The sequence below is a fragment of the Cupressus sempervirens genome, chromosome 7 (genome assembly GCF_028749045.1).
Source record: "Cupressus sempervirens isolate cs-2001-9-10 chromosome 7, ASM2874904v1, whole genome shotgun sequence".
Classification (NCBI taxonomy): domain Eukaryota; kingdom Viridiplantae; phylum Streptophyta; class Pinopsida; order Cupressales; family Cupressaceae; genus Cupressus; species Cupressus sempervirens.
The window spans coordinates 96348957-96637314 of record NC_143124.1 but is presented as its reverse complement, the minus strand read 5'-3'; the positions used below and the strand labels follow the sequence as shown (position 1 = coordinate 96637314).

The 288358-nt window shown below is 35.7% G+C and overlaps 1 protein-coding gene across 2 annotated transcripts; it reads left to right on the top strand.

Moving 5' to 3' along the window:
• Positions 1-95651: 95651 nt before the first annotated feature.
• LOC149545664 (uncharacterized) lies at positions 95652-202236 on the top strand. 2 transcript variants are annotated; one of them, XM_089790767.1, is made up of 8 exons: positions 97797-97861; positions 98002-98085; positions 98183-98422; positions 98555-98617; positions 98734-98773; positions 99542-99616; positions 99713-99786; positions 201731-202236. In XM_089790767.1, the coding sequence occupies exons 3-8, from the start codon at positions 98346-98348 to the stop codon at positions 201786-201788; spliced, it is 387 nt and encodes a 128-aa protein (XP_089646893.1). In that variant the 5' UTR covers positions 97797-97861; positions 98002-98085; positions 98183-98345; the 3' UTR covers positions 201789-202236. The 2 variants fall into 2 exon arrangements, with proteins under 2 accessions (XP_089646892.1, XP_089646893.1); XM_089790766.1 differs by lacking the exons at positions 98734-98773; positions 99542-99616; positions 99713-99786 and having other exon boundaries at positions 95652-97861.
• The last annotated feature ends 86122 nt before the right edge of the window (positions 202237-288358 follow it).

Sequence of the window (288358 nt, the reverse complement as noted above, 5' to 3'; positions counted from 1 at the left end):
GGCAACCATAGGAACTTGGCAATCAAAGGAATGACTCGACATCAACTAAACACTCAACATCCACTAAGAACTCAATAGCAATAGATAGAAAGAATGAGAGTGCAGGATTGCAAGGAAACCCAGGATGCTCCTACATCAGACAACCAGGGTTGGAGAAAAATGATTCTCCTAAATCATGTAAGTGTCACAACATAAGCTAAATCCAAACTTAGATTGAGAAATCCATGTAGCATCTTCAATTGGTCTATTCCTCCATTTCACCAAATACTCATAGTAATCCTTTCCTCTTGTACTCTTGCCAACTCTCTGATCCAATATCTATTCAACTTCTTCAAGATGCTTCTTAGGATAATCATCAAGTATATCCACTTCATCATCTAACTCATGATACTTGTACAAATCAGCAACATTGAATATAGGAGATATATCCATGTCATTAGGTAACTCCACTTCATATGCATTACCACTATTAAACTTCTTCAAGATCTTACAAGCTCCAAATTTCTTCATCTTTAGCTTACTGTATGTTCCAACTGAGAATCTTCCTTTCTTCAAATGAACCATTGTGTCATCACCAACTTAAAAATCATGGTGTCTTCTAGACTAATCAGCATTCTCCTTATACTTCTAATTACTTTGTTCCAACCTCAGCTTCACTTCCTTATGCAAAGATTCCATAAAATCAGAAAATTCTTCTCCTGCAGCGTTTCTCTTTTCTTCACCAACAACATCTCTCAAATATGATATACCTCTAGGATAAATTCTAGTAACAATCTCAAAAGGTGTCTTCCCCATACTCATATTCACAGAATTATTATATGCAAATTTAGCTTGTGCCAATACCATCTCCCAATTACTTGGCTTATTCCCAACTAAACATCTCAGCAAATTACGCTAGCTTCTATTCACAACCTCTGTCTGCCCATCTGCCTGTGGATGGAATGTAGAACTAAACTTCAATTCAATACCCATCTTCTTTCACAAAGTCTTCCAAAAGTAGCCAACAAACTTACTGTCTCTATCAGAAACAATACTACTTGGTAATCCATGCAATCTCACAATCTCTTTAAAGAAAAGTTCAGCAACATGCTTAGCATTTGATGTCTTCTTACATGGTATGAAATGAGCCATCTTAGAAAATTTGTCCACTACAACAAATATAGAATTATACCCCTTCACTGTCTTAGGCAATCTAAGAACAAAATCCATATTGATGTCAGTTCAAGGTTTCTTAGGAACAATAATAGGTGTATATAAACTAGTATTTTGACTCACTCCCTTTGCAACTTGACAAACTCCACAACTCTTTACAAATTTTTGAACATCCTTATACATTTGTGGCCAATAATACTTCTCTTTTAGCAAACCTAAAGTCTTATCAATTCCAAAATGTCCAGCTAATCCACCACTATGCTTTTCCTTAATCAGATTCAACCTCATAGGACTTCTAGGAATAGACAATTGAATACCTTTGAACAACATACCTTCTTGAATGAATATTCATCATACTTACTTATGTGGTATGTTATATTTGGTGCTCTACACTCTCTCCATGGCTCAGAAAAACTAGGATCAGTATCATACAATTCTTTCATTTCATCAAAACCAAGAACTTCAACCTTCATTTCAGTCAGCAAGGAATGTCTTCTACTCAATGCATTAGCAAAAAAGTAATGAGACTTAGACTCGGCTCGGATTCGGAAAGGGTAACTTGACTCATGACTCGGCTCTGACTCGTGACCCAGCTCGGTGGTGACTTGGCAGTGACTCGGCAAAGTGAAAAAACCTCAAAATTTTGAGATTTTTTAGGATTTAAAGAACATTCCATGCACCCATTATTGAATAAAGCGTAAAGACACAATAACATCATTAAATAGAAGATAATTTGATCATAATGCACATACTTAAAGTTAAAACTTAAAAGTCAAACATTGATTACATAAGTACAATACTACAAAGGTAAATTGTTAAATACTATATTACTATTAATTAAAGTTTAAAGTTTAACTTTAAAGTTTAAATAGTAGCTAAAGCCTAAAGGAAATATTATATAAGTAAAAGTGTAAAACATAGAATCATATATAAAATGATAAATCCATGCAAACCATCAAAATGTATATGTATTATGTATTATGAAATCCAACACATCAAGATTCAATAGTCATCATCAAATTCAAATGTTCCAAATTTTGATCATATATTAAGTTAAACAAAAAGTTAAAATAAGACTATAAGTCTACAGCTATGGCTCCTAGTCAGAGTCCTCATCATCATCCTCATCCTCATCCTCATCCTCATCCTCAACCTCAACCTCAGTATAATCTATAAAATGCCTCTTAGTAAGGCATCTAAGGTAGGTCCTAGATGTCTCAGTAGCCATAACATTAGCCTATGAGGTGCCTCTAGGATCAACTGTAGTCTCTGCCTCTAGCTCTGCCAATGTCTGTGAGGTGCCACTAGGAACAATTGGAGCTCTCTAGTCCTCTACTGCCATAGCCACAGCCTCAACCTGGCCCTCTCTATCTACCTAGTCAAGCCATTGTAGGTCCTCATCATCAAAGATAGGATCAAAAGCCTCAGTGATCCACTTAGACTCTAGATCAACCTCCTCTAGAGTAATCGAAGAGGTGTCACTATCTAAAATCTCCCTGATCCTAATGTGCAGGTTGTAGTGAACAAAAACTAGCCTATTCATTTTCTCCATAGACAACCTATTACACCTCTTCAAGTGGATGTGCTTGAACATGCTCCAATTGCGCTCGCATCCAAAAGCACTACTTGGTTCGCTCAAAATGTGGATGGCGATTTGCTGAAAGTTTTTGGTTGAAGGCCCAAACATTTGCCACCATCTATCTGAATTTTGAAAAAAAAGAAAATAAAAAAATATTAGTCTCATTTCAAAATTTGAACTTTAAGTTTAAAGCTAGAAATTTAGAAACTAGATTGTATAAGGCTTAAGCTGCAATTTTTACTTGGCTACAATTTTATATGACCTTCTTTGCAAATTTGACTTGAAAAAATGGCCCCTGATGCATTATTATAGGCATCCATCTCAAGCAATATATATGTGGGATTAGGGGACATCTTCGATATCATTGTGTATAGGCCACTAAGAACCTCCTCATCCGCCTTGAAATCATCACTAAAGCGATATGCCGGATTGACGTAATAGGATGCTGCATGGATGGGCTTATGAAGCTAATTTTTCCATCTCCTATCAATTATCTCCCAAATAGGGCCATAGTTTTCCTCAACTCCTACATATTTTTCCTTAATAGCCTCCTTGGCCCTATAAATGCCCTCATAAATGTAGCCCATAGAGGGCTTCTCACCATCAGCAACTCGTAAGAGGGATACAAGGGGCTCAGTGATCTACAAAACAATTAAACAAAAAAATAATATAGTGAATGATGAAACTTTGTAAAGTTGCACAATGAAAAAAAAAAAAAAAATTATGAGATAAATTAATTTATAAAATTTTAAGACTTAAGCTTTTAAAATTTAAAATTTAAATTACCTCCACAATCTTTGAACACGGCTCCCAAAAACCTTCATCATCATAAATGCATTTTGTTGCATCTATCCCTGTAGGGTTGGTGGCAAAGGAGGAGGAACTCCATCTTGGACCAACAAACATGCCCCTCAACTCTAACCTTAAAGTCAGCAAGGATTTTAGTGTGATAAAGTTAGAGGCAAATCTTTTTATACCAGGACGAGCCAACTCATTTCCCTTCATGTATTGCCTCATAGTGCTAAGGACCAAGGCATGATTGTAGATGAACTTGCCAAGATTTTTGGCCTTGGTAACACATGATTTTACCCATAAGAGCATGCCAATATCCTCTAACATGAGGTCGATGCAATGGGCTACACATGGAGTCCAAAAGATTTTTGGGTGTCTCTCCATCAAAAGTTTTCCTGCAGCAATTTTAAATTAGTTAGTAAACAATGAAAAATTTTTATGTATTAAAAGACTTTTAATTTCCAAAATTTAATGAAAAACTAAAACAATTTTTTTAAGAGTAGAACTTAGAAAGTTAGAAGTTAAAATTTTACCTATAGCAACATAATTAGTTGCATTATTAGTCACCACTTGGACAACATTCTCTTCCCCCACCTCCCTTATGACCTCCTCAATAGTCTCACATAAGAATGTTGCATTTTTCACAGGTCAGGAAGCATCTATGGACCTCAAAAACATGGTGGATCTTGAAAGTGAAAATTAAACAAAATAATTATCATTCAAGAATCAATAGTCAATAAAACAAAATTTTCGTTATTCAATAATAGTATACATTAAATTTTAGACTTCAAGAAGTAGAGCATGATGAATTACCTCTGCTAGAAACAAGAAAATTTAGGAGGGTTCTATTCCTCCTATCCATTCGTCATAATGGTAAACCCCTTTTGGCTCCAAATATTTTTATGGTCCTCCAACTCAAATTTCATCTCTTCAACCATATCTAATAAGAGGGGGCCACTCAACTCATCTTCAGTGGGGGCTTTGGACCTCGCACCATAGATGGAAACTACATGAATCATCCCCTGCCAATAAGGATTCCTATTACATTTATAAAAACATTTTAATTTGCATATTTCAAAATATTCAACATCAAGTTAAAAGTATAAAATTGAATATAAATTTTAAAAATTAAAACATAAAACAATCAAATAGCAATGAAGTTGAAGTACCTGGCTGCTATAAATGGAATGTTGTAGAAAAATCAAAACATGCAACTCCAGCTTCATGTATCTCCCTATTCTAGCCCATGCTCTCAGGTGAGGGTTGTGCACCAAGAGTGGTATGCGGTACAAAAAAATTGTCCAATCTACTAGATTTTCTGACTCTAGGATGAAAGGAAAAGCCAGTACTACTAGAAGGGGCAGCAACCGTAGCACCACTAGAAGTGCAAGGAATAGATGAAGAAGAAGAATGAGCAACAAAAGAACTAGGATGATAGGGGGGATAGGAAGAACCTTATCCAACATAGCCTACTAGCTTAGAAAAATTTGTAGATGAGCATGGAAGGGAACTAGAACCAATCTGAGCTAACTCTTCTAATTGTTTTCTTTTTAATTCTTTTTCTTGTTCATATTTTTCCAAGGATACATAACAAAAAAATTTAGCCTCAACAGTTGCAGCTCCACAAGGCTCAGTATCATGACCACATAGTCTAGCAATATGGTATTTTAATCTATTTATCCCCCCACTATTAATGGTTTTGCAAAATAGGCATTTTGTTTGAGTTCTCTTTCTACCCAAAAAGTCTACGGTGAACTTCCAACACTCATCTTTTTTATTGCCTTTAGAGAGCTTGGGTTTTTAACCTCCAGAAGCCATTACGAGTAAGGAAAAATGTAAAGGTTGCTACAATAAGAAATTTTAGACAAAATATTACCATTTCGGCATTGTATTTTATGAAGATCTAAAGTTTTAAAAAAACTCATAAACAAACAAAAAAAAATCATGCAAAAAACCCATAAGCATAGAGAAAAAAATATCAAAATCTAAACAATCAACTCTTACCTCTTTCAAATGCTTTCAGAAGTGTTGAGAAGAGCTCCTATAAACTCCTTTATGATCTAAATGCAAGCTCCACTATCACAAATGCAAGCTTTTCTCATCTTCCTTTCAACTAGTTGCAAAATAAGAAAACTCTATTTCTCTTCTACCTATCTCTCTCTTTCCTCTTTTCACTATAGAGTGTTATGGGAGCCCTTTTAGGGTTATAAGAGTGAGAAAGATTTTTTTAAAACATTAAAAAAGGTTGCAAAAAAAATATATTTTAATGGTTGAATTGTTTCCTCTCGTAGCCGGGTCAGGCGAGTCACTTTGTGACTTGCGAGTCACACGAGTCATGCGAGTCAAGCCACGTGACTTGTCGCTCACAAGTCACGGGTCACTGTGACTTGGCAGGGTCAATGCAGCTCACTGACTCGCATGACTCATGTGACTCACCGTGAGTCATGTCACCATGACTAGAAACTCCACTCTGATGCTTGATGAAAAATGTAAAACTCTACAAGTACTCAACCCACTTCATATGTCTTTGATTCAATTTATGTTGACTTCCCAAGTATTTTAGATCAGTATATAGCACAAACTCCTTAAGAATCAAATAATGTCTCCACTTCTTCAATGCTTGAACAATGGCATAAAATTATCGATCATACACAGAATATTTCCTTTTAGCATCATTCAAATTTTCACTAAAGAAAGCAACAGGCTTACCTTCTTGACTTAATACAACTCCTATTGCACTACCACTAGCATCACATTCAACTTGAAATACTTTGTTGAAATTAGGCAAAGCCAATATAGGTAATTCAGCAACTTTTTGTTTCAAAGTCTCAAAACTCTTATCAGCTCCATGTGTCCACTTGAATTTCTTTTTGTCTCCCCTCATTGTCTCAGTCATAGCATTACAAACAGCACTGAAATTCTTTATAAACTTTTTGTAAAAACCAGCCAAACCATGAAATGATCTTACCTCACCCACATTCTCAAGTGTAGGCCATTCCAAAATTGCTTTAACCTTCTTAAGATCCATCTTCAATCCATTAGCTAAAATCACAAATCCCAAATACACAATCTCCTCTTGCATAAAAGAACACTTTTTCAGATTAATCAACAACTTTTCCTCTTTCAACCTCTGCAATAGTTGTCTAATATGCTCAAGATGTTCTTCCTTAGCCTTACTGAATATCAGAATATCATCCAAATAAACAATCCCAAATTTACCCAAGAATCTTTTCAGAACTTCATTCATCAACCTCATGAAAGTACTAGGTGCATTAGTCAAACCAAAAGGCATAACCAACCATTCATACAAACCATCTTTTGTCTTGAAAGCAGTCTTCCATTCATCACCTTCTCTAACTCTGATCTGATGAGAGCCACTCTTCAAATCAATCTTGGTAAAATAGTTTGCTCCATTCAAGCAATCCATTATATCATCCATCCTCAACATAATAAACCTATATTTCACTATTATCTTGTTAATGGCTCTGGAATCAGTACACATTCTCCATTCACCATTCTTTTTAGGTGCTAACATAGCAATTATAGCACATGGACTCAAGCTTTCTCTGATCAAACCTTTCTACAACAACTCATGCACTTGTCTATTAAGCTATTCATTCTCTGTAGGTGTCAATCTATATGGTGCTTTGTTTGGAAAACTAGCTCCAGGAATCATATCCATACAATGACTTATACTTCTTACTGGAGGTAAACCATCAGGAATATTATCAGCAATAATGTCTTTATACTCATTCAACAATTCTATAATTTCTACTAGTACTTGACTTCCCTTAGTTTCTATTATCACTCAGTCACCATTGACTGGTACTCGGTTAACACTATTTTCTGGCACACAACTCAATCCTCTAGGAATTATAGCAAAAAGAACTTGGTTCCTTTTCATTTCCTTTTCAAATTTTTTTCCATTAACCATGCAAACTTTCACAGTAGTACAATTGACCTCATCTAGACTTTCAATCAAAGGCAGCAATATTTGATTCTTCCCATTCACCCAAAGAGTATATTGATTCAATCTTCCATCATGCACATCATATCTATCATATTTCCAAGGTCTACCCAAACAAAATATGACAATAATCCATGGGCATAATATCACACAAAACTTCATCAAAGTAATGTCCAATTTTGAACTTCACAAGGCATTGCTCACTTACCAATATATTATGCGCATCTTTGATCCATGAAACATGATAAGGTTTGGGATGTTTTAGCCTCTACAACTACAACTTGGTAACTAGCTCTTCTAATGCTAGATTTGTAGAACTTCCACTATCAATGATCACTTTGCAACATTTTCTAGCCATCTTACATCTTGTCTTGGAAAGAATTCTCCTTAAAACAGGTTCCTCATCACTTCCCTTATTACATAAGTTTCTTCTTACCATTAGATTTTCTTCAGCCTTAGGTCCACTTGGTGAATCCTCATCATCTTCTTGAATCATAGCATTTCTGTTACCTTGCCCACTTTTAGAGGATCTACATTCAAAAGATCTATGTCCCTCTTTACCACATATGAAACAATTACCATGAAATCCACCTCTAGAATAAGAATTACCTCTTCTTCGGTAGGAATTAGTGCCTCATCAGTAAGAATTACCACTTTTCTATTCGGTCTTGCCTTTTTCATCATTCTTCCATTTAGATTTACCTTTATCCTGCATAGAATTGTCAGATCCACCACTTTCTCCATAAGATCTACCTCTGCCTCTCTAGAATCTACAACCTCTACCTCTTTGTCTTTGTTCATGTTTCTTTGTCAAGATCTCCTCAGCTTTCAAGGCATATTGATATGCTTCTTCTACACTTTACAACTTCACAAAACTTATTTCATCCTGAATTCTAGATCTCAATCCATTAATGTACCTTGTAATTTTCTTAACATCATCATCCACATGTCTAGATCTAATGTCCAATTTATAGAATTCCTCAGTATATTCTTTCACACTCATGTCTTTTTGTCTCAAATTTTGCATCTTTCTTAGCAAGCTAACTTGGTAATCAGCAAGAAGGAATTTTTTCCTTACCTTGTTCACCATTTTTGGCCAAGTTTTAATCTTCTCCTTTCATCTCCTTTGTCTATCAATTTGCAAGTGCTCCCATCATAGCGATGCATGAAATTTCAACCTAGTAACCGCAATCTTCACCTCTTTTCTATCAGGAGTGTTTTCATACTCAAAGAACTTCTCCATATCAGAGATCCAATCCAACACAGCATTGGTGTCCAATCTTTCATCATAAGGAACAACTTCCACAGTAGGCTTTGAATTCACTCTAGACAATTTTCTCAACAATCTTTCCTCATCTTGATCTTCTTCAGGTTCTAGATTATGGTTTGGTGTTGTTGCTTCATCATCACTTATATCATCAAGATGTGCTCCTCTCCTCTAGGCTGTCTCTACAGCATCTAATCTGGCTACAATTTGTCTCAACTAATCCAATATAGCATCATCAACATTTCTTCTACCACGAACCATCTTTACAAATCAAGTTCCTGCAAGATCGTAACCCTCTACAAGTTATAGGTCAAATCCACAAATCTGCAACCCTACAACCAAATTCAAATTAGGGTTGTACACAATCCAGTCTCCATAAGGAAGAACTTTAGGCTCTGATACCAACTGATGTAGACAATGAGATGAATAACTAGGGCCAAAGGCTCACCCAACTATCCAAACCACCCTGCAAGAGTTAACACAACGGAAGAAAACACAAAGAACAACCACCAAAGGAGGAAGAAGAGAAAAACACTTTTATTGATTCATCAAAATATCTTCATACATGCCCAACTATAAGGTCTTTTGGATTATGGCCAATTACAAATAGATTTAAATCTAGACAACCAACTTCAAGTTTGAATCTCCACTTGATCTTCTCAATTCTAACTACTTACCTTTCTTACCACTAACTCCCTCTAAACTCAAACCTAGACCTCTTTAAATACTTTCCAAAATGGCTTGCAAAAGATTCTAGAACATAGAAAGCCACAAGTCAGCCCATAATAGATATAAACCAAAATTAAATGCAAGCAGAGTCGGCCCAAACTGGAACCAAACACAAATAAGTCGGCAAATGAAGACCACGCAAAAAACTAGCACTTGGCACCCATATGAGCTCGGCAACCAAAGGGATCACTTAGTAGTGAATAGGCACCTCTAATGCTTGGCAACCAAAGAAAATCGCTTGGTAACCAAAGGCACTTGGCAACCAAAGGATTCCCTCAACAACCAAAGGAATTCACTCGGTAGCCAAAGGAACTCGATAGCAACTGGGAATGACTCGGCATCCAAAGAGTTCACTCGGCAACCACAGGAACTCAGCAATCAAAGGAATGACTTGACATTAACTGAACACTTGGCATCCACTAAGAACTTAGCAGCAATAGATAGAAAGAACAAGAGTGTAGGACTGCAAGGAAGCCCAAGATGCTCCTACATCAATTGATCATTTTCTCTTTGAAAACTTCAAAGTAGTTGTACATAATGCTAACAAAGTTTTCTCCCATTTCTACAATGTTTTCATTTATCTAGTATAATATAGGTACATCTTTTCTCCAAATTACCACGCCTTTGGAAGGGAAGAACTTTTGAACATAAAAGAACAAACAAGTCAAAAGTGTACCAAATTCACAGGGATTGTTCTTGGATGTCCTGATACTTTCCATGTTCTTGTTGAATTGCTTCAACAATAGATTTGCCAAGTCATAAGATAGATTATTTTTCACCACTTTATAAGCTAAGTCCACAGCTTCACACGATACACTATTAAGACGGCTCAAACTATATATCTTATGTGCTATAACATGAATCCCAAATTTTAGCTCTGAATCTGTCACACTACTAATTTTCATGCCTCTTCCATCCCACTCTACTAGGGTTTTCTTTTCTAATTCATCCCAACCAAGGGTTTTCATTACTTTGGGTTTGGTGAGCATGGGGAGGCTAGTGATGCGATGAATCATTTTCTTTGTAATCACAACTGGTTGCTCAAGCCATAGTTGACCATTATACACCTGGCTTAGAATGTATCTAATCCATTTAATTTGAAAACCTCAAGGCATGTGGGGAATATGTGTTAAACCTTTGTCTTCCAAATGATTATGCTCAGGTTTAAGAATTCCATTAAGACATAATTCACCTAGGGCATCATCCATTTCTAGGGTACCAATTTCTTGAACAGAACACTTGAAATGAGTATGAATATCATTGATAAGGAGTACCTTGGGAGGGATTTGTGATTGAGCTCTACTTGATTCAAGGGTGGCACAAGTTTGAAATCTGGCACTTTCTACTCAACTCCTCGAACAAACATCTTAGACCCTCTCTTCACTTTGCTGCTACTCGATGCCATTTTACTCAATAAACTATGAGAACCTTGATAGCTTGCTACAAGTATTCTTAAATTTGCTTGATCACACTGTAAATCGCTTCTTCGCAATAGCACTTAGACTTCACGGTGAGAAATGAATTTGATTTCATGCCTTTTGTCAAAGCTTCTCCATTAATGCTCAGTATGAAGGTAGCTAAGTTGACATCATGCTTGATAGGATGTTATCCACTATTCTCTTGATTACTTGGTGAAGGCTTCGTGACTCAATAATCATGAGAATCTTTTACTACTCCCAAACACACTCGGTAGCCACATGAAATCTAGTTACTCCAGACCTTGCTCAGTAGAGTCAGAGAAAAACCTTACTCGATAGGGAAGATAACTTAGTGATAACTGATACTGATCTTCCTTAGTGATCCTTTTGTATCTTGAATATTGATTTGGATCTTTGTCAACTTTCAATTGGAACTGTTTGAATGTGATCTTGATACCACAGTTCCAGTTCTTCTTTGGAAACCTAGTTGGGAATGGTGGAGTCACCCACTTCTTGAATGGCATGACCATCATTGCTTGGACCAATACCCTTGGTAGACTTAGGAATCCATTGTTGCCTCATCTACTTCCTAATGTCATCTACTCTTGCCTTCTTTTCATCTTTAATTATGCTAGTATTCATATCATTCTTGGCAATATGACCAAGTTCTATACAAGTGAAACATCTTATGGTAGTGTCTCTTTTCCTCGTGTGATGTTTAACACAATTGATACCTATGTGTCCATATTCTCCACAGTAATGACATCTACACCAAGTGTTGTAATCCCAATCGAATATTGCTTTCACGATTTGCTCTGCTAGATTCATCATCTTAGTTTTGCACTCTAATGCCTTGTGTCCATCTTTCTTGCATTTGTGACACTTGCCCTCAAATTTTGGTTTCTCTTTGCATTCATTAGCTGTGTGACCATGTTGACTACAATTGTAGCATTTTCCATTGAATTTTTCTTTACCATTACTCCAACATTTGTTTGATGTATGACCTAACTTGCCACAGTGATTGCAAGTAGGTCTTTGATTCTTTTGAGCACCTTGTTTAGAGGATTTACCTTCCTCTTTGTATCCAATTCCCACTTTTCCCTTTTGCCTATGGAGGTTTTTCTCATTGAGTTGATTCATGTCTTCTTGATATTTCATTATTCTCTCATTGACTTGCTTCTTAGATTTTAAATCAGTGATTAATCTTTCATTGGTTTTTCTTTTAGAATTTAGATCATTCCTCATTCTTTCATTGATTTGTCTTTCAGAATTTAGATCATTCCTCGTTCTTCCATTTTCAAATCTTAGACTCCTGATTTCTTCATTTGCATTGGAGATCTGATCAATAAGGTCTACTTGCTAAAGGGATTAAGTCTGGATTTCATTTTTCCTTCCATATATCTCTTCTTTCATCTTGTTCCTTTGTTCCAAGATTTCACATAACCTTATTGACTAAATTTCTTGTTCTCTTTTTAGCTTTCTTACTTCTTCTTGCAGTGAACCATTCTTCTCTAGGAGTTCCTTGATTACATCATTTGCTTCCTCTGAGCTACTTGAAGGTTCAAAGTCTTCAATTCTTTCTTCAACATAGAGATGATCATTCATTTGATTTGCAAGATCTTTTCTTCTTTTCAAAGAATGGGAAAGTTGCTCCTTAGCTTTCTTGAGTTGGGCAATTGCCATTTCCAAATCCAACTTTTCATTTTCAATGGCTTTGTCAAGTCTAAATAACTCCATTTCTTTGATCTTTGCTCATGCTGTTAAACTTTCTCCTAAGAACCACAATGCTCTGATACCAATTGTTGGAAATATTCAAGACTAAGCTAGGTTGCTGAGAGGGGAGGAGTGAATCAGTAACTACAAAAATCTTCTACCAATTTCAATTCTTAATCCAATAAACCATTTAGCATTTAATTCATCACATCTGATCTAATTGCATGCATGAGAAACTAAAAACATTAAAGCATACACAACACTTGAAAACAATGATTTGGTGACCTAGAAACCTTCCAAATAGAAAGTAAAACTAGGGTGCAGATGATATCCACAAGCTTTAGTACTGAAACATAAAGTTGGCCTGTTAAGGCTTACATTGATCACTTCTGATGATTTGCCCTATTAGGAGCAATTAGGTCTACTAGATCCACCTTGTGAAAGGATTTACAAACATACAATGAAGTATGCACTCAGTAAAGAGATTTATGAAAGATTGGTAAGTCTACCTTGTGAAAGGATTTTGACTAGTTCACCTGTTAGGATGAAACAGTAGATCTCTGACTTACAACTAGATTGTTGATAGAGATTCCTTGATTGTGTTGATCACCTTTCAGTGATGAATATGTCTCTGTTGCTCCTCTTTGATATGGCCTTCACAATTCACTCTTTATCTATTGCTTAGCTTCAACTATTCACATTCACATCCTTACATGCTCATTATTTTATTTTCATTCATTCATTCATATCAATGTGATACAATACATTACATATATATACCAATCTAATTTACATAGTTACAAAGTCTTCCATTATACGAGTTAACACAAATATTACAAAGTCAGCCCACATGAAGAAGCTCAAGTTCTGAAGACTGATTTGCTGAGGTTCTGATACTTGGCATCCACTATCACAACTTGGTATCATCATGCACTTGGTAGACGTAGAAGCTCAGTCCATACTAATCACCTTCAAGTAGTCTTGAGCTCAATTTGCACTAGTGACTTGGTAGATACTGTACAACTCAAAAAACACCAAAACACTTGGTTACCACAGAGTAGCTTGGTAACCACTACCTTTGCATCACATGAACCATGAACTCGGTAGATACTACAATGCTCGATTAACACTATTGAACTTCACATACACTGCAACTGCTTGGTAACCATTTGGAATTCTTGGTTTGAACTTTTGGGCTTCACACTAACTAAATACACTTGGTAACCACTAAAATGCTTGGTAGCTATTGGAATTAGTCCAAAAAGCTTGGTAGCAATTGTAGAGTTCAGTGGCTATAGAATTACATGGCAAACATTGTAGACTATTCAATGAGCTTGGTAGTTGTACAAAATCTGAATAAGTGTGTGTTACTAATAACAAACTTGATTGATATGTCAACAATTATTAGCAAGGAGGAGATGTATTGGAGGTAATAGTCTAGAAAAGTTTTATTAAACAAAGGGATAGGAACACTAAATTCTTCTACATGACCACTTTGAAGCATAGAATGGCTAATAAATTTCAAGGTTAAAAGTTTAAGGTGGTATTACTGATGAGGATGAGACTATCAAAAGGGAATCCATGAATTTCTTTATTGGTTTTCTAGAAAAAGAACACAACTTGGATAAGGAAAAACAAAAGAAGTTTTTGAAGTGTATTCCAAAAAACATATTGGATGATCGAAACAAAAACCTCACTACCATCCCTTCTAATGATGAAATTACAAAGGTTGTTTTTTCCTTTGAGGGAGACAAGGCTCCTAGTCTGGATGGATTCCCCTTCCTCTTTTTTCAAACCTATTGGCATATCATTCAAGAGGACATTTTTAATGGTGTTAGAGAGTTCTTTGGTTCTAGAAAACTTCTTAAAGAGCTAAATGGTACTTTTTTGGCTTTGATTCCCAAAAAGTTAGGGGCTAATAGCATGGACCAATTTAGACCAATCAGTTTCTGCAATTCTTTTTATAAGATTATCTCCAAAGTTCTTACTCTCAGGATTCGTCTTTATTACCTAATCTAATTTCGAGATAGCAGATTGGGTTTGTTACAGGTAGACAAATTTTGGATTTTATTATCTCAGTGCATGAAAATATTCACTCCCTCACCAAATCCAAGAAAGAAGGGTTCTTATTAAAGTTGGATCTATCCAAGGCTTATGATAGGGTGGATTAGGAGTTCTTAAAGTGTGGTTTGGAAGCTTTTGGGTTTAATAATAGATTTTTGGAGTTGGTTCATATGTTGGTTTCCTCTGCCACCTTTTCTATTCTTGTTAATGGATCTCTAACTCCTTTCTTTCGGGCTTCTTGTGGTTTAAGACAAGGGGATCCATTGTCTCCTATTCTTTTCATCCTCATGGTTGAGTGTTTGGGTAGATTTGTGGATAAAAAAATTTTAAAGGTTGAGTGTTTGGGTAGATTTGTGGAATTTGTGGGTTTAAGACCTTCTTCTAATAATTTAACCTATTCTCATCAGCAATTTGTGGATGACTGTATTGTGATGGGTAAAGCTTCAGTAAAAAATGCAAGAAATATTAAAAAGGCTCTTGACGATTATGGGCAAGCCATAGGATAGATTATTGATTGGAATAAAAGCTGGATTTATTTCATTAATGTTAATATGAATAGACAAAACAAAATTAAAAGAATTATGGTTTGTAAGGTTGGCAACCTTCCGAGGTCTTATCTTGGTTTACCTCTTTGTCTTGACCCTCTTGAGTCCTCTTGGAGTTCCCTGATTGATAAAATCCACCCAAAGTTAGTTGGCTGGAAAGGATCCCTCCTTAGCTAGGTTAGTAAGATTATTGTTCTAAAATCCACTTTACACAACATGTCCCTATATGCTTTAAGTGTTTTTAAGATCCCTAGGAAGTATTCTTTGGCCAGTGAAAAAAAATCTTATGGACTAGGATGGAAAAGAAGAAAAGAGTGGCTTTGATTACCTGGGATAAGGTTTATATGCCCACGAAAAAAGGAGGGTTGGGTCTAAGAAAGATTAATAGCATGAATTGCTAAGCTTATTTGGAGATTATATAATAAAGATGGAGAATGGAAGGACATGGGAATGATAAATACAATAGGGAGAATCAAGGTTTTAATCTTTTCCTTAGAAGTGAGAATACTCAAGAGGGTTCTATGATTTGGAAGCAGGCTCAAAAAAACAAGTAGAATATTAATAAAGGGGTAAGATGGAAGGTTGGAAATGGTAGGTCGATTTAATTTTGGTATGACATATGGATTCTTGATCATGCTCTGAGTTCATATCACAAATGGAATGGGTAAATGGATCAATGAAAGACTATTTTTGGGACATATGTTGTTGATTATTGGGAAGAAGATAAATGGGTGAACCTTTCCAGAGTTGATGAGGCTCTTATTGACCTTAACAAAATGATGAATGTTATCTTTTTAGTTCAAGAAGAGGATGCTTTAATTTGGAAATTTAATCCAAATGGAATATTTTCTATTTCATCTCTGTATGCTAATACTTTTGAAGACTATCAAGTGCCTTGCTGGGCTAAAGCCTAGTTTAAAGGCTTGACACCCAAAGTTAACATTTTTTCTGGATCTTATTGCAAGATAAAATCCTTACTACTGACAATTTAATGAAGAAAGGTATGTGTCTTGTCAATAGGTGTTATCTTTGTAAGGAAGAGGAAGATTCAGTTAATCATTTGACCATTCATTACTCTTACACTAGAAGGTTATGGGAGAGGATTTGTAGACTTCTATGTGTGGATTGGGTTTTCCCCCTCAGTATTCAAGATTTATTTGTAGCTTTGAAGTCCCCTTCTCATAATACTTTTCTTATTAATTTATGGGTTTTCATCCTTCCGTATTTATGTTGGGGTGTTTGGAAGGAAACAAATGATAGGGTTTTTATGGGTTTTCATCCTTCCGTATTTATGTTGGGGTGTTTGGAAGGAAACAAATGATAGGGTTTTCAGGGGTAAGGAGACTTCTTCCAATCAGATATTTTATAAGATTAAGTACATGGTGATTGAGAATATTAGGATAACTAGGAAAGTTCAAGAGACTCAAGATGAATGGGAAGCCAAAGTGATTCAAAATTGGAGTTTAGAAAGGATCAATTACTCTCAGAATGATAGAAACCTTAGAAACTTAGCTAGGTGGGATTGTCCACAAAAGGGATTAAGATTAATTTTGATGGGACCTCAAAGGACAACCCAGGGATAGCGGGTTGCAGTGTTATTATCAGAAATGAAAATGTGGATAGCTTGGGTGTTATGGATATTCCTATAGGAGATCAAACTAATCATATTGTGGAAGATAGTGTGGCTCTCTATGGTCTCCTTTTTGCTAAGAGCATGAATTTGGAGAAAATTTGGCTAGAAGGGGATTCCCTTAATATTATTAACTACCTTAATAAAGTTAATAACCCCTCTTAGACCATACATAATATAATGTGCAAGGCTAATAATTTGATTAATTCCTTTGTGGAATGTGTTATCACTCATAAGTATAGAGAGACCAACAAAGTGACCAACTAGGCTATGAACATGGCATGAAAAGGTCATACTAAAATGATATGGAATTATGGTGACAACATCCCTACTAGTGGGCCATCCTTGATAGAGTATAACAAGGTTAAAATTATGCAAAAGAGTTTTAATAATGATGTAAATGGCATTTAGGAACAATTATGATTTGCGCAGGAATGGGGAATTTTGGGTTATGATTATTTTTGAAGTGAGAACTCATTCATCTGTTGACATTAAGGTCAATTTATCTATCAATTACTCAACACTTAATCAAATGGTTACATTGCTACTGAGCTTATCATTCATCTAGCAGTGTCAACCAAGTGTCTTAGTTACTACCGAGTGAAATAGATAATTTGTATTTCATGCTGAGCTACACAGTATCTATCGAGCACCAAAGATAGTTCATAGTATAGCCTGAGCGTAGTAGTATCTACTAAGCTATCTAGTGGAAGTGATGAAGACTATAGTATTAACTGAGCTCTATAGTGTTAACCAAGCTCTACATTGTTAACCAAGCTTTGTAGTGTTTACCAAGCTCTACAGTGTTTACCAAGCTCACAGTATTAACTTAAGTGAATCTAGTGTTGATCGAGTCATGCAGTGTCAACCGAGTGATTTAGCAACTACTAAGTTTCTCAGTGTTCACCGAGTCATACAGTGTTGACCAAGTTTGAGCTACTTGAAAGTGATTAGTATGGACCAAGCTTCAACTTCAACCAAGTGTTAGAGTTTGTTGAGAATTGATAGTATCTGTCATGTATCAGAACATCATCGTGTTTGTCTCCAAAACCTAAGTTATAGCAGTTGGGCCAACTTTGTGAATTATGATGAATTTGGTATTGTAGCTGACTCCAAAAGGTAATGAATTGGATTGACATATATATGTAATCCATTGTATCATTTCTAAATAAGTATGTGAAGAAGATTATGATGTGCATGAGCACAAATTGAAGAAGGCTACAAGTAGTATAAGGAATAGTGAAGATTTATCTGTCACAACTAGGAGATCATTGCAATACAAGGAATCTCATTCAGCAAATTAGAGTTGCAGATTAGAGATCAACCATTGATTCATCCTAATAGGTGCATCAATCAAATCCTTTAATAGGGTAGACTTAATAGTCTTTTGCTAAATCTCGTAACAAAGTGCATACTTCATTGTTTATTTGTAAATCCTTTAAACAAGGTGGACCCTATAGTCATTATTGCTCCTAATAGAGCAGACCACCAAAAGTGGTCAATTATAAGCCTTAATAGGTTAAATTTATATTGCAGTACTAAATCTTGTGGGTATCATCCCCACCCCAGTTTTACTTTCTATTTGGAAGGTTTCTAGGTCAACATATTTTGTGTCAAAGTGTTATGAATGTTTAACTACTTTCATTCTTTCATGCATGCAATTAGATTAGAATATTATACAAAGGATTGATTGGTGAAGTAAGATAAAGTTTTATTGGTTCCTAATTCACCCCTTCCCTCTTAGTAACCTATCCTACCTTATATTTCCAACATCATCACCACATGGATTGTGGGTTTTCTAGCATAAGAGAAAACTTTGTGGGTGAAAGCACAAACCTATTTCACCATTTGTGATATTTGGAGGGGTTACGGCCGAAATACTTTTGGCCATAACAATTATGGCTGAACAAGTTTTGGCCGCACATATGTGGCAAGTTTCTTCGTTGACGTGGCATGCACAGTTACGGCTGAAACACTTCTGGCCGAAACGGTTCCGGCCGAAACACTTCCGGCCGAAACGGTTCTGGTCGTAACCCCCATGTTTCAAATGACTCAAAGTATCATAAAAATAGCCAAAAAGTGATTGAAAATAATGTTATACACTGGGGGGTTACAGCCGAAACCCTTTCGGCCAAAACAGTTATGGCCGACACAGTTTCGCCGGAACTACCTATGTGGCATCCTAGGTGGCAACCACACAAGCAAAAATAAAAACTTCTGCAAACTTCTCACTTTGAAGTTCAATTTGACTTACTAAATTGAAGTTTTTTTAAAAACTAAAAATATATTTTTGTAGGTCTCGGAGTCAAGATTATGATTATATTTTTTTTTTTAAATTTTGATTATGGATAATATGTTATAATTTGAAAATAGTACAAGTAGGTATTTTAAGATTCAAGAAGATGTCTATTCAAAAATAAGAAAAAAATAATAAATCATGTTTAAAAATAATTATTTTTTAATTTTGCACTAGAGAAGAGAGTCTTCTTCAATAATATGTAATTTGTTTTAAAAAATATGTAGATTTGATGGAAAAAGTTTGACGAGAGAAAAAAATTGTCAATTTCTGATAACTTTGACTTTGACCAGTTATAACTTAAAAAATATTAGCTGAATTTCAATTTTTCTTTTTTGGTGCACTAGGTATACATGTTGACTCTAACATATTCCAAAATTAGACCAAAATATGAACATTTTCATATATTTGTTTGACGGGAAAAAAACTCTATATTTTCAGCATTTTAAAAAAATTTAAAAATAGACTTTAAAAATTAAAAAATAGATAAAATTTTCACTCAATTTTTTTCAAAAAAATTATAGACATAAACTTCATCCAATTTTACACATTTCATTAGTTTACATCATCTTCAAATTCTAAGCACAAATGCCACTTTTATGTCATTAAAGTTGAAGACTTTAAATTTTGATATCACTTCTCCTTTATAAAAGGTGACACAGGTTTGTGCTTTTACCCTTGTTATTGTTTTGATATTGAGATTTTTATTTTGTCTAAGCTTGCTAGGATGGTGAGGATTTGCAGGTTGAGGATCATGGGTGGTAAGAGGAAGCAGGTTGAGCTTGCAAGTTGTAACAAATGGAAGCAGAAGACTAAAATCTAGGATCTTTTAGAACAAAGTCAATTTACAAACTTCATGGAGAAATTGAAAGGCAATAATCCAACCATTACTCACCAGTTTATGAAGAATTGGAAGAATGACAGCATCCTGGTGGGAAACTAGAGAATGAAAGTCACAGAGGACATTATAGTTGAAGCCACTAGTCTCAACATTGATGGGATCAACTTCTACAAGGATAGGAAGTTGTTTGACTATGTTGTTGATGAGTTTGCGGAGATGACCAAGGAGAGAAATAGTTGCTAGATAATACTATTTTAACTATCTAGAATGAACCTAAGGGGGACCATACCTTCCATGAGGTTTTGATGGTGTTGATCATGAATCTCCTTAAAGTGAAAAAAGTGGACAAACGCCATATCAGTTAAAAAACCCTGGAGTATGATACCAAGGGGAGTGATCAGGATGAGGTTTATGAAGAGGAAATGGAGGAAGAAGATGAGATGGTTGATAAGAAGAGAAAAAACCTTTCACCTGGGTGTTTGTCTGCCAAGAAAAATAAGAGTAAGGAGGTAGACTATGAGATGGAAACTGGATCAAAGGAGGATCCTAAGGAGGTTTTAGGGAAGAAATTTAAAGGAAAAACTGGTATTGTTACCAGAACTAAGGTGAAGAAGTCTAATAGAGTTATGAACATTCCCTCTGATGATGAGCCTCTAATTAATAAGGAGTTGAGAAGTAAGAAAGTGTTATCTCAAGGGAAGGCTGAGGACACAAGTATCAAGGAGGTGGATACTAAAAGAGACAGTATGAATATGGATGAGGATAACCTTAATCAGAGCAAGGACTAGGATGAACAAGGGTAAATGAAGGGTATCTTTGGTAATTTGGGTGTGATGAGTAGAGATATCAAAAGTATGACGGAACAAATGCAGGATATCAAGTGGAATTTTGATCAGCTAAGCAAGACTACCAGAGGTGAGAGGACTCTTGGTCAGCACTTGGATAGGCTCTCTGATGTTATTGGTGATGCAGAAGAAGTCAAGAATTAAATGAAAAGAGTCCCACCTCTAGAAGCAAAGAATAGAGCCATGGAACAAATGATGAAGGATATTTAGAAAAAGATGGATGCCATGGGAAACAAAGTTGACAACACTGAGAATGCAGTTAAAAAATATGTAGACCAGAGTTGCTCCATCTTGAAGACTGTTGTAGACAACATCAAAACTCTACTAGACAAATCGAAACATGGGAGAATCCAAGGTTTTAAGGAAATGAGAGAGGATCAAGGCCCCAATAAGCGCACTAGAACTAATTTAAAGAAGGCAAAGGTTATGGAAGACAAAGAAATTGATGAGCTAAAAGCCTATATTGTGAATATGAATATCCTTGTAGATCAGGCTATTGATTTTCTAAAGACTCTGTAGTTGTTTAAGTGTTGTCTTTTTGCTTTCTTTTTTTTCTCTTTTCTTGTTTGTTGTATTAAGGCTTCTTGTCTTAGTTAGTTTTGTTTTTGGTGTTGATGCATAGTTCCTTGTGGGCTTTCTTTGCTTATTCTGTCTAATACTTTGTAACAGGTTTTGGGTCCTTCAAAAACTAGTTTTACTTAATTAAAATAATCATAAATCAAATCCAGCAAATTACATAATAGAGAAGTTGGATAATTCAGAGGAGAATTTTTGGGGTACTGTTGATCTTGGTGCTGGCCAAGGTGTCTTTTCTACCACAACCTGGGATATTCTAGTGGAGAAGGTTCTCTTGTAGAATGAAAATGCACTCCAACATTGATAGAAATGGACAACACTTTGGAGAAATTAATATAGTTATGAGAGGAATGCAAGCATGTATGTAAACTATTTAACATAATGTTGACCCGAGCATGGTAACTGTTGGAAAATTCTTAATGGTATACATGACACATATAAATGGATTTCAAATGATAATCACTTATATTATATCCAACGCATATGATTATATAATTTCATGACAATAAAAATATATGTCTTTAAAGAGGCCTACATGGAGGGTGTCAGAGGATGTGAAAGTGGCTAGAAACTACATTATGCCAATTATGATTTTATAATACTCATATAGAGCCACACTCAACAGCTTATATCTTTTGACTTAGTGATTATATTTACAATCACTTTGGTCAGAATTCATAAAACCAAGATTGGGAAACATATCCAACAATGAGTTCAATCCAGTGGTAAAAAAAAAAAAAGAGATGTCCCTCGAAACATGGCCAATTTTTACTAGATGTAGTATTTTTCTATCCACCAAGCAAAAGAAAGATTTTGATTTTGATTTAACATATTTAACCATTTGTTAAAATATAATTCAAAATATGTTAAGATATATTCTTATAAACTTTAAAATGAATAGTTAATGAGTATATCAAATTCTAAGAACATAAAACAAATAAGGGTCTTGTCAAGAACCAGTTATGTTGGTAACTAGAAAGTTGCGGGAATGGTTAGATGTTAAATAGACAACACATCAGTAGTGTTGGGAGTTATTCTTTTTTAGGTGAGGAATATGGTAGCTATGCAAAAAGGGGAAGAACATATTTTCATGGTGTATCTATTGTAACAAAGAGAAGATAAAGGGATTTATTTTTTATTTTTCTGCAAACTTGATTGTATTGGTAGAGATATAATAGTCTTGTACTTATTTTTTTGTGTTTTTGAAATGAAGAAGAATATGTGTATATTAGATCTTAAGGTATGTATGTTCATTTTTCTGGTTAAAATGGATCTTGTGGTCTTTTCTTCCTAGTTTTGAATATAATTATGCATCATTACATCAAATAATCATGTGATTGTGAATTAGTTGGTTTGCAAACTCGTAATCCATAGAATAAATATTTTAATTCCTTTTATGTCCTCTATTATATGAAAGGTTTGATAAGAAATATTATGATTGTTTGTCAATCTTTCTATTCGCGATTACCCTATAAATCTTATAAGCACATTCATTTCATGTTTATGGATGGATGTTAAAGCCTTTGTGTCTTTAGGTAAAAGCCATATCTAGTTATCTAATTCATTGAAAATATTCTAAGAGGGAGTTGTACCTCTCAATTCAGAGGAGGATTATCAATGCAATGATAATCTATCCAACTATTGGTAGAATTTGCACCTTCATTCGGGTATTCTGAGTCATTATTTGCATATCTTTTTTGAAGGACAAATATATTTACCAACAACTTAAACAACATTTTAAAAGAAAATTTAGAAAATGAAGCAGAGTTAAAAACCTAAATGAGGCAATCATCAACGTAGGCATTGACAATGACAAATAAAACAAAGAGAAAAACCTTACGGCTAAACAAGAACTTATCTTAGCAAAGGAGGAAATTTTTTGGAAACAAAAATCTAGAGAAAACTAGCTACTAGAAGGAGATGGAAATACTGAATTCTTTCATAATAGTACTATTAATAGAAGATATGTTAATAGAATCTCAAGAATCAAGGATCTCTTAAGAAGGACAACTGAAAATCCTAAATTAAATTTTAGAAACCTTTGTTAAATATTTCTCTGATATTATATACAATTTTGATTCTTCAAATATATTAGCTCAAATTGGGATGCTAAGATCGATCTCGAAACTAATTATGGAAGAAGACAACAAATTAATTTTAAAAAAATTCACTAAAGAATAAGTTAAAGAGGTACTCTTTCAACTCAACCCTGATAAATATCCAAGTTCAGATTGTTATGATGTAGAGCCTAATCAAACTCAAAGGTTTATTTGGCATAGTTTCCTACTAGATTATTTATAGGGGGGTTTGGGGGCATCACCCATTACATGGTCCTAAGGAAACACCCCAAGTGTGCTCCCCGACATAGTATAGGGTGGGTGGTGTAGACGTACACTAACCATATCCTTGGAACATTGAGTCATAATTAGTATGTTTTTGACCCATGACAGGTTAGAGTAATAGTTATTTCAATTCTTGCACTAGGTGTTCAATTAAGGTCATGTTGACCAAGGTTATGTTTTAAATCAATGTGGGTCAAAGTGAGTCAAAATGTGGAAAATGCCATGTAAAGCCATAGATGGGGTGTTAAAAGGTCATAATAATCTTTTGGACCTATTTAGGGTACCAAGAAAGCATGTTAGAGCATACAATGCAAAAATGTAAGAAAAAGTGTAAAAAGTTGCTAAATTGTCAAAAAAATGTTGCTAACAACATTTTGCAACATGACAAATTTTGGAAGATGGAAGATCATCCATCTTGGATGAACTCTTAGAGTAGGTGAAAGGTCATGTTATTATATAAACAATACATTATCATGTATAAAAACAGAGAGGGGGAGATGTGGAGAAGAAAGATGAAGAGCATGGTGTGTGAATTTGTATAATAAATCAATTTTTTTATGAAATTATGTTGATGTATTGGTGTTTGAATTATAGTCCTTGTATATTCTCTCATATCTCATGGTTATGGTGATTCTTGAGCTCCATATACGTGGTAATAAAGTTTAGAGTCACTACTAATGTTATAAGTGTGCATAACATCATTGGGTTATTGCTAAAGACCTCACTGCTCACTGTTAGATAGTAAATACTGTATAATTTCAGAGTGAAGAATACATTGGTTGCATGATTCTCACTGTATGGTGGGTTAGGGAAGATTTTAATGGTTTTCTTGGTTGCTTAGATAGTTATCCTTTAGGTTTAATCCATAACCACTCCTCATTGTGAAGAGTTGGTCGAGAATCAACAAGTTATTTGATGTTACATGCAAAGAAAATGAATCAGCATTCTTGGAAAATGTGACACAGGCTTGGTTAAGGTTGGCATTTGTTTTTGATGGTTTTTATGCATTAATTAGATACTAAAGATTTCCTTGGAAGAGTGGAGTAGGCAAGTTATTGGAGTTTGGAAGCCAGTCTCTATATTCAGCAAGGAAACCCTCATTGAAGCAAGGGTTTGAAGGTTTGGTTATCTCCTCAATGACTAGGAGCTTGAAAGTCAGTAGTTTGAAAGGTTTTGATAAGGTAATTATGTATTGAAGTTTGTTTTTTCAAATTCTTTGAGAATTTTGAAAGTTTATAGTTGAGTGTGTTCTTTAGGCCTATTAGCCTAGAGTAGGGCCTGTGAGTTGTATATCTTAAGGAACAATTTGGAAACTAAGGTTTTGGAATTTAATAGAGTAAAATATTGTGTATCTAAATCTCCCTTTAGTATTGGTAGATGTTTTAAATATTTTAATTTCTTACCTAAATCCCAAGGTAGGGCTACAAGGAAGAGGCCTTACTAAGTCTATTTGTGGAAACTAGTGTTTGGAGCCCACCAAGGTGTGTAGAACCTTATGAATGTTTCAAATCACTTTATTGGTAATGAGTTAAGCCTTTGGAATAAATTTGGGGTGTGGAGTTGTGAAAGATCCTAGAGGGTGTAAGGGAGTGGAGGTGTTGTGTAGTGTGAGAGATAGTTGTTTGGATTTGTGAAGGTATAGGTAGAGATACTTGGTAGAGGTGAGTGTGGCATGAGGAAAAGGCCAACCACCTAGTTTCTAGCCTCCTAGAGTCTTGAGGAACTAGTGGTAATATGTTTGGTAGGCTTGGATGAATCCTCGTGATTAGAGTTTGGTAATATGAACAAGTAGAACACCTCCCTACTTAAATTAGTGGGGTTGAGCGGCAACACCCATACAGGGTTTTGGAGGGCAGTGCCCTCAAAGCCAAAAATACTCTACTATTGTAAAAGGCATCAACTACTATTTTTCTATTGGATGACTTATTCTAACCTAAATTTTGTAAGCAGTAAAAGCTTGTATAAAATAGCTAAGGGTTAGGGATTTCATAAATTATGATGAGATTGTAGCTTCTTGTGGCAATGTTGAGTTGTAAGGGATTGCAAGTTATAATCACTAGATAATAATAATATTGGACTTGTTGTTGGTGGACGTAGCTTAGGGATTGGGTGAACCACATTAAATCCTTATGTCTTTTGTTCTCTTCTGTATGATTTATTATTTTTTGATATTGGTTATATTTGCATGCTATTGTTATTTTTGTCTGTGATTGATCCTAACACCAATGATTTTCAACCTTTCTTCTTTTAAAAATATTAGTTTAAAATGGGAGAGGACCTCTGGAAGGCTATTGAAGCTACTTGGAATTTTAGCATTATCTTGGCTGAAATTAATAACAGTTTCTTAGATTTGATTCCAAAAAAATATGATTACGAGGAGTCAGGAGACTTTATACCTATATCTTTATGTAATAAAATTTATAAAATTCTATCTAAAGCCCTAGCCAATAGATTTTTAAAAAAGCTCCCTAGACTTACTTCTAAGGAAGAAACAAGTTGTGTCCCAAATAGATCTATTTTTTATGGTATTATCAATATTGAAAGAATTAATCCATTTAGTTCAATCAAATAAGAGACTTTGTTTTTAATGAAACTAGACATTCAAAAGCATATGATAAAGTTTACTAGAGATTCCTTTGCAAAACTCTAGAAACATTCAAATTTTCTGGTCAATGAAGCAATATAATTTTTAACTGTATTTTGACTCCAAAAATCTCTATTCTTATCAATGGTTCTCTTGAAGGTTTTTTCAGTACATCTAAAGGAATCAGACAAGGAGATCCTATATCTTGTTTCTCTTCAAAATTATGGCAGAGGCTTTTGGAAGAGCAATTAAAAAAGCCTAGTCAAATAGAAAAATTAAAGGTATCAAAGTTACAGAGGGAGTCTCAAACATTACTCATCAAAATTTTGCATATGATACTATACTACCAAGAGAAAGTTCATTAGAAGAAGCTCAAATAGTAAAACAAATAATAAATAATTATATGGAAGCTTTTGGCTAGATGGTAAATTCTAAAAAATTAGAAATCTTCTTTATTACTACTAAAGAGGAAATATAAAGAGCCATATGTAGTATAACAGGGTACAAAAAAAAAAACTTCTCATGTAAATACCTTGGTATTCAAGTTGAGAAAGGAATAAAGGATGGTAAAGCTTGGGACACAGTTTTAGATAATGTAAATAAGGCTATGGGTAGCTAAAAAGGGAGATGGTTAACTAAAGCAAGAAGGACGACTATGATTAAAGTGGTTCTTTTAGCTATTCCTAGTTATCATATATCATGTCTTCCTCTATCCAAAGGTGAAAAGGAAATTAGATTCAAAACTCTCTCGTTTTGTCAAGGTACTAGAGAAAAGAAAAAACAAGCTTTGATTAAATGGGATAATATTTGTAAACCTAAAGAGTTTGGTGGACTAGGTATAAAGAATTTCAATTGGCAAAATGAGGCTTTGGGGGCCAAGCTCATTTGGAGAGTGTTCAAGGAATATAATAATAAATAGGATAATATTCTATATCATAAATATCTAATTAATAAAAATCCCTTGTCTTTGTTTAGAACTATTAATCCACAAAAAGGCTCTAGAATTTGGAATTTTATGATGAGTCGTCATTCATTAATAATTGAAAATCTCAGTTGGGACATAGGTTTAGGGAAATATGCTTTATTTTGGGAAGATTCATGGGATGGGCTTCCACCTCCAAATAGCTCTAATTTATCTATAAATATAAAAACTACACTACTTAGTCAATGGGGTAAGTATGTGAGTGACAATAAAGTTAAAATCAATAATAATCAATATGGGGGGTGTCAATGGAATTATTGAAATGATACATCTCTTATATTAGAAGAAAGAATTTTTTTTTTAAATCCTAAGTAATAGATAAACAAATCATAAAGATAGGGAAGATAAACTTATTGATGAAGGGTGCTCCCCTTAATACCATAAACATATGACAAAAAAAAAAAGAAACAACAAAAATTGCGAGAACAAAATAGAGGCTTCTTATTATCACCGCAAATGCAGAATTATAGAATTCACAATTACAATATGTTAATCCACATGGGCACCTTCATTACAACAATTTTCAAGACAATACTATGAACTATCACCCAGAGTTGTTATAGACAATGTTCAGGCCTTTCTTAAATAGGCAATTTTATGTCACCTAGGAAGGTTCTAGACATTCAAACTTAATACCTAGGGCCAACAGACCCTACCAATACATATAGAGTTGGCCAAATACATCTTTGAGATTTATTTTAGAAATTTACAGAAGCCCAACTTTGGAAGGCCATAACTCTCAAACCGTTGCTCTGATTGGCTATTATAAGCACTTTTCAGAAATGCAAACTCCTAATCTATAGTTTAAAACTATGTAAGTGCCCTTTTGGCAAGTTTTTGAACCTCATCTTGGGCCTCTAAGGCCTTCAAAACTAAGCTCAAATATTTTTCTCCATAATTTTCTACCAAAACTTTGTAATAACTTTTCTAATACTTAAGCTGAAGCAATGAGATTTTTACGGTAGGCTTATAATTCTGAAATTAACCATCATGTAGAAAATCAGAACATTCTAAGCTCGTATGAAAAACTTACTAAAAATAGTAATCTCCTAGAAATAGTAACCCCCTTGTGTACTAGTCTTGATGAAAATGGAAAAGACAAAAAATAAAAATATTTTAGGGTGATGCAAGATTTCTCTTACACCCAGGATGCTCCTGCATCAAACACCTGGGGTAATTTGAGAAGTGACTCTGTCACATCTCAAGTGTTCAGAGGAAACCCAAGATGATTAACCTCCTCCCTTGCTAGCCATGATGAATCCTCTATTCACCTCCCTTTCCATTTGACTAGGCATTCCTCATAAGGTTTGTTCCTTGTACTTTTTCCAATATGACTATCTAGTATCTCCTCAATCTTCTTTATAGTTGAACTAGCTATTGGAATACTCCACTGTGCTTTTGCAACTTCATCTTCATCACCTCCTTAATAATACTTCATCAAATCTAAAATACTAAATACTGGTGAAATATTCAATTCAGCATGCAACTCTACTTCATAGGCATTTTTAGAGTCATGCCTTTTTACTATCTTGCATAGTCCAAACTTCTTCATCTTCAACTTATTATATATACCCACTAGAAAATGATTTTTTCTCAAATGAACCATGACTTCATCTCCAATCTAAAATTCCTTATACCTCCTTTTCATATCTACCTTATCCTTATACTATGTATTCATCTTTATGATGTGCTTCCTCACCTCCTCATGAATAGTCTTCAAATGTTCAACAAAATCTTCTGCTTTAGCACTACTTATCTCTCCTTTCTCCAACTACCTCAATTCAGAAGCATTTCTAGGACTGCTTTTGTATACAATCTGGAATGGTGATTTACTAGTACTCTGGGTGACAAAATTATTATATGCAAATCCTTTTGGCTTGTCTCCAACCAAACATCTCAATAAATTTTCCAAACTCCTATTCACTAGTTTTGTCTCTCCATCAGTCTGTGGATGATGTGATGAACTGACCTTCAAATTTGTCTTCAACTTCTTCCATAATGTATGCTAGAAATACCCAACAAATTTGGTATCTCAACTTGAAACTATACTCTTTGGCAGACCATGTAGTCTCACCACTTATCTGAAAAAATAACTCTGCCATATGAACAACATCACTAGTCTTCTTGCAAGGAATGAAATGTTCCATATTTGAAAACCTGTCAACCACCACAAAAATAGAATCATGCCTTCACTGAGTCCTTGGTAATCCAAGAACAAAATCAATGTTGGCATCCTCCCACGACTTCTCTAGTATAGGTAATGGCTAATACAACCCTATATTTTGCTTCACTCCTTTTGCCATCTAACAGACTCTACAACTTTGTACAAACTTCTTCACATTTTGTTGTAATTATGGCTAGTAATAATTCTCAACAACTAAAGCTATGGTTTTGTCTCTACCAAAATGTCCAGCCAATCACCCACTATGCTTCTCCTTGATGAGATTATCTCTCATTGAACTTCTAAGAATACACCACTGGCTTCCTTTGAACAACATACTATCCTGGATCATGAAATCCAATCATTTTATCCTATCAAGTGTAACAGGTTCTGTACAAGCCTTTCACACTTCACCAAAATCAAGATCATCTAGACATAATGTATTGAGTTCCTTGAACCCAACCACCTCTATCTACATTTATGTCAGCAAAATTTTTCTTTTACTAAGAGCATCTACAACTCTGTTAGACTTCCCAATTCCGTGTTTCAAAACAAATGTATAACTCTACAAAAACTCAACCCACTTCAAATGCCTTTGGTTTAATTTTCCTAGACTATTCAAATATTACAAAGCTTGATGATCAATATACAAAACAAACTCCTTAGGAAGAAGATAGTGTCTCCACTTCTTCAATGCTTGAACTATAGCATAATTCTTTATCATAAACAAAATATTTTCTTTTTGCATCATTCAATTTCTCACTTAAATAAGCAATAGGTCTACCTTCTTGGCTCAAAATACCTCCTATTGCAGTACCACTAGCATCACAATCTACTTGAAACATCTTGTTAAAATATGGAAGTGCTAAAACAAGTTGTTCAGTAACTTTCTATTTCAAAAGATTAAAAATCTTATATACTCCTATAGTCCACTTAATTTTTTCCTTATCACCTCTCATTGTTTCAGTCAATGGTCCACATATATTGCTAAAACCTCTTATGAACTTTCTATAAAAACTAGCCAGTCCATGTAAAGATCTTACCTTTATCACACTCCTTGGAGTAAGCCATTCAAGGATAGCCTTCACTTTCTTTAGGTCTATTTTGAGACCTTCTGTTGACACTACAAATCCCAGGTACACCAACTCCTTTACAAAACTGCACTTCTTCAAGTTTATCGGCAACTTTTTTTCCCTCAACTTATCAAACACCTTTCGAATATGAATCAAATTCTCCTCCAATGTCTTACTAAAGATCAAAATATCTAGGTAAACAATGATAAATTGACCCAGAAACTCCTTTAGTACCTCATTCATGAGCCTGGTGAAAGTGCTTGGTGCATTGGTTAGCTCAAAATGCATGACTAACCACTCATGCAGTCCTTCCCTTGTCTTGAAAGTAGTCTTCCACTCATCACCTTCTCTAATACAAATCTAATGATACCCACTCTTCAGATCTATCTTTGTCAAATACTTAGCCCCACTCAAATAGTCCATAATATCATCTATCCTTGGCAGTGGAAATCTATATTTTTTTGTGATCTTGTTGATAGCATGAGAATCTATGCACATCCTCCATTCTCCATTCTTCTTTGGTGTTAATACAATTGGTACAATTCATGGACTCAAACTCTCTTGAATCAACCCCTTCTGCAACAACTCGTGAACTTGTATGTTCAACTCTTAACTTTTTGTTGGTGTCATTCTATGCACTACCTTGTTTGGCAAACTGGCTCTTGGAATCAAATCCATCTAGTGACTAATCTTCCCCATTGGGGGCAATCCATTAGATACATTATCTGACACAATATCAGAAAAATCTCCCAACATATCTACAACTTCTATAGGTATCTCCTCTACGTCTTCTTTACTATCTTTTGGAATTATGAAAAAACACATATGCTCATGCTTCATACCTTTGAGAAACTCTTTTCCATCAACAAAACATATTCTGGCAGCACTACATACCTTTTCATCTTTCTCCTTCAATGGCTTCAACTGATTTTTTACTCTATCCTTTGTTAGAGTGTAGGTATTTGCTCACACATCATGTACAACATGCCTCTCAAATTGCCACGGCCTACCCAACAAAATATGACATATGTCCATAGGTATAGTAGCTTCTGATCTTGAACTTCACTCAGTATTGCTCATTGACTGTGACCTTGTGGTCATCTTGCACCCAAGCAATATGGTATGGATGTAGGTTTTTCTGCCTCTTCAACTTCAACTTTGTGACCATTGTTTATGACACCAAATTTTTAGTACTTTCACCATCAATGATCACATCACAAAACTTATCTTCACATTTACACCTGGTGTGAAACAAACTCCTCCTTTGATTAGGTTCATTCTCACCACTCAATAGGACTCTTCTGTTAACTAGGACTTCTCTTCTTTTAGCATCTTTAGAATGTGATGATTTGGCATCTTCATCAATATGTGCAACTTTGTCCTAGCCTTCTATTATTTGATCTATCCTTCCTTGGTGCTAGGAACATTCAAATGGTCTATGCCCTTCTTCTTCGTAGTGAAAACATATCCCACGAAAGCCTCCTCTTCCAGATCCTTATCCTCTACCACTTCCTCTCTAATCTCTATTGTTATGATCATGGAAATGATTGGAATTATTTCCCCTCTGGTTTTGACTGCTACTTCTAGCCTCATCCTTTTTCTTTTGATCATCATTTTGGCCTCCATAAGATCATCTACCAAATCTTCCACTGTGACCTCTTCCACTATTCTCGTTATCAAACTTTTTTCTTAGTTTCTCCTCAACTCTTAGGAAAAACTAGTATGCCTCCTTAATACTAGTCATTCGAACCAGACTCAACTCATCCTGAATTCTTGGCCTTAACCCATTAAGATAACGGGCTACTTTCTCCTTATCAGCTTCTAGATGGTCGGTTCTAATGAGAACTTGGTAGAACTCTTTGGTATACTCTTGAATAGATCTTCTCGCTTGCTTCACCCCTTGCATTTTCTTCAATAGATCAAGCTCATAATGCATAGGAATGAATAGTTTCTTTAGTTTACCTATCATCTGGTCCCATCTGGTGATTATTTCCTTTTCCCTTCTATTTCACTCCAACTAAATCTCTTGCCACCAGATCTTTGCATGCCCTTTTAGTTTTGCCTGTGCAAACTTGACCCTATCAAGATCCTCAATATCTTCATACTCAAAGTACTCCTCTAGTTCATTGATCCAATCAAATAACTCCTCTAGGTTAAGATTTCCCAAATATGTGGGAACCTCAAACCTAGGTCTTTTTCCAATCTTTGAGATGGCCTTGAAAAGTCTCTCTTCCTTTGGGTTTAGAACTGCCTCTGCTTCGACATCTTCTTCTTCATCCTCATCCTCGCTTTCATCTCTTACAACAAGATTTATTCCTCTATACATTTGTTCTTCCAATGCTTGCATTTTTTTTGGAGGGTGCTAAAACCCTTAGGTGTAACACCTATGGCTCTTTTGCCATGCTCTCTTCATGGAGGCATTTTCATGCTTCTACTAAAACCCTAGTGCAAATTACCTCACAATAGGCAATCCATCTACATGCTTAGCCCAAACCATGATCCTAGTGTGAACTGCCTCACAGTCGGCGATCTGTCCACATACTCAAGAATTCTAGCTCTGATGCCACTTAATGAAGGGTGCTCCCTTTAATACCATAAACACATAACATAAACAAATAGACAACAACAATTGTGAGAACAAAATAGAAGCTTCTTATTATCACCACAAATGTGGAATTATAGAATTCACAATTACAATATGCTAACCCACTTGGGTGCCTACATTACAACAATCTAGAAGACAATGTTGTGAACTATCACCTAGAGTTGTTCTAGACAATGTTCGAGTCTTTCTTAAATAGGAAATTGTATGCCACCTGGGAAGGTTCTAGACATTCAAACTTAATACCTAGGGTCGATAGACCCTAACAATACATATAAAGTTGACCAAATACATCTTTGACATTTACTTTAGAAATTTTGGGCAGCCCAACTTTGGAAGGCCATAACTCTCGAACCATTTCTCTGATTGTCTATTACAACCACTTTTCAAAAACACCAACTCCTGATCTATAGGATTAAAATTGTGTGAGCACCCTTTTGTTGAGTGTTCAGACCTCATCCATGGCCTCTAAGGCCTTCAAAACTGAGCTCAAAGATTTTTCTCCAAAATTTTCCACCGATAAATCTATAATAACTTCTCTGATACTTAAGCTGGAGCAATGAGATTTTTATGGTAGGCTTATAATTTTGAAATTAACCTTCATGTAGTAAATTAGAACATTCCTAGCTCATATGAAAAACTTACTAAATAGTAAGCTCCTAGAAATAGTAACCCCCCTTCTTGATGAAAATAGAAAAGACTAAAAATAAAAATATTTTTTAGTGATGCAAGATTGCTCTTACACCCAGGATGTTCCTACATCACTTATTAGGGGAGCCTCAAAGGATGGAAATTATAGAGTCAAATTAGGTTATGAGAAGATTATAAACTCATAACAGTGGGACAAGATTGATATTTATCTTGATTTATGTTGGGATCCAACATGCTTACCAAAAGCATGTATTTTCTTATGGGCAGCTATGCAAATGAAAATTCTAACAAAAAATAAATCTACCAAAATGGGATACGAAGGTATGTCTAGATGTACACTTTTTGAAAATGATTTGGAAATTTCTAAACACTTACTTAACACATGTCCTTTTTCTAGAACTTATTGGTACTGGTTAAGTAAGAAATTAAAATGACAATCAACTTTCCCTATAAACTTTAATAGGTTTCTTAAGAAGTTGGCGAAATTATGGAAGCTCTAAGATATATAGTGTTGATCTCATATTGGTTTTGACTAATGAGTGTCCACACACTTAAGTCATTTACTTAATTCATGTCGAATAAGTAGTACATGCTAAGCACAACATGTATATTATAAAGCATGTTGAGTTTGTAGTGAGTGTCGAGCCACTCATGTGCCCAATCACTCAAGTGTTGAGTAGACAATGTATGTCAAGTAATTCAAGAGTCAAGCAAGCAGTGCATGCCAAGTGATATAGATGTCAAGTCACAAAACAGAAATTAGTATATGTCGAGCATCAGAAATTTTAGATGTCAAGTGAGACAGTTTTGTCATAATTGTTTATAGAGGCACAAACAACTATGTAAACCATTTGTTAGCCAACTAAAGATTGAATTACAATATTTTGGAGATAAGGATGAATCTTAAGTTGGATTCCCAATGCATTACATGAAACCAATTAGAAAATGGGAAGGATTAAGCAGCAAAATGGATGAATCACAACCATTAATTCATACCTAACCCTTAGTCGCCTATGTCTTCTTAAAGAGGACAAACCCTAAACTCTCAAGAGTACAAAGAAGGTGTATGAAGGAAAGAAAAGAAAAGTTTGCATGTGTAAATAGAGCATTCATGGTGGCTAAGGAGTTATAATATGAGATTGCATTGCAGAATTAGTTAAAGGAGAATAGAGGAAGGGAAGAGCATATAGCAGAGAGACATCTGATCAAGAAGGATCGAGAATACATTAGTTTAGAGGTGATCTATTATCAAGTAGTCAAGTGCTAACTACAGGATCAATGCAGAGACATTCTAACAGGTGATTTCAATCAAAATCTCTTAATAGAGTATGTTTGATTGTGGTGACTGATCAAGAAAGTACTATACATACTTCATAAATTCTCCCTATTTTATCGAGATTTTGGGCTGACTGTAATTATTAATTATAACTCTAAAGTGTTAAAAATACTTGTATAAAAAAGAGCTTAGGGTTAGGGATTGTTTTATAGTTGTGATGAGAAAAATTTGGTTCTTGCGGTGGTTTATAAAAAAGAGCTTAGGGTTAGGCACCATGTTAAATCTTGGTGCCTTGTGTTCTTTTCTATGTGATCTATTATTTTTTATTATTGGTTATATTTGCATGTAATTGTTATTTATGTCTGTGTTTTAATCCTGACTAGTGGTATCAGACCAAGGTTATTTTTTAGTTATCCTCTACAGGAAAGTCTCATGGTAGAGTGGGAGTGATGGCAAATGAGGTTAAGCTAAGGGTTGACAGGTTTAATGGGCAGAACTTCTAGATATGGAAGATGCAAATGGAAGACTATCTTTATCAGAAGGATTTATGGAAGCCGTTAGAAGGAAAAGCCACGAATAAGGGATCTATGTCAAATGATGAATTGGATCTTTTGGATAGAAAGGCACTTGGAAGCATTCAATTCTTTCTGGCACCATTGGTGGCATTTAATATTATAAAAGTGAAGATGACAGAAGAATCGATGCAAACCCTAGCAAAACTATATGAAAAGCCCTCTGCTTCAAACAAGGTATTTCTAGTGAAGTGTTTATTTAATATGAAAATGGCAGAAGGCAAATCTATTGCAAATCATTTAAATGAGTTTAATACTATTACTAGTCAGTTATCTTCTATGGGTATCAATTTTGATGAAGAAATTAGGGCTCTCTTGATTTTGTGTTCTTTGCCTAAAAGATGGAATGGCTTGGTAATGGCTATGAGTAATTCTATTCCTAGATCTAGTACCCTAAAATGTGAGGATGTGATCGGTGTTGTTTTGAGTGAGGAAACTCATAAGAAATCCTCAAGTGGATCTACATCAGGAAGTGCTTTGAATGCACAAAGTAGAGGCAGAATGATTGAAAGAGGAAGTAATTCTAGAAATTGTGGGAAATCAAGAGGAAAGTCAAAGGGGGGGAGGTCTCAATCAAGAGGATCGAATGACTACTAGTACTGTGGGAAACCAGGTCATAAAAAGAAATATTGCTAGAATCGAAAGAAAAATGAAGGAGATAAACCATATGGAGACAAGGAGGCAAATGTGGTAAGTAACAAATCCGAAGAGGATGCTTTACTTCTATCTTTAGAAAGTGTTGATGATTCATGGGTTTTAGATTTTGGTGCTTCCTTTCATGCTACACCTCATAGAGGTTATTTCATTGATTATGTCCAAGGGGACTTTGGGCTTGTTTATTTGGGGGATAATGAACCCTATCAAATTGTTGGAAAGGGAAAAACTAAGATTAAATTGCAGAATGGGAATCATTGGCTACTATATGAGGTAAGACATGTTTCAAGGCTAAATAGGAATTTAATTTCAACAGGGAAACTCGGTGATAAGGGTTGTGTAGTTACTTTTAATGATAAAAATTGGAAGGTTTCAAAAGGTTCCCTTGTAGTAGAAAAAGGTGTGAAAGTAGGTACCTTATATATTTGTACATGTCATATTGTTCCTTCTACTTTAATTGTTTCAGAGAAAAATGAATGTTCAGAAACAATTGTTGCAGTTGAGCAGGGAGAACAAATAGTTGTTGTAGATTCTGATACAGCGTTGTGGCACAACAAACTTGGGCACATGAGTGAGAAAGGTATGAAAATAATTCATTCAAAGAAAGTTTTACAAGATTTGAAATGTGTTAATATGGATTTCTATGAAATTTACGTGTATGGAAAACAAAAGAGAGTGAGTTTTGTAAAGACTAGGAAGGAAAACAAAAAGGAGAAATTAGAGCTTATGCATACAGATGTATGGGGATCGGCTCAGGTATCTTCCCTTAGTGGCTCTCATTATTATGTTACATTTATTGATGATGCAACTAGAAAAGTATGGGTTTATTTCCTTAGACAGAAATCTGATGTATTTCAAACTTTTAAGAAATGGAAATGCCTGGTTGAAAATGAGACTGCTAAGAAATTAAAATTTCTCAGATTTGATAATGGTGGCGAGTATTAAAGTCATGAATTTGAAGATTATTACTTCACTAATGGTATTCATAGATAGAAAACTATTCCAAGGACTCCATGGGAAAATGGAGTGGTTAAACGCATGAATAGGACTATAATGGAGCATACAAGGAGTATGAGGTTGCATATTGGGTTGCCCTTATACATGTGGGTGGAGGCTGTCAATACTACTGTATATTTGATTTATAGAGGTCCTTCTACTCCTTTGGGTTGTGGTATTCTAGAGAAAGCATGGACTGGTAAGAAGGTGAGTTATTATTTTCTCAAAACCTTCGGCTGTGAAGCATTTGCTCACATAGATTGTAAAAATAGAACCAAGCTAGAAGCTAAGTCAAAGGAATGTTTATTTTTTGGATATGGCATTAATGAATTTAGTTATAGGCTTTGGGATTTTGCAAATCATAAAATTTTAAGAAGCAGGGATGTCATATTCAATGAGAAAGTGTTGTACAAAGATCTATTGTAGCAACATGAGAAGAAAGAAGATGATTATGTAGTGTTGGATGATATTCCAAAATTTGATGTTCTAGCCATTCGTCATGATGTGCAACAATCACAACAACAAATACCACACACACTAGTGAATGTTAGATAGTCAACAAGGAAAATTAGACCTCCAAAAAGATTCTCTCCCTCTTTGTATTCAATTTTACTTACTGATGCTGGTGAACCTAAATGTTATGAAGTTGTGCAGGTGGATACTAAGATTCAGTGGGAGTCTACAATGAAAGATAAAATGGACTCTTTGGTAAAGAATAAGACATGGGATTTATGTAAGTTGCCTACAAGTAAAAGAGCTTTACAAAATAAGTGGGTCTACAGGTTGAAAGAAGAGGAAGGAGGTAAGAAAATATTTAAAGCCAGGTTAGTTGTAAAAGGATTTGCACAAAAAAAGGGAACTGATTTTGATGAGATATTTTCCCCTGTTGTTAAAATGACTTCTATTCGTACTGTTTTAAGTCTTGTGGCTACTGAAGATTTGCATTTAGATTAGATTGATGTTAAAAAAACCTTCCTTCATGGTGATTTTGATGAAGAGATATATGTGGCTCAGTCACAAGGATTTGCGGTCAAAGGTAAGGAGAACTTAGTGTGAAAATTGAAGAAAATTTTATATGGCTTGAAGCAAGCACCTCAACAATGGTATCTAAAATTTGATAGTTTTATGCATGAGCATGGATACAATAGGTGTCATTCAAATAATTTTGTTTATTTTAAGAGGTTGGATGATGACAGTTACATTATTTTATGTTTATATGTTGATGATATGCTTGTAGCTGGGTCTAACATGGATCACATTAAGGGGTTGAAACACCAATTAGCATATGCATTTGTTATGAAGGATTTGGGGGCAGCAAAATAAATCCTTGGTATGAAGATTTGTAGAGATAGGAAAAATAGAAAATTGATGCTATTTCAGGCTAATTATGTTGAGAAGGTGTTGCAACGTTTCTCTATGGAGAATGCTAAAGTTATCAACACACCTTTACATGGTCATTTGAATTTGACTAAGGAGATGTGTCCCAAGACACAAGAAGAGGAGGATAAGATTTCCAAGGTACCCTATGCTTCAGCTGTAGGAAGCTTGATGTATGGTATGGTATGTACCAGGCCAGATATTGCACATGCAATGGGAGTTGTTAGCAGGTATATGATCATCCAGGAATTGAGCATTGGAATGCCATCAAATGGATTCTTAGATATTTGAAGGGAACATCTAGTAAGTGTTTACACTTTGGGGGCTCTACTACTAACTTATAGGGCTATGTTGACTTAGATTTGACAAGGGATATTGACACCAGGTGGAGTACTACAAGTTATGTCTTTACTATTGGTGGGGCAGTTATGAGCTAGGTTTCTAGGTTACAAAAGGTTAATACTTTATCCACTATAGAGGCAGAGTATGTTGCTACTACAGAGGCAACCAAGGAGATGATATGGCTTAAGTTCTTCTTGGTAGAATTGGGACACCCTCAAAAGGATAATTATTTGTTTACATATAGTCAAAGTGCCATTCATCTTGCAAAATATTTAGCTCTGCATTCAAAGACCAAACACATACAGTTGCGATACCATTTCATTCGATCAGTTTTGGAGGATGGAAAGTTAAAGCTGGATAAGATACATATAGATGACAATTCAGCAAATATGTTTACAAAGGTAGTAACAAGGGAGAAGTTGAATTCCTCTTCAACTTTGATTGGTCTTCTAGACTGAGCATGAATAAAAGAACAGCAACATCCAGGGTGGTTTGATCCAACATCCAAGGTGGTTTGATCCAATGGGAGCCCCATGTGGTAGTAGTATAGCTACAAGATCAGTCTCCAAGTTGGAGATTGTTGTTTAGTGTGGAGCCTGATCAGTCCCTAAGTGGGAGATTGTTAGATTGTGGTGATTGATCAAGAAAGTACTATACATACTTCATAAATTCTTTGGGGTTTGGGGCATCACCTCGGAAAAAAAATTTGGGCTCTATTTTATCAGGATTTTAGGCTAATGTGTAATTATTAATTATAACCCTAAAGTGGTAAAAATACTTGTATAAAAAAAGCTTAGGGTTAGGGATTGTTTTATAGTTGTGATGAGAAAAAATTGGTTCTTGCGGTGGTATTGAGCAGTAAAGGATTACGAATTGTAATCAAGTTGTAATCGCTAGATCATAATAATATTGAACTTGTTGTTTGGTGGATGTAGCCTAGGGATTGGGTGAACCACATTAAATCTTGGTGCCTTGTGTTCTTTTCTATGTGATATATTATTTTTTGTTATTGGTTATATTTGTATGTAATTTTTATTTATGTCTATGGTTTAATCCTAACAGAGTAATCCTAACAGGTTGTATTGAAATCCTCTAACAAGGTGCTTACTTAATTGTGAGTTGAAGTCCTTTAGCAAGGTACACTTCTAACAGGTGTTGAAATCCTTTAATAGGTTGAGACCTAATAGTCTTTGTAATCCTTTAACAAGGCAAGCCTTTCACAGGGTAGATCATGTCTCATGGTCAAAATATTGGAACCTTCATTGGATACACTTTATTACTGTAGTAGTGAAGATTTTTGGGTGTCATCCCCATCCCAGTTTTACCTTCTCATTGGAGGGTTTTTGGGTAATCATATCTGGTGTTATATGTGTGTGAATGATTGCTTGATTACATATTTTAAATGTACATGATTTACATGGTATTTCAATTTACTTAGTGAATGTATGAAATGGATGTGCAATGAAAGTTTCTATGGGTCAAAGTTTAAACTACTGATTCACCCCCACCCTCTCAAAAGTTTACCTTTCCTATTATAATTCCAACATATAGTAATTTATGGAAAGTTTCCCCATCAATTCTTATATGGGAAATATGGAAAGAAAGGACAAGACAAATCTTTTGTAACCAAAAATTGGATATATCCTCCTTTCTTAATAAGGTAGAAGCTTGTGTCTATGAGGTTGCTAATAATAATCTTAGAAACACATATAAAGAGGAAGGATCATTCTTCAATTGGGATGCAGAAATGCATTAAAAAATAATCCCCTGTTGATGTATTCCAAAGCAAGTAAATTAGATAGGAGAAAATGTAAATGGGAACCTCCTCCTAATTGGTGGTCTAAGTTAAATTTTTATGGGGCATCTAGAGGGAATCCAGGCCTAGTGAGTTTGGATGTACTATTAATTCTGATAAAGGTGTATGCTTATCAAAAAGGGCCAAACCCCTTGGCTTAATATCAAATAACTTAGTTGAATTAGAAGCCTTGATTGAGGGTTTAATAATATGTTGAGATCTAGGAATTAATAAATTAATTATTGAAGGGAACTCTCAAATCATACTAAATCTATTAAGAAAAAGGGAAACCCCCAATTGGATTCTAAATTCCAAGCTAGAATATGCCTTAGCCATAGTCGATCATTTTGAAAAAATTATCATGAAACACATTAATAGGGAAGGGATTAAAGAAGCAAATGATCTAGCTAATAAAGGGGCAAATGGAGAAAATTGTTTTATAAGAGATATTAAAAGAAAAACATTTAAAAACCTTAGAATCTTAGTCAATATTAACCAATTATTCTAATTCTTAGTATTCTTTTCATTCAAAATATCATTTTTATAATTTTTATAACTTGCCAATAAAAAATCAATTAATATTCTAGTTGGAAGATTTTCTAATTATTAATTTATTTCTAATATACCAAATAAGGATCTACCAAAAAAACTAAGTTTAGGTTTAATATAGATTAGTAGACTCATAGTTTTGAATATCATTTGATCATTTAAAAACATATTAACACACAAAAGTATTAGTTGTTTATTCTATCCTCCTAAATTGTCATCTAAAGTGTTTTGGTTACGAAGGAATCCATTAACACAAATCAAGCTAAGCTCTCAAATTTAACCTTTTCTTCCTATATCTCCAAGATAATTATTATCCCAAACACCTTCTCTTCTTGATATATGAAAATCTAAATAAGGCACTCATTAAAAAGTAAATTTCATTAATTTCAAACAGAGCTGCATCATATTTCTAGGGTGTATATTATTATTATTCTATATGGTGGCTTTTTTCCTCTTTAAATATCATTATTTATTAACCCATTTATAATCTAGAGAGATCAAAAGTGGTCCTCTTTATGTGTAAATTAGTACACCTATCTATATCACTTACTTTTCAATTAACCATGATTGATTCTATGAGATCTTTTAACATTATGAAGGTCTATACATTTATTAGTGTCTTAATTTCTGCTTCGTAGTCATCAAGTTTTCTATTTTGAATGTTCTTTGGCTTTAATGGCATCTTGAGTTTTGGTACATCCATTTTAGACTTTGGGGATTGGTTTTGTCTAGTCTACATCTATAGAATTGTGTCATGGATTTAGTAGTGGTCCTCTTTCATCAACATGAAAATAAAGCAATGACCTTTTTGGTAAACCCAGAAAGGTGGACTAAGATTCTTCAAAGCCAAGATGATATTATTTGGTTTGCAATGGGTAGAGCTTTAGGGGAAAAACACTTTAACTATAGTAACTCATGGAGAAGAAGTAGAGAAATTATCAAGTGTTTCATAGTAGTTTCTGTAAAAGATGGAATCACACAATCTAATACTGTCAAGCTCTATGATACCATTTTCAACCCTACTTGGATGAAAGGTTTGCACCAAGCAATTTCTAATATCAACCATAGAATGGAAATTCCATATCCTCAGATGTATATGGATTGGCCTATGGGGATTCTTAAATGGGAAAAGGTGCCTAAAAGACCAACATTATCCATTAGAGATCAAGTAATATTTGATAAAGTCTGGCATGAGATGGAAGCTAATATTTACTTTCTCTTATGTTGGTGTAATGTAAGTAGTTAATGGAATAATTTATGGTTATTTCTTATCTTCAAGAAGGCTTAGATTGACCATCCTTCATTAACAAATGATGATGATCACAATACCTTAGATTTTTGTCTTCCAAGATTGAAAAGCTCGAGCAATCCAAAAAAGGTTTAAAATGAGGTTGCAATAGGACCAGAGACAATGACATATGGTGATGAAATGGATGAGGAGATTCTTCTGGTTCACCGCTTAGATGTGTTAAGGCCTTTGTTTTAGGTTTTTTTGTTTTTCTTCTATTTAGCTTAGTTTTGGTTTTTATACTCTGCAAATACTTTGTATACAATCTATCCTTTTATGTCAATATCAAATCAAACAGTAAGATTGTATAAAGACATTATTAGATCCTAAGAATATAGTTACAACTATTTTTTTGCTCAAGATACTATAGATTTCCTTAATATCTCAAATGACCCTTATAAATTTTGATCTTTATACTCTTTTAATGTACAGGTTGTTAAACTATTTAGAATACTGAGAGGGAGGGGGTGATGAATTAGCTATCCAAGGTCCACATGTACCAATTGAACAAACAAACACTTAACTTCTTCAGATCTTAACATTCATTAGCTCGACCTCTATAGTAGATTATCAATAACATCAACTAGTAGTCCATTGTCCTAAATATAATAGACTCATAGAATGTAAGCATTAATAATGCTCATCAACCAACATCACAAGTAACATCAGGTTTTAATCTAAAATATACAACTCACTTTGTAAATACAGATAATAGTTTGACTCACATGTTGATCCACTGACTAGCCTTCACTGTCATCTTTGTCTCAGATTCACTTGGCAACCCTTCATGCAATCACTCTTCACCTCTTCACAACTCTTCTTCAACCTTCTGCTCAAGTTCACCAATCAATAGCATCAATAACTACTTCAACCTTAATTAGGTCTTCACTAGCTCTGCTAACCTCAACAATTTTTAAAATTAGCCCTTACACCTCCTTAAAAAGTTAATTATGATCTTTTACTTCTTGAACACTAGCACAGATCTTAGGGTTAGGTCAGATTCATCGAATCCTTCTAAAATTTCATATTGTTAGTGTAAATAATTAATTATTATTACACTTTACTTAAGTTTACTTAGGAATATGCATAGACATATGAGTTGTCTTGTTGACGACACAGGAGTTAGCAACATATTTGAGCACATGGTGTCTACAACATCTCTTTATGAGATCCACCTATGTAAACTTATCCTCTCATCATTGCACAAACTCCTATGCTCAATGGAGGATAATCCACTCTTGGTGGACATGTGCTTAGTTGTGATGTTTATCTCTTTGCTAAGTCCTAGTCATTCTAGTTGCCTTTATATACAAGCACTTCTAGTGTGTATTCATCTATTATCCAATATTCTCATGATTGTTATTATGATCATCCATTATTGGTCCATATTGTGCTAGTGCTTGAGCTTCTTGATCTTGGCGTCATTTTGCCCCAAGACAAATTCTTACATGTTATCAGAGTGACAGGAGCTTCATTGCATAGCCATTGGAGAGTTTCATTTTGCTTCATTTTGGAGGGCCATGATTCAAATCCAAATATTTGTAGTTATTGGGAGCAGTTTGAGAAAGATTTAACCTCACCATTGCATCTGGGTGGTTGTTTCCATAAATTTTGACTATAAATTTGCCTATATTGGGCAAAAGTCAAATATGAGGCAAAAAAAAAAAATTTGCAAATCAACCTTGGAAACCTGATTTGCCTATTTGGAGGATTGCATTTGATCTTACGAATTTGAGGTTTTTTTGAATTAAAAAAAAATATTTTCAATTTTTTTCTCAAATTTGCATATATTCCATTATTTGAAGATTTGGAAATTTGGCATTATTTGGTGCATATTTTCGAATCTCTATTATTTCATAGCCTTTTGAGATATTTTATCCTACAAAAATTGTGGCAAATACTTTGGTGGAATTTCTCTTTGTCTTTATTAGAATTTGTAGGTGAAATTATATGGGTTTGATCGAACAATTGTGATCTTGGGCGCTATTAGCATTCCGTATCAAGCACCATTCTTCATACCCATTAGCACATTGGCAGATCTACATCTTTGGCCCACTTTTGCATGTGACTAGCCCTCAACCAACTTAGTAAGGCAACTTGTGTCATTCATTTGATCTTTGGCATCACTCACACATGAGAAATAATTTTGGGTAGACCATTTTACGCATGGTATACTAGGGCATCCTGGGCACATACAACAAAGAAGCAGTCATGGTCAAGGGCCTCCCCTACCACACATTTGACATGGCCATGCAATCAGTAGCCTGGTGGGTCATGGATAGGGAAATTCTACTAGTGGAAAACATGACGAAGGGCAACATAAATCCCAACTACAACCTCCTCTTGGAGTACCCACTACAGATCGTGGGGGAAATCCAGTACCTTGTTCATTACTGCATCCTTGCCTTGTCAAGCATCGCTCAAGAAGAGATAAAGAATGTGATGAGCCATCCCTTGGCCTTGTCCCACTACAAGGAAATCCTCACCGCTTCATCTATGGTGACTCTCCTATTCACCGATCACCACCATTGATCCAACCTTTTATATCTGTGCATCCACAAATAGATGACATTGTGATTATGTTATGCCCCTCCTCACGTGGATCTACCATAGACCCCCAATCATAGTGATATCACTACAAATTCAAACCAAATTTTGACACTATTGTGTTGTCAAAATTGGCTATTCATCAAAGTGATACAACAAGCACAAAGGTTTTTGCAACAACATTGAACATTGCAGTTACTAAAGCCATTATATTTGATGCCTATTGGAGTGTCACAGGATTCTTTCATTTTTTAACTTGACAAATCCCAATTTAAGCCCTACTTTTGATGACATCAGCAAGTGTTTGAGAATTGGACCCCTCACCATATTGATTTTTAGTTTGGTAGTTCGACTTCATAGGGCCATAAGTCACTCCTCCGGACTCCAAATTAGGCACAATTTTTTTAAATTTTTGGGTAGAATCTCCTAAATATTTTAGTGGTGTTGTTATTTTCTATTTTTGGCACATGGATTTGTTAGACAAAATAGTTTTTGGTGACTATACTTGTCCAATCCTGCATTTTGAAACTTCAAATGTGCCGTATAGGCTCATCTGGACACATATTCAGGTTCTATTTTATTTGAAAGTGCATAATTTTTCATCTAATTTATAGATGTACAATCAAATTATAGGCTTGTGTGGACATGAATACTACTTTCAGAAATAGGTTCTTTTTTACATTATATTGCTTTGATCGAACTTCAAAATTATTGTATATCTGAGTGTCATTGCTAAGTACCAAATTTGAACTCCAAGAGGAGGTTGTAAATAGAAAAATCAAAAGTCCACTTATGTCCTAAATTGGCAAGTGGCTATTGTAATTGTAGCAAGTATAAAGTGCCTCAAGCATTCATTTGGGGGGATTCTTTGATTGAGTGAAAAGGGCGGGGTGCCTCTTGGTGTTGTATTCATTTCTTCTTGTTGTAATCTTTCTTTCCTTACATTATGGGAAACATTAAGGTTCCAAAATTTACACCACATAATTATGCCACATGGTCAGTTAAAAAATGGTGTGAATTAATGAATGAAGAAGTTTCTCAATATGTAGATGGATCTCTTCCTAAACCCACAGGCGATAAAGTAACTCAAAGTGATATCTGTGCTTGGGAATTGACAAATAGAAAAGCCCTAGGAATCCTTAGGTTATGGCTTGATGACAAGATCCTTTATCAGATCATAAAATATGATACATTCAAGGAAACCTAGGACGCCCTTAAAAAGCTATATGGGAAAGTGACTGAGAAGGATGTCTAGAAGATTGAAGATGAACTTATCTCCCTAGATCCTAAGAACTTTGATTCCATCCAGGATTTGACCATTAAGGTGAATAAGTTGACAACAAAACTTGATGATTGTGGTAGTCTCATTAAGGATGATAGGTTGATTTATCTAGTTCAAAATAAGCTGCCATCAAACTACTCCACCTTTGTCTCTACTTTCAACACCTCAAAGGCAACCTTAGGGGCTTCTTATCAGAAACTCACTTTTGATGAATATGCCCAGTTGTTAGAAAATGAACAAGCTAAGTTGATAATAATGGGGATTCTCAAGTCTACAAAGTCTAATGCACTGGTGGCTAACAATGAGAGCTCCAAAAATCCAACTGGTGGAAGTTCAAACAAAGGCAAGGATAAAAAGAAGAAGAGGAAAGATAAAAAACAAGGGGACATAGAAAAGTCACTACCTAAATCAAATCAACAACAAGGCAAGTCTTCTCCTAATACCAACAAAAAGGGGGACAATAATCAGGAAAAGAAGAAGTGTGCCTATTGTAAAAGAATTGGTCATGATGAACATGAGTGCTATCACAAGCAGATTGATGAATTGAAAAATGTGATGAAGAAGCACAATGTTCCATTTCCTAATGCTTATAAGGAAAAGGGGTCTTCAGCTTCATATTCTAAGAGAAAAGGGAAAGTTTTAGTTACACACACTATCAGTCAAGGGGAATGGATTATTGACTCAGGTACCACACATCACATGGGGGCTTCAAAGAGAGATTTTTCTTCAATGACACCTTCAAAGGTACCTCACATCTTTGTAGAGGTTGATACTAAAGTAGAAGTTGAAGGAAAAGGTGAAGTTGAGAAGGAAATTGGAGCATTCAAGGATGTTCTCTATGTTCCTAATCTTACCTCCAACCTTCTTTCAGTCTACCAAATCACTCACTAAGGAGGTGGAAACAAGGTTGAATTTCTTTCAGATTCAATTATTGTGAAAAACATCAAATATGATTCTATGGTTGCACTAGGCAAAGCTAAACATGATTCAAGGCTTTACACTTTCTCTTCCTTTGTGCCTAAATCTAAAGTAAAAGCCTTGTTAATTCATTCAAATATAGAAAGCAAACTGTGGCATGAGAGGTTTGGACATCTCAACTACAGGTATCTTCAACAGCTTAGCAGCAAGAACATGGTTCATGGTCTACCTCAAGTCTAGTTCTTAGATGGTGTTTGCTCAAGTTGCAAACTTGGGAAGCATCTAGAAAAATGTTTGACAAGGGGAAGTCTTGGAGAGCACAAAGTGTTCTTGACCTAGTTCATAGTGATGTGGCAGGCTTGTTTCTAGTGCCATCATTTGGAAAGTCTTGCTATGCACTCATCTTCATTGATGACTATTCTCACTATACTTGGGTATTCTTCATGGCTCATAAGAGTGAAGTGTTTGAACAATTTCTCACCTTCAAGGCTTAAATAGAAAAGTAGTAAGAGAAGGCCATCAAGTTTCTTCGAATAGATAATGGAAGGGAGTATGTGAACTCAAGATGTATAGATTTTTGTACTCAAGAGGGAATTGACCTTCAATATTTAGTACCATACACTCCATAGAAAAATGGTGTTGCGAAAAGGAAGAACAGAACCCTCAAGGAGATGACCACTTGCATGCTACTACATAAGTCTCTTGATCAAGTTTTTTGGGCTGAAGTAATGAATTGTGCAAACTACATTTAGAATAGGAGTCCTCATAAAGCTTTCGATGGTTTAAGTCCTTTTGAAGCTTGGAATGGAAGGAAACCTATTGTAAAGCATTTTAGAGTCTTTGGTTGTCCAACATGGGAATGTATACCTCCACATAAATGCAAGGTATTGGAACCTCAAAGTAAACCTTGCATCTTTGTTGGTTATGCAGACTCTCATAAAGCCTACAAGTTAATGGATCCAAAGACACATGAAATTTTCTATGAGAGGAGTGTACACTTTGAAGAAAGTTTTCCAAGCTTTACTTCTTCAACTCCTCCTTCTTCTTTCATTGAAAAGAGTGACAATGATGATAGTGACTTAGAATATGTTCATCCATGACCCAAACAGAGGCATCAGACAAATGAGGTTGAGGAAATCCTTTCTACTTCTACATCTTCTTTCACTAGACCTAAATGGGCTCAGCAGACATTGGATGCAGCAGGACCATTGGTAGGGAATCCTTCAGATGCAAGGAGGACAAGATCACAACATAACTCACTCCCTCATGCTTATATTGCAGTTACTTTTGATCCTCGAACATTCAAAGAAGCTTCAGGAATTCTAGAATGGGATAAAGCAATGGAGGAAGAATACAATTCTCTTATGAGAAACAACTCATGGGACTTAGTCTCTCTTTCTAAGGGAATTGGTTCGGTGTAAGTGGATCTATCGAAACAAGTTTGCAGTGGATGGAAGTATTGATAAGTATAAGGCTAGACTTATTGCAAAAGGTTTCTCATAGGTACCTAGTATTGACTACACTGAGACCTTTGCCCTAGTTTCAAAAATGAAGTCCATTCATTTGACACTAGCTAAGCTACAGCTCAAAGATGGGTTATTCATTAGATGGATGTGAAGAGTGCATTCTTGAATGGTGATCTTTATGAAGAGATTTATATGGAGAAGCCACAGGGTTTCATTCAGGATTCTACTTTGGTTTGCCAGTTGAAAAAATCTATCCATGGACTAAAACAAGCTCCAAGAGCTTGGTATGCCAAGATGGATTCTTTCCTTCTCTCAGCAAGATTCACCAGATGTCATTCAGATTTGAATGTCTACATTCCTTACCGGGATGATTCTCACTTGCTACTTGTGTTTTATGTTGATGACTTAATCATTACACGAAGTACAACATCCATCATTAATAGTTTCAAGTCTACTTTGTAGGACATATTTTCCATGACAGACTTGGGTCCACTTCATTATTTCCTTGGTATTGCAATACAACAATCTTCATCAGGGATCACATTATCTCAACCCAAGTATGCTCTTGATCTACTTACTCGATTTCACATGAGTGACTGCAAGGTTGCATATACTCCATTTCTTTCAGTTGTTCCACTCCACTTATTGATGCTACTTTGTATAAATAGTTGGTTGGAAGTCTCATCTACTTCACACATACATGCCCTAACATATCCTTTGTAGTTGGCATGGTTTATCACTTCATGCAAGAGCCACATGAACTTCACTGGAAGGAAACCAAATGCATCTTACACTATATCCAGGGTAGACATACATATGGGATATGCTATGCAGCTAGTACTAGACTACAATTAGTGGGTGTTATAGACTCAGACTATGCAAGGGATCTTGATTCTCGCAAAAGAACTTCAGGATACATGTTTCATCTTGGTTTCGGCCCCATTTGTTGGCAGATTAAAAAGTAGAACACTATTTCTCTTTCATCTACTGAGGCTGAGTATCGAGGAGCTATCACAGTGTCTACATAAGCTATTTGGTTATAGCATATTCTGAAGGAGTTTGATTTTGACATAACTAGACCCACAGTCATACATTATGATAATTAGAGTGCCATTGAAATCTCAAAACATCTAGTGCAACATCAATGCACAAAACACATTGAGGTTCATATGCACTACATTAAAGAGCTCACTCATGAGCAGGTCATTGCATTGTAGTATTGTCCTACAGAACAACATATTGTAGATATCTTCACCAAGCCCTTCACTAAGGTCAAGTATCTTCATTTGCGAGATCTTTTGGGGGTGCAAGATTTTTCACTAGGGGGGTCACATGACTCTTCTCTTCTTTATTGTACTTATCTCTCTTTTTGGAGGAATTTTTTCCCATGAGGTTTTCCTTCTTTCTCCATTTTCAGAGAGATTGCATTGCATAGCATTATATGTAGAGCATTGCATTTATGCATGGGTACCTAACATGGCCCAATAGCCAGGACCCACATTGCATCTTGCATTTAGCTTTGTGAGCTTAAGTGCATTCCCCTAAGTTGCACTTAAGGGGGGGTGTTAGTATAAATAATTAATTATTATACTTTACTTAAGTTTACTTAGGAATATGCATAGACATATGAGTTGTCTTGTTGACAACATGGGAAGTACCAACATATTTGAGCACATGGTGTCTACAACATCTCTTTATGAGATACATCTATGTAAACTTATCCTCTCATCATTGCACAAACTCCTATGCTCAATGGAGGATAATCCACTCTTGGTGGACATGTGCTTAGTTGTGATGTTTATCTCTTTGCTGACTCCTAGTCATTCTAGTTACCTTTATATACAGGCACTTCTAGTGTGTATTCATCTATTATCCAATATTCTCATGATTGTTATTATGATCATCCATTATTGGTCCATATTGTGCTGGTGCTTGAGCTTCTTGATCTTGGTGTCATTTTGCCCCAAGGAAAATTCTTACACATATCCTCTCTTTTTTTCTAGAAACTTCTCCAAACTTATTTTTGAATCCTTGCATAGAAACACACAAAAACTATCCCAAGAAATTAACTCTATTAGTTGGATATCATGATTTTCTCATAAACTATCAAAATGTTGTCCCTTGGCCAACACTATTTTCTAACGCTCAATCATTACTAGGTTACTTGGGTTGCTACCAATATTATGTTCAGAACATATATTGATACTCGACCAATACTGATGCTCGATTAACACTATTTTTTCTCAGCTTATATTGCCACTTGGTCAACACTAGCATCACTTGACAATCATTACAAGTTCCTATTAGAATCACCATTGTTGTTACACCAAAAGCTTGAGCTTTCAATGAACATCACAACAACCAAAGAGAAGGATCTATGGGAGGTAGTTAATGACATGTTACAAATCCATTGGTCTATGTTGAATAATACCTTCACCTAGATAGGATAGAGGCACCAACCTCCCAACAATCCCCCCTCAGCATGACCTGAGGGATTTGAACTTGTAACCCAACACTCTAACACTACTTATTGGAATCACCATTTTTGTTACACCAAAACATCGAGATTTTAATGAATATCACAACAACAAGAGACAAGGATGGACGGGAGGCAATTAAGCACATGATACAAATTCATTGGTGTATGTGGAACAATATATTTACCTAGATAAGACAAAGACACCAACCTCCCAATTGTTCCTTAATCTTCTGCTCTATTTCTTAGTCAAGCCTATGCATTTGGTCAATCCTTGATCATTTATCCAAGGCTTCAATGAAACTATCTTCTTCACTTGTAGCATGGTTAAGAAATCACTTTATCTTGTCAAAGTCTAACTAGTCAAGTGTCCATTGTAGTTTCTTCTCATAACTCAACCTTTCCTCTAGGTGTCAGTATTATGTCTAACTCCTCAAATCCTCTTCATCACTAGATATGACACCCAAATTAGATAGCAAACTATCTCACCAATAATATTTGACATCAATGACAACATAACAATTGTTCCAATTGTAGTTTCCAATACAGACATATATTAAAAACTCTTCTAGTATTTTATGAGTTTCTTCTACTTATTTTTATCTCTAAGATTTTAATTTATACAAAATAAAACTCTATATTCAAATCTAAGGGTATAGAATTTTGATTTTCAAAAGTTGATTTTATAAAGTATAGATTAATCAGATTAGGTTTTATCTTGTTTTTCTTCTGTGCCAATTTGGTTAGGTTGTTTGGCACTTTCGTTGGCTTGCACATGTGATTCAAAATTGATGGACAGAAACAATGATGTTGCGGCAAGTGAACCGTCGGGTGAGGATGCAATGTGTTTAAATGATGATAAAGAGATAGAGGTAAATACTTTGGGCAATGATAAACTAGAGGATTCTAGTAATGATGGAAAGAAAAGCCTCGAGGAAGGTATCAATGGCAATATAGGCCCTATGAAGAGGAATGAGAAGCCTTCTTATAAGGTGATTCTTGCTGATATTTTAGTTCCAGTATGTCCCGCTTTGGCTTGTTTTGAGAGTAAGTTTAAAAAGAAAGTAGTTGTAGAGTCTTCTTATGGAGTGGGAAGAACCACAACCCATAGAGATAGACATGATGCTGGAGATGGTGGCGAAGTCACTCGTGGAGGAGAAGATGGTAGGAATCCTTCTAACAATTTGAAAACCCTAACCTTGTCTCCCAATGAGGATATTGTTAAATCAATTAGAGAAGAGTAGAGTCAGTTAAGAAATATTGCTATATTCTTTGTTTGCTTAGATATAAATGCTTTACCTTCATGTAAATTTCTTGATGAATGGTTGAATGTAGTTTGGGGAAAGAAATTTGGCTTACATGTTAGTTTTTGCAGAATGCTTCAAAAAGGGCTCTTTGTTATTTTCTTAAAAAATCATAATATGCAAGAGAGAATACTAAAAAAAGGGTTTTGGAATGTTGGTCATTATTTATTTAGAGCATATGCATGGTCAAAAATGGTAATTTTGAAAAAGTTATAAAAGATCCATGCCAAATTGAGTAGAAATTAAAAATCTTCAAGCAGAATTTTGGCCCTTTATTTTGCATATCTTGAGTCCTTTAAGTTCTGTTTTCCAGATTGAAGAATCTAGAGTTACTCTCCCCCATTTGAATGCTTGTATTCTTGTGGCCTTTGATCCTAATGTGATTTTTCCTAATATTATTTCTGTATACTTAGAAGGAGAAAATTTCTCATGGGAAGTCTCTCTGTTAGGTAATCTCAAGGCTTGTTTTCATTATAAGCTTAATGAGCATATCAAGAAAAATTGTTTAGCTTTTAAAGTGCATTTTGGCTAAAGTTAATGTTAATAGTGTTAAAGAACTAGTTCTAGAGATGGTTAATAAAGATGAGGCCATGGCTAAGGATGGTTTACCACCTACCCCAAGAGAGAATTTGGGTAGTTGTAACTCTAACCATTCTCTGCCATCAAAGATTTCTTCTGACGTTGTTTCAATGGATGTGGTGGGTTTGTTTCTTTATATAATCCTCTATATGATAGAGATTTTGAGGTGATCCTAGTTATTCATGCCAGACAAATTTTTGGTGAAGTTCATCCCATGACCCTCGCTGTGGCCTCTCTAGCTGTCTCTACCAAGACTAGCCTTGGTGAGATCCCTACTAGATCGAATGCTCATCAAATTGCCATTATATCCATTAATGAGAAGGCACAAGTTATTAGAAGTACTTTTTTTAAACCTAAGAAGGTCAATACTCCCTCACTTGTGATGCAAAATACATTGGATGCAGACTTGGGGGGACAATTCACTAAAGTTGTTAAAAAAAAGAAAGACATATGAGAAGAGATCCATCTCTGCTAGTGATGGTAGCAAGAATGCTATCCTAAATTATTTTAATAGACTCTATAAGGCTCCAAAGCCTCCCTCTAAATAATCCCCCTCATGATGATTAATATCCACAGTTGGAATGTTAGAGGACTTGAAATGGAAAATAAATAATATATTGTTAGAAAATGGTGTAATAAGTTTTAGGACAAGGACATCATATGTCTACAAGAAATTAAAGTTTTCAATTTTCAAGCATCTTGTATGAGGAAATTTCTATGGGACAAAACCATAGGGTTTCATTCTGAGCATGAAAAAGGTAAAGGTTGGGTGGTCATTTTGATTGGCCCCAAGTGGGCTGACTCCATCTTTCAACATGGTTGTTCACCATGTCAAAGAGCATTGTGGGTGACTTTCAAGCATGATGAGGAGATAATTGGGGTATGTAATATATATGCTCCAAATGATTACAGAGAAAGAGCTAAGTTATGGGATTGATGCTCATTTGAGTTGCCTAAAGCATATTGGATTTTTATAGGAGAATTTAATATGGTGGAATTTGGTTGTGATAAAAAAGGTGGATTGAAACACTCATGGAAAGGTAATGAATGATACTTTTGGTTAAAATTCAAAAGGTGTTTCAACTTGACATATTCTTTGGAAAATAACAGGGAGAACTTCAAAGACATTTGGTTCACATGGTGCAATTACTAAGGAGGTCATAATAGAGTCTTATGTAGATTAGATAGGGTATACTGTGAATCTTCTTTTTTCTCCTTTCAATCTGAGGAAGGCCACTCTCCAATTATTGTTTCACCTACTGCAATGTCAAACCACTCTCCTATTTATGCGAGGATTTTGATAAATAAGGATGAAAATGGAAGTGATGAAAGTAACAGATGCAAAGTATTTAAGCTAAATATTTCATTGCTAAAGGATCCTGACAACAAAGAGGCTATTAGAATGGTGACATTCTTGTCAAAAATGTGTAATCAATCCCAAAGGCCAATTAAACAATGGTGCCAATTAGTGGAAACTTGGAGGAAAATGTATCAGATTATTGGAAAAAAAAAAAAAGTGGCTAAGGATAGAAATGAAGAAGAGAATGATCTTCAAATCAAATTAAATGAAGCAAAATATGCACTACAAAATAAACCGAAGGACCCATTGCTTCTTTAGGAGTTTGTCTCTATCAAGCATCTCTCTATCAAGCATCAATTAGGATTTCTACAAGGATATAAGATTCAAGGGCAAAGGATTCAAGCAAAAATGAAATGGTTAAGAGAAGGAGATACAGGATCTAGATTTATTTTTAACATCATTAGGGCTAAACAAAAGGCAACAATGATAGAAGATATTCAGGTGGAGGGTGGTAGAATGAATGATTGAAAGGTTATAAGGGAGGCTTTTTTTAGTTTCTATTTTGAATTGTTTTCTTCAGAGTTTGGTTAAGATCAACAAAAAGAATTGAAAGATTGCTTGAAGATGATCCCTAAAAGGCTTCTAAAATAGAAAATGATAAGCTTAATAGAAGTATCTCACTAAAAGAGATCAAATATGCCATCAAAGCTATGGCTAATAGCAAATCCCCTAGATTAGATGAGCTGCCTGTTGAATTATATAAAGAGAATATAGAATATATTGGGGAAGAACTTTTGTTTTTTTATAATGATGCCTTTAAGTATGGTTCTTTGGGAAACATAGTGAATAGAGGGGCCATTAAATTGCTTCCTAAAGCTAGGGATAGATCCCTAGTTAATAATTGGAGGCCTATCACTTGCTTAATTTATCCTATTAAATCATAGCTAAAGTGGTGGCTAGAAGAATTGCAAAGGTTACAAAGAATATTGTTTCAGTCACTCAAACTAGTTTCATAAAGGGGACATATATTTTGGAGAACCTTATCACTAGCTAGGAAGCTATGAATTGGGCAAAGGTTGATGGACAGAATGCGGCTATGGTTCTGCTAGATTTTGAGAAAGCATATGATAGAGTTGAGTGGGCCTTTGTCATTGGAATGTTGAAAGTTTTTGGATTTCCTCCTTACTTCTGCAAATGGATTGAAATTTTGTTTCACGATTCTTCTACTGTTATTGATGTGAATGGGGAATTATCATACCCTATTGTTCTTTAGAGGTCTATTAGACAAGGTGGCCCTATTACACCCTCCTTATTTGTGATTGTTGTTGATGCTCTTTTCTACATTCTTAAGGATTCCTCTTTGGGGCATCCTATTAAGGGCATTACTCTCCCTAATTTAGAGGAATTGATTAATGCCCAATTTGTGGATGATATTGCTCTCTATTTGGAATTGTCTAAAGATAACTTCTCTTTGGCTCTCAATAGGCTTAATTTTGTTTGCATTGTATCTGGAGTCAAAGTGGCCCTACACAAATCATCTATTATGGGATGGATGGAGATACCTCCTAGTTGGATAATCAAGATGGGTTGGAATTGGACTGGGCCTAAAACCATTACTAGATATTTGGGTATTCCATTTTCTTTGGAACCTTCCTTTTCTGATATGTGGGAGTGGATGTTCAACGAGATTAATAGAAAACATATCAGGTGGAAAACTCATTCCCTCTCATGGCTAGGAGAGTTCAGGTTGTTCATAAAGTACTTCCTTCACATCATATCTATTTTTCTTCAACTTGGATGTTTACTAAATCTTAGTTTGGTATGCTTGAAAAAATTCTTAGAGATTTCTTGTGGTCAGATGGTATGGGAGAAAAAAAAGACATTGTGTTAAATGGGAGTGGTGTTGCCTCTCCAAACAGTTTGGGGGCTTGGGGATAAAAGACATTAGAATACAGGGAACTACTCTTGTGGCTAAATGGATATACAAAGCTTTATGGGGGAATGAGCCTTGGAAGATTCTTATGAGAAACAATGTTGAATAGTTAGTGATTAAGAAAGGTAAACAATGGGCTAGCATTCCATTTTGGGATACTATTATGGGGTATTTTAAGATGAAGATTTTTTGGTCTAAAGTGTTTAACTCGCTATGGTCTGCATGGTCACAAGTGAGTGAGTTCATCTCCTACAGGAATGCCACTAGGGGGTCACCTAAATATATTGTTGCTAACAAATCAATCTGGTGGGGATTGTATTTGAATAATAAACCTCTTGCTCTTACATAGAGTTGTTCTGCAAAAAAGTGAAATGATAAAGGCATTTCTCTAATTAGTGATGTTCTAGTGAATAACAAGCTTGGGTCATGGGATGAGATATCCAGTAAATTTGGCATCCCCAAATCTCAAAATAAGACTTATACTATTCTATCCAAAGTGATCATCAAGGAGAAAGTTGAGAAAATTATGAATGGTGATACTTTTATCAGAAATACAAAATGGAAGGATGGTATTGTTATTGATAACACTTCTACTAAGCATATTTATGGAATGTTTAAAAATGGTCACTCTGTTTTCCTACATATAGTTAAATGTTGGGGTCTTGAATGTACTTTCTTAAACTAACACTTTTTCTTTGATTATTTTTGGAAGGGTCCTTGTGAGCCTAAGGTTATTCATTTTAGATGGTTGTTATTAATTAAAAAGCTTGTTGTAGGGTCAGTGTTGTCTTCCATTAATGTTGAGCTTGTTATTTTCAAGTTGTGTAATAAGCCTGAGAGCTTTAAGCATGTTTTCTTTGAGTGTATTTATGCAAATAAAGTCTTGGGTCTCCTATTGATTGGAAAAATGGTATTGGCTTTTCTTGGTGTGAAATTTTGGTTGGTTAGGTTAGATCTTTTGATTTATCTTTTAATAGATTTTAGTCTGCTCTTATAGGTGAAGTACTGTATTTTGTTTGGAAGGAGAGTAACAAGGAGATATTTCAAAATGTCAGAAGGTGTCCTACCAAGTTTAATCTTAAACTCATACATTTCTACATTATGTCATAGGTGTCCTTCTACTTCGAGATTCCAAAGTCTAGATTCATGAAGTTGATGCACGATGGAGTTATGCAAATCTACAAAGATGAAGTCAAGGCAGCACAATATATTGATAAATCTCAAAGTTTTCTTACACAAGCAGAGGTTGATGAGCTTAGCAGTCTTCTAGAGAACTATCACTTGGATCCTGATGGAAATAATGAGAGAGGGGAAAACATATCTTTTACCTCTACAACAATGCCTATTGATACTACTTTTTAGTCGGGTCATGGTTATTAGGAATCTTAGACTCTATTTCTTTTTGTCTATGTTGATCGTTTGAATCCAATACTATTTTGGATCCTCATGTATTAAAAAAAATGGGCAACTTCTTTTGGGCTAAGTCCCTATATGGTTAAGGCACCTCCCTCCATTTTTGCATAGTGGTGAGGGTTGGTCTAAGTTCATACTAAAAGTTCTCTGTATTGTTGATTATAATTTTTCAATATAAAAAAGTATAGATTAATGAAAGGAAAATCAATTGTTTATTCCCTTTATAAGTTATGAATTAGTTCTAACTCGGTCAGAACTTGAGCTTTATATTCTGATAAAAAGTTTAAATTTGATACAATTATAAAAGAGTATATTTAAGATTGTCTAACTCACAAAATTAATACTATTCATGAATCCAAGATTTGATGATATTAGTAGGCATAAAATCTAGATTATTAGTGTAATCTCCATTCCTTGTAGATTAGCTTTCCACGTTTACAAAGTTTGTCGCAATCTAACTTCAAAATTTGAATATGAATCATAGATTATCCAGTTCTTTAATTTGAGAATTTTTACAAGTTAAATCATCAATCTCGTCTGCTCAACTTAATATCTATTCAAATTTTATATTTACTTTCATCTTTTAAACTTCTATTTTTAATCCTTTTTTCAATAATGTATGGTTTAAGTTTAAAATTTGTCATTTATGCCTGGTTTCTACTATCCCAATCCCTATTTTTCTCAAGTTTCTAATTTTATAATATCCAATTTATTTTTTCTTGTTTTCCTCTAACCTTTGTCTTTCTTATGTCTGACACCCTATCTTTATCCTCCTTCTGTTAGTTCTCTACAATCTTTAGCTCTCTGAAGGCATGTCTTTCTTATTTTTAGAAATTGTATTATAATTTTTGGGCTAGGTTGTTCATTATTGCCCTTTATTATCTCTTTTCTTCCTTCCTTTTAGGGCCCTCTAGGCTTTTTCATTTTTCTATTCAGGCTTTTTGTTTTCTATGCCTCCTATTTTTATTTCTTATCTTGAGATAAACATAGCAAGAGTCATTGTGTGTTTGAGAATAATCTTCTTGAACATAACAATATCCCCTGATATCTTTATTCTTAGCTCTTTCTACTCTATACCTCTTTTGGTAGGGCTTGCTTTTGTGTCTTTTCTTCTTCCTTTCCCTTTTTCATAGTTTCCTGCTTAAATTCTGGTTTTACTTTTGTTCTTACCTTTAGGTTCCCCTAATTTGATCACTATATTGTCTTCTTCACTTAATTTTTCTCCTCTATCTTTGTATTCTAATTTTACTTTATAAGATTAAATAATTTATTAAGGTAGAATATAGTCAATTTATTTTTTATAGTAAGTTATACAAATAAAGTATATCTTTTAATATTATCACTGGTTTAAAAGGTCTCTTTATTCCTCGACCCTTCACAATTTTATCTCATTTGGCCAAAAATGTTTGGTCTTATGTTTGTTCATTTGTAGTCATAATCAATATTATAAATAGTTTTAAGACTTGCCTTTTTATATAGCCACACAGTTTTTAAAGTTTCAACAAGGATACAATAATCAAGCTTTACGAGCCTCCTATTTAATCAACCTTTGATGGACCTATTGTTGAAAACAATTGATTTATTGTGTATTGTCTTTGATGTTACACAAAATGTCATATCATTGCCAGTCAATTTATGCCAAACTCACTTAGGCAATGAAGACAATTTCCTATGTTTGTCAAGCATTCTAGAGTTTTCCAAGTTCAGAAGACAATGTTTATTGAGTTCACTCAATCGTTAAAGGAAAGTTTATAGAAGTTGAGTGTTAACCAAGCTCACACGGTTAATGAAGAAAATGTTGGATGGAACCAGTGTTAACCAAGCTCACTTGATTACCAAAGGAACTTTGTGAATGTGCAGTTTTGACCAAGTTCACTTGGTTAACATAGGAAAATCATTTCTGAATTAGTGTATACCGAGCAGGGTCAGCTAATGAAGGATTTTCTTATTTTGGCATATTGAGTTCACTTGATTTAATTTTTGGTTCTAGCGGACTGAGGAGATGAATATTAAGTATTCTGAGTTGTATTCAAGCCGACTTGATAATGTGTAAGATATAAATATAAGGTTAAGTTGAGAATTATTAAATATGTGGAACATAACAGGAGATTTGAAGATGCTTAGAGGAAGAGAATTAGAAGGATAAGAAGAATATCCTTATTGAGCTACAAAGATACATTCAATCAGGAAGGATCAAGTATACAAGCCATAATTGAGATCTATAATCAACAATTCAGTTGCATCAGAAATTAGGTCATTTCATTGTTACTCTCTAACCATTATAGCAGTGATCTAAATCTCTTAACAAAGTTGGCTTAACAACTATTTGTAAATCCTCTAACAAGGTGGCATTTCTATTTGAAGTGTCTTAAAGACCTCTAATAAGGCCACTCCTAATAGGGTGATCAAATCCTCTAACAAGGTCACACTTAACAGTGTGTTTTGTAACCTTTAACAGGGTTGGCTCCTAACAGGGCTCACTTCAAAAGAGTGAAAATCAGTAAGTAGTTGCAATTGGTGGTTTTTCCCAAATTGGGTTTCTATGTTAAATCTTGGTGTCACTTGTGTTCATGCTATTTCTTTTATGTGTATGCAACTAAGTTAAACTTAAGGTTAATCACATTAGGATCAGTATATTTAGTTATTGCCAAGTTAAAGTTGATTCTCAATATTTGTCGAGTTACAACATTTGCTAGTGTAAATCGAGTGCATGTGTGTTTGTTGAGTAACAATAGAATACAGTTTAATTGGAGTTTATGTTTTGATCTATATTGACATCTAATGGATCTGGGATTTATTTTTGCAATAACTGATTCACCCCTCTCCTCTTATATTTCCAAAAATTAGTATCAAAGCTTTTGGTGCTTGCATAAAAAGTTTCAAGGACCTAAGCTAAAAGATCAAGATGTCTTACAGAAGAAAGATTCCCAAGTTGAATAGAGACAACTTTGTAGCATGGAAAGAACTTATGAAGTTACATCTGGCAATGATCAATGGCTCAAGTTTGAAATACTTAAACACTACTTACAAAGCTCCTACTGGTACAATGACTGTAGAAGAAATTGCTGAAAAAAAAAATCATAATATCATGATGATTGGCATAGCATCAACTCTTAACTATGTTGAAATTGACGAGGTCAAAGGATGTGCTACTACTCATGACATGTGGACAAAACTAAAGGATATCTATAGAGGTGATCATAATGTAAAGAGAGCCAAGGTAGAAAGCTTGAGAGGCCAATTTGATCAGATGAAAATAAGAGAGGATGAAAACATTGCAAAATATGTTGAGAGATCAAAGCCAGTGTCAGTGTTATTAAATCCTCTCGAGGAACAATTGAAGATGTAATAGTGGTAAGAAAGGTACTCAAAATCCTTCTTCCTATCTATGCAACCAAAGTGTCTACTATTCAAGAGATGAAATGTGATCCAAATAATAAGATAACTTTGGATGTTCTAGTGGGAAGATTGACAACATTTGAACTAGATAACTATGATAATTATACTCCTAGTTCTAGCAATATTGAGTCTGCATTTAAAGCCAAGGTATCACTCAAGAAGAAAGCTAGAAGATTTAATAGTAAACAATCTGAAAGTGAAGAGAAAGATAGTTCTGACAGTGATCTTGAAGCCATTGAAGCATTGCTTGCAAGAAGATTTTGGTCTGATTTTTGATAGTGCGGAGAAGTTCTAAAATTTTGGTGAAAAAAATCATTTAACCCTATAGATTAGGGTTTCTTTCCTTATAATTTGCAAATTTTGTGTTAACCTGGTCATGCCCTAGTTTCTGTGTTGTTTGAATTTTATTAAATTCTCAAGATTTGTCATCAACACAATCATTAAAATGCCCTAAGTCTATTGAAACCCTAGGTTATTTTTCAAATTTTGGAAGGGTTTGCAAAGTGCCTAAGTTCCTCCTTTTACGGTCTTATAGTCCTAGGGTTTCCTGTAAGAACAAAATGCTTTCTTGCTCATGTTTCTATGGCCATGCTTCACCAAGTGACATAAAGATGTAAGAAAATTTATGCTTCACGAGGATATGGTTGTGTATTCTGTAATAGAAAAATGGTCCATTTTGGCTTCCTCTGACCTTATGATTAGTCATTAGGTGAAAAGGCATAAAGTTTTTTATTGCTTTAGAGATGAGCTTACGGTTCCACGATGATAAGTCAAGTGGAAGAGAGAAAGGATTTCATTTAATTATTTCTGATCATACGTTGTTCTGTTAAGCGTAAGATTGTAACAGGTTTAAAAGTGACCATGTCAGATGGTTTTATAGGAATATGAGTAAAGCGTTGAACAGATGGGTGGAGATGTCTTGTGGTTTGATCTACACACTCACATTACATTGAATGGCATAAAGGTGTAATGTCTCAGGATGGCGTAAAGGATGGCTCATGAGAAGACATAAAGTGGTCTTACGATTCTACATGTAAGGACTCGTAAGAGTGAAGTAAAGTTTAATTTTGTTTACTTGCCTTCACTGCTTTGATTGGCGAGTAACTATAAAGCAATTTTATAAAGAGGAGTGTGTTGTGTGGGACCTGTTGAGTTGTCAGATGGGCCCTAATGAGAACAAATCAAATGGTGACATGTCATACATGTCAGATGGGCCTAGCCCATGTGGTAGACGACTTAAGTTTTTCATTTTGCATGTGTCTAAAATCAATGACGATGTTCTTTTCTATTTCTCTAAGATCTAATCTAGGTCATTGATAAGTGAAAAGGAAAAATCCTCATTATGTCCTTACAATTGCATGGTCACCATAGGAATGAAGAGTTGTTTCATCCTTATCTTCGTGGTTACAAGTTAAGTCTAAGCGTATAAGCATAAAAGATAGACAGGGAGATGAAAAGAAGGCTTTATGTTGATACAAAAAGAGTGAAACATAAGAACGAGATGTGAATTGTAAAAGCTTTCTGATGTTATGAGTATGAGATAACCTAGAGAGGCATAAAGGAGAATAAAGGAGCAATAAAAAAGTATTACGATACCATGGGTAAAGCCTGAAGCATATGAATAGAGGATGGATATGTAAAGTGTTACGAAGCTCTGAATGTTGACATGAGTGTAATAGTGTAAAGAAGGTTTTTAGAGGCTCTAGTGGTATGTGTGTGTATGAGCGTAAAGGGTAAATTTAAAGTTGTAACAAAGGCTTTACGCTAGTAGGAGGAGGGTGTTGAGGCATAAGCATGTAAGGATTTGATAGGAAGTCTTGAGATTCTACGATATAAAGGGTTGTGTAAGAGCGTAAAAGGAATTTCAATGCAATGTTTAAGAAACCCTAGCACTTCTACGCTTGGAGAATTCTAAAGTATCACCAAACAAATGTAAAGGCTTGCTAAGTGTATCTCCAGGTTACGAAGATTGAAAGGTTTTGACTTAGCATGTAAATGAAAGACCAAAATTGGAAAAGAAAGCGACTGAGGTATCATGCCAATTCAGGAAAAAGGACAGATTCACCATGGCCAAGTAGAATAAAACACTGAAAAGTACATCACGATCAAATTTCACGATTGATATTCCTTGCTAATAGCCTATGAACGTGGTATCAAAAACTCGTGCATGCATAATTTATTAAAAGGCTGGTAGATTGCATGATTAAACCATAAAGATTTGATTGAATGTCAGAATATTTGCCATTTTGAAGAGCTTGTGTTTCTATTCTGAAATCCAAAAGTATCCATAGCTTCGTGATTTCTGTGTTACTATTGTAAGAGTTCGAGATATAATTTGCAGAGAAAATGGTTGACAAAGAAGTCGAAGAGGTTCCTATGGAAAAAGTAGAGGTTGAAGATGAGGGTGACGATGTTGTAGAGGTTACAGTTAAAGGAAAAAGGAAGAAAGCTGCTGTAAAAACAAAGAAGAAGTCAAGGGTTAGGAAGCCAAACAAGCATGCAAAAGATTGGCTAAAAATTCTTCTAGGGTCATCCAATGCCATCTCGAAAAATGACCATATTTTCAAAGACCCTTACTTCCTGGTTAGGGATGCAAAATGCCCTAGGGTTGATGGTTTTAATCTATTTTTGTATTTCTACCAGAATAGAATTGAAAACATACCAGTCTGCAACCCATGGAACAGGAACATGGTAAAATTAATCTTCCTAGAGGTATTTGTTCATGTGGACTTGTTAAAGGCACTGATAAATTCTTACAATCCAATCACCAAGATATTCCAAAGGCATAACATAAGTTTTTTGTGCACACTGGATAGAACTTCTTTCATAGAAGCTTTTGGATTAGAAGGACAAATGGATGTGCCCATTGACATTGAAGATTTACAAGGGAAATTTGGGAGGAATAAGACCCATTATTTGAATAATGTGATGCTACCCCATATTCCTTACAATGTCAAGAAAGCAAGGCAGATACCAAAGAAGGTAGAAGATCATTTGCCCTTGAGCAGGTTTAAGAATTACTTCAAAAATATTGCTTATGGATTGCATAAAGTTCTGGGAAGTGATGGTGTAGAGGACTATGTATATGGGTGCTTGTTTTTAATGGCATGTGACATACTGGACCCTTTCCATAACAGAGAATATGACTATGTGGGATTCATCATGGAGAGCATGCACCATCAAATTGTTAATGCAAATAAAAGAGAATTGAAGGATTTCAAGTTCCATCATTACTCATTACTAATGCACCTAATCTTGTATTACAACATTGGTTATGTCAGCCAGGACTTCATCGATCAAACTTCTGATGAATTTGGTGAGTCACCTATGCAACTATGGACATGTATCTAGGATAGAAATTTCCATTATTCAAATGCACTTGTGTTCTTTAATTTGTTCAGTTCTGTGATTATGAGGCAATTGGACCATACTTTCTTTAGGGCCCCAAATGTTTTGAAAACTTTGCTTAGACCATCCTTTTTGGATGAGAAAACTAAATTGGATCATAATTGGCCAGACATATTTTTGTTTAAGGAGTGCACATTGATGAGAGTGTATGCATGCCCACAGCCTCCTCACATATTGCCTAAATATTTACCCCCTAGGATAGTTATTATTGAATTCTTTTGGCAATTTCTATTAATGAACAAAGAAATGATTCCTCCCTCTCTGCAAAAACCCACATTTGTTTGTAGAAATTTCAAGGTAGGAGATTCTAAGATTGGAAAGAATGCATTTGAAGAGTTGAGTGAATACCTAGGTCAGTATAAGTTTGCCACTTGACCTTATAGAATGTATGACCCAAATAACTACATAACAAATGAGGTTAAGGCCATCAGGGGTTACATTCTACCTCTTAGCAAGCCAATCCCTATAGAAGATTTGATTGCTAACATAGTAGCAACAGGGGAAGCTGATGAGCTGCTAGGGAAGTATGGTGAAATAAGGAAGGTGGAGGAGGCCTTAAAAAGGACCAACCTTGATTTCAAAGGTTTCTATACAAAAATTCCATACCCTGGTAATTTGAAAAAGATGGTTGAAAATTTTGATTATATCATGTATCAAATGCCAGTTGAGCCAGAGGGAGAGGAGGCCACTATGAACAGAGAATCCACTGAGTCAGATGTGCAATTGGAGATTGATGTTGAGGAGGAGTAGCCATCATCTTCAACTTGGGTGTCAAAAGGAAATAAGAGGCAAAAAACAATGCACATCCCAAAGAGGGTGATGAGTAGGGCTCTACAAGTAATGCCATGAAATGACCAATATTTTGCTGACATCAAGAAAAATTACTTGCATCAAAGGGCAATAGAGGAAGGAAAAGCTTCCAGTGATCTACAAATTGCAGCTTCTAGGTTGGATGATAGACTCATCCAATCTGAAAAATTTATGGAGGATGATGGTTTCATTAAATCATCAGAATTTAAAAGTTTTTTATATAAAATAAAATAGAACAAGCTCACATTGAGCCTCATGCCAGGAGAGGATCCTAAGAAAAACAAAGAATTGGTTGATAAATTACTAGCTTATGATCTAGATAGTGAAACAATGACTCCTACAGAAGCTAGGGAGTTAGTGCATAGGAGTGGTATGATTCTGATACCAAATTGGGATATTGAGAGAGCTTTTGTTCTTGATCAAATGAGGAGACAAGACAAAGAAATTAGTTATGAAGCCAGTAGTAGTGAAGGACTGAAGAGGAGGTCAAGATTCAATATAGACACAAAGGCCCTAGCAATGTGGAGTGTTGCCCTCGACACCAAAAAGCCTAAAATGATGGACATACAGGAGACTGCACAAGGCAACATGATTGTTTGGACATTAGATAATACTATTAGAAAAGAGATCTCTAGCCTAGTCAAACACTTTGCACTCATGAATGAGGCAAAGGTAGATCAAATTGAGGACATGTTAGCTATTGCATAGAATGAATTTCTAGATGTTAGAAAGTTGTATGAGGAGGAGCTCAATATGAGCTATGTGCAAAATCAAAGGATAGAGGAGTTGGAAGGGAGAATTTAGAGCCTAGAAGCAGAGGTTGCATCCCTGAAAGACCAACTCAAGACTACGGTGGAGGCAGAACATGCACCTGGACAAGTGGAAGAGGAAAGACACACTATGAAAGCATAAGCCCAAATAGAAGATATACCTATAGGGGTGACAATGTCTGTGCCTGTGGTTAATGTGGAAGCAAAGGCTCCCCAATCTGACAATGCAATAAAGAAGAGTGTTATGATGAATGTGCTAAGTCACAGGATAAGCATCTTGAAGAAAATCTCTCAAGATGCATATAATGCATTCATCAATTTACAATTTGCAGAATAGATATGCAAAGAAGCAGTAGGATGGCTTGATCCAATTTTCAAACAATGGGGACCTTACATGCAATTCTTTGATAGGTTAATACCATTGCTAGCCAAGAAGCCAGACCTTCCTGATAAGGTTATTGTTGTTAAAGAGGGCATGGACAAAGTAAAAGAATCTAATGTAGTTCTTCATAAGGAAATTAGCAGCAATTCAAAACAAGATGAAAGTGTTTACAAGTGGTTTTTATTCTTTAATTCTTTTTGTCCTTGATTCTAACAACCAAGTAAAGGATTTAAATGAATGGTCTAATTCTTTTGACCATATTGTAGACTTGCCACAGGTGGCATCTATTTTTTAGGGTATTATTGATTAAATTGCTTTTAATGAACTTGTTGATACTCTATTCAAAATTGAAACTAAGATGAATAGGTTTATCACAGAGGGGAAAGTGATTACAAATGCCAAATGGTAGAAGTCTATTGGAGAATTAACAACAACCAAACCATGTGAGTGACCCACCAAAAGAGAAGTCATTGTATGGGAAGAAATCAAATAAATAAAGGCTTTACCAATAGGGGGCAGTTAGAGAAAAAGACAAAATTAAAGATTTGATGCTCCATTTGTCATCTACAACTATTTTTGTTGTTTCTTTTTGAATTAAGGTGTCATGGATATTTTGAAAAAGGTTGTTGTATTTCTTGTTGTAAAAGGACACCTATCCATCACATTTGCCCTTTGCTTGTTGCAACTCATGCTTATATAAATGAGTTTTCAAGGCATTGTGAGGGTCCAAATGCTTGTATATTTTTCATTTTTCAAGGAAAGTACAGTCGGTCCAGTCATGTGTAGTAGTTATATTTGAGTTTACTTCCAATTATGTACTCTCTGATGATAAAAAGAAGTGACAGAATCAACAAGATATTTTGGGCTTTTCATTAAGTTTCTATTGGTTATTGTATTAGTCTCAAAAAGAATAATGCAAAAGGGTATTTTACATTGTATCTGTGTCACCAATTTCTGTCTCCATTTCATGAGTTTTTTAAATTTTGAGATCATTTGAATAAGGTTCAATTGATTAAATGCAGTCTAGATGGGTTGTATATTGGTTATATTGTTGCTTTTAATTCAATGGATTATGTAAATGCTTTAGTAAATCAGTATAATTCATGAGTTTATGAAAATGATATTTCATAAGAATAGAAATAGGTGATTACAGTTGATAAATTCAATTACAAGTTAATTTAACAAGATCTCCTACCAATAGTTGACTCTTTGCGCCCAATGGATAAGGCACTGGTCACATAAATCAGAAATGGTTGAGAGTAAATTCTGCTTCTACATGTCAAAACAATTATAAATTTAAAATCATTTTCATTCCATTTTGTTCAAGGTTATAATACTGGTCAGCACTCATTTATATTTTATTTCTAAGTCTTAGGTGGCTGCTATTTCCAGGAATAATTGTAAACTCAAGGAGAATTGTGACCAAATCTGCTTATGAGGGATGTGTATGAATCAGAGAATATCAAGAAATGGATAAATTGTGTATATGTTTGAGATGGAGGATGAGAATCAAAATGAAACTAAATTAAGTCTCATACAACAATATCCTTGTGAATCATCCCCTAGGTATACCCACCTTGGTTTTGCAGGACCTAAAGAGTAGAAAACCATTCTCGGTTTTGTTGAAGTTGGGCCAAAGTGGTTTGCACATGTAATTGTCAATGGAAAATAGTTGATCCTTAGATTATGTGTGTATTATCACTTTGGTATTGGGCATTTTGTTGTTCAATAGTTTCAAACACCAACAAAAGGTATCCTAAAGGCAAAGGAAAGTATAAAGGTAAAATTCCTTTAATCTATTTCTCTTGTGAAGAAGTTGGACACATTATTGTGAGATGCCCAAATAGAGAAGATAGGGATAAAAGAAGCACAACAAGTACAAAGGCAAGAAGGATTTCAAAGACTACAAGGACAAAGGTAAGAAATCTTGTTTTATAGCTAAAGATTCAGATAGTAGTGAAGATGATGAAATGGTATATATTGTTGTAAAAGATGAATTTGATAACGAAGGAGATAAAATGACACTTACCTCTCATGTTAGCAAGAATGATACATGGATTATTGTTAGTGGCTACTCATATCATACGACTGGTGATTAGACAAAGTTTGAACACATGGAACATTACGGTGGTGGTAGTGTGAGATTTGGAAACAATGAACCTTGTTGCATGAAGGGAAAAGGTTGTATCTCACTAACCAATGAACTTAGATGTGATAATGCTTATTGGGTTGAAGGACTAAAGCATAATCTACTGAGTGTAGCACAGTTGAATAACATTAGATTCAAGGTTGAATTTATGAATGGGAAGGCCAAACTATTGGATGGAAAAGGAAATCTAGTTGGGTCTAGCAAACAAATAAAAAGTAACCTATTCTACCTAGATCTCAATGAAAGTTCATATTTTATTGCTCAAGTAGAAGAAAGTTGGTTGTGGCATAAAAAGGTTATGTCATGTTAACTTTGATAATCTAATCAAGATAAGCAAGAAGAAAAGAGAAAGAGGTATTCCTAGTTTGAGGAAACTTGATATTGGTCTATGCAAAAATTGTCAGGTTGGAACCATGGGAAAGACTAGTTTCACAAGCAAGAACTATCATTCATAAGAAGTCTTGGAGTTGGTTCATATAGACCTTTGTGGACCTATTGGAATAGAGAGCTATAGTGGAGAAATTTTTTTAATTTTATTCGTTGATGACTATTCTAGAATGATGATTGTAATGTATCTAAAAGAAAAATCTTAAGCTTTTCAAAAATTTAAGTGGTATTTGGCAAGAGTAGAGAAAGAAACTGGAAAGAAGCTGAAATATTTGAGATTAGACCAAGGTAGTGAATTCATTTCCAATGAATTCAATGAATCTTACATTGAAAGAGGAATTAAAAGACAAGTATCAGCCCTTGGTACACTACAACGGAATGGTATAGCTGAAAGAAGGAACATATCCATCATGGATTGTGCAAGAACCTTGATGATAGAAAAGAATGTTGCAATCAAATATTGAAAGGAAGCAATCAATAATGTAGTGCATACCTTGAACATAGTACAGTTGAAGAAAGACTCAAATCAAACTCCTTATGAACCATGGTATGGCTACAAACATAATGTAAGTTACTTGAAAGTATTTGGTAGAAAATGTTATATCTTGAAGGAATCTAGGAAAGGTAAATTTGATGTCAAAGGTGATGAAGGCATATTCCTAGGATAATCCTATAGAAGTAAAGCATAAAAATGTTTGAATCTATCCACTCATAAAATCATAGAAAGTTCACATGTGAGAATATATAAGTTTGTAGAAAAGAGTGAAGAGGAAAGCAACAAAGAACCTGAGGATTACAAAAGGTTTGTTTACTATGAGCTTGATACATTGCCAAATCTATTTGAAATTTAGGAGGCCTCAGCTCTCAAGTCCCCAAAATCTCCAAAAGCTACCGAGTTGTAACCAATACAATACAAGTCACAGTCTGGCAGACCTGAGTCGCAATCAGAAGCTACTGAGCTAGTGCCAGAGAAAACTGAGTCAGATGGACCTGAGTTATAGATAGTGGGACCCGAGCTTGATATAGAAGATCATGAACCAGAGCTTGATATAGAAGATCATGAAGAGGTTAGTGGAACATGTTATAAATCCAAAGTACCTATGCTAGCAAGATATGTCAGAAGGCACCATGCACCTGATTAGATCATTGGAGACAAATCAAATGGAACAATGACAAGAAACAAATTGAAAGGTACATGTTTGCTTCCTGAATTTGAACCTAGAAATGTTAAAGATGCTTTGGATAATGAAAGTTGGATTGAGGCTATGAATGAAGAATTAGAACAGATAGAGAGGAATAAGACTTGGACTCTTGTTCCTAAACCCAAGGATAAAAATGCAATTGGCACAAAGTGGGTTTTCAGAAATAAGCTAAATGAAGATGGAAAAGTTTCAAGAAACAAAGCAAGGTTAGTTTGTAAAGATTATTCCCAAGAAGAATGTATTGATTATGGTGAAACTTTTGCTCCCATTACAAGATTAGAAGGTGTTAGAACTTTACTAGCATATGCATCACACAGAGGATTTAAAGTTTATAAAATGGATGTAAAATTTGCATTCTTGAATGGAATTCTTGATGAGGAAGTCTACATAGAACAACTTGAAGGTTTTGTGGATCATAGCAAAAGAGATATGGTCTACAAATTGCACAAAGCATTGTATAGTCTCAAGAAAGCTCCTAGAGCTTGGTATGAAATACTTCATAATTACTTGATAAAGATTGGTTTTCAAAGAACAAAGGATAACAACAACCTGTATATCAAAGAAGGACCATACAAGAAGATTGTGCTCGAAAAAAATCTTTGTGGATGACACTTTATTTATAGGAAACGATGACTTATGCAAGGCATCTTCAAAAGAGACGAGTAAAGAATTTGAGATGTCCATGTTTGGAGAGATAAAATTCTTTGTTGGATTGAAAATCCAATACAAGAAAGATGGCATCTATATTACTCAATCCAAACATATCAAGGAGATACTAAAGAAGTTTGTAATGGAAGATTCAAGACTAGTTGGAACACCTATGCCTATTGGACATAAGCTTTCCAAAAATGATGATTTCAAAGAGGTAGATCAAACCACATACAGATCAATGATTGGAAAATTGCAGTATGTAGTGCACACAAAGCTTGATATTGCATTAGAAATTGGTATGGTGGCAAGAATCTTAATAAATCCCAAAGAAAATCACATGATCAAAATCAAGAGAATCATTAGGTATCTAAAAAGTACTAAAGACTATGGATTATGGTACAAAAAAAAGAGGCAATTTGGATTTGAAAGCATTCACAAATGTTGATTGGGCAGGAAGTGTTGATGACAGAAAGAACATCACTGATGGAGCATTCTTTCTTGGTAAAAGACTAGTGTCTTGGACAAGTAAGAAACAAAATTACATTTCTCAATCCACAATAGAAGCATAATATGTGGCAGCAATAGTTAATTGTTCCAATGTTGTTTGGTTCAAACAACTATTGGCAGGTATGAAGCTAGAGATGAAGGATCTAGTGATTATCTTTTGTGATAAAACCAGTGCAATTAATATATCAAAGAATCTTGTGATGCATACCAAAACCAAGCATATTGTTATAAAATATCATTTTTTGAGAGAATTGGTACAAGATAAAGAGGTAAGATTGGAATATGTGAATACTAAAGAACAAATTGCAAACATATTCACTAAGCCATTACCCTAAGGATGCATTTTTGTATCTAAGAGGTAAGTTAGGGGTCATTCCCTTATTTGAAGTTCACTAAATGTAGTTTAGTGATGCATCAACTAGAGCATGTTGAAGATTAGACAGTTGATGTAGTATTGATAAGGTACATTGCAAATGAATCAATAGATGGGGTACATTGATATTCACTAAATATTGTCTTTGGCATGATATGTCAAAGAGGTAGAAGTTTACTATCATCTCATATAAATCTTATTACTGCTAGAGATATCAAAGAGGGAGAACTTGGTCTGATATCAAAGAAGGAAAGTTTGCTATCAGAAGAAGATGGTGAAGACAAAGTTTTGCTGACAGAGGAAGAAACTAAAGGCAGAGGGAGTTCAAACTGATAAAGGGAGTTCTCATGGATGAGAATCAAAATGAAACTAAGGATATGTTCCTTACTTTATTCTTGCTCTAAAAATTTCATTGTATTATGGCATGTTGCGTTGCCATCAATGCCAAAGAGGGAGATTGTTGAAAATAATTGATTAATTGTTTATTGTCTTTAATGTTACACAAAATATCATATCATTGCCAGTCAGTGTATGCCAAGCTCACTTGGGTGATGAAGAGAATTTCTTGTGTCTACTAAGCATTCCAGAGTTTGCCAAGTTTAGAAAATAGTGTCTATTGAGTTCACTCGGTCGTCAAAGGAAAGTTTATAGAAGTTGAGTTTTAACTGAGTTCACTCGGTTAATGAAGAAAATGTTGGATGGAACCAGTGTTAAACCAAAGGAACTTTGTGAATATGTAGTGTTGACCGAGTTCACTTGGTTAACATAGGAAAATCATTTATGAGTTAGTGTCTACCGAGCAGGGTCAACTAACACATGATTTTCTTATTTTGGCATATTGAGTTCAATTGATTTAATTGTTGGTTCTAGTCGACTAAGGAGATGAATATTAAGTATTCTAAGTTGTATTTAAGTCGACTTGACAATGTGTAAGATATAAATATAAGGTCAAGTTGAGATTTGAATATGTGGAACATAACAGAAGATTTGAAGATGCTTAGAGGAAACAAATTAGAAGGATAAGCAAAATATCCTTGTTGAGCTGCAAAGATACATTCGATCAAGAAGGATCAAGTATACAAGTCATAATTGAGATCTGTGATCAAAAATTTAGTTGCATAAAAAATTAGGTCATTTCATTGTTACTCTCTAACCATTGCAGTAGTGATCTAAATCTCTTAATAGAGTTGGCTTAATAGTTATTTGTACATCCTCTAACAAGGTGGCATTTCTATTTGAAGTGTCTTAAAGACCTATAACGAGGCCACTCCTAATAGGGTGATCAAATCCTCTAATAGGATCACACCTAATAGTGTGTTTTGTAATCTTTGATAGGGTTGGCTCCTAACAGGGCTCACTTTAAAAGAGTGAAAATTAGTAACTAGTTGCAATTGGTGTTGTTTTCCCAAATTGGGTTTCCACGTTAAATCTTGGTGTCACTTGCATTCATGTTATTTCTTTTATGTGTATGCAACTAAGTTAAACTTGAGGTTAATCACATTAAGATTAGTATATTCAATTATTGCCAAGTTAAAGTTGATTCTCAGTATTTGCTGAGTTACAACATTTGCTAGTGTAAACCGAGTGCATGTGTGCTTGCCGAGTAACAATAGAATACAATTTAATCAGAGTTTATGTTTTGATCTATATTGACATCTAAGGAATCTGGGATTTATTTTTCTATTAATTGATTCACCCCTCCCCTCTCAGTTACTCCTCTTATATTTCAACACCTATATGAGGTACCATTATAAAAGACTTGCTATTATCTACCCATTTTTTGGTTACAAGGACAATTTATCACATTCTGAGCAAGGAATTCATCTTCAACATAGATAGATATAAAGTTTCTTCCGATATCGCCTCTATGTTTGTAGAATGCTCCATTCTATAGAAGAAAATAAGCATGGTATTGATATGTTATGTAGAAGGCTTTTCAATAAAATATTCTTAGGTGATCTTGAAAAAGTCTTGATTAATATTAACAAAAATCATATGATCCCAAGACATTGAAGTTATGATATTAATATGCTGGGAAGAAACAATGTGCCTCTTTTTTTCATCATTTTTAATGAGGATCATAGGAGATTCAATAAGTGGAAAGTTGTTGTTAGAAAGAATGTGGATTTTTTGATGTACTTCCTTCATGTCAAATATCCTCATAGGCACAACTGGATAGATCAATTAATGAAGGAGGATCACACTGGCTTATGGGAAAATATAGATAACATAAATCTTGAATACATTAAACCAACTCATCCTTTTGATGAAACCTCTCATCTAGAGTCCCAATTTTAATAAAATGTTAATTTGTTCCACGTGTCAATTGTTATAACAAAATATATTTTAATTTATTTTCAATCTTCTTTGTCAAATAAAATCATAATAACTTTAGATCTGAATGTTGGAAATATAGATGGAGTAACTAAGAGGGGGGGCGAATCAATTACCACAAAAAAAAAATTTGATAGATCCCTTAGATGTCTTATAAAACTAGTTACTACTGTCACTCGGTAGCCACACAGAAAAAAATGTTGTAACTTGGTAGATGTATGTTAACTTATTAAGCATTCACAAAGATTTAACATGCATGCATAAATGAAATAACATCAACACAAGAGACACCGGATTTAACGTGGAAACCCAATATGGGAAAAACCACCAAGTAACTAGCTACCAATTTTCACTCTTCTGAAGTGAGCCCTGTTAGGAGCCAACCCTGTTAAAGGTTACAAAACACACTGTTAGGTGTGACCTTGTTAGAGGATTTATTCACCCTGCTAGGAGTGGCCTTGCTAGAGGACTTTGGAACAATTCAATAGAATTGTCCACCTTGTTAAAATTGTTAAACCAAATCTGTTAAGAGATTTGGAAATCATTGCTACAATGATGAAAAAGTAACAATGAAGTGACTTGAATGAGATGCAATTGAGCTTTGCTATTACAAATCTCTGTTTTGCTTCACTAGATCCTATATGATCGAATACAACTTTGCTTCTCCTCAAGGATATCTGATCCTTCTTCAAAATTTTCTCACACCTTCCTCTTCACATAATCAACTCACTTGCATGCTCGCTCATTCATCCATACTTTTGAATTCACAACTTGACCTTTTATTTATACCTTACAAATTATCAAGTCATCTTATTTACAAGTTACAATTACCAATAATCATTACATCAGTTAGCTACAAACATTACATGAAACAATTAAGCTTTATTTTGCAAAACAATGAAATCGTTCATTGGTCGACCCTACTTGCTAAGCACTGCTCCAGAAATGATTTCCAGTGTTAACCAAGTGAAGCTCGATAAACACTGTGAACTCTGCAAAATCCTTTGGAGACCGCTCGTGAACTCAGTAAACACTAACTTTCCTTCACAAACCTTATGAGCTCGGTAGAAACTGAATTCTGCCACAGAATCCTTCGATGCTGAGTGAGCTCGGTAGAAACTGTCTTCACAGTGTAACTTCTAGAAATGCTCAGTAGACTCTATAATTCACTTTGTTGACCATCTGAGCTCAGTAGACTCTATCTTGTGCTTTGCTTACCAACTGAGCTTGGTAGACTCTATCTAATAACTAATATGACATTTGTGTAACATCAAAGATAACACACAATTGAACAATTATATCCAAAAATATCCCTCTTTGGCATTGATGGAAACACAACATGTCATAGCTGAATGAAATTTGAGAACAAGTCTTTTTCTAACAAAATATTTCTCCCTCTTAGATAAAAACTTCTCAAATACAGTAATCTCCCTCTGTGAAGGAATTACATAACTTCACAAACAAATTCAAATTTTAGAAGGATATGATAGTATACTCTCCCTCTTTGACAACACATGCCAAAGACAACACAAGCCAAATGAGTAACAATGTACCTTGAGTACTGATTCATATGAAATGTTCCCATAATTATGCTGCATCAACGAATAGATCTTCAACTTGGTTCCTGTTGATGCATCACTAAAACTTCATTTTAGTGAGCTTCAGATAAGGGAATGACCCCTAACTTACCTCTTAGATACAAGAATGCATCCTTAGGTAAAGGCTTGGTGAATATGTCAGCAATTTATTCTTTTGTATGGACATATTCCAATCTGATTTCTTTATCCTACACCAATTCTCTGACAAAGTGATACTTTATTGCAATGTGCTTGGTTGTTCAATGCATCACTAGATTTTTCGATATGTTGATTGCACTTGTATTGTCACAAAACATAACCACAGGTTCTTTGATTTCCTCCTTCATACCTTTTAATAACTGCTTAAACCAAACAATATTAGAACAATTTACTACTGCTACAACATACTCTGCTTCAGCTATAGATTGGGATGTGTAATTTTGCTTTTTGCTTGTCCAAGAAACCAACCTCTTTCCAAGAAAGAATGCTCCTCCACTTGTACTCTTTCTGTCATCAATGTTTCATGCCCAATCTACATCAATAAACACTTTCAAGTCCATATTACCTCCAAATTTATACCATAATCCATAATCTTCAGTGCCTTTCAAGTATCTCATGATCCTTTTGATTGCCATCATGTGATTTTCTTTTGGCTTTGCTAAAAATCTTGCTACAATACCAACTGCGAAAACAATATCTGGCCTTGTATGAACTACATACTGGAACTTTCCAATCATTGATCTATATAATGTCTGATCTACCTCCTTTGATTCATCATCCTTGGTAAGCTTTAGTCCAATGCACATAGGAGTCCCAACTGGTTTGCAATCCTCCATACCAAACTTTTTAAGTATCTCTTTAATGTATTTAGACTGAGTGGTGTAGATACCATTCTTGCTTTGTTGAATTTGAAGACCAACAAAGAATTTAATCTCACCAAATATTGACATCTCAAATTCCTTGTTCATTTGCTTTGAAAATTCTTTGCATAGATCATCATTTCCTATGAACAAAGTGTCATCCACAAATATTTCTGCCAAAACAATCTTGTTATCTGGTCCTTCTTTGATATACAAGTTGTTGTTATCATTAGTTCTTTGAAAACCAATCTGAATGAGATAGTTATGCAAGCTTTCATACCATGCCCTAGGGGCTTGTTTCAGACCATACAATGCTTTGTGTAATTTGCAGACCATGTCCTTCTTGTTTGGATCAACAAAACCTTCAAGCTGCTCAATGTAGACTTCTTCATCCAGTATACCATTGAGAAATGTTGATTTGCCATCCATCTGATAAACCTTAAATCCTTTATATGCAACATATGCAAGTAGGGTCCTGACACCTTCTAATCTTGCAACAAGAGCAAAAGTCTTTCCATAGTCTATTCCTTCTTCTTGAGAGTAGCCTTTACATACCAGTCTAGCTTTGTTCCTTGACACCTTACCATCTTCATTCAACTTATTTCTAAATACCCATTTAGTTCCAATCACATTTTTATCTTTAGGCCTGGGTACAAGAGTCCATGTTTTGTTCTTCTCTATTTGCTCTATCTCTTCATTCATAGCCTTAATCCAACTTTCATTTTCTAATGCATCTTTGACACTTCTAGGTTCAAAATCAACAAGTAAACAAGTACCTTTTAGCTTACTTCATGTCATAGTATCTTCAAATTTGTCTCCAATAATCTGATCTGGTGCATGATGTCTCTTGACATACTTGGCTAATATGGGTTCCTTGCCTTTTGGACAAATTGCATTTTCATCCTCTTGCATTTCAACTTCAGGTTTTGGTTGCTTTGTTTGCTGCTCGGGTCCTTTAGATTCGATAGGCATTGGCTCGATAGTATCTGAATGTGACTTGGGTTCCTATAGCTCGGTTTGAACTTCTTGAAACTCGATGACTAAAGACTCGAGAGTGGAAGATTCCTGATTGACAGATGTATCTGGCACTGTATGAGATTCAATGAAAACAAATCTCCTATAATCTTCTAGTTCCTTCTTGCTTTCTTCTTTAGTCCTTTCTGCAAACTCATCAACTTTCACATGTGCACTTTCTATGACTTTGTGAGTAGAATAATTCAAACATCTATATGCCTTAGTCTTGCAAGAATATCCCCAAAATATTCCTTCATGACCTTTCACATCAAATTTACCTTTTCTAGATTCTTTCAAAATGTAATAATTGCTTCCAAATACTTCTAGGTAACTTACATTAGGTTTATAGCCATACCATAACTCATAGGGGGTTTTGAATGAGTCCTTCTTCAGCTATACTCGGTTCAAGGTATGAACTGCAATGCTGATAGCTTCCTTCCAGTATTTGATAGCAATGTTCTTTTCAATCATTAAAGTTCTTGCACAGTCCATGATAGATCTATTCCTCCTTTTAGTTATTCCATTTTGCTCAAGAGTTCTAGGGGCTGATACCTATCTTTTGATTCCCTTTTCAATGCAAAAGTTATTGAATTCATGGGAGATGAATTCACCACATCTATCTGACCTCAAGCATTTCAGTCTTTTCCTTGTTTCCTTCTCTACTCTAGCCAAATACCATTTGAACTTCTCAAATGCTTCTGATTTTTCTCTTAGATACATAACAATCATCATTCTAGAGTAATCATCAACAAAAAGAATGAAGAACTTTTCTCCATTATAGCTTTCAATTCCAATAGGTCCACACAAGTCAATATGCACAATTTCTAAAACTTCTTCAAACTGATAGTTCTTGCTTTTAAAGCAAGTCTTTCCCATCTTACTAATCTGACAATTTTTACATATACCAACATCAAGTTTCTTTATACTAGGAATGCCTCTTACTTTCCTGTATTTGCTTATTTTCACCAGATTATTAAAATTCACATGACACAACCTTCTATTCCATAACCAAATTTTTTCAACTTGAGCAATAAAACATGAACATTCACCAAGTTCAAGATAGAACAAGTTACCTTTTGTTTGTATGCCTGATCCAATCATCTTTCCTTTGTCATCTACTAGTCTTGCTTTTCCATGCATGAATTCCATTTTAAATCCAATATTTATTAGTTGTGCCACACTCAAAAATTTGTGTTTTAGTCCTTCAACATAATAGGCATTATCGCATATAAGCTCTTTGGTTAGCGAGATTCTTCCTCTTTCTTTTATGCAACAAGATTCATTATTACTAAATCTCACACTACCACCATCATAGTCTTCAAAATGTTCAAACTTAGTTTTATCACCAGTCATATGATAAGAGCAACCACTATCTATAATCCATGTATCATTTTTGCTCACATGAGAGATGAGTGCCATTTTATCTTCCTCATCATTATCAAATTCATCTTTCACAGCAATGTAAACAATTTCATCTTCTTCATCATCAAAATCATTAGAATCCTTAGCCATGAAACATGTTTTCTAAACTTTGTCCTTGAATGATTTGAAATCTTTCGTGCCATTGCACTTGTGACCTTTCTTCTCATCCTTGTTTTGCTTGTTTGGGAACCTAGCAACAATATGCCTAATTTCCTCACATGAAAAACATATTAGAGGAACCTTACCTTTGTATTTCCCTTTGCCTCTAGAATATTTCCTTGCAACAGAGCTTCAACCACCTCAAGATCACTGATTGAACTTTGTTATGATTCTTCTTCACTTTTTGACTAAGAATCCTTTATCCTCTTACCCTTTTCCTTGAGTGAAAGCTTGGCTTCAAATGCTAATTCAATGTTCTTGAAAGCTGGAACATAGTTGTCATAATTATCTAACTCAAATGCAGTCAATCTTCCCACTATGGCCTCTAAATTTATCTTATGATTTGCTTTACATCTTCTTTCTTGAATTGCAAAAACTCTAATTGCATAAATGGGAAGTAATGTTCTAAGACTTTACTTACAACTGTTTCTTCCTCGATGTCCCCTCTAGAAGCCTTGATTGCACTGACAACTACTTTGACTCTTTCAACATATTTAGCAATGTTTTCATCCTCTCTCATCCTCATTTGATCAAATTGTCCTCTTAGATTTTCTGCTTTGGCTCTTCTCACATTATCATCACCTCCATAGATATCTTTCAGCTTGTTCCACATTTCAAAGGCAATTTTGTAGTCCTTGACATCATCAAATTATTCATAGCTTAGGCTAGATGCAATGTCTATCATCATGGTGTTATGAGTCTTCTTCTCAGCAATGCCATTAGCAGATAATGTGCCAGAAGGAGTTACATATGCTTAATCAAGATATTTCAATCCTGTATCTCTAATGGAAGCCAGATGGAGTCTCATGAGACCTTGCCATGCTAAAAATTTATCCCTATTAAGCCTTGGAATTTCCCTCTTGTAAGACATCCTAATCTTTGGCTTAGATCCTTGAAATCCTTCCTGCAAGCACCAAAAGCTCTGATACCAATTGTTGAAAATATAGATGGAGTAACTGAGACGGGGGGTGAATCAGTTACCACAAAAAAAATCCACAGATCTCTTAGATGTCTTATAAAACTAGTTACTGCTATCACTCGGTAGCCACACCGAAAAAAAATGCTATAACTCGGTAGATATATGTTAACTTATTAAGCATTCACAAAGATTTAACATGCATGCATAAAATAAATAACATCAACACAAGAGACACCAGATTTAATGTGGAAACCCAATATGGGAAAAACCACCAAATAACTAGCTACCAATTTTCACTCTTCTAAAGTGAGCCCTGTTAGGAGCCAACCTTGTTAAAGGTTACAAAACACACTGTTAGGTGTGACCTTGTTAGAGGATTTATTCACCCTGCTAGGAGTGGCCTTGCTAGAGGACTTGAGAACAATTCAATAGAATTTTCCACCTTGTTAAAGGATTTACAAAAATGGTTGTTAAACCAGCTCTGTTAAGAGATTTGGAAATCATTGCTACAATGATGAAAAAGTAACAATGAAGTGACCTAAATGAGATGCAACTAAACTTTGTTGTTACAGATCTTTGTTTTGCTTCACTAGATCCTCTCTAATCAAATACAACTTTTCTTCTCCTCAAGGATATCTAATCCTTCTTTAAAATTTGCTCACACCTTCCTCTTCACACAATCGACTCACTTGCATGCTTGCTCATTCATCCATACTTTTGAATTCACAACTTGACCTTTTATTTATACCTTACAAATTATCAAGTCAGCTCATTTACAAGTTACAATTACCAATAATCATTACATCAGTCGGCTACAAACATTACATGAAACAATTAAGCTTCATTTCCCAAAAAAATGAAATTCTTCATTGGCTTACCCTACTTGGTAAACACTGCTCCAGAAATGATTTCCAGTGTTAACCAAATGAAGCTCGGTAAACACTGTGAACTTTGTAAAATCCTTTGGAGACTGAGTGAAGTCGGTAAACACTGACTTTCCTTCGCTGACTTTGTGAGCTCGGTAGAAACTGACTTTTGCCACAGAATCCTTCGACACCCGAGTGAGCTCGGTAAAAATTATCTTCACAGTATAACTTCCAGAAATGCTTGATAGACTCTGTAATTCACTCTGCTAAACATCTGAGCTCGGTAGACTTTGTCTTTTGCTTTGCTTACCAATTGAGCTCGGTAGACTATGTTTGATAACTGATATGACATTTGTGTAACATCAAAGACAACACACAATTGAACAATTGTATCCAACACTGAATAGATTGAGTATTTTACTCTTAAGGGATATCATTAAATACTTTAAATATGAATAGTATAAAATAAGATCTTAAGCTAGTAATTCATATGTTAATTATTAGTACCTGCCTTTAGGCAGGAGACTAAAGTTTTCAAGTCACTCGTTTACAATTAATCATCTTTTTGGAAACTGTTTTTGTGTTAATATCCTATGCTCTAACTGTAATTAGTTCATTAACTGATTTTCCCCTTATTTTTGCATTTTTTTGATTGGGCAAGGCTAATATTGCCGACAATTTTGTCCTTTTCCAATTCACAAATTTGGGAAAAAAGATTTGATTTGCACGTAGCATTGATATAATTGTCCTTGCACCTTATCAATACTTACATATGTCATGTGCATGGGATAGGTGGAAGACAATTGCTTTGCTAGAAGCAAAATGACATGCACGTGTCCATATGTCTACCAACACTTCGAAAGCTAGATGGCATGTTCTTAGACCACTACACAAGTTACCATGTTTATAATGAAGCTATATTCATTTTTTTAGTCCTAAACAAATTGAAGCGGTAACTATATGCTAATACATTTTGGTTGATAGTTGCAGACAAAAAAAGTGAGCTCTTCACTAACCTATGTTTATCAGGATCATCTTCAAAATTGCCTCTTAAATTTCAGGTAGCAAATGATGGGTGTGGTCTATAAATTGTAAGTCAAAAAAAAAATCTACATCAAAAGCTACAACTGCAAAAGATGTAGCAGAAGCCCTCCTCACTTAAGTCTGCAATATGATGACTATAGAGAAATGGAGTGGTTTGACGAAAGGTTAAGAGATAGGGGATCCTTGGCACCTACAAGTCTTCGTATTCAGAATATTTCTCCCCATGCAAGGTTTGTGTATTTTTTCTTGTTCCTCTGTTGTAAAATTTATTATGCTCCTATATTACATTCTTCTACACTTTCAACAACAACATATAACAAAAGTCCTATTTAGACTACCATTTTCCAATAAGTATTGTTTAAAATGATTTGAGCATTGTTACATTTTCTTTTACTAAAATGGTTTTGCCAAATCATTTAGCATGGTTTGTTTTGGGAATTCAAAAATTTGGGCTTGTTATTAGTTACAAATGCTATCCTCTTGTCCCTTTTTTCCACCATAATAAGATCATTAGATTTCTCAAAACCCACCATTGTTCGAGTTCTCTTTCAAACACTCTGATCAAATTCATAGATTAATTATTAAAAAAAACATAAAATCAAACTAAAATACTCAAATTAGAGATGCTAAAATTTGTGCACACCTATGATTGATAATTGAACTATCTCGTTGTTGCAACAACAATTGCCAATTTCATCCGAAGAAGCTAAACTTGATAAAGCCCACTTGGACATGAACCATTAAGATATATTTTTGGAAAAATGACTTGACCTCCTATTATGTCAAACTATTTTTGGCGGTGAGGTAGAAGCTCTTATTGCACTTATTTTCCAAGAATTTCAAATTATAATGCAATTGATTGCATTTTATATTGACATTTTTTCACTAACTACTAATCAATCTCTCTTTGGTGTGCTAAGATATTTTGTTTACTAGATATAACTAAATCTCATTTCGATAGCAAATTAATAGTGGATTTTAATTTTAAATGTATATTATATAATATAATTGATTTCATTATATATATATATATATATATATATATATATATATATATATATATATATATATATATATATATATATATATATATATATATATATTATAAATGGTTGTGGATAATTAAGGATGTAATTATAATCTCTCTTTTGTGTATTAACACATTTCATTAAAGTATAATTACAAATCATTTCATTACGAAATTAATACCAGAATTTAATCTTAGAAAATCTTGTGTGTCATGTATTGTATATTTTGTTCAATATTCTGTTTACGACAAAAAAAAAAGAGTTATTTGGAATTTTAATTTCTATGGTTTCATTTTTTATAGGCTTCAAGATGTGATATTGCCAGGAACTACATTGTAGTTATTTGCTTACAAAGCAACTTATGAAGTGTCCTGGTCCCCAAATAGTAAATTACCTTAAACACAATTCCAATGAACTCAGAAGATATAGATTGATAGTTTTTTTTTGAAAACACATTCTAAATCTTGAGCTTTAGCTCATTCAGTTTAGTACCAAGCTTACCTCATAAAGAGTGGGTGTTAAATTGATAATTCCTTCTCCAACCTCTAGAAAAGATGTTTGCTACTTCAATAATTTTACTAACTCTGGCATTGAGTGATTTTATTACTTCAAAGTTTAAATGTATTTGCATTAATACTAAGTAAGATTACAATAATAGATCATGCTTTTTAGTGCTGGGTTGAAATAAGATCAACATCTCTTTCAGTGTATACCATGCTCTTGGTGGATCACTAGGTATCCCTATTGCTAAAACATATGGAATATCTTAGGAGATAACATTACGAGAAATGAAAATGATATTCTTTGGTTTTCATAACTCTATTTGTATTCTTTGTCGAACTTGACTAGATTTACATTCACCACTTTTAGATTTTTTTGTAATGGGCACCCCTGGATGTCCCAAAAAACTAAACCAAATTGCTGAAAGGAATTATGTCAAACAGTTTGCATTCAACTTCTTAAAACCCCTTATAACTCCGGAAATCAAACGTTTATTTGTTTGTTGTGTTTCATGCATGGAATTGGTATCATACAACATAAACAAGAAAGGAACTACAATAATATGCAAAGTGGAAATGAACTGCTGCTAATAAAATGTTATTTTCAGAATTCATAAAACCAAATACATGGCAGATTTATCAACTCACTAATTACTTCAGCAATATTGTCATAATACTCCAGCCCATGCTTACGAACTTGCTGCTACAATACTTTGTCCTTCAATCAGTCCACTACCTTCGTAATACCATTCCCTCAAAGTGGCATAAGCGTCGGACAAGTAGTGAAGAAGATATGAGCAAAATACCAAATCTGCCTGTAGCCGGAAATGCAACTAAACTGCCTGATAATGAAGCCAAAAACAAAGAATTCCAAAGGCCAAACCCCAAGGGAATGACGTCTAGAATGTTACAAGAGAGGATAGACGTCCTCAAATGCCAAGAACTGAGCTGCAACTCACATACCAATTTCTTCTCATATTCAACCTTGTCTAATGAAGCCACAGATGCTTCCTTTTATTCTATTCCCACGGGTCCGCTCAACTCATATGGGCAATGTGGGATAAAAGATGTGTAATATAAAACATATATTAAAATACCCCTTATGTCTCCCTTGGGTACACATCACCATAAAATAAATATTAAAGTAACACTTTAATATTTTACAATTAAATTAGACGTTACTTTAATACAACTTCAGGCATTAAAATGTATTAGCAATCGAACTCCGAATAATGCGAGTGATAGCTCATCGGAAAGCTCTCACCAAGGAGTATCGAATCCAATCACCAAAATTGACCTGCACTGTGTCCTGCTGACTTACTAAAAATAGTAAGTATGCCTGAAACTGAGTAAATCAACTTCGTTTTGGCCCAAATTGGAAATGACTAGGCCAAAACGCTCCAAGATCCCATTAAACCCTTTGTTAGCCCTCGGGACCATGTAGAACAAGGCTAACGCACACACACTTGGTCAACTGCTAAAATGGGGACATTACAGTCCGCCCCCCTTGAAATTGCTTGTCCTCAAGCAATCTCAGTCCAGCCTGCTGAATAACCTGCTCACTCTCCCATGTAGAATCTTCCTCTGGCAGGTCTTTCCATCTGACCAAATACTCCTTCACTATCCTGCTTCTAAGCTTCCTCTCTCTGGTATCCAGAATAGCCTCAGGTACTAACACAAGCTTCCCCTCCTCATCCAAAGGGGGTAAATCTGCAGAAGGCACTACACTCTGACCAATGGCTTTCTTAAGCCTAGACACATGAAACACATTGTGCACTTGATTGCCTTCTGGAAGCTCAAGCTCATAGGCGACTTTGCCCACTTTGTGAATCACCCTGTATGGACCATAAAATCAAGGTTTCAACTTTTTAGCTCCGCTCTTCTTGAGCGATGACTGTCTATATGGTTGTAGCCTCAAATAAACCATATCCCCTACCTCGAAGCTGCGCTCTATTCGGTGCTGATCAGCATACAATTTCTGTTGATTCTGGGCCTGTTGTATATTCTCTTTGAGCACTTTCAGGATGTCCTGACTATCCTGCAATAAGTTTTTGGCTTTGGGCACTCTACTGTCCCCCAAAACTAAATCCATGAAGCTAGGTGCTTCATAACCATAGAGTGCCATGAAAGGAGTCATCTTGATGGACATATGATAAGTGGTGTTATAACAATACTCTCCCATATGCAACCATCTGATCCAAGCCTTTTGTTGTGTAGTTACATAGTTCCTCAAATATCCTTCCGCCCATTTATTCACAATCTCTGTTTGCCCATCTGTTTGCGGATGATAACTAGTGCTAGGTGTAAGATCTGTACCACACAACCTAAACAACTCTTGCCAAAAAACACTCATAAACTTACTATCCCGGTCGCTGACAATGAATCTGGGCAACCCATGTAACCTGAATATCTCTTTAAAGAAAAGCTCTGCCACCTGTGCTGCTGTGTAAGTGGACGAAATAGCAATGAAGTGAGCAAACTTCGTCAAGCGGTCCACCACCACATAGATGCAATCCCTTCCCTGTACTCGTGGTAAACCAGTGATGAAGTCCATCGAAATACTTTCCCATTTCCTATCAGGAATGGGCAAGGGCTGTAATAAACCTACAGGAAATGTGTGTTCTCCCTTATTCTATTGACAAACCACACACTCCCTGACATACCTCTGAACATCATCCTTGAGCCCTTTCCATGAAAACCGCTCTCGGATCTGCCTGTAGGTCTTGAAGACCCCCGGATGTCCAGCTCTGGGTGCATCATGAAATGCCTTCAGTATCGCCTCTCTCAAATGTGATGATGGAATCAAATAAACCCTGTCCTGAACTCTGATCAATCCATCTATCACCTCATAGCGATCATCCTGTATGGTACCTGAAATCAATCCAGAAGCCCAAGCATCTCCGACATACTCTGCTATAATCCGATCTCTCCAATCTCCTGAAATCTCTGCCATAGCACATAAGTGAGGTCTCCGAGATAAGGCATCAGCCACCACATTTTTCTTACCTTTGACAAACTCTATGTCAAAGTCAAAAGCTTGCAATTTAGTCACCCATTTTTGTTGCCGGTCATTAAGATCACGCTGGCTCATGAAGTATTTAATACTGTTGTGATCAGTCTTGATCACAAAACGTCCACCTACCAAATATGATCAAAATTTGGCCAATGCGTGCATTATGGCCAACATCTCCCGATCATAGACAGAATAACTTTTCTCAACTCCTCGGAGCTTCCTACTCTCGAATGCAATGGGATGCTTCTCCTGCATCAATACTGCTCCAATCCCATCACCAGATGCATCACAATGAAGCTCAAAAGGCTTCGTGAAATCCGGTAGAGCTAGAACTGGACATGAAGACATTACCTGCTTGAAATGCTCAAAACACCTCTGTGCTGCCCCTGTCCACACGAAGGCTCCTTTCCTGGTAAGATCTGTCAAGGGTGTAGCAATCTGTGAGAATCCCTTAACAAACCTCCTATAAAAACCACATAAACCAAAGAATCCCTTAAGCTGTGTAAGGTTTGTGGGAGTAGGCCATTCTACAATAGCTCTAATCTTTTCGAGATCAACCCGAACGCCATCTGCACTAATGATATGCCCCAGGTAAAGGAGCTCAGTCATGCCAAACTCACATTTAGATTCCTTGGCATACAATGACTCTCTCTCCAGAATAGATAACACCTCCTCTAGATGATGTAAGTGCTCCTCCCAATCAATGTTTCAGTGAATTCCTCATAGGATGTAATCTGATTATGCCCCAAAGTCACCATGCCATGATGCCACCATTCATGTGCAATGCCATCCAAGTGCATAGCCGCATACTTGATAGCCTCCTCCTCAGGCATAGGATTAAGTTGCAAGTATGTATCTACCTTCTGCACCCAAGCTCGTGCAGTCATCTTCCCTGAAGCATCATAATAAGGTAAAGAAAGTTTTCCAACTTTCTTCCTCAGCTCAAAGTTTTGATTCCTCCCTCCTGCTTTAGGCATGTGTCTCATCCTCAAGTCCATATAATCTCTAAGAGAAATATCCGCCTGAAACTCTGGTCCACTAGCCTCCCAGTCCCTCCTGAACTGATCCTGTAACTCGGTAATCTACGGTTCGTTTACTGGATGAACCGGATCTCTGGGTGGAAAAGTGGGTAGAAGAGGTCTCGAGCTCACAGTCCGTGCTGGGCGTGCAACGTGTCTAAAGTTATCAGCCTCATTCCCATTGTTGCCGTGTCCATTATTACCATTAATGTTATTCTCAGGACCATTGTTGTTGCCTTGGCCTTCATGGTTATTGTTTCCCCCGTTGTTATTGTTTCCCTTGTTGTTATTGTTTCTGTTGTTGGCATCACCTGGATTAATATTGACACCCATCTATCTAGCCATGAGCTGCAACATCATGTCCATTCGCCTATTCTGCTCCTGCTGCATACGCTGCCCCTGCTCTAATGTATCCAGTAACTGTCGAAACAGTACCTCCTCCTGATCTGGACCAGCATTTCTGCCTCCGCCTAATCCTGTATTCCTGTCATCTCGATCACCCATATTATTGTCCTGATCACAGAATATCTCCTCTGTGTCTGTATGGTTGAATTCAATGTCCCCCTGCACGGATGTACTAGACTGTTTGCTTTGCAAGTCTGAAATCCTATTTTGTCTTGCTTTGGTATCGCGAAAATTATAAGACCCCTGTCGCATGCTCAAACATAAATGCTTAGCCTGTGTTTTTTACTTACTTTTTCCCTCTATCCGGCTGTTCCAAATTCCCTATAAGACCTCCACAGGATGGCAAGACTTATAGCTCTAATACCACTGTAATGGGCACCCCTGGATGTCCCAAAAAACTAAACCAAATTGCTGAAAGGAATTATGTCAAACAGTTTGCATTCAACTTCTTAAAACCCCTTATAACTCCGGAAATCAAACGTTTATTTGTTTGTTGTGTTTCATGCATGGAATTGGTATCATACAACATAAACAAGAAAGGAACTACAATAATATGCAAAGTGAAAATGAACTGCTGCTAATAAAATGTTATTTTCAGAATTCATAAAACCAAATACATGGCAGATTTATCAACTCACTAATTACTTCAGCAATATTGTCATAATACTCCAACCCATGCTTACGAACTTGCTGCTACAATACTTTGTCCTTCAATCAATCCACTACCTTCGTAATACCATTCCCTCAAAGCGGCATAAGCGTCGGACAAGTAGTGAAGAAGATATGAGCAAAATACCAAATCTGCCTGTAGCCGGAAATGCAACTAAACTGCCTGATAATGAAGCCAAAAACAAAGAATTCCAAAGGCCAAACCCCAAGGGAATGACGTCTAGAATGTTACAAGAGAGGATAGACGTCCTCAAATGCCAAGAACTGAGCTGCAACTCACATACCAATTTCTTCTCATATTCAACTTTGTCTAATGAAGCCACATATGCTTCCTTTTATTCTATTCCCACGGGTCCGCTCAACTCATATGGGCAATGTGGGATAAAAGATGTGTAATATAAAACATATATTAAAATACCCCTTATGTCTCCCTTGGGTACACATCACCATAAAATAAATATTAAAGTAACACTTTAATATTTTACAATTAAATTAGACGTTACTTTAATAAAACTTCAGGCATTAAAATGTATTAGCAATCGAACTCCGAATAATGCGAGTGATAGCTCATCGGAAAGCTCTCACCGAGGAGTATCGAATCCAATCACCAAAATTGACCTGCACTGTGTCCTGTCGACTTACTAAAAATAGTAAGTATGCCTGAAACTGAGTAAATCAACTTCGTTTTGGCCCAAATTGGAAATGACTAGGCCAAAACACTCCAAGATCCCATTAAACCCTTCATTAGCCCTCGAGACCATGTAGAACAAGGCTAACGCACACACACTTGGTCAACTGCTAAAATGGGGACATTACAGTCCGCCCCCCTTGAAATTGCTTGTCCTCAAGCAATCTCAGTCCAGCCTGCTGAATAACCTGCTCACTCTCCCATGTAGAATCTTCCTCCGGCAGGTCTTTCCATCTGACCAAATACTCCTTCACTATCCTGCTTCTAAGCTTCCTCTCTCTGGTATCCAGAATAGCCTCAGGTACTAACACAAGCTTCCCCTCCTCATCCAAAGGGGGTAAATCTGCAGAAGGCACTACACTCTGACCAATGGCTTTCTTAAGCCTAGACACATGAAACACATTGTGCACTCGATTGCCTTCTGGAAGCTCAAGCTCATAGGCGACTTTGCCCACTTTGCGAATCACCCTGTATGGACCATAAAATCTAGGTTTCAACTTTTCAGCTCCGCTCTTCTTGAGCGATGACTGTCTATATGGTTGTAGCCTCAAGTAAACCATATCCCCTACCTCGAAGCTGCGCTCTATTCGGTGCTGATCAGCATACAATTTCTGTTGATTCTGGGCCTGTTGTATATTCTCTTTGAGCACTTTCAGGATGTCCTGACTATCCTGCAATAAGTTTTTGGCTTTGGGCACTCTATTGTCCCCCAAAACTAAATCCATGAAGCTAGGTGCTTCATAACCATAGAGTGCCATGAAAGGAGTCATCTTGATGGACATATGATAAGTGGTGTTATAACAATACTCTCCCATATGCAACCATCTGATCCAAGCCTTTTGTTGTGTAGTTACATAGTTCCTCAAACATCCTTCCGCCCATTTATTCACAATCTCTGTTTGCCCATCTGTTTGCGGATGATAACTAGTGCTAGGTGTAAGATCTGTACCACACAACCTAAACAACTCTTGCCAAAAAACACTCATAAACTTACTATCCCGGTCGCTGACAATGAATCTGGGCAACCCATGTAACCTGAATATCTCTTTAAAGAAAAGCTCTGCCACCTGTGCTGCTGTGTAAGTGGACGAAATAGCAATGAAGTGAGCAAACTTCGTCAAGCGGTCCACCACCACATAGATGCAATCCCTTCCCTGTACTCGTGGTAAACCAGTGATGAAGTCCATCGAAATACTTTCCCATTTCCTATCAGGAATGGGCAAGGGCTGTAATAAACTTGTAGGAAATGTGTGTTCTCCCTTATTCTGTTGACAAACCACACACTCCTTGACATACCTCTGAACATCATCCTTGAGCCCTTTCCATGAAAACCGCTCTCGGATCTGCCTGTAGGTCTTGAAGACCCCCGGATGTCCAGCTGTGGGTGCATCATGAAATGCCTTCAGTATCGCCTCTCTCAAATGTGATGATGGAATCAAATAAACCCTGTCCTGAACTCTGATCAATCCATCTATCACCTCATAGCGATCATCCTGTATGGTACCTGAAATCAATCTAGAAGCCCAAGCATCTCCGACATACTCTGCTATAATCCGATCTCTCCAATCTCCTGAAATCTCTGCCATAGCACATAAGTGAGGTCTCCGAGATAAGGCATCAGCCACCACATTTTTCTTACCTTTGACAAACTCTATGTCAAAGTCAAAAGCTTGCAATTTAGTCACCCATTTTTGTTGCCGGTCATTAAGATCACGCTGGCTCATGAAGTATTTAATACTGTTGTGATCAGTCTTGATCACAAAACGTCCACCTACCAAATATGATCAAAATTTGGCCAATGCGTGCATTATGGCCAACATCTCCCGGTCATAGACAGAATAACTTTTCTCAACTCCTCGGAGCTTCCTACTCTCGAATGCAATGGGATGCTTCTCCTGCATCAATACTGCTCCAATCCCATCACCAGATGCATCACAATGAAGCTCAAAAGGCTTCGTGAAATCCGATAGAGCTAGAACTGGACATGAAGACATTACCTGCTTGAAATGCTCAAAACACCTCTGTGCTGCCCCTGTCCACACGAAGGCTCCTTTCCTGGTAAGATCTGTCAAGGGTGTAGCAATATGTGAGAATCCCTTAACAAACCTCCTATAAAAACCACATAAACCAAAGAATCCCTTAAGCTGTCTAAGGTTTGTGGGAGTAGGCCATTCTACAATAGCTCTAATCTTTTCGGGATCAACCCGAACGCCATCTGCACTAATGATATGCCCCAGGTAAAGGAGCTCAGTCATGCCAAACTCACATTTAGATTCCTTGGCATACAATGACTCTCTCTCCAGAATAGATAACACCTCCTCTAGATGATGTAAGTGCTCCTCCCAATCAATGTTTCAGTGAATTCCTCATAGGATGTAATCTGATTATGCCCCAAAGTCACCATGCCATGATGCCACCATTCATGTGCAATGCCATCCAAGTGCATAGCCGCATACTTGATAGCCTCCTCCTCAGGCATAGGATTAAGCTGCAAGTATGTATCTACCTTCTGCACCCAAGCTCGTGCAGTCATCTTCCCTGAAGCATCATAATAAGGTAAAGAAAGTTTTCCAACTTTCTTCCTCAGCTCAAAGTTTTGATTCCTCCCTCCTGCTTTAGGCATGTGTCTCATCCTCAAGTCCATATAATCTCTAAGAGAAATATTCGCCTGAAACTCTGGTCCACTAGCCTCCCAGTCCCTCCTGAACTGATCCTGTAACTCGGTAATCTGCGGTTCGTTTACTGGATGAACCGGATCTCTGGGTGGAAAAGTGGGTAGAAGAGGTCTCGAGCTCACAGTCCGTGCTGGGCGTGCAACGTGTCTAAAGTTATCAGCCTCATTCCCATTGTTGCCGTGTCCATTATTACCATTAATGTTATTCTCAGGACCATTGTTGTTGCCTTGGCCTTCATGGTTATTGTTTCCCCCGTTGTTATTGTTTCCCTTATTGTTATTGTTTCTGTTGTTGGCATCACCTGGATTAATATTGACACCCATCTGTCTAGCCATGAGCTGCAACATCATGTCCATTCGCCTATTCTGCTCCTGCTGCATACGCTGCCCCTGCTCTAATGTATCCAGTAACTGTCGAAACAGTACCTCCTCCTGATCTGGACCAGCATTTCTGCCTCCGCCTAATCCTGTATTCCTGTCATCTCGATCACCCATATTATTGTCCTGATCACAGAATATCTCCTCTGTGTCTGTATGGTTGAATTCAATGTCCCCCTGCACGGATGTACTAGACTGTTTGCTTTGCAAGTCTGAAATCCTATTTTGTCTTGCTTTGGTATCGCGAAAATTATAAGACCCCTGTCGCATGCTCAAACATAAATGCTTAGCCTGTGTTTTTTACTTACTTTTTCCCTCTATCCGGCTGTTCCAAATTCCCTATAAGACCTCCACAGGATGGCAAGACTTATAGCTCTGATACCACTGTAATGGGCACCCCTGGATGTCCCAAAAAACTAAACCAAATTGCTGAAAGGAATTATGTCAAACAGTTTGCATTCAACTTCTTAAAACCCCTTATAACTCCGAAAATCAAACGTTTATTTGTTTGTTGTGTTTCATGCATGGAATTGGTATCATACAACATAAACAAGAAAGGAACTACAATAATATGCAAAGTGGAAATGAACTGCTGCTAATAAAATGTTATTTTCAGAATTCATAAAACCAAATACATGGCAGATTTATCAACTCACTAATTACTTCAGCAATATTGTCATAATACTCCAACCCATGCTTACGAACTTGCTGCTACAATACTTTGTCCTTCAATCAGTCCACTACCTTCGTAATACCATTCCCTCAAAGCGGCATAAGCGTCGGACAAGTAGTGAAGAAGATATGAGCAAAATACCAAATCTGCCTGTAGCCGGAAATGCAACTAAACTGCCTGATAATGAAGCCAAAAACAAAGAATTCCAAAGGCCAAACCCCAAGGGAATGACGTCTAGAATGTTACAAGAGAGGATAGACGTCCTCAAATGCCAAGAACTGAGCTGCAACTCACATACCAATTTCTTCTCATATTCAACCTTGTCTAATGAAGCCACAGATGCTTCCTTTTATTCTATTCCCACGGGTCCGCTCAACTCATATGGGCAATGTGGGATAAAAGATGTGTAATATAAAACATATATTAAAATACCCCTTATGTCTCCCTTGGGTACACATCACCATAAAATAAATATTAAAGTAACACTTTAATATTTTACAATTAAATTAGACGTTACTTTAATAAAACTTTAGGCATTAAAATGTATTAGCAATTGAACTCCGAATAATGCGAGTGATAGCTCATCGGAAAGCTCTCACCGAGGAGTATCGAATCCAATCACCAAAATTGACCTGCACTGTGTCCTGCCGACTTACTAAAAATAGTAAGTATGCCTGAAACTGAGTAAATCAACTTCGTTTTGGCCCAAATTGGAAATGACTAGGCCAAAACACTCCAAGATCCCATTAAACCCTTCGTTAGCCCTCGGGACCATGTAGAACAAGGCTAACGCACACACACTTGGTCAACTGCTAAAATGGGGACATTACATTTTTATAGTTAATGCAAAATTTGAAACATCAAAAACTTGCTTCTGTCTCTTAGCTCTACTTGATTGGTCCATATACTCGATTTCCAATTTTATGTCTGGTATTGTAGCAAATATATTATTCTTTGCTTGTTTTCTTTTTTAAATCAACAATAGTCTTAAACTGTATTATAACTCACTCATATTTCATGGATGTCAATTTTATATTTATTTCACTTGTGATTTAATTATACCCCTAGGTTATTGCATACTGCTTGGAATGCTTTTTTGTAATTGACAATCTTTTTGTCTGATCAGTATCGGGAGTGGAGTCTATTCATGTATAATTTTATTTCTTGGCAAGGAATTGCCATTTGTTCATGCTCATCTTGATTTGATATTCTCAAGTATTTGTTACACGTCATGATATTAATGCCAAGTATTTGAAACTGACGGTGGCAAGTTACTGCTACTAAACATCCTAATGAGGTTAACGATGTTGATTTTTATAGTTTATCTATGTATTCTGAACTTCCTAAAGTTTGTTTTTGGTATCTTTAAATTTTAATTAATGGAAAAGGTCTATTCATAAAAAATATTGACCTAAAATATTTGTTTGAGAAGCTTTTCAATAAGATACATTACTAGTTCCAATAGCTGATGACAATTAAACAACAAGTTGAAATGCTTAATTTCATTTATAACTGGAGAAATTGTCTAGCCCCTTTGGGGTGCTTCTTGGATATGGGAATTAATTGGCCACATTTTCAGGTTATCAAGTTGCTATATATAAATTTGCATCTATATCGTTTGGCAACAAATGGACTCATTTGCTTGGATGAGTTATTGCTTACACATCATGATCTATGCATAGTGCTTTTAATCTTTTATGTTGTCAAATATTTGTAGGATTAAGGTGTAATTTTTTTCATAAAGAAACATTTTGTCACAATGCAACATTTATTTTCCACTGGTTGCATAGCAACAACAACATAGAGCTAGAAAAAAACTAGCAACAACAACAAAAAGGAGAAAAGCTAGGAGCTACACAAACAACCACAACAAGTCATAAATTCAGGCTGTACTCTCCAACAATGCAGCAAGAAGTTAAATCAATTATAGTGGTAGTAAGAGTGGGAAGCGTCTACCCAACCCATGGAATAGACATAAATCTATTATTTAATATTAAATTGAAATTAAAAAACAATTGCTTTAATTTATAACTAATTAAAAAATTGTAATACACAACAATTCCGTAGGTTGGATAGCCATTTCGCATTGGCATCTCCTTGACATGTCTCCACATTTTACACACCTCCTTCCAAACCCACCAAAGGCAGGGACTAGAGCTACACAGAACCCTCCTTGTTTTATATTTCATTTTTTCTAACAACTTGATCTCAACTAATAAGTTGTAAGTTTGCTTTAAAGAAAAAACTCTAAAGTATGAAAAACAATTCAAGAGACAAAAAAAAAAAACAATATTAAGGACTATCTACCTTGGTCTCAAATCTATGAATTTGTTGATTTTTTTAAAATTTCAGATCAGAAGACAAAAACAAAACATACGTATGTCCCTCTAGAAAACTGATAATTAAAAATATTATTAAACAAATTTAAAGAGTATATTAATTATTACATATAAAACATTGTAAACATAAGGAAATATAGAAAACGAGGACGGGCGGGCTATTTTATTCACAGACCTAAAAATGGTCTGGTATCCGCCATCGTGAAGTTTTCCCTTCCACCCCTCATAAACAGCATTCAAATTTTCTGAATAATAATATGAAGATGACCGACTTCAGGTTTTTAATGAAGAATGGAATTTGAAACTCTCGCATAAACCTTGAAGGGAAGCACCAGCTCAGGATTCCGGGCCATGACTGTATAGTCGAACTTCCTCAGCTATGGTTCATGCGAGACATGTCATAAAATCCTTCCCCAAATACGGTATGTGTTCGATTATATTCATACCCAGACATTTTTGCAGTAATAAAGTTTACAGTCCTCATAAAAACAATAGCGGGAAGACTTCTTTGCCACAGCAATCCGATTTTCACAATCACATACTACGCCTCTGTTCCTCCAACAATGTTAACAATGCCCTCAGCGAAGTGAGAAAAATGCTAGAAATAAAATCCATGATGCCCACAGTAGTTACCTGCAATATTGTACTAGGAGCCCTCACCAGGGCTAAGGACTATAATTCTGCGCTGGGTCTCCATAACTTAATGGTTAATTCAGGATTAGTGCCTGACATTGTTACATTCAATACCATTCTCAACTGTCATTGTGAGTATGGTCAGATTGAGTCCGTTTTTCAAGTTTTCATGCAAATAGAAAAAATGGGTTACAAGCCTAGTATTGTTACCTTTGGTATAATGGTGAAGGGGTTATGTAAAGTAGGGAAAACGCAGAAAGCGGTAGAGTTCTTTAATCAAATGTTGGCGAAAGGGCATAGGCCCGATCTTCTTATTTGCAATACATTGATGGATGGGCTCTGCAAACAGGGCATTGGCCAGTTAATGCCAATGATGAGGATTTATGGGCTCATGATTAAGGGAGGAGTGTGTCCCGATATTGTCACTTTCAACACCGTCCTTAATTGTTATTGTAAAATTGGTCAGATAGAATATGCTTTTCAACTTTTTTGGCAATTAGAGAAAATGGGTCATAGACCTAGTGTAGTGACCTTTGGAACAATTATTAAGGGTCTCTGCAAGGTGGGTAGAATGCAGGATGCCATGAAGCTATTTTGCCAAATGTCGCACAGAGGCCTCAGTCCAGGTGTTGTTATTTATAATACATTGTTGGATGGGTTCTTCAAGCATGGTAAAAGTACTGAGTCAGTAGCTATTTTGCAAGAAATGATAGAGGAAGGACACAGACCTGATATTTTCACATACAGTACATGGCTTGCTTGGTTGTGCGAGGAAGGGAAATTAAAAGAGGCCTTAGAGCTGATGGAGGTAATGCTACAAAAAAGTATGCCTCTGGACGTCACCATGTACAATACTGTTATTGATGGATTTTGCAAGAAGAGAAGGATTGCCGAGGCTAGAATGATTTTTAGACATATGCTAGAAAAGGGTCAGAGTCCAAATGCTGTCACTTATAGCACATTTATGGATGGATTGTGTAAAGAGGATAAAGTAGGGGAAGCCATGGATCTTTTATATGAGATGTTGGGCAAAGGGCATAGCCCCAGCACTGTCACATATAACATATTACTTGATGGACTTTGTAAAGCACATAATATGCAGAAGGCGGCATGTTTGTATGAGGAAATGTTAGGGAAAGGCCTTGTTCCAGATACTGTAACATATACTACATTAATTAGAGGGATGTGTAAGGATGGGAATATGAGAGAGGCTGAGAGACTTTTTGATCAAATGTTAGAGTTAGGTCCTAGCCCAGATGGCATTACATATACTGTGCTTATTGCTGGATATTGCAACGAAGGTAATGTTTTGGCAGCAAAGAAACTTTTTGAAGATATGATGGAAAAACGTCTAGCCCCTTACTTGATGACATATAGTGCCATAATTGGAGGGTTATGCAATGAAGGAAATTTTGAAGAGGCTTTGAGTCTTTTTCAGGAGATGCTGGATAAAGGTATTATTCCTGATGATATCTTGTATGGCACTTTGATGAATGGACTGTGCAAATATGGCAGAACAGAGGAGGCGAAGAAAATCTTCAATGAAATGGTAGAGCGAGGTCACAATTTTAAGAATGAGATGGTGTATCATAATCACAATGTTAAGGGCATGGCTTGTTTCTCATAAATATAAACATTGTTATGTTAGTTATCGCTATTCATCCAGAGCATGTTCAGTAAACCTTTTTCCTTTGTAGGATGTACCATTTGGGCTTAGCAGGTGGATCATACAGGTAATATGTTTCTCTAAGTTTGCTTCATCAAAATTGTTGATTCTTTCTCATGACCTTAATTGTGAACATTTAAAGCGAACATATTCATCTGGAATTGACTCTTGAACTTCTAAATAGATATTGCTTAATCTGTCAAATAGATATTGCTTAATCTGTCAAGTAGGCCATAGCCTGGCCAGTGTGAGTTGAGTGGACTTGGTGCAATAGCTGAATTGAAAATAAAGGTTAGTCCAATGCCCAATCGTAAGTCCCCTTATATGATGTTCATTCTTTATGAAGCTTGTAATCAATGCTTTGATATTTATGTATATGCTGAATCAGGTCTGTGGACAACTTGACACGATGCTTCAGAAAAGTGCTGAGTGATGGGAATATATAGCTAATAAGCACATAATGCAACAGAGAGATGCATGTTAAATGGAGATGTTGTGAGGTCACGTAGCTGGAAGATCTGACATTTGAAATTGCTTCCCATATTTCTGAAATGCTCTGGATGACTTTTTGTTTGGCAGTACTGACAAAAGATGTAATTATTCTCATGGCAAAGAGCTTGAACATTGGGTAATCTTTAATTATAAAAATGTGATCTATAGCATTGTAAATAGAATAAGTCGACAGACCATCTAATAACAGTCATATTGGAGACTTTACTTTTGCCTGAGGTTACAGTATTTTTGCTTTTGTTTCAAACAGTATTGGACAATTGGTTATGGAGGAGTTTTATTTAGAGGGTACAGTGCAGATCTCCGTCCGCAGGTATCATAAATCTCTTTGTAATAGCTTCTTCAAGTGGTTAAATGCCAATAATAGCATATCGTTCAGTTGAATGAGATAATGTGCAGTGGTAATTTTGTTTTCTATGACAACTCCAGATTCAAATCTGTAGGAAACATGATGAAATTTAGAAGTCAGGTGAGATATGATGGCCAACATGCTGGGTGCAGTGTAGCACAATAGATGGTACTCTGTGCAAGTCCTCAGTGATTTTGACAGAAGAATTATCTAACCATCGTGCCATTTACACTGAAAGTTATACCATGACATTAACTTAACAAAGAGAAAAATATGAAAATTATATAATAATATTTTATTATGAAAATATTTTTATTTTCTCCCTTTCTTTGGTCTTATATGTACACTGGACAACTTGTTTTTCGTCACGCTTTCTTTGAATTTGAGTGGATTGTCTTTTTAACTTAGCTATAATAGCTTTATGCTTTTGTATAAATCCTTTTTGCTAAGAGTCCATTCTGTTGCCCAAAGTAGCTTTTTGAGACGAGAATGGAGATTCGATGTTGGAACAATCTAATAATACCTATAATTTCTGGAAGGCCTGTGATAGATCGCCGCCACATGTATACATGTTCCTGCACAAAAACATCAAAGATTAACTAATATAATCATAACACAACCCATTTTTGACATGGGCTGAAATAGCAATGGATGGTCCTTTTTCAACATAGATGTAATATGCCTTGGATTTTATATTTCTTCGTTTATTTTCATTAAAAGTTTGACTAATCACTGTACGGATCCATCGAATATAAGGTAGGGCTGTCCATTAATTTTCCACTCACTGAGAGATACTTGGTGATTATTTAGTATGAGTCTTTTACTTTCTTATATCTTTCTTTTGGGTTTGACTTCACAGTTCAGTTTTTAACGCTGGATTAAATGCAGAAAATCTCAGATACAGAACAAGCCTTTTGTGCTGCAGTAGATACTAGGTTAGAAGTTGGTTTATTCTCTTATATGGTAAGTTTTTTGATGTAATGTTTAAATATCAATTGTTTATTCTGACATTGGGCCCTTTATCTACACTGTGATGCCATTTAAGCTTCTTGATTCCAGGAGCTTATTTTTAGTCTGAAAGCAATCATGGCATTAAAGCACGTAAAACCGAATATTCTGAAGCTGTACCCAAGGTGCGTCCACTGCTCCTTATGGCATTGATTCTTGTCAAGAATATGCTATTATTCAGCTTGTACATCTCGTGCATAGTGATTTGATTAGTTAGATACTCTGTTGGAATCTTAGAGTTAGGGCAAACTAGGAGAATGGCTTTAAAGGCTCTCTTTGCTCAATATGTTACTAAAGCATTTTACTTCGTTATATAAATGAGTTATAGTATTTCTAATAGTTCATATCTGCCTATGAAGATTTGTAATTCTATTTGTTGACACATTATGAATCTCCACGTCTTTTAATGTACACATATGCATGTGCAGTCACAGATGCATCGTAATCATTTAGGGATTTCTAGTGTCTTCAACAGATATAATTCATTATTACAAATTACTATTAAGCTTCTAGTCAAGCCTTAGATAAGATAAGATAACTTTATTATTGTCCAACAAGTGACCAGAAGATAGGTCAAAGGGACTGCCAAGAATACAACAACAGACCGACCCACAACAAGGGTACCAAATGGTACTCTTGGAAACAAGAGCAAAGTAGAAAAACAAACAAGAACTAAGGAAACTAGATCACAACAATGGGGCAAGGAACCAAAGAGGGACCACCCTACACACCTAGGAACCAAAAGCCCTAGGAAAGAACCTATAATTCGAGGGGTAAAGAGGAAGAGCAATGAGTGGCCTTGGAATGTCTTTGAGAAGTCGTGGAAGATGGCCTCTTTTGGGTGGTCCTGGAGGATGAAGTATGTTATTGCTATAAGGAGACTCTATGAGGCCTAACTATATAAGAGACTCAGGCGAGGGGCCAAGATGGTGCTTGGTACCCCGACCTAAAAGGAGACCCACGAAGAAGGAAGTGATAAGTCGGTAAGAGCATGAATGTGAGTGTGTGTAGGGGCTTGTAGGTGAAGTGTGTAGTGCTGAAGGTTGGTAGCCTCTTTATGTAAAGGGCAAGACACCACTGATCTGTGTATCTGCAGAAGGTGGAGAGATCCTAATACTCCTTGAAGAGGCAGTAGAATTTCCCTTGGTCTCATAGTAAATAGGGTAGCGGAGAATGAAATGGTCATCGGTCTCTGCTTTGCTGATATTGCATAGTAGGCAAAACTTGTGCTCTTTCTGTAACTGATGATTAGTCTCATGCGGAGTTGATGAGAGCCTACTCTGAAGGAGCTAACAGGAATCCAGTGGGCTCGTGATCAATGATGGGATATGTATGAGGGACAGATGATGATCTTGTCTTGAATCTCTAAGAAGTGTGTAACATAAAATGTCGTCTTAGAGAAAAAGCCCCCACGAGGGTTAACCTAGGTAGTATGAATGAATTGTTTGTAAATGTTGGTCCCGATGCACCTGCTCAACTCCTGATTGGAGCAAAGGAGGTTGGGTGGGGCCCAAGAGAGTACTGGAAAGGAGGAAGACTGCCAATTTCGATACTTATTGAACCAAGAAGGCTGACAGTGTCCACAAACTAGTAATAGGCTCTCTCAGAAGAGGCAGAGGCATCAATAAACTTTGAGGAACAAAGGACGAGGAAGGAATACTTACTGCACCTTGTTGATGTGAGTTTTGTTCCACTACAACATGCATAATCAAATACTTAATGTTTTAATGAGAAACACCAAACACTCAATCCTCTCTTGATATAAGTTCATCTCTCATGCTAAGCTTGCAAAGTAAGATCATGAAATGACTTCAAGGTTCCTTCTTAATTGTGGACTTCACTCATTTTTATGACGTGATCTGCTGGTTGTCACAAAGGGACTTACACTATTCATTCAACGGATCTTGCGCTTTTAAAAATTTGGCTCTACAATTTGCAATGAAAATTTAAGTTCTAACTTTCCAATTCTCCTCTTCAACTCAAATTTCAAACCTCTACTTCTACTTCTACTTCTACTTCTACTTCTACTTCTACTTCTACTTCTACAAGGAATGTAAGTAATCATGGATGGACTTGGACTCTACTAGATGTAATCTCACCAGAGGCTCCACCCACCTAGTGCAAGCTTCTAAGGATATACTCAAATGGTTTTCAAATCAATATCTACCCTCTTCAATCCCATCAATGGATGCAAATTAAAGATTGGATATCAATTGAAGCTAAGTGCATTCGATCATCAACTTACCACACAAAGCACTATTACCATAAGCAAGAGGCTAGTGGCCCGAATTTGTCGAGTCATACAAGTGAACATCCATAATGACTTCCATCCAAATAAACTACTTCTAACAACATGAAACAAAATCCTAAATTGAGTGAGGAAATATGGATCACCATGCAATAATACAAACTTGATCACAACAATTCACCAACTTGGTCACACCAATTCACCATGCAAGACACAACAATGAAAAGTAGAGCAAATCTACATTATATTAGCAACAATTCTCCAAAAAGTCCCTCCCTTTACTAATGAGATAGGCAATCCTTATATAGGGAGCTCAAATACACTGAATGGCCAAGATTGATTTGAAATCAAGGGCCAAGATTAATCCACATAAGTGCTAATTAGGGTTTCATCACCATCTGCTACAAATATCAAATGCTCACCCAAATGCAATTAAACACCACCTTGTGGGCCAATTAAAAAAATTACATTGCCCTCATGGGCCAATAATAAAATTCCAATATATAACAACCGGATAAGGATCAACAACACTTGGACCAATGAGAAGAGAGCACTTGTAGAAGAAGCCATTGCCTTGTTACTAGGAAAATTCGAAAGAAACCATGGACCAATTGGAAAAAAGGCCATTAAGCCACCTCATCATCTTAACTTGCAAGGCAAACAACCACATGTAAGAATTAAATCTTAAATTATAATTGCAATAAGACTTAGAAAATCATCACAAACTTGCCATTCTAATTTTCAATAAAAAATAATTTAATGGGGCAATGCAAAGTCGATTGGAAAATATTTATTTTATTGGCATTCATAATTTATTTTCCATTATTTTAATTTCCCATTTGTTAAAACCAATGCCATTTGGATAATTTCAATGCAACAATGGATGAACTAATTAATTCATTTTAAAAAGAAATCCATATTTTGCAAAATCAAGGTAAATTTAGTCTCCACCCAATTTAAAACCCACCATTTTGCACATTTGAGGCAATTCTTAGTCCCATCTCAATTTAAAACCACCTTTTTATTGTTTTTTACTTATTTATTTTTCTTTTAATTTTCAAAACTTTCTCTCAATATTATTTTTTAAAATAATTTTTTAGAGTTATTCTTATCTTTGAAATTTGTTCATTTTTCACAATTTTCCAATAAATTTTAAACTTTCAAATTGTTTCATTAAACTCTAGGAGAGGTAGGGTGGTTTTGTAATAAGATTTCTTATTAATCTTGAAGTGGAAACCATTATGGACTTAGGCAAAACCATCAAACACGAAGTGGAAACCACTAGGGACTTAGGCAAAACCATTAATCATAAGTGGAAACCATTAGGCACTTTGGCAAAATAATGGTGGAAATCAAGGGTGACTTAGGGAAATACATGTAGCATGTGAAATTGATTGTTTGCACTTGATGATGCGTTCGAGGAGAAGAAACTGCACGCTTCGTGCTGAAGCCCAAGCCGACTCCAAGATAGAGGGCTCGCAAACAACGAAACCATAGAGGACAATAGGCCTAATGAGAGTCTCCATGAGGGTTATCTTGGACATGGTGTCAAAAACATTGTCACTCAAGGAGGGCCAAAGAACCATAACCCTTGTCAATTTGCGGTTGGAGGGTTTATCTCATGCCAAAATGAGGGCCAGAGAACTTGACCCCCACGTAGGTGTAGGATGAAGAGATCCACCTTCGCCTTCCTAAAGAAGTGTAGGTGAGAGATCTCAAGTCCATTGAAGACCATAACCTTGGTCTTCCCCTAATTCACCATGAGATGTTGCTAATCGCAGAATAAGGCAAGGCCATCTAATTGTTGCTAAAGGCCCTTGAGAGAGGCCATGAGGATTGTGTCATCAGCAAAGAGTAAAATGGATATCAAAACTCGGTGGAGCAGGCACTTATCCCCCACAAAGTGCTTTTGGAGGAAAGTTTTAAACTCATTAATGTAGATCTCGAACAAAGTGGGGGAAAGGGGCAACCTTGCTTTAGCCCAATAGTACTCATGATGAAGTTAGAGAGCCCGCAAGGGGTCTTAAGATGACCAAGGAGCCTCTTATATAATCCCATGATGACAGCTAAAAGGATCTCTAAAATACCAATGTCTCCAAGTCTTTGAAAGAGGGTCGATATCAACACAAAAACAAAGGCTTTGCTGATATCCACAAAGCAACAATAGACCTTCAAGTAGCGATCAAGATTGGAAAGCTCGGTCAGGAACCCTTCCTCATCAGCCATTTTGTTGCTACTCATGTTTCTGATGTCTTCCTTGACATTTGTACATGTGAATATGTGGTAATGAGAGGAGGGGTGTGTTGGTTATCAAAATCGTTGATTGGAAACCTACGAGCCTTGCCTGTTTGATGCTGGAATATCTAATTGATTTTGGCCAACTTGACAGGATAAATCAAATTGACTTAAATCCTCCACGCTTTTGGCTCTGTTAAACCAAGGTCTGTACACTTGATCCTAAACAACAAAACTTGGATCCAAGATGTTCTATAGCGAATAGATTATAATGCAAAGGCAATCTCCTTAAATGGCAAGATTCTAAGGAAAAACTTTTGGATTAGGAACAATGAATAATCTTCGAATTTTAATTACTTTAATAGAGTTGTGAATTGCTGAAAGGAAAATTTAAAATGAATTACTTAAATAGATAAGTATCAAATCCTTCGAAGAAAAAGATTAGAAAATCGCTAGCGCATGAATTGAGAAGCATGAGCAGTTAAATGATTAGTGCCGAATTTCAAATGGGCAATAGAGTCAATAGTATACTTTCTCACATACAATTTTATGATATACAATATCTATAAACAATTTAGTTATCAAGATGCATCAAATTATTCCCTTTTATGTGTATTTAAACTAGTCTATAATGTTTTAACCTATAAAAGGACAAAATAGATACAAATATTAAAACAATTTTATTTTACTGTATTTGTATTTATCAAGTTCAAATAGCAGTGAACAATTTGATCTACTTATCGTGATAATGAATTGTTGATAAATAAAAATAAAATGATCACAAAAGATGGACCATATAATATTTAACTCTTTTAACGCAAATGAAATTCTTACTAATTGTATTGCAAGAAAGTCATGTTGAAGACACCCAATTAGTGACGCTCCATTCAACACAATTTCTCACAATATTTGAAATATATATCCAATAGCTTCAATGTGTAGGAGCTTAGTTCGACTTCAATCTTTTTAGGAGATGAATTCGATAACAAACGTGCCTCAAAATGTGCAGAGTCTTTTTTAAAATACGTCTTGAATGGTATTGTTGTTCAGTTTTACATCATATATTTATAGAACCACAAGGGGTATTTGGTTTGTTTTCCCAAACAACGTACCTCTTCATAACTCAAAACTATCATAAAGCAATTAACATTCGAAGATTATTCATCATTCGTAATCCATAAGTTTTTCCTTAGAATCTTGCCATTTAAGGAGATTGCCTTTGCATTATAATCTATTCGCTATAGAACATCTTGGATCCAAGTTTTTCTGTCCAGGATCAAGTGTACAGGCCTTGGTTTAGCAGAGCCAAAAGCATGGAGGATTTAAGCCAATTTGATTTATCCTGTCAAGTTGGCCAAAATCGTTTAGATATCCCAACATCAAGCAGGCAAGGCTCGTAGGTTTCTAATCAACGATTTTGATAACCAATAGATTGACGACTCTACTGGGGAGAGTTGCTTGCAATACATATTGCGAAGTTACCTAGAATTTCTAAGTTCGTAGATCAGTATCAGAAATTGTATCAGTTTGTTTGGAAGTGTACTCTGTTGGAAGTAAGAACCCGAAAGATCAATACATTCCTCGAAAGAGGTGGCGACTCTATTTAATAAAGGATTTCAGCTGGTAGCTCTGCTGAGGGAGAAGATTCAAAAGGAAGTGATTTGATCGTGTACTATGGAGAATATGCACTATGATTAGGAAGCGGATCTATGTTACACCATGGAGGAAGAATACATACACCCTTTAGATGAATTTTTTAATTTGGAAAGATATGAAGGCGATACATCAGCACATTTGTTTATAAGGATGGTGGATATTTTTCGGGAAGTACCTTCAGACATCATGCCTCCACGCAAGGAACTGATAAGAAAGTTTTGTGAGTTGGGAATCTCGCCAAAAGATCCTAATTTGATGCTTCTCTTCCAAATATTGGATGAAGGTCCGAGTTATATATCTCCTTTGGATGCATATTTGAATTTAGAAAAGCAAGAAGAAGAATCTGCAACACAATTCTTTATGAGAATGTTTAATGCTTATCAAGAAATATCTTCAGAATACAGACCTCCATCATCTGATCTTCTCTACAAGATGCAGGAATTAGGCCTCTTATATGATCATCAGTTTCTTAACTTTCTTAAACTTATGGATAATGAACTAGTTGCAGAGGAAAATGAATGTGAGACTAAAGTAAGATATGAGTCAAATGAAGTTTTAGATTCAAATGGAGATGAAGATTTTGAATATTCTGAAGGAGAATTAGCCCATGATGATACTTATATGCCTATAGATGACAGTGAATGTGAAAATGAGGAAGAGGATTCTCTTAGTGTGGAGGAGATTTCAGCCTTGTTAGATTTAGAATATCAGAAGCATGTTGAGAAAAATGGTCCAATTTTTTTCTCAAATCACCATGGTGAGCAAGGTGATGGATCAGTACATTCTAAAGGGGTACTGGATGAAGGAGATGGTAATTTAGAGGAATCATATAGTGAGGATGAAGTAGAACTGCATACAATGTATGAACATGGGAGGGTTCAGAAGGTAATGTTGATGAAGACTTTATTTTTGTTGATGACACACTTGATGGTCCAAATGAAAGCTCTCATGAAGGCATACCTAAATATTCTGTGTTCCTAAACCCGTTGTTTGAAGAGCAAGCAGAAAAGGATATGTCTGAGTTCACTATGTTCTCAAATCCATTGTTTCAGGAAGGTCTTCCATGCAGCCAAATCCATCAGCATTATGATGAGGATAGCAGGTCCGATTTTGAAATTGATGAAACTCATGAAGTGTATTCAGAAGATGAGACTTCTTTCAATTCATCCTATTAGCAGGAGTTGCAGCAAATACGTGAAGGAGAGGTGGAATCAGCCAAGTGTAATGAGGAGAGTATGTTGGGGAATAGTTCTGAAAATTGTTCCAGTATCCTACCTGATCAAGTTCTTGATAAAAAGGAAGTTCTTGAATGTGAGTTATCTTCGATTTCTTTTTGTGAAAACGGGTCAGATTGTATGCATAAAGATCTTCCACCTAGCAAAGATGACAGTGTACTTGATGAATTCGCAGAGGCTAAACATAAATGAGATCCTAAAGACTACATTGAAGAAGTAGAGCCAATAACCATTATCTATGAGGACAGTGCATCTAATACAGGTTTGATGTATGAGCAGCAGACTGAAATGACGAAAGAAAGACATATATCAAATGATGCTTGTTCTCTAACATTTGCTAATGGATCAGATTCTACTAAGGAACAGTATAATATCATGATTAGGATATCCAAAGTGTTACGTGATCAGAATCGAGTGTTTGATAGAGGGAAGAATAAATGTTTATTTTTTGGGGGGCTTGGGGCTACCCAATCTCACCTTGCATCATGTAAAGCATGGATGCTCGGTCTGCTCCTCCAGAGATAGCTGGAATCTCACTATCCCCAACGAGAGCCACTGATGGAGCCCTTAATTTTTGCCTCCATTAGTGATGTTGGAGACTGGAAAGAAAATAATAATTGATGTCAACGATTTATAGAGAAACAAATTATCAATTACCAAGTCAGTGATCTGCATTTTTAATCAATATCCATATTGTACTAAGACTTTACAAACCATCAGACTAAGGAGGTATCTGCAATCAGGTATGCTGTCAAAGACAAAGTTCAATATGATTTATTCAGAGAAGTGATTGCAAAATAAGGCAGTACAACAGTAACTTTCAAAGATCACTGAAAATACCAGAAGTCTACATCATGAAACTTGTCGGAGAAAATCAACATATCAAATTCTGAATATATTGCTGAAGATGATTATTTAAATCACTGATAATACAAGATGATGAAAGTGATAGAGAGAAAATGCCATTGACATACAACAGAAATAATAAATTATTGGGTATTTAGGGACTGCACAGTGTCTAAATTCCATATGATGTGCAGTAGTTCATAAAGGCACCCAAAGACTTGCAGAGGATTCATGAAACGAAAGGAGGCAAAACAGTTAGACACATCAGTAATGAATCCAGTGAGGGTTTACATGAGATACCAATAACATGTGCGACAGTTGGTAATGTTCAAGTCTGATTTTGCAGTGACAAAACACAAATATCACATGCTTATACATCAGTCTTCCTAAGAGGTAATAGATACCAGACAGTCTGGGCAGAAATATACAAAAGAAATCAAAATTTCACAATGTTTCATGGCAGAATATCTATCCGGCATAGATAAGAGAGAGACTAAACATAACAAGTTTCTAAGTGGCGAATACAGACTATATACGTTAGCGCACATATCCCATTGTTTGTGAACTTCAAATAAAATAAAATAGAGCATGTGCCGTGAAGGAGGGCTTGATGAATTAAATAAAAGAACAAACACAGTTGAAACTAAGATGGAGGTATATATTGCCGGCAATGAATAACATTATAAAAGAATTTTTTTTTTGCCGCAATAATGCTCAGCCAAGACAAGAGATGAGTCAATGAATAAAAGCCTGGTGAACATCGAATACAAATAAAGATGTTAGAACCGATTGGTGAAAGAAATGTAAACAACGATAATCTTTCCTTCTCATAATAAACATTGCACATATATATGAAGATGGCAATAAAAGGATACAAGAGCGGCAATGATTTCTCTGGAAAAGGCAAAGACGACAGACACAAAGACACTGATTATTTGTTTACACAAGACCATGCTAAGCCTTGCTACGCGTAACACTGAAAACAAAACTTCCAAGTCGCAGGTTATTAATATGAAGAGTTTCGAAGGCAAAGGATTAAAGTGAGGTCTGACAGTGAATAAAAGTTGCATGGATTTAATATATTAGTATTAGGAATGTCAGAAATAATGTCTTTTTAGGATGCTCAAAGAGCCCGTCATGAGAAGTTAAGTTTCCGCATGAATTAAACTTTTCAAACAAAATAATTAAGAGCAGTACCAAAGGGTGTGATTGAGTTTAAAATAATTGTTATTGAAAGAGTGCTATTTAAGAAATGACTTTATGAAAAGTCATGTTCTTTTATAATGTAAAATATAAAAGGGCAAGTATCATTCGGCAAGAGAAATAAGATATATCTGAACATTTTATTTTCTCTTAGGAGAAAGTATTTCATATTTTTTATTGTATGGAGGAATAAGGGGCTCATTATGACTTTGTAATATAAATTCTATTTTTTTATTTTAATAATAAAATAAAATGTTCTTTGTTTATTATTAAAGGCGTGGAGATTTAAACTGCAGGCGAATTGTCCTTTGTAATTATTTTCTAGAATTCTGTATATAGTTTAAATGTCAGATAAGTGGACATGGTCATTTAGCATTTTAAATTTGATCATCGCAGATATTGGGAAATATTAGATTATTTCCGTATCTATGTCCAGTTTGTCTCCATACCAGAGGAGTTAAAGCTCAATCTGGACTAATTTAAGATTGCGTAATATTTGGTTTGTTGCATCTTGATTATTTAATTGTTGGCAGTATAAGTGCTTAAGAACTTTATGAAGTTGTACGTAAAAATTCACTGAAGTTGACTCTATTGCCCGGATGAGCAGAGGCACTGGTCTTTTATCATTGAAGTTAGAAAATCTGTAACTTCCTTCCTACAAGCATCAAATCAATTATTTATAAATATTTTAGAATCCATTCAATTCAAACGCTCAACATCCAGTTTTCATTGAGTTCGAGGACCTTGCCAGCCGGAGAACTCCAAAGCTTAAATTCGCTCTAGAAAAGCCTTGAACCAGACAGTTAGTGTTAAGGTGAAGGTTTACCCACTTGGGTGTAGCGGAGCCCGAAGTGTAGGGGAATCAAAAAGTATTCCCGTTCGTTGCCCAGAACTAATTGAGAAGTCCTATTGAAGAAGTGGTAGGCTCTTGGATTTCCAATCTGCGGTTTTGGGAACCAACAGGGTGAACTAGAAGGGGGCTTGGTTGGGGATATCCTAGAGCTTGGTGGTATGGGAGACCTAAAGGTTGTGCATTTCAGGTAGGAGATTAGAGTCTTTGGAAGAGAGTATGCCAAAAAGGTTTGGTAGAGTGAGTGAGAGAGGCCATGAGGATTCTCCTATGCTGAGAAATGAAGGAGCATTTCTTGTAGTGGAGGAAGTGGCAGTTCTAGGTTTTAAATTGAGTGAAAGAGGGGTGCTAGAGAGTGAAAGCTAAATGCAATCTCTGATGGAAATCCTAGCAATCACTTTCATACCATTTGTTTATAGGGCAAGTGTGTCTCAATCAAGCTGAGGTGGGCAGAGGGGTGGTGGATAGAAACCATGGTGACATCCTAAAGGGAGGATGAAAAGCAAATGAACATAGATGCTGCACACTCCAAGAAGGAGAAAAGGGGGTTGGGGGGAGGAGTTGCTTGAGGTGGAGAGTGAAGAGGTCACGGTTGCCATAGTCGTAGTGAAATAGGGTGTGGGGGAGGCTCGGGAGGTGGGGGGACGGGGTGGAAGTGGTGGGAGAGATGAAAGAATGGAGGGAAATTCAATCAACTAGAGGGATAAGGGAGACATAGAAGTGACAAATGCAAGGAAGAAACATTTGGCTAGAATGGATGTTGTCAACCACACTTGCTCCATCACCATGAGGTCTGCAAGTGAAAAGATGGAAGTCAACACTCGATCTCGTTTAGGATCACCAAGTTGGAAGCCTCACAAAATTGCATAAGATGGTGTTCGTACTTTGTGAGGGGACCGAGAGTGTCATTGGAAGAGTTCTAGAGCCCCAAGGAAGTAGGATCTGTGTCCCCAACACATATTGAATCTGCAACCCTATTCTGGAGCATTGGAGAGGAGTCCGAGTGCACTAATTAGGAGCATTAAAGTCGCCCAAAATTAGAATGTCACTTACCGAAGAGAACTAAGCAATGCTATTTTGAAGCTCAATAAAGGGGTCACCATTAGAGCTGTTATGTACAATGTTTGGGGATGCGGCCAAAGGGAAGTAGCATGCAACATAAAGCTCCCTGTGATGGGGAATCACACAACAAACTTAAACCCACAAGAATCGGGTCGAAGGATTGGTGTAAACCACAGAAATTTGCCACCGCAAGCAATCATTTACAAGACAAGCAACAACTCCAAAACTGTAGGCCCCACCTAAGAATCTACGCTCTCATGGGTTACCATTCCAACAATTAACCTATAGTATTGTATTGTCTCCATGCTTGATAGCCCCCTTAAACCGCAAGTATCATTTTGACACATCAGAGGATTGGGATTCCAAACCCGGGGGAAGGAATCATGAATAATTGCCTTTAGGTTCCGAATTAGAACCCACTTCCCTTCCGTCTTAGTAGCTGCACCGAGATCCCTAGAATGTTTAAGTTGATCTTCAAAGGAAGCAAGAATAACCTCCTCCGGGCCCTAAGAGCTCTAAGTCTAGCCCCTACAATTAGGAAGTGCAAAAGCAATGTCGAGTCATAGCCTACCCAAGCTCGATCAAGACTGATATCCCTGATCAAGCTGTTCACTAAGAAATGATTATCCTGTAGAAATCACATCAATGGCAATAGGTGGAAGACCGCAGACTTTTAGGTTTAGCTCTCTCATCCTCTTAGTACGATCCTCAATGAGCTTCAATTAGACAAGTTCTTCAATGCCCGCAAGAGGTGGACTGCTGCTATTATTATAAAGTGAAGCCCAACTTTTGATGTGTTTTTCTGTTTCATATAGCGAGTCATGAAAGTTGACTAATTCAAATTGTTTAGTTTTTAGCTCAATGATATTGTCTTTAATAGTAAAATGTTCAATCTGGTTTGGATTAAGTTTTTGAGATTTAAAGTTTCCTCAACAACTATTGTAACTTTGTCAGTAAGCGATTGTAAAGATGATTTCAGGGAGAGGTGTTCATCTTCAAACCTTCCAACTTGATTAAGCTTGTCCAAAAAATAACTATCTAATGTGCTTTGGTAAGTTTGGAAGGGTGTCACTATAGGTTGGGGTCCTCATGTATGTAGTAGGGTAGACTAGTGGCAAGAAAGGGTTGCAGGAGTGAGAGTAGGAAGTAGAAGGCAGTAAGCATGAGCAAGAATAGGTCAACCCTAGACATAGCTGAACACACAACCCAACAAAGCAACAAATGCTTGCTGCGAACAGTCCTTTGCCAAAGACAAAAAACACAACAACCAACTGTGAATAGACCAAAGATGCCAACAAGAGCAAACAAAGAAACATCAAAACCTGCGGTGAAAAGAAGCAGGAGCCAACACAAATCAAAATGGGGATGGAGAAAACAAGGACATGGCCGAGTGAGCCAAAAGGGCTAACAAATCGTCGATGCTAGCGTGAAGGGCACACCGCTCACAGCAAAGAAGCAAGGGAACCAGAAGGGGGTGTCGATGGGGAAGAAGAGCAAGTGAACTAAACCAAACAAAATCTAAATGTAGGAAGGATGCTAAACAACATTTATTTCAATTGATAATTTATTTATCTTATGAAAACAATAGGAGAATATATGTTGGTATGATCCTTACAAATTTCTGCTTCATAGTCTTGCCTCCACTGCAAAAACGTAGCAAGGGATTGTCAACCGAAAGTTGAAATCAAGGCAACTTTTGCCACCCAGATTTGCTGATTGACCTCAGAGCTAGAATAATCTAGGGTTTTGATGCAGGAGCATCTTGCATAAAAAAAAAAAGGGGAAATCATTTTGTTTTTGTTTGTTTTTCAAAACAAAAAAAAAAAGAGAAAAATTTTAAATTAAAAAAAAAAAAAAATTGTGGAGAAGAGAGAAAGTGATGAAAATTAGAAGAAAAACAGGAAAAAAAAAATGGAGAAAAGAGGGAAGAGGCATTTAATAGGTGGCATTATTAAATGTAACTTGTGGCTTAAGGGTTTATTTAATGTAGCTTGCTAGTGGCTGACTTGTGGCTTGGTTTGGTATAGGTAGAGGGCTTTGTCTTGTCATTATTCATTGTCCAGCTTGGAGAAGAGGATGTGGAGGAGGAGCGAACTTTGAAGAGCTAGTAGCTGCGGCTTGGAAAACAAGGAGATTGCTTGGTGGGCTTGCAAGCTCAAGTTGAGATCTTCCTTGGAGGTTTCTACCAGAGTGTGGATTTGGACTAGCTAGAGTTGGGATTGGATCTTGAGGGATCTTGCATAATTACTATTGTAATTGCTTATGTATTTGGCCATAACTTGGAAGGTGTTACAACTGGGCATGTTGGATGTAAATCTTATGATTATATTATGAGAATTGGCATTATTTTGGATCTAATTATCTATGTTATTATTTGTTCTTCCATTGTGTGGTTATTTGTTGGGGGCTAGGACATCTCCTTTGGGGATTCTCCTGCCTTGCACTGCATCAGGTTTGAGGTCTAAAACTCTCAATACCCTAATGCTGTGACCAGACAAGGAAAACTGCATGCCCTAGATCTGACTTGGTGTTGAATCCTCTGCATTGAGCATGTGCAATGAATTGTTATTCTCTCAGACCCTTAATATATTTCATTTGTGATGCCTATCCAAAATATTCACATGCTTTTCATGTCCTTATGAAACAGATGCAATTCGCAACAAGTTATCGCTGTTAGGGAATCCTTAGGCACTAAGTCTGCAATTACTCTTACATCCATTGTTAATATTTTTTTGATGCTAACACCCAGATTGCTCTCATCCTGTCCAACCTGAACCAGCCTGGGTCCTACAACCTAGTCAGTTTTTTGTCTCCCAGTTTTTGAAATAGATGGATTTGCTAATCAACACTCTGCAAAATGAATTTTTACAAATGAAAATGGTTGTAGGTATTTTAGCTAAGTTACTGCTTCTGCTACAAGTGTAGGTATGGTTTTTGGTGCCTACTATGGCGATACGACAATATATTTCCTTGGGTATGGCTTTAAATTATAAGAACAATGATGCTCATAATTGGCAATAAATAAAGTATTAAAATTTAAAATACCTCATATTCATAATTTGCAAAAATGAAAATGCTGTCTCAAATATCATTAGACAATGAAAAATTCAAAATTACAATCAATATTAAATAGTCCTATGAGTGGCATCAGGTTCACTTTGAAGGAGAGAAGGGTCAGGCAGAAGAGAATCATGTTCCACCATCACATTGGTTCCATGATTACAGTCATATTTCCATAGCGAGAACAGAAATTTAGAGCTCCCACAAATATTACCACATTTTTATCTAGTTGATAACCTTTACAACTAATTGGTGTTTCCTTGCAACCAAAATTTAGATCATTTGGATGATTGAGTTGTGCAACTATGTCCTGACCAAGTGTGTATCCTGCAACTCTTGGAGGAAAAATCCAGTCATCACAATCATCACGATCTGCCCAAAGTGAATCGCACACCAATCCCTCAATATCATACTTCTTGCATGCGGTTCAGAGCCTATGTTTTATCAATTGTGTCCAATGATGGAGAGAGACCCCTGTGCAAGCAAAAGATAAGGCAGGTAGTAGTGCATATTTTCTGTTTGTTCAGATATCTTCAACGACTTAATATCCTTCTAGCTTGGTGATCTTTTTTAATGATCGTTTTAGACCTCTTCAGTGTGTTCCATAATCTAGAAGACTTGGTGTGTGATATTGCAAGTATCAAGTCTAAGTATTGGCTGTTGTAAACTACAAAACTATACAACACAACATTATCTTGATAAGAAAAGATCCATTTCAATAAATATTGTGCAATTTTATCAGAGATATAAGAAGCTTTCAAGTTATAGAGGCATTGAGAAGAATACTTACACTCTCATTTAATAAAGACATTCCTATTTTGAAATTAATATTTTGAGAAAATGGATGGCTATGGCACATGGCATTATAATTAAAAAACACGAGGGTGTCCAAATCCCCGAGGAAGAAAAAAATTGTAGATTGTAGAATGGTTCAAAAAAATCCTCATTCCCAAAAGCAAATGGTTTAAATAAGTATTTACTATTTACACTTTACTTAAGTTTACTTAGGTCAATGCATATTCATATTAGTTGTCATGTAGACACCTAGGAGTTTGCATATTTGTATGAGTGGTCATGTTGTCAACACAGTAGTTTACATCTTATTTGAGCACATGTGTCTACTATATCTCTTTATGAGATACAATTTTGTATTCTTATCCTCTCGTCATTGCATGCACATTCATGCACAGTGGAGGATAATCCACTCTTGGTGGACATGTGCTTAGTTGTTGCTTATCTCTTTGCATGACTCCTAGTCATCTTGATTGCCTTTATATAAAAGGCACTTCTATTATGTATTCATCCAATTATCTGATTAATCCATTCTCATTTGATCATATCTTGTTTCTCTTGTATTATCTTTTGAGCTTTTAGATGTTAGAATTTCATTCTTGCCTTAGGCAAATTCTTACATAGTACGAGAGCTTGAGGCAAATTCTTACATGGTATCAGAGCTATACCAAATTCTTACATGCTAGCAGAGCCAGATGAGCGTTCATTGCATAACCATTGGAGAGATTTTTTTGCAGGTCAAGATTGGAGCTTGTTGGTGCAAATCAAATGTTGGCATCACATTAAGGTTCAAAAACCCCTAAATTGGCTCCTGTTTCATCCAAATTAGACATCTGAGTCAAAATCTAGTCATTTAATTTTTGGAGGTGCGATGACAGCGATTTAGAAAAAATAATTATAGAGGTGATTTTCAAACAATAGTATCTCCTCATACGGAATCCTTTTTTTGAGCAATTATTTTTGTTTTGGGGTAGAATTTTGTGATCTACACATTGGTGCAGGTTGTTTGTGATCACTGTTTTTGAATTTGTCTAGAAATTTGAAATCTCAATTTTTACATCTTTGGAGGCTTCGTTTGGGCTCATATAGACACAGTTTTAGGTGCTATTTTTTATGAAAGTGCATGATTTATTGTGTACTTTCCATATTTGGTATTAGTTTGGAGTAATATTAAGTGGACATAGTACTTTCAGCATTTGGTCATTTTTTGACCTATTTTGGCACTTGTAATTGATTAGATCTTTTAGATATCTTGTGTCCTAATTGTATTGAGTCTATTATTATTTCACATTTTCTATTGTAATAATCATAGTCAAAATCCCACTTTGGCCAAATTGAGCAAGTGGCAATTGTATTTGCATTACATATAAAGTGCCAAAATCATCTATTTAAGGGGGGTTCCTTGATTCATTGCATATTGGGGGGTACATTGATTAGTACATCATGGATTAGAATGATTAAATTATCTTGACAACACAAAACTATAAGCAATGGAGTAAATTAGTTCTCACTTATCTTAGTGAGCATAATGCATTTCCATATGTGAAAGGACTTTTATACAATGATGACACTATTAAAATCATTTATTGAGCACTTTATCTACATATGGATATGGAGGTTATGGATTCACTTGATGACATGAAGTCAATTGATCCTTGTGATATTTGGATCTATCTTTGGGAGATTTATGGAGATCCACATGATCCTCTATTCCCAAAAGATCTTTTACCTCCAGTTGTAGCTCCTTCCTTTCTAGTTGAGGTCACTACATCTATTGTTGTTTTTGATGATGCTTATATTCATACAACCATGGATTTAGGTTGTTTACAGCAACGAGATATTCATTCTCTTCTAGACTTAGTTCCATGGGATGACTACTTGACAGACATTTCCAGTTTGTTTGTGGAGTCTTACCTTGCAGATTTGGTAGATATTATTGACGACATTCATCTTCTCTTTGGTGAACATGATCCTTCTTTAGTTGTTGCGAGGGATCATGCTGACTCTCATCTTCATTCTCTACCTGATCAGTCTTTTGAGGTTGACATGATGGTAGATCCTTTGATACAGCAGTTGGAGGAGGTCACTTTCGCTTTAGAGGAGATATTTGAGTCTTTGATACATGTTCTACATTCATCCTTAGTTGATCCCGATTTTTCTTTTTCAGCAAAGTGGCATAATACACATGATTTGGAGGAGGCACCTTTCAATTTTGACATGGGGACACTTGTAGAGGTTTCAAAGATTCCATTCATTCTGAGGGTTCTTCCTACTAATTGGGGAGGATTTTTTTGTATACCTATGGTACCTTTTCTTCCTCAAGGGAGAAACATTATTCTGTTGTTATGGTGCAGCTTCTACTTTGATCCAAGAGCATCTTTCATGCGTGTATATTCGATGTTGAGGAGGGGCTTCTTTGCTTCTCTTCCTTCTTCATTTGAGAAGACATACTTTTCTTTGGAGTTTGAACCAAATTCTTACATGGTGCAATTACCATTGTTTCCTTGCTTATCACCTTCTATTGTTGGTCTTGATCTTGATTGGTTCATGGCATCTTCATTATTCAAGGACATGGTGACACATCTTTAGACTTCAGAAACAACATGCTTCATAGGGATTTCCCTTCCATCTTCTTGTCCAAAATGGAAAGCCTTCTTGCATTTGTATTTGGTGTATCTTCTTCCTAAGGGGAGAAATGCAATTTGTAGACATTGGATTATCTTGTCTTCAATCACTTTCTATACTTGCAAGAGATCACTCACTATGGGGGGGATTTCATTTCTCCTTATTTCCTTCTTATGGAGGGATTCTCTATTGTATATGCATGATATATGTCATAATAGAGGGGTCTTGATTACTCCATCCATATACGCATCTTGCTTTATTTTTCTTCTCTCTTTTTGGGGGAGGGTTTTTCCCATGTGGTTTTTCGTCTTTCTCCACTTTATGAGAGATTGCATTGCATATTTTTTTTGCACTTGTAGTTTGTACATGGGTGCCTAACATGGCTTAGTAGCCGGGACCCATCTTGCATTATTATCTAGCTTTTGTGAGCTTAAGTGGATTTCCCTAAGTTGCACTTAAAGGGGGTTGTTAGTGTAAATAAGTATTTACTAGTTACACTTTACTTAAGTTTACATAGGTTAATGCATATTCATATTAGTTGTCATGTAGACACCTAGGAGTTTCCATATTCATGAGTTGTCATGTTGACAATATAGTAGTTCGCATCTTACTTGAGCACATGTTGTCTACTTTCTCTCTTTACGAGATACAACTTTGTATTCTTATTCTCTCATTGTTGCATGTACATTCATGCACAATGGAGGATAATCCACTCTTGGTGGACATGTGCTTAGTTGTTGCTTATCTCTTTGCATGACTCCTAGTCATCTTGATTGCTTTTATATACTAGGCACTTCTATGATGTATGTATCCAATGATATGATTAATCCATTCTCATTTGATCATATTTGGTCTTTCTTGTGCTATCTCTTGAGCTTCTAGATCTTGGAATGTCATTCTTGCCTTAGACAAATTTTTACATGGTACGAAAGCTTGAGGTAGATTCTGACATGGTATCAGAGCTATACAAAATTCTTATAGTGTCCAAATCCCCTAGGAAGAATTTTTTTGTAGATTGCATAATGGTTCAGAAAACTCCTCATTTCTGAAAGCAAAATCAACTTCCAAATTGATGTTGCCTGAAACATCATTGTTAGCTGATACTTATCTGAGGTGTTAACATTGGCAACTATATACATTCTTCCCATTTACTAGATACTTCACCTATTTTCAAAGTCAATTTCTCACATAACATTCACCTAAAAGAAGTGAAATTTTTTGGTAAGCATTTCGAAGACGACTCTTATATACAATATCATAAATTTTTGCCGTCAAGACCAATATGATTCTAGTGAATTTGTTAAGAGATTTTGAAGCAGCATGCTAAATTTTGAAGAGAGAAGAACCTTGGAGAGAGGAGGTTGTTCCTAAAAAAGTGTGAAGTTGCTTTCAGTTGAGGAGTTAAGGAAAGAAGTGAATTTCAGAGGTTGATTTTTTGTTGTAAGTGGGAAAAATTTGAAAGAAAGCATAAATTTCTAAAGCAGAGAGAAAATCTTGTTCTAGAGAGGAAGTGTGAATTTTTTTGATAAATTTCTAAAATTTTCTCCCGCAAGGACATGTTTATTTGCAAGAAGAATTTGGGTTTTCTTTTTCCCATTTCTTGGATGCTCTCATGTATGTTTAATTTCTGTTTTGTAGGAAGGTGGAAACGACAAAACCTAGAGGAACAAGTTTGACTAGAAAGCAACTGATCAAGAATGAGTAGAGGGTATTTTATCCCGAGTCCACAATTATGTCAAAGTGGGTGGATGTTGGAGACAAATCTCGGATGCCTTGACATGAATGAATTTAGTAGAAGAATGGTTGAAGGTCATAGCAGATCTCTCTCCAACATCAAGTTCAAAAGTATTTGAAATCCCTACGTTCTGTTAAGTGGTACTAAAATCAAAAGAGCAAGCACTTAGAGTTTTCACCATTGGGATTCAACGTTGTGAAGGCGTGATAAACAATAGGTGGCTCCAGAGGAATAAATCTCACCATTCTAAATTGTCTAGGCAATTAATTGGGCTTGATCTCTAGTGGGAATATAGTGATATAGTCATGATGCTTAGGAGAATATTAGGATTCCTCAATCCTACAAGTTCAAGGCATGGATACAGTGTTTCATTGAACAAGTGGTTGGAGAATTCAACAACGTGGATTGGGCTGGAATAACTAGCTAAGTTGTAAGGTTCGAACCTTGCCAGCTGGGTCTAGGTCCAAGTCCTTGGGTTTGGATTCGTGTTGGGTCCATGGTGGGTCCACCGCAGATTGTGGGGGTCCTTGTGGGTTTGTTGATCCGTAGATCCATAATGCGTGGCACGGATCCTACCCGAATGTGCGGACCCATAGTCCATGGCACGAACCTTGCCCAGACCCGCAAACCCATAGTCCATGGTACATACCCTGCTCGGACCCGCGGACCCACAAGGACCCACAATACGTGTTGCGGACCCTGCCCAAACTCACCATGGACCTAGGAGGACCATCAAGGACCCTTTGCGGATCATCAAGGACCCCATGCGGACCCACAATCCATGATGCCAAAATGTATTTTAAAAACACAAAAAACTATATTTATTATTATTTTATTAAGGTACAACTATACACACACACATGAACCACAATTTAAGCCAAGATGTGCCTTAATTAAGCCCTTAATTTATTTGTTTATATATTATATCGAATTGCAGTTTACTAATGGTACTGTTATAAGATGCAATTAACCAAATTGGTAAAACAATACCATTAGTAAACTGCAATTTGATATAATTTAAAATCAATTGGTACAACTCACAAAAATATATATATTCAAGCCCACCATTAATAAAATAAAATGTGACACTAAATATCAATACCAATTAAATTAAATCCAAATCCAACACAAAGATGATGTAAAATATCAGACCAAATTGAATTATATATTGAATAACTGGAAACCACATTGGCAGTCAAGCCAAGTCATAAATATTGTTTCTCTTATTATATATATAATCACAAACCCCCGACAAACTCGAATGGGATTTTTTTTGTCCAAATCACGAACCCGTACTTGAATCTGAACCTGTCCCCCTCCCTGAACCGATAACTTAGATAATTTGCGACAACCTAAATGAGCAACTGGTGAATCTGGAACAGTCGCGAAAGTTTTATATGAGTTCCTATGTCATCTACATGTTGACTTGTATGATGAAATACAATGGACTAAGGTGGAAGGGAATAACTGGAAGTAGTTCTCAATGCTTAAAGGATCATGAATGTTACCCTTAATTGCATTTGTATGTTGTGGATAATTATGTCAGAGTCAATGATGCTTTTGCAAAGCACATTGTCAGTACGGCAGAAGAGATTGCACATGAGATAACCAATTGGATGATGGAGTTGATTGAGGAGTATGGAGCATGGCTCATTGAGTTTCCTACTTTCACCTACATCAGATTATAGGTCTTCACAACTTATAAGCTCCCAAGAGATCCCTTTGATAAGATGGTCTTGGTAAAGGTCACTTGACAATTGGCGAGTTATGACAAAATTGAGAAGAAGAGGAAGTTGGGACTTGAATTTACAATTTCTACTGGAAAAGAAGCAGTTGAGATGTGTCCCTGCTTGAATGCAACTGAGAGATCATCAAAGGAACCACATTTCTACCATCTAGCACTTTTTCAGGTATGGGCAGATTATGACCTCTACAATAGAATTAGAGTAGTGGGAGGTGTTAAATACCAACACTAGAGCACCTTGAGGTTTTCTGGACCAATACTGTTGATGAAAATGAAATTAGAAAGAGGATATATTCCAGGTTGCTGCTCAATATGATCAGAGCCTGCGTGATATAATGGGAGAATAATTGAATATGATCCAAAAGGGATACAACTTGGAAAAGGAAATGACAATGTTTCCATATGATTGGTCATGAAAAGAGATCTCAGGCATTGATAAATTATCTATGTCCATTCTGGAATTCATGAAATTGTGGGTTGATTGACAATTTGATACGCTGAAGGTACTGAAGGATAGCTTGACAAATAAATTGATGGGTCATCAATCCTTGAGGGATGATAGACCAAGGCATCCCTTAGGAGGGAGAATGGAAGAAGGAAAAATTCCTTTAGGAAGTGCTGAACTAAGACAAGGAAAGATTGTTGGCAGGGAAGTGCAATTGAGAGGTAGGCTTGACCTTCATATTGAAGAACCCCTGCAGAAGAGGCAACAGTTAGGGGATACTCCATCTTCACCTAGTCGGACTTTGAGTGTGCAGGAGATAGGCCCTGTTACCAAGGAAGAACTAGAAACGAGCATAAGGAGAATTGAGCAAGGTCACATGGCTAGACTAGTGCAGGATAGAGAAAGCATCAACGCCTATCAGGAGTTTGCCCAAGGAAGAAACAGAGAGCAAGATGTTGCCATTGAGGAAAGTCTTGTCACTATCTTGGAGTGGGAAATGATGGAAATAGAGGTTCCTGAGGCAGAAGCAAAAATTCCTGCAGTAGAGGCGGAAATTCCTATTTTGGAGGTGGCACCCCTTGAAACGACGACAAAAAATCTTGTAGCTGAGGAAGAGATTGATATAAAGGCAATACAAAGGCAAGAGAGCAATTGATAGTTCAAAGTGATCAGACTGATGCTGTTCTAGAATGGTTAAGGAAAAAGCTAAGTAGAAGTCAGGAGAAAGAGGTTGGCCTGACATTAAGTTGCAGGCAGTTCTGAACTGAGTCAAGCAATCAGAGGAGAAAGAGGAGGCCAAGAAATTTGCAAAATTCAGCAGAGGAGAATCCAGATCTAATACCATACAGTTTGTAGACCTTGCGATCGATAAGACAAAGGATTGGAATACTCCGAATGAGTACAATATGACAGTTTCTTTTGTAACAGCAGTTAATGCCATTAGAGGAGGTCTTTGCATTGTTACTAGGGTTCGATTTGTTGGTGGACGACAAAAGTTTAGTCTGAACCAGGCAGATCGACATTCTCAGTAGTAGTTCAGGGGGATTTCAGATTATGTTCAGCAATATTAAGGGTCGTACCACTTCCTTTACAATTGATGTCAGCCCTAGGTAGCAATCTGCAATGTAATTTGCAAGCAAATCTGAATTATAACGTTTTAGACTTCTCAAATTAATCAAATTGTGCTCCCTTTCCCATTGATTGAAAATATGGAAGTTGATTTTGTTTCAATATTTTTTTGAACTTATTGACTATTTCTATAATTGCTAAAAGTCTTTTACATTAACTTCCAGGTATTATCATCGTTACTTGCACACTTACATGTTAATGCATTGATCATTTAATGATATTGCAGCCATTACTTCGCCAATAGCTTAAATATTTGCAAAATTCTATTGTTATACCTTGCTCGGCGAAAAAGTTTATTTTTAATACTAAAATTTCAATCAAACCCAAATCCTTAAAAAACACAAACATTTGCAAGTTGAAGGTCAGATAACCTGATGAGGTTATTACAATGATATCAGAGCAGTTTCCTGCCATCCTATTGGAGGTGGTAATTAAAAGTTCCATAGAATTCCTATATTTGATTGAGTGACTAGTACTCTTGCAATAGTTTCAGTCATGAAAAAAGTCTAGGAAAACAATTAAACAAACTAGATGAAGGTTACACCACAAGATATAATGGGAGATAGAAGGGAAGAAATACTTAGCATGTTTGAGAATGTAATACACTCCCACAATATGTTAAGGATGATTTATCTTTCGTTGATTTCATGGACTTGCATCCAAGGCAATACTACAAGACTGATCTGGCAAACCAACAATTTCGTATATTAGCTCTTAATCGATTTGTACAAGAAGAGGATCAACCACTTGGAGATGTTGAAAATGTAACACAAAGTAGCGATAAAGCTTTGCCTCAGTATGAGATAGCAGGGTTTACATGTGCAGGATTGGTAACAGTGAGTTGTCACATTAAGGTACCCAAGAATTGGGTACTAATGATGCATTGTATGTTGAGGATCCATGTCATGATGAGTCTGATTTCTCAAATGAGACCTTAGGAAACAAGTTAGTAAGTTCATTGAGTGGCATTAGATGCTAGGATCGTGACTTGGATGGACATGAAATTACATTGGGAGGGAAAGTGTGTGAAGATACTATTATATCAGCAGCTTCTACCTTATAAATTGAGCCATATGTTGAGGTGGTTAGCAGCAATATGTTGGATGTTGATGTGTACATAGCACACATGTTGTTGTTAATCATGAGGTGAGTGATGTAGAGACATCACCACATCATAGTGCAAATAATGGGTTAGTACACTTGCTTGAGAGTCATTGGTTTTAGAGTTATCATTTGGTTGGGCAACTTAAGTTTAACGACAGCATGATTGTGTAGTGTTCCCTTTTTGGGATCTCCCTAATTTTTGCCCTAGAATCACAAATTTCATTAAAATAAGAGTCGTAAGATGGTTAGAGTTATAACTTTACCAATTAAAATGCCTTTTTACAATAGAACCTCTAATTTAGGTCCTTCAACACCAAAAAGGAAACAAGGTAAAAAATATATGTACTTTGACAAAATATTTTAGTTACAATATATAATCCATCTTATCATTTATAACTTGATAAGGCAAGTTCTAATCCATAACATATAATGTGTTATATGGATGGAAATATTCCATCTTATCATTTATAACTTGATAAAGCAAGTTCTAATCCATAACATATAATGTGTTATATGGATGGAAATATTACAAGAGGTGCTTTAACGCACCCTAGACCCAAGGGCAAGACCTTGTCCCCCTTGGCCCCACCCCTCATGGGTTTGGTGTACCTAGTGGGCCTCACCATTCTCCCTCATTGTAACTTTCTCCACCAATATGGATAATCCCTTGCAAGACAACGCCTTTCTATGATATATTTCATGCGCATTCCACCGCAAGCCTTACCTAGTGCCTTTGTACCATGTAGCACAGTGCATTCCACTGCAGGCTTTACCTTATCTTGTGAGGTAATGATCTTAATGTAGTAAGGATACATACATTTCTCCACCCAAGTCATTTCATATGATTAATCATAACATACAACATACTGTAACATATATTACAATAAAATACATAGAATGTGATAGCATATGCAAAACTCGAGATGATAGTATGTAATGTAGGGTTTATATACTAATGCGAATAATCAGCATATATACATACATACATACATACATATATATAAATGTATATATGTATGTATGTATGTATGACAAAAATACATATATATCTGTCATATAGTAACTTACCTTTGTAATATAATAAAGATATGTAATGCCCCTATTTTTGGCATGTTTTTGTAGATGATTGAGTCTGCTTCTTATAGTGACCCTTGTTAGCTGACAAGGTGATTTGAGGGCCCTAGTTGCTGATTTACTATTTTTAGTAAGTCTATTTTGGTCGTTTTCCATATTTGGTTGTGAAGTTGGTGGCACCAACAATTGGTCGTCACTTGTATTAGATGAGGCTATTTATTGCTTGAGCTCTTATTTATTGATTAATTATTAAGGTTTATATTATTATAAAGACACTTTATTATTATATGTTATAAAGTGATGTTGTGTTGGTGAAGTTCCTTTTGGGAAACAAATGCCTTTGGGGAATTATGAATAAGAGCTCTTTGTGAAGGAAAAGGGATCTAATTATTTGATTATTTATTTGCTTTTGTGATCTTGTAGGTATATCTGAAGTTGTTGGTTTTCGTGCCCTTGCTAAAGTTGGAAAGTTGATTGCAATTCACAACTGAGGTATTGTGAATTTATTAGTGAATTAAATTTGAATTGTGGTTGAATCTTCCCTTTTGTTCTAATTGTGTATAGGAGGGTTGGGGAATCATTGTGTCTCCACTGTTCATACTGTGGCTATAGAGGCAAGTTTATTTAGTGTTTCATTGAGAATAATCTATGGAGACTAAGGAATTGAATATTCTCTTTGGTGAGCAATTGAAAATTGGTGCCTGAAGAATTAACTAGATATGTGTTTCATATGTTAGAGGTTTCATTTGCAATTTAAGGAATTGATTGGGATTTGTTCTTGAGGTCTATTGATGTTAAGGCCTTGAAACACTTGGGACGGTCACCTATAGCAGTGTTTGGACACCATCTCAAACCTGCGATCATCTATGTTCCCCAAGGACGCATCCATCCGCCCCCCCACCCAAACCATTAAAAAAACCGCCAAGTTTCGGACTTTCCCCAGCCATCCCTAATTCAGCAGAAAACCAAGGAGACATCCTAGAAACTTGGGGATGGGGGAGGAATAAAAGGGGTATGTACGGCTTTCCCGGGGAAAGTTGGGGATGCCACAGATGTCCCTCAATCATCTCAGGGACGATCGCCCGTCCCCTTTGTTTTGTACACCAAAAATTCAAAAAATAAAGTATTGAGTGTTTTTTTTGCATTGACTTGGTTTTTATTTTTAATTTTTTTCATTGTTTCAACTCATATCTTCATTGCATATTAAAATCTCAAAACAAAGCACAAAGAGCAATAGTGGAAGTACTAGTAGTAGTGGTGGTGATGAGGAAAATGTAGTTGGGGATGATATTGCTAGTAGTGGGACTAGGAAAGAAGTTGATACTAAAACTGATTTGTTTAAATGTCCTTCCACCATCATGAAGGATTATGTAAAAAGTCCTTTCAATAGGAAAAAACCTCTTCTCCAATTTGCCACACCTAGGCCATAAGGAAAAAAGAATGCAAGAGGGACTTGGGTGTGGGATTGTCATGCTTGTCATGATGATTTTAGGGGCAGCTATATAAGGGTGAAGTCACAATTTTTAGGTGTTGCATGCCATGGAGTCGAAGCTTGTCCTAACTTGATTGGTGAGGAGAGATTAGAGTGCCAAAGATTGCACTTAAAGGTTTAAATGGGGGTGGGGCAAAGTTTGACAGTGACATCACCCTGTATTCACTCACAATCATCTAGGCATATGCCATCCACCATTGGTACTAGTGACAATCCTATTAAGACTGGAGGGAAGAGGAAGATGGGTAGTGGTGAGAAGGGCTCGGTAGAAAGTTTGTTTAATGCACAAGCAAATGAAGCTTTTGAGGCATCCATTGGTACATTCTTTGTTGCTAACGGTATCCCATATCATGTAGCCCGTTCCACTTATTTTAAACAAATGGTGAAAGATATATTGACTACGAATCCCTTATTTTTACCCCTTGATGAGCATAAGCTAGGAATCGCCATTCTAGATAATGAGTACTCTAAGGTTGCTTTGTTGTTTGAGGATATATAACTTACTTGGGTTAAGATGGGTGGTTTGATGCTAGACATTGGCCACTCATCAATATCATTGTCACATCCCCTGTTGGCTTTTCTTTTTTGAAAGCCATTGATTGCTCAGGAAAGAGGAAGGATGTAGAGTTCCAGTTTACCATTTTGAGGGATGCCATAGAGGAGATCGGGCTAGCTAATGTGGTATAGGTGACCACAGATTCTTCATCTGTGTGCAAATCACCCATTTTGATGGTAAAGGGTGCTTACAGGCACATCTTCTGGACCCCTTGTTGTGTTCATGCATTGAACAATGCATTAAAGGACATGGAAGATTGAGTGGGTGAAATAGGTGGTGTTAGAAGCTAGAGAAGTGCAAATATTTATTTGCAACTGCCATACTTCACTTGCTTTATTTAGGTCCTTCTCTAAGAAGGTGTTCCTCAAACCAACTGAGACAAGGTATGCCAATTTTAATTATAGTTTAGTTTTTTTTAAGTGTATTTTAATCTATAATAGTTACAAACTTATATATGATGTGTTTAATGTTGAATTTTATTTTTAATTTATAATTGTCTCTATAATTATTGCACACACTTCATCTTGATAGAGAGGATGATTGAGGTGCATGAGGCCCTCTAATCGATGGTGGTGAATCCAAAGTAGGGACGATGGTCCAAGTCTAAGTCCTTTGAAAGAAAATTGGTGAAGCAAAGGATTTTTGATGACAATTGGTGGTCCACAATGAGGTGAATTATTGATTTTAAAATTAAATGTTAGTCTTTTGCTTGATAATTTTCATACTAACTTAAAATTTCTAATTTTGATTCTAATTTTTGTTTGCATCTTGCAGATATATTTGCTCTATCATAGCCCCCATCGTATATGTCATTAGATATGTTGATATTGACGCTCTTAGTCTTGGACAAATATATGAGACTTTTGATAGAATGTTGGGGAATATGAAGAAAATTGTGGCAAGATTGGATCCTACATTGGGGTTTTATAAGGAGCATGTTAGGCCTATTGTGATGTAGAGGTTGAACATAATGAATACCCTACTTCATATGACAACTTTTTGATCTAAGTCCCAAATGATTTGCAGAGTTGGGTGGAAGGGGCCTTCCATATGATGATCTTGAGGTATTGGATGGCTTCACAAGAGCCATTGATAAGAGATTTTCAGCTCAAGAGGCTTCTAATCTTTGTGCACAATTCCTTGACTTTACCAACTTTTGTGGCCCAAACTTGAGTTGGCGACAAGCAAGGTTGGATAGAGCGGTTTTGACATAGAGAGATGCTATTGGATGGTGGACCTAACATGGGAGAGATAAACCATAGTTGAAAGTACTTGCCTCTTGCCTCCTTGCACAGGCTGCTAGTTCCTCAACTGCAGAGAAGAATTGGTCCACATATTCTTTTATACACTTTGTTAAAAGGAATAGACTTAGCTCTAAATGAGCGAAGAAGCTAGTGGCAATGCATTACGCTCTTCGACTTGTGGATCGTAAGACTCTAGAGTATAGTCAGATTTGAGCTTTGTGGTGGGATGTTGAGCTCGAGGATGTGGCTCAGAGAGATGAGGATGGGACAATATCAGGATTGGTTGGGGTTCCATTGGATGAGATTACACTTCTTGTGGGGCATGCTAGTGAGGATGAGGACTCTGATTTTGATGCCATGGTGGTAGAAGAAGAATATGAGCAACAATCTACTTCATTTTTATTAGTTTCTATATTTTGTTTTTATGATGAACTTGAACATGATGATGAAACTTTATGGCAGCTCTTTGGCCTTTGGGCATATTTGAATTAACATAATTCTATGATATCTGTTAGAATCTGAAAAGATTAATAACCCAGAAAATTAGTGCAAAGAATAGATATCTAAACTATGAATGCAAATGATGCAAAATCAAAATAGCAACACAGAGTTTGTCTCCAAGAGAGTAATGCAAATGCTAGAAGCAAAATAGCATTAAGAGGATGCAAAAACAAGAGATTGCAAATACAAGCCAGGTAGCATGCTTATATAGACTAGGAAGAGGAAGGAGGTGGCAACACCGACCAATGAAGAGCAACCATATATTAGACTAAAGATAGCAAAGTATCCTCCCAAGATAGCTAATGGATGCTCACATGTAGGAAGGTGACACCTCGCAACCACTCACCTAATATGACATGCTTTATTAACCTAAGTGAGATTATTAAAAGTGTAGGAAAAACCTAGCAATATAGGGAAAAATAAATAACCCACTAGGAAATTAAAAAACTACACTAACAATATCGTTCATTGCTAAAGTTATATCTTTGTTCACATATTGATATGCATATTGACAATTGAGTACTAAATCGTTTATTATTTCCTAGATGGCATTCAAATGGTGTATGTTGAAGTTCTACAATGTTTAAATGACACGCTTTGTGCTTAGTTTCATATGAATGACATGTATATTTGCAAATTTCAATATATATTTTAAGGACCTGTGATTTATTGAAAAGGGAAATTTTGTGACTACAGGCAGCCATTTTGGGAATTGCATTGTGTCTAAGGAGTCTGCATACAATTTTTAAGTGGGGAAATTGCAATAAGCTGCCATTTGAATTTGAGAGTTGGCTTCTATATCAAAACAAACAAGTTCCCATTCACATTTGTAATTTCAATTTTATATGCAATATATTTGTGATCAGAATTTGGTAGTCGTTATCGATTGCTTGATCCAGTATTAGTTTTTCAATCATATCTTTAGAACTGTTATTTATTCAAAAGATCGAAAACCCAAAAAAACTCAAAAAACCAAAAAATCCTTTCTTTCATATCATCATACCAGTTGGGACTAGGCAGGGTCTTTACAAGATTTTATCCTTATTAACGCTGCTATAATGATTCCTATGGTTAGATCATTCTTACAATTCAAATATATTAAATCATTTAGTCATATGTTATAGATCCTTCAGATATATAATTTAATTATATACTTCATGGGTATATATATATATATATAATGATTCTTAATCTCTAATGAGATTCACATAATATTTGTCATCTGTATTGGTTCATGGTTTATCTGTATTATGTCATAATGCATATTTAGTTCACTTTCCTTTTAACTCTTTCTGTAAGACTATCATAGATATTTGATATTATTTTCCATCTGAAGTGTATTCTGTACATATGTTTCTATTATTTCTGGTTTCAGTATACTTATTATATACTCTGATTTCACTTCTATGTGTGTGTGTGTGTGTACTTCTAATTTCAATTCTATTACTATATAGTATAGATGCATATATTATCTCTATGTACATATATAAACATATAAATAAGTATATATATTTATATTTGTAGCATCGAAGATTCTTTCCTTAACAGAATTCAGATAGTTAACTTACTTATAATGTTTCCTCTTCCATTGGTAGCTTTTCTATATATATATATATATATATATATGTTATAATCTCTTATATTAATAATGTGCAGAAATGATTATCCGAGATTTTGATATTTATTACAGTGCAGACATTATTATAATTACTTTAATTATACTCAGAATTAAATGCCGAAATGTTGTTATAAGTCATTAAAGATATCTAGCTCATCTTCATATTTTTGAGTGCCAAGATTAATAACAGGGTACCCATATGTACCTGATCTCTGTGCTATAATATCTTTCTCTTGATACTTTGTCACCATTCTTCTAACTCCCAGGTGGTCTCTTTTTTTCCCCTCTATTAATATTATCACCATTGACTGTATCTTTCCTTGCTGATTGCTTAATGTAACCATTATTGCTGACTGGATGTTACATGCCAATTGTTGTTCCTGATTGATGTATTGTTCTGTTCCCTTTCCTTTCTCCGTCTCTTTCTACTGCCCATTTATACTTGTGTGGGGAGGGGAGGATGACCTATTCAAAGCTCGGGACTCCTGTATTTCAAAGGCTGTGACGATGCCTTGGTTTATGTTACATAAATAGTATATATTATAATATATGTTTTTATTTGTATATATTTAATAAATATTTCAGATTTTGGGTAAATATATTTTAGATTATATATGTACCGTATTATATATATTGAATCTATTAAAGTACTATAATTTATTCACATTATAATTATATTATCATTTTAAAAATATTTTTATTTAATAATGTATATATTGACTTTTTTTATTATTGATTTAAATTCTTATTTTTTAAATTATTTTTATTATTAATTCCTATTTCAAAACAGGGACATCAGAAATTGTCACAGCCATAAAGCATGTTGATGTCAAATGTTGGTTACCTTTGGTTGGAGTACTCCTGTCGCAGATGAGAATGGTGATAGTGGCCTTTCCTTGATAGAGTTCCACGCGCTTCAAGAAGCTATTGGAATAATGAAACATAGCTACTTATAGTTACTTGCTGATAGAGGTTTAGCTTCTCATTGGATTGCACTTGCTATGATGTCTTGGAGGGAAAGGAGGAGGTGGATGAGCTCACCCATGAGATGGAGGTGACTATGGATTCATTGAAGAGTGCCCAGTTGGCCCTTTAGGAGTTGCAGTCACGATCGAAGGAGCTTACCTTGGAATTGAGTTTGGTAGTCTTCACCAGCTACAAATACAACACAATCTTCTACAATGGCAGTTGGCGATGATCTTATATCCATGGGTCATGGTAATGGATGTGTGGAGGATTTGGTTACATCCATCATAGATACAAATGCAATAGTCTCAAACACGACAAGTATTTTTTTTGAAAGTGACAAAAAAGCACTTGTTGCATAAGGTTCTCCCAATGTTACTACTACGAAAGATGATGCAAGCCAAATTGCCGATAGCTCTTGTTTGGAAGTAGTGGATTCTTCAGAGAGTCGTGTATTAGTACGTGATGTTATTCCATCATCTTTACAGGGGACTCACATAGTGTCATCTGTTTGGGAGTATGGTTCTTATGTAGATTTGTTCCCTCTCTTGGATGCAAATCTGCTAGTTCATCCCATGTAGCTGATATTGGATGCCAACTTGTTGTGTCACAAAGTTGGAGTGATTAGTTGAAGGATTGCAGAAGAAAAGGTTGATTTTGTCTCATTGTTTTTAGTGCATGGGTTTGTTTGTTGAGCACCTACTTACGTGTCCAGAGTTTAAGGAGGGATTGTTTGAAGTCATTGACGATGCTCTCATCCGAGGTTGATGTAACATTCAACATTTGGTGGGAGAGATGGTAGATACTTGGACTACAATGCTTCCTCATATAGATTTTGTCATTGGGTTTACAGAGACGATTACCAAAGCCCCTATACAATCAGTTGTTCAAGGTCAGAGACTGGAGCCATCGCCTAATTCTAGAGTTGTCAGCAATGAGCCATTGACAAAGGTTGTAGCCATCTTTTGTGGGATATTTACCATCTTCAGTAGATGGAATCAGTAACAACAAGTTGGTGGGGAACTACTTGCAAAGTTAGTACATTCATAGCAATATAACAGAGGATGGAGATAGCGGTTGTGATATAGACACCTTTGAGAGTTCTTATCTCCACAATACGGTTGAATTTCAGATCCATGGGGGATTGACAGTGTAGAGTGAGATTTGGTGTGGTAGATGCTTCTAGATATTCTTAGTTTCTTATGATGGATGGATGTGAGTTTTGTTTCTTTTGAGATTCAAGTGGTGACAAGGTTAGCATTGTAGGTTGGATGGGTCTCTGGATTGCTTTGCCATTTCCAAGACGACAATGTGATCTAATTAGCGCAACAAAAGTCTGAGGTTGTTCTTGGAAGGCTTCTATTTAGGATTTGGGATCTAGGTATATTTTGTTGGACACTTTTTAGTATGTCCTGGGATCTTTTGTGTACATCAGGTTTCGAGTTTGAGTTCACTAGGGCATATTACAATGTGTACACGGTGACAAGAGTTCTTAGGAAGGGAGGACTGTAATGTCCCCATTTACATAAGCATAAGTTTTTAGTGGTTTAGCCTTGTTACATCCCAATTTTCGACCCAATTAAAAATGTTCATATAGTCGTTGAGGTTCACATGAAGTCTATTAACAGTTAAATTTGTTATAATCCTATGAAATGGTAAGATGGTTAATCATTATAATTTCATATGAAGATAACATGCTAGTTGATTATTTGTCATGGATTCATGGAATTGGAAAGGCGGTTAGCCATTATGATTATTTATGATTAATAACTTGTTATGGTAATATGATTTAATTGCGGAGAATTTCCTTGTAGGGAGCACGTCAAAGGGATGGAAGCATTGTCAGAAAAGAATTGGGTATAGGAGCATCACCATCATTGGGTAAATGGGTATGAATCGTGAATCACCATGGTTGGGGTTCTAGTGACTACATAACAGATACACAAATTAGACACGCATGAGCTATTAAATAAACATTTAAAATATTAGTTATTTTTAATTTAAAATAATGCGTACCTCAAATGGTTTTTGGTTGACTTTTCCACCACATCATTTTAATGCATAGTTATGTACGTACATAGATATAAATTAAAGATGACATCATAGTATTATTTATTACAAGGTTTTATCTATTTAATACGTGCATTTAAATGCATGTACAAGAAGATAAAATAAATCTTCTAAGATGAAACATGTATTTAGATATACATATTTAAAAGGTACGATCTTGGATAAACAATTACCATGTGCCATCTTAACAAGAATTATTTATGTGCAAGTAAATAAATATGTTTATAATATTCTTTTGACTTGTAACCTTCAAATTCTTTTCCTTGTTTATTCAATTCTTTACTTGAAACCGAAATGCACACTTGGCATATTATATTGGCGTTCAAGAGCCAAGTCTCTTCTTTATAAGTTACAGCTTCTTGGAAGCCAAAGAGACTTCGATACCTTCTTAATAATGGAAGCTGTAAGAGACCATTGAGTCTCATTCCTCACGAGATATCCTTCTGTAGTTTTCCTTATGATCTATAATCCCTGCAGATTTCCTTTCGTTCTCTCCTTGCATATTTTTCTGCCCCAATAATTCTCATTTCGTCTATACTCTTGCTGAATACGTGATTGGAATCACACTAAGATTGCTTTTAGAGTTCTTTATGTGAAGGTGCCGGTTGATAGCGTTCAATCAAGATTCATATTACTTTCCGATTTCACCAGGTTATGTGGTTGCCTCCCCATATCCCAAAGATTATAATATGTATTTATCAGACAGTACTGCATTGTAATTACAGCAGTAAGATATAGTTCTAGAATATGTTGTACTTTATCTTTGTTTTAGATATCATCAAAAAAGTCCATCTTTAGAACATAATTTCTTATGATGAGTCAAGATCAAATATCTACGACATGATATTATATCTTTATTCTACCAATTGAATGTCAAAATCCAAATGGTATTTATTATACAAGTCTTAAGATTGTATTTCTCAGGTCACAGAATTGTGATATGCTGAAAACATGTAATATTCCTATTCAGTTGAGGATCAACAGAAAGAGCTGGCTGCTCTGAGATTCAAACACCTGGGTCTCACCCGACTGTATGGCCAAGGAAAAGGGTGAAGAGATGAGATCTGCAATAACATGAAACAAAATCAGATGCGACATGACATATATATTATTCTTAAAAAGAATATTTTATAGCTCATACATGGCCAATTCATTCTCTGTTGTCAAGTCGAGTGGTGTGTTTAAGTACCAGGATGCTTAGTGGCTGGGAAGGTGTTTCATGTCTATTGTGGGTAGGGAGGACCTTTCTAATTAGAGAAAGTGTGGGGATAAGTTTGAGGTCCGTGGTTGGGAGGTTGAGCCCCTGACAAAGTTTCCCCTCTCCACAAGATGTCAGGACGTGCATCAGATAAAGATAAGTTGAGCATTCAAACATTTATTAGTAATAGGTATTTTTACTTTTATGATATTTATACAAGTAAAAGATATGATGGATTAATTTATATCGTTGAATTTGGTTATTCCCTTTGATGAAAGCAACCTTTCTCGTCAATGTAATTGGTAACCATTTAGATCGGTTGACCTTCCAACGGACTTATGGAATATATCTATTGGATTGTTATTTCAGTCTTTCATTTATAAGAATAATGATTATGAGCATATCTTCTAATCTTATGTTATTGCCACAGTTAGCAATAGGAAGAAAAGAAATGAATCAGAGGTATCTGACGCCTCAAATGATACAATGGTATCTGATGTCCAAAATGATATAGTGGTATTTGATGCCCTAAGTGATACAGTGGTATCTGATGCCCTAAATGATACAGTGGTATTTGATGCCCTAAATGATACAGTGGTATTTGATGCCCTAAATGATCCAATGGTAATTGATGCCCTAGTTGATACAGTGGTATGTGATGCCCTAATTGATAGAGTGGTATTTGACGGTAATCGTCATTTGATCCTAAGTGGTATTTGTGGACTAACCTGGGTGTTTGCAGAAGCATCCTTAGGTTGATTTCGGCTTCGAATTCCATGATATGTAGATTTTAATGTTCATAGTAAATTCATTGATGATGTTTTCAATTCTTAGTTATGAAGTTGTGTTTAATTGATTGTAACCGTTAATCTCTTTCATATGAACGTAACTGATATAACTGTCTTCCTATGAAAATGAAGTAATTACTGTATTTCTTTGATATGTTAGTTGTTAATTAAGACCTGGGAAAAAAAGGTTGTCACAAGCCTATCATTGGGTCCTTGTAGGCTAATAATGATGTGCTAATCACATATTCACAATTGTGAGTAGCCTTGTAAATCTTAAAAACTGCGAATCACTTTGTTTAAGTTAATATTACATTGGTTTCACTTTCACCTAGATCTCCATTGGTAACCTTCTTCAAGTATCATAGATGTTCATCCATCATAGCCAAGTCTTGTTAAAAAACATGTTCTCAAGATGCCACAGGCCTGTGTAAACTGTAAGTATGCATGTGCATGTAAATAAAGAATATTATCCAAGTATTGTGTGTGAATAAAGAATGTAATCCAAGTATGGATAGAAAACTATGTTTGTGTCAAATTTATGAGAAATATGTTACTCTTCAAGATTTTATCATGAAGGGTTGTCTAATGAGGTGGGCTGTTTCCTAATTCTTGCACTTGTTCTCCTTTGTTAACTCTCTAATCAAATTAAATTCATGGAATCATCATGAATATGGTGGGGTCTCCATCATAGAGAGGGATTGTACAACATCATTTACTATAAATAAAGAATAACATGCTTCCAGCTGGTTAATCTTACCAACAGCAGCAACTATCTCTAGGAAAAAAACATGAAACCATATAAATCATGGAGAGAGAAAACATCAAGATTCAAACATTGAATTTCATGTGAAACCCCATTCTAGTATAAAACCACGGCACACAATAGCTTTCATTAACGAAATGGGCAATAACCCAGATTACTTAAGTGAGCAACAATTCACAGAGAGCACCAACTCTTCCAATCAGCTAAGGCACCAACTCCAGTTTGAGCACCATCTCAGAAATACTGGAACTATGTGACAATTGCATACATTCTCCTGAAAACAGTTCTTGCCTCCTGATAAGCTTGACTACGTACCGTCATGCACAGCTCTAATAAAAATCAGACTCCAAAAATAATATCCACACATAAAAAATGTTTCACTTAATGCTTTAGCAATTCAAAAAATATTGTTCCATTTGCTCTCCCTAGAATTGATTAACAGTGCACAACTTCTAACATTTTTCCTGCTCTTTTCATTAGATTGCTGCACCTCAAGATGACATCCTTGATGCTAATAGTATCGTCTTCACATAACAATCAGATGCATCACACTCTGCATCAAAAACAGGACCACTCCCAAAATTTATACGAAGGGTCAACTCCTCACTGCTTAGAAATAGCACGAGTATTAATTTCACAACTCTTTCATACTCTTGTCTCTGTATATGCAACCTTGTAACTTTTTTCCTGCTATTCTCAATAGATCGCTGCACCTCAAGATGACATCCTCGATGCTAATAGTATCGTCTTCACATAACAATCAGATTCATCACACTTTGCCTCAAAAGCATGGTTATTTATGTCACAACTCTTTCCTACTCTTGTCTCTGTATATGCACAGAAATTAACGGCGCTTAAAATTAGCAGCCTTGATTCCTTCCTGCACGATTCAAACAGCAATATGCCCTCCCACTGCCAGCTCAAGTCTGTGACGTTTCAATAACATACTCCATTCAAAAATGTTCGCTTCTGTCTCATACACAATTCCAATAATAACACCTCACAACAATTAACAGCTTGGCTAAAAAGACTCCACTCAGTCATCAGAAAAGATTAACACTCAATTCACAAAGATAGGCGTTAAAACTTTTCAAAAGCACCATTACTGGGCTCTAATAACATATCACGCCTCTTTACAAAGACATTCCCTGCGATATTAAAAAATAATACCCAGCTATACTTGGTATCTTTTATTTTAAACCTGCAGCCCAAACTAAAGACATATCTCCAGAAATCCACGTTTTTACCTCTAAGTAATTTTCATGTCTCTCCTACTGACCGGTCAATGAATAATCGTTGCATCATAAATAAAAGACAACTCCTTTTGTTATAAATGTGCTGGCACATTTAAACTTCATAAAAGTCAACCCTCTTGAAAAATTGAATGATGACATGGCAGGTCACATGGCAATCTGATCTGACAAAGAAGTAGACAAGCAGGCAGCTTAAGCAGATAATCAGTTAGATCAAGCACACAATCAAACAGCTCAAGGAGACAAACAGGCAGCTCATATTGTACAGATCGATGCAGATGAAGGGCTTGGATAAGAGTGAGGCAGGTGGGTAGATGTAATCCATTGTACCTCATTATGTGAAAGGGGTCGTAATGTGTTAAGAAGTACAGCCCACACACAACTGGGGGAAGGGGGGGGGGGGGTCAATCAGTTCTGAACAAATATATTCAAATCTAAACTTATAAATTTTAATATCCAACAATTAAAATAATGATGCACAACAATACGAAACCATACCCCATAACACAATGATTTGTTGAGTAGGGAAATCCTTGACCAGAGGGAAAACCTTGGTGGAGATGGTACCTACAAAATAATTTACTAATACATGAGTTCCTTGAGAAAGGATGTGATCCTCTTAGGAGTCAAATACAACTCATTTAGTACAATTGTCCCTGTTAGAGAACATATCCTCCCCATTAGGAGACGTTGACCCATTGTTTGAAGGTTCTAAACCTGTTAAAGATTGATAAGAACAAATAGACCCACTGTCTAAATGCTCCAACAAATATGAAAGATAATACTTTCAAGATAACATATCCAATAAACTTGAACTGATTGATCTGCAACTTACTTGCCAAAAGAGTCCCTTTGATGTCCACTTCAATTAACCAACATCATCATTGTTTTTTTCTTTGATAATATAGCATCAAGGCTTGCATCATATGTATCCAAACATACCAATCATACTGTGCATCCATACCCAACCAAGGAAAACAACTTTCCCTTATACCCTTCACAAATAATTAATTAAGTAGGCATGTTAGAGCTTCCCCAATGTGCAATTAATTACATAGGACTATGCTAAGGCAATTAATTACATTAAACTATGCTGAGGCGTACATGCCTTCATAAGTATCAATACAACCATTACATTAAGTTTCCCACACGTTACAATGAAAGTATTACATTTGCCAATAATAAATCACACGCTTGCTCAACACAGTCTTCTGCTAGTAAAATATACCACATGTTACACATTAGCGACCTTCCTAGGATAATTCAAATGCTTCTCACTTCTGAACAAATGCGCACGAACAAGTCTTCTGTCACTGTTACATCCCAGCTTTTGACCTAGCTTGAAATATAGCCGTTGAGGTTCGCATGAAGACAGTTGGCAGTTTAATTTGATATAATCTACCGAAATGGTAAGATGGTTGTTATGATTTCAAGTGAAGATGACATGTTAGTTGATCGTTAATTGCGAATTCATGGAATTAAGATGAAAGGTTAATTGTTATGATTATTTATGATTAAATAATATATAATTTAATTACGAAGAATTTTCCTTGCAGGAAGCATGTCGAAGGGTGAAAGCATTGTTAGAAAAGAATTAGGCAGGGCATCACCATCACTGGGCAGACGGGTAAAGGACCTAGCCAGAATATATCTGTGGAACTTGCATGAGTTATTTAATAATTTAATTAAAATAATTGGGATAAAATATTAAACGTATAAAAGGATTTTAAATTATCTTTTGTCGTAGTACTTTTGATAATTGTTTATAAATGTTCATTTAAATATAATAATCAAATGATTTGACACCATTATTATTTAATAATAATTTAATAGTTGTATATTATAATAATGATCGAATTATAATAATTATATTATTATAATCTTCGAATTTTAATCTTCCAATTCTTTCCAACTTCTTATTCTTTTCTTTCTTCTTAGTAAATTTAATATTTGTTATCCGAGTGATCATCTTGGGTTGGAAATCAATTTAATATTTTGGCATTTGGAACTATGTTATAATCTTTTCATTTTAATCGTTTCCTCTTCTCTTTTTAATTGATTTATTACCTTGGGGATTTAAGTCAATTTTAAGATTGAAAATTGTATGGGTTCTTGTAACCGTAGGAAGCTGTATAGTCCAGCCTTCCATTTTAATTGAGCCACACATTCAAGATCAAACTATTCTTTTATTCTTCCTCCGTGTCAATACCTGTTATCAGAAGTTCTCAGTTTTACAAGGTTTGGAATTTGAAGCTTTTTTTGCACACAATCCATCACTAGTTTTACGATCTCAACCTTGCCACAGGTTGTGGAACAAGGGGAAAGGCAAATACCGGCATCAAAGTAAGCAGGAGTCACGTAAGGCTTATGATTATTTTGTTCTTGTACCTTTAATCACTGAATCTGTACCATAATCCAGTATGCCGAAATGATATTCATGTTTAAGAAATGCTGAGTCTGTAGCCAAGGCAAGGATATATGCATGTTCTCCACCCTATTTCTGAGCCGGCTGTGAGCCTGAAATATCCATTGGAGATTGACTGAACTTGAAATAGTTTATAATTTTTTCCAAATAAGAAAAAGTTGTGATACCGTCTATTTCCTTTCTAGTCTGAAAATCAAATATTATTGGTTTAACTATTCTGTCCAGCATCTCATTAATAATCTCTGTTTTAGTTTGAACCTTGAAATATGCCATAGAATCTTGAGTAATGACTTTGATCAGATTTTTGATACAATCATCTTTGCCTGGTAAATATATAAATATTCCACACCAAGGAAATCACTGGCAAAATACCATTAAAAATGAAGATATGCAAAGCTAAAGCAGTGGATAGAAACACGTTACATAAAGATAGGTCAAAGAATAATTTAAACTTGTTCCATCTCTTCCCTTTTCTGATTTAGTATTTTTCCCCATAGCCGGCTATGCATAGCAGTTTTGTGAATAATATACAATATTAGTGGTTGGTTTTTCTGAAGTACACATTCGAGTAACCTTGAGAATACATCATTTATAAATCCAGATGGTAGTTGTTTAAAACTTGTTTGATTTTATAAATCAACATGCTTTTCCGAACAATCCAGAATTATATCAACACCGAGGAACTCACCAGCTTGATGGCCTGAATGGTGAAGAGATGGAGTTAGTCTGCTAGAACGTGGAAAAGAGATCCAGTTATGAATACATTAAATGATTTAACATTCAATCTTTAAAGAACATAATCATGTAACCACAGATTGTGAAATGCTGGATGCATGTATAAATGGCTGAACTGGTTGATCTAAGAATTCCTAACACCTGGGATCCACTCGGTTGTGTAGCCAAGAAAAAGGGTGACGAGGTGAAGAGAGGATCTCTGTAACAACATGAATCAGTATCAGTTATGTCAATTACCAATAAACATTTAATATGAATTAATAAATAGCTCATGCACTTTCCTGTTATCATGATCTCTTGCTGCCAAGTTGTATGGCGTGTTATATATCATGATGCCCAGTGGATGGAATAATGTCCCCTGTCAATTTCGGGTAGGGAGGGCCTTTCTTGTTAGAGATCGTGTGGGGATATATTGTGGTCCGAGGTTGGGTGGTAAAGCCCCTGACAATGTTTCACCTCTCTCAAGATGTCAGATATGCGTCAGACAGAGATAAGCCATGCATTCAATTGTTTATTGGAAACAGGTATTATCATATTTATTTATGATCAAATAAAGTATAGCAAACATAGATATGATATCTATACTTATTCTACTACACACATGTAAGCTCACATACATATTTATGTAAACTACTGTTCTCGTTGTGTTGGTTCCCAAAACCACAGATTGGAAATCCAAGAGCCTGCCACTTCTCCGATAGGATCTCTCAATCAAATTTTGACCAACGAACGGAAATCGCTTAGATTCCCCTGCACTTTGAGCTCCGCGACACCTTGGCGGGTAGACCTTCACCTTGAACACTGACTACTCAATTCAAGGGTTTTCTATAGCGAATTTAAACTTTGCGAGTTCCTCGGTTGGCAATGTCCTTGAACTCGATCAGAATGAAATTGGATGCTGAATACTTGATAATTGAATGTTTTGTATAAATTTTGTTAATAATGAATTTGATTTTTTGTAAGAAGGATATTTTAAATTTTTTGACTTTAATAATAAAAGACCAGTGCTTAGCTAATTCGGGCAATGGAGTCAACTTCAGTGAACTTTCACGTACAACTTCATAATGTTCAATGCACTTATACTACAAACAATTTTAATAATTCAGATGCGACAGACCAATTATAATGCAATCTTAAATTAGTCCAGATTGAATTTTAACTCCGCTGAGAAGGAGACAAACTGGATAGAGGTACAAAAACAATTTAATATTTCACAACACCTATGATGATCAAATCTAAAATGCTAATTGATCATGTCCACTTATTTGATATCAATATCATATATAGAATTCTAAAATATAATTACGAAGGACAATTCGCCTGTAATTTAAATCTCCATGCCATTAATGATAAACAAAGGACATTTTATTTTAAAAATAAAATAATGGACTTTATATTACAAAATCATAATAGACCCCTTATTCCTTCATACAATAATAAAATAAAAATACTTTTCTCTTAAGAGAATATAAATGTTTGGATGTGTGGATATTACAATGTCTCCTCTTTTCTGTATGTCTGGGTCTCCTACTTATATCTTTTAATTCTAAAAGTTGCTTCTCTTTCTTTAAATCCGATGACTCCTCATAACTAATCCCCATGAATATTGATTATTATTAAAAATAATAATAATGTGTTTATCCTGACTTAAATATTTTTTTTTTGTTTTACTGCTATTACTCTTTTGGGATTTACAAGGCATATAATTTAACATATACTGTTTTATTCTTTCCACAGGCACAGAGGTTCCTGAAGGCACTCATGCACATCGCCTTCTATGATAAATCGCTGGAACCATGGTTACGTGTCCTTCAGTTTTGTCTCTCCTTGACACATCATCGTACGCAATACTAGTTCCTACACGCCTTCTCTCGAGTTCCATGTTTGTGCATAATTATTTGTATAAGCTCATATCCTCAGATGTGCATTTGCGAACCTGTAACATCTTGTGAACAAACTTCACGAATCTTTGAATGTGGGGGTTATAAGGAGGCTCGGCTTCTAGTGATCTTTTTAGTGATAGAGAGATGGAATTCAGAAGATCTTTATCTTCATCGCTAGGCATGATAGAACACTTCTCTAATGTTGTATGTGCAGGTAACCATATAAAACTTGGATGTTGACCAACCGCCATCGTTGTAGATGCAAGAATTGTTTACGTGCTCTGCTCTTGAACATGTGCTGTATGACTGATGACAATATGAAAGATTCTGACTACCGCCAAAAATCATCAACGCTGCGTGTTTTATCTACACTTTGGACGCTCGAAAGAAATGATAGTTGTGGCTCCGTTGTATCGCAGAAGGTTCATTGCCATCTCCATGTCTACTTTAGCTGTATAAACTAGTGGTTCCATAGCTTCTATCATATCATCACTTCCTTCTTGGTGAGTAGTGTCGCATTTATACCATGGAGCATGAAATTTTACAATAAGCCAGGGCATTGTTCCTCTATTCTTATCTACTTCCAGGCTTGCGTTGATGTTTCAACGAATTTCATCAATAAATATGATTATCCTGCAGCAAATATTCCTTCAATCATGACAAACTGGATGCCTCCAGCATCAAATGAATAATAGAAAGAGCTCCTAGATCCAGTCTCCTCAAAGCAACTCTACAGATTCATCCAATTCATTTGCCTTGCAAAGAGCATCAATGACAATCTGAAAGTTCAACTCTCTTATAGTACGTACTATATCAATAGCATGTCTCAGCAATCTAACACTGCTAAAGATATTTACAACTTCTACGTAGGAATCAACTGCTGTTTCAATTCCATCGGTACTCATATCCTTGAGTAAACTTTGCAATTTATTGGTTTGCATATTATTAACCAGCAATAAGAGGAGAGGATCATATTTGTTAAATAAGTTAAAAATTTGTTTGACTTTGAGCCTATCTGAAGTAACTCAGTGATGTTGAAAGGGTGGAGATGGCATGTCTCCTGTGAATAATTTGTGGTTCAAATTTGGCATCAGCAATACGTCTTTTAAGTCTTGAACATTAATCCTCAAATGGAGATCCTTAATTCATAAAAATTTGGGCTCCATCACGTTGATCTGATAAATAACCTAGGATGTACAAAATTTGAGTTTGTCATGAACATAAAAACATATGTGGTCATCAATGACAAAATGTGCCATTAATACATCTCAACAACTCATCCAAGTGCCAACAAAGACCTCACTTCCTAACAATTTCTCCCTTTGGCATTGATGGCAACATATGGTAAAAAATCATCAATCCAAAAGTAAAGAACATAATCAATTTTTTTAATATCCTCAACATATACAATCTTCACCTGTGCATATACCTTCACTAATTATCTTGGATACTTCCGTGCATATACCTTCCCTCATGAAAGGTTTAATATCCTCAACATATACAATCTTCACCTCTAGACATACCATCAGTGATTATTTCTGATACTTCTTTGCATATACCTTATCTAATGAAAGGTTTTTTATTGATCTTCTCCCCCTTTGACATCAATGGCGAAGATGCCAATATGGAAAACATTAAGATTTTTATTGAACTTCTCCCTTTCCTAAGTTCTCTCCCCCTCTGATGATGATCTTCATCAAAATGCATGTATTGGATCAAACCTATTTGCAACCAAAAATGTCCAGTGCCAACAAATAATGTTATGCCAAAAATCATTATGTAAGAGCTCTAAGATTAACTCTGCTGCACCATGTGACCACCACCACTAATGAGTAGTACCAAGTATCGCATCTAGATGAATAAATAAGCTCTGAATAAATTGTATTGATGCATTTTTGCATCAATTACTCTTTACAGGGTGGGGGCCATTACCCCAAGCATACCTTTAAGGTATTGAAAAGTGTCTTTAGCCAATGGTTTAGGGTCTGTTTGTTTGTGGGAATTGAATTGGAATAGGAATCTACAAATTCCTAAAATTTCAAATTCTCAGTTTGGGTGCTCCATATCATAATTGGAAATTGGAATTCATATTCCCATTTTGGACCTAAAATGGGAATTGATATTTCACCTAAATAGGTGGGATTGGAATTGGCAATTCTAATTCCTATTCCATTTTGACTATTTGATAAAAATTTGGGGTCCGCTTACTGTTCTATTTATCCAATTGCTATTGTTCCATGTTGTTCAATCACGTCAATGATCAATAGATGTGAGATTGAACTGCTCATGGTTCAATGCATCGCTTCTACCATTGAATAAGAGATAGAAATTGTACTCATAAAGCCAACTCAAAACATTTTGATCAACAATCAAATCCGGTGGCTCAAATTGATGTTTTCTCAGAGAAATTGAGATTTACTTAGGATTCCATTAAAAATACGTTCAAAAAGCCTTATGATAATTAGTGCATAGATGTTGTAGTCGATCAAATCGGAAACAAGCAGTTGAATCACAGAGTTCTCATGCCCTTGACTGTGGTTGATCACAAAATCATGCTGTAGTTTTTGGACAACAAAAAGCTCTTGGTGTTGAGAAAAGCTGGAGTGCCCATAGTGATGGTTTCTTTTGTTCTGCCAAATCATATCAGGAGATTTGAGAATTTCTTCTCTAGTTTGAGTGATCCGCACTTGAAACTGTTGTGAATGCTTGATTAGATCTGATGATATCATTGGCAGAGATCCTAATCGAATGACAATGTCAGATTGTTGGGAATAGAGGTGAGCACAATGAAGCCCAATCAAGGAGCAAAGGCAAGTATTGTAGAGGCCAAATTGGATCACATTGTCGATCTATGTGTGGTCCGCTATAAATCTATGGCTGATCAAATTGATAAAGAGTGGGTGCGTAGTGTGAGTGATTCCATTGTGGAGGACGAACTTGTAGAAAATGTTGGACTAGGTTGTGTTGCTACAGGCACAATGAAGGTTGTGGGAGAAACCTGACAATGTGCAAATCAGGTGGAATTTTTGGGTTTGAACCAAACTAGTCCAGAATATCAAATCTAGAATAACGAATCCAGAATAGCAAATTCCAGCAACCAAACAGTCCATTAGTGAATATATCTACTACTTTATCTTTTGTGCTTACATTGTCCAATCTGATTTCTTGCTTAGTGAATTTCCCTTTTAGAAAAGATACTTAATAGCAATATGCTTAGTCATTGAATGTAAAATTTGATTCTTAGACATGATAATTGTACTTGCATTATTACAATGCACAACGATAGGTTTAGAGAGTGTTATAACAATATCCTTAAACATCTATTTGATTATTTGATTGCAATTATTTGTTGTTGCTACATATTCTGCTTCTATTGTAGACGGTGATATGCAATCTTGTCTTCCTCCAAGGAAAAATGCTCCTCCATTAGTACTTTTATTGTCATCAACATTTTCTATCCAATCAACATCAATATGGGCATATAATTTTTAGTCATTTGATCTTATCTTACCACAAACCATATTCTAAAGTTCTCTTCAAATATCTGAATATTTCTTTTTATTGCGGTTAGATGTGATTCCTTAGGATCTACTTGATGCCTTGCCACAATACCAACTATATTAGCTATGCCAAGCCTAGTATGAGTCAAATACTACAAGCCACTAATCATAGATCTATATCTTGTTTGAATAGTGATAGGAGAATCATCATTATTAGTCAATTTACATCCTGTAACCATAAGTGTTCCAACTGGTTTGCAATTTTCCATACCAAATCTTACTAAAAGTCCCTTAAAGTATTTTGTTTGAGATATAAAGATACCATCTTTTGTTTGAGCTATTTGCAATCCCAAAAAGTACTTCATCTCACCTATCATAGACATCTCAAATTAACCTTTCATTTAATCAAAAAATTTATTACCACATTAGTTTGTTAGAAAATAATTTCATCTACAACTTCTATAATTAGTAATACATCTAGATTAACTCACAAATTACTCTCTGCATTTTGCTTTTTAAAATCTAGGTTTATCAAGTGTTTATCTAACCTCGTATACCAAGCTCTAGGTGCTTGCTTCAATCCATTAAGTGGTTTCTTCAACTTACACACTATATCTTCTTGTTCTATCAATGGAAATCCATTAGGCTACTCAATGTATACTTCTAGTTCTCCATTAAAAAAGCTGATTTGACATTGATATGATACACTTTGAAATTCTTGTTAGATGCATATGCTAAAAATAATTTAACTGCTTCTAAGTTTGCTACAGGGGCAAAGGTTTCCTTAAAATCAATACTTTCTTGTTGTGAATAACCTTCACATACCAGTCTTGCTTTGTTTCTTACCACTTCTCCTTGATCATTCATATTATTTCTGAATACCCACTTTGTTCCTATGACATTCTTGTCTTTAGGCCTAGGGACTAATTCCCATGTGTTCTTTTCAATCTATTCAAGCTCTTCTTTCATAGCATTAATGCAAGATTCATCTTTGCATGCTTCATTAGTATTCTTAGGTTCAATTTGTGACATCAAAAAAATCTCATTTCTCATTCTTCCTCTTGTAATTGCTCTACTACTTACATTACCAATAATCTGATTATTAGGATGGTTCATAGCAACATACCTTGGTGTTCTTTGTTCTTCTCTAGGTTCATCAAGTTGAAAATGAATTCCATCATCAATCTCAAAGAATGGTTCATGTTTTACATTCTGATTTTGTACTGATCTTCGGCTTGTCTTGCTTGATTTGTATCATCATTTGAATCATACTCAAAGGTTCTCTCTTGTTCTTGAAATCTTTCATCAATTCCTACATTTGCATTTTCAACAATTTCCTTTAGTCTTAAGTTGCCGCATCTGTAAGCCTTACTTTTAATAGAATATCCAAGGAATATACCTTCAACACTCCTAGGATCAAACTTTCCTATTTCAGCAAATCTTTTGATATAACATTTGCTTCCAAAGATCATGAAATACTCAACAACAGGTGTATGACCAAACCAATGTTAATAAGGTGTTTTACTTGTTCCTTGTCTTATCTAAACTCTGTTCATGTTGTATAGTGTTGTATTTATTGCTTCTCTCCAATGTACTTGTGTCACTTTATCTTCCAGTAACCTCGCTCTTGCTATCTCACAAACTGTTCTGTTTCTTCTCTCAGCTACTCCATTCTGTTGTGGTGTTTTAGGTGCTGAAGTTTGTTTGCGAACTCCATTATCCTCACAATAGCCGTTGTACTGATTAGATGTAAATTCTCCACCTCTGTTAGACCTTAAACATTTAATCCTTAATCTTGATTCAATCTTGACTTTTGCCTTAAAGATCTTAAACTTATCAAATACCTCATATTTCTCTCTCAAGAAAGCAACCCACATCATCGTAGTGCAGTCATCAATGAAAATAATAAAATATCTCTCACCATTGAATGTTCTTGTCTTGTTAGGTCCACATAAATCTGTGTACAATCTCCAACTTCTCTGAATTAGTAGATGCTTTGCTTTGAAATATACTCCTTTTCCGTTTTTCCATTACACTTTCCTTACACATCATGTTAGAGGGTTTTACAATCTTAAGTTATCGAAAAACAGACTTTCACTATGTTATCGAGATTTATATGACAAAATCTCCTATGCCATAGCCAACTATCATCATTTGTTGCCATAAAACAACTTATTTTAGAGGGCTTCAACTGAAATACATTACCTCTGGTTCTTGTACATACGACAATCTCATTTCCTTTCTTATCCTTAATTGAACATGTTTATCAATGAATTGTAAATGATAACTCTTGTCTACAAGTTGTCCAACACTTAGCAAATTATGTTTCAGTCTATCAACAAATAATACATCATCAATGCTAGTCTAACCATCAAGTGAGATTGAACATTTTCATTTAATCAAGAAGGGTGCATTGCTACCAACTCTAATTACATGTCTATCATAGCTCTTCAAGTCCACAAACTTGTCTTTGTCACCTGTCATGTGATGTGAACATCCATTGTCTAGAACCCAATTTGTTCTCTTTTTCTCAACATGTGAAACAAGTGCTTTTTCCTCTTTAATAGGACTTTAATCTTTAATAGCAACAAATTATATTTCATCCTTATTATTACCATCTTGAAATTTAATATACGTAATCTCAATCTCATCATCACTAACATAAAGACATTCTTTAGGAAATTTTGACTTGTAATGTCTAGGTTTAACCTTAGGCTCTCTTTTAGGACATCTCGATGTAAAAACCAATTTTATTGCAGTTATAACAATGTATAGGTAACTTACCTTTAAATACTTGTGTACCTCTTTTCTCTCTTTTTACGGTCAAGGCTTCTAGTTCATCCATCTTTCTCTCTTCTTCTTGAATTTCTGCCCATTCATTTGCATATTCTCTAGGATTTTTGGTACTAGTGCTTGCATTCTTGGTTAGTAATCTTTTATCCTTATGTGCACTAGCTTAAAATGCAGTTTCAATTCTGCTGGTGTTTTTACACTACCAAGCAACAAAATACTTGATACCAAGATGGTAAAGATCAAAATAACCTAAGGATTAGCTATTTCCCATGATCAGCTAGATGATCTTCAGATCTGGATCCAACTTCTACAAAATCATAAAAGATTTTCTATTTTTTTGCTGTGCAAAACCAAGGCGGGTGCACCTTAGGGATAAAAGATTCAAAACTTGATATTACTTTCACATTTCTCTCATTTAATGACATTTTATTACAATTATCATTCCCTACAACAGATTGGTCACAATTCTTCGTAGATCTACAATTAATTCTGGGTAACAACAGCTAACTAAAACACATAGATTAAGTGTAAACAAGTATTGACCAGCTATGACATTTTTCATACATTTAAAATAAAATTGATTTTAATTTTAAGATTGTGCTTGATGCTTATCCATAATTTCTTCATATGTAAATAGAACTAATTGATCAGTGCCTCATCCATTGGCATTAAGAGTTTATCCAATTTCTTGACCTAATTGACTGCATTACAATCAATATCATCAACAGTTCTCCCTAAAACTTCTTACATAAATCCTTCTTACTACCTGGAGATCTTATCATATTCACTGAAGTATTTACTTAATCCATTGAATTAAAAGCAATAGTGAATTGATATACAACCTATCCTAGTTGCATTCAATTGAGAAAGGCTTTACCCATACAACCTCAAAATAACCACTCAATAAAAATGGAGACAAGATTCAGAGAGAAAAGATATGTTGACAGTTCATCCTTGTATTAATTCTCTTTGAAAATTATATAACATTGAAATAGAACTCAAAACAACTCAAGACAAGACACTATGATCCTGGAAAATTAATGTATTCTCAAATTTGCAAAGAAAATACATCATAAAACTTGCATCAAGGATTGGACCAAATAAAACTTAGCAAAACTAAAAGTTATACAATGACTCAGACCCTTTCTCTAGCCTTAGAATCTCACTTATATAGTGTGAAATGCAACAAGCTTCAGGCATAGAGAATACTGATAGTTGTCCTTAAGACAGAAAGATATTTACAAAGTTACTTTCACAAAAGACAAAAATTTGGTGCAACAGAATGGTTTATATCATGAATATTCCCTTGTGGGGACCACTTTCGTTGCACTTTTTGTTGCACTTTTTGTTGCTGAGGAGTTTATGATTGGCTTTTCTATTGTTGTTCTTCCTCAGAGTGTGTGACCACTGGACTTGCATGTGATGGGCCCTATTCTGGTATTTGAAAGCTGAGCTGAACCTAGGGTTCTCCATCCATGTCAACTTGTACTGATAGATTGACAGTCACTATTGGTTGTCCTGATGCCAAGTCATCTACTTGGGCTTTTGTGTTTGTAACTGCAATTGGTTGCTTACCTCTGTCCTCTTCTTTTTTTACTGATGTGTCAATTATTTGCACTTTATCCTAGTCCATTTCATCATCATCAGTTTCACCATATTCCAATTGTTTTGCATGAACAAAATCTGCCATCCACTTGTCAAAAAGTGTGTCATTTGGCCAATTAAAAGTCAGAATATCATGCTGTTTCTTGATCACATATTCTCACAATTTGTCAATCTCAATAAAATCTTCTTTCAAAGAATCATAAAATAATTGCACATTTATAACTTCTTCAGCTGTAGCTGCCCACCATGCATTTCCCTTTTCATTTATGACACTATTCATCTGAAGACATAATAGGTCATTCAATTCCTGGGCACATTCCTCTTTATTCTTCAACTTATTCTTTTTATCTAGGGCATGGGGGAAGAGTCCAAAACTTTTACTCTTATATTTTTCAAGATAATTGATGATTCTCCTTTGTAATGCAGATCTCTTATCATCAAACTCAGAGAGATCATTAGTCAAGTCATAAGTCTTTTCTATATGTTCACAAGACAGAGTAATAATTGAAAAACACAAAGGAGTGACATCTTTGTCCCTCATGTTCCACTTATTGACAATTGGCTTTAGAGCATCATCATTTGCTTTGAGCTCATCCCATATGTTTATTACCTTTGCTAATTGCTCATAAAATGTTGGCCAACCAATTTTATCAATTAAATACATGATAGCTTTCTTTAATCTATCCTCATACTGGATATCTAGCTCTACACGTAATGTTCACAATTTACTCTTTTCTTCTTCAAAATCCTTTGCAGTGTAATACTGAGGTCTCTGTGGTGTGTCTAGAATTTCAATAAGAGTGGATTTAAAAGGCTCCACTGGTGGATAGGGATAAGTGATTCTTGGCCTACTAGATTGTCTTTGGTGTCCCATCAACTTATTTTCAAGCTCAATTCTCTTTTGAACTTCTCTATTATAAGCAGCCAAAACTTTATCATACTTATCCTGTAATTCTAATCTTTCCCTTTTATCCCACTGGGTTGTGGCTAGGGTGAAGTTGGCTGTTCCAACACCTAGGTTTGCAGCCTCTTCACTTGTAGTATCTTCTACCCTTTTCACAATTAAATTTCCTATCAAATTAGTATCATCAGGCTGGGAAGAGCTGGTTTTGGATCCTTTTCTCATTGACCAGATCACTAATGCAGCATGATCCTCACTGAACTTGGCACCTTTCATCTCCTTTTTCACCTTCTCATCTGCATTCAATTTCGTGGTAACAGAATTAAAGACCATTGCATCAACAATGTCCCAATTTGGCAGAAGGAGGACCCCAGATGATTTTATCAATTTCCTCCCCTTTTCAGGAGTTAGGCTCTGGAATTCTTGCATCATTTCATCCTTGATTTGATTCTGTAGAGCTGCCTCTTCCATCTTGGGATTTTCTGTTTTCATCTTATTACATTTGTCCTTAAATAATTGAATGTTTGTCCTTAATGGAAACTAGTAGAAGGCCCTAGATTTTACAAAGTTATCATTAGAAAGAAACTCCTGACTGGCTTGTTCTACCACAGGGTCCAACTCTCTTCCTCTGTAGTCAGCAAAAGTTAACTCAAGGCTTGGCATGGGAGGTTCTTGAGGATTCCCCTCTTCTAATTTCATGCAAGTGATAAAGACTCCCCCTCGGGATCCCAATTGTTCCATTTGCTCCTTAGTGAGCTGTTACTCTACTATTTGTAATGGGGACTGAGTGGGTGAATATTCCTTTGTTTGAGGTTGTAATAACCCTTTCTAAATCTGCTCTCAAAAATGCTGATTGAAGGCTCAAAGAATTTTGTCAAACAATTCACATGCAAGGGACATATGACTGATATAGTATTTCAGCTTGCTTTAAATGACTCTTTCTTCAATTTGCATCAATGAGAATCTTGTACTAGAAGACTCAAAATGGACTACACAATGACCTAACATGAATGTGCAACTTATTCTGACAATATTCAATGCATATATGTGACTGAAACTACTTGCAATATGCAGCTACAACAACTAGTAATTTTGACAAACACTTGGGATGTAAAATAATAACATTATTTATGCCAAAAAGAGAACCTACAGCCAATTGGCATTTTGTCAAACAATTGGCATGCAAACTAATAAGCTGATCATGAATGAAATAAACACCTACAGCCAACTGACATTTCTACAAACAGTTGGTATGCAAACTAACTAGCTGATAAATAATAATATTGAATTGCTCAAATGACACTAGCAACTATTATCTCCTTAATTGCAATGAAATTTCTAATACAATGCTCATGAAATATAGCCAAGACTTTTTTGGCATTTACATGGATTACAAAAATGATAATGCTAGTATAATGCACACCTACAGCTGAAACTTATAACACCTAAAAAAGCAATACTAACAAAGGAACCTGGTTGTAGATGGCTGTAATAGTTTTCTTTAATGCTGCCCCTTCTGCTTTGCTTTTTCCACTTGCTTTTTCCGGATTTGCTTTTTCGAATTGCTTTTTCAGATCCGCTTTTTCCGAACTGCTTTTTTGAATCCGCTTTTTCGAACTACTTTTTCAGATTGCTTTTTTCCAAATTGCTTTTTCGGACTGCTTTTTCGGCTTTCTTTTTTCGGTTTTTCTTTTTCGGCCTACTTTTTCGGACTACTTTTTCGGCCTGCTTTTTTGGTTCTCTTTCGGCCTACTTTTTTGGTTTTGCTTTTCGGACTGCTTTTTAAAAAAAAAAAATCAAATCCTTTTGAACTGAAGTAGAAACTTCCTCAAGATATGCAATTAAAATTCCTTCAAACAAATCCTCTAGATGTTGGCCCTTGGCCACAGTTATGCTCAGCTTGAGATAGCTGGATGCTATCTCCAAAGTGCAACTCTTCAGAAGGTCTTTCACTTCCTCAGTTATGCAATCTCTTGAGAGGTATCGTTCTCAAAGATTATGGTTCTCAAGGATTATGTTGAATATTTGCAGACCTGGATGGTGCCACAAATGCTCAAAGAGAATGTAGTTGAATTATCAAACCCCGTCCTTCCAAATGAGAGGCCAAGCCCTCTATTTATTCACTTTTCTAAGAAGTTACTAAGAATTTCTAGAAGCATCCATTATAAAATCTCATTATAATGCATTTTTATAATTAAATAACTTTATAAAATAAAAAGTGCAATCTCAACTTAAAATTATAACATGTAGGCCGCGTATAAAAAGTAATGATAAAATAATATCTCCAAGAGCATAATAAACCATCCAATTCTCAAATAAATGCTAGAATGACTCTCTCATCACAACCACCAGTCTACGAGAGTCCACGGTAGACTGATCCGACATGCAAAACGATGTCAACCAAAATGGGGACATTACAGTCCGCCCTTCCTGAAATTGCTTGTCCCCAAGCAATGGCCGAACAACAACCCAATCGATCCACCTGGATCCCAAATGTAGTCATGAACTATACTGTTGTCAGTCAACATAGGCTCCTGCAACAACCTTTGAAAATTAACCAAGAGGAATCCATAATCAAACTGGCGAATACAACTCACCCAAACTCCAAAGTCAGGAACCCATGAGAAACAAGCTCTCGAAATATCAGAACCCAAGTAGAGTAGATAACTCAAATTGCCAACATAGTAAATATCATCAATGCATCCCACTGGCCTATGCAGAATGTACAATACAACTCTGCAACAATGGGGACCACTCCCACATGAAACTGCACCAAATACAGAGAATCCACACACTGCACATCTACTGCAATTAACACAACTCTGCAGATCACCGGCCACTGTCTCATAACCATAACTCCCATGCATCGCTGATGGTGAATAGTCATTACACGGTAGATAGCAAAAACAAGAGTCCAGATCAAACCTTTTTGCCATCAACTCCTCAACACATGGGTCAAAAGCAAACCGATGCACATATCCTGCAGTATAATGCCGGTAAAAAGAACCAATCCCAGTCAAAGACTCATCCTGCAGACATGATACAACCAACTGTGATTGATCATCAGCTAAGTTAGAGGATGATATAGCCAAGGGTGCAGAATCAACAACATCATTAGTCTCTGTGCCCTCCAAGTCAAACATACCACAATGCTCAGCTCCAACGCCCAACTCAGCGGAACCTGCCTCTAGCAGAAACGGACCAAATATGCCAATACTAGTGTCATGGATAGATATATCCTCATCTCCATTGCCTCTATCAACCTCGACCATGGACATCCTCGGATCACCAGACACCACGGTCAGTGACTGTACAGAATTTGGTAAAGACTGAAGTTGTTCCAACTCCACGGTCACCTGAGCTAAATGAAACTGTGACTCCTCGAAAGCCAACTGTGTACTCTCAAGAAACTCAGAAGTCACCTCAAGCTGCTGAGTAAGCTCACTCACCTCATCTTCCTTGACCAATAATGCGTCATATGCTGTACTGCCCCACTCCATAAGATAATCTCTGTCGGCTACCAACTGCATATAATTCTGCCTCAGAATCCAGATAGCCTCCCATAAAGAGTGGATCTCTGTCAAGGAAAGATAACTGCCTCCTTGCTCATCACTAGTAGGAGAACCCCATCCATAAACTGCTAACAGCTGACGAGTAGCATCGAAATGCTCGCAAACGATAGCAATGTTTCGCTCACTAACTCAGTTGACTAGACACATGATTGTGCTGGCTGGTCAAACTCCTATACTCTACCCTTGGTACACTGTCTAAAGGAGTAACCTCATAATAGCTATCGTCTGTAATACTGCCATCCAAATTCTGCAGACCAACTGCTGAACTTTTATCATCAAACGGAGTGATTGAAGCATCAACATAAACCTTCGTATCAAAGGAAACTGTTGAGGAGACTAAGTCCTCAAAACTGTCCACAACATCCCCCTAGGTGTCATCTGTAATAATCAGATCCTGGGACTCTTCTGTAAACTTTGCTATATCTGAGAGATCATCAACCCATTCCAACAAGAATGGTCGATTGGATACATGAACAATGCCCAACAAAGGTGTGTAAAAACTAATTCCAGCATCAAACAAGCTGCTGGCATGGATGAGAACTACACCTGGCAAACTACTAATCAAGTCCATGATGGTGCAACAGATACTTCTACCAAAGAATGATAAATATCTTCGGTCAAAACAATCCCAAGTACTAAGTTAAGGAGCCCAACATCTAATCTATGAACGGAAACCAACTGGCAATTCAAGTAAACTTCTCACCTGAGTAATGTGAACAATACCAATTGACTTCACGCACTTGTCTACAGTCTTTGAATCCTAAGTGTGAATGCCAGACGTACTCATATCATCATCAACATGTGACACGACTGTAAAAGGAAACTGAGTCCCTGCTATATTCCGTAACTCCCGAACTGAACTCACCTCAAGACAACGCCCGTCCACATGTCTCTCAGAATCTTGGAGAGCCAACTTCATTGCCTCCATGCCTTCCTTGATCTACTGTAAGTCGTCACAAGAAGAACCTGTTGTGACTCCTTTCTGTCTCTCCTGCAGTTGAATCATCCAAATGTGATTCTCAATCAATCCATGTATCCTATCATGATGAGATAAAGCCGTGACAATATTCTTGTCCCTTGTCTTCAATTGGCTTGCCAAACCAAGTAAAGAGCTACTAGCCTCTATCTCATGTGAAGAAGCATCCAACTGTGCCTGATACTCACTTTCTGCAAAGTCCTGAATGCTCACTTTCTGTTCAACTGTACTATCCTCAAACATGACAGTATCCTCAACTGCTGTAACTTCATCCAGCCCAACTGTACTGGAATCACTATCTGTGTCAATCGCACAATCCGGTGTGCCTGTGATATCACCTTCTGGCTCAACCTACACAATGTCTATAACCCCTTCTACTTGTGAAGATGATGCAGATAAACCATTACCTAAAGATGTGCTAATGTCTCCCTGTATCGAATCAGCATGTCTGTTAAATTCCTCATACAAGTTTCTGCCTGTCATAGGGAAGGTACGATCCTTAAGCCTATCAAAACGTTCAATCAGTCTCTCCTTAAACTCCACATATGAGGTAATGTGTGCATGACCCATAGTGACCATACCATGATGCCACCACTCGTGTGCTAACCCATCCAAGTGAATTGCTGCATACTTAATAGCTTCTTCCTTAGGCATAGGGTTCATTCGAAAGTATGTGTCAAGCCTTTGAACCCAAGCTCTTGCTGTAGATTTCTCTGAGCCATCGTAATATGTTAACTGAAGTTTCCCTACTTTCTTCCGTAGCTCATAGCTCTGGTTCCTGTCATGTCCACGTGGCATATGCTTCATCCGCACATCTATATCCTCCCTAAAGGTAATTGCAGCAATAAAATCTGGACCTCCGGCTTCCCAATCTCTCCTCAGCTGGTCCTGTATATTAGTGATCTGGGGCTCTGGTACGGGCTGCATTGGAGCTTTAGGAGAAAATGTGGGAATCATGGGCCGCAAACTCACTGTCCTAGTTTGCTGGGTGCATGACCGAAATTGTTCCCAACTTGTTTGCCTCCATTATGTGTCCCATCCTGATTATTACCACTCTGGTTATTACCATTTTGATTATTTCCTCTACCCACATTAGCATTCAACCCCATTTGACGAGCCATCATCTGCATCATAAGCTCCAATCTTTGACTCTGTTCTTGTGCTCTCTGCTCTGTTGATCACTATCCCTGTGCTAAGGTGTCTAATAACTGTAAGAATCTTTCCTTTCCTTGATCTGGACCGGCATTCATTTTGTCAAACATTTTTCTCTCTATCTGGCTAATCGAAATTCCCAATAAGACCCTCACAGGATGGCAGGAAATCGCTCTAATACCACTGTAATAACCCTCCTCAAATCTGCTCTCAAAAATGCTGATTGAAGGCTCAAAGAATTTTGTCAAACAATTCACATGCAAGGGACATATGACTGATATAGTATTTCAGCTTGATTTAAATGACTCTTTCTTCAGTTTGCATCAATGAGAATGTTGTAGTAGAAGACTCAAAATGGACTACACAATGACCTAACATGAATGTGCAACTTATTCTGACAATATTCAATGCATATATGTGACTGAAACTACTTGCAATATGCAGCTACAGCAACTAGTAATTTTGACAAACACTTGGGATGTAAAATTATAACATTATTTATGCCAAAAGGAGAACCTACAGCCAATTGGCATTTTGTCAAACAATTGGCATGCAAACTAATAAGCCGATCATGAATGAAATGAACACCTACAGCCAACTGACATTTCTACAAACAGTTGGTATGCAAACTAACTAGCTGATAAATAATAATATTGAATTGCTCAAATGACACTAGCAACTATTATCTCCTTAATTGCAATGAAATTTCTAATACAATGCTCATGAAATATGGCCAAGAGTTTTTTGGCATTTACATGGATTACAAAAATGATAATGCTAGTATAATGCACACCTACAGCTGAAACTTATAACACCTAAAAAAGCAATACTAACAAAGGAACCTGGTTGTAGATGGCTGTAATAATTTTCTTCAATGCTGCCCCTTTTGCTTTGCTTTTTCTGAGTTGCTTTTTTCGGATTTACTTTTTTCGTTTTGCTTTTTTGAACTGCTTTTTCAGATCTGCTTTTTTTGAACTGCTTTTTCGGATCTGCTTTTTCGAACTGCTTTTTCGGATTGCTTTTTTCAGAACTGCTTTTTTGGACTGCTTTTTCGGCTTGCTTTTTTCGGTTTTTCTTTTTCGGCCTACTTTTTCGGTTCTGCTTTTTTGGCGTACTTTTTCGGTTTTGCTTTTCAGACTGCTTTAAAAAAAAAAAAACCAGACCCTTTTGAACTGAAGTAGAAACTTCCTCAAGATACGCAATTAAAATTCCTTCAAACAAATCCTCTAGATGTTGGCCCTTGGCCACAGTTATGCTCAGTTTGAGATAGTTGGATACTATCTCCAAAGTGCAACCCTTCATAAGGTCTTTCACTTCCTCAGTTATGCAATCTCTTGAGAGGTATCGTTCTCAAGGATTATGGTTCTCAAGGATTATGCTGAATATTTGCAGACCTGGATAGTGCCACAAATGCTCAAAGAGAATGTAGTTGAATTATCAACCTCGTCCCTCCAAATGAGAGGCCAAGCCTTCTATTTATTCACTTTTCTAAGAAGTTACTAAGAACTTCTAGAAGCATCCATTATAAAATCCCATTATAATGCACTTTTATAATTAAATACCTTTATAAAATAAAAAGTGCAATCTCAACCTAAAATTATAACATGTAGGCCGCGTATAAAAAGTAATGATAAAATAATATCTCCAAGAGCATAATAAACCATCCAATCCTCAAATAAATGCCAGAATGACTCTCTCATCACAACCACCAGTCTACGAGAGTCCATAGTAGACTGATCCGACATGCAAAATGATGTCAGCCAAAATGGGGACATTATAGAGGCACCCATTTTTCTTCTACCTTCTGCCTCTTGGGCATGGGCTTATCAGGCCTTTCTTCCAAAACAACACTGGTTGACCCAATTATTTGTTTTCCTTTATCCACTGCAGGCCTCTTATTCTGAAATATATTGTAGCCAGGTCTTCTTTGAATAACTAACTGCCCTGATCCTACTACAGGGGTGAAAGATAACCTTTTCATGACCTCTCGGGCCTTATCTGGATAAGAATTAATAAAGAATGTCTTTTTCTCATTCACGGTTTCCATAATCTCAAGAAAAGTGATCATCAATTTATTTAATTTATCTGCCTCTGTCTTTGCATCTTCTAGAGGCTTATAATCCTTATCAAAATAATTAATAAATTTCGAAACCCTAGAGTGAACTCTCCACTTCTCCTTTTTAATCTCTTGCTCTTGAAGAGAGAATTCATTCCTTATTATGTCCTCAGGGAAGTAGGGCTGATGGTCCTTGGCACCAGTCTTAGCCCTCCGTCTGGATATATCAAAGAATCCCTCACTATCATTAAAACGAGCATGAGAGAACCATTTTATATTATATTGGTTCAAAAATTTATACAAATATAACCAACCACCCTTGGTGATTATAAATTGGTAAGCAACTGTGCAACTTGGGAAAATTGAGCCTCTAGACCGGCTAGTTAATTGTGCTTCCTCCAATCCACCTATTTGCCATAGCATTTCAGCTATTCCCACCTTCAAAGGTACTTGGTAAGGAAGTACATGAGGAGTCCCTTGGAATCCATACACTCTAAAAACTATAGATACAGGGTAAGGTATGATGTCTGCCCAATTATGAGACACCTTCAAACTAGCAGGGTTGTCCATAGGCCTGATAAAATCTAGTTGTGCCTTGGGAATTCTGGGATTGTCCCTTAATATGAGGTTTCTCAATTTGGATGCGAAATACCTATCAAATCTAACAAAGCTAGCCTCCTCTGCATCCCAGGTCATTTGCACACCATAACTGGACTGACAGAGCTTCTCCCTCATATTCTCTGTTTAAAACCATCTCTTTTTCAAAGTAAGTAACCCCTTTAAATAAGAACATATGCATCAACAATAAATAATGGCCAAATGTTTTCTCAACTTTGCTCTTTGTAATCCCAACCAGTCCTACATGAATCTCCTCTGCTAGGTAAGATGCAAAATCAAAGATGATATCCACACCAAAAGAAGAGATTTGTGTCATCATGTACATGAACTTTATGGGCATAAAATTTTGTTCATCTCACCAAAAACCCCACATAAAGTCATGTAAATGTCTATGGCCCTAGTAGTGAAAAATTCCTCCTTGAAATTAATTGATGCTGTAACAAAGGTCAAATTTCCAATTGTGGCCAAGTGTTCTCTCAATGCACCTTGCCTGACTTGATCCTTTTTAGACAGATACTCCTTTTCCAACCCCTGAAAGTCAATGATCTCATGGTAATCTGTGACTAGCTCCAACCAAAAAACCTCTCGAATTTCTTCAGCATTAATTCTTATTAGGCATTCCCCATCTACTCTTCTCACTATCTTGGCTACTGGGTTGTAATTTAGGGCTATGGCTGTGAGAAGGTCTGAATCCATGAAAACCCCAGGGACTACTAACTTACCCAAATCAAAATTCCAAATATTTCCATGGGGGGCAAACAACTTCGTTTCTAAGAACAATTTCTTAAATAGCTGGAGCCTTGTTTTAGAAGTAATGGCATCCCTAATCCAATTCCCTTTTATCATATAAACCATCTGCAATCTTGAGTCTAGGGTTCATAGGAATTAGCTTTTTCACTTGGGTTGACTCATTCGTGGACTTAGTTAATTGTTTCAGGAAACCATGTATATTTCTACTAGCATACTCTATTTTCCTCGAGAAACCCTTCTTTGGAGGCGTACTTGATAAAAATGCAGAAAATCTGGAATGCTTTGAACTATATTATGGACTGAGATACTCACTTTTCTTGTTTCTTCTTTGAATTCTACAGTAAATCACTGATGCAGAAAATTCTTTCACAATTCAACCAGGCAGGAAAAGCTCTTCAACAGGTTCTAACTCTTAGAAAATTAGAAATACGTTTGCACGAAGTAAATCTTTGAGTTCTGCAATATATCCCTGGTTTTTACTTCGCACGAGGAGCCTTAATTCTCATAAATGGATTGTAGAAAAACCAGAGTGGCACCACCCTCCAATTTTAAAACAAGCCGTCAATTTTGTGAAAAATCCGACGATCGAGGAATAAAATGTTTAATGACTCAACTTCAACTCTCCAAGTTGGCAGTCAACCCAATTAAATCCTTCCATATAAGCCTATCTTTTCATTGTTGGCGATTTACATTGGACCCACTTGTGCCTTTGGACACGTGTCATGCTCTTGCTATGTCGCCAAGAATAAACATCGAGCAACTCCCTTTGGCGACATAGTGACCATCGTTGATGATATTTGCATCGAACGGTTAGAATTTAAAGAATAACTTTATTGTAAACAGAGTGGGCCCATGGTAATTCCCTTTGGTCTCTATGTCGTTAGTGGTAAAGTTCACGCAACTTCCCATAGTGACAAGGCGACCATCGTTGATCTTAAGGAGATCTGATGGTGCGGATTAACAGGACATTGCTTTGAGTGCAAAGCCTCAGCGACAACTGACAATTTGACAACTAACGTGCTGACAAGGCTATTAATGACACATAAATTCACGACGCCGTCTTTAGGTTGGGTCCCATAGTATTGCTTTTTGCGGGCGGTCGCTATGTTGCTAGCGGTAAAGTTCATGCAACTTCCCATAGCGACAAGGCGACCACCATTGATCTTAAGGAGATCTGACGATGTGGGTCATTCACCTTGAAACATTGTTTATTTACTAACTGGGTCCCGCATGTAATCGTTGTTTGGTCGCTATGTCGCTAGCGGTAAAAGGCACGCGATTTCCTATAATGACATAGCGACCACCTTCGATCTTGAAGAGATTTGACGGTTAAAGATTATTTCGAGAGCTTTGGGAAACAATGCAAACAACCTTTTAAAAGGTTCCCAGTTATAAAGGAGTACTTTAAAATGATTTCTCTCACTCAAAATAATTTGAAAAGGCACATAACCCAAAAGTTGTTCTAGGGTAATATTTTAGTGAAACAAAATTTAGGGTTTTTCTAGGGTTAACAAAATTAGAGAGACCAAACCCTAATTTTCACAAAAGGAACCTGGAACAATTGCTTAAATACATTTAGATAGGGATGAAGTAAAAACATGACCAACAAATTCTAGGTAAAGAATCTTCCAATCTTCCAGTTTTAAAAGCTTGTAACTTACCAATTAACATTTCCCTATTGAAGTTTATAATGAGAGGAATTACCGCTTTGATTGCATTTACCTTTTTCTCTTAGGCTGGTGTTAAGGATTTGAGAATTTTTTGAACTACCTCAGCTTTTGTTGTAGTTCCTTCTATGCTCTTATCCTTGTTACACTTTCAGTAATCCTTGACACATATGCTTAGTCTCATCTTCTTACATTCTAGCATTCTCTAATCTAGTTTTTCAATTCTCCAACTTTGCTTTCTTTGGATATTCATCATCTTCATATGACTTTTCTAATTTATCCCAAATATCACGAGCTAGGTCAAGTTCCTTTACCTCAATGAATTTTGATTTAGATAGGGCACTTATCAATGCTTCTCTTGTAATCATGTTGTACTGGAATACCTTCTTTTCCTCATCAGTGCATGAAGGCAGAGCACTTTCAGTTTTGACATCTGTTTAATGTTTTACTTAGGAAAAATGAAAAACAACAATAAAAGAAAAAATAGGCACAAAATGACACTAGACATTTATCTTGGGAAAAACCTAGCCACACAAGAAAATACCTCTTTTATTGATAATAAAATGTTCAAGTACAATGCTTTCACGTGATGCAATTGTGTTTACGCACAAGTAAATAACCGTATATATAGAATTGAGAGATTCTTCACATCATAACCAAAGGTCCCTTTAATTTCCAAAATACAAGTCTCATCATATTTCCAAACGCATCCCTCTTCTCAAGACATACTGCTTTACATATAATATTATCTTGAATGTTATCATAAATATTTTCTTTAGCTCAAGATGACCGTAACGATTATCTTTCTATTTCATACAATCAAAGATAGAGATCTCTGTTACAACTACAATCTTCAACGCTCCCTCTTAGCAAGAGAGAGATCTTTAGTATGACAGACACACATAGCTGCTACCAAAGATGTCAATGATAAATTCTCATCACAGAAAATATGTTATCTTAACATAACATAATTTACCATAAGCATATAAAATTAAAGTCATGGATTCACACACATGATTTCCACCATGCCTACTCACAGAGGGTGGTCCACCACACCTACTCGCAAAGGGTGGAACAAGGGGTTTCACCTCAAACTTCTCCCTTATGAGAATGTGTTTCCACCATGCCTACTCGCAGAAGGTGGTCCACCATACCTACTCGCAAAGGGTGGAACGAGGGCTTTCATTGCACACTTCTCCTTGAGAAGAATGCATTTCCAGAGGGTGGTCTACCATAGAGGATGGAAAGAGGGCTTTTACCTCAGACTTCTCATAGAGAAGAATGCATTAACACGAGATTGCACCTCGAACAACATGTGTAAGAATGGTTGAGATTCTCTCTCAACAAGTGTGATAATGTAGATTAGTTGTAATAAGTTTTAAGACTTTCTCCCTAAGCCATTCAATACAAGAGAAAGAGGGTATTCCAAGCATAAATCTCAATAAGAGCTAGGTTAAATTAGCAAAACCCAAGTGTGGTAAAGGGATGCCAATGTGAAACCAAAGTTTTATCAAGGAAGTACACAAGTTTGTTTGATTAAATATGTCTAGTGTATAAGCAATATTACACCAAGTAATAGATGCAAGATGATTTGAGACACTAAATGTATGCGAACAATCCAATCTAGATATGATAATAAGTGGATATTGAAAATCAAAATGAATAATGAAGGAATCACCTTGAAATAAGCATAAGGTGTCTTTTTGCTCCAAAAAAACCATATCTAGACCTTGTACTGAAAATTTGATTGTAAATCCCTAAATAAAAAATAGGAAACCTAGAAAAACCCAGAAATTGATTTTTCTGTCGAGGCTTTAGGAAAAAATCAACTTGTAAGAAAAGTGTCTGGACGTCGTTCCACGAAGTTGCCATCTTCTTGAGGCATTGTAACCAGGTCGACCAAATGTTTGTAGAAAGTTCTCAAGATGGAGTTTCCAGATCCGAAGCCTCTACATTGATATGCTACAAGTCTAACACAAATTTTGTGTGTGTGGATGGCTATGAAGGGGTTTGCCTTAGTCAACCCCTCATTTTGGTGGTTTCCACCCTCCACGAATAGTTGTTGAAAAGATTGTTGTGTTTGTACATAGTGCTCATATATCCTAGATTGTGGATCTAGAATGTAAAAGAGCTAAAATGCTAAGAATCTACTCTATGAGTGAAACCCTAGCATGTAAGTGTGCTTGGGCATGTACGTGTATGCAACATATGAAGATACAAAGATCAGATCTGAGTATAGTGTAGACATCATATCAAGCCCCTAAGGCTAAAGTACTCTAACCATCTTTCATGATACCCTTGTGTCTCCATGATGTAGTGTAATAATTGGATGCTTGATTGTGAATTAAGAACTTGCTTTGCAATGAAAGAACAAGAAACCAGCCCTTAGCTTCCACCTTGCAATTGCTCTATGTCAGATTGCTGTGTCATGTGTGCAAATGAGGTGTTTGATGTCTCTTTATAGTGAAAATTTGAGATTACCCCCACAAGAGCTGACTACAGGGAGCGGGAGCTAGTTGGAAATTTGAAACCCTTTGGGAGCAGGTCGAGCTATTCCCCAAGAGGTCAAGTTTCTGGGTTTTTGTTCCCGCATTGGGAACTACAAAAGTTCCGGGTGTAATGTGCATCGAGGTTTGATAATTCAAGGATAGATCCAAGAAATGAGGCCTAGGAAGAGGAGGATGCTTAGTAATTAGATTCTACCTTAGCCCATGTGTGAGAAAAAAAGGGGAATCAAGGAGGACATATTAGGTCCTACCTCAATTTCATCTAGGAGTGAGAGAAAGAAAGAGGAAAAGTGTGTGCTCCAAGTGCAATTGTGAAATGCAAACATACTAAAGAGGAGCTTAAAGGTCTAAATTGAAGTGCTTCCAATTTAAGATGGTATATTTAGCCCCCACTTTAGCAGTATATGACACTACGTGTATATGCAAGCTAAAGTAAGAAAAACATAATTATGATTGAAAAAGGCTATAGTTAAGTTCATATGCGCATTTCCTCCAAGAAAATGTTAGTAACCACACCCTACAAAACCACGAGTTAGTGACAATCAAAATCACCTAGGACTAACTAGAGAAGGATGATGGAGTTCGCGGGTAGTTGTATTCCCCTCGTGTTTTGGCTTGCTTATTCATAAAAGTTGAAACATGTAATCATTTTTACCACAACAAATTGAATATGAGATGTGATGACAAGTAGCCTTCAAAACCAATCAAGATGAACTAAAAATGTTTTCAAATGCACTTAGGTAGCAAGGTAACCGAATCATGATTCCAATGCTTGTAATGACATGCAAGTCGGAGCTATTGAGCTCAAGATATGATCAAAAGAGTGATAGAAGGTATTCACATTAAGCTAACTTTTGAAAATAGACCCAAAAGTAACCTAACTTAAAGAACTTATATAAAGTGAAGTTTCCTATTTGAAATTCATTTGTGACATTTTGATTGAAGGTGAAGCAGAAAATGCCAAAAGAGGAGGAATTGTTGCCAACATGAATGGAGTTACTTCGATAGGCCATTGCAGATGGCACCAAGCTCAAGGAGGTAGGTCTCGATTCTCGTGTTTGTTTCTATTGGAAATAGGAAATACTGAGAGGGGGAGGGGGGTGAATCAATATTTCAAAAACATTCACCCAATTATGGACATCTTTTACAACCTTAAAACACGCATATGTGATTAAATTGAAAAGTAAACATAATAGTAACAATGCAACTCATAACACCATTATTTGTTAACTAGGGAAACCTGGCCAAGGGAAAACCCTGATGGGGATAGTACCCACAAAATGATGTACTAATCAAAATTATCTTGTGAAAGATATTGAGCCTGTTAGGAGTCTATTACATCCGTATAGTGTCTTTGTCTTTGTTAGAGGACTAGGCCTTGTTAAAAGCCTCAACTTTGTTAAGAGTTTTTATTACTATTACAAAATGTATACAAGATGAGTCCATTGCCCAAACATGCAATTACAATGAATATGCTGTACACAAATGGTATAGATTGAAAAACCTTTTGACAATGTTGATATCGACAATTAGCGATTTGTCCTTTGTGGCTCTCTATACACAACTTCGCATATATTGCCCTTTGTCTTCTCTAACATAAAGTTCACATCACAAAATAAGTACATATCAATGTCCAAAGACATCACAAAACTTCACATATACAAAACTTTCCTTTATACCAAGTTATTCAGTCCTGTTGGCCTTCATGTCTTCACACATGTCCCAAAATGAAAAACTCACTTTTGCTAAGTTAGGTTTGACATCTAGGATGTCTTCCCTAATTAGTTAAGTTATTATTTAGGTAAACCAAAATAATTCCTTAACACAATTGATCATTTTCTTGCCTCTACTCTAGTCTGCTTGTACATGACTACAACTAATAAAACCTTAAAAACTCTGCCTATATAGTCCATATTGACTTGCGCTCTAAGATATAGCATCGCTATGCTTTGTTCTTGCTTCCCTCAAGTGCGCACATGCCAATTCTCTGTCTGTAAAGCTTGCAAACCAAAAAGGTGTCTCTGTTGACAGTTAGTCATCACAACACTTTAAGAACAATTTTCAAATTTTTCAAAACAATGCTTTATCTCTACAATATGCTGACTTAATGTAGATGATATGTTTCCATAAATGACAACCTTAATATATTTCCATACTCACCTCTTAGCCAAATTGCTAACAATCTCTCTTTGTCACATTGATGGCAACATATGTAAAAATTGGCTAAGTCCCAAAATTACAAAATTTCAAAATGTGAAGTTCTTTACCCGGCCTTACAAAATCTTCAAAATGTGGATCATTTCTATTATATACCATCTTTTACGATAACATACATTATACTCCCTTAGTCTATACTCTACCTTATATCTCCTCATATTTACATATACAATTTTCCATACGCTACACTCCCCCTTTGACATCAATGTCAAAGGTAGGTCAAAGACTATGTACAAATCAAAAATTTGAGCCTACCTTCACTGTGCTGATTAACCAGTTAGCAATGGAATAGGATCAGCAAAACTGTTCTTTAAGCTTATTAATCCTTTATTCCGAGGATCTTTGACTGAATCTAACACAATGATGAGTGTGCATAGTCCATAAGATGCTAGTTTTGTGGTTTGAAAGTCTGGATAAGAGAAGTGCTCATAAGAAGTCTTGCCTTCAAGCAATCATCAAGCTGCTTCCGCACTAGGTCTATCTTAAAGGACAAATGCTCTCTTAATAAAGAGAATCTCTACAATATTTTCTCCTTATTTGCTTCCAGTATTCTGCGCTCATCATGTATTCTGCTTATCCTTTGCTCCAAGTCAATTACTTGAGCATCTGTATTCTTTAGCTCACTAATCGCACTCTTCAACTCATCTTCGTTCATTTTTATCAGTGGTGAATATAATTATGTGATAGGTCACATTTTTCATATAGCTCCTTCCCTTCATGTACACACCTTAACTCTTTGATGCATGTGTCCAAATTTGCCAAATCATCCTTAACATTTTTACATACCTTGCTGAAAAGATTTGCATCATATTCATCTTGGGCTTTCACAGTGGAAACTTCTACTGAAGTCTAGAAATGACTGTCAAACTTTTTCAAATCCTTGTTTGTTTTCTTTTCGGGATCACTTTTATTGATCTAAATTGGAATCAGACTTTGCATCTTACCTATCATCTTCTCAAGTGTCTCTTGTGTACTTTTGATTCCCTTGCTTTTCTCAATAATCTTGTTAGTGGCAAATGCTGATAACTTGCTAAACATTTCAATTTTTGGGTCGTCTGCTGATGGTGTGCTGCTCATCATGCTTGCCAACTGTGATTCTAATGGAGATTTTGATGAACTAGGTGTCTCTCTGCTGAGTTCGTTGATAGGAGTAACCAACTGATCTTGCACATTCTCACTGCTATCCTTCTCTAACTGTTGCGGGCTGAGGTGTCAAGCTATCATTCACATTGACCTCTTGCTGATCTGACTCATGTGGCTGCTGACTGTCCATGATTTCCTTTTCTGTCTCAATGAGAAGAACCTCCTTATAGCAATATCGTGAGAATGCTCGAAATAACAGAATACAAAGTGATAGCAGAACTCAAAATAAATCTACTGATCGCAGGCCACTTCGAGGGGGTAACCTCCTTTGAGCAAGCTCAATACAATAAATTCGTCCGTACCCATCAAGGGCCTCAACCTATTCTTATATACTGGGTACGATCTAGAAAAGTAATACTACCTATGCATGTGGGATAATAAAATAAACTCACGGGACGACTTACAAAGCATATGCGTCCAACAACTCTACTCTAACAAAATAAACAGAAGGAACACACAGGTTCCTAACATCCCCTCTCCCTTAGAAAAAAGCTTTGTCCTCAAAGCTTAAGGTGTGGAAATTGTTGTTGAATCTGAAGAAGGGGTTCCCAGGTAGCATCCTCTGGTTGCATGCCATGCCACTGAATCAAGACCTCAGAGATGGAGCGAGAGCGAAGCTGGCGAGTGCGCTGGTCAATGATTGCTACCGGCTCCAGGATAATGGATCCTTCCGTATCCATTTCAGGGAGAGTAGTTTGTGCTCTGACAGTGGTACCCAGAACTTTCTTTAGACAAGAAACATGAAAAACTGGATGAATGCGGGAAGAAGGAGGAAGTTCCAGTTTATAAGCAACTGAACCAATCTTCTGCAGAACCTGATAAGGCCCATAAAATTTTGGGGCCAGCTTATGACGCCCTTTCAGCTTTAGGGAGGATTGTTTGTATGGCTGTAGACGAAGAAAAACCATATCCCCAACTTGAAATGAGCGCTCAGAACGGTGTTGATCTGCTTGCTGTTTCATCCGATTACGGGCCATGTGAAGATTATCCTGTAAGGTACGAAGAATCTGATCCCTGCTGCGGAGAACTATGTCAACTGCCTGGACTGGTGAGCTGTTGGGAGTGTAGGGAAGGAGCACTGGAGGTGCCTGACCATAGACTGCTTCATATGGAGTCATTTTAGAGGCAGTGTGGTAAGAGGTATTGTACCACCATTCAGCTAAAGGGAGCCACTTGGCCCACTGATGTTGCTGTTCGGAAGTGAAGCAACGAAGATAAGTTTCCAAGCATTTATTGACAATTTCCGTTTGACCATCAGTTTGTGGGTGATAGCCCGAACTCATCTTCAGTTTGGTGCCCGTTTTCTGAAACAGTTCAGTCCAAAAATGACTGGTAAAAGTTGCATCACGATCCGAGACAATGGAAGAAGGGAGTCCATGAAGACGAAATATCTGGTCCATGAAGATTTGTGCAACAGAGGAGGCAGTATAGGGGTGGCTGAGGGCACAAAAATGACTATATTTCGAGAGACGATCAACCACAACCAAGATCACTGTCTTGCCACCGGATTTAGGAAGCCCTTCAATGAAATCCATAGAAATATCAGTCCAAATCCGTGTAGGGATGGGCAATGGTTCGAGCAAGCCAGGAAGGAGGGTCGTTTCACCCTTGTGGCGTTGGCAAGTATCACATTCAGCCACCATCTGTTGAATCGTCTGTTTCATTCCTTTCCAAAAGAAGTTTCTCCTTGCTCGCTCATAAGTTTTGAGGAAGCCTGAGTGCCCTGCTGAAGGAGAAGCATGGAGTTCATAAAAAATAGCTTGATGTAGAGCTGGGTTCTGAGGAAGCACTAGCCGACCCTTGTATCGAAGAGAAGCACCATCCCAAGAGTAATGTGGTATAGCAGAAGGATTATTGGCTAGCTGGTGAATGATTTGAGATAAAGAAGAGTCACTATCATAGCCCTGCTGAACAGACGCTAACCAATTGGGAATGGGCTTAGAAATAGCGGAAAGGGAAGCTTGATTATCAAATGTGCGAGAAAGAGCATCTGCCACAATATTCTCCTTACCCTTCTTGTAGGTGATCTCATAATCATACCCCATGAGTTTGCTGACCCATTTCTGTTGTGTAGGAGAGGATACCCGTTGTTCCAGGAAGTATTTCAGACTTTGGTGATCGGTTCGGATGCAAAAATGACTCCCTAAGAGGTATGGCCGCCACTTCTGTACAGCATGCAAAATAGCCATCATTTCTTTTTCATAAGTAGAGAGGGCTAGATTCTTACCAGAGAGGGCTTTGCTAGTGAACGCAATAGGATGGTCATCTTGCAGGAGAACAGCACCCAATCCATTGCCGCAAGCATCACTCTCAATAGTGAAGGGTTTGGAAAAATCTGGCATCGCGAGAACAGGTGTACTGCACATAGCCTGTTTCAGTTGTTCAAATGCAGTCTCAGCAACAGGGGTCCAGGAGAAGGCATCCTTTTTTAACAGAGCTGTCAATGGTGCTGCAATTTTCCCGTAATCTTTGACAAACTTGCGGTAGTAGCCAGTCAACCCCAAAAAACCCCGAAGGCTCTTGAGAGTTTTAGGATGCGGCCAAGTTTTCATGGCATCTATTTTTGTAGGATCCACCCGCACTCCATGGTGTGCAACAATATGCCCGAGATACTCCACTTCCTCCTGGCCAAACACACATTTAGATAGTTTTGCACAGAGTTGATGATCAGAGAGAAGTTGCAAGACAAGCTCCAGATGATGGAGATGCTCAGCCCAAGTTTTGCTATATATGAGGATATCATCAAAGAAGACCAGAATGAATTTCCGGAGGTATGGTCGAAATATGTTATTCATCACTGCCTGAAATGTTGAAGGAGCATTCGTGAGGCCAAAGGGCATGACTAAAAATTCATAGTGACCATCATGTGTGCGGAAGGCAGTTTTAGGTATATCCTCCTCATTAACCCGAATTTGATGATACCCAGAACGAAGATCTAACTTGGAGAAAAAATGAGCCCCATGAAGTTCATCAAGAAGTTCATCAACAACTGGAATGGGAAACTTGTCCTTTATAGTGAGATGATTAAGTGCTCGGAAATCAATGCAGAGTCGCCATGACCCATCTTTTTTGCGAACAAGCAGAACTGGAGAAGAAAAGGAACTGGTACTAGGGCGAATAATACCTTGCTTCAGTAAGTCACGGACAAGTATCTCGATTTCAGTCTTCTGATGAAATGGGTAGCGGTAGGGCCTGATGTTGGGCGGAACACTGCCAGGAAGGAGCTGAATACGGTGGTCCTCTGGACGAGAAGGAGGTAATCCCACAGGTTCAGCAAATATACCAGAATACTTGTCCAAAATGTGTTGGAGATCGGCAGGAGTGCTAGAGACTGCTGATGGCTGCATCTGAATGGAATGGAGCTGAGCGATGACACCATGTGAATTCTTCTTAAGAAGTTTTTCCATACGGTGTGAACTGATGATGCTGAGAGACCCTGGTTGTAAGCCTTTCAAAGTGTGTTGGTGCCCCTCGGCTGAAAACTGCATCCAAAGTTCAGCAAAATCCCAGAGAATGGGGCCAAGAGTGCGTAACCATTGGGCACCCAAAACCACATCACAGCCACCTAAGGGTAAGGCAAACATGTCAGAGCGCATGTTATAATCTCCAATAGAGAGACGCACATTGCGACATTTCCCTTTACAAGGTAAAGTGCCCCCATTGGCAATCATGACTTCAAAGCTAGAGCAGGGATGGATAAAGCAATCAGCCTGTTTGGCTACGTGTGGATCAATGAAGTTATGAGTGCTACCAGAATCAATGAGTATAGTAAGAGGGATCTTCTTGAAGAAACCCTGGACCCGCATGGTTTGTGGAGTAGTGACTCCTGCCAAAGCATGGACAGATATCTCTGGTGGAGCTTCTGGGGAAGGAGGTTCAGGCTGGTGAGGCTCAACCTCAGCATCCACTGTTTCCTGAGCATCTACATATTCTTCCAGTTCCGGTGGAGAATCCACATCCAAGAGATAGAGCTTTTGCTGAACACATCTATGGCCCCGAGACCATTTCTCATCACAATTATAACAAAGCCCTTTGTCTCGCCTAACTCGCATCTCTGTTTCAGACAAGTGCTTGATCGGAGTAGTTCTGGGAGCTGGTATGACTGGAGGGTTGTGAGAACCTGTATTTCTGAATGGAACAAAATTAGATCTGGAGCGTTGTAGAGCACTAATCTTGTCTTCCGCTAACTTAGCCAACCCAAGGGCTTCCATCATTGTAGTAGGTCGAAACATTTTGACTTCTGAGCGAAGTGCATCCTTCAGACCACTGACAAAACAACTACGGAAGAATTCATCAGACAAGCCCTCTGTGTGATTAGCTAATTTTTCAAACTCTGTCTGGTATTCTCTTACAGTGCCTGTTTGACGCAGTTTAGTGAGTGCTCCTGTGAAATCATCAAAGGAACTAGGGCCAAAGCGCTCGAAAATGAGGGTGCACAATTCGCTCCACGTTGGGCCTACATTAGCCTTGATGTACCAACGGAACCATTGAAGAGCTTCATGTTCCAAATGAAAAGATGCAAGGGAGACTTTGTGGTTATCCAAAGTATTATGCAAGCTGAAATACTGCTCTGCCCTATAGATCCATCCAGTCGGATCAGAACCATCGAAGCGTGGAAAATCAAGCTTTGGTCCACGGAAATTGCCAGAAGAGGACCCAGTATCTCCTGAATGGTTTCGGCTCATGGCTGACTGCTGAAAGTTAAGACCCAGAATTTTGTCATCCAGATCTTGAAGTCTGGTTTTGAGGGATGCAATTTCCTCTTCCATGATTTTTGCTCCTGTACGCGTAACAACCATAAAACAAGGTTTTTTTTTTTTTTTTTTTTTTTTTTTTTTGAAATGGGTAGAAGATGAGAAACAAAAACTTTTTTAGTTACGGCAAACTTGGATTTGGGTAAAACTCATATAGGAAATGGGTGTTCGACGGGTGGTGGGAGACTATCTGGGGACAAGGGAAAAAGAAAAATGAGGGTTTCAAGGGTAGGGAGGCGAAATGAGGCGAACAGTCCAAGAGGGATAAGGGAGCAAAATGAGGAATTGAATCTTGTGGCTCAGTTTGGGGGCGATTGGATGAGAGGTGAAAAAGATAGGGCAAACCCTAAAATTAGATAAATGAGGGTTTTAGGGCTTTGATATGTAAAATTTGGGGTTGGGTCGCCAAGGAAGGAAGTATGCGAAATGATATTGCAGACGTTCTGCGGAAGTATGAGCAGAAACAGAAAGCAAACAAGGAAGCTACGACTAAAAAACAGAAAAAATTTTACTCTTTTTTTTTTTTTTTTTTTCCGAACAGTCGAGTTAAAAAAATTCACTCACAGACAGAACAACTGAAAAGAGTTATTGCAATAACAAGAGATATTAGAAGTGAGAGGAACCTGAAGGCCACGACAGAAAAAAATTTGATGTAATTTCCACCCAGCGAGCCCAAGAGAGTGCTCTGATACCAGATGAGAAGAACCTCCTTATAGCAATATCGTGAGAATGCTCGAAATAACAGAATACAAAGTGATAGCAGAACTCAAAATAAATCTACTGATCGCAGGCCACTTCGAGGGGGTAACCTCCTTTGAGCAAGCTCAATACAATAAATTCGTCCGTACCCATCAAGGGCCTCAACCTATTCTTATATACTGGGTACGATCTAGAAAAGTAATACTACCTATGCATGTGGGATAATAAAATAAACTCACGGGACGACTTACAAAGCATATGCGTCCAACAACTCTACTCTAACAAAATAAACAGAAGGAACACACAGGTTCCTAACACTCAACATGTCTTAGCTGGGGTGTGAAATGAGATGTTTCTTGAACAATAATTTTCCAACCGATTTGTAGCTTAGAATCTATATTCTTGAGAGTTTCAGCGAATGTGGCTAGGTCCCCTGATTTTTCTTCTTCACCCTTCTCCTTTTCTTCCTTCTTCTCATCATCAGAACTTGGGTAATCAAGCAAAGTGTCCACAATGGTGTCTTCATCCTTAAATGGATCCTCTGTCTCATCTACATATCTATGTTCATTGTGTCATCATCTATTGTTATCTGTGGTGTCCCTGAGATTGTTTCTTCTGCATTCTTGCTGACCTCTGCTTCTGCCATTACTGTATCTGCCTTTTCTTCTGCGGAAGTAGGAGTTTGGATTTTTGTTGCTCCCCCTTTTATTGGGCTCCCTTCCTCTTCAGCAGGCTTATGTACATTCAACATTATTTCGAACTATGATGTGCTATGTGGCTTAGTTGTAGGTGAAGGTGTAACTATTTCATTTTAGGCTCTGCGTACTAGCTCACTCAAGATCTGATCTATAAGCATTTCAGTGTTTTTAATTCCTTCATCTCTAAGTCTGCCCATGAGTTTGATTACTCTCATTTTGTCTCTTACTAGTGGGTTTAATCTATCCATTATCCTTGTCTTCTTTCTTGGTCTTCAATCTAGTTTCATTCAATCTATCATATAGTTCTTTGGGTAATTTTCCATGGATTGTAAGTAGGGGTTTCTTGGATTTAATCATATAATGAATAACTGTAACATCCAAGTTTCTTTGCTCATATATAGGGTATCTGTCATAGTATTGCTTGAGCTTCTTAAGATTTCCTTCATTCAAGATAGAATCATTTAGATTCTGAATTCTTGGTTTCCAAGTTATTATCTTCTTGCTGCTTCCTTCACTCTCTTCTTGCAGCTGTGTTTGTGACTGTTGTACTTGGGCTTCAGGTGGAGTTATCCGACCTCTCATTTTCCTTCCTTCATAATGTTATTACTTTTTGTCTTTCCCTGGTCTAGTAGCCATTTCTTTAACTCTTTTAGGCTTAGGGGCTAGCCTTGCTGATTGTCTTGTGCTGGTAGGTGCAGATAATTGAACTTGTGTTATACTGACATCTTCTTCAATAGGCTGATCCAAAACTGCCATTGGTGGCGATGGAAATTTTGGTGCAGGCACTATAGTGCTTGGTCCTTCTATTGGCAATGGTGGTACAACTAGAACATCCTTTTGTCCAATTTGTTGCATTTCAAATATAGTTTGCTTAACATCAGCAAATTTCTGTGGTGTCATCTTAGTTTCCTTTAAGATCTTCCTCATTTCACTGTGAACTTTCTTTCGTGCAGAATTCTCAAGCTTTGTTTGATATGCCAACTTCATGTTTTCTTCATAGGTACCAAATCAAGTACTTTTAGTATCTAAATCAGAAAATTTCTGTGGTGTCATCTTAGTTTCCTTTAAGATCTTCCTCATTTCACTGTGAACTTTCTTTCGTGCAGAATTCTCAAGCTTTGTTTGATATGCCAACTTCGTGTTTTCTTCATAGGTACCAAATCAAGTACTTTTAGTATCTAAATCTGCACTTAGAATCTTTTGTGCAAGGCTTCAATCATTTCCTTTGTAACCTCATATCCAAGGGTGTCCACATATATCACTCTAGTAGTAACTGCCTCCATATAGGTAAAATCAATGTCAACCTTAAAACATAACTCATCCTTATACTTCTCAATTATTGATTTTGGAATCCTCGATCTTAATTTCGTCTTTGACTGAAAGGTTTTCAAAATGAGTGTTGCACTGTCATCCACTTTGTCCATAGGGTGTCTCCTATACAGATTTGTGATTTTCTCCATAATACACATCTCACTTGTTCAATCAGGTATAGACATAAATGAAAATCTTTTTAAAAGATGGAAAAACATGTATGCAATCAATGACTGAAATCTAAGTTGTCCATTTCTTGTTTTTCTTATCCTTTCCAAATTATCAATTAGTTGAATTCTCAAAATTTCACATAAGTTAACTTGAACTTTCTCAACACATAACTTGTAAGCTGCATGAACAAATCCAACTTCCAATTCATCATCTCTAGAACTAGAATATAATTTTGTTGCAATAATCTTACTCACAAATCTGTTATCCTAACATCTTATTGTTAAAAATTTGACACGCTATCACATTGTTTCCATATCTTGGTCCTAAGTGACTGATACCTAATCTGCAATATCTCCAAAGTGGTTACATTTATAACACAACTCCATTTCTTATGATATTATTTGCTTCAATAGGTCAAATAGCTGCAAGGTCAATACCTTGATACATATTATTGTTAAATCTAGGTCTCCTAGATTCACTAGCTCTATGTCCATAAACATAACAATTATAACAATAACCAGAGATAGGGTTAGTATGCTTACTTGTACAACCCTTCTTCATGTGACCAATTTCATTGCATGCAAAACCTCTTCCATTAAAGTGTCTTCTCACCTCTTTAGTTTGCTCAAATCGTTTAGGTACTTCAGATTGCTTAGGCTTTTCCTTGTTCAGATCTTGTTGTTGTTTAGGCTGTTGGGTCACAAGATTTGATTCCTCAATAACTTCAGATCTCTTTGATGATTCACCTTCATAGTAGCCAATACTATTCTTATCATAAGCAGGTCTTTGCGCCATGATTTGCTTATCAAACTTTTTAGTACTGGAATACAACTTTTCAGGATGTTGCTTTGTTTGTGTGAGTTCTCCTTTCATGATAATATTGTACTTCTCAAGTTCTGTATATTGAAGCTTTGTAGTCTCAAGTTCAGATGTCACCTTGGTTAGTTTGGATTTTAGATCTGCATTCTCAAATCTCAAATCTGCTCGACTTTTCTTTTTATCTTCTATCAAACTCATCTTAAGATTGGTAATCTCAAGTTCATGCTTCAAACTCTCATTTTCCTTCTTTAGCTTAGAAACTACATCACTATCCTTGATCTGATCATTTGATTGATAATTAACAAATTCAATCTCCTTTTTCTACTTTTGAAAGTAAGCTTTTGCCTCTTTGAATTTGTTCTTCAAACTGTCTCTTTCTTTAGTGATCACATCAAGTTCCTCAAGAGCTTCCTATAGATTCTTCTGCAACTTATGTACATCCATAATGATCTTACTCAAGTTGTTAGGCCTCCTTTGAGTAACTGTGCTCTAATACAAACTGTTAGAAATAGGAAAAACTAGAGGGAGGGTGGGTGCGGGCGGGGGGGTGGTAGGGGTGAATCGATATTTCACAAACTTTTGTGCACCTATGGATATCTTTTACAACCTTCAAATATGCACGTGATTTAACTGAAAAGTAAACACAACAGTAACAAAATGCAACTCATAACACCATTATTTGTTAACTAGGGAAACCTTGGGCAAAGGAAAATCCTAGTGGGGATGGTACCCACAAAATGATCTACTAATCAAAAGTATCTTGTAAAATATATTGACCTTGTTAGGAGTCTATTACATCCGTATAGTGTCTCTGTCCTTGTTAGAAGCCTCAACTCTGTTAGGATTTGTTATTACTATTACAAGATGTATGCAAGCTGAGCCCATTGCCCAAACATGCAATTACAATGATATATGCTGTACACAAAAGGTATAGATACAAAAACCTTTTGACAATGCTGATATCTTCAATATTTGATTTGTCCTTCGTGGCTCTTTGTACACAACTTCGGATATATTGTCCTTTCTCTGTTCTAACATAAAGTTCACATCACAAAATAAGTACATATCAGTGTCCAAAGACATCAAACAACTTTGCAAATGCAAAACTTTCCTTTATACGAAGTTATTTTGTCCTGTCAGCCTTTATGTCTTCACACGTGTCCCGAAATGCAAAACTAACTTTTGCTTATTTAGGGTTAACATCTAGGATGTCATCCCTAATTAGTTAAGTAATTATTTTGGTAAACCAAAATAATTCCTTAACACAATTTATCATTTTCTTGCCTCTGCTTTGTTTTGCCTATACATGATTGCAATTGATAAAACCTTAATAACTTTGTCCCTATAGTCCATAATGACTTGCACTTTGACATATAACATCACTATACTTTGTTCTTGCTTCGCTCAAGTGCGCAGGTGCCAATTCTTTGTCTACGAGGCTCGCAAACTAACAAGGTAGACAATTATTCTTCACAACGCTCAGACAATCTTCCAAGTCTTCAAACCAAAATTGTGTCTCCACAATATGCTGACTAAATGTAGATGATATGTTGCCATAAATTACAACCTTAATACATTTCCACACTCACCTCTTAGCCAAATTGCCAACAATTTCCTTTAGTTTTCCTTCTGCATTCGTGCTTCTTGTAGATTTAGAGAGTGATTGTGCATGTCGTAGATAGATGTTTTTGATGGCTAGGTTAGGAGGTCGACCTATTCCCAAGAAAGATGACCTATTCCTAGGGCAAGTCGACCCTTTCCTGGGAGTGAGATTTGTATTCTAGGGAGCATATCGATGTGTTCCCATGGAGGTCGATGTGTTCCTAGGGAAGTTGACCTGTTCCCAAGGAGGTCGACCTATTCCTTATATAGGATAAAATTTATAAATAGATGATGTATATTGATGTTTTGATACCGTTTAGTGATTAAGATCCACCATTTGCTTTTGTACGAGCTACCAGTATGCGAGAGTATCATATGTCAAACATTATGATATACGTTCAAGATCATACAGGTGAGCTTTGACGAACATAGACATAGGTTATGAGAGATACTGGTCTCTATTGAGTAGCTCGTTTGTCTCACATGAGATTTCACCATGCTATGCTTCTAGCTCTGACAAAGAGATGGGATGAGGATACATGCCTATTCAATTTGCCAGTGCGTGAGATGACTGTGACATTGGAAGATGTGTATTGGATCCTACACTTTTCAGTTTATGGACTGACGGTTAGACCACGGGTCAACCGATCACCAAATGAGATCAGTATGGATTTCAAGTACTATATGGGGATGTGATACATAGAGGAAGAGACACAATTAGGTTGCCTGAAGGGTATCTTACTGGGACAAACACATCTACTTAGGAGGATCATTCTTTGTGTCATTGACATAGCTATAATGCCCAATACGAAGGGTACCATTTTCTCCACACCTTACACACATTGTTCATCATATCCTAAGTCTTAAGGTTTGAATTCAAATTTGAGTTTGGCAACTGTAAAATTTGAATGAAGTTCAGGAAGAGTAAAAATTCGGGAAAACAATTCAAATTAAATTCACCTTATATAATTTTAATTATTTTTAAATGTATGTAATATATCCCATAAATGATTAGAATATTAAAATTGCTAAATAGATTTGACAACTTTATAAGCTTGATGATACATTTATAAAGTATAAAATATAAGAAACGTTTGAAATTACAATTAGAAATATGTATTTTATTGCGAAGGTACAATCAAAAGTCAAGACTCCATCAAGAACACTTGGCTCAGATAGCATCGTCATTAGTATCACTACCCAATTTCTCATCAAAAAAGTTAGGCTCATCTACATCTGGTACTGCTGTGTCTTCTAAAGTTCGTTGTTGTGAAAAAGATGACTCATTTGCTGATTTGCTCACAAGTAATTTTAAATTGCTGCAAACATAGACAAAATCTCCCAACTTTCCAAACAACAACTTGTTCCTCTTTTTGGAATGGACGTGGTCAAAGCAATTCCAATTTCTCTTACAAGCTAGTGAACTTGTTCCTTGACTCAATATTTGAATGACAAATCATTGAACTTCAAGAGTTTCTACCCCATAGCTCATCCACCATCTATAACTAGGTACTTTATCTCGTGCTATATCATATTTGGCTGCTCCTTCCAAACATCCCTTTCTCTTTCCTATATTTCCAACATTGTTCTATAATTAGAGATGCAATTGTTGGCTTTGGTTGCTATCTACTAACGACTTCATAAAATCTTGCCATAATTTCAGCATCACCTTGTGTATCAATGTGAAATAGTTTAAGTTCCAAATAGCAAGTTGTTGCATGTAAAGGAGTGTGCATCATTTTCCATCTTGAATCAAAAGTCTCCCATATCTTTATGTACTCTACTTCCACATTATTTAGTACTTTTTGAATAGCTTCCATGCAACGGTCCATGCTTTCATAAAGCATTCCAAAGAAAGGAGTGTCACCATCAACTATACATAGCACATTAACAATTGGCTCACATATATTTAAGACCTTTGCCCTACTTTCCCAAAAGCTACTATTGAAAACAATTTGCTCTATGATATTCCCCTTAGCACTTTTAGAGAGTTGAATTTTCCCACTCACTAGAACAAGTTATAGATCTCAAAGCTGCTTAGTCTTCAACCACTCTTTTCAAAGTGATATTAAATGAAGCAAATCTTGTCTCACAAGGCCTCAACAACTCTGTAGATGCATGTTGCTTGTAAAGGCTCAATGTGAGACGATGATTTCGTATCAAATTTGCAATTGCTCTTCCTCTATGAATTGCTTCATGTACCAAAGGCAATTTAGCCAAGTCATCAAGCAAAAGATCCAAACAATGGGCTGCAAATGGACTCCTACAAATTTGTGGATATTGTTACAAGTTAGGGTTGCCGTTGCACCAAAAGATCGACCTATTAATGCCTGATACAACCACTAGACTTATAGAACACAAGAGGTAGTTAAGCCATGTCACGAATCTCAAATGGGAAGGTTGGCAGTTAGTCCAATAATTCCCCCCTCAGTGTTACCCGAGGAGATTCGAACCTGTGACCAAGCTCTGATTCCACTTGTTACAAGCTAGGGTTGCCGTTGCACCAAAAGATCGATTTATTAATGCTCGATACAACCACTAGACTTATATAACACAGGAGGCGGTTAAGCCATGTCATGAATCTCGAAGGGGAAGGTTGGCAGTTAGTCCAACAGGTACTTCTCTACAATCAACTTCCCAACTCCCACACAATTTGTTGCACTATCAATAACCATTTGAACCACAGTTGCAACCCCTACTTAAAGAATTGCTTCCTTTGATATCTGAAATATATATTCAAAAGTTGTTTTTGATTCATGGTGTCAATAATTTTCAAGAATACAACACCTTCTGGATTAGAAACTAAAACATTAATCAATGGCCTTTGACATATATCCGACCATCCATCACTCATTTTAGTGCAACTTGTTGCCTTCCAAGAGGCTTTGACCACAAGTAATTTCTTAGTGACTCTATCTTTTGACCTATCCAAGAGAGTTGTTCTGAAAGCCTCAGAAAAGGGAGGTATCTACCCTTTGCCAAACTCTGCAGCCTTTTGAATTGCAACACGAAAAAGTGAATTTCTAGCTACATTGAACGAAATCACACTTGTATAGAATGAGTCAACTAGTAAATTATCCACTTATTATTTCTCACATGGTTTCCAAACGCTGTTCAATGTTTCACTCTCTTTTGATGCCTTTACAACCTAAGGTAGACATGAAGATGAAGGTATTGTAGATGTCAATCTAGAGACATCATCTTCAATTCTTTGTTCCTTCTTCATCTTTTCAGCAATAGAAGATGAATGTTCTTTCTTTAAAGTAGCTTTGATCTCTTGGATCACGCCTAGACATGCAGTAACACTTGGACCTTTACCCCCTGCAATACCAAACAAGTGATCCATGATCCTTGTTGAACTTCGAGTAAGACTTTTGGACATAAGTTATAATGGACTTTAACACCGTTACAAGTCCCATGTTTCCACGCCTCTGAAGTTGATTTGTTGGGAGCCATATTACAATTTGTAGAATTAAATATTTTTATTTTAACTTTAAAACAAAATAATTCAAAAAGTTAATTTAAAAATGTTAATTTAAAAGAAACCAATATCATATTACAAATTAATATTAAATTAAAATTACACATGTTAAAATTCAACATTTAGCACTTTTATTATTATATTATTTGTAAAATGAAATATACATTTATAAAACATATTTTTTATTTTAATTAAGATGTAACAAAAAGTTATAAAGCAAAATAAAATAATAATAATAATATATATCTAATTAACTCTAAACTCTAATGTAAGACACGAGCCTACAACACAACGATAAATTGTTAGCCTCTTATCTGAGAGGTCTTGGGTTTGGGTTTGACTCTACAGAAGCTTAATATTAATAATAATTGATCACATCACATGGTAATAATGAATCTTGGCTTCGACCTTTTCTTAATAAAAAAACAACTCTAAACTCTAATATTTTATAATTTAAATAACTGTCAATAAAAAATTATTATATCACTATTTTAAATCTTTTAATAAAAAAAAAATATTACATTAACTATTACAAAATCAATTACAAAGTCTTATAAATATTTTTAAATTGATTACTTACTATACAAAAACTATATACAAATTGTATACAAAAACTATATAAATAAAAACTATATACGAAAATCACATCAGGTGGGCAAAACTAGTAATGCTTATAAAAAACTATATACAAAACTAGATATAAAATAAAACATTGATTTTCATTTACCTAAAACTCACACGACATGGGCAAACGACAAAGGACGACACAGGAGAGGGGCAAACATGCCTTAACGACCCAGGAAAGTTGCATCTGTAGATAAGTTGAAGCTTCAAAAATTCCAAAGAAAACTCTCAAAAATTTCTATCTCCTTAGAAGCCTTGATTTAATCTTTGTTCTTATGCATTTAAGGGGTTCCAGAAAGACATTTTATAGAATACATTTGGTCCAAAAAGCGATACAAACGATGACAAATCCTGAATATGACAATTTCTACAAATTTTTTGCAATGGAAAGAAAATCCATTTTTTGCGAATGAATTAACGACGAATTTTTAGCGATTTTTTAAGCAATGTTTGAAATTCGAAAATGTCTGAAGGTAATGCTTGATATTCGTCGAACCTTGTGACTTAGGTCATATGGAGAGGGATCCAAGAGTCTACACATGGGGATGGAGCATGCTTGTGTACATGTATTACGAACTCGAGAAGTTTGTGAGATACCAGTGACACAACTTGTTTATGTGTACACTCCTACATTTGTTGGCCTTTGAGCACTTCACATGCACGAGACCTACAAGATGCCCAACAAACATACCGATTGAGTCCCCGAGAGTGTTTGTATGCACGCTAGGCTATACATGACAGTTTGATGATGTGCTATATTGGAGAGTTGGGTTTGACCGATTACCAATTACAAATGTGATATGAAAGCCCTATCGTCACATGATAGCATGACCAAACCCAGCAATGCAGTTGAAATGGATGTAGAGACAAAGGCTTCTAGAGGGCAGACACGACTATATAGTGGTGCCCTACTATTATGACAGAGTGATGCTTTAGTTTGGTCTTCAACAAGGTCCCCCAACATATGTAACCCGATACACACATGGGAAAAGGTACATAGAGAGCTTTGGCACCAAACCTCAACCTACCATTGATGAGATAGAGCTAACAGACACAGAGAGCCTAGATGATATCGAGGTCCCTCCTATAGTCGAGCATGTAGGAGTGTCGATGGAGTACTTACAATTTATCAGTGTACAGGGCACGAGACCTTTGTTCTCGAATGATTATCTGATTGGAGATATAGGTCCATACTTCAAAATGCAACGAGGAGACGAGGATGTAGATGAGGAGGATCTACCACTAGACGTAGACACTATGTAGGCAGAGGGTGGGGATAACGTGCCTACAGTGGGTGGAATAGTGGATGAGGCACCGCCATCACCTATAGCAGCTAGGCCACTACGGTCTTAAGCGGTATGGGCCCATATTGAGATACCCCAACCCTGGACTAGATAGGTAAAGCGAGGAGAGTCTAGTCGTCCATCATCCACAACATACCCCTGAGACACAGATCTTGAGTTTTGCAAGGGAGATCCAGGTATGAGAATACTTAAGTTTATTTAATGCAAAATTTACGAATATAGTGTATGATATATGTTACAAATGTTAAATGTAGCTAGCACAAAGGAGTAGAGATCTTTCGTGAAGGATGTCCCTATAGACATGGTTGTATAGTGAGGATTCCTTCTACATCCCAGGTCCGCCATGAGAGGATATGAGATCCTGAGAGACATCGAGATATCTCCATGCCTATAGCAATGGAGCTATAGTTGATGAGAGAGACTAGATTAGTGAGAGAGCGAGCTACGAGAGTATCAACACAGGTGTCATAGTCGATTAGATAGGTTAACCGTCTTGGTTTCCCTCTCAACACCTGAGATTGTTAACCTCCCTCCCTATCTAGTCATGATGAAAGACATGTATGCAGCAAATGAAGACTCGAAGGAGGCATATGAGGTTTGTAAAGCCATGAATGAAAGGTATCACACTGATTTTTTTGAATTTGTTTTGCAAGATGGGCTATTGTTTAAAGGTAACCAGCTTTGTGTTCCTAAGGGGTCAGTAAGAGAAAATATTGTCAAGGAAAAACATTGTGGGAGTCTTGTAGGTCATTTTGACGTTGACAAGAATTTGGAGCAGGTTAGACGGTTCTATTATTGGCCAAAAATGTAGGTAGATGTAAGGAGGTTTGTGGAATGTTGCTTGGTTTGTCAGAAAGCCAAGGGGAAGACCTCTAATGCAGGACTATATACACCATTACCTAACTAAGCCATGGGATTCCATCAGCATGGATTTTGTCATGGGATTACCTAGAACTAATTTTTTTTTTGATAGTATATTTGTTATTGTTGACAGGTTCTCTAAGATGGCACACTTTTTGCCTTGCAAGCAAACTCATAATGCCTCCCACATAGCTGGTATCTTCTTCAAAGAAGTCGTTAGACTCCATGGATTGCCATTGAACATTGTATCTAATTGGGATTCCAAATTCCTTGGACATTTTTGGAGAACTTTATGGAAAAGACTAGGCAATCTATTAAGAGTTCTAACTAAGGAGCATGGAGTTGCATGGAATGTTATACTTCCACAGGCAAAATTCTCCTATAATGATTCAGTCAATAGGAGTACAGGTTTGACACCTTTCCAAATTGTGTATGGCAACCATCCAAGGGGAGTCTTGGAGTTGAGAGATTTGAAAGACAATGACAAGAGTGCCCAAGTTGAGGACTTTGCAAAAGTGATGAAGGAGATACACCAACAGGTCAAGGACAGATTGGACCTTGCAATAGGTAAATATAAGACTAGATACCCAAACAAATCAGGGTTCTAGATACCCTTTTCGAAGTTACATCCAATTCCAAAATTACAGGTCTCAACTATACTCCAACACTCCCTTTCCTTTAGAATGCAACTCAGTCCTAATAAGCCTAATTAGGCTTGGTTTACAAAACAACTATAGGGAAATGGGGTCATGGAATCAATCCCATTACTCAGGAATGTCTCTTTCTGTTATTCAAACTCAAATCCAAACTCTTAGCCCTTCCATAGATCTCCTTCTCCTGTTACAACACAAATTGCTCGCTTTCAAGGTCAAATCCACATAGGTACTTGACCTAGGGCTGGTTAGGAAAAATAGCAAAACAATTTATCTAGCCTTGAAACCTAGGAATCTCTAAGAGGACCCATCTAACTGCCATTCTCCAAGAGGCTGTTGAAAACCAACCATGGGAGTCACAGTTAGAGGTCCATTTATGAAAACTACCCAAAATTGCCGCACTATCAAACCCTCCTGTACAAAAAGTGACACAACTTGAACAAATACTCAACACAAAGAGATGAAACCAAAAGCAATGGAAAGGTTAAACAAAATTCCTACTCATCCAATCATTTGATCATGCTTGCCAATCCGTACAATCTACCCTTTGTGACCTCACAAATGAGGTATATATACCTCTTACATCCATCCCAATGGTTATAACCATTATTTGAATAGTTATAACCACCTTACGAAGAAGTTGCAATTTTAAGCAACTTTTTAATATTTGTAATTTAGTAATTTTGCACAAAAAGTGCAACTTTTGCAATATTGTCAATTTTGAGTTTCTAGGACTTGGTAAAGGTCCCAAATTATTCCAAAACATAAAAAACAACTAAAAACACCTAATCTTATGCTATTTGAAGCAACATACCAAAAAGACCCAAAATTTGCCAAAATATCAACTTTGGCTTATAACTTGCCAATAGTGATCCAAGCTTACATTTTGGGGTCTTTTCATTAGAAACGTGGATGTTTATCCAAGATTTATTTATCCTAGCATGATTAGGTGAGAAAACAAGATATTAAAAAAAATGCCTCAATATGCTTTGGTGCTCTGCACCATACTCCCTAGGTGAAAAGGAACTCAAGTCCCTTGGGTTGGGATATCTTCAAGTCTGCTCCCAAGTTTGATGATTTCTTTCTCTGAGAGCCAGCTTGCATCCTTTGGTGGTTTGTTCTTCCATTTGACCAGGTAATCAAAATATACCTTTCTTCTTGTCTTGTGTGTCTTCCTTTTTCCCAAAATGGCTTCAATGGTGGGTTTTGACACCTACGGTAACTCCTGTAACATGTCAGCCTGTTCTTGCTGCTATACTGCTTCAACTTCTTCAGTTTCCATTTGTCCTTTGAAGGCATAGATGTCTGCAATATCAAAGATGGGAGAAATTCCTAAATCCCTAGGAAAATCAATGTGGTAAGCATTGTTGCCACATTTTTTCAAGATTCTGAAGGGGTTTTGCCTCTTTTCAATGCAAAACCCTTTGCTCCATGCTTATTCAGAATCCCCAGATCTTTTGGTGTACCCTTTTTCCTTGGTGCTCCCCCCCGTCCTCCACTCTTGACTACCATTCTTTGACCTCCCATATCATTACGCTTTACAACATTTTTGGGCAGCCACCTCTTCACTCCACTCCTCCTCCTCCTTATTGCCACTTGTTCACCTACTCCACTATTATTGAGGCCATCAAATCTTTGAGATGCAACAAAACAGTAGATGGAGAGGGTTTCTAGGCATAACTTTTCAAACTTGGTGCTTCGGTTCTTGGATCTTACCTTCCTACACTCTTTAATAGAGTGGTTTGCACTGGGTTTCTTGAGTCTTGGTCTAGACATGTGGTCTACCCTATTCACAAGGCTGGGCTTGCTTCCGATCCGGGTAACTATAGAACTATTATGATCGGACATACTTTTGCCAAACTTTATACCATTGCTCTGAACACCATATTATCTAGTGAGCTTGATAGAAGAGGTTGTAGAGCTAAAGGGCAGGCTGGTTTTCGAGCAAGCTATTAGACTATGGATCATGTTTTCATGCTGCGGGCTATCATTGAGGAGGCTAGGCACCGCTCTCAGAAGGTCTATTGTTGCTTTGTGGACTTCTGTAAGGCTTTTGATTTTGTTCCTAGGTTGGCCTTATTTCATAGATTTCAGGAGATTGGGATCTCAGACATGTTGAAGACTTCTATTATGAGGCTTTACGAGAGGGTAACCGGTAGGCTCAGGACTCTAGAGGGCTTTTCTGTTTTGATTCAGAGCACCATTGGAGTGAAGCAAGGCTGTCCTCTTTCTCCTACTTTGTTTGGTTTGTATATTGATGAGTTGGAGGATTTCCTTGTGAACTCCTCTCAACCGGGAGATGGGTGCTATTTGTATCAGGTTTTGATCTCTATTCTCCTTTTTGCTGACGATGTGGTTCTCTTGGCCTCTTCTCCTGACAGCTTGCAAAGACTCCTTGATCTTCTGGGTTCATTTTGTGATCAGTGGCAGGTTGTGGTCAATTCGGGTTATGGTCTTTAACTGTTTAAAGACCTCTCTTCATTTCCTCCTTTAGGGTAAAGAGGTTGAGATTACTCCCTCTTACATGTGTCTCGGTGTGAAGTTCTCGGGGCCGCGCTTTAGCTTGAGACCAGCTATTCAGTCTAGAGTTAATAAGGGCATGGGTTCCTTGGCTTTGTTGGAAAGATAGTGCTTCAGGCATCATTTCCAGGATATTTCATCCAAGTTGTCCCTTTTGGACTCCTTGGTTCGTTCGACAGTTCTCTATAGCTCAGTGGTTTGGGGGCCTTCTCTTATTGCTTTTGATTGGGCTTCTATAGAGAGGGTTCAAACATTGATGTTACGACGTATCATAAGATGTCACAGACTCACCCCTTACAACATTGTGTTAGCTGAGTTTGGAGCTCATCCTCTCAAACTGGCTTCCTTTTTTGACTTGATTTGGTTTCTTCATCGACTTCGTGGTTTTATGGAGTCGGGTGTTGACCGGCACAGATACTCTCATCTGGCATACTATTCTTTTGTTGAGATACTGAGATCGGACACCTCTACTAGGTCTTGTTGTTGGTACGCCCAGGCCACCTCTTTGTTGGGTTCAATTGGTATTAATATAGATTGTCTTCCTCCTTGCCAATTTTCACTTGATGCTCCTACCCATCTTGTTCACTCTCGTCAGGAGTTGAACGATCATGTCAGATAGGATATTTACAGACAATACATTACCACTACTTGGAGTAATCCCCCGGGAGGTTTGCGACCTAGGATGGCTTTCTATGCTGAGCATTTTCTTGAGATTCAGAATGGTATTATTGTTCACCCTGCTTATCTCTATCCGCACTAGAATCATGCCTTACGGTTTTCTTTAGGCTCTTTCAGAGTTGGTTCTTATCGCCTCAGAGCTCGGACCGATCACCATATGGATTAGGCTGATCGGATATGTCAGTTGTGTACTTTGGCAGAGGTTGAGACTGAGATCCACTTCATATTTTGATGTCCTCTTTACTATGAGATTAAAGGGAGATTTTATTGCCCTTTTAGAGACTGTTCTCTTTCGATGTTCTTCAGCTATATTGATCAGCGGTGTCTTGCACTTTATCTTTAGGAGGCCACCCATCTTCGACAGATTACCCTGTAGTCTTTTATACCTCGAGTGTATTTCAGACCAGCTCATTACTGCCTTTCTCTCTCCCTTGTCTCCTCTACGGGGTTTGAAAAGGCCTTCTAGTGCATCTCATTCCAGATCGGTTAGACACTGCACTAGTCTCACTAGGTAGTGACAGTCCTATAGTGGCTCTACACGACATTCTAAGACTAGGGATCTTTCAAGTGTTTACACTTTTATTACTGATTTCTTTGTGACAAGGAAGGACCCTTAGTCCTTACCTTGTCTTCTTTCTTGTTTTGTTTCATGTTTTTGTTTCTTCTCAGTCATTGTTTGGTGCTTCTACTTTTGCTGGTGGTTCTATTTGTATGCTCAGTCCCATAAACCTTGTTGGTTTTTCATGGACATTAATATTATTATTTTATTGTATCTCTTTTTCATCATTAATTTGGTATATTTCTCCCTAGGCATCCTTTCTTTCTTGAGGTGAATCATGACTAGATCCCCTACTTGAAATTGCAAATCTCTTGTCTTTTTATCAACATATGCCTTATATTTACCTGCTGCAAGATCCAATCTGTCCTTGACTTGTTGGTGTATCTCCTTCATCACTTTTACAAAGTCCTCAGCTTGGGCACTCCTCTTGTTACTGTCTTTCAGATCTCTCAACTCCAAGACTACCCTTAGATGGTTGCCATACACAATTTGAAAAGGTATCAAACCTGTACTCCTATTGACTAAATCATTATAGGAGAATTCTGCTTGTGGAAGTATAATATATCATGCAACTCCATACTCCTTAGTTAGACATCTTAATAGATTGCCCAATGATCTATTAATTACCTCAGTCTAACAATCTGATTGGGGATGATATGCTGATGAAAAGGACAATTGTGTGCCTAGGCTTTTGCATAAATTTCTCCAAAAATGTCCAAGGAATTTGGAATCCCTGTCAGGTACAATGTTCAATGGCAATCCATGGAGTCTAACTGCTTATTTGAAGAAGATACCAGCTATGTGGGAGGCATCATGAGTTTGCTTGCAGAGCAAAAAGTGAGCCATCTTAGAGAACCTGTCAACAATAACAAATATACTATCAAAACGATTTTAGTTCTAGGTAATCCCATGACAATACCCATGCTGATGGAATCCCACGGCTTAGTGGGTGTAGGTAATGGTGTATATATTCTTGCATTAGAGGTCTTCCCCTTGGATTTTGGACAAACCAAGCAACATTCCATAAACCTCCTTACACCTGCCTGCATTTTTGGCCAATAATAGTGTTAGAAACAATAGTCCACCAAGATAACTGGGGGGGGGGGGGGGGGGGGGCGTGAATCAGTTATCCAATAATTAAAACAATTATCTTCTTTAAACAAACTTAAACTTTCAACCAAAGTAAACAACAACCATACAAAGATGCACATAGAGAATTACACCAGATATGTTGACTAGGGAAACCCTTGATCAGAGGGAAAACCCCGGTGGGAATGATGCCCACAAGATGATGTACTAATATAAATATTCCTTGTTAGAGGATAGACCCTGTTAGGAGTCTGTTACAACATTTAGCACAATGAGTCCCTGTTAGGAGACTTTGAATCTCCTATTTGAATCTCTGTTAGGAGATTCCGACCCTGTTTGGAGTTGTGGTATAATGTATGCAAGAAGAGCTCATTGCCTAAACATGCAATTTCAACTACAAGAAGAGCTCACTGCTCAAACAAGTAATTTACTGGTATCTTCTTCTTTCCTCAATACTTTCCTCTGTCTTGTCAACCAGACCAATCACTGTTAGACCTTGTAGACTAGGTCACGAACCTCAGATCCAAATACCAAACCTCGGATCTCTCAGCAAAACCTCGGCAATGAAGTTTCCTTCACTTCCGCACTGCTCTGCTCAACTTTGCATTTTGCACTCTTTGCTGCTTTCCGAACATTCACAATTTGCATTCGATCATATCAACACACCACATGATAAAGGAAAATGTCCTTCCTTTATACCGAGTCCATAAAACAATTCCTGAGTCGGCTGTTAGTCATTCTCAATTAATTATTATAGGACCACTTTAAGAGCATGTTACACTTAGCGATAACCTTAATCTTCCGCCTTGCAACTTGAATAACTTTTCGTACATGTAATATTATAACGAACGAGCTTAGCCACGTCATCCTCAACATGTCTTATCTATGTCCTCAACCTTGATTCTCAAGATATCAACTTTGCTAGGAGATATAACAAGTTTACCAGAACATGCCTCTGTAAACTCTATCTCAGAATAGACATCATCAAAACTTACATAACTTCTTCTAGACTTATCCTTTTTGCTTTCGACGTTAACTGCATATACCAGATACTCCAAAGTATCTCCCATAACCTCGGGTGGTTATCATGCTCAACTAGTCATCTGTACCAACTTAATCTTTCCGCTGTTCTTCTGTCAGATACCACAGAATACATCAAACATGCTATGTTGATATCAATGACAAACTCAGTCATGAATGTAACATATCATCATCAAACCAATCTTCCAACAATCTTGCCAATCTTCCAACAAATAGAACCTTCTAACCTGCTTCAAAGTCTCGTCAATGCCAAAATGACTTGCAAGATTCCCACAATGTTTATCCTTGACAATATTTTCTCTTACTGACCCCTTAGGAACACAAAACTGGTTACCTTTAAACAATAGCCCATCTTGCAAAACAAATTCAGAAAAATCAGTGTGAGACCTTTCATTCATGGCTTTACAAACCTCATATGCCTCCTTCAAGTCTTTATCTATTGCATACATGTCTTTCATCATGGCTGGATAGGGAGGAGTTTAACCGTCTTGGTTTTCCTCTGAACACCTGAGACGTGATGGGGTCACTTCTCAAATTACCTCGGGTGTCTAATGCAGGAGCATCCTGGGTGTAAGAGCAATCTTGCATCACCCAAAAATATTTTATCTTAGTTGTTTGAATAAGGGTTGTCTTAATGCAAGGTTTTTGTCAGTTGAGGCTTGCTACTTAGTAAGTTAGTCATACGAGCTCGAAATGTCCTAATCTCAGAGGTGGAGGTTCATCATAGTCATATCAGCTTGCCAGTTGAGGCTCAATGCCATGTCATAAGTATTGGTGAAGTTATTGTGGATTTTTGATATAAATTTTTGGTAGAAAAACTTTGAGCTTAGCTTTGAAGGCCTAAACATGCCCGGATGAGGCCAAAAAAGCTCAACAGATGGGCGTTTGCATTGATTCAAGCTTGTAGATCAGAAGCTGAGGATTTCAAAAAGTGGGTATAATAGTCAATCAGAGCAACAATTCAAAACTTATGGCCTTCCTAAATTGGGCCGACCAAAGCTTCCAAAATAAATGTCAAAGGTGTATTTGGCCGACTTTATATGTATTCTTAGGGCCTTTTGGCCCTAGGAATTAAGTTTGAGTGTCTAAAACCTTCCCAGGCGCCATAAAATTGCCTATTTAAGAAATACCCATACATTGTCTAAGAAGGCTTTGGGTGATATTTTGTAGCTTTGTCTTGCAAATTACTGTAATGTAGGGACCCATGTGGGTTAGCATATTGTAATTTTGAATTTTGTATTTTTGCATTTGTGGTGATAATAAGAAGCCCACATTTTGTTCTCGCAAATTGCTATTATTTCTTTGTTTCTGTTATGTGTTTAAGGTATCAAGTGGAGCACCCTTCATCAACTTCTACCTTGTGATTGCTCTATGTCAGATTGGGGTGTGTACACGTGTTTGTACCTCGCTCTTGTCATGTGCAAACAAGGTGTTTAATGTCTTTTTATAGTGAAATTATGAGATTATTCCCACAAGAACTGAGTGTAGTGAGTGGGAATCAATTTGAAATTTGAAATAGTTTAGGACCCCAAAGTAACTGGGCCCTCTGGGAACAGGTTGACTGTGCATCAGGATTTGATAATTCAAGGATAGATCCGAGAAATGAGGCCTAAGAAGAGGATTGGAATGATAACACGACGATTAGCATACAAAGGTCAAACATAGACAGTTTTTGAATAAGGAGGCTATAGCCCATACTAGGAATCGATGCACATACATACATCGTCATTCAATGATAAATATACAATTGTCAATTATCGTATATAATCAATGAGTATCAACTTAATTACAAATTGATGAGGACTTGTGCGATTAAGTTGAATCGATAATAGAAAGAGGACAATAATAATAAACATATGCATGAAGAAGACTAATCAATAATTAAAGTAGTAATGAAAAGGCATGAGATTATGAAGGGACTTAAGGCACATCCTATACAATATACCTCTTCACACAATTATAAAGAGTCATTTGAATCATCTGTTGAAAGGGGAATAACAAGGAACATGAATAAATGCATGACTTAAAAAATAAATAAAAATATATCCGAAGGGATATTATTGAATGAGAAAAGAAATTAATATCTAGTCTACAAGTTATCTATTACATATAGGTGGAATATTTACACAACCAACACTGTCAAGACATAAGCTCTATGCCTTATGGTGACCGATAGGATCTGTAACCATTTTAATTATAAAAATAAATATAAGAAGTGTTAAAGTTTGTAGCTGCGATAGAGATCTTTATCTCTCGAGATCTGGACGTTATTACCGATATTGTCATCTTCATCTGAAAAGGTCACTTAAGTTTAATTTGTAATATTAAATGTAAAGGACATGTGTCATTCACATGCATTGAGGCATGAATATTCGAAGAGTTATAATTAATTATAGGAGTTATGAGAATCTCAAGAGACCTTTCGGTTATAATGTGAAGAGTCTCTTATATTGTTATATATTCGCATCAAGCAAAGGATATTGTACACTAGAACTTTTATCATCAGTAAAATGATCTTTCATTGTGTGGCTAGGTTTTTCCCTTCATTGTAGAAAGGTTTTCCAAGGTTATCTTTTGGTGTTAATTTTCTCTCTAATGATTTCTTTATTGCTGTATTTCATTTTTAGTTTCTGGGCTCTAGTTTCAACAATAAGAAGGAATAGCTGAACGCTATCCTTAATAAAACATACATGCTCAAACTTGTTTATTAATTTTAAGCTAGAGAAGAAGAGTAGGAATGTAATGATGGAGAGGCCTGTGTAAATCTAGCTAATAGGTCATTCCTAAGATGAGATCAGTGTTTGCGAGTGCCATGCATACACGCCCGAGAAAGGCTTAAGGGCTTGGATCTAAAAAGCCTTTAGGGGAACCTGTTTAGTTTGGTGTCTTAGCAACCTATTGCATCTCAACATCTTCCTAGACTGGAATAATAATTGGAAGAGCATGATCTTCTCAACTCACATATAGCTTATTTGCCAATTTACTTATAGTTGTTATCTTTATAGAATGAATTAGGGTTATTAAAGTACCGTAAACATAGATTCATTTATGCGTAATTAGTTGGACAAATTTGGGGTCATTAAATCATTATGATTGGCAGAAGAATCTCAAATGCAAGTAAGTTAATACTTCTTCCCTACAAGGCAAACGATAATGCAGCTCAACTATTCTATGACCGGTGCCGACTGTGTAGATTCTTTATTACAATATCAAACATGAATCTTAGAGTCCAATTCTCGATTCTCGAAACCTCTTAGCAATACAATTCTCTTGCAAATACAGAAATATTCTTCAGTAGTGTTCATAAGAGAGAATAAGTTAGATTGATCAATACATGGTCATCAAATAAGACCAAGAGATATCGTGCATTCATCCTTTGATAGGATAAGCTAAGGAAATTTGAACCCATAAAAACATGAATTAAAAGAATGATGTCCATGAATGTTACCATCTTTGATCATAAACCAAAGAATTGATCAAAGATGGTAACATACTTTACCATGAATTCTTATTGTATCTTAAAACAATGATGCACAACAATGAGAAACTGTACAATTAAAACAATGATGCACAATGTTAAATTTCACAATCAGATTTATATTAAATACTAATGTATTTAATATTATTGCAATATATATTCTTTATATTATATGAAGAGAGTCTTGAATTAATATTCTTGTATTACAAAATAATTGATACTGGACATGACCCAAACACGTGACCCTTCACTTAGCCATCACATTGAAAGACAATCCATGAAATGACGAAGTGGATGTGTACCTTAACATGCCAGATCATGTCACTTAAATAAACAACTGCCAATGGGTAAGACAAAATAGTAGTTGGGGCCCGCCATGATAAGGCTGATAGGGAATAACCTCCCAAGTCATAATGAGTGAGGACAATGGAGGAACGGATATATACTTTGAACGATTTCGCACATAGACCAATGCACTACTCGACATAATGAGGTGGGTCAATGCAATATGGTTAGGGAATAATAGGTAAGAATAAGTTCATATAATAAGTACAACATTATAAATATATCATATTTATACATAAATATTACACTTATATATATATATATATAATGATATCAATATATGTTCTTGATAAGGTTAATTATATGAAACATTATCCGACATAAGCTACAAACGTTAGCACACACCAATAGAAAACCATACACCATAACACAATGATTTGTTGACTAGGAAATCCCTTGATCAAAGGCCAAACTCCGGTGGAGATGACACCCACAAAATAATGTGCTAATATATACGTTCCTTGTGAAAGGATGTGTCACTGTTAGGAGTCAAATACAATTCATTTAGTACAGTTGTCCATGTTAGAGGACAAATCCCTATTAGGAGACTTGAGTCCTTGTTAGAAGGTCTTAACCCTATTAAAGGCTGATAAGAACAAATAGAACAATCATCTAAATGCCCCAACAAATATGAAAAATAATACTTTCAGAATAATATATCCAATAAACATGAATTGAGTGATCTGCAACTTACTTGCGAAAACAGTTCCTTTGAATCAATCAACCAAAAATGATTACTATTCTGCTTTGATAAATATGCATATGTATATACATGCACAGCTATCCATATTATCTGCCTCCGATTCATATCAGGTTTGATACATTGACAAATTGCTATTATGCCGATCAAAGATTGGATTGATTCATTGGTTGCATATTGATCTAACCATATATGATGGTCGCTGCATTACAATGATATCATATCGTGCTCACTGTTCTATCACCCGATCGTGGATGTTTATGTTTTCAGTGCAAGCATATTATTGTTATGATAGTTAACTAATCTTTGTCATGACCCCGTAGGGTCATGACTCTACATGGCCTCTACGGTGGTCATGTCTCTTCGATTTATATACATATGCACTTGGTTCTTGAGATTAGTCAACCATCAATTCCTAACATCGTTGCAGTCCCAAGATCGATCATCTTCTTTGCAGTTTCAAGTATACAGTCATCATTCTCCTTTCAGTCAGCATTATATATAGAAAAGATAAAGTCAGAATCTGCCATCTGCACAAAGTAAGTTTACATTATCCTTATCAATATTTCTATCAGCGATCCAATTTGCAACAACATAGTATCAGAGCAGGTTTAAAGGCAAGATACGTTCAGATTATTGAAGATTTTCATTATTTATCAGATCTCCTTATCGCAAGATGGTACTTGGCATGAGACTCGAAGATAAACTTGAAGTTGCTTCTGATTTTGAAGCATCGGAACTACAAATGATGTTGGCTATGAAAAAGCATGATCTGTTACCTATTATAAGTTCTCCTAGACCAGAAAAAGTCAATGATAATGACCAATGGGAAAAGGACAACTTAAGAGCCATGGAGTTATTGGTAGATGGAGTGAAAAATCATTTACTACCAATTATCACCAAGCTGGACTCTGTTTATGATATGATGAAATCTCTAGAAGATATGTTTGAAATCAACAACACTTGCTGTCGTCTTACTTTGAAAAATCAACTCTAATATAAAAATGAATAGAGGAGAAAACATTACCTCTTACCTTATGAGAGTAATTGACGTAAGAAATCAACTTCTGACAATTGGTCACGTTTATGATAGTAAGGAGTTAATTTTGGTAACATTAAATGGACTCCCTGCCTCATGGGAAAATTTCAGACAAAGAGTATGTGCTCGTTCCAAACTTCCTAAATTTGATCGTCTAAAAGCCGATTGCATTCAAGAAGAATGTAATTTAATATCCAGAGGAATTATTGATGAATCCAAGAATGAAGGTTTTCAAGCTCTCACCACTAAATTAAAAGGAAAAAAAGGGAAAATATTCTCACAAGAGACAAAGGGACTACTCTAAGGTACAATGTTTTAGATGTGACAAATATGGACACACTGCAAATATATGTCCTGACCGAATTAAACATCAAGCATTTTTTGCTGAAGTCAGTAACCCTAATTTGAATTTAGAAACTTCTCCTTTCTAAATAAGTTATTGTAATAATGGTTTAAGAGGGAGTTCTTTTATCATTCATTGTTAAGATCAAACTTCTTTATTTTTGAAACTTGTGTACATCACAAAGAAGTGACGACTTCTTTATGATCAACACTTGAAATTGTAGAAGTTATTGAAAGGTAACGATCTTTTAATAGCTTAAATTCTATTTTTAATAGATGTTATTTTGCATGGTGGATTAAGTTCCTTAAATAGACCACGACCTCCTATTGAAATCAATATCTAATGATGTTGAAATTAGATTTCAATAGAAGTTGTTTTGCATGGTGGATTAAGTTCCTTAAATAGACCATGGCCTTCTATTGTGAAGAACATCTTATGATGTTTAATAATATCACAATAGAAGCTTGTTTTTTTGCATGGTGGATTAAGTTCCTTAAATAGACCATGGCCTTCTATTGTTTTAGATTAAGGTAAAAGCAGGTTTTGAAGGGGCCCCGAAACCCTTTACATCAAAGAGAAAGATAAACCATTAAGCCCAACCAGGTTTTAAAAGGACCTGAAATTAGCTAAACAACTAAATCAGGTTTTACAGGGACTTGTGACCAACAGATGTGACCAGAAAAAACAACCATAAAAACACTGGAACCTAGACAGTCCACAGACTGGAGCAAAGCAGCTTGAAAAACCACCCAAACCAGTATCCAACAAACTAGAAACGCATCTAGTTTACCATCACAATAAAACCAGTCAGCAAAAGGGAACATAGGATTTTCCTTTTGATTTGAAGTTTCCCTTTCGTGATCGAAGGATCATATCTAAAGGGGGAGCAGAAGACTTAGTCTTCCACAATCCAACCATCCTCTAACTTCGCTACCTCAGCAACCCAATCCTCAGAAGACAAAGACCCATGGAACCCTGGGGACGCAGAAGTCGCAGCAAACTCCCTGTGAGAATCAGACAACTTTTGGCCCCTAGGAGGAACATCCAAAACAGGGGGAGAGACCAAAACATCCACCTCAACCACTGGCTCAGAATGAACGCTATCCTCAGCCACAGAATCTGCAAGAACATCCAAGGAATGTTCCACCAAAGCATCCTCCTCAACCACCGGCTCAGAACGGACGCTAGCCTCAGTCACAGAATCTGAAGGAGCAGCCTGGGGCTGTTTGACCGTGTAGTGCTCAGAGGAGGCCCCTGACCACCAAGAAGGTGGTCGCCTAGATTTGGATCTCCCAGCAGCACAACTAGCAGCAATGTGACCCGTCAAGAGACAATTCCTGCAACGAAAAGGGATACCCTCGAAATCCAACAATTGTGTCCAAGAACCCCTCAGGGAATCCAAGCAAATCGCCTCAGGAAGGCCCTTAGAAACATCCAAGTCAACAAGAAAGCGTGCACAGGTCGAATGGAGAATATCCGAAGTGTCAGCATCCACATATAGGAAATTGCCAATAGCATTTCCAATAGTTTCAAAAATCAAATCTTGCCAAAGAATTAACAGAAGATTAGGAAGCCGGACCCAGATAGGGAACTTATTAAAGGATTCCGTGAGTGGATCAAAATCCATATGTCACGGTTTGGCCATAAGTGGAAATCTGCCCAGCCAAGAAAAATTATTGTGACACAAAATAATTTTCTTGTCACTGGAACTTTGAAACTTAGCTATAAAAAAACTTTTTGCACACGGGAAGATGTGGACATTATTATCTATAAGTGGCATCCAGTTCTTGGAGATCCAGACGTGTAGATCAGCAAGAGAGGGCCAGTAACGAACATCTAATAATGTTTATTGTTAATCACAATAGAAGTAAATTTTATGGTGAACTAAGTTCCCAAATAGACTATGTTACAAACATCTATTATGTTAGATATATTTTTTTAATAAGTCTCTATTCTTAGAGTAGTAGTGTCAAATAACATGGTTAGATCCTCTAATATCTGGATTATTACTTCTCTCGTGCTAAAGAGGGAGTGTTGAAGTTTAGCATCTGTCAAAGTAATATATATAGTTGTGCATATATATATGTATGCATATGTGTATATGCATATGTATATACATGCACAGCTATCCATATTATTTGCCTCCGATTCATATCGGGTTTGATACATTGACAAACTGCTATTATGCCGATCAGAGATCAGACTGATTTATTGGTTGCATATTGATCTAACCATATATGATGATCGCTGCATTATAATGATATCATATCATGCTCACTGTTCTATCACTTGATTGTGGATGTTTATGTTTTTGGTGCAATCGTATTATTGTTATGATAGTTAACTAATCTTTGTCATGATCCCGTAGGGTTATGACTCTACGTGGCCTCTGGCCACGTAGAGTCATGCCCCTATGGTGGGCATGTCTCTTCGATTTGTATACATATGCACTCGGTTCTTGAGACCAGTCAACCATCAATTCCTAACATTGTTGCAGTCCCAAGATCGATCATCTTCTCTGCAGTTTCAAGTATACAGTCAGCACTCTCCTTTCAGTCAGCGTTATATATACAAAAGATAAAGTCAGAATCTGCCATCTGCACAAAGTAATTTTACATTATCCTTATCAATATTTCTATCAGCGATCCGATTTGCATCAACACAAGGATCACATCATATGTATCCAGACATACAAGTCATACCATGCATCCATACCCAACCAAGGAAAACAACTTTTCTTTATACCCTTTACAAATAATTAATTAGGCCAACCTGTTAGAGCTTCCCCAATGTACAATTTATTACATAGGAACATCAATACAACCATTACTTAATCTCCCACACGTTACAATGAGAATATTACATTTGCCAATAACAAATAACACGCTTGCTCAATGCAATTGGCTGGTAGTAAAATATATCACACATTACACATTAGTGACCTTCCTAGAATAATCCAAATGCTTCTCACTTCCGACAATATGTGCGGGAAGGAGAAGGGCGCCTTTAGAATAGTAGGGCCCTCTGCTGATCCAATATCACCTTCAATGCCAGCCAGGGTTAATTCCCAGTAGGTTATAATATATAGCCAAAATACCGGCAACTAACATTGTCCATGTTTCTTGTTCATTGGTCTGCTATCAGTCATCACCAAACAATTTCTAACTTAATCAAATGATCACATAAAGTGCAGCAAACATAGATATGACGTCTATACTCATTTTACTACAAACATGTAAGCTCGCATACATAGTTCTGTCAACCACTGTCCTCGCTGATCTGATAAATAACCTGTGATATACAAAATCTGGGTCTGTCATGATGATGCAGAGCATCCTAGGGGAGTCAGCAATCCTGTAGGTTTCAAGCTCGGATTTGTGGAGTTATGGTTTGCATGGTTTGGGGTGTATTCGAGGCATATTAGACAATCTTGTCCTAAGTGCGCATCAAGTTTTGTATTAATCATCTTGGAGTTAGAGCTATTTTGGTGATTGCTGGTTGCGTGTTCCTAATTACTGGTAGACTTTGGAGATTGTTTCCGTGAGCTTTGATTTGATGGAGTTGGTGTGTGCGCTCTTTTATTTGGATTGTTGGATGGCTTGTGGACCTATGTCTAAGTGCGCGTACTCTTATGTTGTCAGATAAGTTAGTTATGCATTGTAAACTTGGGGCTTGTCCTAAGTATTTAATCATTTCATGTATTTAATGTTTGTTGCCAAGCTGACTTGTGGCTGGAGGGTTTATTTAGTATGTGAGTGTTTATTTGCTAGGCCGATTTGTGGCTTGGTTTAGTATAAGTAGACTTGGTTTAGTATAAGTAGAAGGTCTTGAGATGTCTTGAGTCATTAGGATTCAACATGGAGAAGATGAAGTAGCTGAGAGGAGTGACATTTGGCAGAGCTAATAGCTAAGTGTGGGCTTTGAAAACAAGAAGGTTGCTTGGTGGCCTGTGAGCACAAGTTTAGATTCTTCTTGGAGTTCTCTACGAGATTGTGGATCTGGGCTAGCTAGCGGTTGGATCTTGTGAGGTCTTGCAGAGCTATTATTGTAAGGGCTCATGTATTTGGCCATAACCCGGAATGCCTTACACCCGGGCATGTTGGAATAAAAATCTTATGATTCTATTATGAGAATTGATGTTATTTTGGATCTAAATCTTTGTGTTATTGTTTTTATTCCGCTTTGGTTAATTGCTAGGGGCTCGGATATCTCCTTTGGAGATTCTCCTGCCTTGCACTGTGTCACATGAACATGAGAATCAGTGACAACGCATCCAAGTGCCAACAAAGACCTCGATTTCTAGCAATATGTGAGGAGAGGCCAAGGCAGCATGGGGTAGGGTGGGAACTGAGAAGGTGTAATTCATAAATTTATTTTTGTATTGTGAAACTACATGTGTCTGTCATTCATGGTGGTGACATAAAGAGATGGAAAGGGAGAAGCTGACAATGGTACAGCTCTATTACAAGCAATGCTGATGTAATGACTTTAAGCAATTAACTGTTTACTCTTCGCATCTTCTTCACAACTGAATCTGTCCTATAAAAAATACAACATTGTCTTTTTGTTTTTTCTTTCAGGCCTGGTCACAGACTCTAACTAGAACAGTTCACTGGGTGTTCTGTACTATCCTAGTGAAGAATTTCACCTTTATTTTCAAATGCCTAAAGTTAAAAATTCTTTTTTACTGTCTTTGAGAGCTGATTGCTTTTTCCTTGCAATTGTATTTTAAGGGATGAAGAATTATGTCTGATGGGTGTTTGCCTCATAACTTGACCGCAAGTATGGCTGCATTTTCCAAATCTTTTAATGCAATATTAGGAGTTCACGGTTATTTTAGTGCTTATATATATTTTGTATTTGTGTTGATTAATAGCAGCTAGAGACACTCATTTTTTTAATGAGTGGGTTGTGCTTGTCAACGGAAGTTTATATATACATTTTATTTCTTTGTTACTTGTATACTATCAATGAGCTTTTGCACTGAACTTTTCTTTCAACTGGTAAATGCGCATTCTACACTAATGACTTACCTTAATCACAAAATGCATGTTGGTCATTGGTTATTGTACAAGGAGGTAAAGTTAAATTATTTGGTTGATTCATAGTGGAGAGCTTATGCTGAAATATTATTGGTGTTCAAAATGTATTTATATGGGCATTTTTGTTAGTGCTTATTGTACAATAGGGTAAAGGTAGATCATTTGCTTTATTCGCAGGGGAAAGCATACACTGAAATAGAATTGGTTTAAAATGTATTTATATGAGTTTTCTGAGATCATTGAGTAGTAAAAGGGTGATCTTTGCAGGGAACATCGCATGCATCTTGTCCTCTCTACATTATCTATATCACCGAGGGTATGGTAGACAGTTTTGTTACAGTACTACTAAGCATATAAGGAGATATTTGGAAGCTTCACAAACACCTCAGTGATTGCCTGAAAGAAGTCTCCTTTAAAATGTTTTTCCATTTCAAATTATTTACGAGCTTTAAAAATTAAATTGTATTTATCAGGCACATTGCAACTCTTCTCATGTGTTCCATCATTCTTGCTCCAGGCTTGCACCTCCTACCTATGCAAGATTATTGTCATGAGATTGTTTTTCTATTTTATTTTATCTTATTTTAAAGTCAATGGAGGTATGAAGGTTGAGATGCAATTCTTGGACATTTAAGGGCATGTAAATGTGGTTTATCACATGCTAGTATTTTTCTTGGTTCCCTCCTGATTTTACACTGATCTTGTTATCATGTTACACCAAGTTTCTATTTTTGAATATTAGAGGAAGATTATTTATGGAAGATTTAAAAGTATACATGATTTTATTCATATGATTAGATTGATAAGGTATTTATCGAATTTTATATAATCTAATAAACAATATTAAAATTGATTTAATATTCTATACAATAATTGACAAATAATATCATTTTAAATTTTTTCTATCAATGTGTGTATATATATATATAGAGAGAGAGAGGGGAAAATACCACAAGATTGTAAGTTTCAACTAAAAATAAGCCAACACAAATAAAATGTTTACTTGCATCTAATCAGCATATTTTAATATTTTATCAAAATTGAAGTTGATCATACATCATTGCAATTGCAAGAGATTGGCTCATCCAATATAATTCAAGCTGTTCTTGTATCTTCTCTATAACTCTTGGTATCTTTAACATCAAAATCTAGCTTACGGTTTGTGTTGACAGTACTCTACAATTTTTAATCTTGAAGTTACAAGGCATTCTATATAACCACTAACTTCTACAATCACAAGATGTAAGTGTAATGTTCAAGGCTAAAATATTCAATGATTTTTTTATTGTGAACACTCAACCACATGGATAAATATGATTGAAGAGGAATTAAAAATGGGTCAAGAATCACGTAGAAGATGTGAGGAGTTGGAGATTGATCAACTTGTTTGGGTAGAGGCATTTAGTAGGTTAAAAAAGGAAGAGTATTTTCAAACACCAAATCTAAGGAGAGATCCCATGCTTTGCAATGACGTAACTAGACTCTGCTAGAACAAAAAGTAGGAATAATTTGTCATAGGAAGGATGACTAGAAAGTGTCTAGGGCAGAGAAGAACAAGAGGTAGAAAAAATGACTTGGCAATTTTGGCTTGATCAACTTTAGCAAGGCTACCGTTGGTTTTGAATTGAAGGTTGCATGTAATGTTCCTATTTAAGATCTTAATTTGCATTAAAATTTTCAATTAGAGTTTGCATTGCATTTGGAAATGACAATGGATTTAAATCATATTAAGAAACAATAATTGTTTCATAATACACTAGTGCTAATTCCTCTTCTTATAATTACTAATTTCAAGAAGGATGGTAGAATTATTGGACTTTTGTACAAGCACGCTCCCATAACATTCTTATCTATTTTGGGACCCTCCCATTATGTAATTTAATTACTTTTGCCTCTTTCTTCACAAGCACTATATCCTCTCGATTGAAATTAATGAGGGAATAAATAATAAACTACATATATAAAGAGGTAAAAATTTGATTTTATATATAATGTTTGTTATCCGTAATAGAAAAATAAAATAGTATTGTGTAAGTCAATATCTAATTCATAGACAATTAAATATGTTTTAACATAATTTACTGTCATGCCATGCTTGCCAGCCACGTGTTCTTGTTCCAAATAATGCTTCACACCTTCCTATTCAATGCCACTTCACCAATTCTGATTCTTCGATATAATCAATAATCAATACTACCTCTATTTCATTTAATCTCTTATTCCGTCCTCCCTATCTGATGAGTATGAAATGTATAAAATCTGTATCTCTGGTTTCCCATTCCTTCAATACGTGTCAGTTATAAATAATGAATCTTTGAAAATCATTTCCTTTTTATGATTTAAACAACGCTACACATACTGCTCTTCGACCACCTTAGTAGAGTTGCTTTTATATCTTTCAACCCAAAGAGCTAGCAGCCTTGGGAAGTGACGAGTCATACCTCCCTCATCTTGTTCTTTTATAACAATCAGTTTGTTATCTATAGAGTAGTGTTAACCTCTTCAAACATCTCATCGATTAGACTTCCATCTCAATGCTCAATGTTCAATAATTAACTTCTCAAATCACACCTTTCATATTGCTTATGAACAACTTTGGTAATCAACATTATTGTTATTGACTATCTGCTGTCCTGAGTTATTATTAAAGTCACTGTTAGTGGAGAGTTGATGTTGCTGTCTTATTGTATTGATTGTTGCACTCTATTTGATATAATGATTAATGAGTAAAATCTTTTGATTTTTGTGATATGTTTATCAGGATTTAACTGTTTAGTTTTTGAGTTGAATTCATTGATTCCATATTTCATGAGTAGTGATTCAACATGAATCCATCTCTCATGAAAATAAATTAAACACTTGGCACTCATTGGATCTAGGTGATGCTCACAAAGGTGAAGCATCAGGACTTCTTGGGAGTTCACCCATCCCAATACTACTTCAGCTTTAATACATTTAATTACGGAGTTCCCTCCTTGGTTAAACCCACTCTACTTGCAACCCCATTCATTGTAAAACATCATTAATATTTAATTTTTAATTCATAATATTTGAATTTTGAAATTATACATCCTTATATATCTAGTTTTTGATTTAGATGGCAGGGAGAAGATTCTGAAACCAAAAGCATTCATCATATAACAACTAAACTAGAAAGTACAACTTAAGACCGTGACAGTTGGAAGGACCATCCACCATAATATCACAAAATAATAAAAATACATACTGAAAGTTCTGTCACCGCTAGCTAAACTAACAATATCACTAAAGGAGTACAGAATATAAACTACACTAGACCTATCAATAAATAATATCTTATACCTATTGACAAAGAGAGCATTGTTATAGTAGCACTTAACATAGCAACATTTTAATACCATTGAAGGGTTTAACTATAGATATAATTTAAAAAATGACAATACATCTGTAAACCAAAGCACATAAAAGGAGACTCATTTGGAACAGGTAATAGCCAGGCCATTTCATGGTGAGGCGTTTGATTTCCTTTCTCCACTTCTCTGTTTCATCTTTGCGAGGTTTTCCTCCTACTTCCTTTTTTTGATATTCTTCTTGAGATTGCTCTTCCGTTATTGTCATCGCGTAATCATCGTCATTAGTTATTATTTAGGGTGCATCAATCGTATGTTTATCTGCCGCTGATCTGATATAACAGTGGTACAGTTGTTTTTGTGCTGCGATCCCTTGGCCATAGTGGAGAATAATTTTTGGTTGTTGACATATTACCTGCCGTTTTACTAGCAAAAGGAACGATCACTAGTATTGTGTTACTTGCCTTGGTCGCTATTATGCTTTGTCTTTGGCTTCGACTTATAATATCAAATTGAGCAGTAGTCGATAGTCTTTCCCTTGGCTATATATTATCTTTAATTTAAACTTGTTTAATCGTTTGTTGATGTACAATCTTAATTTTAAATTTTATTCTTATTCGTGTTTTAGTTTTATTAATTAAGCTGATAGACTTCTATAGAGGAGCTTTGTTTTCGGATTTTACAATGTCTTTGCTTGGAAATTGTCAACTTATTTCTGACTATTTTGATTTGTTTCCCATATTTCCATTTCTTTCTTTCTATCTAGAACATAAATTATAGAAATAAGTTAAAATTATAGAAATAAATTAATTGTTTTCCCTTACTACTTTCAACGTATCACATTTTGTTTATTCTTCTCTTTTTAAGTTGCAATGTTTTCCATTTTCCCTTGTAATCTATATTTATTTACAATGCAAGTTGTGGGCTTTTATTAAATGTCTGTAACTGTATTTGAATTTGCATTTTAGGTTTGTCCAAAACGATATCAAATTCATTCACAACTATTCTAGAATTATTTTGGGTAAGTTATTTTAGATCATTTCGTTTCATGATTGATGGAGTGGTGAAACCTTAGAGTGTGCATATCTATAGTTTTTGTCTGTCATTATTCGTTGATTAAGTTTTTGTTTTGTCATGGAAGTGATTTCATATAATGTCTTGCAATTGTTTGAGGCTATTTTGGAGTGCTGTGAATCCACATCAAATATGTGTGCCTTGACAATAGGGAGGAAAAAATATGATATACAGTGAGCAAGACATGGAAACACTGATGATAGAGGTAATAACAAAAAAGTTAGCATACTCACTATTATTTTCGCTTGATAAAAATGAATCTAGGCAATCATGATCTCTTTTTTCATATGGAGTGTGAGATTCCATTTATTTACAATTTTTAAATTTTTTTTTGAAAGAAAGAATACCACAAATAGAAAGCTTTGAAATCAAGAGCACAAATAGAAAGCTTCCATGAACAAAAGAAGAATATTGTGCTTATTACCATGTCATTTCCATTCAAAAAAATGTTCAACCGATGTCATTTATTTGACAATAATGTTTCCATTAACATAATATCTTCCAAACTTTATTATGGACAAAATTATGAAATAGGTTATTGATTATATTTAACTTTTATCCATAATTTTTGTTCTTATTTGAGAGCCAGAACGACTTTTTTTATTATGTTTAATGTGATTTTTGAGTTTTAAAATTTGATTATTATTTAATTTAACTTTTATTTAAGTTTTTAAAATAGTTTGAATCAAATTAAAAATCATATCAAGTTTAGATTTGCTTGGTCTTTTAAATATTTATGAATTAAAAAAGAGAAAATTTATTAAGCTTAAAATAAAGGAAATATTGTTTCAATAATCAATAAATTGGAAACATTGTAAAAAAAATTGTTTCTAAAATCAATAAATTGGAAACACTGTCAAGAAAGATTATTTCTAAAATCAATAAACTGTATATTAATTTTATAATAAAATAACTTATTAGAATGATTTAATAGATAAAACTTTGACTTTTGATAAAATAAAATCTTTTAAAGGAATTGAAACATAGATATCTTATATGTGTCAAACAAATATGAAGTTGAAAATAAATAAGTAGAACAAAAAATACATACAATTATCTACACTTGATTTATTTTAATTTTAATTTTTTTGAATAAAACAATATGTTTTTCAATTTCAATTAATCTATTACATTATTCATAATACAATTTATATTATTCTTGTCGCCTAATGTTGCACGCACATAAACATGTAACTGCTAGTTTTTAATGTTATTTCATAAAGGGGACACCACATCGTGACATTGATGTATCTTGTGTGCTAGACAAGGATACAAAGCCTCTCTGTCATATGATCATAATAAAGATATATTTGGAAGGAATCCTAATAGAAAGGAAATTGGAACTTGGGTGGTGGGTAATTAGAAGACTATAATGGTGATTTATTTTATTATTATTTAATCTTATTTTATAAAGGGACATCACATTTTGATGTTGTATTTCTTGTGGTGGACAATGATATACATGTTCAATGCCATATTGTTGGTTTTTCTGGATCACTACAAATGTAATGACAATACCATGTTTTTGGTATGTGTTTTCAAATGACAACGACCTTTTATTTAAATTGAGAATAAGCCATGAAAAGACATGTCCCAACGAATGGGACATGTCTATTTATTAATTAGATAATTAATATAATACCAATTTAATCATTATATATATTGTAACGTTCTCGTCATAAAATAAATTATTAATCAAACCTTTGTTTATGGGTCGATTGATGTAGTATATCTCAGACCCATTTTTATTTAAATTATTTTCATAGATGTGGTCGTCGGCTATCTTTGTAAACCCTTGGGAAGTTCCTCCAAAGGGTATTTAAACATGACATGTAGGTAATTGTTGGTATGCGATTTGGATTATTTTATTTGTACTGCAAATTCTTGTGGAGTTCACTATTGTACACCATTTCGGAAGTGAAAGATCTTCCCTACTTGGCTATTCCAGTTTTGGTGAGATTCAACCTTCACTTTATTCCGTTTCTGTATTACTTGCTTGGGTCTGGCAAATTAGAGCATCATTATTGATTGCGAGTATCATTGTTTATGGACTATTCACACACACACACACACACACACACACACACACACACACACACACACACATTGCACTATCCATTGGCAATTCATTTGTGCTATTGGTTTGTTGGTTTTCATTCTAATTCATTACCAGAAAGGCATACAATCACGCCACACATTGACATTTCTTATTCATACTCTGTATTCACTAGTTACAACCTTCTCATTCACCCTCAGTCCGCCATTGTACAACCAACCTCAAAACACTGCACACCATCCACCTGACAATCCGTATGGATTCCAAGACCTTACTGTATGATCACCTACATACTGTACGACTAGTAAAACCACCATACCGTACGATCTCCTAGACGCGTTGCCCTTCATTCCCCCATCCATTGTGCATCGTACGACCTACCCAGGCTACATTGTACGGTCATTGGGACTTATCGCAAGTATTGTTTGGAAGTGGAATTTGGCAATCACCAGACTCATATACGAGCAATCCAACTCTTGGAGGTGAATTAGACAACGAAACATTATAGTGGTATCAGAGCCAACGATCCTACCAGCTTGTGGACAATTAATGAAAGTTTATAACTAGAAGAGAAGAAGATCCTATTCAGTTGATAGAATGACAGATCAAGAACCCACTCCTGGTGAACTCATGGAGCTATTAAGGGATCTTTTGAGGAATTAAGTTCACAACAACGATACTCAGTGACTTATGGAAGAAACTCTCAGTAAATTAGTAGACAATAAGATATCAGGTGAAAAAAATGGTCACAATGTAGACTCAATGTCGGGTAAGGCAAACCCTCATCTAGTACGCTTTTGACCTTCCATGTTGATTTTCCCTCCACAGACGGAGGTACCACATAGAGGAAAGCAACTAACCTTTGAGGAAGTTCAAGAGCACTTGAGAGAAGATTGAAAGAATGCAAATTTGGAGGAGGATATATCCAACAAAGATTACACAAAATTGAGAATGAGATATTTCAGAGACAGAAATCGAGGATATTTTAACGACGATCTCATAAGAAAGTTGAGTAAGGTAAATCTGCCACCATTTGATGAATCCAAATCCATATTTTCCCAAGCACGAGTAATGAAGGCCGGTACTTACTTTAAACTTAATCCAATGCTAGAAGAAGAAGCAATTAAATTTGCAACACTCCACCTGGAGGGAGTGGCCCATGAATGGTGGCATTATGACATTATTACACTGGGACGTGACTGAGTAAATACTTATGTAGAATTCATTGAAAGATTGATAGATAGATTTGATGGTAAAGATCCAAAACTTAATTTCAAAGAGTTGGCACAACTGAGGCAAACTAGATCGGTTGACTAGTACATCACATAATTTCAAAAAATCTCTATTTTGGTCACAAACATTTCCGAAAGGAGATGGATAGTGCTCTTCATGGATAGACTAACAAAACCACTAAAGGGTTGGGTAAAAGGTTTCAATCTTGCCACCCTTTTGGAGGCTATAAAAAAGGCATAGAGCATGTCATCATCATCGACATCGCCCTCTCGAGGTTACCCACACTCCAAACCGCTAGTATTTCCAAGGGACAAAGATAACAAACCTTTTCCGAAGAAGCCTTCATTGGATGAAGCTATCAGATAGGAGCTCCGAAAGAAGATATTGTGTTTCAATTGCAAGGGACCATGGGAACCTGGACACATATGCCTCGGTAAAGGGAAAATATACTACATTGAAGTCGTATCCAGTGATGAGGATAATTAGGAGGATCTACTCAGAGAAGATGACCACCCCCACGAAGACTCCAAAATGGTTAATTTGAATCATACAGAGAGGATCACCGTATTGGTACGGTGTGGGGGAATCATCGCCCTAGCAGGAAGCCTGAGATGTACGATATTTTGTGTACGAGGAACTCTTCAAGGATAGAGGGTCATTGTGATGCTCGATAGTGGAGTCACTCTAAACTTTATAAACTCATCTTTGGTGAAAAGAAGAGGTCTACCTATTGAGACACATGTAGGATTCCAGGTCAAGGTTGCTGGAGGAACACTTTTACCCTGTACGCACTTTGTTCCATAGCTGAGTATCACCATGGCTAAACACATCGTGACTGAAGATTTCTTTATATTGGAGCTAGATGATATGGAAGTTATTTTGGGCATACAGTGGATGGAGACACTTGATGAATACACACAAAGTTTCAAGAGGACAGACTTCACTTTTGTTGTCGACAGAAAGAAGGTTGTTCTCTGTGGGATAGCCAATGAGGGGCCAAAGGAAGTTTTGGCACAACAGATAGAGGCCATTTTTTGGCATGATGACATTGCATGGGCTGCACATTGTTTGGTTTTGGCAGAACCTATAAAGGACAAAAAATACCCCACTGGGATGATGATATTCAAAATATCTTGAGTACCCACGATAAAGTTTTTATAGACATTCCTTTGGGCATACCCCCCCCCCCCCTATCGCGGGCTTGAGCATACCATTGAGTTGGAAGCTGGCGCCAAACTAGTTATCACCACACCATACCATCATTCCAAAAAATTCAAAGATGAGATCGAGAAGACGATTCATGAGCTACTCAAGAAAGGATGGATCCATCCCAACTCTAGTCCTTTTGCATCATTAGTAGTATTGGTAAAAAACAAGGATGAGACAATGTGCATGTGTGTGGACTACCATGCATTGAATAAGAAAATAATAAAAAATAGATACTCTATTCCCAAGATAGATGAATTGTTGGATGAGCTATATGGTGCAGTTTATTTTTCTAAAATAGATCTCCATTCTAGATACCATTAGATTTGCATGCAGGAAGAAGATGTGGAGAAGACGACTTTCTGTTGTCACTATGGGCATTACAAGTTCCTAGTCATGCCATTCAGATTAATGAATGTACCAAATACTTTTAAGTCTTCCATGAACGAGATCTTCAATAAAGAATTGCATAAGTACTTATTGGTATTCTTTGATGATATTTTTATTTACATCAAAACTTGGGAAGAACACCTGCGACACTTGAATGTGGTCCTAGGGATCATGAAAGCTTAGTCCTTGTTTGCCAAGCAATCCAAGTGTGAATTCAGAATGAGAGAACTATTATACCTAGGGCATGTTGCCAGTAAATATGGAGTGTAGGTCCACCAATAGAAGATTCTAGCTATCCTAGATTGGCCCCCACCAAAATTGCTCTCTTAGTTGCGAAGGTTCTTGGGACTATGTAGTTATTACCAGAGGTTTGTAAATGGTTTCTCTCAACTCAGCACACCATTGACAGATCTAACTATGAAAGGCTTCTTCCAATAGAATGAAAGAGCACAACACACTTTTGATAAGTTAAAAGAAGCAATGAGAAATTGCTCAGTTCTCACCTTACCTGATTTCACACAAGCACTCATTCTAGAGTCTGACACATCTAGAGAGGGTATTGGCATGGTATTAATGCAAGATAGATACCCTATAGACAATGAGAGTCAGAAGCTTACACAAGCAGAGCATCTATATTCCATTTATGACAAAGAGATGTTGACCATAGTGCATGCACTGACAAAGTTCTGGCAGTATCTGGTCGGTGCCAAGTTTGTCATTTATATCAATCACAATAGTTTAAGATATTTTCTGGAGCAATGAGAGGCAAAAAAAAAAGGGTAAGTAAGATTTAGGCTTTTGATTTTGACATTGAATATGTGAAGGGAAAGAACAATGTGGTCGCGGATGCCCTGTCAAGAAAGCTTGCCATATATTTTCTATCTAAGATTTCAGCTAACTAGAAGGTGCACTTATTGGTGTAATATTCCAAAAACAAATTTGCATGTAAGCTAATGGAAAGAGACACTCAAGATGATTGATATAGGGTGGTGGATGACATCATTTACTATAAGGATCAGATATACTTGGCCCCTAAATCCAAACTGAAGCACAAAATCTTGAAGGAAATACATGCCTCACGCTTGGTCGGACGTCTAGGTTTTCTCAAAACCTATAGAAAGCTCAGGGAGAGGTTTGTGTGGAAAGAACTCAAAAGAGATGTGTTGCAGTATGTACGGGAATGTGTAGTTTGTCAACAAAAAAAATTCAAACACACTTTACCTACTGGGTTACTGCAGCCCTTGCCTATAGAAAAACAAAAATGAAAAAGTATCTCTATGGACTTCATCACCAGAGTTCCGAAGGTAAATGGGAAGAATTGTATCTTTGTGGTGGTTGATAGACTGATGAAGTATGCACACATCTTCGCCATCACTTCAAATTTCTAGGCTGCGCAGGTAGTCGACTTATTTTTCAGAGAAGTTTTTCGTCTGCATGGGTACCCTGAAACATTGTTAGTGACAGTGATGATCGGTTTATCAGTATTTTTTGGACAAAATTGTTTTGGTTGGAAGGAATAGAATTGTTGCCTAGTACTAGCTACCATCCTTAGATAGACAGACAAATAGAGATTGTAAACAAGTGGCTAGAAGGCTACCTTCGGAACTCCGCTTCAACACAACGACGGGCATATGTCAAATGGATACATTTGGGAGAATAATGTTACAATACCACTTATCACATGTCCATTGGGATGACATCTTTCAAAGAATTATACGAATATGAATCCCTTTCATTTATCGACATGGCACTTGGTGACAACTGTGCGCCAAGGACAAGGGACTAGCTTTAGGAAGGGCAAGACATCTTGAGATTCTTGAAGGAGAACTTACAAAGGGCTCAGAATAAACAAAAGATCTAAGTTGACAGACACCAGATCGAGAGAAGTTTCAAAGTGGGAGACTTGGTTTATCTTGAACTCCAGCTATACAGACAGTCCTCATTGAAGGCAAATGGGAAAGAAAAATTAAAGCCACATTTTTATGGTCCTTATCGTGTATCTCGCTGCATAGGTGAAGTTGCATATGAAATAGAATTTTCAAAAGAAAGTCACATCCATAACGTCTTTCATGTCTCTTTCCTAAAGAAAGCCATGGGACAAAACATCATAGTTACCACAGATCTTCCACCACTCAATGAAGAAGGGAAGCTCGTATTAGAACCAGTCAAAATATTTTATGTACAAGAAAAGACTCTACGGAACTATACCCTAAGGGAATACTTTGTATGTTGAAAACACTTTCTGTCAGACAACTCGACTTGGGAAGGTGAACACATTTTGCAACATCCGGCATTGCATTTGCTTGAAGACAAGAAAATTTTGGGATGGGAGGGCTATAATGTTCTCGTTGTAAAATAAATAATTAATCAAACCTTTGTTTATGGGCTGATTGATTTAATATATCTCGGATCCATTTTTATTTAAATTATTTTCGTAGGTGTGGCCACCAGCTATCTTTGTTTCTTTGGGAAGTTCTTTCGAAGAGAATTTAAGCACGACATGTAGGTAGTAGTTGGTATGCGATTTGAATTATTTTATTTGTACTATGAATTCCAGTGGAGTTCATTGTTGTTCACCATTTTAGAAGTGAAAGATTATCCCTACTTGGCTATTTCGGTTTCGGTGTGATTCAACCCTCACCCTACTCTATCTTTGTATTACTTGCTCGGGTATGACAAATTAGAGCGTCATTATTATTTGTAAGTCTCATTATTTCTGGAGTATTGACACACACACACACACACACATATGTATGTATCTATACATACATACATATATATATATATATATATATATGCACATACACACACGTGTGTGTGTGTGTGTGTGTGTGTGTGTCTATATATATATACATGTATATACATGTCTACATGTATATATACACATATATACATGTATATGTGTGTATATACACGTATACTTGTATGTATATATACACATATACCTATATATATATATATATTGTAGTTTCCATTGGTGATTCATTTGTGCTATTAGATTGTTGGTTTTCATTCTAATTCATTACAAGGAAGGCATACAATTACACCACACAATGACATTGCTTATTCATACTCCATATTTGCTAGTATATGACCTTCCCATTCACCATCAGATTGCCACCATATGGCCAACCCCAGAACACTGCACACCATCCACCTGACAGTCCGTACAAACTCCAAAACCTTACTGTATGGTCACCTACATACCATTCGACTAGTCAAATCACCATAACGTATGGTCTCTTAGATGCGTTGCCCTTCATTCCCCCATCCACTGTGCACCGTACGATCTACCCAGGTTGCATCGTATGGTCATTGGGACTTAGATCAAGCATTTTCTAGAAGTGGAATTTGGCAATCACTAGACTCATATATGGGAAATCCAAATATTGGAGGTGAATAGGACAACAAAACATTACATATATATAGCCATAGTTTTATTCGACTGAAGCTACCAAACATCAACACTCCCTCTTAGCTGAAGAGGATAAATAAATGACATATAGTAAACCACTGACAATCTTTAGGAATGACAAATTTAAAATATATCTTTGATCAGAAGATATCCACCATTTTGATATGACATATAATATCAAGAGTATTTTCCTATAGAATGTCAATATTAGATATTCACCAAAACTTCGAGTGATGGTCTCTAGAATAGAAACACTTGATATTCACCATGTACTCAATAAGGCAATGATCCACAAAATATCAACATATGATATTCACCCTTTTGATATCACATTTGAGTATTGGTCTCTAGAATAACAATATATGATATTCACCAAATACTCTTTGAGTAATGGCCTTTAGAATGTTGAAATTCAAAATATTCACCAAGTAGTATGAGTAATGGTCTTCTGAACATCAAGTTGCATGATATTTTCCATGTACTCTATGTAATGGCCTCTAGAACATCATTTTGCATAACAATCACCATGTACTCAAAAAATGTTTATAAGGTATGTACATACACAATCTCATAATGCTTACCATATAAATGCCCACCATGCAAAGTATAGTCTATCATGATCTACATAGACATCGTAAGATATCCATCATAATAGAAAATTAAGTTATTGTAAGATTGCAACTTTTCAATAACTTTTGCAAATATGAGTGACATTTTTTGGAAGTTGTCACTTCCTCATGATGTACACAGGGGTTAGGCCCATTAAAAACACATAGTCATGAGGTATATTTATGAATCATAAACCTCTTGACTACTACAATTTATTGATCACTGGAGAGTACATCTCAACATGGTTTACTTCCTTTGAATCAATATTGTTAGTAAAAAAAATTGTCCTTCAAAAAGAATTGTGAAATATGACTCAATGCGCCCAAATGGAAGATAAAAAAGATACGAACAATTCGACGAGTTATCATTAATTGATAACTCTCCTCTGAATTGAGAGGTGCAATTCCCTCGTGAAAAGATATTCAATGAATTAGAGAAATTGACTATGTCTTTAATTTGAAGACATGAAGGTTTGCTAACATTCACCCATCAATATGGAATGAATGCGATTACAAGGTTTATGAATAGAATAAAGAGAGAGAGATATTAAAAAAAAAAACGACCAATCCATCAATCCTCTTTATATCACAGAGAAATGGAGAAAAACATTATTAAATTATGCAACTATGAATGACAATAGAACTAGATTCAAAACATGAAAGATGTGACCATACGATCAACATTGATCCAAGAATTACATCTTCAGCCCATAAGGCCAGACAAACATAACCTATCTTTATTATGAACACAAAATAGAAAATCATATGATAACCTACCCTGCAATTACAAACAAATAAACCACTCTCTCCTTCTTTGTTACTAGCAATATTCAGAAAATATCTCCTCCCCTGTAGCCTTAGGACTCCTGGAAAAAAAGAAGACAAAATTACTTTCCCAATTTGATCTTTCTCAACCTCGACATGACACATGAAAAGCTTGCTGAGGAAAATTACATCTATAGTAATGACATGCATTGCCAGAAAAAATAATTTGTAAACACGATGATCCCTCTAGACATTCCTCCATTCAAATCATGTCATCATCCCATCGGGTTTAGTGGAAACACAATGGTTATCAACATTCATGAATTTTCACTTTTATCCTCTTGAAGCTTTATGACCAACCCATTTGATTTGACCTGCGGATGGTAACCAAATCTTCTCAAATGATTCTACATAAAATTTATTTTCCCTTCCTTTTTGATGCCAATTTATATATTTGTGACACGTCACAAGTAGATTGAATTTGGGATTGCCACACATTCGTATGTCTTACCCATTAACTTGTGGCTTAGTGGCTTTGAGCATGATGCATTCGGTTTGAGGAATTTCATTGAATAATTTGCAACATGCTCCTCTTATTTGTAATTCGAGCATATATTTTCTTTTAATTGATGGCCTGATCTTCGGCTATAATGGTTTACCTCTACACAATTGATGGAGATGGAAATCACTGAGAAAGATCTTCTATAGGTTCGAGTCTCACAAGATGCACCAATCGATAATTACAAGGAAGAAACCCTTGAGAATATGCTCAGGGAAGATTATTATTCCTGACAACTAAGATCTCTCAATGTGTTATTTTGTTAATCCTTCCAAATTCAGAGTCTTCCCGCATACTTACCTTCCAGAAATTTTGTCAAACATCTTGGTGAATATCGTGCCTATGGAATTCTATGCCATTGCCTTTATGGATCTTTATCTCGAAGCTTTGTTCATGAGATGATTTCTTCACGATCCTTCATCGGGCCTGGTAAGCATCTTCGAACACGACCTTCAGCTTGCCAAAATTGGGTTTTCAGTTTCAGGTAGAGCTTGAGGTGACATTCAAAATAATAATCCAATTTGAATCTTTTAATTCTCCAAATTTATTCTCTTAACTCGACATGTTATAGAGGCTACAAGATAGATTCATTAAATGGTTAGCAGCTTTGATGATACAAATCCTCTTCAACTTTGGCTCTCGATCACCAAGTGCATATCAACATTCTGTCAAAGCATGAATTCCTTTTGACGCTTTACATCTACTTCAACTTTATCATCAGATTGAAAGGTGTATGTGCTACTAACACCAAACACTTTGTGAATCATCTACATGGATAGGGTTATGCTTGCGACACCATTGATGAATGATTGGGGTAGTAGAGCTTCGGGCTCTTGTACCATTCAAGCTGAGAGTTAGTGAAATATGCCCATGAAATGACCTCTGCATTGTCAATATCTACACAAAGTCGATTGGTGGAAATACCATTTTCTCCTATGATTCATGGACACGTTCAATGTATCCACGACCTGTATTTTTATTTCACCATGAGTGCTTTCCCCTTAAAAAGAGTTCAAACTCAGTCTCTTTCATTCACGAGAATGAATTGTCTTTTTATGTCATACAAGTTGAACTAGAGTTGACTCGCTTCCTGCAATATGATAAGTTCATCATACCTTCTACATTTCACAAATTTGAAAATCTTAATGTCTCCTCTACACTCTCAGGGTACACCTTGCACTATCTCGATCACCATGAGGTGATGAACTTGGTTTTTTTTTAAAGCGATCATGAGAAGATCCAGGAGCAAGTTATTACTTCTTATTTGATGCTCAAATACATGAATCATGAACATTTGAATTCTCTAACCAAGACCTTCGACAAAAATTTGGAGCATTGAATAACTAAAATTGGAACATCAGATTATTAACACCTTGGAATATGCATGTTCAAATCTTTGAACTTAACTTTGAATCCTTAACTGATCTGCATTTCAAACTTTGAACATTGAAAATCTAAATCTGCATACTTCTAAATCATTGAATCTGCAATTTTTCGCATTTCAAACCTAATAAGATGAACCTCTGAACTTGAAGCTTGAACTTAGATTCTGCAAACTCAAACTTGAACCCCTAAATCAATGCAATCAATTTTGAACTTTAAACTTAAACCTCTGAACTTCGAGGTTCAAAGTTTAGGTTCAACATATCCTCAAAACATTGTCTTCTTCACAAATCATAGTCTACAATGTCATCATTAGCAATAAAACCAAACCAAACACCAGGATGATTAAGATATCCTTTCCATGGGGCCAATTTACAAAATTGAAAAACTCAGGCTCTAAAGCATGTATACACATATGACTGAGATTACTAAAGGTTGACTAACATCTTTGATCTGCTCTATTTCTTTCAAGACTTCTTCTAATGAAATTCCAAGCTCCCTTTGAATCTTAGTCTTCCTCTTCCTACAATAACATTCTTGATGGAAAAGATCAAGGCACATAACTCTTATAGGACAACTAAGAATGTTAACATTAATTAGTGTTGATATCAGATTGGTTTTGACAAATGAGTGTCTATACACTTAAGTCATTTATAAGTTATGTACTTAGTTCATACCAAACAAGTAATACATGCTGAGCATAACATGTTAGATAGTGCATGCCGAGTGAGACACTTAGTAAGTGTCGAGTAAACAGTTAGTGCCAAGTCACTCAAGTGTCGAGTCACTCAAATTCTGAGTGATTCAAGTGCTGAGTAAATAGTGCATGCTAAGTCATTTAGATGCCAAGTGACAACATTAAAATTGCATTTGATGCCGAGCATCACAGACTTCAGATGCCGAGTTATACAATATTGACATAGATGTTTATAATGGCACAAATTACTATGTAAACAATTTCAGAGCTGACTTAAGGATTATTTTGAGATCCTAGATGATAATGATGAATCTAAATTGATGATCCCTATGCATTACATGCATCCAATAAAAAAAAGGGAAGGATTATTTAGTAATATGGGTGAGTCACAATTGTTGATTCATACCTAACCCTAAGTCACACAAATCTTCTTAAGAAGGGTAAATCCTAATCCACATAGCGCGTGTGGAAGAGAAGACACAACAGGAAGAGAAGTTTGCACATGCAAACAGAGAATTTTAGTGTGACAAAGGAGTAATGATCAAGAGAAAAGAATTGCAAAATTAATTAGATGAGAATCGAGGAAGGAAGTTAAAGGACAAAATAGATACATTTGATCAAAGAGGATCAAGGACAGATGCAAAGAGGTGATCTGTTATCTAGCAGTAGAGTGATAATTGTAGGATCATTGTTGAGACATTTTAACAGGTGAATCGATTAAATCTCTTAACAAAGTAGTCTTAATAGGATGAGTTGAAATCCTCTAACAAGGTGCTTACTTTATTGTGAGTTGAAGTCCTCTAATTAGGCACACTTCTAACAGGGTGTTGAAATCCTTTAACAGGGTGAGACCTAACAGTCTTTGTAAGCCTTTAATAGGGTAGACCTTTTACAAGGTAGATCATATTTTATGGTCAAACAATTATAACCTTCATTGGATACACTTTACGATTGCAGTAGTAGAGATTTGTGGGTGTCATCCCCACCCCAGTTTTAACTTCGCATTGGAGGGTTTCTGGGTAATAATATCTTGTGTCATATGTGTGAATGTTTACTTATTTACATGCTTTAGATGTATATGCTTAATATGGTATCTTAGTTTACATATTGAATTGTGAGATGGATGTGAGGTGAATGATTTTATGGTTAAAGTTTAGAGCATTGATTCAATCCCCCCCCTCAAAGTTTACTTTTCCTATTGTATTTCCAACAATTGGTATCAGAGCTTTGTTCTCTGAAAAGGGAAGCTTTACAACTTTCAAGAAATATTTTGAAAATGGAAGTCTATAAGCTAGGAAAGACTATTGACAACTAGAAGATTGAAATACAACTCATTCTACATCAGCTGAATGAAGCAAGAGATGTCCTAAGGCATTCACTAAAGAGAAGGAAACATATAGCCATTGAAGAAAATGACACACACTACACAGAGATTAACACTATTGGACTATTCACTAAAGGGAACTCTAAAGAATTTGATGCAACAGTTGTAGACCTAATGGAAAAGAACAGAACCCTAACTGAAGAGGTCAAGAACCTAAAGATAAAACATGAAACACAAGCCATACTACTTTGTGAAGTTACTGAACATAACAAGAAAGCCATAGAAGAAAAAGTCATGATTGAAGATGACAAAAGGACATTGGTCAATAGATTGGAGGAGAAAACATTAGAGGTACAAAGAATTGCCAGCATGCAATTAGAGACAATGAATCAAGTCATGATTTCCAATCATGAACTGAATGGTAAGGACATTGCGACCAAAACACTGAAATTGCAGAATGAACAATTGAGCAATAAACTAAGAAGGGAAAAGGAGTTTGCTGAAAGTTTCAACAAACCAAGTGAAGCCATCAAGTATTTTGAGAAGATGATGAGATTTCCTAGACCTAATGATGATACCACAGGATTAGGTTACACTAGCACCGAAGAAGGAGAATCATGCAAAAATGGTGAGCAAAGTAACAAAGGTAAGAACTCCAAGCCTAGTTGTCATAATTTTGGAAACTTGGGACACACTACTAATGTTTGCAGTAGCAAGATTGCAAATCAAAATGTTAATAAGAAGTACATGGGTCATTGTCATAAATGCAACAAAAAAGGACATCAGGCACATGAATGCAGAACCATGACCATGGACACATAAAGATTTGAAGGATACTGTTATAATTGTGAGAAGTATGGACATAGAGCTTTTGAGTGTAGATCAAAATCCAAGTGGTCATCAAACAAATAGACAAAGGTAAAACACAATAGAAACTCTTATAATTGGGATTATAATACTAGGTATAGTTGTCACTATTGTCAAGAGTATGGACATGTTCCCGAGAATTGCATTATAACACATTTTAGAAGTGATTACAATAGATGGTTAAGTCAAACTACATGTTTTAGTTTGAAGACTAGTCACATAAGCAGACATTGTCCAACAAGATCAAAGGCACCAAGCAGTGAGTTTAACAAAGGAAAAGGAAAGGCAGATGTTGAAGATGTCAGAAGCCAAATGAACAAGACATAGAAGAAAAGAGAAGATTGCAATGCAAACAATGCAGATGAGGTCACTTCATCCAATTGATCAGGTGATCACATCATCATCAACTAAGAAATCAAGAGGTATGTTGGGATTGATATTTTAAATGACATACTATAAATTAGTTCTAAAAATATTACATATGCATGAAGAAAGATGCAAAGTGTTGATTATAACCTAGAAGAAATCTTTAAGTTTTGTTAGTTTTCATGTTTCTCCCGAGCATGAAAAGTTTCATTGAAGCTACCGCGTGAAATGCTAGTTGATTCCGAGCTATCAAAGGTGATAGTGTTGGTTGAGCTTGTAGTGGTTGCCGAGCATGAGGAAAATCACATGGAAGTTGAGTGAGCTGAAATTTCTAAGCCGAGCTTATAACTGTGTAAGCACTTAACATTAAATGCAATGTTTTAAGGGCTATGTGATCAATTTTCTATTCATTTGACATCATTCAAATTTGAAGAAGAGCATAAAGAGATAAAGGAAAATTGAAGAAATTGTTCCAAGCATTTGTAGACTAGATTCAATCTTTGTTTGACACCATCTTAGCAGATTTACAAAGGTATTTATCGTGTGCCGAGCTACGCAGTTTGAATTTTCCAAACCCTAGTTTTTATAATATGGCACCTAGTTCTTCAACTGCTAAGGTTAAAGAGGGAAAGGAAGTTTTGAATGTGCAATTGATAAGTAATGAGATCAAACAACCAAACTTTAGAGCAATTCCTGATATCGCTTACAAGCAAGATCCATCTGGTGCATTATCCATGATACCACCACAAGTCTTAATGATTCAGGATGTGAGATGTTGCTACACATGCATGGTGGGTAGCATAGGTGACATGGAGATTAGGGATACCTATGAGAAATTATGTGAAATTGAAGTATTGAAAGATGAATTCAAAATTGTAGAGAGAAAAGGGTTAACTCGTGCCCTAGATTTCCTCAACGTCTTTAAAACAGAATGGATAAAGATTGTTCTGAGTAGAATTCATGATAATTCTATATGGTTAGAGAATGGACCTATAAAGATCACAAAGAAGATTGCACATAGAGTACCAGGAAATCCAACCCTAGACTGACCTAAAACCATGAGGAGTGAAGGAAAAGAAGTTATTGAGAAGAACACATGGGTAGTATGGAATGAAAGAGGAATGACAATTGACACCATCTTAGATCCCCTAATTGCTTTTGTAGTAAGGATTATAGCACACAAATTCTATCAATCTAGTAGGCTCAATAGTGTACCTTGTATTTTTGTTGATATGGGCTATAAGGTAGTCAAGAAGGATCATACTTATGACCTTGCCGAGTTGCAGTTGCAATAATTGACAGAAAATTTGGGAGCAATAAGTAAGACCAAGAGAAATTTGGTTAAATTCTTGTACGTATATTCTTGTATGTACATAATACATTTCCTACTTTTGGTAAAGTTGTATGGAAAATAAATAGATCTATTGAAGTACAAATAGGTGAATTTATTCAGTAACTTGGAGAAAATTTTGAGTCTACAATGACAAGCTACTTTGAAGGTTTTAAGCAATCAATGAAGAAAAGACCGAGGATACCAGTTTCACTAGTTGAGAAACATTTCAATGATGTTTTCTTTCTAGTTGACACCGATTTCACTTATGTTTAGGCTGTAGTCAGAAGAGTGAGGTGGTTAAAACCTCTAAGATATGAGATTAATGTGGATGAGGCCTCTGTAGCTAGTAAAACATTACTTGCAGAAGAAGTAGACAAGAAGGCTACAACCTTTGGAAATTATGATGTGGCTAAATCTAAAATAAAAATGGATTTGAAGACAACCTCAGTCATTAGGAAGAAGAACAAAATGGTCAAGAAACTCAAAGAGAAATTTGGTGAGGAGGCAGAAGAAGATGAAGAAGAAGGTGAAGATGTACCTACCCAAGCACCATTGGTCATTACTCTAGGTCAAGGTGAAGACCAAAGAGAAGAGGATATAGAAGTTGAAGAAGGTGCCGAGGGAGAAGAAGCCAGTGAAGCACCTATAGCCACTGAGAAAAAGAAGAGAAAAGCTAAGACTCTAACATTGAGCAAGCCAAAGAAGGTTGTAAAACCTACACAACCTAAGCCTAAAGTTCCTACTACTAGGGCAAGCACAAGAGCTATTGCTAAAAAGGCTCAAGAAGTAGAAAAGCCAAAAGAGAAGAGGGCTAGATCAACTAGCAAAGAAGGAGAGTCTGAGAAGAGACTGAGGAGAAAGTATATAGCTCCAATTGAATATGATGAGGAGAGGAAAAAATATGATGACAACAACCAATTTAAAGTGGTAAGTCATAGTTCTTCATCTAATTTGGACAATTTGTGTGAAAATATAAAGAATAATGCTGACTTATCTAGTTTCACACATATTGAGTTTAATAAACTTGGAAAGATTGAGATTAACCAAGTAGAGGAGTCAATATATGCCATGATGGAAACATTCAAATAGACTCCAGTTGAGATTGCCAACTCATTACCAAAAGATCTATATGACAGAGTTGAGCAGAAATGGCAATATAGTCTCAATACAGAAAGACAAATAAGAGAGACTACACTTGCACAAGTGATGCCAGAATTGGATAGGGAAACAATGACAAAGGAAATTAAGAAGCACACAGGGAAATTTGCACCTAAATATAGAGCATTTACCTTATTTCAAAATAATATTGAGGATGTTGTATAGAAGACCACCCAGCTGTGGAAGTCATTATATGTTTTGACAAAACCTAAGGCAATAGAGCAAACACCTATTGAGGTAGGTGAGGACAAAGATGAACAAAAAGTAACTAAGGTTACCAAAGAAGACACTGAAAGAGATAGAATTGTGGAAGGAACTAAAATGAATATAGACACATAGGCACTAGGTGAGGATGAGAAAAAAATAGAATAGAGTGTACCAGATACACTAATGCCAAGTGCTAGTCCTCAACATGAGTTAAGTGCAGACACTGATACTATAAAGATTAAGGATGTTTCTGATACTTTCACTCAGAACATCAATCCCCTCATAGAGGAAGACATGAAAAAGATATTGATAGAATCCACCACCTAGGCACAACTTTGTGAAAGCCCTGTACTAGTAAGTGTTGATGAGATTGAGAAGGCAGACAAGGCATCTACAAGGGAGGAAATTTAAACACAAGAAACATCTACAACCCATCCTCAATCTACCATGGTACAAACTACATTACCTATTGTAGTATATCGAAGGAAGGAGACAACAACTTCTATTATCAGTACATTGGTACAAAGTGCTCCAGTCTCAGAAATTGAAAAAGAAAAGGAAGATGACAAGGATGAGACAAATAAAGAGCAAGTAGATGGAAAAGAAAAGAATGAATGAAAGAAAGCTCAAATAGGTCAGGATGTTACTCCTGCACCTACAACACAAGTTCAAGGTGCAATTGAGAATGTAGAGAAATATCAAGATAGGACTGAAGAGTTAGGATTGACTGCAAAACCTAACGAGCAATTAGCAATACAAACACTGGTAACTTTTCAAAATACTACTCCTCCTCCAAGTCAAGCTCTTCATAGGTTGAGTATAGAAGCTACACCTCTACAATCATCAAGACTTAGTCCTAGCACATCCAAGGTAGATGAAATTACATTGTTTGGTGATGTTAACTTGGATGAAGTGATTGAGTTACCAAAGTTTGATCTTGCAACCATCACTATTGAACAAATGTGCATACTAAATGATTCTCATGCCAAGAAGAAGAACCAAGAACTGCTTTGAAGTGAGCATAGGTAGAAGCAAGCTTTTCTAGATATGAAGGATATTCTTCTTGATGCATTTAGTCTACTAGCACCAGAGGAAACCAAGACGATCATAGATAAGTTAACTAACATAGTTGAGAAGGTTAATGAGATAGACTTGGATTCAAATGTGAAACTACTTTAATGATCTAAGAGAGTTCCAAAATAAGGTTAATGAAAAGATATCAAGTGCTATTGCACTATCACAGGTTGACTTAGCAACCAAAATTGACAATGTGAAGAAGGTACTAGAGAACATTTTCTCTTTATACACTAAATTGTGCAATCCAACACTCTTTACAAAGGAAGTCAAGAGCCATGTAATCAATTTGGAGAGTCATATGTAGTAAACTGGCATAATTCTACTAAGGTCTCTAGCCTAAAGTGAGAAACACTTCAGGAATCTACTGAACTCCCAAAGTTAGTTAGCAGTTCTACAAGCAGATGAAGCAAACATAAGGGCTAAACGGTTTAGCATCCAATCTATGTTGACTCCACATATGGAGATATTGCACAAGGAACTAGCCTTTGCAGAAACACTCATGAAGAAATATCCTCATCTTTCTCCTCATGAAGGCTTAGTACACCTTACTACCGAGATGACCATCCAAATCAAATCATTGGAGGTAGCTTGTGACAACTGGGATGCAACATTAAAGATTATACTTGAGGTCCATAAAAATTTCTTGGACAAACACACTATAAGTGTATAACCCTTTGACATAAGTGTCAAAAAGGGGGACATAATAAAATTATGGAGAAATAAGTATTGGGGAGATAATATTAATGGGGGAGAAATGAGAAGAGAAATAAGAATATGAGAGATATACTTTTTTTTTAGACAGGGGGATTCAATGACAGAAACAAAGTAAAACACAACACATATCTACTCAATAGGAGTAATGGTTTTGGTTCAGATTTAGAACAACACAATCAACTCAACGAGAGTTATGAGATTTTAGGGGATGACTATTAAGTTATGAGATGCCAAGTGACAACATTGAAGTTGCAGTTGATGTTAGCATGAATGCTAATACTATGGGAGAGCATTGCAGAACATTGTTATGACTGTGTTTGTCATTGCTGACAACATAGTGTTAAGTTTGTAAAGACTGACAGAGTAGCAGACTGTGATCTTTCTATTAAGGACAATACATTACATATCTGCTTATGCGCAGTTACCAATACCTACTACAATATGTAATTGACACATGGGCAAGTGCGCAGAACCTGAATCAATATCGTATGGAAGATATTAATGATATACAGAGAACCACATTGAAATAGAGCATTAGGAAAATAGTCCTTATTGTATGATCGATATAGTGCATTGTATTTGAAATGAAGGGTTGCACAGTTAACTGGAGGTAGTAAATTGACCACTAATGATGTTAGCGAGTGCGCAGGTACAAAAGTCACATGTGTGAAAGTTTGGGTATAACTGTGACTCGAAAACATTAATTAAATGTGTATTTCATTTAATTAATGTATGGTAATGAAGTATGAAGCCGACTCAAGGATTTAATATTGAGTGTGGTATAAAGGAAAGATGTTTTTTGAGTTTTAGACATCATGATTGAGATCGATGAGCAAAGCAGAGTGATTTGCTAATGTGTGTAAGTGACCTTAAGGGTTACTGTTGATGGTAATTGAGTTCTGAATCTGATTGCATGATCTAAAGGTTAAGAAGTCTAACATACTAGATGTTGAAATCTGATTGAAAAGATCAATTGTTAAGAAGGAGATTGTTGAAATAGGTTATGAGTTTCAATCATTATTTTGTTACTGATGTCAAACTTGCTAAACCTATTATTTTTTGGTAAGACAATTGCTTATAAGATTCAAGTACTATCACTTAGTTTTGATGAAGAGGATTTGATCAAAAAGAGGTAACAATAGCACCTAGAGGAAAGGTTGAGTTATGCTTATGTAATGAAGTACAAGGATCAGTTAAGATAGTGGTAGCATGATGCATTGATTATCTACTTAAGGTTACAAATGTTGGCTACACTAAGAAAGTTACAAAGTTTGTCTGCCAAGCTTGACCGAGTGGAGAGTAGGTGCCGAGCAAAGTCAGTGCAAGCTGAGCAGAAAATCAGTTGGAGCTGAGTAAATGCAATTTTTAGTAGATGCCGAGCAAAACAATTAATGCTGAGTAAAGTTTAGTAGGTGCCAAACACTAGTAAACTTTAGTTGATGCCGAGTGATTTTATAGAGGATGTCGAGTAACACAGTGTGTGCTGAGCATTAGAAGTTTGATAATGCCGAGCTGTTGCATTATTTTAAAGATCATGAATTTGATGAATTTGAGCCAAAAATTTTGTTTTCTTAAATTTTGTGAACCAAGTGGAAGATAAGGATAATGAGCTGGTGGCACAAAATTCTAGATAAACCATTTTGTGGCAAATTCAAAGTGGATTCTAGAGGAAGTTTCTAGAATAGACAAGATATGGGGTAGATACATTGTATCATACCTAACCCATCTCAACTCTAATTTGGACGATGGAGAATGAGCAAAAAAAATCTTAATTTCCTATTTATAGGAATGTTTGGTCATGAAGAAGGGTTGTCATGTGTGAGAACCCAATGGAGACAAGAGGTCATAGGGGTTTTGCTTCACCAAGTGACCTAAGAGAAGAGTCTGCAATGACATGTTAAGCAAGAAGGCTTAAGGAGATATATGCTTGAAGGGTGAATAAGCTATCAAAGCTACAAAGTATGTAGGCTAAGAAGAATGGAGGATTGAATAGAGATTTGTAATCTGCAAGAGAAGTTGTAAGTTGTATCAGATCAAAGTTCTATTGTTACTCTCTAACAATTGTACCAGTCTAGGGTAAATCCTTTGGATTAAGGTTGACCTAATGGTCATTAGTAAATCATTTAATAGGGTGGGATTCCAAGTGAATGGCCTAAAGTACTCTAACAAGGCTCACTTCTAATAGGGTGATTGAAATCCTTTAACCAGGTCACATTTAACAGTGTGTATTGTAACCTTTAACAGGGTTGGCCTTTCACAAGGCATCACTTCAGAAGAGTGAAAATGGAGTAGCATGTTACTGGTGATTTCTCCCAAATTGGGTTTCCACGTAAATATCGTGTTATGTATTTTGTATGAATCTGTTATGTTTCATGCATTACATTTTTGCAAATTGATTTAATAGTAAGCTGCAAGTTTTAAGTGAGTGCATAATCTTTTGGATGTATGCATGAGTATGAATGTTTTATGGGTTCACTAAGCTGTGAAAAGTTTTATTAGTACATCTGGACCTTGGATAACTGATTCATCCCCCCTCTTAGTTATTCTAAAGTAATTCCAACACTGGACAGAGGAAGAAGTAAAAGATTGTCACACATCTATTATTTTGAGAGGAATAGTACTAAGGTCAATTGAATAGTGGGTTCATTGATATGATCCTGAAGTTGTTTGGACAGTGGATTTAGTTGCCTCACTAGTAAATCTAGGCCTAAATTTTGACGTGAAAAGGTCACAATTTTGACAAGAGTAGGTCGATAAAGTGACCAACCTTGTTGTCGATCTTTTTTGGTTGGTTTTTCACCACATACATTTTGAGTCAAAATTTTGACTTCATAAAGGTGGACTTACTGATGCGAATTTCGTCGATTTCCCTAGTCCAACCTGAACTGTTATTTTCTCATTTACGGGCACCGCTGGTCGTAATTTTGACGTAAACCTACACCAATTTAGCATCTAAATTGTGACCAAAACCCCTTACTTTTCTACACTAATGCCATACAAGCGACGTCAAAGGCGACCAGTTTGGTGTCGCAATTGCAAACAAAACACCTTACTTTTCTACGCATTTGCGTCAAAATTGAGACCAAGATATGTAGAAATTTTGACAAGCTGTCCCAATTATTTTGAAAGGTTTGCTCTCATAGGAGCCTTCTGAACTGCAAAAAACTTGATTCTAAAGCATAATTTCTTGATGCATGAGAGTCAGGGTATCATGCACATTTCTACCCCCACACCATTATTTCGTTTGTCACATGTTTTATTTTATACAAAACAATGGGAAGGAGGAAGAAATGTGCATGATATCCTGAGTTTCCATCGAGCAATTATGCTTTACAACTCAAATTTTGTGCAGTTTAGAAGGCTCCTATGAGAGAAAAGCCTTTGCGATAATTGGCACAACGCGTCTAAATTTTGGTTCTTGTAGGGAAGAATAAAATTAGGAAAGAATGATTTATCAGGAATGAAAGCCAATAATTTCATCTATTTTTGAAATAGATAAACGTGACAAAAAAACTTACAGTCCCAATCACATCATCATAAGAGCGCATATATAACTATAACTACAACTATGTCTAAAACCAACATAATTTACAAATATCCACAATTCAAATATTATCCCTTGATGTTTTCTTTAATGCAAAGTTTTAAGTCAACTATGTTATTGCCCTGGATGTAATACCAAACTATCATTAGGCTAAAGATTGCAACAAGATTTACGATTTACAAATGCAAGGAGAACTACCCAACCAAAGTAGAAAATGACATGAAAAGTTAACAATCTATCAATTAACAATCTAGATGAAATATTTCTAGCAATTTAATTGTATGTTATAGAAACAAAAAATTGCCTTAAAATTAACACCTCACCAGTTGTTCATTTGCATCCGTAATGGCTTCACAAAAGTTGAAAGCTTACGATTTGTCAAGAACACAAAAGTCACTCGTAGTTCAACTGCATCAATAAAACTAAAGTAGTTCAGTTGCACGGTGAGGGCAAGAGACTGTCAATATCGATTGTGGAGTTGTAGATAGGTAAGCAATAAACATAAAAAGGTAGTACAAGATTTTAATAGCAATTGTGACCTTCACAATTTTTCTCAGTAGTTTTGGGTCATTAAATTGGATAGAAAGTTGATAGTAAAATGTGAAAGAGAACACACATAATGTCACATCAAAATAAGTTTGCATCCTACATTTGAGTATGCATCAAAACTAAAATTTTACCTCCTCAATCTATCTGTATCAATAAAGAAATAAGATGTTTTTGTAATACAAAATTCTTGAACCCTATTCCACTGTAATCTTTCAAACCTGCAAAATAAAACAAAAGCCATAAGAACTAAAATAAAAGGATTTATTTCTAACAAACTATCATAGATGCTTTGTTATATATACCTTAGGACATGATACAAGTTGTTTCACAAGCAACACTTACATTCCAGTTTTTTTCTTGTTTACTAGAGTGATGATAAACTATATGCAAAGTAGAAATAATGCAGTGTAATAGATGATTAGTATGTACAATTTTTAATACTAAAAATTATAAAGAATGTAATACTCACAAGTGTCGCTACCTAAGAGAATGTAACCCAAGTTTATCATCATCTCTGCAGCATTCATTGCATTGGGAATATCCTACTTATTTGCAAACACCAGTAACATTGCATCTCGTAGTTCATCTTGTAAGAACAAGAAACTTAAATGATAAAAAAATTTCTACAGATAACATGAAAATAATTGTTAAAAGAATGAGGGCAATTTTACACATAATAACCAAAGTTGCCATGAGAAAGACATGAAATCTTCTTGATCCATTTTTCAGGACAATTTCTAGCAAATAACAATTACATGTGGTAATCACAGTACCACATAGGGGAAATATGTGGATAGATTACCTGACCCAATGATGAAGAACATGCATTGATAAAACTGAAAAATAAAAACCATTTTATGGTTTCTTGTATTATAAGAAAGCTTGTAGATTAATGAAGAGCATAGAAGCATAATCCCTCACTATCAATGTGAGCATCATTAACTTTCTAGATATCTTGATATCTATTTGTAGAGAAATGAGAGCACAAATTTGGTAACTAAAGTTGAGAAATGCATGTTTTGGTTTTTAGAATCATTTGCAAGATAGATTACTCACGAGTTAACTAGGTAAAAGAGTTTGATAACTAAAAATGGCTGATCTAGTTATGGTAGTGAAAGATGTAAATAGTAAGTACAAGATATCAGTAAATTCTGATGTTTATTTTTTGATTGATAAGAGGTCGAAGCTAAGATTAGTTATTATTATATGTTTTTATTAATTACTATTATTATTATTTATTAAATTCTAGTAGATTTCAACCCAAAGTCATAAGAGGCTCACAATTTTATCCTTGTGTTGTAGGTTCTTGCCTAAGTTATGAAAATAGTATATCCATGTATATGACCATATGTTTATTTTCTCTAACAAATGCTAGCTAACAGAAAAAATTAGTATGCTAAATCCTTCTTTCATGAAGTTATTGTTGGATATTACAATAATTATAACAATAAGTAATGTTAATATAATGTGCGAACAGATACAAAAAGAAAATATAAAACAATAATAAATTGTGAAACCATTATATATCTGAATGATATAAGTTTTAAGTAATATCATAGTAAGGCACAACACAAATTCTCAAATATAAATAATAGTCAACTGTCATTTTACTTAGATCCCTATGAAAATGTAGCACTGAAATACAATATACATTGGAGTTAGGAATTTGGTTCACAACCAAAATCAATTGAATTGAAATAAGAAACTTCACTAAGAATCAACTAAATATGTAATTTTAAGCATATTTTGCTACTCAAAATGTTACGACTTCTTCCTTCTTGACCTTAAACTCGTGACATTTTCTAGTTTTACGGGGGGAAACACGATCTCTCCAACTGTTAGTTCTAAATGGCTTCCACCTTAGGTGCATAGAGTCTTTGAACTAGATAGATAAAATACACAACCATGCTGAAGACCATGGAAATAGAGGATAACATGGAAAATACCAAACAACAAGTTGGATGATGATGAAGACTACAGTGAAGGTAGAAGATCCCAGACATCATCAATTAATACCAAACTACCAAATGGAGTATACAAACTTGAAAATATAAGACACACCTTACAACTAAATGAAATTCTAGAAGCTACCATTAAATGGCATGACATTGAATGATTACCAATAAATGAATACAACATAGAGAAGCTACTAGATATGGTATTTCTATTCATTTTTCAAACGAAAGAGTGCCGTAGGTATGCAACCACGACTAAGGAAAGTGAAATTTCACACCATTTGCCATGTTGATGTTGAGATACATACCTGTGTAATCCAATCTCCCAAGCAATAGACAACACCACTTATCGCCATCTTTGCCAAAATAGGATTGTCATAAAGCGATGTTAGAATAGTTACTAAAATGGTCATAAATTATGTTGTTATAGTAAAAGAAAACTTTAACTTAAGAAAAAAAAACTATACAATATTAAAACATGATATCGTGCTTTAAAAACTAAAAAGGTACCTATAACGAAGAACTTCATTTCGACTTGCTAATTAGTTGTCACTATTAACTATAAGCTTATCTTTAAAGTTTGAGCTTCACTTGGTTTTGAGAATAGTTAAATATTCTATACTTAACAGGGCCAACCACATGAAGGTGGAAGCTCATTTGGCCCCTCCCCCCCCCTCCCTAACATCACTCTAAATTCCCCATTAACATTTAATAACATTCAATTCATCCATTTTTGAAATATAACATTCAATCATTATAATCACATGATAACATTCATTAACACATAAAATTCATAAACACACAACATTCACGAATAATTTATTAACACAAAATTCATTAACACACAACATTCAAGAGTAAGTCATTCATGAATAATTCATTAACACAATATTCATTAACACCCAACATTAATGAATAATATTCATTAACAATATTCATTAACAATATTCAAGAGTAAGTCATTCATGAATAATCATATCTTTTTTGCTTTCTTGCCATTTCTTTTTTTCATAAAATTTCTAAGAGGAATATCAATGTCCTCGTCATCCCCATTAACATTTAATAACATTCAATTCATCCAATTTTGAAATATAACATTCAATCATTATAATCACATGATAACATTCATTAACACATAAAATTCATAAACACACAACATTCATGAATAATTCATTAACACAAAATTCATTAACACACAACATTCAAGAGTAAGCCATTCATGAATAATTCATTAACACAATATTCATTAACAACCAACATTAATGAATAATATTCATTAACAATATTCATTAACACAATATTCATTAACAATATTCAAGAGTAAGTCATTCATGAATAATCATATCTTTTTTCTTTCTTGCCGTTTCTTTTTTTCATAAAATTTCTAAGAGGAATATCGATGTCCTCCTCATCCCCCTCCTCTACTAGTTCTAACACATGTCTCCTCCTCATCCGTTCAGGAACATCATGAGGCCATTGCACCAAAGGGGGGTCCACTACAATAACAAGTACTTCATGAGTTAAATTCACACCATTTTATATTAGTGAATTACGAGTTTTTATTTAAGTAAAAGAACTATAAATCAAAAAATTAATTTAAAAGAACAAAACATAGATTTTTTTTACTTGAATGTGCGACATGATCTACCTGCTGATCAGTCTGAACATCCTCTGGCACTTGTTCAGCACGACATGATTCTATATCCTCAACACAAAAAGGTTACACCAAGTTCAATTAAAGATGTTAAATTGTATTAATAATTACATAATTAGTTTTAAATAACAAATGAGCACCTCCATTGATAGTATGATGCATATCAGGGGCTTCATGATGCTGTGTATGATCTGTGTCACGATTAACAGGCTGCATTGTAATGTCATGCACATTATTATCAAATAAATTGTTGCTCAAGTATTCAATTTCTAATATATATTTTTAGCATATTTACCTGTGCACATGATGTAGGAGACTGTTCGGTTGGGGCAATGGAAGCTTGCCGTAGGCGTTCAACCACCGCTGCATAGCCTTGCTTGAAGGCAATTTTTTTGTGTTCTTTTGTGGCCTCCAGATTAAAATCAGTGCCCTGCATTTTTTTATTAATTAACAAAATTATTTGCATTTTATAAATATTTTTTCTTTGCAATTCATTTATTGCTACTTACAACACGTGCTTTAATTTTTGAATATCCCCCAGAGCCAAGTCTGTGTTGGCCAACCTTTTCCAGCCTTGCCTTTATTGCCTTTGATGTGTCCTACAACCTATGAAAAGTTTGAAATATGTTAGATGATATAGATATAAAGATAAATACTAATTAGTGGATTATTATATATTGGTATGAAGGTTTTAGCATAAAGTAGCATGTTCCACCAAAAATATGAAAAAAGGGAAGAAATTATAGCATCATACCTTTAATTGACATGTGTGATCATGCTATTTATCCATGGAGTTCGTGACGTATAGGGGATAATTTTTAGAACAATCTATAATAAACAAATTAAAAAAATTGATCCAATCTCTTGCAATTGCATGACTTGTAGATTGTGGGAAGTGAACCACTACAAAGGATAAGTATCTTTTGAGAGCTCAAATCCTACAATACACTTAGAAATACAATCATTGGATTTCAATTAATTATAAGATTGTGGTTTAATTTAGGAAGTCTTGGAGGTTTCTGTTTGTATTGTGATGATAGAATAGGATCTTTCCATAGTCAAATCACCACTAATAATTTCCAAGCCTTTATAACTACACTCTATTTAATACTAGCTTATTGATCATTAGATACCATTTTGAGTTGTTTTTTTTGGTGATCAATTTTTTTCTAAGCTTGTCTTTTTCATGAGTTATAAAGCAAAGCTTGGTTGTTTTAACCATGTTTAATTTACTATCTTCTTGGCAGTGATGAAGCTGTTGCTGCATTCATTGCGGGTTCTGGGAATAACTTATCCCATCTTTCACTCAACAGCATAAAAGAGGTAGTTTGGTAGTTCAATTTTTTTTCTAAAGTATGATTATGTATTGGTGCACATCATCTTATTATTATGATAAGTTGTTTAGTTTTGAAAGTAGTTACTGCAACATAAATTTGTGCAACTTGGGTTGTTTATTCTAGTCTGTTGTCTGTATTGATGTTTTTTTCCCCATATTCTGACATGCCTCTCCATAAAATTAAGCTAAAAGTTCAAACAGCTAGTAGATTTTATAGATTTAATTTTTTTTCCATCAAAGATAAGCCAATTTAGTTGAATGGGATGTGAACAGATTTGGTAAATTGGGGGGGGGGGGCTTCATGGAAGAACCACTAGTTCAAACTGCAGTATAGAGTCTATACGCTTAGTGGAAAGGCATGAGTCTGGTAGCATTACCTTGGTATCATTACCTACTGGTTCTTGATGTCCTACATAGTATCCACAAGTTCCACACTCAAAGTGTTTTTATCCCCAAGGCTGCAACATGTATAAACTTGAGGGCAAATGTCAGATTTTAGATTGTTTTAGTAGGATTCCTTTTTACCCGTAGCTGAAAATTAAGTATTTTTTTGTTTTCAATTTAAAAGACATCACCTTTGTGCATCAAGTGCTTCTTTAGCCTCCACATTGCATGTAACTAATTTTATAAATGGTGGTTGTAACTAAAACAAAATCCCCATTGATTTGCTAAGATAACTAGCAACTAATAAGAACTACCTAGCATTGTTCCAGCAGAAGACTCATGACTTAAGACTTGTCTTAATCTACTTAACTGTTGATAGGATTTTATTTATTCTAGTTGAAGACTGGATATTTTAGTCCCGATCTGACTAAATGGCCAAGAGAACCTTTATTTCCTAACTACTTGCTAACATAAATTCAATGTAGTGCTCGAATTTAAAAAGGGAACGTTACACATGATAACTTTTCTCTTTGTACTAAGTATCTTATTCAATTTCTTGATGATGGATTGAGCTCAAATAGAATTATTAAGCCTATGGCTAACTAGAAGGGTCTACTCTTGGGAACTTGAATATTGATGAGTCAAAACTAGGAGCAGCTGGAGGAGGCTATATGATAGTTTTAGTTTTTCCCTCTTTCATGAATTGATGCTTTGAATAAGTGGATATGAGATGCAAGGATTAAAAATTATTTACAAGAGGCCTCAAGGACAGCAAAAAGTTGGGCAACATATGCATTTGGCATATCAAGTTTAGAGGCAATAATATGTTTGATTTGGTAGTCGTGATGGTTGTGTTTAGTAATACAAAAGGGAAAAAAATCTTGAAATCATAAGGACTGTGAAAACTTCACGAATTCAATATTAACTCTCACGCATTATTTATCTTTGTTGCACATAACTATATGATTGGTAAACCATCAATCAGACAGATTCTTGCAAAGTTTTTCAAAAAAATTGTACTTGTCATTAGACTGACTGAATATCATTTATCACCTATACTGCTAACACATACAACTATGGTACATGTAGTTGAGCATTACTATATTTTCAAGACATAATGTAGCTATATGTGAAGTTATAAACTATGCACTATTTATATCTTATGTAGGATTTATGCCCAAATTGAGATATATATAGTTGTGTCAGCATTGAGATTGAGATTTATAAGGAATTGTGTCAGCATATGAATTTAGGATTTATAAGCAGTTGTGTTAGTTATATCTTATGTAGGATTTATGCCCAGATTGAGATTGAGATTTATAAGCAATTGTGTTAGCATATGAATTACATACCTTTCATCAATAGATAGATTAAATTGAGCTAGTTGAAATTGTTGATACTGAAGTTGAACCCTAAATTTGCTCATTAATGTACTAGTAGTTAATACTATTGCATACCTTTTTGGATTTGCTGGCATACTTTCTTTTGGATGTTCCCTTTTCTCCTTTGCATCCAAAATGAACTCATTCCAGTCCCTCACTGAAACAAAGGGAGGATGCTCGTACTTCAAGTTTAGGACGAGACTCTTTCTATATGTGTCCCTCACAAACTTAAGATGTCTAGAAGCTTTTTGTAACAATTTCTTATGATCAAAAATATTACTACCAAACTCATGCTCTATATCTTTGATGAGCTCATCTTTTAATTTTTGATCTTGGTAGTTCCACCTTTTAAGAAAAAACACAAAATTGTTAGATATAGCTAGTATAAGAAAAGACCCGAATGAAAGGAAAAATGTTGCACCAATTAATGATATGAAAAAAAATAGTGGGATAAAATTAGCTCAGTTATGATGTTCCACCTTTTACATATGGTGGGCTCGAATCTTTGTAGCGTGAGGTCATAAAGCCTCCTATAAAATGTATCATTTCCTGCAAAAAATGTCATGAGATAATTAATAGTAAAAACCATTAAAATTAATCATGCAAAGAATACTTTTCATAGTGAATAAAAAATACATAAAATGAGATACATTTCATCTTTTTAGTGATCTATTTCAGGGTTGGAGGATCAACTTGACCAAAATTGACCAAAAAAGAAGTTTGGAAAAAATTTAAAAATGTCTAAAACTAGTCAAACTCTACTAGGGTTCTGTTGCTGATGTTTTGAAACTAAAAAATGTACTGTGACTATATTAATCAGTATACCTTGAAAAAAAATATAGTTCATAATACATATAACTTTCCATGACCTTCATTTTTTGTCATTCTTAATTGATGTTGTCACTGATCATACCTAGGATATTATGGAAAAAAAAATTGCTAAAATATACAGTGAAGCTGAAAGTGAGCACTCTAAAACTCTAACAGGCAATAGCAATGATATGGGAAATCATTGAAAACTAAACATTGAATATGAAAGAAGACTCCCACTTTTGGTTCTCTATAGAAAAATTGGTTAGTATCTTCTATTGAAAGCATGCAATTGCAATGTACTGAATTACTAAACTAGAGAATTACTGGTATAGACAAAAGGTCATTGATAATTCAGATGATCCTATCAAACCCCTAATAAAAAGGAATTCCAAAATAATTAAACAACTTGCACAATACAACATACTAAAGAAGGTCATGAGGCATCACTCCACATCAAAAGCCCTTGCATTCACCGCTTCCTATCATGTTTACATCTTGCAAGAAAATCCTTATTACAATATAAAAAATAATTATTTAAATACCTAGAATCTTAGGACATTTCAAAGGCATTGATTCATCATCGTCAATCAACAACGATGTCTGCATAGCTCCCGTGCTAGAAACATGGGTAGCTCCAGGAAATGATAGTGAATTATCACCAATACATGCACTATGATCCACATTTGGCAGCATACCAGATGGTGCATCTCCTACCACAAAAAAAATACGCTATGTGATGCACCCAAGATTAAAGTACATATTATCAACTCATAATTAACACAAAACCAAATATAGCAAAACAAGGATTTACCAACTAGACATCCCTTTGTTGTCGACATTGTAGTTGGCAATCTCGTATGGGCGTCCATCAACCTCGTAGGAGTCTCCTACACGAGATGATTTGAACAATACATTATTAGCAAAGACATTCTAAAATAATAAAAGTAAGAGTTAAGAAGTTTTGAATGTTCAAAATAAAAAATTCCTTCTAACTTGTCAACTAAAAGATTATTTTACTAGTGGTAGTTGGAGCTCTGCTACTATCGACCTCACCGCATTGTCCTTGACCAAGTTGTGGATCAGTTGCCAATAATTCATGTATAACAAGAATTTAGTAGTTAAAGTTTCTTACAAATCTTTAAAAAAATTGCATCAATAAAGTATTTTTGCACATATTACATATTTTACTTCACAACATAAAATATTATAAAATATAAATCTTTATTGAACTTTTTTTATAACTAAAGATTCATTGGAGCTTACTTCATAATGATGAGCTTGCGCTCTCAAATCTGATAGCCTCTTCATCATCTCCTTGGATTCCATATTTGCCTCATCCAAAATTTTCATTACTTCTAAATTAATTTTAAAATTTTTTTTCTTCAACATTTTTGTGAAATTGGGAGTTTCAGCAATATCCTCATCAGAAGGCGTAGCTAGTGGCTTAGTACTTCCTGCTGGTGCTTTACCCTTATCTTGAACATCAAATTGTGAGAGGAATCTAAGTAAAACTATCATAAAAGCTCAAAAATTGTAAATAAAATAACGTAATAATATAACATTTTTCAACTATCTAATTTGTACAATTTCAAAAAGGTTTACTCTCACTGAAGAAGGGGTGGGAGTAGCATCCTGGTGACCTCTATTATCTGTCGGATCCATATCGTCCTGTCACAAAGATTAAACATAACAAATTCAGCTAACTGAAAGCAATAGATAGCAAAAAAAAACTTATTAACAAAATGGTAAATAGTACTTACATCCCTCATGATAGTAACTTTGTTTGTATCTATGTGATTTAAATGGTAACCGATTAACAGTTCTTCCCCTGCACTTATTGATTTTATTGCACAAACAAAAACTTCATTCCCCTCACGCGCCTCAAATATGCAATTGGGTTGCTTACTAGTTGAAGAAGGTCGCGTACTATTTATAAAACCTGCAATATTACCTATTTCTTTTGGTCTCCCATCAATGTACATAGAAAATCTTTTACTTTGATCATTTTCTTTCCATTGTATATAATTAGCTGATACCCCATACCTACGCATACTTTTTTTTATATCAAACAATCCACATCCAATCATTGTAATTGTAACATGGACCAACATACTTGAACAAGTCGACAACTTTTTTGTAACATACCTTTATTCCATCCATGAAAAATAGGCGCAAACCATGTAATGAGGATGGAGCAATGCGATATATCCTCTCATTAACACAAAAATCTGTGTTAATTGGACGTAGCTCATTAGGTACCCATTCATTCTCAATGTGTGTGTACTGAAAGGGCACCTCAATGTCACCTTTGGTCTCATCATCATAAGAACATGACTCCCCATTAGCAAGGAAAAATTGCATGTGTTTATCAAATTTTTTTCTATTCTTTTGACCTCTAGTTGATCTCCCTATTTTAGCTGTACTACATGTAGAGCTTTCATCTACCATTTCCTTATTTCCCTCATTTGATGTAGATAGATCTGACAAGTACCTATTTGGTGGGTCCTGCAATCCATCAAATGGAAAGTGAAAGTGACAAATATAAAATGTAGTAAGTTGAAAGTGATTATACAATTGTATTTCTATACAGACCTTCTTTGTCTATATATACATTATATGATTATATAATATGTCTATTTATAACATACGTGCTCAATGATAAACAAGAAGAATATAAGAAAATTATGTCTATTTATTGACTTATACCTGTTGATCCATGTCACTGTGCACAATCCACACCAAACGGGTCAAATTTCCTGCATGTGTTAATCATTTATCTTAAGTTAGCTGAAAATTACATGATACGCGTAAACATGAACAAATTTACCTTATATATGGAATGCAAGATCATCAACAAAAGGGGTGACAATTTACCTGTAGTCAATTGATTGTTTGCAAAAAGGGTGATAATCAGACACAATATAAATATTGGTAATTATAAATAACATATGTTGTAATCATTAGAAATAAACACAATAAATATGTAATCAAATTTCTTGCATATGTTAATCATTTACCTTAAGTTAGCTAAAAATTACATGATACACGTTTGCTACAAATAACTTAGAAGACAACATGAACAATAGGCAACATTGCAAACATGAACAAATTTCCCTTATATATGGAATGCAAGATTGTCAACAGAAGGGGTGACAATGTACTTGTAGTCAATTGACTGTTTGCAAAAAGGGTCATAATCAGACACAACATAAACATTGGTAACTATAAATAATATATGTTGTAATCATTAGAAATGAACACAATAAATATATAATCAAATTTCATGCATATGTTAATCATTTATCTTAAGTTAGCTAAAAATTACATGATACATGTATGCTACAAATAACTTAGAAGACAACATGAACAATATGCAACATCGTAAACATGAACAAATTTACCTTATATATGTAATGCAAGATCGTCAACAAAAGGGGTGATAAAATTTGTAGTCATTGATTATCTTCTTTTTCTTCTTCATCATCATCATCATCGCCATCATCACCATCATCATCACCATCATCATCGCCATCATCACCATCATCATTGCCATCATCACCATCATCATCATCATCACCATCATCATCACCATCATCACCATCACCATCATCATCATCACCATCATCGTCATCACCATCATCTTGATCTTCATCATCTGCTTCTTCATCATCTTCAATATCTTCTTCTTCCATAACATTATACTTTATCGACCTTCCTCTTGGATCATGTCTAACAAAAAATGACCAACCCTATTTATGTGGAACCTTTGAGTAAAAAACTTGCTTGCATTGGCTTGGAAGAGCATAGGGCTCATCTCCAACTGGCTCAAACGACCTTGTACTAATCATTGTAAATTCATTATCATGTTGAATAACCATTCTATCTGGATCATTTTGATTTAGTCGTAACCTGTACCATTTGATGACGAATAGAACTACTTTAAAGGTGTTAAATTTACACTCAATTATATCATCCAAGATGCCATAGTATTTATTTTGAGATTATTGAGGATGTATGTCATTTCTAGATGATATATTGGTGACCTCAAAAATTGCAGTTATCCCAAAATCACAAGTTTATTTTGTGTCATCCAACCTTTTTATGCGAAATTTGTGGCCATGATAGTACATAGCTTTGTGGTGCTTGACCTGCAATTTTTGAAGTGTGTGTAAATTATTTGCATCATGAGTTGATACGAAACATACGTTGAGTTATGATCATTAATAATTTTCTACGTACCTCTCCACCTCTTAAACCCTTTACTAGATCAACTACCATTGGCATAATATTGGAATCTCCATTATGATGAGCTTCTGTAACCAATGAAGCAACACCTTCCCATGTTAATGAGCAACCATTTTTTTGACATCGTTCAATCCATTCCGTCATCCAATAAAGATTGTTCACAATATACAAATGTATTGCATCCCACTCTCGACCACCTATTTCAAAAAAATACACCAATAAAAAATAACTTATATTGAAGATTTATAAAAATTAATTAACTACGATAACATCTTAGATTTACCTCTCACTTTCCTCGATCTACCTTTGCCCATCAAGTACTCCCCTTCGAATTTGTTAATTGAGTTGGGATCCCAAATACGATCTACATGGATCTTTGCTGCAAACTTAGGAAGATATTCACTAATGTACACCATGGTCTAGTATACCATATATCCCTCCACCATAGAACCCTCAAGATGTGCTCTTTGTCAAACCAAGCCTTTCAAAAATTTCAAGTGCCTCTCAACCATCCACATTGACCTGGTTGGTACAGGTCCACACAATTCAATCTCCTCAACTTGATGTATGAGGTAGTGTTCTTGTGCATTGAAAAAACTTGGAGGTAGACACTTTTGCATTTCACACATCAGAAGAGGAATTTTTCTCTTCCAATATTTTATATCTTCTTTATTGATTTTTTTAGATGACAACCACCTCATGTATTTTCCAAGATCATATATAACCTGTTTGACATTGTTGGCGAAGTGATGTGGGAGAGATAGAGGTAGAACGTACTACAATATTTGTAAAATGATCTTGTCAATATTTTATAAAAGAATGCAATTGAAACTACATGTAGTATATAAATATATAGTGAATACAAAATAAAATAAATTTCCTTAATAAATGTATGCCAATCGTGTGTTTTCAACCCTAGCCCAAATTCACTTTTATTTGATATGAGATTGTTTATGTTCGCAGCAAATCTTGTGGGAAATCGTATTTTTTTTTATGACTTCTTTTATAGCATTGCTCTACTACTCTAACAATAACCAACGAAGGGCACTTGTATCAGTCTGTTCTCCATTTTTATTTGATCGAATGCCATTTTTTTTTGCATGGTTGGATTCTTCAATGTCCTTACAAGTTTTGAAAATTTGATCTTTGTCACACGTTCCATCCAAGATTTTCCATAATGTCTCTGCTACATTCTTTTCAATATGCATAGGATCAAAAAAATGCACAATTGGGAGTTTCTCGTAGTACGACAACCTAGTAAATTGCGTAGGATAAATTTTTAGTCCTTTTGGAAGTTGGTCATTGATGCCTTGACAACCTTCACAAGCATCAATCACATCATCAATAAACAAAACAAAATATCAAAATATAAATTTGAAACAAAAACCATTAAATGGAATGACATTACCTCGACGATTTATTTTATTGTATGCCAACTTCCATAGGCGAGGTGTCATTCTCTGTGGCTTTGACGTAGTTTCTTCTAGACCATTGAAAAGATGTTTTTTTTGGTAATTTGGTACTTCTGATTTTTGTGCAGAAAGTGTCTATTCTCATCGAACACTTGCTTTCTTAAACTTTTTGAATGACGAGATTTCATCTTTGGACCACAAACTGGACATGCAAATTTTCTTTTTGTCTGAAGACCTACAAGATCATGTATAATTGGATTAAATATGTTAACTTTGACATACCAAAAAAGAGGTGTCAAGAAGAGACCATACCACAACAATGTGTTAGCCCAGGGGCATCGTGTATTGTCCATACAAGCATTGCATGAAATTAAAATTGTCTTTGTCCTATTGGTCTATAGATGTCATACATAGTCACCCCATTCCATAACACCACCAACTCGTTGATAAAGGGTTCAATATATATGTTGATATCTTTAACTTGGTACTTACCTAGTTGAATGAACAAAAACATTACATAATTATTTTGACCATTTGATGGATTAGTAATGATAAATTAATTTAGATGACCGCTAAATCAAAAAATACCTGGATCAATCAATGTCAACATTATGTGCTCTCTCTTTATGGACAACCAAGGAGGTATGTTATTGTTGATAACAAAAATAGGCCACACCGAGTAAGTAGATCTCATCTCTCTAAAAGGATTGACACTGTTTGCTGCCAATGAAAGCTTGAGATTATGAGGTTCTTCTTTAAAGTGTGGCCATTTTTCCTCTATTTCATTAAATGCTAAACCATCTACAGACATTCGCATAATGTCATTTTGACTTCTATTGCATGCATGGTAATCCATAAATTGTGCCAAGCTATTGCACCTAAATAATCATTGCAGACGTGGAATAATGGGAATATGCCGAAGAAAGTTGCAAGGCACCTTTTTTGTTAATCGATCTGATTGATATCTACTGATATGACAAGTAGGGCATTGTGTTACAAATTCATGATGTTTATGATATATAATATGATCGTTCGGACATGCATGTATTGTTTGATACTCCATTCCAATATCTTTCATGATGGAAGATAATCCTCGGTACGAGTGAGGTAGAATGTTTGATGGTGGTAACAAACACTCACCTATCAACCTATGACCAAAATATAATTTGTTAATTTAAAGAATATTAATTGCTACATGAACCCAATGTTAATTTTAAGGGAACTACGAGTAAAATAATGAAAAAAGATGGCATACCTTAACATACGTGTCATTGCTACATTGGATAAACCATTCATAACCTTCAAGTTCACCAACAACAATAGAATAGCAAGAAGAGTTGTTTTGGGGCCTTCATATAGGGACTAGTGTGCCTTCTCAAGTAAAGGTACATCAAGATTTGCGTCAACATCATCATCATCATCTTAATCATCATGATCTTCATCATCCTGGTCTTCTTCCATGGTATCATTACCTTCTACTTCAATATTCACACCTCCATGTTCCCTCGTTTGGAAATCCGCATTCTTCAAATTTTCATGGTCCATAACATGAAACTCAGGGACATTGACCTATATTAACCATGACCATGATGTCATCATCAAATCATGTCTTATGTAATTTATAAACTATTAAAATACATACCAATGGGTGATATTCATTTCCTCCTTCAATGTGACCATGTTGCCTATAATGTTGCTCAACTGTTGTGATTAGATATCTTCGAGTCTTTAAGCCCTTACACATTTTGAAAGGACAATAAAATTTTCCATCACCTTTTCTTTTTAAGTTAGACCATAGTCTAGCAATTGTTTGCCTATTTTTTTGTTCGTTGATATTTTCAGACATGGTCTTTCTTGAATGAAATGACTCGTTGGTGGAAGAAGGATGACTTGTTTGCAACCTGCAGATGGAGTAGTAAGAGGAAGACACATATAAAAAGGAGTTAGGTCTATGAGCCAAGTAGAAGTTAGGACATGCTGGAGTGGGGTCAACCCAAGATATTTTGGAATCTTGAAGAACCTGGTAAAGGTAATCTGGAAAAGTGAAAATAAACAAGTATTTTTACAGCTACAAAGGAGGAAACGAGAGCATTATAAATAATGAAGAAGAAACTTGAATCCATACAACTTCACCTCTATTTACAATTTGACCTTTCTGCATGCAAAATATGACAATATACAAAATTTCTAGTCACATTTTCACTTAAAAAAGAACACCAAATATACCTTTGTTACAATATCTTCTTCAGATTCTTTGCTATCAGATTCTTCAGAACTGCAAGCTCCTGTGCAGAAAAAAGATGACATGTACTGTGTAATTTTTGATGGGCAATATTTAAACAAATCAACTATCAAAAAAATAATTTATGAAATTCAGTTTCTTTATTATGTACTGAAGACTTGGCAAGATGTTCCCACACCTATCTATAGAATGCCTATCTGCATGGTTGTTTGCAAATAGTCTAGTATGGTGCCGCTTTTGAACAACAACAAATGTCATTGGGGCTAGTAATTTGGCTCAAGAGATGCACAAGCCTATTGACACCATAGAACTTTTAGTTCATATAGCATTTAGTTGTCTTCTTTAACAAAATCCAAAGAGAATACAAACAAACTAATGAGCCATGCCTATCTCAATTGAATAGCAAGTACTATAGTGAGTATTAGGAAATTGACCTTGCGAATAGCATCCAATTCATAAAGTAGAACTTGGTAAAACTGTCCTTCACTTACACCATCAACTCAAAACCAACTTGTATCAAGAATAGTTGATCAAACTCAAATCACCTCAATGTGAAAATTCATTTAAGATATGGTGATTAAAAGTTAGGTTTTTTTCTCAAAATCACTGCAACTCAGAGGACCAAATCTTTGCTGATTAGTTTAACATAGATTGGTGAATAGAGAATTCATAATAAAAATTTGATTTTTTTTCACACTTGTTCAAACCATTTAATGAATGACAAAAAATGAATTTTATACGAGTCACTCCAAATCCTTAGCTTTTAATACGCTTCATCTAGATGAGATTACATTATATGGTTTGAACAAGATGTGGAAAAAAATGAAATGACATAGATATAAGCATTCTCACACCATGAGTGAAGCACCAATTGCATAAAGCTTTATTGCAAAAAAATTGTCAATATTATTTACATTGTACATACTTGTTTATATAATGCTTCAATTCCTAAACTAAGAAACTATAGCTAGTGCTCTAACCATGCATAGAAATAAAATTATAGTGCAGATGTATGAAATTATATGCATAACTACTCCTATACTAGTTTATAACTAGTATGCACATATTTTTATCCATTTACAAAGTGCATCTAGGCATTACAACTCAAAAATCTATCAAAAAATAGAAGAAAATGGATTGCACAACAAAAATTGGTCTCCAACTTGACCTTAGTTTGATCTTCTAAAAATATCTCTCAACAGGTGCCCATGAAAACTCTAATTGAATGCAACTAATTGAATTACCAGCAGAAACAAAATGCACATAAACCAGAAGAAGGAAATACAGAATGCAAATGATGGACCTAGAACTCCTCAATTTTTTGATTTTTTTTCTATCCCCATATCATCATAAGCTCCCTTCCCCTATTGATCAACTCTCTTAGCTTGGGGAAGAAAGTTGAAACACATCTCGAAACTATAGTAATTTGCCACACAAACAACTATCCATGTATAGATACATTTTGAAGAGATTTTTTTATTAAATGATCAGTACTCTTCAATAGAATCTTATTATTACTCTTAAGTAAGTTTTAATCATTATTCTTATATTGTGAAGGGTGAAGTATTGGTGAGAGTTGTATCTAGACTTTGTGATATACTGAGAAGTACAATATTTTATCTAATTAGAGTGGACTTGATGTTGGCTTAACTTTTTAATAGAACAAGGATTATTATAGTTCTTAATCAACTTCTAAGTTCAGTTTGTTCACTGATAATATCAGGACAATGATTATCTAAGGAGATTTCTAAATATCTATCTCTTGAACATGCAAAGAAAGTACTCTGCCTACTTGCTTTGGTGGAATAAGCATAAATATTTGTATCAACCCAGGTTGCTCAGGTCATGATGGTAGATTTGGCAAATACAAATGTAACATCAATTTGAGGATCTCAAAGGATGAGTGAGCAACAAGCCTAGTTTATTTGACAGACAATCATCAAAGAGATAATTTGAATCAAGGAGCTTGGGAGGGAGGAAGAGATTGGTGTGAATTTTAGGATAGATTTCTATTGTAAAAGGTTGTAGATTTAAATGAGACTATCTTGGATGAGTATTAAAGGATTCTGATGTGTCAAATTTCATACCATCTTGTGATTAATTTCTTGTAAGCAGAGGAGATGATATTTAGAGGTTGTTCATGTCTAGAGATCTTAGATATCTCTGTGGCAACAAGAATCAAGGACAAGTTATGTGTAGAAGTTAAGATTTCAATTAAGATGATTATGGTCTTGCAAATCCAAGTAGCTTAATATTAATAATTTTCAAGTAGCCCAGTCCAGTGAGAATTGATAGCTCTTCAAGCTCAAGAAACTCACCAATGCCCATGTTTATTAACTTTGTAAGATTGCCACTCCATTCACTGCAACTTTTTTGAGCCAAAAAAAAGCAAAATTTATCCATGTCCATAAGAAGGGGAACCCTGCTAAAGGTCATCAATCTAGGTGACAGCGGTTTTTTCTTTTTCTAGACATCTGGTTGTCCCATTCCTAGAGCAGTGGAAATACCATTAGGATACCAGGGCACCCCAGTGCACCCTCGGTGCATTCCATAATGGAGAGGTCTCCACAAAAACATTCCCGAATTATGGGAATGTCCCATTTTCTGCCTTTTTGATAGGTGGAGCAGGAATGTTCTGTCCCCATCTTCAAGCTCCAAAAATTATAGACATATGGTTTTCATAATTAATAATGCTGAAAAGCACAGAATCAATTCTAGAAGTTACACATTTTAGCTCCAAAAATGTTCCCATTACTCAAGAAAGGCTAGAAACTCACAAGAAAGACTATATCTATCTTAACATGTTGACATTAATAGCATAATAGTACAATAGAGGCTAAAACTTTCTACCTAATTGCTACATGTGCTTTATCTTTTGAATTATTATATTATATGAAGATAAGTTCTAAGGGAATAGATTCAATATTTGAAAAGCCAATCTTCAAAACAATACCGAATGGCAATCCATTGTCTTACATGTGTCTCTACTAAGGACACATTCAAAGCTTCCATGTTGTTGCATAGATATCCATGTTCAAGATCACAACCCTGAAGATGTACATTCACCTTCCAGGCTTCATCCTTCTGTGAATTTGATACATTCTGTGTACCATCAAAGGCCTACAAATTAGAAAAGTTGTGGAAAAACAACACCATTAGGCATTTATATTTCGTGGGGCTTAAATAACCCACCTCTTTGCTCTGATTTTCCATTTTTTTCTCTTTTTTCTTGGTCTCTTATGAAAATTTCACTATTTTTTGAAACTCCCTCTTCTTATTAAGATGGATGAGCAATGATATGAAGAAATGTAATTTGTGATGAAGGGGGGAAATGAGGAAAATAAATAGGAATTCTTTAGATCCTCCCAATATTGAGCGTTAATATTTCTCACCTTTTTCAGAATTGGCAGTTGCAAACATTGCTTTCAAAACTTTACCTGTGTAGTTAAGCTGGATAGATGGATGCTTGCCAATAGAGTATACGTTGTCTATGTCAAATTTGTGGACACATAACTACCATAAATTTAATTAGTCATGCTAGGTATCCAAAAAAATCTTAATCTCTCTTCAAATTTTTGAAGGATACTAAAGGGGAAAAGAGTGTTTGAGCTTTGATTTGAAGCCGCGTACATAAATAGTAAGAAAAATAGGCAGCATTCTATGTACCCATCTCATTCCCGATTCAGTGTAATTTTATTCCTTAGACATTCATATTTATATACTTAAATTGTTACTAACCCCGAATGACCTAATTATATTGTTAAATGTTCTTTTAGGAAATAATACTTTTTTACCTTTTAATTTTTCACTTTGGTCATGAGTTTTTTCTAAACTTTTTGTGATTAGTTATTTTTAAATATACTATCATCAATATATTACCTCCATTTTTCTAACTTTGTATTGAAGAATGCATCTTATATATAATGGAAAATTAAGAAAAGGTGGTTCATAATAACAGAAATCATGACAGCATATACTACAACCTAAGATTAGCTGAGACAAACAACAACATGAACAAGGAAAACTCATGGAACTCACTTTGCTGAATACATTCAAGTTAGCAAGACTTGTCGTTGATAAAAAAACAATCATTATAGGTATGCTTAGTGAGGCTTGAAGTTACAATATTTCCACTTTAATTTATCATCACTATCTGTAGTTGATAATAATCTCGTTATTATTCATTTCTTCACCATTATGAATGTCTCTCTAATGCTCTAAACAAGTTCATAGCTTTGTGATTTTTATATCTTATCTTCTTTGATGGACATTTAAAAAAATACACAAAAGCTACTCAAAACTTCAATAGTAAACCACATAGCATCACCTCTTTAATGTCTGGTACTACAAGATCTGAATTCCCAAACTTAAGATCAAGCATTTTCTCAAAGAGAAGTTGTATTTCATGGAGAAACTACCCAAAATAGTTCCAAAAACACATCAATAACATTCTCCACACTTAAACAAACATTTTCTCATCTAAATAGAGATCAAAATCAAAGTAAAATGAAACCCACATACCATTGAAGCTGATGCAAAAACATTGTTAGTCATGATCATGATGATGGCAAAGATGAAGTAGCTTGCCGAAGATGAATTATAACTACACAACACCCAAATTAACAAACTCTTGCAATCTACCAAAATAGATGGTAGTAAAACACAAGAAAGATGCTCAGGAAGAATGCAGTGATGCATATTTATAGCATCCAAAATGTGGATAAGTAAGCAGATACAACGTGCTAGCCCTACCCAAATCACACGCAACTCCATTCATTCCTCCATGTAGAAAAGCATTATTTATTTATTATGCTTGACGTCCATTTTTCATCTTATTGTGCAACACTTAGAGAAACACTTAAAGATACAAAATTGAGACCTATACGATAGCAGAAACATATATACACACTCAAACCCACGAACCTATTTTCAAAAAGAGTGCTGCCATGTAAGCACGCAACTAGGCATAAAACAAGAATTTGGCAAATGAAGAAGAAATTGTAGCAGGAATGAATGGAATTCAATCTGTAGCATGAATTTTCTATGGGAAGAGGTAGTAGCAGCTACATCCTGCAATGCTTTGAATGTAGTTTCTACCTAATTCTAGGTTGGGAAAGGGTTTACATCTTGGTTGAACTCAAGATAGATAGGCAGTTTTAAGCATTTCAGTGAACGAATCCCTAGCCAAGTGTCCATATTCACAATCCAAACATTTAAATTGTGCATCCTCATAATCTTTAAATAGGACTTGAATAAGATTACTGACATATCCCAATGTTTAGTCCAAAAGAAAATCTTTAAATAGGACATACTAAACTTTTTACCTGTTACAATGATTGTGCACACAATGCTGAGTCCTCTCTTTCAAAACCCCCCTTGAAAATCTATGCCCTCATGCGAGTGAAATGCTGGAAGTGAAGGAGTTGAAGTGCCCTTCGATTGATGTAGGCAGAACCATATAGAATCTTTGGACATACCATTAACTCACACTTCTCGCGAATGCTCTGGAACCCTCGACACCAAATGAAATGTGATATATTTTTGCTCTTTTTTTGTTTTATGCTGCGGTGTGTGTCGCAATTGCGACTAAAATAATTGGTCACAATTGTGACCAACATGGGCATGTTATGAAAAATAAAATAAAAATTGCTTTATAAATTGACCAACCAACCCATTTAAAATACTTAGTCGCAATTTTTGGTCAAAAATTAGGGTAAAATGCATTAGTGCCCTAGTGGGAATGATGCTCACAAGATGATGTACTAATATAAATATTCCTTGTTAGAGGATGGACCCTGTTAGGAGTCTATTACAAAATTTAGTACAAAGAGTCCTAGTTAGGAGACATTCAATCCCTATTAGGAGATTCCAACCCTATTAGGAGTTGTGCCAACCCTGTTAGGAGTTGTAATTTTCAGTTTTAATTTTCCCTCTGATCAAGGGTTTCCCTAGTCAACATATCTGGTGTAATTATTGTGTGCATCTTTATGGTTGCTATTTACTTTAGTTAAGTTTGTTTAAAGAGGATAAATGATTTAATTTTTGAATAAATAATTCACCCCCCTCTTAGTTATGTTGGTGAACTATTATTTCTAACAATTGGTATCAGAGCATTAGGTCCTTGAAGAAAAAGTTTAACAATTTTGGGAGATCCATGGTGAACATGTTCAGAAACGAAAGTCCAAGATTTGATAACACTAATTATGATAGTTGGAAGGATAAGATGAAGACTCATGTTTTGTGCAATGGTCCAGGATATTGGCTTGTAACCAAGGCATCTAAGAATATTGCAAAAGAAGACAATCTTAAAATCTGTACTGAGGAACAGAGAGAAGTATTTATGTGCAACATAAGGGAAAGAGAAGCAATATTGTTAGCTCTACTTGAAAGTGAGTATGGTCAAGTAAAACTATTCAAAACATCTCATGAAATTTGGAAAACTTTAGAAGCTAATTATGAAGGCGATACACATGCAAAAAGAGTTAGATTACAAAATTTGCATTGTGCATTCCAAGATGCTAAAATGATGGAAGATGAATATGTAAGAAGCTATATTGGCAGAATATTTGAGATTGTTGCAGGAATCATATCTCATGGTGGAAAGAAATCTAATGATGAAATAATATGGAAGATCTTGAAAAGCCTGACACCACCTTTCAAGACTATAACATGGATGATTCAATTGATGTTACCCTGTACTACAAATTTCACCAAGGAAACATTACTTGGTAGATTGGAAGCTACAAAATTCAATTTGAAATAATCTAGAGAATTAGCAAAAGTTGAGACAACATTTAGTGCATTAAGCATTAAACCTGGTCTAGCAAGGAGCACAAGAACACAAGGAGACATTGCTAGAAGTAGTAAGTCTATTGAGGAAAAGATCTAGGAAGGAGTGACTCTTCTTGTGGAAAGAGAAAAAGATGGTAAGAATATCTTTAAATGTTGGACATGTAATGAATATGGTCATTATGCATCTAAGTGTCCTAAAAGAGAAGGACATTTTAAGGGAAGATTCAAATCTAGAAGACCTATAAATTTTCTATATGCTAATGAAGAAGAAGAAGAAGAAGAATCTGATCAAAACAAAAGTGAAGATGAATTAGGATTTGTAGCTATAAAGAAGGATGATCTTAACAGAGAAATCAAAGAAGAAAGTGAGCTGATTTCACAAGTTGAAAAGAAATATTGGATCATTGATAGTGGTTGTTCACACCACATGACTGGTGATATGAGAAAATTTGGCAAATTCAAAAGCCATGGTGGAGAAATTGTTAGAGTAGGGAACAATGCAACCCGTCACATTATAGGAATTGGATCTATCACACTTGATGGTAAAACAAATACTAATGATGTTTATTTTGTTGATGGACTAAAACATAATTTATTGAGTGTTGGACAACTTATAAACAAAAGTTACCAATTATAGTTTGGTAATGACACATGTATCATCAAAGACAAGGAAGGGAAATTGCTTGGTACTGGCATAAGAACCAAAGGTAATGTATTTCAGTTGAACACCACTAAAATAACATGTTTAGTAGCTAAAGTTGACAATAGTTGGTTATGGCACAAAATATTTTGTCACATAAACTTTGATAACATTGTGAAAGCTAGTAATACATTCGCTATAAGAGATCTACCTAAACTCACTAAGCCAACTGACATTGTCTGTAAGGAATGTATCTTGGCTAAGAAGAATAAAGTCTCATTTCCTAGCAAGTAGTTTGGTACTACATAGAAGTTGAAATTGATCCACACTGATTTGAGTGGCCCTTCAAGAACAAGAGGATTCTATGGAGAAAGGTATTTTATGATTTTTGTTGATGATTCTACTAGAATGATGTGGGTAGCTTTTCTTAAAGAAAAATCAGAAGCATTTGAGAAATTCAAAATATTCAAGAACAAAGTAGAGAATGAATTTGGAGTTAAAATCAAAATCTTAAGATCTGATAGAGGAGGAGAATTCACTTCTACAGAGTTTAATATCTATTTTGAAGAGCATGGAATCAGAAGATAACTATCTTCACCCAGTACACCCGAGCAGAATGGGATTGCTGAAAGAAGAAACAAATCAATTTCTGAAGTAGCAAGAGCTATGTTATTTGAAAATGATGTACCAAAGACATTTTGGAGAGAAGTAGTCAATACTTTAGTATACACTCTGAACAAAGTTCAAATCACAAAAGGTATGTAAAAAACACCTTATGAGCTATGGTTTGGATACTCACTGTTGGTGTAAATAAGTACTTTACTATTTACACTTACTTAAGTTTACTTAGGTTAATGCATTATTTAATTATATTGTATTATTTTATTATTTTTATTTGTGAGACACTTAGGAGTTTTCACACCTTGTGATTTTTCATGTTGACAACACAAGAGTATGCAACTTTATTTGAGCATATGATGTTTACAACACTGTTTTGCGTGTCCCACCCTTCTAGGCTTATCCTCTCATCACCGCACTTACTTCCTTGCTTAATGGAGGATAATCCATATTTTGTGGACATGTGCTTGGTTGTTTGACACATCATGATGCTAACTTCTATGCATTCTAGAAGCTCTCTTGTAGCCTTTATAATCAGGCACTCCTAGTATACTCTAAGCATCAAGTATTGAATACATTGTTATTCTGATCATACTCTTTCCATTTTTGGTCTTCATTTGTGCTTGTGTTTGAGTTCTTAGTTTTTGGGTGAATTTTTCCCTTAGGAAAATTCTTACATGGTATCAGAGCTTGGAGACTTTCTCTTCACAAGCCGTTCGAGACCTCTTGCATGCTTCATCACCTCAGCCCGAATCCGGAGTGCTACAAAAATTGGGAGCATCTAGCACCAGATCTGACCTCTCCATTGCATCTGGAATGCTGAACTTGTGAAAATTGACTATAAGCACACCTACCTTGGCCTAAAGTCGATCGTGAGACAAATTTTTTTTGCAAACCGGCACTCGAAGGCCTCGATTTGCAGTATGAATATGATCATTTTTGCAGATTTATGAATTCATTTTCAGATATGTCAATTTTACTTGTATTTTTGTCATATTTTCTTGAAATTTCTTTTAGCCCTACGGGCTAGTAGCAGAGGAAAATATTTGTGCAGTACAGGGCTGTGAGCTCCAGGCCTGCACAGTGGAAAGTTTTTTATTTATTGTTTCACAGGGATCCATTATTTAATTTTTGGCTTCTGTACATTGACCGTACGTAAGACAGAGCTGTACCCGCAAGTGGACCTATCAAGGTCCGCAACGGAAAAACCTAACCGACTTAAGCAACCAGATGGTGGCTCAACCACCTTAGACCTGCCGACGACCTCCACTTCAGTCGGGCTTCCTTTGTTAGGATTCCTGCAACATTCTGTATTTAAATAGCTTAGAGGGCTAAATCACAGTGCCTGTGGGATTATTAATCCTGACCACTGCACATAGGCATCCTTCACCGGTGTTTGAAGCATATTCCGACAACGAGACCACTGCAACACAGATTCGGCACTGTCTTCCCGACGACCTGCTATCCCGGCCCGCAATTTTTTCAAACCCTTCGCCTCCAAACTCCTCCCAATGACAGTTGCAAGGAATATCTCAGCCACCGTAGACAGGGACCCCCGCAGTCGCATTTGGTTATTCGGCTCCGGCACTGCGACTTAACAAACTCCCGTGCGATCACATTTTTTGGGCGCTGCTTTGGTGGATTCCGACGGTAGCAAGTCTAACTCCGGCGTCGAACTGCCCCTCCGGTGTGATCTGCTATTTTGGCAATGCGGGATTCCCGCTCGTGGTTTCTAAATCCATGTGGGTTTTCATTCTCTGTGCCACGTGGACTGCTTTATCCGCCCAAATAAGCTGCTGCCACGTAGGACTCTGTCCACGGAGAACACATCAAGCAACCCTGTATTGCCACGTCACCCATGGATAGTCAGCTATTTGCCACCTTAGCAGTACAGAAAATGCCATGTGTCAGTTCATACCATATAGACTGTTGACTCATTTTTCCATGTCAAGCCAGGGTGGAAATTTTTGCTGACATAATCATTTTATAGTGTTAAATTTGACGCTCGTCTGGACGTCATTCTAGGGCATTTCTAAACTACATTGACATTTGTTTGACCGTCAAATTTATACTCTCTGTTTCTCCTCCAGACCCCTCTCTAGATTGCTTTTCAGTTTGGCAGCTTGACTTTGCGAGCTCCTAACTTGGACATACAGACTCCGTTTTAGGTGTAATTTTTTTAAAAATCAAGTAGAATTTCCTAAATTTTTCAGTAGTGGTGTTTTTTTCTGGTTTTGGTGCACAAATTTTGTATAATTTGCATTTTTTGGTGATTGTACCTGCATAATCCTACCTTTTGCAACTTTAGAAGCTCCATACAGGCACATCTGGTCACTTTTTCAAGTTCCATTTTTTTTGAAAGTGCGTGTTTTTTCATCTACTTTCTAGATCTGAAGTCAGATTCTAGGGTTGTGTGGACCAATTTCTCACTTTCAGAATTAGGCCTCCTTTGGCATTGTAATGCTTTGATTCTTTTTAGAATTGTTGTAAAACTAAGCTACAGTGCTTAAGTGACAGATTTCAGCCTCATAAGGCAATTGTAAAAGCCAAATCAGAAAGTCCACTTTGTTCATTTTGACAAGTGGCCCATTGTAAATGCACTACTTATAAAGTGCCAAAGCATCTTTTTTGGGGGGGTCTTTTGATTGAGTGAAAAGGGGGGGTGTGTATTGTGTTCTTGTGTCTCTATTTTGTGCTCTTTCATTTCTGCATCATGGGTTTTAAATGTCCTCCTCTAACTTCACGCAACTATTCTACTTGGAAAGATATTGCATGGAGTAGATTAATGGAAAAAGGATATAGTCTTTATGTTGATGGAACAATTACCAAACCTACTGATGCTAAAGAACTCATTAATTGGAAAATTCAAGACCAACAAGATTTAGGTGTTATCAAAAGTTGTCTCCATAGCGATCTTCTCTTCCACATTAAAAATTGTTCAGAATCTAAGGAAGCTTGGGATAAACTTGAACAGTTGTATGGTAAAGTGGATGAAGAAAAGGGATTTCAGATTGAAGATGATCTACTTCTCTTATATCCTAAGAATTATGACACAATTCAGGATTATATCATCAAAGTCAATGAGTATAGGGCACTTCTAAAAGATTGTGGAAATCCCATAAAGGATGATAGGTTGATACATCACATCCTGAAGAAGCTACCTCAAGAGTATGCCAACTTTGTTTCGAGTTTTATTACTCACAAGTTAACCATGGGATCTGCTTTCCAGAAACCTTCCTTTGATGGATTTGCAGACATGTTGATTGTTGAACAATCTCACTTGGTGGATTTTGGTCTTCTCAAGTCATCCAAGACCAAAGCCTTAGTGGCTAGTGATGCTCAAAAATCTAGTCAAGGGGGAAAAAGCAACAAGAAGAAGAAGCAGTGGAAGTAGAAAACACAATCTGAGACACAACATGATTCCTCTCAACAAGGTAGTTCTTCTTCAAACAAGAAAGGAACTAATAAAAAGAAGGACAAACTCTTTTGTGCATACTGCAAAAATCCAAATCATGATGAGCATCATTGCAAGACAAGAAGAATCGATGAGTTAGAAAATCTACTCAAGAAGAACAGAATTCAAGTGCCAGCTACTTTCAAGGATTCTACTCCTACCTCTTCGAAGGGTAAAAGTCAAGCACTTATGGCAAATTTAAATTCTTCTTCGGAATAGATACTTGACTCAGGTGCCTCTTACCACATGGGTTCTTCAAAGCAAGATTTTTCTTCATTGAAGCAGTCAAAGGTACCACACATCTTCATGGAAGATGATACTAAGATGGAAGTTGAAGGGAAAGGACATGTTGAAATGGAAGATGGGGAATTCAAAGATGTTCTCTACATTCCAAATCTAAGCTCCAATCTCCTATCAGTTTACCAAATCACTCACCTTGGAGATGGTCATAAGGTTGAGTTCCTTCCAGATTCAGTGATGGTGCGCAGTCTAAAAGATGATTCATTGGTAGCAGTTGGGAAAGTCAATGATGACAAGAGGTTATACTCCTTCTCCCACTTTGTGCCTAAGAGTTCTTCTCAAGCCTTGTTCACTCACTCTACTTCAAACAACAACTTATGGCATGAGCGGTTTGGTCACCTTGACTTCCACTCTCTTCAGCAACTTTTCTCAAAACACATGGTCAAAGGTCTACCCAACATCAACTTTTCTAAGGGGGACTGTTCATCTTGTTCAGTGGATATGCATCTCAAGGAGAAGTATGATAAAAGGAAGTCTTCTCGAGCTCCAGTTGTTCTTCAGCTAGTTCACATGGTATTAGCAGGACCATTTGCAGTGACTTCAGTCAGCCAAGGCCGCTACATACTCGCATTTGTTGATGACTTTTCAAGATTCACTTGGGTCTTCTTCCTTCATCATAAGAATGAAGTAGTTCATAAGCTACAAGACTTCAAGGCTCATGTTGAACACAAGTCAAGGAAAGCCATCAAAGTATTAAGAGTGGACAATGAGAACAGATATGTTGAAAGAAGACTTAAGAACTTTTGCAGAATTGAGGGGATTGATCTTCAAAACTCACCAACATTCAATCCGCACAAGATAGATGTTGCAGCTATGAGGATTAGGACACTCAAGACCATGGCAAGTTGCATGATAAAGGCCAAGTCTCTTGATCCTACATTAGAAGTTGAAGCCATTAGTAGTGCTACTCACATACTTAACAGGTCTTCTCATCCAGCCTTAGATGGCAAGACTCCTTTTGAGGCATGGTGCGACAAAAAACCATTTGTGAGTCACCTTAGAGTCTTTGGTTGTCCAGCATGGGCAAACAGATCTTCTAAGAGTTGCAAGGCACCAACACCTAGGCCTTGTACCTTTATTGGTTATGAAGATAGTATGAAGGCTTATAGACTTATGGATCCAGAGACTCATGAGATTTTTGTGGAGAAGGATGTTCATTTTGAGGAAAGTTCTTCGAGCTTGTCCTCTACTCCTCTTCGCACATCATACACAGTGGAAACTGATAGTGACACCAGTGATAGTGCTTCAACAACTTCAGACACATGGGGTTCTGTCGACAGTTGGAGTGAGAGGTCACATCAGTCTAGTCCACATGCTTATATTGCCACAGTGAAAGGTCCATCTTAGCATGTTACATCTCATCTTCCAGCTCCAGCTTCACTTGACTTGGGAGACAGACTTGAGGACACACATCTTCTCATTGATGATGATACTTTTACAGTTTTTGTGAGGGCTCTCTTTGACTCTCATGTCCATTCTCTATATGATCAATCTGCAAAGGTTGGTATGATTGTGGATCCTTATGAATAGCAATTAGTGGAGGACTCTTTGTCAGTAGAGGAGACAGATGGTTCAGTGAAACAGGTTCAGCAGACATCCTTGGCAGATCTGCACTCATTCTTTTCAGCATAGTTGGAAGGGGTGAACTTCAGCATCAGTTTAGGGATACTTGAGAAGGTTTTCAGGCTAGCACACATCTTCAGGACTGTACCTTGGGCATTGTTTCTTCCTAAGGGGAGAAACACCTTTCTGCATTCATGGACCAGCTTCTTCATCGGAGGAGCTTTCACCTGTTGGCATTCTTCTTTTGGGGGGGAGCCTCTTCTGTCTCTCTTCCTTCTCTTATTCTCTTATGTATATATTGGATGTATGTCGTAATGGGGGGGTCTTGATTACTCCATCCATCGATGCATCCTCTTTTATCTCTCTTTTTGGGGGAAGGTTTTTCCCATGAGGTTTTCCCTCTTTCCCCGCTTTATGGGAGATTGCATTTTCATTATGTACATGGGTACCTTACATGGCCTAGTAGCCGGGACCCATTCTACATCTTCATCCTAGCTTGTAAGCTTAAGCACATTCTCCTAACTTGCACTTAAGGGGGGGTGTTGGTGTAAATAAGTACTTTACTATTTACACTTACTTAAGTTTACTTAGGTTAATGCATTATTTAATTATATTGCATTATTTTATTATTTTTATTTGTGAGACACTTAGGAGTTTGCACACCTTGTGATTTTTCATGTTGACAACATAGGAGTATGCAACTTTATTTGAGCACATGATGTCTACAACATTGTTTTGCGTGTCCCACCCTTCTAGGCTTATCCTCTCATCACTGCACTTACTTCCATGCTTAATGGAGGATAATCCATATTTGATGGACATGTGCTTGGTTGTTTGACACATCATGATGCTAAATTCTATGCATTCTAGAAGCTCTCATGTCGCCTTTATAATCAAGCACTCCTAGTGTACTCTAAGCATCAAGTATTGAATACATTGTTATTCTGATCATACTCTTTCCATTTTTGGTCTTCATTTGTGCTTGTGTTTGAGTTCTTAGATCTTGGGTGAATTTTTTCCTTAGGAAAATTCTTACACTCACCATCAGTCAAATATTTTAAAATATTTGGAAGCAAATGTTACATCAAAAGAGATGATGATGTCAGTAAGTTTGACCCAAGGAGTGATGAAGGTATGTTTCTTGGCTATTCATTGAAAAGTAAAGTTTACAGATGTTTCAACTATAGAACAAAAACTATGATGAGAGACATTTATGCCCTAAAATATACCCTTATTTATCCCTCCTATTTGCTTTCATTTCCATTTCTATATTCCCTTTTTATACCATTTTCCCATTTTAAGTTGCATATAATTCAGTATATATAAGTAATATTTATTTTAGTTTTTAGATAAAATATGTGAATAAACAAATGAATTTGTCTTTATCTAACATGCATATAATATGTTGTGGTTCTTCCTGTCACCTTCTATATATATTTCTGTAGCTACTTCACCAATCTAAAGCTCCGTCAACTTGTGAATATCTCATACATAAGGAAGATCAGTAGGGAATGACGAGCCAATGAATGGATCAGCAGATTAGTATCCTATCCAATGAATGGAGGAGTAGGAACATTGGTAGTCATGGGCTATAGAAGTGATGGGAGCTCATTGATTCAATGCACATATTATTTGCCATACCCAAGATTAGACACATTTAACAATGACCCATCCAGTTCCATTTACTTCAATTATTTTGAACGTAAATGCATATATGTGTGGGGAAGACAGCATGGTGAGTTGAATGCCAACAAATGTTTATGATGCCTCACGTGGAGCAAATTCCATTATGCAATAACCATTTCAAACTGTTAATCAGTAATCATAGATAATACAATTTTGTTGGAATGATCAAAACAATAACCTATTCTTGGCATGAAACTAAAATTTGTTACATTGTTGCATATCTATTATTATTTGTATGGTGATTAAAATAGGATGGAGGAAGTTTTACATGGCAGGAACCAAAATTTTTATTCTCTACTACAACTGCCTACAGCCTGTAAATATTCTTGTACGTTGGCTTCTAGTCTAAGCTATTATAAGCTGCATCTATATAAGTAGCAAGAGATAGAAGTATGACATAATATATAGTTCTGAAAACACACACAACAATGTACTGGTTTTATAGAAGTCTCAGCATTGTAATAGATTATTATCATTTGTAAATATAAAGTTTATATTTGCATGATTACAGAGACTTAAGACTACTGTTTCATTTCATCACCAGGCGGCTGAGGAGGAAGGGCCCACTCCAAAGTTACTTGGTGATCTTGTTTTATTTATGTATGGAGTGCATTTAAGTTAGTTTCCATTTGTGTTTTAGTTCGCTTAGCATTACACAGTTATATTCAATCATAGTGTATTAGTTTATATATTCAATATCTATATTTGATTAGATAATAATATTCCATACTAATTAGATTATGAGATAATGGTTTATTAAGAGTAGTAATTAATTTTATTATAGATTAGTTTTATTGAGTTATTTACATTTCTGATGTTCCTATCGCCAGGAAGTGACAGTTCCTGTCGTTGGGATTTATTTGGCTTTTCATAGATTCAATTTCACGTGTTGTAGATGCATTCATAATTGCTCATATCACAAGCTGCACCCCTTGATAGCATATTGCTCAGACATCTTTCGCAAGCTTACACTCTCAGATTGACACGTATAGACCAGCCGAACTTCATTATAAATCATTAATTTATTATTATTATTTTCCCTAGTGTTGGCCTATCATTTTTGCATTGTTTCTGGGGAAAGGTGTCAAAAGCATGTTAGTTTTCTAATTTGAGTTAGGAACAATGCATTAGGATGAACGCTTTTGCAACTGCTAGCCTTGGTTAAGTAATTAATCTTAATTTACATTGGTTAAATCATATAGACGCATTGTTTTAGAGTTTTCAAGTAGGCCTTAGAAATTAGATTCATTAGTTGCTTTAGAGGTTAATTAAATTTTACAATATCATAAGATGTTGTGAGATATTAGTAAAGACAAGCATATTTTGAAGAAAAATGTTAAAAATGATTTCAAAAATGAAAAATTTGAAGGGAATGCAAGAGGCAAAATGTGCTTGGCATTGGGGATGCTGCCCCTCGACCCCACCCTATACTGTGATAGGGAGTACACCTTGGGTGTTGCCCCTTGACCCCATTGGTGGTTGTCGCCCCCAGACCCCTACCTTCAAATTTAAAAACAAAAGAAGCACTTGGTGGGAAAGACACACCGATCAAAGGTGATATTTTAATACCCTCTCTACCTAATGAATGTGTCTTTAAAGATCTTGATCTTCCCTTATCAGAGGTATGTCAGAATTCTATCTCTATATTTGAACATGAACAAATGATTGATGAATTCTTAGAGCAATGTGATTTTGAGGATGAAATTTTAACCACTTGTTGTTCTCATTGCTACAAGAAAGATGATTGATGCATATGCCTTAACAATCAAGAACAAATGGTGAATGAGGTGCAAAATATTTCCAATCTTTACCATGATAAGGGTGGAAGTGACCAAGTATTCCTTATAATGGATGAACAATCTCAAGCACCAACCCAAGAAGATCAAGGTATGCATTATGTTGGTAACATGTATTGTCACTCTAATTCATTGCAAATCTAACATATTTCTTCAAAATATACTTCTCCACCTAGCATGCACAACAAATGTAATCATGCATGCTCACAAAAACCCGTATATCCCTCTTATATTCCACCATATCCATCCTTACCATCTTCATTTCAACCATCCTTCTTATACCCATCTACCTTATCTCCTTCACACTTCTTACCATATTCATTATCACATTCACACCATATTCTACCCACTCCACCCTATCCACCAAATGAAACTATATTGCCTCATATAATACTTCATAATAAGGTGGTTAATAAACTTTCATGGATCCCTTTATCATATAATGATGTGCTTGAAATTGATAAATCAACATTGGAATACATTGATGCACTTAAGGAATGGGATTTTGGCTTAATTAAATTAGAAGAACAATATTATTATTTATTGAAATATAATCAACTTTGTTCTTCTTTTCTACTTAGCGAATTCCAAATACCTACAAATGAGCCCATACTTCAAATTGCCTCAATTTTAATTAATGGACTCATGAGTAGTTGTGTTTCTATCAATCACGCACTAAGTAATATTAAACCATATGTATTCCATATTCCACAAATGTGTTTCCAAATAATCGAAGATCTATATTCTATTACTTTTGCACTTACACATATTGATATTTGGAGGCCTATGATTAAACTATGCATTCATCACATACTTGTTGATCTGGGACCAATAATTGATTAAGCATTATTATAAGGGATTCTATGCATTAATGGCCAAAATGTTAAAACTAGATGATTGTTATTCCTCATTGTTGATTCTTTTCATTGTCCTAAGATGACCAAATGCACTTTGGATGATTCATTTATTTAACAAGGACCAAGGTATTACTTTCCATATATTTTTCATTCTTGGTTCTTGTATATCCAACTGATCATTCATTGATTATACATGTTGATTTCTTGATTCCTTGGATGATTTGAAATCCCTATACTTTTATAACCTATAGTTAATTTGGGAATACATCCATTGAATTATTGAAATATTTGATTTATCTATCATTCAATAAGGCTCACAAAATTCTAAAGATGTGTTACTCTCTCATGTGTTGCCTAATTTCTTCAGTTATCCTAATGATTTCATGACCTTGTAGCATGAAGTTAAGTTGGGGGGAATCCCTACAATCTTTTGGTTCTTGGATGATTTCAAAAATAGCTTCATTGATTGTTATGTTGGTCCTTTTAGCAAACCTTGACATGTGACATCTCTACAATTCAAGGTATGTGTTCTAGTGTTAATTAGCATTGCTGTTAAATGAACACAAGAGTTTATTTGTATTTATCCATTCTATCAAGTATCTATTCATATTAATAACTCTATCTATCATTTGTAATACTAAATAACCTATTTAATGATAGAGTTATTGAATGGATGATATTCATTTACTATGCTTGATATGCTTGGTTTTGAGAATATGGTTATAGGTCCCTTGTTGTGGTGTGATAATCTTAGAATCAATACCAGTTGATGATGCTTCTCTACACAAGCATTGCATAACACACTATGCTGGCTTTGTTCACATTGTGTGGGCTTTCTAGCTATATGGAGCATATCAATTTCACTGGTGCTTCACTATTCAAGATCACATGTAGATTTTGGCAGAGGGTGTTCAACACCTTGAGATGAGATTTCTTGTCTTTGGTGATTTATCACTTGGAGGAAAATATGTAGCATGGTTTATGAGATTAATGATTATTCAAGAACACATCTAATGATACTTTGAATACATTGCCAGCTACCACACTCCTTCCTCAAGATGTGTATCCTTCTCTCTAAAATTCTATGGACACATTGGTGACTACTATTGGTTTTCACTCCATACTCATGTATTTGGTAATGAAGGTGTGTTAGTCACAACTTTCCATTTTTCTACAATGGATATATCACAAGCTTCACAAGAATAGGGTTTCATATCTTCAGGAGATGTCATCTTATTATGTCAGCATAGAGAAATATGAGAATCATCATCCTTGTGAGTAATACTCTTACCCAAGTGTCCTAGTATGTTCTGAAGCTCTACAATCAGTTTTCAGATTCAGTGGTGAGAGATACATAGATCAAAAATGTTTCTAGTGTAGTGGTTTGTGGTTCCAGTTTTGATGAGGTTATTCTTGGTGGTCATTTCAAGTTCCTTATGCAATCAAGTCTCGACAGTGCATTGTATGTGGTCATGGTAAAAAATCAAGCTTTAGGTGGTATCATTTTCCATCATCCATGTCAGGATTTCATTTCTTTGGTCATTCTATGCAGTTATTAAAAAATTGGAAAAAAAATCAAAAAAATTTAAAAAAAGAAAAAAAAAAGAAATAAAAGATCCAACAATGAAAACCTTCGGGTGTTGTTGGCCAGTTAATATCTAAAAACCAATTTTCGGTGGATGTTAACTGCAACATAAATCCTTAATGGTGAAAACTATTTCTACAGTGCCATTAAGTGGTGAGTGATTGAAAATTGGCTTGCCAATGGTCACTTGTCGTTATCAAAATGTGAAAAGATGACAAAAAAAAATGAAAAATTGAAAAACAAAAAAGAAGCAAAAATTGAAAGATGCAATAATTGGTGTTCCTAGTTTTTATGCTAATCCTTCTTTTCAGGAACACTCATTGGTTTTAGTACTTCTTTCCTTTTTGGCACCTCTTGTCACTCACTCCTGTAGCTCTACTCCTCTTTAGTGTGATCCTCAGATTTTTGATCACCCCTAGTACATGTTGCATGATCAGTTGAGGTGTTTTCAGTGGAATGCGCTACTTCCTATATGATCTATACTAGTTTAGTTTCTGATGGTGGCCCCTCCAATTGTAGTCATTCTCCTAGTTTTTTGGTTCCTTCTAGTGGTATGCTCTTTGGTGATTTCAATTAGATGGTGGTCTTCTATGGTGTTGCAGTTTTGGATACCTCTCTTCATTCCTTCTTGATGATTCATCCGTTTTGGTGGTCCCAGTTGTTGAGCTGCTCTATGTTCCCACCTTGGTCTCTCTACACATGCATGTTGGTAAAACAATCAATTTTGTTTTTCCTTATTTTATCTCTTAACTTTATTTGTATTGCTTATTATATTGATCATTATGCAACACTCCTCTTTATCCTCTCCTTGTTTCCTATGGACAGTCAACCTTTAAGTTGGGGGGAGGAATGTCACCCTATTATCTTCCATCATATTATCCATTACATCCATCATAAAATAACCTTTGTTTAATCTCTCATCTCTCCTATATCACCCATTTAAACTCCTCTTGTGCAAATTAAGTTAAATTTCTCCTATCTATAACCTTTTGAACCATGATGCTATAAAAAAATGAAAAGGAAAAGAAAAAGAAAAGAGAAAAGAGCAATAACTTATGAAAAGTTGAGAGCGATATCCCTAAGAATAATAATAAAGCTTGTCATGTGAAGCAAAGAAGGGGATTTTTGTTTATATGAGTTATCATGGTTTGAGGTGGAGACAAAGCTAAAACTACAAACCTCTTGATCATAATGATTGCATGAGGACGTGCAATATGCTAAGTTGGGGGGAATGATGAGAGACATTTATGCCCTAAAATATACCTTATTTATCCCTCCTATTTGCTTTCATTTCCATTTCTATATTCCCTTTTTATACCATTTTCCCATTTTAAGTTGCATATAATTCAATATATATAAGTAATATTTATTTTAGTTTTTAGATAAAATATGTGAATAAACAAATGAAGTTGTCTTTATCTAACATGTATATAATATGTTATGGTTCTTCCTATCACCTTCTATATATATTTCTGTAGCTACTTCACCAATCTAAAGCTCCATCAACTTGTGAATATCTCATACATAAGGAAGATCAGAAGGGAATGACGAGCCAATGAATGGATCAACATATTAGTATCCTATCCAATGAATGGAGGAGCATGAACGTTGGTAGTCATGGGCTATAGAAGCGATGGGAGCTCATTGATTCAATGCACATATTATTTTCCATACCCAAGATTAGACACATTTAACAATGACCCATTGAGTGCCATTTACTCCAATTATTTTGAAACATAAATGCATATATGTGTGGGGAAGAAAACATGGTGAGTTGAATGCCAAAAAATGTATATGATGCCTCACGTGGAGCAAATTCCATTATGCAATAACCATTTCAAACTGTTAATCAGCAATCACAGATAATACAATTTTGTTAGAACGATCAAAACAATAGCCTATTCTTGGCATGAAACTAAACTTTGGTACATTGCTGCATGTCTGTTATTATTTGTATGGTGATTAAAATAGGATGGAGGATGTTTTACATGGCAGGAACCAAAATTGTTATTCTCTACTACAATTGCCTAGAGCTTGTAAATATTCTTGTACGTTGGCTTCTAGTCTAAGCTGTTATAAGCTCCATCTATATAAGCAACACGAGATATAAGTATGGTATAATATATAGTTCTGAAAAAACACAGAGTAGTGTACTAGTTTTATAGAAGTCTCAGCATTGTAATAGATTATTATCATTTGTAAATATAAAGTTTATATTTGCATGATTACGGAGACTTAAGACTACTATTTGATTTCATCGTCAAGTGGCTGAGGAGGAAGGACCCACTCCAAAGTTACCTGGTGATCTTGTTTTATTTCTGTATGGAGTGCATTTAAGTTAGTTTCCATTTGTGTTTTAATTAGCTTAGCATTATACAGTTATATTTAATCATAGTATATTAGTTTATGTATTCAATATCTATATTTGATTAGATAATAATATTTCATACTAATTAGATTATGAGATGATGGTTTATGAAGAGTAGTAATTAATTTTATTACAGATTAGTTTTATCGAGTTATTTACATTTCTGATGTTCCTGTTGCCAGGAAGTGACAGTTCCTATTGCTGGCATTTATTTGGCTTTTCATAGATTCAATTTCACATGTTGTAGATGCATTCATAATTGCTCATATCACAAGCTGCACCCCTTGATAGCATATTGCTCAGACATCTTTCGCAAGCTTACACTCTCGGATTGACACGTATAGACCAGCCGAACTTCATTATAAATCATTAATTCTTTATTATTATTTGCCCCAGTGTTGGCCTATCAAACTATAGTAGAATGTGAAAATGTGAGAATAGATGAAAAGTTTGGCACCAAGGAGAAACTAATGGATAATGAATCCGATGGAGATGATTATTCTAGGATGAACAATAGCGATAATGAATTATTTTTCAAGACTAACAATGACTTGCAGAATAATGTGCAAATTGAAGAAGTTAGAGAAGAACATAATGTAGTACCATAAATAAGAATTGAAGTAGTAACTCCTACTCCAAATAAGCATATGATAAAGAATCATCCCACTGATCAGATAATAGGAAGTGAAGAAAAAGGAGTGATGACAAGGAGCATAATCAATGAAGAACTATGCTTGATATCTCAAGTAGAACCGAAGAGCATAGATGAAGCATTCAAGGATGTTCATTGGATGAAAGCAATGGAAGAAGAACTTCAACAGATAATAAAGAATGACACATGGGAACTAGTCCCTAGACCTGAGGACAAAAATGTGATTGGCACAAAATGGGTATTTAGAAACAAAATGAATGAACAAGGAGAAGTAATAAGAAACAAAGCAATATTGGTATGCAAAGGCTATTCTCAACAAGAAGGAATTGAATATGGGGAAACATCTGCACCTATAGCATGAATGGATGTAGTCAGAATGTTCGTAGCATATGCAAAAAATAAAAACTTCAAGGTATATCAAATGGACATTAAGTCAGCATTCTTGAATGAAGAACTTGAAGAAGTTTATATTGAGCAGCTAGAAGGTTTTCCTTTGACAGAAGATAAGGATATGGTATGTAGATTAAAGAAAGCCTTGTATGGATTAAAGCAAGCACCTAGAACCTAGTATGCAAGGCTAGATAAATACTTAGCAAAGCTTGGATTCTGTAAAGGAACAACAGACAGTAACTTGTACTTGAAAGAAATAGAAAATGGTTTGTTGATAATCATTGTATTAGTTGATGATATCATTTTTGGAGGAAATGATGAAGCCAGTAACAAATTCTTAGAAGATATGAAGAATGGATTTGAGATGAGTATGATAGGATAAATGAAATTCTTCTTAGGTTTGCAAATTGTTCAAAACAAAGAAGGTATCTTTATTTCTTAGACCAAGTATTTGAAAGATTTTCTAAAAAGATTTGGTTCAAAAAATTGTAAACCTGTTGGAACTCCTATGGTAACCGGTCACAAGTTATCAAGAAAAGATGAGACACTTGTAGTTGAACAAAAGAATTACAGATCTATGATTGGAGGATTGCAATATCTAACTCATAGTAGACCTAATATAAAAAATGTAGTCAGAATTGTGGCAAGGTTTCAAGATGATCCTAAAAAATATCACCGTGCAACAGTAAAAAGGATATTCAGATATCTAAAAGGAACATCAGATTATGGCATTTGGTATGACAAAAGTAATGATTTTACTCTTTGCACTTATATTGATGCTGATTGGGCTAGAGATACAGATGATAGGAAAAGCACCAGTGGAGGAGCATTCTTTCTTGGAGGAAGATTAGTATCTTGGTTCAGCAAGAAGGAAGATTGTACCTCACAAAGCACTGCAAAGGCAGAGTATGTTGTAGTAGCAAATAACTATAATCAAGTCATATGGATGAAGCAGATGATGAAGGATATTAGAATTAAATTTAGAGAACCTATTATCATTTACTATGATAACACAAGTATAGTTAACATGTCTAAGAATCCTATTTTGCATTCCAAGACTAAGCACATAGCTATAAAGTATCATGTGTTGAGACAGAAAGTTGTAGAGAAGGAAATCAGATTGGAATACATTAACACTAAGGAACAGATTGTAGACATTTTCACAAAGGCCTTGCCAAAGGATATGTTTGAGTACCTGAGAGGTATGTTTGGAGTTATGCCCCTACCTAGTTCACAATAGATGATGCAAAAGTGCATTAGTCTAGGGTACAAAGCACCATTGTTAGACTGGACTGAATGCTGATGCTTCCTCAATGGGGGAGTATCTGTGATGAATAGAGCCAGTCAAGGATTCTTGGTAATAGATAATTGGTATGCAAAATGTCTTTAGACACTTGCATTGTTTATAGAGATATACACAAAAAAAATTGTAAAGCAATAGATCGACTTGTGGTCATGCTGATAGATTATTGAATGTTCAAACAATTGAACCATTTATGTACTATCTTTGACATTGATGTCATCGGGGGAGAGAGTGAAATGAAAAACATTGGAGAGAGTTTGTACTATGGGGGAGAAGTGTTGCAATAAAGGATTTTCATGAAGCAAGATCTTATTGATGAAGAGACTTATTGGTATTCTTGGAACTAGATGTTTTTCATCTATGTTGCCATCAATGCCAGAGGGGGAGATTGTTAGCATGAATTTTGATGCTATGGGAGAGCATTGCAGAACATTGTTATGACTATGTTTGTCATTGATGACAACATAGTATTAAGTTTGTAAAGTCTGATAGAGAAGCAAACTGTGATCTTTGTATTAAGGACAATACATTACATATCTGCTTATGCGTAGTTACCAATAGCTAATACAGTATGTATTGGACACATGGGCAAGTGCGCAGAACTTGAATCAATAGCATACAAAAGATATTAATGATATACAGAGAACCACATGGAAACAAAGCATTAGGAAAATAGTCCTTATTGTATGATCAATAGAACACATTGTATTTGAAATGAAGGGTTGCATAGTTAATTGGAGGTAGTAAACTAACCACTAATGATGTCAGTGAGTGTGCAGGTAAAAAAGTCACACGTGTGAGAGTTTGGGTATAACTGTGAGCCAAAAACATTAATTAAATATGTATTTCATTTAATTAACATATGGTAATGAAGTATGAAGCTGAATCAAGGATTTAATATTGGGTGTGGTATAAAGGAAAGATTTTTTCAAGTTTTAGACATCATGATTGAGATCAATGAGTAGAGCAGAGTTGCAAATTGTGAAGCAATAGAGTAAAGTGATTTGCTAATGCGTGTAAGTGACCTTAAGGGTTACTATTGATGGTTACATAGTTACAGATCTGATTACATGATCTAAAGGTGAAGAAGTCCAACGTACTGGACAGAGGAAGAAGCAAAAGATTGTCACACAACTATTATTCTGAAAGGAATAGTATCGAGGTCAATTGGATAGTGTGTTCATTGATCTGATCCTGAAGCTATTTGGATAGTGGGTTCAACTGCCTTCTACAACTTCTAATAGGGTTGGCACAACTCCTAATAGGGATTCAAAGTCTCTTAACATGGACTCTTTATACTAAGTGTTGTAATAGACTCCTAATAGGGTCCATCCTCTAACAAGGAATATTTATATTAGTACATTATCTTGTGGGCATCATTCCCACCAGGGTTTTCCCTCTGATCAAGGGTTTCCCTAGTCAACATATCTAGTGTAATTGTTGTGTGTATCTTTATGATTGCTATTTACTTTGGTTAAGTTTTTTTTAAGATGATAAATGATTTAATTGTTGAATAACTTATTCACCCCCCCACCAACCACTCAGTTATCTTGGTGAACTATTATTTCTAATAGCCAAGCATCAAGGACTTTAGATGTTGAGTTATACAATATTGACATAGTTGTCTGTAATGGTACAAATTACTATGTAAACTATTTTAGAGTTGAATTAAGGATTATTTTGAGATCCTAGATGATAAGGATGAATCTTAATTGATGATCCCTATGCATTACATGCATCCAATCAGAAAAAGGGAAGGATTAAGTGAAAATATGGGTGAATCACAATTGTTGATTCATACCTAACCCTAAGTCACACAAATCTTCTTAAGAAGGGTAAACCATAATTTGCATAGCATGTGTAGAAGAGAAGATAGAGTAGGAAGAGAAGTTTGCACATGAAAATAGAGAATTTCAGTGTGACAAAGGAGTAGTGATCAAGAGAAAAGCATTGTAGAATTAGTTAGATGAGAATAGAGGAAGGAAATTAAAGGAAAAAATAGATACATCTGATCAAAGATGATCAAGGACACATGCAAAGAGTGTTAGAGTAAATAATTAATATTTAATTATTTATTCTATTGCTTAAGCTTACTTAGGTCATGCATTTATTTAATATTTAATATTTAATGCATGTAGTGGTTAGTTGTTGACAACTCGGGAGTTTTCTCCTTTTTTAGCATATTCCACTTTTTGTGGATATGTGCTGAGTTGTCATTTTTGTCCTCTACCTCCTTCCAGCTTGTTCTACAAGCTTCCTGGAGCTCTTTATATTCAGGCTCTCTCTCATTGTAATATTAGAATATCGAACAAAGCCATTTCTTATTGTAAATACATTTCTTATTGTGTTTGCATTTTTGGCTCTCATGTCCGTTTAGGGTTTTGCCCGTGCTCCATGCTCCTCCCCTTCTATGGCTTCTCTTTGACAGGTTTCGCATGCAAGTGATCTTGGCATCTTCGGAGTTGGCTTTCCTCAACTCCAACATGGTATCAGAGCCTTCCTGCTACAACTTTGTTGAAGAAATTTTGAAGCCGTGATTTGAAGTCACAAACCCTAGTTTGTTTGTGCATTTTTTCTTCAAATCAGGGGATCAGCAATTTTTGGAGCACTTTCAACCCAAACGAACATCACCATTGGATCCGGAAGGCCGTTTGCAGTCAGGATTCATATAAAACTTTTCGATTTCGGACACAGGGCAATTTTGGCGAATTTTTGAGGCCTCCAGGAGTCTGCCGTACGGTCGTACGGACGCTGCGACGATTTTTTAAAAAAAAAAAATATATATTCGGCAGCGCCGCCGCCGCGCCACCGCGGGGCCGCCACCGCGCCACCCGTGCGCCGCCCGCTCCCCGGCCTCCTCCCGGCCGCCTCTCGGCCGCCGCCCGTCCGCCGCCCTCCGCCGGCGGCTCCTCTGCCTCCGCCGCCCCTGCGGCCACCTCCGCCGGTTCCGCCGCCCTGCGGCCGCCTCCGCCCGTCAGCGCCGCTCAGCCAACTCTGCAGCACAGTCAGCACCAGTTTGTGCGTGACACGTGGCAGGCGTGCCACGTGGCACATTGCCACGTGGCCCCTGCCACGTCATCATCCGTACTGCCATGTGGCACTCTTTTTTGCTGCGACGGCCATCAAACCGTCAAATTTAATCTCATGACTTGCTGACGTCATCACTGCATCAGACCTTGCATGCACCTCTCCTGCTTCACTTTTGGACCTACTTGTGGTTTTTTGGCTATAACTCTTGCATACGGAGGTATTTTTCTGATCTGAAAGAAGCGCCAGAAAGCTGGTTCCGAGACGGAGATTTTGGTGTAGGTATTTTTTGGTTTTGATGCTTTTTTATTGCTCATTTTTTCTATTGAAGTCCGAAGTCCTATTTTTGACTCTGGCATGCATATCTTTTGCGTCCCATGTCTGTTTTTGGAAAACTTTATATTTCTGGAAAGCTGGTTCAGTGTACTTTTCAGAACTGTTATCTTTTTTCTCACTTTTGGCCTCTGCTCTTTCTATCATAGTTTTGGCGTTTCTGCTCTATGGTGGATATTTTGAGTGTTTTAGGCCCGAGGATCGTTTTCCTAGCATGGTTTGCTTTATTTTTCGCTGTACTTTCTTTTGGTTCAGCTCTTTTTCAGTTTTGATCATTGCAGCTATCTTTTTGAAGCACTTTTTCTTTTCGCACTGAGATAAATTGTCACTTTTGTATTCTGGGAGTCATGAACGTTGTTTTGAGTCAGGTGTACTTGACCTATTTCATAAAGCACCATGGGGGGGATTATTTGTTTGCTGTTTTAGGCATTCTCCCTTTGTCAAGTGAGTGTCCCTTCCACGACATTAGCCCATGTAGAGTCAGTTAGACCGTGTCTTTATCGGTGTCTGTACTTCTTTTCCTCTCTCCTCGTTCTTGGTTCGTTTGCAGAAGATTTGGCTCACCTTCTCAGTTGTCTGTCATCACACCCCGTCTGCATTAAGGGGGGGTTATGCTGTGTTCTAATGCATCCGTGGTTTGATGGTTCGATAGTGTGAACTATGTATTCAGTGGTTGATCCTACATACAAGGCGATTGCAGTGGCTGGCTACCTATGCATTTCGGTGAGATGGATCATCTACCATATAGACATGCTTGGCTCGTGCCTTCTTCTTCCATGGAGGTTTCTTCAGATCAGCAGTTTGACAGATTTGCGGCTCTTCATGCTTCAGTGATGCTGCTTCTTCATGATCACTCATTGTTCTTATTTTAGGGGACATTTTCCCTAGTTGGAGACTTCTTCAGCTCTTCACTGGGTTCTTACCTCTTTTTAGGGGAGGGTTTTTCCCATGTGGTTTTCTCTCTTTCCCTGCTTACAGAGGTTTCATCTTCTTGCATTGTACTTGGGTACCTAAAATGGCCTCGTTGCCGGGACCCATTATGCATTTCATCTTAGCTTTGTGAGCTTAAGGCATTTCCCTAAGTTGCACTTAAGGGGGGGTGTTAGAGCAAATAATTAATATTTAATTATTTATTCTATTGCTTAAGCTTACTTAGGTCATGCATTTATTTAATATTTTATATTTAATGCATGTAGTGGTTAGTTGTTGAAAACTCGAGAGTTTTCTCCTTTTTTAGCATATTCCACTTTTTGTGGATATGTGCTGAGTTGTCATTTTTGTCCTCTACCTCCTTCCAGCTTGTTCTACAAGCTTCCTGGAGCTCTTTATATTCGGGCTCTCTCTCATTGTAATATTAGAATATCGAACAAAGCCATTTCTTATTGTAAATACATTTCTTATTGTGTTTGCATTTTTGGCTCTCATGTCCGTTTAGGGTTTTGCCCGTGCTCCATGCTCCTCCCCTTCTATGGCTTCTCTTTGACAGGTTTCGCATGCAGGTGATCTTGGCGTCTTCGGAGTTGGCTTTCCTCAACTCCAACAAAGAGGTGATCTATTATCTAGTAGCATAGTGCTAACTGTAGGATCATTGCTGAGACATTTTAATAGGTGAATCAATTAAATCCCTTAACAAGTTGTGTTGAAATCCTCTAACAATGTGCTTACTTTAGTGTGAGTTGAAGTCCTCTAATCAGGCACACTTCTAATAGGGTGTTGAAATCCTTTAATAGGGTGAGACCTAATGTAGTCTTTGTAAGCCTTTAACAGGGTAGATCATATTTTATGGTCAAACAATTGTAACCTTCATTGGATACACTTTACAACTGCAGTAGTAGAGATTTGTGGGTGTCATCCCACCCCAATTTTACCTTCTCATTGGAGTGTTTCTCGATAATCATATCTTGTGTCATATGTGTGAATGTTTACTTATTTACATGCTTTAGATGAATATGCTTAATATGGTAATTCAGTTTACATATTGAATTGTGAGATGGATGTGAGGTGAATGATTTTATGGTTAAAGTTTAAAGCACTGAATCACAACACCCCCCCACCCATCAGAGTTTACTTTTCCTATTTTATTTCCAACAATTATAATGTTAGTAATTTAACTCATATCTATTACTAACAACAACATAAATAGTTATAACTCATTATTTTATGTTTTCAATAAGATAATACTTAATGATGTATAGAAGTCAAAATGTAATTATACTTCATTTTTTCCTTTTATAATCTTGTAATGAATCTCTTTATGTTTGGAAAATATTATATCAAATATCACACACACACACACACGCGCGCGTGCGCGCACACACACACATGTTTATATATCCTATTTCACAATATTCTATGTAAAGAACATTATATATTTTAATTTTAAGTATCATATTCACATAAAAATACTTACTTCCACATCACACACTTTCATCTTCATGTGATATGTAAAGTGATTGATTCCTTCCAAGTGATACACATACATCATGTTTAAGTAGGATGAATGTTGGTTTCCTCCTTTGACAATTGATGTGCATATGAAAAAGAGGGAAACCTGATTTCATAATAATGCTTACTTGTGTGGGTCTCCCATTCCATAACTTTTATTTTAAATTCAAGGTTGATGTCACTATTTATAGACAAATGAATATCACTATACATACATATCTATCTTGAATTGTTTGGACAACATCTATTGTGCTATGCCTTGGTATTAAGGTTGACTCATGGGTTTCATGCATCCATGATATCCTTTATGTGCAACAATATAAGGTGTGTGTACAGGTGGTAATGTATTAAGTGGTATGGGTGTTGATGTGACCCCTTTGTCTTTAATATCATTTATTCCTCAAGTTAGACTCCCTATTGGTTATGCAACATGTTAACTACGAAATGCTCACTCATTTCTCTATTGGTCAACAATCTCAATAAATTTAAGGCTTGTATTTATTAATTCATCAACATCATTTAATCCTTCACATCTACATTCCTTATGCACCATTTGAATGGTATTGGGGCTCAAAGACCATTTGGTCTTGCTAATAAGGCTCTTCCATAATGAAATGATTTTGTCTCTCATCAACGACTATGAATATTATTTCTAAAACTTTAATCATTATTGGCAATATTAATACTGATCGCTCATGGAGCCATAGCTAACTACACCCCACTCTTGGTCTACTTTATTGAAAGTACAAGATGACAAATTGAAAAAAGTACAGATAGGGGTAGAGGGAGAAGAAGTATTTATCACACCAAGAATCCTTCAACAACTTTTGTCTCATGTAATGTAAGATGTTGTATTATGAGGTTACACGAGGCTCACCTCCACTGATAGGGTTTTACAAGGGAAATGATGTTTTTTTTTCCCATAAGATCTATAAAACATTTCTCTCACAAAATAGACAACTCATTATAAGGTTTATAAATCAGAATTTCCACAAGGGTTCCATTTTACTCCTTTGTGTTTGATATATTTTGGCTTTCCTTCTGCTAGCTTTGCCTTTGCTTTCCTTCCCAACACCTCCTCTTGTCGCCTCATAGTTTTTGTATTCTTCTCATAATCACACCAAGTTAATATGACTCAAAGACATGTTATATGATGTATCATTACAATATCCACAAATATCTTCTGTATTACCCAATATCACATGTAAAAATAAAAATAAAACTGTTGTTAGAAACCACAAGCACGTTACTCGCATAATTGGGTGTTTCAAGCTACATGCATGAGAAATTGGAGGGGTGCCAGACTTTGATGCTCATATCCATGATGTTGGATACAAAAAGCTTTTGTGATCCACAACTTTATCTCAACAATAAGGAATTTATGGCTTGTCCTTAAATACTAATGAATCTGATAAAAGTCCCATTGTTTCTACACACTATCAATGATATCAACAGAGATAGGTAATATCCTGTAAAAGGATATTAAATTACATAAATATATATAATAAATACTAAAGAGACGTGGATAGATTTCAGACATGATTCTCACTCCTTATTATTTTGTTTTCATGATTAATGTTGTACTTCCATCAATTGTTAAATATTGGCGTAGATATCTCTTATCCAGAACATCTTACATCTTTCTAATTTCAATACTTGTAATCATATTTACTTGTTTATATAAATTATCTCTATCATTTTCATCTCCTTTCAACCTTTTAAGTATGGATGTGATACCATGTTGGTTTTCCTAGATCGTTGCAAATGTAATAGCATTGCCATGGTTTTAGTAATTGTTTTCGAAATGGAAGTGACCTCTTATATAAATTGAGAATAAGCCATAAAGAGACATGTGTATTAGTTAATTAGATAATTAATACAATGCAAATTTAATCATTGTTATGTTGTAGACACCTAATATTGTCCAAATACCCTTTTCCTGACTATTTAAATAGATATTTATTATGTATTTAATTTTAGTCTTATCCTACCCTTAATTAAATAAATTTATATTTATTTAATTACTTTCACCTTTCCTTGATTTAAATGAATTTATATTTATTTAATCCTAGCCTATTTCCCCTCATCCCACTTACATCCTAATCCATTCACTTTAATTAAGTAAATTACTTCGTCTACTTAATTAACCCCTTTTAATCCCACTTGGAATTAAATATTAAATTTAATTCTATTTGAGCACATGGCTCCTAACTTTAACCCTCACCTAACCTCACTTCCCTAACCTAACCCATCCTTCTAACCTAGGTCAATCCACTTATACACTAATTTATCCTAGTTTCTCATCTAATCACATCATTAATCATTTGCACAATCCTAATCAAAGGATTAGCAAACCCTAGTCACATGTGACATGTGACTCTTACACACTTACACATTTTTCCCCCTTCACATGTGAACCAAAGGTGTCTCACACATGTGTGATAAACCTTGAGCCTTCATCCCTCTTACACCTGTCATTGACCCATCACTTTCAAAGGTGTCTCACACATGTGTGAGAAACCTTGATCCTCCAACCCTCTTACACATGTCATTGACCTATCACATCAAAGGTTGCTCACACATGTGTGAGCATCTTTCCCCCTTTGAATGGTCAAAAACCTTAATCCACATGGAGTCCACTTGGCCTCCACCTTATGGACACCTCATTGATCCTGAGAGATCCTAGCCCTTCATCTTGTATTGAATCTCAATCGTCCATTTCATCTCATTTCCTATAAAAGGAGAACCCTCTCCTCATCTCCAGGAAGCACTATCTAGCCCATTGTTATGCTGCAAGATTTGTGAGCAACCACATCCCACAATAATGAAATCATCAACAACTTGGTGATTTTATGAGGTTTTCATTAGTGATGTTTTGAATGGTTTAAGCTCTTTGGATTTCATGTCTTCATTATTTACATGTTGTCTTTCATATTTGAGGTTTACATGAATATGTAGGAATAGGCTTTAGTTACTTATTGTTTATTCCTTTGTTACATTTTTATGTAATACATATGTAATAATATATTATATTATCATATTAATTTCTAACATATAATAAAATTATATCTCATATATAATTATATAAAGCCATAGTTTTATTTGACTAAAGCTACCAAACATCAACACATATGATCATAATAAGAATATATTTGGAAGGAGTTGTAGTAGAAAGGAGATTAGAACTTGGGTGTTGGGTAATTAGAAGGTTATAGCATGTTGATCTCTAGGCCTAAGTTTCCTATTAGTTTCTAACACTTAGTCATTTTCAAGGCAACGTTGGTCAGTCATCATTGTGACCGAGTCATCCAGAAAAGGTCGAGTTACAAAGGACTTGTCTATATTCCATTTCACACTGAGCAAGTCAAAGGGTTCCAAGGACCCTAGTTGAGACCGACCAAACATACAAGCCAAGCACAACAGTGGAAACGGAGCTCATGGAAAGTCAATTAATGCTAAGTGAACAGTATATGCCAAGCGTATAGAATTTGAGTTACAACATGAATGTTAGTTATGACTGAGCACCAGAAAATTCAAGTGCAGAGTAAAGTAGTTTTGACATATGAATGTTTAATAACACAAACACTTGTGTAAATCATTTTAGCTGACTTCTACATGACATTTAAAGATTGTAGAGATAGTTAAGGAGAAAATTACACATTTTGTCAGAAGAAATTAATCACGGGGAAGGAAGATTAGCCAATTAGAAAATTAGAAGGGAAAATGACAAAAGGATGAATTATGAGATATTGATCAAGATCTAGAACTTTCTATAATTATCTATTTAAGAAGGGTTCTAATCCTAAATTATATCTATGAATGCATGTGAAGAGAAGGATAGGTGAAGGAGCAAACAAAGACAAAAAAGAGCAAGGAAGGTTGAGTCTAAAAGTAGATTAGACAGAGAAACCTAAGTAGTGAACGACTTAACATAGATATCAGATAAGGAGATCAATTTATGATATTGAAGAGATGAGATATGTAATTAGCTTTTAGAGAAAATTGAAGGATAAGATATTGAATCATAACTGAGTTAGGGAAAATATCTTAACAAAGTGGTTCTAACAAACCTAATTAAATATCCTAAAAAAGTCCCTACTTTATTGTAAATGTAAAATCATTTAACAAGGTAAGACCTAACAGTCTTAAACTCTTTTGATAGAGAAGACCCCTCACAGGGTAGATCATCTGATATGATCAAATTATAACCCTAACAAGTTAACTTTTATGTTTTAGCAATAAATATTTGTGGGTTTCATCCCCACACCATTTTTGCCTTCATCTTGAAGTGTTTCTAGGTTACCAAAATCTTTTGTGCTATGTGTTGATATTTTCATGGTTGTTATGGTTAGATAGATTTCATTTTAGCATTATAGTTTATGATTTTATGGTATTAGATCTAAGATATGAGATGGATTAAGTGTGAATGTAGTAAATTGTTTTATTAGTAATTATTTTTTCAAATCCTAATTCACCCCCCTCTCAGTATCTTGTTTCCCATTTAAGACTTCAAAAAATTGGTATCAGAGCTTAGTTCTCTTAAAAATAAGTCTAACAACTTGAGAGATCAGATCTTGGAAATGAAGGAATACAAAATGGAAAAAATAAAATTGAGAACTAGATGATTGAAATCCATATCATACTGCAACAACTTGAAGGAGAAAAAGAGGAGTTGGGGAAATCCTTAAGGAAAAGGAAAGAGTTGGCAATTCAACAAAATGACACACTATACAAAGAAGTTGATACATAAGGATTGCTTAGCAGTTAAAATACCAGTGACAGTGATGCAACTATAGCAGATCTATTGGAGAAAAAAAAAATCTAAGTAAATAAATAAGAGGACTCAAAAGAGAAAAAGAAATTCAATCAGTAAGACTATGTAAGGTGATTGAGAAAAAGAAGAAAGAAAAGAAAAAATCATGGTTGAAGAAGATAAAAGAAAAATGGATACCTGGTGCAAGGAGGAACAGAATAACTAGGGCCAAAGGCACACCCAACTATCCAAACCACCTTGCAAAGTAACCACAATTGAAGCAAAAAACATAGAACAATACCAAGGAGAGAGAGAACAAAACACTTTGATTGATTTTTCAAGTAATTAGCATACATGCCCAACTGTAAGGCCTTTTGGGTTACAATTAGATACAAAATACATTCAAGATCCATGATCCAGCTTCAGATTTGCATTTCCAAACACATATACCCCCACTTTCAAAACCCTCTAAGTTCTACCTTTAACCTAAGCCTAAGTACTCTATTTATACTTTCCAAAATGGATTACAAAAAATTCTAGAACATTACATGAAACAAAGGCTAACCCTAAAATGATCGACACTCATCCCTAAAAAAGATTCTATCATTAAATTCATGATCCAAATTAAATATGAAAGTTGGCTCCTACTAAGAACTAAAACATGGATAAATTGGTCAAAGAAGGAAGTGAGCATCAAAAAATAATAGGTTCACTCGACACTTAAAGGAACACTCAACCAAAACTGGACAACTTGGCCAATATAGAAAAACTCGATAGTAATTGGAACTCGACAGCAACTGGAACATGATAGTAACTAGAACTTGACAGTAGCTAGAACTCAGCAGTAACTGGAACATGATAGTAACTTGAACTCAATAGTAATTAGAACTCAGCAACAACTAGAACTCGACAAAAATTGGAACTTGACAAGAACTGGAACTCAACAACAACTGGAACTCAGCAACAATTGGCACTCGACAACAACTGGAACTCAGAAACAACTAGTAGTCAGTAGTAACTGGCAGAATGAACAAAAGTGTAGGATTACAAGGCAACCCAAGATGCTCCTACATCACTACTAGACTTGAAGAAAGATCATTTGATGTACATAACCTTACAAACAATCAGCTAGATATGATGAATTGGCCGTTAATTGTAAATCAGGAGTTAAACAAAAAGGAAATGGAGATTACAAATCTAAGATCATAGAATCACCAACTGAGGAATGAGTTGAGATGTGAGAAGGAACTTCTAGAAATATTGAACAAACCAAGTGAAGTTGTCAAATATTTTGAAGAACTGATGAGATCACCAAGGTCATCTAGGGATACTTTTGGTCTAGGACATATCGAGAACTCTTCATCTATGGAGGAAGGAGAATCATCAAAGAGTGGAGAGAAAGAAATGAAAAACTCAAAGGAAAACCTACATGTCATCATTGTGGTAAACTTGGATACACAACTAACATCTATAGAAGAAAGAATGGTATGTAAAACCCTAAACCTAAGCTTACTGGTAACTATTTTAATGATAAGAAACAAGGACACAAAGCACATAAATGAAGGTCAAAGACAAGTGATGCACCTACTACACCTAGATTTGAAGGACACTATTATAACTATTAGAAATATGGACACAAAGCTCAAGAATACAAATCCAAAGAAAAATCCACTAGATATCCAAAGGGAAAATACATGTACCTAGGCAAGGTAATTCTCACAATTGGGATTACAACACATGGTATAATTGTCATGATTGTGGAGGGTATGGACACATTATAGAGAATTTTATTAAGACACATTTAAGAGGAAATTATAAGAAATGGTTGAATGGAAACCTAGTTTTCTTTAGTTTTCTCAAGGTTGGATATGTTAGTAAGAGCTACAGGACCCAAGCGCCAACACCAAATAATGGAAGTATCAAAGGAAAATGGAAAGTCGAGGTGAAGAAAAAATGGAAAGACCTGATTCATTTTATCATCCTCGACCTTTTTGGCTATGATGGGCTTATCACCTTCTTTCTTATTTCCCCTAGGATTAAATAACTTAGGATCATCTCTCCTTCCAAGATTTTCCCATGCTCTCCTATTATTTTCAATGTTGATAGCTATCTTGAAAGCATCCCTTTATATCTTGGGATCTTTCTCTCTCAAAATATAAGCCATTTTAATATCAAAAGCATTGAAATAGGTAGTGAGACATATATTTGAACCTAACCTCATAACTTGGAATAACGTGTACATTCCTTTTTGGAATCTCACATTAAAATCAAATGTAGATTCATTTTAATTTTTCTTAATATTGTTAAACTCATTGATCATAAAACTTGCATTAGTATTATCCCCATACTACTCGAAAAAATTCTCCAGATCATCCCATGAACCAATACTATCATCAGACAATCTCTTGAACCAGTCTTTAGCATCTTCTGTGAGTGAATGTACAAATAACTTCATGACAACATCTTTGTGTTCTACTTCATAATCATTCAACATGTTAGTAAATTTTTTGAGATGTTCTTCACCACTGATGGCATTATTTCTAGAGAACATTGTGAATTTATCTCTTAACTCATTGGGGATAGGATGAGGTAAACCTGGGAAACCTATAAAGGACATCTGTTATATCTTTCCATATATATGGGTCTTTTCTAAAATCCTAAGACATTTGAAGAACTAGGTCTAGCCCCTTAGGTTTGTATAGGAGTTTTTCCTTGTTGGGTTGGACCTAACTGACCAGTAGTAGTATAAGAGGAAGTTGGTATTGATTGGGAAAATCCTTGACTATTCATCACAGGTCCACAAGTTGGGATAGAAGGTATAGACTGTGAAGTCTAGTTTTTCCAAGTTATTAAGCTAGGTGGATTTAAGGAAATAAATTCCACTCCTTGTCTCTGCTACCTCAGCCTCATTTTCAACTCTCTCTAGTTCTTCAGCAAGATCTTTCATCCCTTTTTTTTTTGTCTTTCCAACTCTAAGTCAATCTTGGAAATATGAATGTTCTTAGGGGCAACCCAAGGCTTGTTGATTTGTACACCTACAACCTTCTTCTTTCCTTTATCAACATTCTTGGTGGTAAGATCTATTAAATTTTCCTCAATGGGTTTATAGGGTTGGATTTGAGAAATGAAAGGTCCTTCCTTCTCTTGTAGAGCATGTTCTTGATCTTGGCTTTTGGACCTTATTTCTTCCATATCTCCAAATATGTCTGAATGCAAAGTAGAAGATTTCTCTTCCAACTTCCTATTTTTCTCTTTAAGTGCTTCCATCATTCTGAGCAAGCTTTCCCTCTATATGAGAGAATTCATGGTGATTACTTATTTTTATTTCTCCAAATGTATATGTTTGGCATCTTCATCTGCAACCTTTTTTCTAAGTGTTTCAATCTTAGACAATAAGTCATTAGGATCTACATAAGTAGTTTCTGAATCTACATGATCATCTAGACCTGCGAGGTTTCTTTCAACATATGGAATTTGCCCAAGATTTGGCTTGATATTTAAGGTGTTCTTATATCCCCATCATTGTTTGACCCCTTTAGACATATTTGGTCTGAAAGTAGGATCTCTTATGGAATAAACAATTTTATCCTGGTATACTCTTTCTTTAGGTAATGGGGTAGTGAAAATCTCACCTAGAAGCCTAGTGTTCATAGACTCAAAGTTTAGGGATGAGGATTATCTTTCTATTACATGCTGATACTGTGAATGGGCTAAGGCATTATCTTGGGGCTTCCATGTATGAATAAAATCTCCTTTCTTCTTAGGCTAGTTCTTCCTACCAACCTTAGGTAGTTTTGTGTATAGATGGACCTCTGGATTTGACTTTGTATATGCTCTTGTATTTTTCCTTCTATCAGCCATTTCATACACACTTTAAATATAGCACTAGCTACTAAAACTTTGACTGAGTCTCCACCCATTGAGGGGAAAAAACTTTAATATGACTAGAAAACATGAAAATATCACAAGAATAGAATGTTTGAATATAGATCTGACACAAGGGTCCAATACATAATAAACTTTTGTCACGATACACTTTGGGAAATGAAAACTCTTTCACATAGACAAGACACTACTCTGATGCATGACCTATTAGATATGGGATACAACCTATGTCATGTACTTCTTGTTGTATTGAAACTTTTTAGATTCACAAGGTTTATCTATTAAAAGAAATCAAATACAAGCTCCCCAACAGAGTCACCATTTTGTTGGCTTCTGATTTGACATAACTTAAGCTACCTTTTAATCAACGAGAAGTACCTAAGAGTTAGCTAAAAACTATGACAAGTATTACCTAAGAAAAAAATTTAAAAGGACCAACTGATAAGACTCTACACTGTCTTCTCCACTTTGAACTCTTCAAAATTTAGGTGGGTTTACCTAAAAAATCATCTTTTCTATCCAATTTTCAAATCTCAATATGAATTCCAATATAATAGATAAATTGGCCTCAATTCTTCTAATTATAGGACTATAAGAGAGATGATAAATGACTAATCTATCAAACCCTAAAACTCCATGAGTCAAGTGTAGGCTCACTTTTCAAATCTTCAACAATAAAAAACCAAAAGGATGATTTATAAAAAGGATTATACCATATATATATTCCAAATTATATAAACTTTAATGGATGACCAACGCCTTATCTATTGGGCTATTATCTCATAGGAATTTGATATTTACTTATCAGATCTATCTTAACACTTTGTGAGAAGAATATCAATATTCAGTTTTAGATCTCATTCTTGTCAAAATCTCTATTGAAAACTAGGGAATTCTTCCAATTCACATCAAGCATTTACATAACCCATTTAGATTATAAGAAGAATGTAAACTGAAATATAATTTAAAATTAATTACACCTGAGACTTAGTAAACTTTTCTATTAAATCTAAGAGAATTAAGTGGTAACAAAAGAAGAGACAAGATCTAAAATGTATATCCAACTGTCTACATCTTTGTATTACTTTCTTTAAAATATATACAATTCAATATCAACCCCTATCATAGAAAAAACAAGTAGATCACCAACTATTAACTCTTACTTCTTCATTTTGTCTTTTGGAAAAAAAAAAATATAGTAAATATGGACCAACTAAAAAATGAAGAAAACTCTGTTCGATTCTCGGACCTTTCCTCTAGCCTTGGGAAGTCATTTATATAGCATGAGTTGCAACGAGCTTCGAGCATAGAGGGAAAGGGAAAATTTTCCTTGAGAAAAAAAAAAAAAAGGGTTACATATGAGACAAGAAATGTCATCATCCTTATAGAATGAGAAAACTAAAAAAAATTCATGGCACTTTCTATTTGACAAAAAAAAAACTTTCTCATCAACCTCTTTGTGGTGGGGTAGAGGCCTCTTCTATTTTTTCTTTTTCTTGCTCCTTCCAACTTTCTTAGTCATAGTCTGTAGATGATATTTCTTTGATATTTGCCACAACCTCCCAAATGGTAATGTTAGACTCTTCATCTGGCAAGGTGGCCAATTGTCGAGCTAAGTTGTTTTTGAAGTTGTTGAAGAAAATCTGTTCAGAACCCTAGTTCCAAAATGAAATCCTCTTCCTCTGCAATTGCCAAAGAAATATTGAAGGAAAGAAATGTATAGATTGTGATGAATGATCAATATCCTCCACTAAATTTCAAGGATTATTCGAATATCACATTGACATGGTGATGAATTTGGTGCCTTGTAGTCAATTCCACCAAAATGTATTAATGATTTAGGATGTACAATCATGTTATATGTGCAAAGTAGGGGAAATTAGAGACTTTGAACTTCATACAACTTATGAGAAACTATGTATGAATGGAGTGTTGAAGGATAAACACAAAATAGTTATTGAGAAAGGGTTGACCCGTGCCCTAGCTTCTGAAGGTTTTTAAAGTCGAATGGATAAAGATCGTGTTGAGCCATGTACATGGCATAAAGATATGACTAGAGGGAGGAAAAATCAAGATTAATAAGGCCATCATACGACAAGTTACTGGTTACCCTACATTGGACAAACCAAAGACAATGACATCTATTACAAGAGATTGTTGAACAATCGACAAAAGAAAAATGAAACAGTCATGGAATGTCAATTGATGGGATTGAAGAGCCTGTTGGCTTTTGATTTGATAGAATTTAAACTAAATTTTAAAGGTAGAGAAATACCTAGGAGTTAGCTAAAAACCATGACAAGTATTTTCTGAGAAAACAATTTAAAAGGACCAATTGACAAGATTCTACAATGTCTTGTCCACTTTGAACTCTGCAAAATTCAGGTGGGTTTACTTAGGAATTCATCTTTTCTATCAAATTAAAAAATCTCAATATGAATTCCAATATAACAAATAAATTGGCCTCAATTCTTCTAATTTTGGGACCTTAAGAGAGATGATAAATGGCCCTAATATATCAAACCCTAAAACTCCATGAATCAAGTACATGCTCACCTTTCAAATATTCAACAATAAAACACTAAAATGATGATTTGTAAAAGGATTATACCATATGGATATTCCAAATTATATCAACTTTAATGGATGACCAGTGCCTTATCTATTGGGCTATTATCTCATAGGAATTTGACATTTACTTATCAGATCCATCTTAACACTTTGTGAGAAGAATATCAATATTTGGTTTTAGATCTCTTTCTTATCAAAATATCCATTGAAAACTAAGGAATTCTTCCAATTCACATCAAGAATTTACATAACCCATTTGTATTATAAGTGGATTGTAAACTGAAATATAATTCAAAATGAATTACAACTGAGACTTAATAAAAATTTCTATTAAATCATAGAGAATTAAGTGGTAATAAAAGAAAAGACAAGATATAAAATGTATATCCAACTTTATGCATCTTTGTATTACTTTCTTTGAAAAGTATACGATTCAATATCAAACCCTATCAAAGAAAACTCAACTAGATCAACAACTATTAATTCTTACTTCTTCATTTTGTCTTTTGGGAAAAAACATATATAGTAAATATGGACCGACTACAAAATGAACAAAAATATGTTCAAAAAAATGATTCTCGGAGCTTTCCTCTGGCCTTGGGAACTCATTTATATAACATGAGTTGCAACAATCTTTGGTCATAGAGGGAAAATGACAAGTGTCCTTGAGAAAAAACCAAAGGGTTACATATGAGACAAGAAATATCACCATCCTTATAGCATGAGAAAACTAAAAAACATTCATGGCACTTTTCATTTGATAGAAAAGTACTTTCTCATCAATTGCTTTGTGGTGGGGTAGAGGCCTCTTCTATTTTGTCTTTCTCTTGCTCCTTCCAACTTTCTCAATCGCTATCTTGAGATGGTATTTCTTTGATATCTGCCACAACCTCCCAAATTGTAATGTTAGACTCTTCATCTGGCTAGATGGCTTCTCTAACTGTATTCAACTCATTCAAACATTTATTCCACTTGGCATTTTTTACATCTCAAACCTCTACAACTGTCTTATTAATATCTTCTTCAAGTTTGTTCATAACATCAATAGTATCAAATACTATAACAATACCAATTTCACCATTTCTATAAGCAATGAATCTCTCATGTTTCAAGATATTATTAAAGGAATCAGACTATTCCTTCCACTCTCTTAAGTTATTATCATCATCAACAATTTTTTGAATGAAGCTAGGTGTCCCATTAACAATGGTATTCATCTTATTGTTTATCAACTACATATTTCCTGAGAAGAAACAATTCAATTCCTTGACTTTGTTTATCATATTCCTTGTGGAAATGATAATCTCCTCAAGCAATTCTTTCTTCTGTGTGAAAATTGGGACAGGCTTATCAAATTATGAAATGTATGGGCCCCACTTGTTAAATAATGGATAAAGTAAACATAATGCTTCTAAACATTGATACTTTGCTCCTTGTAAAAAATGTAACTGCTGTGGAGATTCTGTGAAGCTTGTTTTAAGACATTTATCTTATGTGACAACATGATTTCCATTGTCCTTGTTTCTATCTCTTTTCCTGCTTCCAATTCTTCCACTTCCATTTGTTGATCCATACCCACATTTGATATATCAATGTTTATTTGAGTCTCTTCATCTTTAACCTCAATGACAACCTTGTTACATTCTTCAAAGTTTTAACCTCATTCTCTAGAGTAGCCATCTTCTGTTTAAGCACATATGTTTTCTTCATTTCTTCTTCATATTTCTTTCTTGTCTCAATGTACATGCTATAATTTGAAAGAGACATTCTTCCAATATGTCCATCTTGCTTTTCCCCATAAGTGACACGGTTCTCATCATTATGTGTATCTAGTCACTTGGTGTTGTAGTAACATTCTAGAATATCACATTTCCTTGGGGGAAGTCTCTAAATTCCATAAGTGTTAGCTTGTTAGACTCAGGGACAAAACTCCAGATTGTCATTGTCTTAGTATCAATGTTAAAACTAGTCTCTTGTAGTTCTCTAGTGATATTGGTCCCCTCAAATGAGACAATTTTTTTTTCCTTCTAATCTAATCTAGTATAAAAGATGAACTTATTTCCCATCCAGGGAAGAGAAAAATTCCACTTCTCTTTACTAGCTTTCTAGCTTCATATATAGTGAGGATTTCACTATTTGGATGATATTCTTGTAATTTTTGTACTAGCTCCGCAACCTTTTCCTCTGAAGCTCCTAGTGTTAACTGTAGAGACAATTCATTTTGATTTATCTTGAAGAGAAAATATTTGAACTCCTTAGAACTAATGAATTTATCATCCTTCATAAAATCTTGAGCTTGTATAATTTTGTCATCTATCATTCTGGCTTCAAGCTCAAGTTTATTTGGGATTCTTTCATTCTTATTGACCTATTTTATTAGAAAATTATGTCTGAAATCATCGAAATACTTACTCCCTCTTGTCATAATTTTGGAGGGACTTTTTCCTTTCTTTGTCTGGTATTTCAATCAACTTCTGCCTTTTTCTACCACCTTGATCCCAAGAAGAAATTTCTAGTTGCTCCTCTTCTTCATAAATTTTAATCATGATATCTTTCTCAGGAGATTCAGGCTCTATTTGTTTCTAACTTTAGGAGGCACT

Coding starts and splice junctions, on each gene's coding strand:
- LOC149545664 (XM_089790766.1), top strand. CDS start 95,875: ATGGTTCATGCGAGACATGTCATAAAATCCTTCCCCAAATACGGTATG.